This window comes from Pristis pectinata, chromosome 5 (assembly GCF_009764475.1).
Source record: "Pristis pectinata isolate sPriPec2 chromosome 5, sPriPec2.1.pri, whole genome shotgun sequence".
Lineage (NCBI taxonomy): Eukaryota > Metazoa > Chordata > Chondrichthyes > Rhinopristiformes > Pristidae > Pristis > Pristis pectinata.
The window spans coordinates 7453063-7696958 of NC_067409.1; the positions used below are offsets into that span (position 1 = coordinate 7453063).

The 243896-nt window shown below is 47.5% G+C and overlaps 1 protein-coding gene across 3 annotated transcripts; it reads left to right on the forward strand.

The window, feature by feature from the left end:
- The first annotated feature begins 815 nt into the window (after window positions 1-815).
- LOC127570154 (pituitary adenylate cyclase-activating polypeptide type I receptor-like) lies at window positions 816-230783 on the forward strand. 3 transcript variants are annotated; one of them, XM_052015398.1, is made up of 16 exons: window positions 816-1062; window positions 6182-6327; window positions 53410-53613; window positions 94599-94686; window positions 111476-111583; window positions 114891-115000; window positions 117102-117208; window positions 124285-124417; window positions 127652-127805; window positions 140813-140873; window positions 143378-143447; window positions 146812-146903; window positions 175774-175854; window positions 212761-212890; window positions 217191-217232; window positions 217385-230783. In XM_052015398.1, exons 3-16 carry the CDS (start codon window positions 53575-53577, stop codon window positions 217571-217573), a joined length of 1404 nt encoding a protein of 467 aa, XP_051871358.1. In that variant the 5' UTR covers window positions 816-1062; window positions 6182-6327; window positions 53410-53574; the 3' UTR covers window positions 217574-230783. The 3 variants fall into 3 exon arrangements, with proteins under 3 accessions (XP_051871358.1, XP_051871361.1, XP_051871360.1); XM_052015401.1 differs by having other exon boundaries at window positions 217372-217576; XM_052015400.1 differs by lacking the exon at window positions 175774-175854.
- The last annotated feature ends 13113 nt before the right edge of the window (window positions 230784-243896 follow it).

The window sequence follows — 243896 nt, forward strand, 5'->3', positions numbered from 1 at the left end:
CAAGTTGTTTGCCGGGAGAATGCCTAGATTGTGCTGCCAGGGGTGGTGGTGGGAGCAGATGTGAGAGAGTGCTTAAGATTTACGAGGATGTTGCCAGGACTCAAGGGCCTGAATTATAGGGAGAGCTTGGACAGGCTAGGACTTAATTCCTTGGAACCTAGGAGACTGAGGAGCGACCTGATAGAGGTGTATAAAATCATGAGGGGCATAGATAGGGTGAACGCACACAGTCTTTTTGCCAGTGTTGGGGAATCAGAGGGCACAGGTTTAAGGTGAGAGGGGAAAGATTTAATAGGGTCCTGAGGGGCAACTTCATGCAGAGAGTGGTGGGTATATGGAAGGAGCTGCCAGAGGAAGTGGTTGAGGCAGGTTCAATAACAACATTTAAAAGACACTTGGACAGGTACACGGATAGGAAAGGTTTAGAGGGATATGAGCCAAACGCAGGCAATTGGGACTAGCTTAGATGGGCGTCTTGGTCAGCATGGACCAGTTGGGCCGAAGGGCCTGTTTCCCTGCTGTATTACCCTGTGCCTCGATGATATTGGCGGCGAAGAGGCTTTCAGATCGGCGCAGGAATGTGCAGGGAATTGAGGGGGATGGATCATGTGCAGGCAGAAGGGATTTAGTTTAATTTCGCATCAGCAACATTGTGGGCCGAAGGGCCTGTTCTCGTGCTGTAACTGTTCCAGGTTCTATGGTCCCATTTCAGGGGATTTTATTAACATAATCTCCACCCGCTCTCCTTCCGATTGGAAGGCAGCGCGTTTGGTTTCCACCGAGCTGGATGCTTTGGGCGCATTATCAGAGGGGGGGGGGGGAGAGTGTTGCTTCATCTGATCCAGAGCTCTCCTGCTCCCCACACTCACGGCTGGGGTACCGGTGGAGGAGGGAGAGAGGGAGGGAGAGGGAGAGGAGGGAGTGGCGGAGGAGGGAGAGAGAGAGAGGGAGGGAGATTTCACTCTCCATGTAATGAACAGCCCCTCTCTGTCACCGCCCGGGAGACGTGACTTGACTCCAGAGTCTCCCAACGCGTCCAGGTGAAAACAAGACACATCCACGGTGGGTGAAATCTCGGAAACTTTGCGCCTCGCTCTGTGCACCGCGGTCTGTTTGGGGTGGGTGGGTGGCTTGGGGGGTGGGTGGGGAGCCGAGAGGAGGGAGAGGGGGAATTCCCACAGTTTCGCAGCTGCCACCGTCCAGCGATGCTTGGCAGCCGGAGAGCGGTGAACCTGCTGGGGAGGGAGGGAGGGAGGGAGGGGGGTGGGGTGTTCGGAGAACAGTTCAAGCGGGCTCCTCTCCCCCTTCCTCCCGCCGAGCCTCAACACCCCACCCCGCTTCTTGCAACTCTTCCCCGTTATTATCTCTTATCTGTGCTCCCCCCCCCCCCTCCCCAAGCGCCAATGGTTATTTGTTGCAATGGTTGGGGATTTATTTTGTCTGTGTGACCCAGACTCTGTGCATGTTGTGTACCCAGAGGGAGAGGTTGGTTTTGTGTTTGTCTGTTTTGGCTAGGGTGCATTTTTGATGTGTTCAGCATTATCGAACCCCCCCACCACCACCACCACCTCTCTCTCTCTCACACACACACTGCAGACACCACACACATAGAAATGATGCGGAGTGAGGAATTTCTGCTCCGTTCCTCTTCCCCAGTTAATTTATTGCTATTTGGAGCAGAGCACAGTCTATCCTTCCCTGCAACAGAGCAGACACCCCCTCCTCCTCCTCCTCCTCCTCCTCCAGCCCTTGCCCCCCCCCCCCTTCTTCCGAGTGGCTGGGAACCGAACGGCGTGAAGTACAAGGCGTTCAGGAGGGCGAGTGTGTGCAGGGATCAGAGGGGAAGCCGTCCCGGTGCTGGGCTGGAGGAGCGCCTCGCACTGTGGAGCCGCCGGAGTTTTTACAATGACGGGGTTTGTGTTCGCAGGGAGAGAGCGCACGGTCCAGCAGCAAGGCGAAGGGCGCAGCTATCGGTCAGACACTCCCCCTGTGCGTTTTAAACGCGGAGGAATGCAGGATTTCCATCACTATTTTCCTAAAGGGAGGGGGGGGGTGGGTGTTCTGGGAGAGTTGTGCGGATTCACACACACACACACACACACACACACACACACACACACACACACACACACACACACACACACACAAAACCTTCCTCCCCATCCACATAAACGAAAGGGACTCCCACTCCCTCCCCTCCCCCTCTCTCCCCCTCCCTTCCCCCTCTCTTCCCCCTCTCTTCCCCCCTCTCTTCCCCCCTCTCTTCCCCCCTCTCTTCCCCTCTCTCTTCCCCTCTCTCTCCCCCTCTCCTCTCTCTCCCCTTCCCCTCTGTCCCCCTCCCCTTCTCCCCCTCCCCTCCTCCACTCCCCTCCCCTCCCCTCCCCTCCTCCCCTCTCCCCTCCTCCCCCTCCCATCGCCTGGTGGGATCTTGCCATTGCCATTCCCATGCATTCCACCATCGGCTGAGGTGTGCTCTGGGACTCCTTGTGTGTGTGGGGGTGGGGGAGGGGAAATGCCTCACGGGTCCAAAACAACAAAAAAAGGTTGCATTTCGCTGGCGCCGATCACGCCCCCTACCAGGGTGTCGGTGGGCTGATGGAGAGAGGCTTTGGGCAGTGCGGTCACTGCTGTGGAGGGTGCGGTGTCCAATGTTGCGCTGAGTGGATCCCACGGGAGTCAGCAGTCGGGTGACCTGTGTATGGTTCAAGGATAATGATAGTTCAGGGCACCAGCAGTAACCAGACAGACATGACCTCAGAGAATGGTCACGTCCTTGGTTTCACATTGCACAGGAAAGGTGACACCTGGTGCAGTGTGCGTTCACTCAGTTCAACCGTCCATTGGCAGCCTGGGTGTAACATCCGCTTTAGAATCTTAGAATTGTATCACATTGAACATAGAACGTTACAGCACAGTACAGGCCCTTTGGCCCACGATGTTGTGCCGACATTTTATCCTGCTCTAAGACCTATCTAACCCTTCCCTCCCACATAGCCCTCCATTTCTCTATCATTCATGTGTCTATCTAAGAGTCTCTTAAATGTCCCTAATGTATCTGCCCCACAACCTCTGCTGGCAGTGCGTTCCACGCACCCACCACTCTCTGTGTAAAAAAGAAACTTACCCCTGACGTCCCCCTTCTATCTTCCTCCAATCACCTTAAAATTGCACCCTCGTGTTAGCCATTGTCGCCCAGGGAAAAAGTCTCTGACTGTCCACTCGATCTATGCCTCTTATCATCTTGTACACCTCTATCAAGTCACCTCTCATCCTCCTTCTCTCCAAAGAGAAAAGCCCTCGCTCGTTCAACCTATCCTCATAAAACATACTCTCCAATCCAGGCAACATCCTGGTAAATCTCCACTGCACCCTCTCTAAAGCTTCCACATCCTTCCTACAATGAGGCAACCAGAACTGAACACAATACTCCAAGTGTGGTCTAACCAGAGTTCTATAGAGCTGCAACATCACCTCGCGTCTCTTGAACTCAATACCCCGACTAATGAAGGCCAACATTCCAGACGCCTTCTTAACAACCCCATCGACCTGCGTGGCAACCTTGAGGGATCTATGGACGTGGACCCCAAGATCCCTCTGTTCCTCCACACTGCTAAGAGTCCTGCCGTTAACCTTGTATTCTGCCTTCAAATTCGATCTCCCAAAGTGTATCACTTCACACTTATCCGGGTTGAACTCCATCTGCCACTTCTCAGCCCAGCTCTGCGTTCTAATCGATGTCCCATTGTAATCTACAGCAACCTTCTACACTAACAGCAACCTTTTACCCTCTTGGACCATCTCATCCATGCGGACCCTAACGCCAATCCACAGTAATTCCAATTTATATTAACAACATTTCAAAGTCAAGTTTATATATGCACAGGTGCAATGAAAATCTTACTTGCAGCAGCATTACTTTGGATAAGAAAGGTTCAGAGGGATATTGGCCAAATGTGGGCAAATGCGGCTAGCTTAGATGGGAATCTTGGCCGGCATGGACCTGTTGGGACGAAGGGCCTGTTTCCGTGCTGTATTACTCTATGACTCTGACTCTATTTGCCTGCATTAGGCCCATATCCCTCTAAGGATCCAAATACCTGCCCAAACACCTTTTAAATGCTGTAGTGGTAGCTGCTCATTGGTGTTTAGACTTCTGTGGTTTGCAGAGACATACAGCGAGTTGTCTGAATGGCAAACGCTTGTATCTCCAACCTGTGCCAATCTGACCCCACCCCTGCGGGTTGCAAACACCTTGGGTTAAAACATTGGTTAGGCCGCAGCTGAAGTACTGTGCGCAGACTTGGTCACCACACATTAGGAAGGCTCTGATTGCACTGGCGAGGGTGACCGTTTCGTAGAGCACCTGCCCTCCGTCCGTAACCGCGATCTGCATCTCCCCGTTGCCAGGCACTTCGACTCCCCCTCCCACTGCATCACAGATATGTCAGGCCTCGGCCTCCTCCACCGCCAGGGGAAGTCCAAGCGCAGACTGGAAGAACAGCACCTCATTTTCCATCTTGGGACCTTACAACCTAACGGGATGAACATCGAATTCTTCCACTTTAAGTAAACCCAACCCCCCGCCATGCCTCTTCTTTTCTTCCTTTTCCTAGTCTATCTCTCTTTTTTCACCTCACATATATTTTTCCTACCCTCCCCCCCCATGGGGTGCCTGCCTCCACACCTTTGACCCATCCCCCGGTGGATCTGCTCTCCCCTCCTCCCCCGCACCTGCCCATCACTATCTCTTACCTGCATCTACCTATCACCACCCTGTGCCCACCCCGCCTCCCCTCTTCTGTCCACCTATCACTGCTCTGCTTTTCCCTCCTGTATATTGGGCTTCCCCTTTTCCTATCTTCAGTCCTGAAGAAGGGTCCTGACCTGAAACGTTGACTCCCTGCTTTTCTCCACAGATGCTGCCTGGCCTGCTGTGTGCCTCCAGCATCTTGTTGCCTTTTTATCCAGATTCCAGTATCTACAGTCCTTTGTTTCCTGAGACTTCTCAGGACATTGCCTGGGATGTAGTGTTTCAATAATGAGGAGAGACTGGAAGCAGTGGGCTTGTTTTCCTTGGAGCAGAGAAAACCGAGGGGAGACCTGATGGAGGTGTACAAGGTTATGAGGCCATTGATAGGACGGCTAGTGAGAAATCCTCCTGCTTAGCAGAAGGGTCTATATCCAGAGGGCATATTTTAAGACAAGAAGTAAATTGGTAATTGGTTTATTATTGTCACAGTGAAAATTTTGCATGCTATCCATACAGATCATTTCATCACATCAGTGCATTGAGGTAGTACAAGGGAAAACAATAATAGAATGCAGAATATGGTGTTACGGTTACAGAGAAAGTGCAGTGCAGGCAGACAATAAGGTGCAAGGCCATAATGAGGTAGATTGTGAGGTCAACAGTCCATCTAATTGTACTAGGGGACCGTTCAATATCCTTATAACACCAGGATAGAAGCTGTCCTTGAGCCTGGTGGTACGTGCTATCAGGCTTTTGTACCTTCTGCTCGATGGGAGGGAGGAGAAGAGAGAATGTTCGGGGTGGGTGGGGTCTTTGATTATGTTGGCTGCTTTACCAAGGCAGTGAGAAGTGTAGACAGAGTCCACAGAGGGGAGGCTGGTTTCCGTGATGTGCTGGGCTGCGTCCACAGCTCTCTGCAGTTTCTTGCGGTCCTGGGCAGAGCAGTTGCCGTACCAAGCCGTGATGCATCCAGATAGGATGCTTTCTATGGTGCATCTGTGGTAGGAGTTTTAGAGGGGATTTGAGGAAGAACTTTTTTTATCCAGAGGGTGACTGGAATCTGGAAAACACACCTGAGTGGGTGGTGGGGTAAAGTTCTCTCAGAACATTTAAGAAGTATTTAGATGAATACTTGAAACTCTATGGTATAGAACACTATGGACCATGTGCTGGAAAATAGGATTAGTATACATAGGTAGACATGACTTGCATGGACACGATGGGCTGAAGGGTCTTTGTGGAACACTTCCTGATGAAGTTCCTCTACCAATGGTCTTAATCAGCACTGCATAGCTATTGTTGGGTCTGGAACGGCACAGGATTCACATGAATGCAGTGTATCTTCAGCAGACTGTATTTAAACCGCACACTACTGCAAATAGTCTACAGAAACTACTTACTCACTAGACTCTTTGAAACCCTGCATTATAGAGAACAGTCTGCAGTCTATCGGCAAAGAATTTCTACAGGCAACAGTGAAAAGAAGGAGTGAACACGAAAACTACAGCAGCATCTCCCAATAAGTGATTTCCCCAGGGAAGGACAGTGGATAAAGGAGAGCTACATATAAATTAAATGTGAGTAACTTACAACCGTGTTGTCCTGGGTTAATTGGAATTGGTTTATTATTGTCACATGTGCTGAGATACAGTGAAAAACTTTGTTTTGCCTGCCATCCATGCAGATCATTTCAAAATATGAGTACGTCGAGGTAGTACAAAGACAAAAACAATAACAGAATGCAGAATATAGTGTTACAGTTACAGAGAAAGTGCAGTGCAGGTAGATAATAAAATGCAAGGGCCACGTCGAGGTAGATTGTGAGGTCAAGAGTTCATCTTTAATGTACAAGAAGTCCATTCAAGAGGGATAGAAACTGCCCTTGAGCCTGGTGGTACGTGCTTTCAGGCTTTTGTATCTTCTGTCCGATGGGAGGGGGGAGAAGAGAGAATGTCTGGGGTGGGTGGGGGTCTTTGATTACGCTGGCTGCTTTACCAAGGCAGCGAGAAGTGCAGACAGAGTCCATGGAGGGGAGGCTTGTTTTCACGATGGACTGAACTGTATCCACGATTCTCTGCAATTACTTTACTGAGCTGGCATGTGTCCCTGCTTATAAAGGTTGGTTTGGTATTGGTTTATTATTGTCACTTGTACCGAGGTACAGTGAAAAACTTGTCTTGCATACCGATCGTACAGGTCAATTCATTACACAGTGCAGTTACATTTGGGTTAGTACAGAGTGCATTGATGTAGTACAGGTAAAAACAGTAACAGTACAGAGTAAAGTGTCACAGCTACAGAGAAAGTGCAGTGCAATAAGGTGCAAGGTCACAACAAGGTAGATCGTGAGGTCATAGTCCATCTCATCGTATAAGGGAACCGTTCAATAGTCTTATCATAGTGGGGTAGAAGCTGTCCTTGGTCTGGTGGTACGTGCCCTCAGTCTCCTGTACCTTCTACCCGATGGAAGAGGAGAGAAGAGAGAATGACCCGGGTGGGTGGGGTCTTTGATTATGCTGGCTGCTTCGCCAAGGCAGCGAGAGGTAAAGACAGAGTCCAAGGAGGGGAGGCTGGTTTCTGTCATGCGCTGGGCTGTATCCACAATTCACTGCAGTTTCTTGCGGTCCTGGGCAGAGCATTTGCCGGACCAAGCCGTGATGCACCCAGATAGGATTGTGATTCTGTCTCCCAGTGACGGTGTGGCTCGAGGGCAGCACTCTCACTTCTGAGTCAACTTCAAGTCTCACTCTAGAGGCTTAAACACACAGACTGGAGTGACAGTTCAGCCTGGGGCACTGTAAGAATTGCCACCTTCCAGATGAGACCCTGTCAACATCTTGGACATAAAAGATCTCCTCCACCATTTTCACAAGGGCAAGGCAGTTGTCGCTTATAATGGCCAGTTTTTATCACTCAGTCTCATAAACAAATGGTCACATCTTCATTACATAGCTTTAGCTTGCTGTGTACAAATTGAGTCACAGAGTCATAGAGAGATACAGCATGGAAACAGGCCCTTCGGCCCACTGAATCTGTGCTGACCAACAAGCACCCATTGTTACTCTAATCTGACTCTATCCCATTTTACCCTCTCCACACTCCCATTAGGCTCCACAGATCCTACCACTCACCTACACACAAGGGGCAATTTCCAGCGGCCAATTAACCTACAAGCACATTTTTAGTGATGTGGAATGAAACCGGGACACTTAGAGGGAACCCACGCGGTCACAGGGAGAACGTGCAAGCTCCACACAGACAGCGCCCGAGGTCAGGATCGAACCCGGATCCTTTGAGCTACGAGGCAGTAGATCTAGTAGCTATGCCACCGGTGGCAGTGTTTCCTACATTATAAGGACACTTCTTGAAAGTACATGAAAAACACGATGATGCTGGAGGAACTCAGCAGGCCAGGCAGCATCAGTGGAGACAGCATTCCATGTGTTGACAGCACTCCACGGATGCTGCCTGGCCTGCTGAGTTCCTCCAGCATCATCGTGTTTTTCATCGAGATTCCAGCATCTGCAGTCCCTTGAAAGTACAGTACATCATTGATTGAGTTATCATAGAACATAGAACAATACAGCACAGGAACAGGCCTGTGACATCTGTGCTGACCACAATGCTGACTTAAACTACACATCTGCCTGCACGTGGACTATCTCCCTCCATTCCCTGCCTGTTCACGTGCCTGTGTGATGCCTCCAAGATGTTGCTATGTTCCACTGCTGGCACATTGCAGGCACATTTCACTTTCTGTTCAGAGTAACCTGCTTGAGTTTTTTGACAGGGTGACGAGAGAGACTGATGAAGGTAGAGCTGTGGATGTCATCTATATGGACTTCAGTAAGGCATTTGACAAGGTCCCACATCATTGGTTAATCAAGAAAGTTTGGATGCATGGGGTCAGTGGAGAATTGGTTATGTAGATCCAGAACTGGCTTGCCCACAGAAGATAAAGGGTGGTGGTTGAAGGGACTTATTCGGGCTGGAGGCCTGTGAGTAGTGGTGTTCCGCAGGGATCTGTGCTGGGACCTCTGCTGTCTGTGATGTACATAAATGACCTGGACGAGTATGTTGATGGGTGGGTTAGTAAGTTTGCAGACGATACCAAGATTGGTGGAGTTGTGAATAGTGTAGAAGACTGGTGATGGATACAGCGTGATATAGATCAGTTGCAGATGTGGGCAGAGAAATGGCAGATGGAGTTTAACCCAGGTACATGTGAGGTTTTGCACCTTGGTAGGACTCATGTCAAGAGGCAATGCACTCTTAAGGGGAAGACCCTTAACAGTGTTGAAGAGCAGAGAGATTTTGGGGTGCAAATCCATGACTTATTGAAAGTGGCTATATAGGTAGACAGGGTGGTTAAGAAGGCTTATGGAATGCTTGCTTTCATTAATTGGGGTATTGAATACAGGAGTCAAGCTGTTATGATGCATCTCTGTAGAACTCTGGTTAGGCTGCATTTAGAGTATTGCGTGCAATTCTGGTCACCTCACTATAAGAAGGATGTCGAGGCTTTAGAGAGGGTGCATAGGAGGTTTACTAGGATGCTGCCTGGATTAGAGGGCATGTGCTATCAGGAGAGGCTGGACAAACTTGGGCTCTTTTCTCTGGAGCGGCAGAGGCTGAGGGGTGATCTGTTGGAAGTGTATAAAATTATGAGGGAAATAGATAGGGTGGACAAGCAATATCTTTTTCCCATTATTGAGCGATCCAATACCAGAGGGCATGCATTTAAGGTGAGAGGGGGTAGGTTCAGAATAGACGTGAGGGGTATGTTTTTCACTGAGAGAGTGGTAGATGCCTGGAATGCGTTGCCTGATAGGGTGGTGGAGGCAAATTCATTGGGGGCTTTGAAGAGGGGCTTGGATGGGCACATGGATGAGAGGAAAATAGGGGGGATATGGGCATTCTGTAGGTCGGAGGGATTAGCTATGTTAGCACAACATTGTGGGCCGAAGGGCCTGTTCCGTGCTGTATTGTTCTATGATCTAATACTTGCCGCTTTCAACTCTCCCCCTCTCATCTTAAAGCTGTGTTCTCTAGTATTTGACATTCCCACCCTGGGAAAGAGATTCTGACTGTCTACTCTATCTCTGCCTCTCGTAATTTTATAAACTTCTATCAGGTCTCCCCTCAGCCTCCGACGCTCCAGAGTAAACAACCCAAGTTGTCCAACCTCTCCTTATAGCTCATACCCTCTAATCCAGGCAGCATCCTGGTGAACCAATTCTGCTCCTTCTCCAAAGCCTCCACATCCTTCCTGTAATGGGGGCGACCAGAACTGTGCGCAATACTCTAAATGTGGCCTGACCAAAGTTTTATACAGCTGCAACATGACTTCCCAACTCTTATACTTAATGCTCCGACTGATGTAGGCCGCTGTTGTTGTGACAGTAGAAGGGACAATCAAGGCACAGCAAGATTCCACAACATAACATTAGTGAAGGATCTGACTTGCACTTCCTGTGACTTGTGGAGCGATGAACATTCACCAGGGCACTGCTGATCCTTCTTCGTGGAGTTTTTCTTGTGAACCAGGTCACAGATAGGGCTTTGCCTCAACGACTCACTTGGAAGTTGTTGCTGCCAACGTTGCAGCACTAGTTCAGCCCTGTGTTATAACTCAGAGCATGCGGGTACCTCCAAAATGCCAGTCTGGTGGGCTGGAACATCAAGAGGTTCAAACATCCCAAGGTCACTGGGCTCTGAGTTTCTGTGGAAATGGAAGAAAAAGTCCAGGGCAAGAACCATTCCCAGCACTTCATCTCAGGAACTAATTGCACTGGTTTAGAGGGATATAGAGTCATACAGCACGGAATCAGGCCCTTCGGCCCAACTGGTCCATGCTGACCAAAATTTTCCTCTAAGCTAGTCCCATTTGCCCGTGTTTGGCCCATATCCCTCTAAACCTTTCCTGTCCATGTACGCATCCAAGTAACTTTTAAATATTGTTAAGGTACCTGTCTCAACCACTTCCTCTGGCAGCTCATTCTATATACTGACCATCGACTGGGTGAAGAAGTTGCGCCTCAGGTTGTTATTAAATCTCTCCCCTCTCACCTTAAACCTATGCCCTCCAGTTTTTGATTCCCCAACCCTGGGAAAAGACTGAGTGTATTCACCCTGCGTCCATGCCCCGCAAGGATATGGGCCACACAACGGGGAAATGGGACCAGCTCAGGTAGACAACTTGGTTGGCATGGACGGGTTAGGCCGAAGGGCCTGTTTCCCTGCTGTGTACTCTATGGTCCGATTTCCAATAGGATAGGAACAATGCCATGGGTAAGCGTGAAGTTTTGGATGAATAAATATCATCATTCATATTTCTCATGACACATAAGGGTACCATTTGGCCCATTGAACCTATGCTGGTTCTCAAAGCAATCCACTCAGTTTCCAGTCTCTCTTACTTCCCTGTAACCCATTCTCTCTCAGATGCTCATCAACTTGCCCCTGATTCATCTGCCACCTACCAACACCAAGAGCAACACACAGCACCCAATGAACCTTCCAACCCGCACTGGGTCATTGGGTGCACGTAACCGCAGAGACGATAAGAGGAAAATATAGCAAATTGTCAGCAAGTTGATGCATTCTGTGCCGGTTGCTGCTTGAGTGTTAGCTTGGAGGGAAAAGGTATGGTGTTTGATTGGCTTGTTTCACACTGATTATTAGCTGAGAGATTTCTCTGCAACCTTGTGAATGGAGGCGGATTCTAGAGTCATTAAATACTTCTCGAAACTTTCAGGGGCTTCTCCTGAGAGCAGGCAGCATCATTGTTTTTTTTTCAGCAGTGTGATGCAATATGTGTTTGAGTAATTTGAGATTGTATGCCTGGGAGGAACAGGTAAGTTTCTGTGTCTGGTTCATTGCTTTGTTGAATTGATTGAGTCATAGGTCGTGGATTTATAGAATTTGTTGCCACGTACAGCTGTGGAAGCCCGATCACTGGGGGTGTTTAAGGAGGAGATTGATAGGTATCTAATTAGTCAGGGTATCAAGGAATATAGGGAAAAGGCCGGGAATTGGGGTGAGACGGGAGAATAGTTTAGCTCATGGTGAAGTGGCGGAGCAGACTCGATGGGCTCAATGGCCTACTGCTGCTTTGTCTTGTGATCTTGTGATAGAGTCTTACAGCATAGAAACAGGCCCTTTGGCCCAACTCATCCATGCCAATTGTGTTGCCAAGCGATCTAGTCACACCTGCCTGTGTTTGGACCAAAGCCCTCCGAACCTCTCCAATCCATGTACTTGTCTAGACAGCTTTTACACATTGCTAGTGTGCCTGCCTCAACCACTACGGTCCAGGCAGCATCCGTGGAGAAAAGCAGACAGTCAACGTTTTTCATCTAGATTCCAGCAACTGCAGTCCTTTGTTTCTCTGCCTCAACCACTATTTCTGGCAGCTCATTCCAAATACACACCACCTTTTGCGTGAGGAAGCTGCCCCTGATGTCCCTTTTATATCTCTCGCCTCTGATCTTAAACCTGCACCCTCTTGTTTTTAGCACCCCCTCCCCAGGAAAAAGACGACGTGTTTTCGCCCCTCATGATCATGGGTGACACGGTGGTGTAGCGGTTAGCGTAAGGCTATTACAGCGCCAGTGACCCGGGTTCAAATCCAGCTGCTGTCTGTAAGGAGTTTGTACGTTCTCCCCGTGTCTGCGTGGGTTTCCTCCGGGTGCTCTGGTTTCCACCCACATTCCAAAGACATATGGGTTAGGAAGTTGTGGGCGTGCTATGTTGGCACCGGAAGTGTGGCAACACTTGCGGGCTGCCCCCAGCATATTCCCAGTAACGCAAAAAGACACATTTCACTGTGTGTTTCAATGTACATGTGACTAAGAAATAAATATCTTATACACCTCTATCAGGTCGCCCCTCAACCTCCTACGTTCCAGGGAATAAAGTCCTAGTCTACACACCCTCTCCTTGTAACTCAGGCCCCCAAGTCCAGGCAACATCCTGGTAAATCTCCTCTGCACTCTTTCTGGTTTAATAACGTCTTTCCTGCAACAGGGTAACCAAAAGTGTGCGCACTACTCCAAGTGAGGCCTCACCACTGTCTTACTGATTGCAGAAATTCCTCTTGTCTCTGCATCTTGTGACTCCAAGAAACATGGAAGGCAAACTTGGTGGATGCCAACCATTTGGGTCACAGAGTCACACAGCACAGAAACAGGCCCTTCGGCCCAACTGGTCCATACCGACCAAGATACCCATCTAAGCTATTCCCATTTGCTTGCATCTGGCCCATATCCCTCTAAACCATTCCTATCCATGTACCCGTCCAAATGTTGTTTGAATGTTGTTATTGAACCTGCCTCAACCACATCCTCTGGCAGCTCGTTCCATATACTCATCACCCTCTGGGTGAAGAAGTTGCCTCTCAGGACCCCTAAAAATCTTTCACCTTAAACCTATGCCCTGTAGATTTTGATTCTATTTCCCTGTGTGCATTCAGAGTCATAGAGTCATACAGCACAGAAACAGGCCCTTCGGTCCAACTTGTCCATGCTGACCAAGATGTCCATCTAAATAGTCTCTGTCAGCCTATCTATGCCCCTCATGATTTTATACACCTCTATAAGGTCACCCCTCAGTCTCCTACACTCCAAGGAATAAAGCCCCAGCCAGCCCAACGTAATCTTCATAATTATCCCACATTCCTCCATTCTCATATTCCCAACACCTGGACTCAGAAAACTGTTGCCTCTTTATAAATGGAAGTTGTACTATCAAACATCCAAATGCCCAAAGCATGATTCCAGCTTGCAATATTCCTCTGGATATAATTGGAGGTGGGAGGTGATGGGGCATTTACAACAGAGGTGGTGCATGAATAAAATGTCGGCACAACATTGTGGGCCGAAGGTCCTGTACTGTACTGTAGTGTTCTATGTACTGAGGTGCAGTGAAAAACTTTGTTTTGCATGCCATCCATACAGATCATTTCATCACATCAGTGCATCGAGGTAGTACAAGGGAAAACAATAACAGAATGCAGAATAAAATGTTACAGTTACAGAGAAAGTGCAGTGCAGGCAGACAATAAGGTGCAAGGCCATAACGAGGTAGATTGTGAGGTCAAGGGTCCATCTTGTCGTACTAGGGAACCGTTCAATAGCCTTATAACAGCGGGGTAGAAGCTGTCCTTGAGCCTGGTGGTACGTGCCTTCAGGCTTTTGTATCTTCTGCCTGATGGGAGGGGGGAGAAGAGAGAATGTCTGGGGTGGGTGGGGTCTTTGATTATGTTGGCTGCTTTACCGAGGCAGCGAGAAGTGTAGACAAGAGTCCATGAAGGGGAGGCTGGTTTCTGTGATGTACTGAGCTGTGTCCACAGCTCTCTGCAGTTTCTTGCGGGCACGGGCAGAGCAGTTGCCACACCAGTGATGCATCCGGATAGGATGCAGGTTGGTGGGTTAACTGGCTGCTGTAAATTGCCCTGAGTATATGGGTGAGTGGTAGAATCTGAAGGGAGTTGAGGGGATTGTGCAAAGAATAGGTTACAGGGAAAATTGGTGGGGAATGGGATTTCTGGCATCGACTGGGTAGGATGAATGTCTCCCACTCCGTGCTAAAGGAATATGGGAATAGGATCACAAGGGCTCTCGGTGTGTTGTAGGGGTAGACATTTCAGTGTACGCCTGGACCTCACTGCTTGCCTCTTCTACATCCTTGTCATGTTAAGCTCAATGGCAAACCCTGCCTCGACATATGGTGTCTCAGACGGTGGCTGGGTAAGACCAGATGCTGTTCGTCACCAGCTCGTTTGGCCTAGTTGTAAGTAGAATACAGCAGACACAGACACATAGACACACACACACACTCTGACTGCTGGTGACAGATAGAGTTGTCCTGCAGTTCGAGAGCCTGAGGTACAGTTCTGGTTGCCCCTGTTGAGACAGTATATAGTTCAACAGGGACCTGTGAGAACAACTCCTGGATCAGAGAAGCCTAGGACTCTGGTTTAACATATATCACAGAACAGACCCTTTGGACCACGATGTCTGCACCGAACACGCTGCCGAATTAAAATAACAAACAATCTGCTGGAGGAACTCAGCGGATTGGACAGCGCCTGTGGGAGGATAGGAATCAACGTTTCGGGTTGAAACCCTGCATCAGGACTTCCTTCCCTCCACAGACGCTGCTCGACCTGCTGAGTTCCTCCAGCAGATTGTTTGTTGCTCCGGCTTCCAACGTCTGCCATCTCCTGTGTCTCTGCCGAATTAAATTAAATCTCTTCTGCCTGCACATGATCCATATCCCTCTATTCCCTGCACATTCATGTGTCTGTCTAACAGCCTCTTAAACACCACTATCATATCTGCCTCCACCACCACCCCTGGCAGTGCGTTCCAGGCACCCACCACTCTCCGTGTAAAGAACCTACCTCTTAATATCCTCCCTGAACATTCCTCCTCTGACCTTAAACGGATGTCCTCTGGTATTGGCCATTGCCGCCCTGGAGAAAAGGTGCTGGCTGTACACTCTGTCTATGCCCCTCATAATCTTATACACATCTGTCAAGTCGCCTCTCATCTTCCTATACTCCAAAGAGAAAAGCCCTAGCTTGCTCAACCTATCCTCATAAGACATGCTCTCCAATCCAGGCAGCATTCTGGTAAATCTCCTCTGCACCCTCTCTAGAGCTTCCACATCCTTCCTATAATGAGGCGACCAGAACTGAACACAATACTCCAAGTGTGGTCTAACCAGAGAGTTATAGAGACGCAACATTACCTTGAGGCTTTTGAACTCAATCCCCTGACTAATGAAGGCCAGCGCACCATATACCTTCTTAACAACCCTATCAACTTGTGTGGAAACCTTGAGGGATCAATGGACTTGGACCCCAAGATCCCTCTGTTCCTCCACACTGCTAAGATCTGGGCTAATTATCTGCAGAAGGTCACGAACACAAAGAACTGCTGGTAGAAGGATGGAACTCTAGCGTCTGTAGTCACTTGTGTCTCCTAGTTATCTGGAGATCTGAGTTCAAATCCCTAAGCGGTGGGTTTGAATTTCTGTTAATAATCTGGTGTTTAAAAAAAATCCAAGTCTTCATGATGTAACACGAGATGTTGGAGGAACTCAGTGGGTCAGGCAACAGCTATGGAGGGAAACGGACAGTTGACATTCCAGGTCGAGACCCTTCATCCATATGAAGGGTAGATACGATCGGGCAGATGATACAAAAGCCTCAAAGCATGTACCACCATGAAACTATTGAAGGGACCACTAGTACGATAAAATGGACTCTTGACGTCACAATCTACCTTGTGATGGCCTTTGTACCTTATTGTCTGCCTGCACTGCACTTTCTCTGTAACTGTAACACTTTATTCTGCATTCTGTTATTGTTTTCCCTTGTACTACCTCAATGCACTGACGTGATGAAATGATCTGTCTGGATGGCATGCAAAACAAAGTCTTTCTCTGTACCTCGGTACAGGTGACAATAATAAACCAATTTACCAATGGAGTCCTAGCCTGCCCAATCTCTCGCTATAACTCAGGCCCTCGAGTCCTGGCAACATTCTCGTAAATGCTCCACTTGGACATCTACCTGTCATCCCTCATTGAACCCTGTTCTCTTTCTCCCTTGTATGCTTGTCCAGCCTCCCTTAAATCCATCTGTACCGTTTGCCTCAATAGGCAAGCTGGTCTCACCTCCTTGCAATGGCCAGGAAGTAGGATTAGAGCAATTAGCTCCAGTAAGGCAAAGGTTTGCTCAGATGTGATTGGTCAGTGGCCTATTTTTATTCATTTATTGCCACAGTTTAGGTAGTTATGTGATTTTCTTTATCCCACAAAAAGCAGAATCAGAATCAGATTTATTATCACTGACTTATATGACGTGAAATTTGTTGTACAGTGCAAAGACATAAAATTACTATAAATTACAAAATAAATAGATAGTGCAAAAGAGGAATAAGGAGGTAGTGTTCATGGGTTCACGGACTGTTCAGAAATCTGATGGCGGAGGGGAAGAAGCTGTTCCTGAATCGTTGAGTGTGGGTCTTCAGGCTCCTGTACCTCCTCCCCGATGGTAGTAACGAGAAGAGGGCATGTCCCTAGGTGGTGAGGGTCCTTAGTGACGGATGCCGCCTTCTTGAGGCACCGCCTCTTGAAGATGTCCTCGATGGTGGGGAGGGTTGTGCCCGCGATGGGGCTGGCTGAGTCTGCAACCCTCTACAGTCTCTTGCGATCCTGTGCATTGGAGCCTCCATACCAGGCAGTGATGCAACCTGTCAGAATGCTCCCCACCGTACATCTGCAGAAATTTGTAAGGGTTTTTGGTGACATCCCAAATCTCCTCAAACTCCTAATGAAGTAGAGCCGCTGGAGTGCCTTCTTCATGATTGCATCAATGTGTTGGGCCCAGGATAGATCCTCCGAGATGTTAACACCCAGTAACTTGAAGCTGTGGTACCAAAATAACAGACAGAAGACTCATCCCCAATGGAATGGATTGCTTGTTAAAATTACATCCCTTTCCATCCTCTTATTTTCTGCTGCCGAGACATGATAACCTTCTATTTAAGACCAATGAAGTGATACGTTTTGGGAAGTTCAACAAGAGCAGAACATAACACATTGAATGGCAAGACCCTAGGGATTATTGTAGAACAGAGATACCTAGGGATACAAGTATATTGTTCCCTGAAAGAGGTAGTGAACAAGGCATTTTGCACGCTGGCCTTCATCAGAAGGGTCATTGAGTACAAGAGTTGGGACGTCATGTTACAGCTGTACAAGACTTTGGTGAGACCGTGCCTGAAATATTGTGTGCGCTCCTGGTCACCGTACCAGAGGAAGGATGTGATTAAGCCGGAGAGTGTTCAGAGAAGATTCACAAGGATGTTACTGGGACTGGAGGGCTTGAGTTATAAGGAGAGGCTGGATAGGCCAGGACTGTTTTCCCTGGAGCGAAGGAGGCCGAGGGGTGATGTTAAAAGATCATGAGGGGCATAGATAAGGTGGATGGTCACTGTCTTTTACCCAGGGTAGACTCCCTCGAGTCTAAAACTAGAGGGCATCAGTTTAAGGTGAGAGGGGAAAGATTTAAAGGGGATCTGAGGGGCAAGTTTTTCCACACAGAGGGTGGTGGCTGTGTGGAACGAGCTGCCAGAGGAAGTGGTAGAGGTGGGTACAATTACAGTGTTTCAAAGACATTTGGAGAGGCACATGGATAAGACAGGTTTGGAGGGATATGGGCCAAATGCAGGCAAATGGGACTCGCTCATGAAGGAACCTTGGTCAGCATGGACAAGTTGGGCTGAAGGGCCTGCTTCTGTACTGTATAACTCGATAACACTATGTGTGTGTATCTGTCTGTCCTCTAACACCTCCAGGCAGATATCTCAACGTCAGCTTCTGCACTTGATTCCAAGACACCTTATGCGTTCCTTATCTTGCAGAGATCGTTGAGCTGATAACTTTGGGCGATATCTTCATCATTTTGTCATTGCCATTGCTTTTTCTTAGCCTTGCTTTAAAACACGAGTGTTAAATATTTCAGTTTTCCGAATTAATTGTGGAAAAGGTGGTCAAAAAGGCAGTACCAAATCAGGAAGGGTCGGTTTGGAGCTGTTGATTAAGTCACAGGCCTGTCCAACAGCAAACTTGCTGGATTATCTTCCTCATCTCCACTTGAGCTGGCGGGTAAGACCTTGGTCTGACATCTCAGCTGAAGGACAGTACCTTTGATGATGCAGGACTACCTCAGGACGCTCTCCCTCGATGCCCCAGTGAGGTTTGAACCCACCATCTTGTGGTTCACAAAGGGTGGATTTTGAAGGGGGAGCTCTTTGAGATATAGGTCCAGGGTAGCTGATTAGAGTTACACTTCTTATGTTTTCATATGATTTATCACAACAGAGAAGGAGGCCATTCAGCCCATCGTCTATGCTGGCGGTCAGAGCATCCCCATCAGATTCATTTCCCTGTAACTCATTCTCTCCTCCGACCACTCCCCAACACACTCGAGGCAACTTACAGCATCAAATTAACCTACCAACCAGCATGTCTTTGGGATAGAGTCACACAGCATGGAAACAGGCCCTTCGGCCCAACCTGTCCATGCTGGCCTCCCCCAACCCAACCCCCTCCATTTTCTGCACTCAGCCCTGCCAACGAAGCATGCTTCATGGAAGTCATTTCACACCACTTCCATCAGTGGCAATTTATTTAACAATTTCACCACGCATTGAAGCTGACATTAGCAGGGAAGTTCATTTAATCAGAAATATTTCCTCCGGAGTGCTCCACAAATTTTTATTAGTGTTCATTCTGCATTGAGCTCAATAAGATGTGCAGAACATAAACAGATCATCCTCAGCTGGTGTCTAGGCACCGCACTAGGATGCCTTTCTGTCCTCCTTTTTCCCTGTTCTCTTTACTGAGCTTTCCCCAAAGGTGTACCTGTGTTACTTGCCTCCCTCGCTCCCTTTCAGAATGAGTCACCATTCTGCAGGTAAAGAAACTTCTCCTGAATTATAAAATGTTGATTAGGCCACAGCAGGAGGATTGTGTGCAGTCCTGGTCATCATACTTTGGGAAGGATGTGATTGCACTGGAGAGGGTGCAGAGGAGATCCATTGGGATCGATCATTCCTGTTTTTAGGAGAGTGGATTGGCTGGATTTGTTTTCCTGGGAGCGCAGGAGGTGAGGGAGGATCTGAAAGGAGAATACAGCTCATGGAGGTAAATAGGGTAGATAGCAAGAAACTTCCTCAGAGCAGAAGTGTCAAAAGCTATAGGGTATAAATTTAGGGTAAGTGATTAGAGGATTGGAGAAGGAATTTCAGAATCAGGTTTATTATCACTGACATATGATGTGAAATTTGTTGTTTTGCGGCAGCAAGACATAAAAATCTATAAATTACAAAATAAATACTGCAAAAAAAAGGAATAATGGGGTTGGATTCGTGGACCATTCAGAAATCTGATGGCGGAGGGGAAGAAGCTGTTCCTGAGTCATTGAGTGTGGGTCTTCATGCTCCTGTACCACCTCCTCGACGGTAGTAACGAGAAGAAGGTGTGTCCCGAATGGTGAGGATCCTCAATGATGGATGCCGCCTTCTTGTGGCACCGCCTCTTGAAGATGTCCTCGATGGTGGGGAGGGTTGTGCCCGTGATGGAGCTGGCTGAGTCTACGACCCTCTGCAGCCTCTTGTGATCCTGCGCATTGGAGCCTCCATACCAGGCGGTGATGCAACCAGTCAGAATGCTCTCCACCATACATCTGTAGAAATTTGTAAGAGCCTTTGGCGACATTTGTTTTTAACACCCAATAGGTGAACATAGAACACAGAACAGTACAGCACAGGAACAGGCCCTTCAGCCCATCATGTCTGTGCTGAACACGATGCCAAATTAAACTAATCCCTTCATCCTGCACATGATCCATCTCCCTCCATTCCCTGAGTATTCATGTGTCTAGAAAGCCTCTTAAACACCACTGTTGTAACTGCTTCCACCACCACTCTCTGTGTTTTAAAAAAAAACGTGCCCTACATATCTCCATTAAACTTTCACCCTCTCACCTTTAAAGCTATGCCCTCTAGGAAACATAGAAACATAGAAAACATAGAAAACCTACAGCACAATACAGGCCCTTTGACCCACAAAGCTGTGCCGAACATGTCCCTACCTTAGAAATTACTAGGCTTGCCCATAGCCCTCTATTTTTCTAAGCTCCATGTACCTATCCAACAGTCTCTTAAATGACCCTATCGTATCCGCTGCCACCACCGTTGCCGGCAGCTATTCGACATTTCTACCCTGGGAAAAAGATTCTGACTGTCTACTTTCTCATAATTTTATAAACTTCTATCAGGTTTCCCTTCAGCCTCTGACGGTCCAGAGAAAACAACCCAAGTCTGTCCAACCTCTCCTTGTAGCTCATACTCTCTAATCCAGGGAGCATCCTGGTGAACCTCTTCTGCTGTAATCTGGGACACACTGCATGAAAGGGTGGTAGAGGCAGAGACACTTCTACAGGAAGGATGTGATTGCACTGGAGAGAGTGCAGAGGTGATTCACCAGGATGTTGCCTGGTTCAGAGAACTTTGGTTATGGGGAGAGATTGGAGAGGCTGGGCTTGTCTTCTCTGGAGTGAAGGAGGCTAAGAGGGGACCTGATGGAGGTATATATGATTGTGACAAGCATAGGTAGGATAGATAGACAAAATCTTTTTCCCATAGTAGGTGTATCAAAAAACAAGGGGGCATATGTTTAACGTGAGAGGAAAGAGTTTTAAAGGGGATCTGAGGGGTACATTTTTATACACAGATAGTGGTTGATATCTGCCAGAGGAAGTGGTGAAAGTGGTTGTTAAGAAGGCATGTGGCGTGTTAGCCTTCATTAGTCAGGGTATTGAGTTCAAGGGCCACAAGGTGATGTTGCAGCTCTATAGAACTCTGGTTAGACCACACTTGGAGTATTGCATTCAGTTCTGGTCACCTCATTATAGGAAGGATGTGGAAGCTTTAGAGAGGGTGCAGAGGAGATTTACCAGGATGCTGCCTGGATTGGAGAGCATGTCTTATGAGGATAGGTTGAGTGAGTTTGGGCTTTTCTCTTTGGAGAGGAGGAGGATGAGAGGAGACATGATAGAGGTGTACAAGATGATAAGATACATAGATCTAGTGGACAGTCAGAGACTTTTTCCCAGGGCGACAATGGCTAACATGAAGGGACAGAATTTTAATGTGATTGGAGGAAGGTATAAGGGGGATGTCAGGGGTAAGTTTTCACACAGAGAGTGGTGGGTGCGTGGAACGCACTGCCGGCAGAGGTTGTAGGGGCAGATGCATTAGGGACATTTAAGAGACTCTTAGATAGACACATGAATGATAGAGAAATGGAAGGCTATGTGGGAGGGAAGGATTAGATGGATCTTAGAGCAGGATAAAATGTCGGCACAACATTGTGGGCCGAAGGGCCTGTACTGTGCTGTAGTGTTCTATGTTGTATGATACAATTACTACATTTAAGAGGCATTTAGACAGACACTTAAATAGGCAGGGCATAGAAGGATACAGTCCTAATGTGGGCAGATGGGATTACTGTAGATGGGCAAAAAGGTCAGCATGGCCGTGTTGGGCTGAAGGGCTTGTTTCAGTGCTATACACAACCCATGACTCCATAACATTGAAGAAGTGGCTGGACAAGCACTTGAATCACCCTTAGAAGTTTATAGACTAAGTGCGGGTAAATGGGATGAGCATGGAAATGGTGGGCCAAAGGGCCTGTTTCCTATCCTATGTTTCAATTACCCCACAACTGCAAACATCCTCTCCACGAAAGAAACCTGCCAAACACTGGCGTGCTAACGATTTTTATTTAGTCACTTCCTGCCTCCTCCTCCTCAGAGGACAGTGAGGGACCAGGCTATGTCAGTGCTAATGTGTCGTGTTGAAGTGCGTGAGAGGCAATCAACCAGGCTCCTTCTGAGGCCGAGGCTTATCTCTGCTTGTTGTTACCCTCGCCTCAGGTTTTGACAAGAACTTAAATTTAATGCTCAGAATATCATGGCGTGTGAGAGTTTAATATGAACCCAACAGTTTAATTACAAATGAAATAACAGATAAGGGGTAGTTCTATACTGGAATGGTGTAACAGCCCCTTCCCTAAGCGTATGCAAAACTGGAGGATCTTACTTGCTCTAAAGACGGTGCCATAATCTTTCTGAGCCTGTTATAGTAGAAAAGAAATATTTTATGTGAGCAGACCATGGCCCTATCAAACACGCAGATGAGAAAACCATCCATAACTCTGATGTTCATAACTTGATCTCACATGTTGATCATGTCTGTGACCATCTTTACCTATTATCATTCCTGGCCACACTTCCTGGCTGCATCAACAGCAACACTGCAAGTTAGAAAATGTCAGCTTCCTCTTGTGTGACTGAAATGTCAAGCTGCTGCACTGGGGGTCTTATCAAAGCCATCACAAGATGCATTCTCAGTCAACGGTTTCCTTTCTTTCTCTTTTTTATTTACTTTCATTCTCTCTCTCATTCTCTCCCCCTTCTCTCCCCCTTCACCTGCTCTTTTGCACTTTTTTTTGGTAACATAATATTATAGTGCAATATTATAGTATAGTTATTGTATTTTTCTGTAACATAGTAATGTTTATGCCTTTACATCTTGTACTGTACTACTGCTGCAAAACAACACATTTCACGACATATGTCAGTGATAATGAACCTGATTCTGCTTGATCTCTCTCTCTCTCTCTCTCTCCCCCTCCCTCCCTCCCTCCCTCACGCTCTCTCTCCCTCACTCTCTCTCGCTCTCTCTCTCCCTCTCCCTCCCTCCCTCCCTGCCCTTTTCTCTCTCACAGACACAGACAGGCACAAAGATCTCTTATAAATGAAGCATCAACCACACTGAAGTAACTGTTCAGAATCAGGTTTATTATCACTGACATATGTTGTGAAATGTGTTGTTTTGTGGCAGCAGTACAGTGCAAGGCATAAAAATTACTATAAGTTACAAAAATAAATAAGGAGTACAAAAGAGGAATAACGAGGTAGTGTTCATGGGTTCATGGACTGTTCAGAAATCTGGAGGGGAAGAAGCTGTTCCTGAATCATTGAGTGTGGGTCTTCAGGCTCCTGTACCTCCTCCCCGATGGTAGTAACGAGAAGAGGGCATGTCCCGGGTAGTGAGGGTCCCTAATGATGGATGCTGCCTTCTTGAGGCACGGCCTCTTGAAGATGTCCTCGATGGTGGGGAGGGTTGTGCCCGTGATGGAGCTGGCTGAGTCTACAACCCTCTGCAGCATCTTTTGATCCTGCGCATTGGAGCCTCCATACCAGGCGGTGATGCAACCAGTCAGAATGTTCTCCACCATACATCTACAGAAATCTGCAAAAGTCTTTGGTGACATACCAAATCTCCTCAAACTCCTAATGAAGGAGATCCACTGACGTGCCTTCTTCATGATTGCATCAATGTGTTGGGCCCAGCATAGATCCTCTGAGAAATTGATGCCCATGAACTTGAAGCTGCTCACCCTTTCCACTGCTGTTGCGACACCACTCAACCAGCCGATCCATCTCACTCCTGTACACCTCCTCGTTGCCATCTGAGATTCTGCCGACAACAGTGGTGTCATCGGCGAATTTATAGATGGCGTTTGAGCTGTGCCTGGCCCCACAGTCATGAGTGTAGAGAGAGTAGAGCAGTGGGCTAAGCACGCATCCTTGAGGTACGCCTGTGTTGATTGTCAGCAAGGAGAAGATGTTATTACCGATCCGCACTGACTGTGGAAGTCGAGGATCCAGTTGCAGAGGGAGGTACAGAGGCCCAGGTTTTGAAGCTTGTTGATTAGTACAGAGGGAATGATGGTATTGAACGCCAAGCTGTATTCAATAAACAGCAGCCTGACGTATGTTTTGCTGTTGTCTAGGTGCTTCAAAGCCGAGTGGAGAGCCAGTGAGAATGCATCCGCTGTAGACCTGTTGTGGCGGTAGGCAAAGTGCAGCAGGTCCAGGTCCTTGCTCAGGCAGGAGTTAATTCTAACCATGACCAACCCCTCAATGCACTTCATCACAGTAGATGTGAGTGCTACCGGGCGATAGTCATTGAAGTAACTCACCCTGCTCTTCTTGGGCACTGGTATGATTGATGTCCTTTGGAAGTCTTGGCCTGATGTGGGTACCTGTGAATTCTTGTAATTCCATAATGACTATGGGTTATGTCTGATGGACCTTTTACGAGACTCTTTGGATGCAGCTGGTAAAGCTGCTGCCCCGCAGCTCCAGAGACCCGGGTTCGATCTTGAACTCCACCGGTGTCCGTGTGGAGTTTGCACGTTCTCCCTGTGACTGCGTGGGTTTCCCCCTGATACTCCGGTTTCCTCTCACATCCCAAAGACGTGCAGGTTGGTGGGGTTAATTGACCGCTGTCAATTGCCCCCAGTGTGTAGAATCTGGGGGCTGGTGATGGGGTTTTGTGGGAATGTGTGGTTGAAAAGGTTGCAGAGAATTAAGTTGGGATTGGTTTCAGACCAGCAAAGTCTCTATGGTCTGAGTGGCTTCTTTCCATATCGGAAGATGACATAAGGACATGGAGACTTTTGCGGAATTGATTTTGTGAAACTAATCCCTTCTGCCTGGACAATGGTCCATATCCCTCCAGTCTCTGCACATCCATGTACCTAGCTAAGAAGTTCTTAAATGCCTCTATTGTATCTGCCTCCACCACCACCCCTGGCAGCACATTCCAGGCACCCACCACTCTCTGTGTAACAAAAAAAACTTGCCCTGTACATCTCCTTTGAATTTACCCCCTCTCACTTTAATGCATGCCCTCCAGCATTAGGCATTTCACCCTGGGAAAAAGTTACTGGCTGTCTACTCTATCTATGTCTCTCGTAATTTTATAAACTCCTATCAGGTCTCCCCTCAGCCTCCGACGCTCCAGAGAAAACAACCCAAGTTTGTCCAACCTCTCCTTAGAGCACATACCCTCTAATCCAGGCAGCATCCTGGCGAACCTCTTCTGCACCCTCTCCAAAGCCTCCACATCCTTCCTGTAATGGGGCGACCAGAATTCAATTGGATTCAACCTCGACTTCAACAACTTACTGGGACTGGAGGGAATGAGTTACAAGGGCAGACTGGATAGGCCGGGACTGTTTTTCCCTGGAGTGAGCGAGGCTGAGGGGTGACCTTATAGTTTATAAAATCATGAGGGGCAGAGATAAGGTGAATGGTCGCAGTCTCTTTCCTTGAGTCGGGGAGTCCTAAACTAGAGGGCACGGGTTTAAGGTGAGAGGGGAGAGATTTAAAGGGGACCTGAGCGGCGACTTTTTCACACAGAGGGTGGTGGGTATATGGAACGAGCTGCCAGAGGAAGTGTTAGAGGTGGGTACATTTGCAACTTTGAAAATAAATTTTACTGTTACATGGACAGGAAAGGCCAGAAAAGATATGGGCCAAATGCAGGCAGCTGGGACCATCTGAGAGAGACATCATGGATGAGTTGGGCCGAAGGGCCTGCTTCCATGCCATGCTGTATCACTCTCTATCATCAATGTGTACTTCCTCAAACAGTGATTATTTGTGATGCCTTCCAGTCACGCAGTACAGAAACAGACCCTTCAGCGCTCTGTCAAGCACCCTTTCACACTGATCATACCCTAATCCTGATTTACTCTCCCCACATTCCCCATTAACCTCCCCCCAGCCCCGAGATTTTACCCCTCACCCACACATTCGGTGGTGGGGGGTGGGGGGGGGAGCGATTCACAGCGGCCAATTAACCCACCAACCCGTAAGTGTGCTGGGATGTGGGAGGAAACCGGAGAACCCAGGGGAAACCCACGCAGTCACGGGGAGAAGGTGCAAACTCCACACCGACAGCACTGGAGGTCGGGATTGAACCTGGGTCTCCGGCACTGTGAGGCAGCGGCCCTACCAGCTGCGCCACTGTGCTGGGAATGTAGCTACCCGGTCAATTTTTCATGTATACTTTGCATATCATTTAAACTATGTTCTATTTGTTTTGAGACAGTGCCTCTACATAGAAAGTGCAGTAGGTTATTTAGTCCTTACCATTGACCAACAGACCACAATCAGTGAGGATAGGCAACCACACCTTCAGCATGATTATTCTCAACACTGGTGCCCCACAAGGCTGCATCCTCAGCCCCCTACTCTACTCCCTATATACTGATGACTGTGTGGGCAGATTCTGCTCTAAACATCTACAAGTTTGCAGATGATACCACTGCAGTAGGCCGTATCTCAAATAATGATAAGGTGGGGTACAGGAAGGAGATTAACATGGCGTCATGACAACAACCTTTCCCTCAATGTCAGCAAAACAAAAGAGCTGGTCATGGACTTCAGGAAAGGGGGTGGTGTACATGCACCTGTCTACATCAATGGTGCTGAGGTCGAGAGGGTTGAGAACTTCAACTTCTAGGAGTGAACATCACCAACAGCCTGCCCTGGTCCAACCATGTAGATGCCACAGCCAAGAAAGCTCACCAGCACCTCTACTTCCTCAGGAGGCTAAAGAAATTTGGTATGTCCCCTTTGACACTCACCAATTTTTATCGATGCACCACAGAAAGCATCCTATCCAATTGCATCACGGCTTGGTACGGCAACTGCTCTGCCCAGGACCAAAAGAAATTGCAGAGAGTTGTGGACACAGCCCAGCGCATCACAGAAACCAGCCTCCCCTCCATGGCCTCTCGCTGCCTTGGTGAAGCAGCCAGCATAATCAAAGACCCCACCCACCTGGGTCATTCTCTCTTCTCTCCTCTCCCATCAGGCAGAAGATACGGGAGCCTGAGGGCACGTACCACCAGGCTCAAGGACAGCTTCTATCCCACAGTGATAAGACTATTGAACATCTCCCTTATACGATGAGATGGACTTGTTGTGACCTTGCACCTTATTGTCTACCTGCAATGCACTTCCCTGTAGCTGTGACACTTTACTCTGTATTCTGTTATTGTTTTTACCTTGTACAACCTCAATGTACTGTGTAATGAATTGACCTGTACGATCGGTATGCAAGACAAGTTTTTCACTGTACCTCGGTACAAGTGACAATAATAAACCAGTACCAATACCATTGATGCTAAGTGAGCGTCAGCCCAGCACCAAGTACCCGTCTGTACTAATCCCACTTGTCAGCACCAGGTTAGAATGACTTGCCAATGCAAGTGTTCCTCCAGACATTTCACAAGTGTTTTGAGGGTACCTGCCTCTACTACCCCCTCAGGTAGTGCGTCCCTGATTCCAACCACCCTCTCGGAGTAAATATTCTTCCTCAGATCCCCTCTAAACATGTCAGCCCTTCCCCGAACCTTCTGCTACAGGAAAACGTTTGTCCAGACTCCCGTCAGCTTTGAGTTTGCACGGTCTCTCCTTGTAATTTTACTGTGACTCCAGGTATCCTACAGACTGCTCTCCTCCTCAATGCATGGCACTCAGAAGATTAAGATGCATGGGATCCACAGTGATAAGGCAGCTTGGATTCAGAACTGGCTTGCCTGTACAAGACAGAGTGTAGTGGTGGAAGGGAAGGGTGCTATTCTGGCTGGAGGTCCGTGACCACTGGTGTTCCGCAAGGATCGGTGCTGGGGTCCCTGTTGTTTGTGAAATATATAAGTGACTTGATGGAAGATAAGATAAGATAAGATTTCTTTATTAGTCACATGTACATCGAAGCACACAGTGAAATGCATCTTTTGCGTAGTGTTCTGGGGGCAGCCCGCAAGTGTCGCCACGCTTCCGGCACCAACATAACATGCCCACAACTTCCTAACCCCTACGTCTTTGGAATGTGGGAGGAAACCGGAGCACCCGGAGGAAACCCACGCAGACATGGGGAGAACGTACAAACTCTTTAAGGACAGTGGCTGGAATCGAACCCGGGTCGCTGGCGCTGCAAAGCGTTACGCTCACCGCTACACTACTTTGCAGGCGACACAAAGATTGGTGGAACTGTGGACGGTGTAGAGGGCTGTCAAAGGATGTAGCAGGATATAGATCAGTTACAGATATGGGCGGAGAAGTGGCAGATGGAGTTTAATCCAGGCAAGTGTGAGGTGTTACACTTTGGGAGGTCAAAAGTAAGGGGAACGTATACAGTAAATGGCAGGAAACTTCAAGGCATTGATGTACAGAGGGATCTTGTGGTCCAAGTCCATAGCTCACTGAAAGTAGTCAGACAAGTAGATAGGGTGGTAAAGAAGGCGTACAGCATGCTTGCCTTCATTGTTTGGGACATTGAGTAGAAGAGTCAGGAAGTCATGTTGCAGCTGTATAAAACTTTGGTTCGGCCGCACTTGGGGTATTGGGTGCAGTTCTGGTCGCCCCATTACAGGAAGGATGTGGAGGCTTTGGAAAGGGTGCGGAAGAGGTTTACCAGCATGCTGCTGGATTAGAGGGTATGAGAGACTGGACGACCTTGGGTTGTTTTCTCTGGAGCGCCGGAGTCTGAGAGGAGACCTGATAGAAGTTTATAGAATTAAGGGGCGCACAAATAGTATGGGCAGTCAGAATCTTTTACCCAGGGTAGAAATGTCAAGCACTAGAGGGCATGTATTTAAGGTGAGAGGGGGAAAGTGTGAAGGAGATGTGCGGGGCAAGTTTTTTTACACAGAGAGTGGTGGGTGCCTGGAATGTGCTGCCAGGAGTGGTGGTGGAGGCAGATACAATAAGAAACATATGAATATTGGTATTGTTATTGGTTTATTATTGTCACTTGTACCGAGGTACAGTGGAAAAACTTGTCTTACAAACTGATCTTACAGGTCAATTCATTACACAGTGCAGTTACATTGAGTTAGTACAGAGTGCATTGATGTAGTACAGGTAAAAACAATAACAGTTCAGAGTAAAGTGTCACAGCTACAGAGCAAGTGCAGTGCAATAAGGTGCAAGATCACAAGGTAGATCGTGAGGTCATGGTCCATCTCATTGTATAAGGGAACCGTTCAATAGTCTTATCACAGTGGGGTAGAAGCTGTCCTTAAGTCTGGTGGTACGTGCCCTCAGGCTCCTGTATCTTCTACCCGATGGAAGAGAGAATGTCCCGGGTGGGTGGGGTTTTTGATTATGCTGGCTGCTTCACCAAGACAACGAGAGGTAAAGACAGAGTCCAAGGAGGGGAGACTGGTGACCGTAATGCGCTGGGCTGTGTCGAGAACTCTCTGCAGCTTCTTGCGGTCCTGGGCACAGCGGTTGCCGTACCAAGCCGTGATGCATCCTGATAGGATGCTCTCTATGGCGCATCGGTAAAAGTTGAATATGCAGGGAATGGAGGGAGATGGATCATGTGCAGGCAGAAGAGATTTAGTTTAATTGGGCATTGTGTTCAACACAGACATCATGGGCCGAAGGGCCTGTTCCTGTGCTGTGTTGTTCTCCGTTCTATGCTCTGCCGAGTCCATACTCTCTGTGTGGATCCTCACTCGTAAGAGCAGAGGTGGAGAGATTGTGTTGTATCCCTCTACTTAAAATTAAATGAATGAGTAAAAAATTGTGGCAAACCCACGAGATTATGTGAGGTGTCCTGATGAGTATTCAATTATGCCTTAGTCATTCATCCAGTCCAGGCTGTGCTCAGAATGAGTGCCAAGGAATAACTGAACCACATACATACAGCTACACATAAAGATAAAATTTGCTTCCAAAATAGTGCCAGGTTTAATGCTGCTTGCCATTACTGATGTATGAATCACCCAGTAGTTATAACTACAGTGTTTAACTCCAAGGTTTAAGCATCGTTGGATTGTGGGATCTTTCTCTGCACCATTGGCGGCACGCTTCCCACATCAGAGGGCCTGACAGGTGCAGGGAGGATGGTTCCCCCAGCTGAAGAGCCTGGAAACAGGGCTCACCGTTTCAGAATAAGGGGAGGACGATCTCGGACAAAAATGGGCAAATATCGCTTTACAGAGAGAGAGGATGAATATTTGGGATTCTGTAGGCTGGAGGGCTGTGGAGGCTTCGACACTGAGTTCAGTAAAAAACTGAGACTGATGGATCTTAAGAGAAAGAAAGGATGTAGCAGAGGGCAGGAAAGTGGTACTGAGGTAGAAGGTAAGCAAAATAGAGTCCCAGACCAGCTATAAGTTGTGGCAAGGCTTACATGCCATAACAGGCTACAAGACGAAGATGGACTGCATAGTTAACCACAGCGCATCCCTTCCTGATGAGCTTAACGCATTCTCTGCACATTTTGAACAGAAGGGGATTGGTTTGTCACCATCCATCCCGACAGCCTCCAAAGCACCTGAACCCGTGGTCACCGTTGTGAACGTAAGATCAACCATCCGGAGAGTGAACCCGTGGAAAGCATCTGGCCTGGATGGTGTCCCTGGCTGTGTCCTCAGATCCTGTGCAGATCAGCTGGTGGGTGTATTTGCAGACAAATTTAACCTCTTCCCTGCTTCAATATGAGGTTCCCACCTGTTTTAAGAAGACCACTATCCTCCCGGTAACTAAGAAAAACAAGGTAACGTGCCTTAATGACTACCAACCAATGGCTCTGACATCCACCATCATGAAGTGATTCAAGAGGCTGATCATGGCATGCATCAACTCCAGCCTTCCAGAAAATCTCGACCCACTGCAATTTGCCTACCGCCGAAACAGGTCTACAATGGATGCCATCTCCCTGACCCTACACTCATCTCTGGAGCATCTGGACAGTAAAGACACCTACGTTAGACTATTGTTTATTGACTACAGCTCCGCCTTCAATACTATAATTCCAAGCAAACTCGTCACCAAACTCCGAGACCTGGGACTCAACACCTCCCTCTGCAACTGGATCCTTGACTTTCTGACCAACAGACCGCTATTGGTGAGGATAGGCAGCAGCACCTCCAGCACGATTATTCTCAACACTGGTGCCCCACAAGGCTGTGTCCTCAGCCCTCTACTCTACTCCCTATATACTCATGACTGTGTGGCCTGATTCTGCTCTAAATCCATCTCCAAGTTTGAAGATGATACCACCGTTGTAGGCTGTATCTCAAACAGCAGTGAGTTGGGAGTATAAGAAGGAGATAGAGAGCTTAGTGACATGGTGTCATGACAGCAACCTTTCCCTCAACATCAGCAAAGCTGGTCATTGACTTCAGGAAGGGGGGCGGTGCACACGGTCCTGTTCACATCAATGGTGCTGAGGTTGAGAAGGTTGAGAGCTTCAAGTTCCCAGGAGTGAACATCACCAATAGCCTGTCCTGATCCAACCACGTAGACGCCATGGTCAAGAAAGCCCACCAGCACCTCTACTTCCTCAGGAGGCTAAAGTTGCAACACAGGTAGATAGGGTGCTAAAGAAGGCGTACGGCATACTTGCCTTCATTGGTCAGGGCATTGAGTACAAGAGCCAGGAAGTCATGTTGCAGCTGTATAAAACTTTGGTTCAGCCATACTTGGAGTATTGTGTGTGGTTCTGGTTGCCCCACTACAGGAAGGATGTGGAGGCTTTGGCAAGGGTGCAGAAGAGCCTCACCAGGATGCTGCCTGGATTAGAGGGCATGAGCTATAAGGGGAGGTTGGACAAACTTGGGTTGTTTTCTCTGGAGCGTCAGAGGCTGAGGGGAGACCTGATAGAAGTTCATAAAATTAAGATACGGGAGACAGTCAGACTCTTTATTGCGGAATAGAAACAACAAATACTAGAGGACGTGCATTTAAGGTGACAGTGGGAAAGTTTAGAGGAGATGTGTGTGGCAAGTTTTTACACAGAGAGCGGTGGGTGCCTGGAACAGGCTGCCAGGGGTGGTGGTGGAGGCAGATACGATAGTGATGTTTAGGAGGTTTTTGGATAGACGCAATGGAATGGACGGATGTCAACCATGTGCAGGCAGAAGAGATTCATTAAATTTGGCACTGTGTTTAGTACAGACATTGTGGGCCGAAGGGCCTGTTCCTGTCTGTGCTGTTCTGTGTCCTATAAATGGTGGAGCAGATTTAAGGGGCTGGATGGCCTATAGCTGTTCCTAATTCTTATTGCGACAATAACTACATTTCATCTTGAGATTATGTAAATTACAAATGGAGACATAAGAGACTGCAGATGCTGGATTCTGGAGTGAAAATCAAACTGCTGGAGAAACTCAGCGGGTCGAGCAGCATCTCCAGAGGAAAGGAATTGTCAGCGCTTTGAGTTGAGACCCTGCATCAGGACCTTTCCCCTCCACAGATGCTGCTCGAGCCGCTGAGTTCCTCCAGCAGTTTGCTTTTTGTTCTGTAAATTACTATCTGCATAAGTGTAACACGTCGTAGTGAAAGGGACCTGGAAAGACTGCCAAGCCTTACAACCATCCTGTCAGTAACTGGGGCTTCAAATATCTCTGATGCACAACAGACAGAACCGGCTGGAGTAAAATGACAACTATTTCCTCCAGCCTGTTTTTGTTGACTGAGTAATAAAGATTGCTGGTTAAAGAGACAGAGTTTTATGACCAATCTGTGAGGAACAAACTCTTTGCAATGTTATGTCATGTTGCAAAGTGCCAATCTTGACTTCCCTCAGGGTGACAAATCCCAAAGTTGAAGTTTCCTTTGTGCGGTCTTGAATGTCTGTGGAATCAAGTGGAGCAGGGGTAGGTTTGCTCTTCTGCTGACGTGTGCTCTCCTGTCCCTTGGGTTCCAGCTCACCTTGTCACTGTGCGCAAGAAAGGAGTCATCAGAGCCCAAGGATCAGATACGTGCTGGCATCTGAACTGGGCACAGACTGGGGCTATAAGGCAAAAATTAATTTATCACAACACAAGAGACGCTGGAGGAACTCAGCAGATCAGGCAACGTCCATGGAGGGAAATAGGCGGATGAAGGGTCTCGACCCGAAATGTCGACCATCCATTTCCCTCCACAGATGCTGCCCGACCCGCTTGAGTTCCTCCAATGTCTCTTGTGTTGCTCCAGCTTCCAGCACCAGCAGTATCTTGCATCACCAGATTTATTGTGTGCAATTCCGGTCGCTCCATTACAGGAAGGGAGTGGAGGCTTTGGAAGAAGGTGCAGAAGAGGTTCACCAGGATACTGCCTGGATTAGAGGGTATGAGCTATAAGGAGAGGTTGGACGAACTTGAGGTTTTTTTTCTGGAGTGTCGGAGGCTAAGGGGAGACCTGATAGAGGTTTATAAGACCATGAGAGGCATAGATAGGGTAGACAGTCAGAATCTTTCTCCCCAAGTACTAGAGGACATCCATTTGAGGTGAGAGGGGGGAAAGTTTAAAAGAGATGTGTGGGGCAAATTTTTTACACAGACAGTGGTGGGTGACTGGAACGGGCTGCCAGGGGTGGTGGTGGAGGCAGATACAATAGACAATAGACAATAGGAGCAGAAGTAGACCATTCGGCCCTTCGAGTCTGCACCGCCATTTTGAGATCATGGCTGATCCTCAACAATCAATATCCTGTTCCTGCCCTGTCCCCATATCCCTTGATTCCCCTATCTATAAGAAACCTATCAAGCTCCTTCTTGAAGGTGCCCAGAGAACTGGCCTCCACTGCCCTCTGAGGCAGTGCATTCCACAAATTCACAACCCTCTGGGAGAAGAAGTTTTTCCTCCCCTCTGTCCTAAATGGCCTAGCCTTTATTCTTAAATCATGCCCCCTGGTCCTGGACTTCCCCAACATCTGGAACATATTTCATGTCTCTATCTTGTCCAATCCCTTAATAATCCTGTATGTTTCAATCAGATCCCCTCTCAATCTTCTCAATTCCAGCGTGTACAATCCCAGTCTCTCCAACCTCTCGGCATAAGACAGTCCCGACATCCCCGGAATTAACCTCGTAAACCTACGCTGCACGCCCTCTATAGCCAGGATATCCTTCCTTAACCCTGGAGACCAAAACTGTACACAATACTCCAGGAGTGGTCTCACCAGGGCCCTGTACAAATGCAAAAGAATCTCTTTGCTTTTGTACTCAATTCCCCTTGTAATACAGACCAACATTCCATTAGCCTTCATCACTGCCCGCTGCACTTGCTCATTCACTTTCAGTGACTGATGAACAAGGACTCCTAGATCCCTTTGTATTTCCCCCTTACCTAACTCCACACCATTCAGGTAATAATCCGCCTACCTGTTCCTGCTCCCAAAGTGGATCACCTCACACTTATCCACATTAAACTTCATCTGCCAAGTATCTGCCCACTTACCCAACCTATCCAAATCACCTTGAATTCTCCTAACTTCCTCTACACATGTCGCACTGCCACCCAACTTTGTATCATCAGCAAACTTGCTAATGTTGTTCACAATGCCTTCATCTAAATCATCAACATAGATCGTAAACAGCTGCGGTCCCAGCACCGAGCCCTGTGGCACCCCACTAGTCACGGCCTGCCATTCCGAGAAACATCCATTCACCCCGACCCTTTGTTTCCTATCCGCCAACCAGTTTTCTATCCATGTTAATACCCGCCCCCCAATTCCATGACCCACCAATCTCCTGTGCGGCACTTTATGAAATGCCTTCTGAAAGTCCAGGTATACAACATCCACTGAATCTCCCTCGTCTATTTTCCTGGTTACATCCTCAAAAAACTCCAGTAGATTAGTCAAGCATGATTTGCCCTTGGTAAATCCATGTTGACTCGACCCAATCCTATCATTGCTATCCAAATATGCCGCTATTTCATCCTTAATAATGGACTCTAGCATCTTCCCCACCACAGATGTTAGGCTAATTGGACGATACTTCCCCGTTTTCTCCCTCTCTCCTTTCTTAAAAAGTGGGATAATATTAGCCATTCTCCAATCCTCAGGAACTGACCCCAAATCTAAGGAACATCAGAAAATGATCACCAATATGATACAATAGACGTGTTTAAGAGGCTGTTGGATAGACCCATGAATATGGAGGGATATGGATCATGTACAGTTGGAAGAGAATTAGTTTAATTCGACATCGTGTTTGGCGCAGAGATTGTGGGCCGAAGGGCCTGTTCCCGTGCTGTACTGTTCTGTGTTCTAAAATTTAAAACACTAACTGCTCATGCTGGAATAAAACAGAATGTGTTGGAAGTCCTCAGCAGGTCAGGTAGCATCTAAGGAGAGAGAAGCAATCGGTGTTCCAGGCAATGACTCTCCCTCAGACCTTTCAGCCAAATGACGAAAGATCATCGGCTGAAAAGGTTAAATCTCTGTTTTATTTCAGAACTAAAAATTCAGCTGCAGCCAACCTTTGAAAGCCTCAGTGATAGAATTTTCTGCCAAGATAATGATGAGTTTAATGCCCCTTGCCGTCATTATGGTGTGAATCACTCAGCGCTTTGTGATCGGGAAGAATTATCATTGCAAGCTGTCTCTGGGACCACTTCCGTTGCCGTGGCGTTAACCCTTCCATCCCCACCCGCTCTGTAAATTTCAAGGTAGAACGAGATGACCTGTTCCTATGCTCCTGTGCTCGATCTCTTCACATCCCTGAGGTGGGACCTTTAAACCCATGCCTTTCTAGCACTGAAGATGACAGTGTTACCCAGTGAGCAGGAGAGACAGAAGGTGAGAAAGTCAGGCAGTGTACTTGGGTTGATGGTTTAAATAGGATCTGTGAATGTGTCCTGTAACCTCAGCAGTAAGTTTACACTTTAGTTATTTTAATAATTTCTGAACCAGAGCTGTGAATGACAGACTCCCAGTTCAGATACTGTAGAGATGCAGTGACAATTGATACAATAGCTAGAAATATTTACAAAACTGTCATTTGTGAAATCTCTGAATTTTTGTTGCAAACTGCTTACCATAGAGGCTGAATCTGTTCATGTAAAGTTGATCCGAGTTTTCTTGCAGCCAATAGACTGTTATATGTAGATTTGTATCTGCTCATCAAATCCAATTCACCCTTGTGCCATCTATTTTAACAAACGAAAGATTTGGTGCACTGATGTTGACCCCACCTTGAGGGTGATATCCATTTCACATGTCGGATTCGTACAACCACAGACAGATATGATTTAGGAGCAGGAGTAGGCCACTGCTGCTCTTAATAAGAACATAGTTTATCTGACTGACACCTCAGCTCCCAACTACTCCCTGTAACCTTTCACCCCTTTGCTTACCAAATAGATTCATCACGGTTTGGTACAGCAACTGCTCTGCCCAAGACCGCAAGAGACTGCAGAGAGTTGTAGACACAGCTCAGCATAGGGCAGGCATTGGTAGCATAGCGGTTAGCGTAACGCTATTACAGCGCCAGCGACCCGGGTTCAATTCCCGCCGCTGTCTGTAAGGAGTTTGTACGTTCTCCCCATGTCTGCGTAGGTTTCCTCCCATATACGGGTCAGTAAGTTAACACGGGTGTAATTGGGCGGTGCGGGCTCGTTGGGCTGGAAGGGCCTATTAAATAGAGTTCAGTATTACGAAAACCAGCTTCCCTTCCATGGACTCCGTCTACACTTCTCGCTGCCTCGGGAAAGCAGCCAACATAATCAACAACCTCACCTACCCCGGACATTCTCTCTTCTCCCCACTTGTTAATGTACCTGCCTCAACCACTTCCTCTGGTAGCTCGTTCCAGACACTGACCACCCTCTGGGTGAAGAAGTTGCCCTTCAGGTTCCTATTAAATCTCTCCCCTCTCACCTTAAACCTGTGCCCTCTAGTTCTAGATTTCCCAACTCTGGGAAAAAGACCGTGTGCGTTCACCCTATCTATGCCCCCTCATGGTTTTATACACCTCCAGAAGATCACCCCTCATTCTCCTGTGCTCCAGTGGAAAAAGTCCCACTCCATAACTGAGTCCATCAAGCCCCTGCAATATCTTCATAAATCTCCTCTGCGCTCTTTCCAGCTTAATGGCATCTTTCCTGTAGTAGGGTGACCAAAATGGTGAGAGGATGGGGCATGTAGGATGCGGGGCCCCGGTGAGTGGATGGGGAATGCGGGGATTCCTTGCTTGAGTGAAGCTCACAGGGTAAACAGTAGACATGATACTAATAAATACAACAACCAATACAAGGACGAGCGCAAGGCAGCAGCATGGTGCAAAGTCTGTTGTGCAAACTGAGGTAGTGCATAAAGAAATAACTGAGAGAGGTGGAATCAAGAGTCTGAGAATAAGGCAGTACCACCGGGAAAGGGATGTGAAAGAGGGGATTGGTTCAGAAGTCTGACAGCAGTGAGGAAGATTGTTCCTGAGTCTGCATGTCTGGGCTTTTGCTCTCCTGTATCTTCTCCCAGAGGGTAGAAGAGAGAAAAGGGAATGGACAGTGTGACAGGCATCCTTGACGATACCGTCAGCCTTCCTGAAGCGACGCACGGTGAGGATGGACTGGATGGAAGGAAGAGGCAAGTCTGTGACGGACCGGGCTGTGTTTACCATTCCCTGCAGGTTCCGACAGTCCAGAGCAGTTGCCGTACCGGGCTGAGCTGTAACCCATCAGGACACTTTCTATAGTGCATCTGTAGAAGTTCAAGAGAATCCTCATTTGTTGGTAAATTGGTTTATTATCGTCACTTGTACCAAGGTACAGTGAAAAACTGTTTTTCACGCCATCCATATTGATCAATTCATCACATCAGTACTTTGAAGTAATGCAAGGAATAAAACAACAACACAATGCAGAATAAAGTGTTACAGTGACAGAGGAAGTGCAGTGCAGGCAGACAATAAGGTGCAAGGGCATAATGAGGTAGATTGTGAGGTCGAGAATTCTTCTTTAATGTACAAGAGGTCCATTCAAAAGTCTTATAACAGCGGGATAGAAGCTGTCCCTGAGCCTGGTAGTACGGTCTTTCAGACTTCTGCATCTTCTGCCCGATGGAAGGAGGGAGAAGAGAGAATGTCTGGGGTGGGAGGAGTTCCTGCTTTTCCGAGGCAGCGAGAAGTGTAGACAGAGTCCATGGGAGGGGGAGGATGGTTTTCGTGATGGACTGGGCTGTGGGCACAACTCTCTGCAATTTCTTGCAGTCTTAGACAGAGCAGATGCCGTCCCAAGCCATGATGCATCTGGATAGGAGGCTTTAAATGGTGCGTGGATAAAAATTGGTGAGAGTCAACAGGGACATGTCAAATTTCCTTAGCCTTCTGAGGAAGTAGAGGCACTGGTATGTTTTCTTAACCATACCATCCACATGGTTGGACCAGGATAGGCTAAAGGTGATGTTACGCCTGGGAACTTGAAGCTCTCAACCACTTCCACCTCATAACGCACAGCCAATGAAATGACTTTCTGAAAGTTGTAATGCAAGAAATGTGGAAGCTGGTTTGTGTAGCGCAAGCTCCCGCAAGCAGCACTGTGACAATGACCAAGTGTTGCACTTTAGTAATGCTGATGGGTTGAATTGGATCCCAGTGAGGTTCCTCCTAACTCCTCTCCAACCTGGCATCATGCTACCTTTTATATCTCACTGAGGGAGCAGATGGCACTTGGTTTAACATTTCATCTGAAGACAGTTAGATCATGGTGTGACCCAGGGTTCACTGTTCTCTATAATTGTATGCTGTCTCTCATTGGCAGATACTTTCCCTTGCCTAGATGCAAAAAAAGGTTGATTTATAAATGACTTTTGCCAGATGAGGTACAATTACAATCAAGCAAAGGTTTATTTTACGTAAGGCACAAGATTTAATATATACCTTTCCCCTTGACTTCAATAGAGTTCCTCATTTCATGAATTAAAATAGCAGGCTTTACTGAGGATTTGGTGAAGGTAGGCTTTCGAGAAAACAAATGAGTCACTTCTGTTGTTTGGTTACGAGCATTTCCCTTGTATAACTGAGAGATAAAGTCATTTTTTATTCCATCCGCCTCCCTTAGTTCCACACATCTGAGTTTCACCAGGACTACTCGGAGTCTGATTACACCACATCTTAGGCTTAGACATGGAGCAAAGAGCTGAAATCCAGAGGCAGGGAATGGTAAATTGATAAATTGGAATATTATTGTCACTTGTACTGAGGTGCAGTGAAAAACTTGCCTTGCATACCGTTCGTACAGATCAATTCATTACACAGAGCATTGAGGTAGTACAGGGTAAAACAATAACAGAATGCAGAATAAAGTGTCACAGCTACAGAGAAAGTGCAGTGCAGGCAGATAATAAGGTGCAAGGCCATAATGAAGTAGATTGTGAGGTCAAGAGTCCACTTTATCGTACTAGGGATCAGTTCAATAGTCTTATAACAGCGGGATAGAAGCTGTCCTTGAGCCTGGTGGTACGTGCTTTTTGTGTCTTCTGTCCGATGGGAGGGGGGAGAGGAGAGAATGTCCGGGATGGGTAGGGTCTTTGATTTTTTTGGCTGCTTTACTGAGGAAATGAGAAGCGTGGACAAGAGTCCATGGAGGGGAGGCTGGTTTCCGTGATGTGCTGAGCTGTGTCCACAACTCTCTGCAGTTTCTTGCGGATACGGGCGGAACAGTTGCCATACCAAGCCGTGATGCATCCGGATAGGATGCTTTCCATGGTGCATCGATAAAAATTCGTGTCAACAGGGAGATGCCAAATTTCTTTTGCCTCCTGAGAAAGTACATAGAACATAGAACATTACAGCACAGTACAGGCCCTTTGGCCCACAATGTTGTGCCGACATTTTATCCTGCTCTAAGATCTATCTAACCCTTCCCTCCCACATAGTCCTCCATTACTCTATCATTCATGTGTCTATCCAAGAGTGTCTTAAATGTCCCTAATGTATCTGCCCCCAAAATGTCTGCCAGCAGTGCGTTCCACACACCCACCACTCTCCGTGTAAAAAAAAAAGTTACCTCTGACATCCCCCTTATATCTTCCTCCAATCACCTTAAAATTATGTCCCCTCGTGTTAGCCATTGTCGCCCTGGGAAAAAGTCTCTGACTGTCCACTCAATCTATGCCTCTTATCATCTTGTACACCTCCATCAAGTCACCTCTCATCCTCCTTCTCTCCAAAGAGAAAAGCCCTCACTCACTCAACCTATCCTCATAAGACATGCTCTCCAATCCAGGCAGCATCCTGGTAAATCTCCTCTGCACCCTCTCTAAAGCTTCCACATCCTTCCTATAATGAGGCGACCAGAACTGAACACAATACCCCAAGTGTGGTCTAACCAGTTCTAGAGGCGCTGGTGAACTTTCTTGACCGTAGTGTCAACATGGTTGGACCAGGACAGGCTATCGGTGAAGTTTACTCCTAGGAACTTGAAGCTCTCAGCCCTCTTGACCTCAGCACCATTGATGTAAACAGGAGCATGTACACCACCCCTCTTCCTGAAGTCAATGACCAGCTCTTTTGTTTTGATGATATTGAGGGAAAGGTTGTTGTCATGACACCATGTCACTAAGCTCTCTATCTCCCTCCTGTACTCTGACTCATTGTTATTTGAGATACAGCCAACTATGGTGGTATCTTCTGCAAACTTGTAGATAGACCAGAATCTAGCCACGCAGTTGTTAGGGAATAGGGGCTGAGGACGCAGCCTTGTGGGGCACCAGTGTTGAGGATAATCATGCCGGAGGTATTGCTGCCTATCCTCATTGATTGCAGTCTGTTGGTCAGAAAGTCTAGTTGCAGAGGGAGGTGTTGAGTCCCAATGGGTGACTGATCTCGACAGTTGATGTCCACATGCAGTCACTCTCATCTCACCTCTGGAACTACATTACATGGATAATAAAGGGATATGGGCCAAATGTAGGCAAATGGGACCAGCTCAGGTAGACATCTTGGTCAGCATGGACGAGTTGGGCCGAATGGCCTGCTTCTTTGTTGTATCACTCTGTGACTCTAATTCTGAAGTATGGCAGCGGGGTGCCCTGATACAGCTGCATCAAAATGGGCATCAACATAGAACATAGAACACTACAGCACAGTACAGGCCCTTCGGCCCACAATGTTGTGCCAACATTTTATCCTGCTCTAAGAGCTATCTAACCCTTCCCTCCCACATAGCACCCCCCCCCCCCATTTCTCTATCATTCATGTGTCTATCTAAGAGTCTCTTAAATGTCCCTAATGTATCTGTCCCCACAACCTCTGCTGGCAGTGTGTTCCACACACCCACCACTCTCTGTGTAAAAAACTTACCCCTGACTTCCCCCTTATACCTTCCTCCAATCACCTTAAAATGATGTCCCCTCATGTTAGCCGTTGTCGCCCTGGGAAAAGCAGTTGAGGTTGTACCTTGCGGGAAGGTAGACACAAAATGCCAGAATCGGGAGCAAAACAAAACACCTGCTGGAGGAACTCAGCGGGTCGGGCAGTGTCCGTGGAGGGGAACAGGGAACAGTGAATGTTTTGGGTCGAGACTCAAGCTTCAGGACTGAGAGTGGAGAGGGGAGATGGCCCTTGTACAGAGGAGAGGTTGAGGGGTGATTCAGGGGCTGGTAAGTGATAGGTGGATCGAGGAGGAGTGAAGGATGACATGCAGAAGGAGCCAGGAGGGGGAGGAGGAGGGAGACAGGGACAGGTGGAGCCAGGTAAGGGTGAGGGGAGGGTGAGGTGGTGAAGATGGATGAAGGTGGTTGTTGGACTTTTACATAAGCTGCGTATATTCGGGCAAGAACAGAAGTAGAAGCAGGATCAGACCATTCAGCCTCTTGTTCCTCTCCCACTCAATAAGATCATGGCTGAGCTTATATCTCAGCTCAACTTCCTTGCACTAACCCTATATCCCTTGATTCTCTTGATATCCAAATGTATATTGGTGTTGGTATTGGTTTATTATTGTCAATTGTGCTGAGGTGCAGTGAAAAACTTGTCTCCCTGCAATGCATTTCCCTGTAGCTGTGACACTACTCTGTGTTCTGTTATTGTTTTACCCTGTACTACCTCAGTGCACTGTGTAATGAATTGATCTGTATGAATGATATGCAAGACAAGTTTTTCACTGTAGCTCAGTACAAGTGACAATAATAAACCAATACCAAGATGTTCTACATTCTATTACACAATGGTTAATTCCTCAGCAAAGGACATGTATCACCTGTATGAGCCTGAGGGCACATACCACCAGGCTCAAGGACAGTTTCTATCCCATGGTGATAAGACTATTGAACGGTTCCCTTATACAATAAGATGGACTCTTGACCTCACGATTTACCTTGTTGTGACCTTGCACCTTATTGCACTGCACTTTCTGTGTAGCTGTGACGCTTTACTCTGTACTGTTACTGTTTTTACCTGTACTACCTCAATGCACTCTGTACTAACTCAATGTAACTGTACTGTGTAATGAATTGACCTGTACGACTGGTATGCAAGACAAGTTTTTCACTGTACCTGGATACAAGCGACAATAATAAACCAATACCAATACCAAGTGAAGTAGCCCATGTCCTACCTGTAGAAGCTCTGAGCAGCATTCAGGTACTGGCTGTTAAGCGGCAAACAACCTCTGCGACACACAAGTGCCAGGCAATGGCCATCTCCAGCAAGACAGCGCCTGACCAGCTCCCCTTGGCATTCAACGTCACAACCATTGCAGTTCTTCCGCCATCAACGTCCTTAAGGGCATCATTGATGTGAAGCTCAACTGGATCAACTGCATAAATATAGTGGTGTGAAATACATAGCAGTTGCTCAGCCGGGCTATTCCAACAATGACTCCAAACCTATAACCTCTGCCATTAAGGACGGAGATAACAGGCACAGTAGAACATCACCTCCTGTTGGATCTGTTCCATCCTGATGTGGAGATTTCTCATAATTCCTTCATAGTCGCTCGGCCCAAATCCTGGAACTCCCTGCCCAACACATTCTGCGGGAGCAACTTCACCAGAAGGACTGCGGCGGTTCAAGGAGGCAGCTCACCACCACCTTCTCAAGGGCAATTAGGGATGGGCAATACATTCTACCAATGCCAGTGAAGTCTTTATTCCGTAACGAGAATAGGAACAGGCCCTTCGGCCCATGGTATCTGTGCCAACCATGATGCCAATTTAAGTCTGCTTGCACATGGTCGATATCTACCATTCCCTGGAAGTTCATCTGCCTAAACATTGCTATTGTATCTGCCTTCACCACCACCCCTGGTAGCCCATAACAGGCACCCACCACTCTGTGTGTGTGTTTAAAAAAAAAATTGCCTTATAAATCTCCTTTAAACTTTCCCCCTCTCACCTTAAACCTTGTATTTGACATTTCCATCCCAGGAGAAAAGTCTCTGACTGTCTATCTTATCTATGCCTCTCATAATTTTATAAACTTCGATCTGGTCGTCCCTCAGCCTTCAGAGAAAACAATCCAAGTTTGTCCAACCTCTCCTTACGGCAAATACTCTCTAATCCAGGCAGCGTCCTGGTGAACCTCTTCTGCAAAGCCTCCATATCCTTCCTGTAATGGGGTGGCCAGAACTGCGCACAATAAAGAATGTTTAAAAAAGGCACCATTACAACCTTTAACTAAATACCTGTTCAGCTGTTCTTCCCCCTCTTTTTTTCCCTGCCTCCTTCCCCCCACTTTGTCTCCCCTCATTTCTGTGGCCCCCTTGCCCCTTCTCTTTTCCCTCCCCCACCCTTGTGATCTGCCCATCTATTCCCCACCTCCTTCCCTTTATTCCATGGTCCACTGCCCTCTCTATCGGATTCCGTCTTCTTCAGCCCTTTGCCTCTCAGCTTCTCCCCTCCTCCCCCACCCACCTACCTTCCCCCCCCCACTCACCTGGTACCCTGTGCTCCTCCCCCTCCCCCCACCTTCTTATTCTGGCTTCTGCCCTCTCCCTTTCCAGTCCTGACGAAGGGTCTCGACCTGAAACATCGACCGACTGTTCATTTCCCTCCACGGATGCTGCCTGATCTGCTGAGTTCCTCCAGCGTTTTGTGTGTGATGCTCCAGATTCCAGCATCTGCAGAATCTCTTGTGAACTGTTTAACTGTGCTTCCTGTTGGGTTCAATGATTAATCCCTGCTGTTATCCTACTAACAACCATCTAAATCATGAGGATTTGCCCCACTGTTTAAAAGCTGTACCAGCTTAGATGAATGAAAGACATATCTTGATGTGTGTGGCTGACTCCACGTTATCGGGCTTGTCTTTTTACCGTGACATTGCCGAGTTAACACTAAGTTGCAAAGACAGCATTCAACATGAGAAGAGATATTATGAATGAACAAATTCAATTGTCCTTGAGCAATAATATTAAGATCTAAAAAAAATGCAGCAGCTGGTTTTATTACATGGCCTTGCTATGTATTGTGGCAAATGTAATTCTTTCAATGCTAATTTTCTATTGTTTCCTGAAAATGCCTTCTCTTCACTGGGATACAGTTCGACAGAAACTAGGCAACGATTAGACATGACGCACTTTGTGAAGCAGACTGTTTAACCATGGTGACCCTCACAGGCAAGATAATCTCACCTTCAGGTGAACGTAAGAAAGTAACACAAGAAATAGGAGCAGGAGTAGGCCATTTGGCTCTTTGCTTTGTCATTTCGACAGGACGATTGCTGGTGTTCTACCATAGTGCTGCTTTTCCCGCATAATCCCAATGATTCCTTAAATGCTCAAAATATATCCATTTCTTTTTTCAATAAGCCAAATGATGAAGCCGTTACAGCCTCCGAGTTAGAGCATTCTAATGTCTAACCAAGCTCTGTGTGAAGAAATTTCCCCTGAGCTTCAGAGTCATACAGCACGGAAACAGGCCCTTCGGCCAACTGTGTCGCCCAGCGAGCTAGTCCCATCTGCCTGCGTTTGGCCCATAGCCCTCTAAACCTCTCCTATCCATGTACTTATCTAGATGGCTTTTAAACGTTGCGTATGTGCCCGTCTCAGCCACTATTTCTGGCAGCTCATTCCAAACACGCACCACCCTTTGCGTGAAGAAGCTGCCCCTGATGTCCCTTTTAAATCTGTCACCTCTGATCTTAAACCTACTGTTTTTAGCACCCCCTCCCTGGGAAAAAGTGTGCATTCATCCTGTCTATGGCCCTCATGATCGTATATACCTCTATCAGGTCAGCCCTCAATCTCCTATGTTCCAGGGAATAGAATTCCTAGTCGATACAACCTCTCCTTTTAATTCAGGACCCCAAGTCCAGGCAACATCCTGGTAAATCTTTTCTGCACCCTTTTCAGTTTAATAACATCTTTCCTGTAACAGGCTGGCTAAAACTGTACACAAGACTCAGAATACTTCATGCTAAATGGAGTATTTCTTTGAGATTGTATCACAGACCCTGACATTCAGACAAGGGAAACACCCTCCCTGCGTCCACTGCCTTGTATGAACTTTGTAAGTTGCAGTGACATCTCTGGAGAATCCAGAGACCTCGTCCTGTCATGTGGTAAACCCACTGTCCCCAGAAACAGGAGCAGCAACCAATCCGCTGGGGGAATTCAACGGGTCGAGCAGCATCTGTGGGAGGAAAGGAACTGATGACATTTCAGGTTTGGATATCACTCTTTGACCATGTCCTTACCAAGATATGGAGTCATACAGCACGGAAACAGGCCCTTCAGCCCAACTGGTCCATGCCAACCAAGATTCCCATCTAAGCTAGTCACATTTGCCCACGTTTGGCCCATATTCCTCTAAACCTTTCCTATCCATGTACCTGTCCGAGTTCCTTTTAAATGTTAATGTACCCGCCTCAACCACTTCCTCTGGCAGCTCGTTCCACATAGTGAACACCCTCTGAGTGAAAAAGTTGCTCCTCAGGTCCCTCTTAAATCTCTCCTCTCACGGTAAACCTATGTCCTCCAGATCTTGATTCCCCAACCCTGGGAAAAAGACTGTGTGCATTCACCCTATCTATGCCCTTCCTGATTTTATACACTTCTATAAGATCACCCCTCATTCTCCTGTGCTCCATTGGAAAAAGTCCCAACCTGCTCAACCACAACTCAAGTCCCGGCAACATCCTCGTGAATCTCCTCTGCACTCTTTCCAGCTTCATGGCATCTTTCCTGTAGCAGGGTGACTAAAACTGAATGCAATATCCCAAATGTGGCCTCACCAACTCGCTATCTTTTTGACCACATTCTTACCAAGACTCGCTACTCTCTGCTGTAATCCCCAGAAACAATCAGGTGAATCTTTGCTGTGTTCTCAGCCACGTATTATTTTCCTCTGTGCAAGGTACGACTCTAACCACTGGAGTGTTTGCTACCAAAGCGATTTGTAGTTAAGCAGTGTCATACATCTCCGCTTACATTAGCCACCTGGTTGATGGGGTTGGCAGTGTGGGAGTGAGATAATGGGACCAGAACTCCCACTCCAAGGATTCCACCTCCAAATGGAGTCAAGAGCAACTCTTCCACTGTGGAAAGCAACTCACCTGAAACAACCGATTTAAAATGACTCGTGTTTGGAATTAAACTCATTAAAGCAAATTAAAATAGCTATATTTCATCTGTAACTGTTGTTGTCATGTGTGCCGTGTATATACCCACACAATAGCAACAGGAAGACACGCATTTTACTTCCGAGGTGTGCTCAGTAATGAATGGTTGGTCTCTCTTGCAGTCTCATCAGAGAAGTCTCCCTGTTGTTAGAGTTATAGAGTCATATAGCACAGAAACAGGCCTTTCAGCCTTTTAGTGCTGACCATCAACCATCCAATTACTAAAATCCTATACTAATCCCATTTTATTCTCCCCATGTGTTCATCAACTCCACCCCACACCCCCTCCCCCAGATTCTACCACTGCACAAGGGGCATTTACAGCGGCCAATTAACCTACTAAACCTCATGTCCTTGGGATGTCAAAGTCAAAGTCGAGTCTATTGTCATCTGCACAAGTCCATGTGTGCACAGGTGCAATGAAAAACTTACTTGCAGCAGCATCACAGGCACATAGCATCAGATACACAACATTCACAACAAAAACATAAATTAAACATAAAGTATACACAATTTTTATGAAAGAACACAATTAGAATAAAATAAAACAAAGTCGATTTTAGTGCGAAGTGATCGAAGTGGTCCCAGTGTTGCTACAGTGAGGGAGTGATTAGGGTTGCGCCGGTTGGTTCAAGACCGAATGGTTGAAGGGAAGTAGCTGTTCCTGAACCTGGTGGTGTGGGACTTCAGGCTTCTGTACCTCCTGCCCGATGGTAGCTGCGAGAAGGTGGCACGGCCCAGGTGGTGGGGATCTTTGATGACAGACGTTGCCTTCTTGAGGCAACGCCTCCTGCAGATACTACCGATGGTGGGGAGGGATGAGCCTGTGATGTATTGGGCTGGGCCCACTATCTGCAGCTTCTTCTATTCGAATAGCTGTCCCAGACCATGATGCAGCCAGTTAGGATACTTTCAATAGTACATCTGTAGAAGTTTGTTGGGGTGTTTGGTGACAAGGTGGAAGGAAACCGGAGCACTCGGGGTGGGGGGGGGAGGTGGGGGGGAGGTGGGGGGGAACCCAAATGGTCACAGGGAGAACTACACACTCCACACGTAGACAGTACCAGAGGTCTGGATTGAAACTGGGTCACTCTACCATCTTCACTGCTATTGTTTCTGAATAGAACCGCAGGATGAAGTCATGTCTGAGTGTTTACTATGAGAATGAGGTTTACATAGAACAGTACAGCACAGAACAGGCCCTTCAGCCCACAATGTTGTGCTGACATAGCTATTCCCTCCTACCTACAGAATGCCCATATCCCTCTATTTTCCTCTCATTCATGTGGCCATCCAAGTCCCTCTTAAAAGCCCCCAATGAATGTGCCTCCACCACCCTATCAGGCAACGCATTCCAGGCATCCACCACTCTCTCAGTAAAAAAACATACCCCTCACGTCTGTTCTGAACTTATCCCCTCTCACCTTAAATGCATGCCCTCTGGTATTGGATCGCTCAATAATGGGAAAAAGATATTGCTTGTCCACCCTATCTATGCCCCTCATAATTTTATACACCTCCAACAGATCACCCCTCAGCCTCCACCGTTCCAGAGAAAGGAGCCCAAGTTTGTCCAGCCTCATCTGATAGCACATGCCCTCTAATCCAGGCGGCATCCTGGTGAACCTCCTCTTAACCCTCTCTAAAGCCTCCACATCCTTCCTATAGTGACCAGAAATGCATGCAATACCCTAAATGCAGCCTAACCAGAGTTCTATGGAGATGTATCTGACTCCTATACTCAATACCTCGAATAATGGACAAGCATTCCATAAGCCTTCTTAATCACCCTAACTACCAGTGTAGCCACTTTTAATCTGTAAGCCACTATCTACCTGTGTAGCCATTTTCACAATTACCTTTGTGAAAGAAAATGTACTCAGCAGCTGTCGATACTGCTGAATTAAAGGAGACACTTACAGTTGAAAGTCCTCCCCAGGTTTCTGTGATCTGCTTGTAACCCAGACAGTTCACAAGGCAGAAATACGGCCATGAACCGAGTTCCCAGGCAGCAGAAGATGCCCACGGCCCCGCGCCAGTCGGTGAATGCATCCCGCCGGTCCCTGAACAGTCACTTACGTGTATGGGGGTGCACGAAGGTCGGGCATTCGTAACCTGGGGAGGTTTTATGAACCACTGCTGCAGTCCTTGTTTGCCAGAACATGTTGTGAGTACACAGTTAATGGCAGGACCCTTAACGGCACTGATGTACAGAGGGATCTTGCGGTCCAAGTCCAGAGCTCCCTGAAAGTGGCCACACAAGTAGATGCGGTGGTAAAGAGGGCATTGTCATGCCTGCCTTCATTGGTCAGGACATTGAGTGGAAGAATAAAAATGTCATGTTGCAGTGATATAAAACATTGTTTGGGCCACTCTTGGAGTATGGTGTGCATTTCTGGTCGCCCCATTACAGGAAGGTTGTGGAGGCTTTGGAGAGGGTGCAGAAGAGGTTCACCAGGGTGCTGCCTGGATTAGAGGGAATGAGCTATAAGGAGAGTTTAGGAACATGAGTTGTTTCTTTTTCTGGAGCATCGGAGACCTGATAGAAGTTTATTAAATTATGAGAGGCACAGATATAGTAGACACAGTCAGAGATTTTTTCCCGGGGTAGAAATGTCAAATACTAGAGGACATGCATTTAAGGTGAGAAGGGGAAGGTTTAAAGGAGGTGTGCGGGGCAGGTTTTTTACACAGAGAGAGGTGGGTGCCTGGAACGGGCTGCCAGGGGTGGTGGTGGAGGCAGATACGATAGTGGCATTTAAGAGGCTGTTGGATAGACACGTGAATGTGCAGGGAACGGAGGGAGATGGATCATGTGCAGGCAGGAGAGATTTAGTTTAATTTGACATTGTGTTCAGCACAGACATGGTGGGCCGAAGGGCCTGTTCCTGTGCTGTACTGTTCTATGTTCTATGTTCACCCATTTGCACTAATCCTAGACATCACATTTTTTATTCTCCACACATTCCCATCAACTCCACCCCCCTCCCTCCTCCCACCACTCACCTATGCACCGGGGGGGGGGGGGGGCGCAATTTACAATGAACCATTCAACCATTCGGTTCTAGAACCAACGGGCAAAACCCTAATCACCACTACAGTTTAGCAACACTATGACCACTCTGATCACTTTGCACTAAAATGGACCTCGTTCTTCTAATTGTGTTTTTTCTTGGAAAAGTTGTGTATAATTTAATTTATGTTTTTCTTGTGAATGCTGCTTATCTGACGCTGTGTGCCTGTGATGCTGCTGCAAGTAAGTTTTTTATTGCACCCGTGCACACATGGACTTGTGCAGATGACAATAAACTCGACTTTAAACTTTCAGTAGACTTTGACAGTAGCCAAGTAACTTACCGGCTTTGGGAAGTGGGAGGAGACCAGAACACCCAGAGGAATCCCACACGGTCACAGGGAGAACGTGCAAACTCCACACAGACAGCACCCAAGGTCAGGATTCAACCTGAGTCTCTGGTGCTATGAGACAATGATTCTACCAGATGTGCCACTGTGCCACCGAGGGAACTGGGTGTCCTAGTGCACGTAAGCAGGTTCAAAGAGTGATTAGGAAAACTAAGAGTTTATTGCTGGGTGAATTGAATACAAAAGTGCAGAGGTTGTGCTTTTGTTATATAGGGCACTGGTAAAACCACAACTAAATTCTCTGCAGTCTTGCTCTACTTGTTTCAGGAAGGAAGTTAATATTTTCGAAACGGTTCCGAGAAGGTCTACTGAACTGATACCTGGAATGGTAAATTGGTTTATTATTGTCACATGTACCGAGATACAGTGAAAAACTTTGTTTTGCAAGCTATCCATACAGATCAATTCATTACAACAGTGCATTGAGGTAGGGCAAGGGAAAATAATAACAGAATGCAGAATAAAGTGTTACATTTACAAAGAAAGTGCAGTGTGGGGAGGCAATAAGGTGCAAGGCCATAACAAGTTTGATTGTGAAGTCAAGGTTCCATCGTATTGTACTAGGGAACCGTTCAATATTCTTATAACAGTGGGATAGAAACTGTCCTTGAGCCTGGTGGTACGTGCTTTCAGGCTTCTAAATCTTCTGCCTGATGGGAGAGGGGAGGAGAGAGAATGTCTGGGGTGGGAGGGGTCTATGATTATGCTGGCTGCTTTACCGAGGCAGCAAGAAGTGTAGGCAGAGTCCATGGAGGGGAGGCTGGTTTCTGTGATGTGCTGAGCTGTGTCCACAACTCTCTGCAGTTTCTTGTGGTCCTGGGCAGAGCAGTTGCCGTACCAAGCTGAGATGCATCCAGGTAGGATGCTTTCTATGGTACTTTGATAAAAATTGGTGCATGTCAAAGGAAACATGCCAAATTTCTTTAGCCTCTTGAGGCGATGGTGAGCTTTTTTGGCTGTGGCATCTATGTGGTTAGACCAAGACAGGTTATTGGTGATGTTCACTCCTACGAACTTGAAGCTCTCAACCCTCTCTACCTCAGCACCATTGATGTAGACAGGAGCATGTACACCGCCCCCCTTCCTGAAGTCAATGACCAGCTCTTTTGTTTTGCTGACATTAAGGGAAAGGTTGTTGTCATGACACCATGTCACTAAACTCTCTATCTCCCTCCTGTACTCTGACTCATCATTATTTGAGATAAGTGGTCTGTCCTCAGAGGCAAGGTTGGACAGGCGAGGCTTGAATCCTCTGGAGTTCCACAGTGTGAGAGAGACGATGGACCGCCTTATTGAGAGGGTGCTTCCTCTAAAGGAAGAATCTGGAACCTGTGGTCACTGTTTAAAAATAATGGGTTGTCCATTTAAGATTTTTTTCTCAGAGGGGCCTGAGTCTTTGGAACTCTCTTCCTCAATGTACAGTGGAAGCAGTCTTCGATTAACAAGAAGGTGAAAGGTTACCGGGGTAGTCAGGGATGTGGAGTTGACATTATGGTCAGATCAGCTATGATCTTATTAAACGGCTTGAGAAGCCAAGTGCCCTGCTTCTGATCCATATGTTTGTATGCTTATATGCATGTTATAGTCATATAGATACAGCTCAGAAACAGGCCTTTCGGACCAACTGGTCCATGCCAACCAAGATTCCCACCTAAGCTCATCCCATTTTCCCGCATTTTGCCCTTATCCCTCTAAGCCTTTCCTATCCATGTGCCTGTCCAAGTTTGTGTTCACGCTTGTTAGAGTTGTAGAAGTACACATCATGAAAACAGGCCCTTCGGCCCACAGAGTCCATGGTGACCATCAACCACCCTACTCTACGATGGTGATTACTCTTCAATTCATATTGCAAGAGCCAAGGACAAAGAACAATCGCTAATCCATCTTTCTGAGGTCAATGCTGACACTCCCAGTGCAGTGCTGAGGGAGTACTACACTGGCAGAGGTGCTGCTTTGCAGCTGAGGCACTAAACCGAGGCGTCACCTCCCCGCAGGTGGCCATGGAAGACGTCCCGGGGCTCCCTGCAGGAAGAGCAGCTGCGTTATCCGAGATGGTAAATTGCTGTGTTTGGAAACATCGGCTGTGAAGTCGCTGGTTTTCCTTAACAAGGTTCAAAGTGACGCACCAATAGAAGTTCTCAGTTTGTGCTCTGCAAACTATTTACCTGGAAGTTACCTGGGTTTATTTCTTGTACTGTTTTATAGACCTTGCCACGCCAAACCCAACCTAACACCTTCAGCCTTGTGGCTGCCCCACTCAGCGGAAGGAAGGAGGGGTGGGTGAACTAAGATGGCCACTGGCTAAGTCTCTCCTCTTTGGCAGTGATGTGGAGGCCAGACTGCTGCTGTCATGCACTTACAAATGGAGGACTTTACATGCGGCACGATGACTGCCCGATATTCTCGCAGCCTACCTGGGTTGCAAGCATTAAAGGGAGGTTTTATGAATCACTGCTCCAGAGTCTGTCTGCCAGAACATGTAGTGATGACAAATGTTGAAGATCAAATTTGTGAATGAAGCTCGGAGGTACCTCTTCCTCTCTGTCTCTCCCTGAGTCCCTGTCTGGCAGCTTGCCTTTGTCTGTCTGTCTCGCTCTTTCTGTGTGTGTGTGTGTGTGTGTGTGTGTGTGTGTGTGTCTCAGTATACATCCATCAGTTTGTCTCTCTCTGTTTACGTCTCTCTCTCTTTTTTTCCAACCCCTCTGCTTCCTCCCCCACCTCATTTCCTCCGTCGCTCCCTTTCATTCTCTCTCCCATTCCCTCCTCTACCCCTCCTCCTCCCCTCCTTCTCCCCTCCTTCTCCCCTTCCCTCCTCCCCTCCTTCTCCCCCCTCCTCCACCCCTCCTTCTCCCCCCTCCTTCTCCCCTCCTTCTCCCCTCCTCTACCCCTCCTCCTCCCCTCCTTCCCTTCCCTCCTCCCCTCCTTCTCCCCCCTCCTTCTCCCCTCCTTCTCCCCTTCCCTCCTCCCCTCCTTCTCCCCTCCTTCTCCCCTTCCCTCCTCCCCTCCTCCCTTCCTCCCTTCCTTCTCCCCTTCCCTCCTTCCCCTCCTTCTCCCCTCCTTCTCCCCCTTCTCCACACCTTCTCCCTCTCTGTCTCTCTTTCCCTCCTCCCCACCCCATCGAGTGTTAATAGCTGGAATTCTGCATCCCTGGTATGAAGTTCTGCGGTGCCTGCTTTCAATGCAGCTGCAAAATCAAAGAGAACGGATTATTAAATGTGTTTAATGAGACAGCTCATCAGTATTTGCAATAGTCATTCAGAACCACTCAGTAATCTCAGGCAACATCTTGAAATAACTCCTCCTCTTCCCTGCACTGGTGTTTTATTTTGGATTCATTCTGCAGCAGCTCTTTGCCCCTGTGTTCTCTCCCCCTTCTTGTCCTCGGTTTTGTTTTGTATATATTTCACTCGGATTTATTTTTTGTTGATCTTTTCATTTTCTCCTAGTGCTACAGAAGATGACACGGAGTCTGTGAAGGAGTCAGGGACGTGGCAACATCTCTCCCCCAGAGCAGCGATCTTCAGCAATGTCACCTACCTGACAGGAATTTAAAGTCGTTTTGCTTTTCTTCTCTCCGTTGGTTCACGGTGGTCCTTTGGCAGACTGACACCATGAATTCTTTGCTGATCGCCACTGTTTTGCTTCCTCTGGTAAGTATGAACCAAAGGGTTATTTAATTCTGCTCCCCCCCACCCCATCTCTCCCCCAGTGCCACTTAATTCGACAACATTGCACGTAATACTCTGTTAGATTAGGAATAACTGTGGTGCCTCAAATGGAAAATTTTTTGGTGAATAGGGACTGCAGGCATTTGGATAATCTGCGGTTTTATTTACTACAGACTGGATTTAAATCCATACGGACTTTATAGATTTCTGATTGTAAATCTGTGTCAGCTGTGGGCATTGTTCTTGTCTCTGAGCCCAATTGTTGTGCTTCAATTTCCCACTCATAAGCACCCAGAGAGAGTGCTGCCCTGTCAGAAGTGCAGTCCTACAGATGAGAGGTTAATTCGAAGGTCTGCCTGACTTGAAGGGTCCTATGTTTAGGAAGGGAGGGAATTTCTTCCCTGGTGGTCTAGGAAAAATTTATTCCACATTCAATCTTACTACAAGTTCTCTGTCATCTGGATTTTGTTATGTGGTATAAAACTTCCAACATTTACTGTTTTTATTTTAGATTTCCATCTTTGACTTTCACTCACCTGGAGTTTGTTGTTTGTGGGAGCTTGCTGCTGTTTTCAAAGGCTGTAGATTAACCAGGGACGAGCTGAATGAGATGTGAAAGTTGCTATATAAATGCAACTTTTTCTCTCTCCATTGATGTATTGTTTGGCACGCTGTAAGATAGAGGCATAGAGAAATACGGCAGGGAAGCAGACTCTTCGGCCCAACTGGTCCGTGCCGACAAAGGTGCCCATCTAAGCCAGTCTCATTTGCCCATGTTTGGCTCATATCCCTCCAAACCTTTCCTATCGTTATCCAAACGTCTTTTAAATGTTGTTATTGTACCTGCTTCAGCTACATTCTCTGGCAGCTCATTCCATATACGCACCACCCTCTGTGTGGAGAAGTTGCCCCTCAGGTTCCTATCAAATCTCTCCCCTCTCACCTTAAACCTATGCCCTCCAGTCCTTGATTCCTGTTCCCTGGGAAAAAGACTGTAGGCATTCACCCTTTCTATGCCCCTCATGATTTTATACACCTCTATAAGGTCACCCTTCCCAATCTCCTACATTCCAAGGAATAAAGTCCCAGCCTGCTCAACCTCTCCCTATAACTCAGGCCCTTGAGTCCCGGCAACATCCTTGTAAATCTTCTTTGCACTCTTTCTAGCTTAATGACGTCTTTCCTATAACAGGGTGACCAAAATTGTCCACGATACTCCAGGTGAGGCCTCACCAACGTCTTGTACAATGTTGTGAGATGAAAGTCTTTGAGCCATAATGCGGAAATTTTCTGTGGAATTTTTAATTCCTTTTTATCTAGGACATTTGGCAAGGGCAGAACATCGCTCTTCCTTAATTGTACTTGAACAGGATTGCTTGCCGGCCATGTCACAGTCACAGCTCCAGTAACCAGGGTTGGATCCTGACCTACCCTTCTGTCTGTGTGGAATTTGCACGTTCTCCCTGTGACCGCGTGTTTTTCCTCCGGGTGCTCCGGTTTCCTCCCACAACCCAATCCGTGTGGGCTGGTAGGTTAATTGGCCCCTGTAAATTGCCCCTTGGTGTGGGTGGATGGTGGGAGTATCAGGAGAGAATTCATAGAGTCATACAGCATGGGAACAGCAGGCACGATAGTGTAGCGGTTAGCGTGACGCTATTACAGTGCTGGCGATCCTGGTTCACTTCCGGCTGCTGTCTGTAAGGAGTTTGTATGTTCTCCCTGTGTCTGCGTGGGTTTCCTCCGGGTGCTCCGATTTCCTCCCACATTCCGAAAGATGTACATGTTAGGAAGTTGTGAGCGTGCTATGTTGGCGCCGGAAGCGTGGCGACACTTGCGGACTGCCCCCAGAACACTCTACGCAAAAGATGCATTTCACTGTGTGTTTTGATGTACATGTGACTAATAAAGAAATCTTATCTTGTCTTATAATAGGCCCTTCAGAATCAGAATCAGGTTTATTATCACTGACACATGTCGTGAAATGTGTTGTTTTGCAGCAGCAGTACAGTGCAAGACATAAAAATCTTTAGATTACAAAATAAATAAAAAGCACGAACAAAAAGAAAGAATGAGGTAGTGTTCATGGGTTCATGGACCGTTTAGAAATCTGATGGTGGAGGAGAAGAAGCTGTTCCTGAATCATTGAGTGTGGGTCTTCAGGCTCCTGTACTTCAGCCCAATTGGTCCATGCTGACCAGGATGCCCATTCAAGCTCGTCTCATTTGCCTGCATTTGGCCCATATCTCTGTAAACCTTTCCTATCCGACTGATGGGAACGTGAGCGAGGTTTGGTTACAGGGAAATAAGGGGGACATTGCAGTGTTGGGATTGCTCTGGAAGGCAGCATAGATTCAACGGGCCAAATGGTCCTCCTGTGTCATGAAGTATATGACAAATGTGACCATATATGGAAGCTCAGCGCTTGGTGCGGTTGCCAAGCCGCTTTCCTCCAGCTCGGTTGAGCCAGTTTACCAGGGGTTCGAGTAGGTAACTCAGGCTGCCACTCCCTCCAACGCACAAAGAGCAGGGCTCTCGAAAGGCGCAGCCCTGCGGGAAGGAAAGGCCAGGAAGGGAGGAGAGGGGGAGGGAGGTGGAGAGAGGGAGAGAAGGCGAGAGGAATGGAGGGTTGAGAGAAGTGGAGGGAAGAGGAGACGGAGGGGAGGAAGTGAGAGAGAAGATCAGGAGATGGAATGGGAGGAGAGTACCAGGCTGGAATGGGTGCAGGGCAGAAGCAAAATATGAGGGAAGGGGGGAAGAGGGAGAAATTGCTGAAAATAGTGAGGGGTTTAGATGGAGTTTGGAGAGAGACATGAGAGATTGGGGGAGGGTGAAGGGGGATGAGAAAAGGGGCATAGGGTCATAGAGTTAGCATGGAAACAGGCCCTTCGGCCCAACTGGTCCATGCCGACCAAGATGCCCCATCCAAGCTAGTCCCATTTGCCGGCGTTTGGCCCCTAACCTTCTAAACCTTCCCAATCCACGTCCCTGTCCAACAGTCTTTTGGAAGCTGTTATTGTACCTGCCTCAACCACTTCCTCTGGCAGCTCGTTCCAGATACCCACCCTCTGGGTGAAAAAGTTGCCCCTCAGGCTCCTGTTAAATCTCTCCCCTCTCACCCTAAACCTGTGTCCTCTAGTTCTTGATTCCCCAACCCTGGGAAAAAGACTGTGTGCATTCACCCTATCTATGCCCCTCATGATTTTCCTCAGTAGGGGTTACGGGCACACTTTCATCAGCCTCAGGGTCTCTGCCTTGCAAGGTCAGTGAAGCAGAGAGGTGGGTCTTCAGAACCTTGGGATTATTGAATCATGGATCACTGTAAGATTGCTTCCGTAACACAGTATTTCGGGAATTAGCTTTCATTTCACAGATACTCCTGATTTCTTGAGGGCAATTATTTCTTCCTGTGCATAGCTGCAGTGCTGATTCCTCATGGTGATCTTAGACAACTCACTTCCAAAGTAGCACTGAGGTAAAAAACTGGTTGTGATCTTCCTGATTGGTAGAACAGACCTGAGGGGCCGAATGGCCCACACCTGCTCTTATTTCTTATGTTTAAAACATTATGCTTCATGACATGGTATTATATAATGGTAAACCCCATTACATAACGGGACATAACATGATGCATTGCTCATGATATTATGCGTAGTGGTGTATGATATCAGATTACCTTGTATATATTTTTGTTCAGAGTCACACATCACAGAAACAGGCCCTTCAGCCCACTGAGTCTGTGCCAGCCATCAAGCACCCATTTACACTGATTCTACACTCCTATTTTATTAAAGAACATAGAACAGTACAGCACAGGAACAGGCCCTTCGGCCCACCATGTCTGTGCTGAACACCATGCTGAATTAAACCAAATCTCTCCTGCCTGCACATGATCCACATCCCTCCATTCCCCGCATGTTCATGTGTCTGTCTAACAGCCTCTTAAACACCACTATCGTATCTGCCTCCACCCCCACCCCCGGCAGCCCGTTCCAGGCACCCACCACTCTCTGTTCAATAAACTTGCCCCACGCATCTCCTTTAAACTTCCCCTCTCTCACCTTAAGTGTCCTCCGGTATTTGATATTTCCCCCACCCCCCAATCAACTCCCTCCCCCCACCGCCCCACCCCTAGATCCTACCACTCACCTGCAACCTAGGGGGCAATTTACAGAGGTCAATTAACCCACCAACCCACATGTTGGAAACCGGAGCATGCAAACTCCACACAGACAGCGCCCGAGGTCAGGACTGAACCCGGGTCTCTGGCGCTGTGAGTCAGCGGCTCCACCCGCTGCGCCACCGTGACGCCAGTATCCTGGCCTGTGTTTATCTCCCTGTCAACGTCACAGACTGGAGTCTTATTTCTCCCTGACCTCACCTTTATTGAGCACTTTCCGATCATTATCCAGCATGAGAGACGTACAGGGGAGCAAGCCGTTGCTCGTACTGTGTACACCAGGCAGTGTGGTGGGAGAGGGATTACAGCTGTGCTCGCAGCGCCCTGTCTTCTCCCGCTGCCGTCAAAGGGAACTGCAAGCAATTATTATGTTTTGTTCTGCAGAGCAGGCTCTGAGTCACAATGATTTGGGCTGTGTTTTGCAAAACTAATAGAACTGTTCGCCGTGCAGGCAAATGATCTAATCCTCGTGGGTGGGATTGCTGTGAATTATTCCTTCACTGTTAGGGAGGAGAGGGGGGAACAGGTCATTCTGGTAGCTGGGGGGAGGGGACGGAGATAATTGACCTTAAAGAGGTGTATAAAATCATGAGGGTGAATGCACACCCAAGGGAAAGGTAATCAAATGCCAGAGGGTGACGGGTTTAAGGTGAGAGAGGAGAGATTTAAAAGGGACCTGAGGGTCAACTTCTTCAAGCAGAGGGTCGTATGTCTATGGAACGAGATGCCAGAGAAAGTGATTCAGGCAGGTACAGTAACGACGTTTAAAAGACATTTGGATAAGAATATGGATAGGGAAGTTTGAGAGGGATATAGGCCAAACGCGGGCAAGTGGGACCAGCTTAGGTGGGGAGCTTGGTCAGCATGAGTGACAGGAGATACAGAGGCCTGAAGTCCCACACCACCAGGTTCTACTTCCCTTTAACCATTCGGTACTTGAACCGACCTGTACAACCCGAATCACTACCTCAGTATAGCAACACAGTGAGCATTTTGCACTACAATAGACTTTGTTGTTTTTTTTTGTTCTAATTGTGTTCTTTCTTGTAAAAATGGTGTTTAATTTAAGTTTATGTTTTTATTTTGAATGTTGTGTATCTGATGCTCTGTGCCTGTGATGCTGCTGCAAGTAAGTTTTTCATTGCACCTGTGCACACATGGACTTGTGCAGATGACAATAAACCCGACTTTGATTTTGACTTGTTGGGCTGAAGGGCCTGTTTCCTTTCTGTATACTCTACAGTTGACTCTGTAATTGCATAATCCCACACAACACCCACTGAATTTTTACTCCTATGTTGATGATCTCCTGTGAAATTGGACTATTTGACAGCATCCATGGAAAAAGAAACAGTTAATACTATTGGATGAAGACTCCTCTTCGTCAGAACTTGGAAGGAGGGAAGATATTTTAAACTGCAGAGCGAACTGCACGTTGAACGAGGAAATTCCTCATTAATCTACCAACAAAAGAAAAATTAAAAATAACTCTGTTTCTCTTTCTGGAGATGTTGACCGACCCACTGAGTGTTTCCAGCATTTTTTATTTTTATTTCAGATTTCCAGCATCTGCAGTTTTTTTAACTTTTCATTTCCCACACATTTACTTATTGCTGTGTTGGAGATACTATATAAATGCAAGAAGTTGTTGTTAATTGGTGTTTGGTTGGGCCTTTCCCACTCAAGGGCTGCCCTCAACCCCAGCAAACCACCCACCAGGTTCTGAGAGAAAATTGACCACACAAGGCAATTTTTCAATTTTTATTTTTGGTTATTTTCTTTTATTTTCATTATTATTCCACAAAATCGGGTATTTCTTTAAAAGCATTAACGTCGTATGTCAGAGCTGGACAGGACTATGAAGCTGGCAGATCAGGTGGCAGTGGTCTGAAGCATCGACTGATCATTTCCTTCCATAGATGCTGCCTGACCTGCTGAAATCCTCCAGCATTTTGGGTTTCTGGAGCATTGCATCCACCTACAGGAAAGATCTCAGGAAGCTTGAAAGAGTGCAGGGAAAATTTACACGGATGTTGCCTGGACTTGAGGACCTGAGTTATAGGGAACGGTTGAATAGGTTAGGACTTTATTCCCTGGAGTGCAGGAGAATGAGGGGAGATCTTACAGAGGTATACAAAATTATGAGGGGTATAGATAGGGTGAATGCATGCAGGCTTTTTCCCCTCAGGTTGGGTGAGACTAGAACTAGAGGACATAGGTTTAGGGTAAAAGGTGAAATAAGTCACCGGGGCTGGGCAGGATATATCCAAGGTTATTACCGGAAGCAAGGAAGAGATTGCTGCGCCTTTGGTGATGACCTTTGTGTCCTCACTGACCACAGGAGTAGCGCCAGATGATTGGAGGGTGGCAAATGTTGTTCCTTTGTTTAAGAAAGGGTGTAAAACCCTGGGAATTACAGACCAGTGAGTCTTACTTCAGTGGTGGGCAAATTACTGGACGAGATTCTTAGAGACAGGATTTATGGGCATAGGCTGATTAAGAACAGTCAGCATGACCTTGTGAGGGGCAGGTCGTGCCTCACGAGCCTGATTGAATTCTTTGAGGATGTGACGAAGCACATTGATGAAGGTTGAGCAGTGGATGTGGTGTACATGGATTTTAGTAAGGCATTTGGTAAGGTTCCTCATGGAAGGCTCATTCAGAAAGTCAGGAGGCATGGGATCCAGGGCAACTTGGTTGTGTAGATTCAGAATTGGCTCACTCATAGAAGACAGAGGGTGGTGGTAGATGGAGCGTATTCTGCCTGGAGGTCGGTGACCAGTGGTGTTCTGCAGGGATCTGTTCTGGGACCCCTGCTCTTTGTGATTTTTATAAATGACGGATGAGGATATGGAAGGGTGGGTTATAAGTTTGCTGATGATACAAAGGTTGGTGGTGTTGTGGATAGTGTAGAAGCTTGCTGTAGATTACAACAGGATATTGATAGAATGCAGAGCCGGGCTGAGAAGTGGCAGATGGAGTTCAACCCGGATGTGTGAAGTGATGTACTTCAGGAGATCAAATTTGTAGGCAGAATACAAGGTTAATGGCAGGACTCTTAGCAGTGTGGAGGAACAGAGGGATCTTGGGGTCCACGTCCATAAATCCCTCAAGGTTGCTGCACTGGTCGATAGGGTCGTTAAGAAGGCGTATGGAGTGTTGGCCTTCATTAGTCAGAGTATTGAGTTTAAGAGCCGCAAGGTGATGTTGCAGCTCTGGTTAAACCACACTTGGAGTATTGTGTTCAATTCTGGTTGCCTCATTATAGGAAGGATGTGGAAGCTTTAGAGAGGGTGCAGAGGAGATTTACCAGGATGTTGCCCGGATTGGAGAACATGTGTTATGAAGATAGGTTGAGCGAGCTAGGGTTTTTCTCTTTGGAGAGATGAGAGGTGACTTGATAGAGGTGTACAAGATGATAAGAGGCATAGATCGAGTGGACAGAGCCTTTTTCCCAGGGCGACAATGGCTAACACGAGGGGACATCATTTTAAGGTGATTGGAGGAAGGTATAAGGGGGATGTCAGGGGTAAGTTTTTTACACAGAGAGTGGTGGGTGCGTGGAACGCACTGCTGGCAGAGGTTGTGGAGGCAGATACATTAGGGACATTTAAGAGACTCTTAGATAAATACATGAATGATAGAAAAATAGGGGGCTATGTGGGAGGGAAGGGTTAGGTAACTCTTAGAGCAGGATAAAATGTCGGCACAACATTGTGGGTTGAAGGACCTGTTCTGTGCTGTAGTGTTCTACGTTCTATATAAGGGGAATCTGAGGGGGAACTTCTCCACAGAGGAAGATGCGAGTGTGGAAGGAGCTCCCAGCGGAAGAGGTGGGTGCGGGTTCAGTCGTAACATGTAAGAGAAGTTTGGACAGGTACATGGATGGGAAGGGTTTGGAGGGACATGGTCCAGGTGCAGGTAGATGGGACTAGGCAGAGGATCAGGTCAGCATGGACTGGATGGGCCAAAGGGCTTGTTTCTGAGCTGGAGCACTCTCTGAGTCTATGACTCTTATTTCCAGCATCCGCAGAATCTCTTGAGCAACCATAGCAGAGGCGTCTGTAACGAGAAGACATAGGTTTAAGGTGAACAGTAAGAGGTTTAGTGGGGGATCCAAGGAAGAATTTTTTCACCCACAGGGTGCTTGGAATCTGGAACGCACAACCTTAGGGGGTGGTGGAGGCAGAGACTCTCGCAACATTTAAGAAGAGCATGTTAATTGCCAAAGCATAGAAGGCGAGGGACCAGGTGCTGGTATATAGGATTAATATCGATGGGTTATTGATGGTCAGCATGGACATAGTCATAGAGTTATACAGCACGGAAACAGGCCCTTCAGCCCAACTCCTTCCTGCCAGCCCAGTTGTCTACTTGAGCTAGTCCCATTTGCCCGTGCTTACCCCACATTCCTCTAAACTTTTCCTATCCATGTACCTGCCTAAATGTCTTTTAAATGTTGTAACTGTACCCACCTCTACCACTTCCTCTGGCAGCTCGTTCCACATACCCACCGTTCTCTGAGTGAAAAACTTGCCCCTCAGGTCCCTTTTAAATCTTTACCCTCCCACCTTAAACCTAAGTTTTAGATTCCCCTACCCTGGGATAAAACACTGTGACAATTCACCTAATCTATGCCCCTCATGATTTTATAAACCTTGAGAAGGTCACCCCTGGGGCAGGTACGGTAGTGTAGCAGTTAGCGTGTCGCTATTACAGCACCAGCGAGCTGGGTTTAATTCCGGCCGCCGTCTGTAAGGAGTTTGTACGTTCTCCCCGTGTCTGCGTGGGTTTCCTCCGGGTGATCCGGTTTTCTCCCACATTCCAAAGACGTACAGGTCAGGAAGTTGTGGGCATGCTATGTTGGTGCCAGAAGCGTGGCGACACTTGCGGGCTGCCCCCAGAACACTCTACACAAAAGATGCATTTCACTGTGTGTTTCGATGTACTTGTGACTAATAAAGATATCTTATCTCAGCCACCAGTGCTCCAGGGAAAACAGTCCTAGCCTATCTAGTCTGTCCTTATATGTCAAGTCCTCCAGTGCTGGTAACATCTTCGTGAATCCTTTCTGCACCTTTCCTAGTTTAATGACATCCTTCCTTTATACGGGCGACCAGCACTGCTCACAATACTCCAAATGTGGTCTTACCAACGTCTTACACAGTTGTAACATGACATCCCAATTCCTGTACTCAATGCCCAATCTGATGAAGGCAAGCGTGCCAGACACTTTCTTCACCATGTCCCCATGGTGGGCCGAAGGGCTTGGTTCTTCATTGTTTGACTCTATGACCAAACATTTGGTTTCCCTAAAGTGGAGCTTAGGTAAAATCAGAAATATCAACCCTTGCAGGCTTCACTTTCATTATTTCTTCAATAAAATCTTTACTTTGAGTTCCTGTGATCACTAATCAATTTTGTTCTCACCCCATCCCACCCCCACTCTTCCTCTCCTGCCCCTTTTCCCACCATTGGATCAGTGACCAACACATCCCATGAAGAAATGGGATTGGTCAGGAGCCTGTTTTGAAAGCCACATGGAGAATTCTTTGAGGAAAAAATACATGTAAATTCGGCCTGGTTGGTATTGAGTTTTATCTGTGAGAAACGGTGAGAAAGCATTTTTCTGTGGGCCTTTGGGGGATGTATTTTTGTTTTTTTTAACCCATTGAACCCAAAAAATTCAAGCTGCAGCCTTACGCGCCAAACCTGAGAGTGGATGAGGGAGGTCATTTGGCCCATCCAGGGATATCAATGGACAACTTTGCCAACATAGCCCTAATGGTCAACCACCCCATGCCTGCATTTTGGCTGAAAACCACCGTGATTTTACAGTACTGTGTCCAGTTCTGGTTGTCTCATTATAGGAAGGATGTGGAGGCGTTGGAAAGGGTGCAGAGGAGATTTACCAGGATGCTGCCTGGATTAGAGAGTATGGATTATGAGGAGAGACTAAAGGAGCTAGGGCTTTACTCATTGGAGAGAAGGAGGATGAGGGGAGATATGATAGAGGTGTACAAAATATTAAGAGGAATAGATAGAGTGGACAGCCAGCGCCTCTTTCCCAGGGCACCAATGCTCAATACAAGAGGGCATGGCTTTAAGGTAGTGGGTGGGAAGTTCAAGGGAGATGTCAGAGGAAGGTTTTTCACCCAGAGAGTGGTTGGTGCATGGAATGCGCTGCCTGGGGTGGTGGTGGAGACTGATACATTGGTCAAGTTCAAGAGATTGTTAGATAAGCATATGGAGGAATTTAAGATAGAGGGATATGTAGGAGGAAGGGGTTAGATAGTCTTAGGCATGGTTTGAAGGTCGGCACAACATGGTGGGCCGAAGGGCCTGTATGGTGCTGTATTGTTCTATGGTTCTATGGTTCTATGGTTTTGGTATTGGTATTGGTTTATTTGTGTCATTTGTACCAAGGTACAGTGAAAAACTTGTCTTGCATACCAATCGTACAGGTCAATTCATTACACAGTGCAGTTACATTGGGTTAGTACAGAGTGCATTGATGTAGTACAGGTAAAAACAATAACAGTACAGAGTAAAGTGTCACAGCTACAGAGAAAGTGCAGTGCAATAAGGTGCAAGGTCACAACAAGGTAGATCGTGAGGTCAGAGTCCATCTCATCGTATAAGGGAAAGGTTCAGTAGTCTTTATCGGTGAAACTGCGACTCTCTCGGGATCAGGACAATATCCCAGTGGTGATATTAGCCTTGGAAGGCTCCAAGTTAAAGGTCACATTAGAAGGGACAGGTATTAGTCCTTGACACTATGACAGGAACCACTGACTTTAAGGTCTACCCAGCTTTATCCTGTAGTTAGAGCCACTGCCTCACTGCTCCAGAGACCTGGGTTTGATCCTGACCTCCACTGCTGTCTGTGTGGAGTTTGTACGTTCTCCCTGTGACTGCGTGGGTTTCTCCTGAGTGCTCCGGTTTCCTCCCACATCCTAAAGATGTGCAGGTTGGTTAATTGGCCACTACAGATGACCTTTCAGTGACAAAAGGGCATGTTGGAGACAATTGCTTCCAGGTTTACAAAGAAATTGAGACTGGCGGAATCCCTCCCCTGGGGGCTGGCATAGACCAGATGGACCGAGTGGCTTCCTTCTGTGTTATCAGCAACAACTCTGGATGAATGTGAGGTGTTGCATTTTGGCAGGTCAAATGTATGGGGAAAGTATACAGTAAGTAGTAGGAACCTTGGGAGCAGTGAGGTACAGAGAGATCTTGGGATGCAAGTCCATGGCTCCCTGAAAGTGGCAGCACAAGTTGCTAGGGTGGTGAAAAAGATGTGCGGCATGCCTGCCTTCATTGGTCGGGGTGTTGAGTATAAAACTCGGGAAGTCATGTTGCAGCCACATTTGGGGTATTGTGTATAGATCAGGTCACCCCATTATAGGAAGGATGTGGAGGCTTTGGAGAGGGTGCAGGAGAGGTTCACCAGGATGCTGCCTGGTTTGGACAGTATTGGCTATAAGGAGAGGTCGGACAAAGTTGGATTGTTTTCTCTGGAGCGTCAAAGAGTTGTGGACACATCCCAGCACATGACGGAAACCAGCCTCCCCTCCGTGGACTCTGTCTATACCTCTCGCTGCCTTGGTGTAGCAGCCAGCATAATCAGAGACCCCATCCACTCGGGTCATTCTCTCTTCTCTCCTCTCCCAGAAGATACAGGAGCCTGAGGGCACGTACCACCAGGCTCAAGGACAGCTTCTATCCCACGGTGATAAGACTATTGAATGGTTCCCTTATAGGATGAGATGGACTCTTGACCTCACAAACTACCTTGTTATGACCTTGCACTTTATTGTCTACCTGTACTGCACTTCCCTGTGTAGCTGTGACGCTTTACTCTGTATTCTGTTATTGTTTTACCCTGTACTACCTCAATGCACTGTGTAATGAATTGACCTGTACGATCGGTACGCAAGACAAGTTTCTCACTGTACCTCGGTACAAGTGACAATAATAAACCAATACCAGAGGCTGAGAGGAGACCTGATGGAAGTTTATAAAACTATACGAGGCAGAGTCTTTTTCCCAGGGTGGAAATGTCAAATACTGGAGAGCATAGGTTTAAGGAGAGAGAGAAAGTTTAAGGAAGATGTGCAGGGGAGCATTTTTTACACAGAGAGAGGTAGGTGCCTGGAACGAGCTGCCAGGGGAGGTGGTGGAAGCTAATACAATAGCAACATTTAAGAGGCATTTGGACAGACACATGAACAGAAAGGGAGTAGAGGGATATGGACCACAGGCGGGCAGATGGGATTAGTTTAATTTGGCTTCATGATCAGTGCAGACATCATGGGCCGTTGTACTGTTCTGCATTTTACAGTATGTTTTATGTTTACCTGAGGGCCAGCAACTCTGAGTCGATGAATATTTTTCGGAAGAGCTTGGCAGATTCTTCAGATTCATTTTAAATTTGTTGTCAATGAAATTCCTTGCTCAGATGAAGCTCACAGAGCAAACAGCAGACATGGTAGTAGATAAATAAAGCAATAACGATAACAATGATTCCTGAGAAACAGGGGCTTGGAAGGTTGCAGAGCATAGTTGGAGAATGGTGGAGCTGAGGTTACAACCAGATCAGCCATGATCTTATTAAATGGCGGAGGGGGCGAGATTCTGCTCGTTTGTAAGTTTGTATGTAACTGATGTCAGCAGAAAATCAAACCAAAGCCACAGGCGGGCTGCGTTTACATTGATTCCCACTCTGCTTGAATCTTAATCATCTGGGTGCAAAGTTATTAACAAAATAGACATTACAGATCCTGAGGAGGTGATTGTTTCAGGTAGAGATCTCCCACCTTTGCTCTTGGAGGTACACTCTCAAAACAAGGGGTCGGGTAACTGAGACCAAATCTGTGTAAAAATAAACAGCTGGAAGAACCCAGCGAATTGAGCAGCATCTGTGGAGGGAGAGGGCCGGTCAAGGTTTTAAGATAAGATAAGATTTCTTTATTAGTCATACGTACGCTGAAACACACAGTGAAATACATCTTTTGCGTAGAGTGTTCTGGGGGCAGCCCATTAGTGTCGCCACGCTTCCGGTGCCAACATAGCATGTCCACAACTTCCTAACCCGTACGTCTTTGGAATGTGGGAGGAAAACGGAGCACCCGGAGGAAACCCACGCAGACACGGGGAGAACATACAAACTCCTTACAGACAGTGGCCGGATTTGAACCCGGGTTGCTGACACTGTAAAGTGTTATGCTAACCACTACACTACTGTGCAGTTCGAGACACGGTTTGGGTTGAGACGCTGCATCAAGAATCTGCATGTAAAACGGGAGTAAAAGTGCATAGTTCCTTGAAAGTGGCATTGCAGGTATTGGTTTATTATTGTCACTTGAAACCGAGGTACAGTGAAACTTGTCTTGCATACCGTTCGTACAGGTCTATTCATTACCCAGTGCAGATACATTGAGTTAGTACAGAGTGCATTGAGATAGTACAGGTAAAAGCAATAACAGAATACAGAGTAAAGTGTCACAGGTAGACAGGATGGTGAGGAAGGCTTTTGGCACACTGGCCTTCATCAGTCAGGCCATCATCTCTACCTGAAACAACCACCTCCTCAGGATCTGTAATGTCTATTTTTTTAATAACTTTGCACCCAGATGATTAAGATTCAAGCAGAGTGGGAATCAATGTAAACGCAGCCCGCCTGTGGCTTTGGTTTGATTTTCTGCTGACATCAGTTACATACAAACTTACAAACGAGCAGAATCTCGCCCCCTCCGCCATTTAATAAGATCATGGCTGATCTGGTTGTAACCTCAGCTCCACCATTCTCCAACTATGCTCTGCAACCTTTCAAGCCCCTGTTTCTCAGGAATCATTGTTGTTGTTATTGCTGTATTTATCTATTGCCATGTCTGCTGTTTGCTCTGTGAGCTTCATCTGAGTAAGGAATTTCATTGACAACAAATTTAAAATGAATCTGAAGAATCTGAGTATAGAAATTGGGATGTTATGTTGCAGTTGTACACGACATTGGTGAGGCCACAATTGGAATATTGTGCTCAGTTTTGGTTACGCTGCTGTAGGAAGGACGCCATTAAGTTGGAAGGAGTCCAGCGGAGATTTACAAGGATGTTGCCAGGACTCGAGGGACTGCTACACAGAGAAATTGAGTGGGCTAGGACTTTAAGATTAAGATCTTTTTAAGATATCTTTATTAGTCACGTGTACATCCAAACCACACAGTGAAATGCATCTTTTGCGTAGAGTGTTCTGGGGGCAGCCCACAAATGTCACCACATTTCTGGCACCAACACAGCATGCCCACAACTTCCTAACCCGTACGTCTTTGGAATGTGGGAGGAAACCGGAGCACCCGGAGGAAACCCACGCAGACACGGGGAGAACGTACAAACTCCTTACAGACAGCGGCGGGAATTGAACCTGGGTCGTTTTAGTCGTCAGAGTGTAGGAGGTGATCACATTGAGGTGTATAAGATCATGAGGGTCATAGATAGGGTCTTTTTCTCAGGGTTGGGGAATCAAGGGCACAGGTTTAAAGTGAGAGGGGAGAGATTTAATAGGGACCAGAGGGGCAACTTCTTCATGCAGAGAGTGGTGATTAGAATGGAACAAACAGCCAGAGGAGAAATAAAGGACCGCAGATGCTGGAATCTAGCTGGAAAACACGATGATGCTGGAGGAACTCAGCAGGCCAGGCAGCATCAGTGGAGAAAAGCAGGCGGTCAACGTTTCGGGTCAGGACCCGTCTTCAGGACTGAAGATAGGAAAAGGGGGAAGCCCAATATAAATGGAGGAAAAAGCAGAGCAGTGATAGGTGGACAAAAGAGGGGAGGCGGGGTGGGCACAGGGTGGTGATAGGTAGATGCAGGTAAGAGGTAGTGATAGGCAGGTGCGGGGGAGGAGAGGAGAGCAGATCCACCGGGGGATGGTCAAAGGTAAGGGGTAGAAAAAAGAGAGAGAGGCTGGGAAAAGGAAGAAAAGAAGAGGCGTGATTGGGGGTGTGTGTGGAGGGTGGGGGGCACCCCTTCAGGCAGAGAAAGAGGTTGAGGCAGGTTTATTAACAATATTCAAATGATACTTGGACAAGTACATGGATAGGAAAGGTTATGGGCCAAACGCAGGCAAATGGGACTAGCTTGGACGGGGCATCGTGGGCATGACAGGGACGAGATGGGCTGAAGGGCCTGTTTCTGTATGTGACTCTATGGCTGATTCACTCGTCTGATACTCAACATACAAGTTAAATTGGGGAGGGTTTGGAGTCCATTAATAGTTCATATTTCATCTCCATTTGCACTCATTAGGTTGTTCAAAACTAGAGGGCATAGCTTTAAAGTGAGAGGGGGAAAGTTCAAAGGAGATGTGCGGGGCAGGTTTTTTACACAGACGGTGGTGGGTGCCTGGAATGTGCTGCCAGGAGTGGTGGTGGAGGCAGATACGATGGTGGCATTTAAGAGGCTTTTAGATAGGCAGATGAATACACAGAGAACGGAGGGATATTGATAATGTGTAGGCTGAAGGGATTAATTTAATTTGACATCGTGCTCAGCACGGACATCGTGGGCCGAAGGGCCTGTTCCTGTGCTGTACTATTCTATGATCTCTGTTCTAAAACCCTGATTGATCTCTTTGCTTGACCCTGATCTCCCAGGGGTTACACTGTCCAGTGGGTGGTGTTGGGTAGGTGACCAGGGACTGGAAGGGTTATGAGGTCACATTACCAGTGCTGTTCCCGGTTATAAGAAATCTAAGGGTGATAGAGATGACGGCCTTAGGATGCTTTGTTTGGATAGTAGAGACAGAGAATGGTGCAGAGCATCTAGAATTAGATGACACTTGTTAAGCTCAGATAATTAGAGATGGGCTCAGGAACAAATTGTACGTGGACACTGGATTCACAGTTGCCACATTTCAAGAATGATAGAACAGTATAGCACAGGAACAGGCCCTTCGGCCCATCATGTTGTGCCGAACTAATTAAGTTAGTTTCACCTAATCCCTTCTGCCTGCACATGGTCCATATCCCTCTGTTCCCTGCATGTTCATCTTAGAGCCTCTTAAATATGCCTCTATAGTATCTGCCTCCACCAGCACATTCCAGGCACCCAACACTCTCTGTGTAAAAGAAAACTTGCCCCGCACATCTCCTTTGAACTTTCCCCCTCCCACTTTAAATACATGCCCTTTAGTATTAGACATTTCAACCTTGGGAAAAAGATACCAGCTATCTATGCCCCTCATAATCTTATAAATTTCTGTCAGGTCTCCCCTCAGCCTCTGACACTCCAGAGAAAACAACCCAAGTTTGTCCAACCTCTCCTTATAGCTCATACCCTCTAATCCAGGCAGCATCCTGGTGAACCTTTTCTGCACCCTCTCCAAAGCCTCCACATCCTTCCTATAATGGGGTGACCAGAACTGAATGCAATACTCTAGAAGCGGCCTAACCAGAGTTTTCTAAAGCTGCAACATAATTTCCTGACTCTTGAACTCACTGCCTCAACTAATAAAGGCAAGCATGTTGTATGCCTTCTTTACCACCCTATCAACCTGTGCAGCCACTCTCAGAGAGCTAAGAACTTGGAACCCAAGATTCCTGATGTGATCTGATCCATCGTAGATCCAAACACCCAGGTTTGATCCTGACAACGGGTGCTGTCTGTGTGGAGTTTGCACGTTCTCCCTGTGGCTGCGTGAGTTTCCTCTGGGTAGGTGGGTCAAAGAGCAGAAGGTACATGGGAGGGTTCAAAGGACATCATTTTTTTCTTACGTGGAGACGTTTTGGATGCTATAAGGATACTGGAAATAATGAATCAGGGCTTCCAGGAGGGAATTGGATAGGCCTTTTGAGAGTGACAGGACAAAAGCAGGATTGCTTTCCCATACTTCCTATATGACAAAGAAGGAGGCCATTTGGTCCATCAGGTCCATGCCAGCTCACAGAGCAATCCCATTCCCTGCCAACTCCCCTGCATCTTCCTCTCCTCACATTCCCATTTGCAGCCCCTAGATTTTACTACCCATTTACAGACAACTTGCAGCCACTAATTAGCCCACCAACTCACACATCTTTGGGATATGGGAGGAACCCAGGGGGAAACCCACGCGGTAACAGGGAGAACGTGCAAACTCCACACAGACAGTGCTGGAGGTCAGGATCGAACCTAGGTTGCTGGAGCTGTGTGGCAGCGGTTTTACCACCTGTGCCACTGTGCTGCCACATTTGTTTAACATTTATTTTATAAGGACTTGACATGGATTTAGAGTCATAAGAGTTACAGAGTAATACAACGCGGAAACAGGCCCTTCGGCCCAACTCGTCCATGCCGACCAAGATGCCCATCTAAGCTTGTCCCAGTTGCCCCTGTTTGGCCTGTATCCCTCTAAACCTTTCCTATCCATGTACCTGTCCAAGTGTCTTTTCAATGTTGTTAATGTACCTGCCTCAGCCACCTCCTCTGGCAGCTCACTCTATATACGCACCACTCTCTGCATGAAAAAGTTGCCCCTCAGGTCCCTTTTCAGGCATGGTAGTGTAGACAGGCACGGTAGCGCAGTGGTTAACGTAATGATATTACAGCGCCAGCGACCCGTGTTCAATTCTGGCCGCTGTCTGTGAGGAGTTTGTACGTTCTCCCCGTGTCTGCATGGGTTTCCTCCGGGTGCTCAAGTTTCCTCCCACATTCCAAAAGATGTACGTGTTAGGAAGTTGTGGGCATGCTATGTTGGCACTGGAAGCGTGGCAACACTTGTGGGCTGCCCCCAGAACACTCCACACAAAAAGATGCATTTCATTGTGTGTTTCGATGTACGTATGACTAATAAAGATAAAGATATCTCTAAAATCTTTCCCCTCTAGCCCTAAACCTATGCCCTCTAGACTTGATGGGATAAATGGGATCTTTCTTTTCTTCTGTGCTATACCGAATCTCTACATGGGATCAGTTGGGCTGAAGGGTCTAATTCATTTAAAGGCAACGATAAGAGAAAACCAGAAACAATCCTTGCAAATTTGCTAAAGATTTGCAGTCCTAACAGCAACATCAAATTTGATTGTTTAATGGAACAAAACCCAGCAATCTTTTCTGAATCATTCTACGTGGAATCCCCATTAACTTTCGAAATGGGGAGCCACTATTGGACGATTGAAACGGACAGATAATTGGGAATTAAATTCTGGTTCCACTCACAGAGTGCCATAGGCAGAGGAACTGACAAAAAAACACGGCAATGTAAATTGAATTCAATTTTCCAGCAACTGTATGGCTGGTTAATGTCAGGCAGGAGAAAGAGATTGTTGTTTGCAGGATGAACCATGTGATGATGTTACTTACTCAGACAGGGACACACAAACGTGGCACTGCTCCTCCTACCCCATCCAACAGGCTGCTGTTAATTGTAAACCAGTTTGCAGAGTTCAGAAGGTACTGGGACCAAAAGGGTTAAACTGTGCAGAGCTTGGATTTCCATGGTACCTTCTGTGTCCATTTCAGCGTGCACTTCCAACAGTTATGTAGCCTTGCATTCCCCCTGTTTTCATAGATTGTGAACTCAGTAGGGCAGAGACATAGATCGAGTGGACGGTCAGAGACTTTTTCCCAGCGCGACAATGGCTAACACGAGGGGACATAATTTTAAGGTGATTAGAGGAAGGTATAAGGGGGATGTCAGGGTAAGTGCTTTACACAGAGAGTGGTGGGTGTGTGGAACGCACTGCCGGCAGAGGTTGTAGGGGCAGATACATTAGGGACGTTTGAGACTCTTAGATAGACACATGAATGATAGAGAAATGGAGGGCTATGTGGGAAGGAAGGATTAGATCGATCTTAGAGCAGGATAAAATGTTGGCACAACATTGTGAGCCGAAAGGCCTGTACCATGCTGTAGTGTTCTGTGTTCTATCCTCATAAGACATGGTCTCCAATCCAGGCAGCATCCTGGTAAATCTCCTCTGCACCCTCTCTAAAGCTTCCACATCCTTTCTATAATGAGGCGACCAGAACTGAACACAATACTCCAAGTGTGGTCTAACCAGAGTTCTATAGAGCTGCAACATCACCCCGTGGCTCTTGAACTCAATACCCCGACTAATGAAGGGCAACACACCATATGCCTTCCTAACAACCCTATCGACCTGCGCAGCAACCTATGGACGTGGATTTCAAGATCCCTCTGTTCCTCTATTCCTTGTGAATCTCCTCTGCACCCTCTCCAGTGCAGTCTCATCCCTCCTACAGCGTGGTGACCAGAACAACAGGCAACATTCCAGCTGTGATCTAATCAATGTTTTATAAAGTTGTACCAAGACTTCCCTGCTCCTATATTCTGTGCCCTGCTTAATGAAGACAAATGTCCCCTTTACCTTTTTCACTGCTTGTGCTGTCATCTTCAGGGATTCTTGGACTTGTACACCAAGGTCCCCCTGTTCCTCAAGACTCCTGAGGGCCCTACCATTCACTGTGTATGTCTTCCCAAAGTCCGTCACCTCACATTTTTCAGGATTAAACTCTATCTGCCATTTCTCTGCCTGCCTTACCATCTGAACTATATCATGCTGTAGCCTCTGATGATCATTCTCACTATTAAGATAATATAAGATCTTTATTAGTCACATGTACATTGAAACACACAGTGAAATGCATCTCTTGCATAGAGTGTTCTGGGGGCAGCCCGCAAGTGTCGCCACGCTCCCGGCGCCAACGTAGCATGCCCTCAACTCCCTAACCCGTACGTCTTTGGAAAGTCGGAGGAAGCCAGAGCACCCGGAGGAAACCCACGCAGACACGGGGAGAACGTACAAACTCCTAACAGACAGCGGCTGGAATTGAACCCAGATCGCTGGGGGCGGCTGTTGAAGGAGTTGAGAGGGGTATACAAAATTAACAACACTATCCATTTTGAGTCATCTGAAAACTTACTGTTCATATCCAAATTGTTAATGCTAACAAATAGCAAGGATCCTAGCACCAATCCCTTTGGTGAAAGACTGGTCACAGGCTTCCAATCACAAAACAACCCTCCCTCATTACTCTCCGTTACTAAATTTGTTTTCAACACAATTTGCCAACCTGCCCTGGATCCCATGGGCTCTCTCCTTTTGAATCAATCTCCCATGCGGCAAGACGGCACAAGTGCTAAACCGCAAAAACAGCATCCAATAGACAGAGCTAAGGTCTAAGAGCTAAGTGATCCCACAGTCAACAAAACCAATCAAAGACCTGTGGTCCTGCCACAGTTGCGGTAGGCGAACAGACATGCAATAGGAGGAGGGAACTCCAAGAACACGGTACCCCCTAGTTTCAGACTCCCCTTCCCTGGTGGCACGGTAGTGTAGTGGTTAGCGTGACGCTATTACAGCGCCAGCAACTGGGGTTCAATTCCCACCGCTGCCTGTGAGGAGTTTGCACGTTCTCCCCGTGTCTGCGTGGGTTTCCTCCGGGTGCTCCGGTTTCCTCCCACATTCCAAAGACGTACGGGTAGGTTAACATGGGTTTAAATGGGCGGCGCAGGTTCATTGGGCCGGAAGGGCCTGTTACCATGCTGTAAATAAAGTTTTAAACAACCCCCATCCTCAGCAGGTGAGGTCAAGAAGCAAGGCTACAGCTGAAGTGCTGAGCCAGTGGTTCAACTCGGATCCCACCATCGCAGAAGCCAATTTGCCCGATTATATTCCCTGTGATATCAGAAAGTAGCTGAGGGCACTGGGTACAGTAAAGGCTATGGAACCAGACACCATCCGGGCTGTAGTGCCTGTGCTCCAGATCACACTGCTTCTCCAGCCAAGCTGTTCCCATACAGTTACACACTGGGATCTACCCAGCAGTGCAGAAATTGCCCAGGCGCGCCATATAACGTAGAACGTGGAACAGTACAGCACAGGAACAGGCCCTTCGGCCCACCAGGTCTGTGTCGAACATGGTGCTAAATTAAACTAAATCTCTTCTGTCTGCACACGATCCATCTCCCTCCGTTCCCTGCATGTTCCTGTGTCTGTCTAACAGTCTCTTAAACATCACTTTTGGTATTGATTTATTATTGTTACCTGTACCGAGGTACAGTGAAAAACTTGCCTTGCATACCGATCGTACAGGTCAATTCATTACACAGTGCAGTTACATTGAGTTAGTACAGAGTGCATTGATGTAGTACAGGTAAAAACAATAACAGTACAGAGTAAAGTGTCACAGCTACAGAGAAAGTGAAGCGCAATAAGGTGCAAGGTCACAACAAGGTAGATCATGAGGTCAGAGTCCATCTCATCGTATAAGGAAACCGTTCAACAGCCTTATCACTGTGGGGCAGAAGCTGTCCTTGAGCCTGGTGTTACGTGCCCTCAGGCTCCTGTATCTTCTACCTGATGGAAGAGGAGAGAAGAGGGAATGACCCGGGTGGGTGGGGTCTTTGATTATGCTGGCTGCTTCACCAAGACAGCGAGAGGTAAAGATAGGGTCCAAGGAGGGGAGGCTGGTTTCCGTGTACACTGGGCTGTGTCCACAACTCTCTGCAGTTTCTTGCAGTCCCGCGCAGAGCTATCGTATCTGCTCCTACACCACCATTGGCAGTGTGTTCTAGGCACCCACCACTCTCTGTATTAAAAAAAACTTACCCTGTGCATCTCCTTTAAACTTTCCCCTCTCATCATAAAGCTATGCCCTCTAGGGTAGGCACAGTGGTGTAGCGGTTAGCATAATGCTATTATAGCGCCAGTGACCCGGGTTCAATTCTGGCCACTGTCTGTAAGGAGTTTGTACATTCTCCCCGTGTCTGCGTGGGTTTCCTCCGGGTGCTCCGGTTTCCTCCCACATTGAAAAGACGTACGGGTTAGGAAGTTGTGGGCATGATATGTAGGTGCCGGAAGTGTGGCGACACTTGTGGGCTGCCCCCAGAACACTCTCCCTAACGCAAAAAGACACATTTCACTGTGTGTTTCGATGTACGTGTGACTAATAACTAAATATCTTATCTAGTTTTCAGGCGGTCATCGTGTTCCTATAATGAGATAGTGATTAAGGTTGTGCAGGTTGGTTCAAGAACCGAATGGTTGAAGGGAAGTAGCTGTTCCTGAACCTGGCAGTGTGGGACTTCAGGCTTCTGTACCTCCTGCCCGATGGTAGGAGTGAGAAGATGGCACCGCCCGGATGGTGGGGATTTTTGATGATACCCTTTAAGCCAGGCAGCATCCTGGTGAACCTCTTCTGTACCCTTTCCAAAGCCTCCACATCCTTCCTGTAATGGGGCGACCAGAACTACGCACAATACTCCAAGTGCGGCCTAATCGAAGTTTTATCCAGCTGCAACAAGATTGGAGATCCAGTTACTGTCCAATCAGTCTACTCTCAATGAACGTCAACAATGCTACCAAGCAGCGCTCATTCTCTGATAACATCCCCACTGACAGACAGGGTAGATAGTTATAGTCTTTTTCTGATTGGTCCATGAAGCCATGAACACTACCTAGTTATTCCTTTTTTTTAATTGTACCATTTATTTGTCTTTGCAGTTTATAGTAATTTTATGTTTTTGCACTGTACTGCCTCAAAACAACAAAATTCATGTCATATAAGTCAGTGATAATAAATCTGATTCTGATTCATGTTCATGAGAAACAGAGTACTGTTTTTAGTACCCAAGGTGTGGTCTAACCAGGGTTTTGTACTTCTGGGGAAATGCAAGTGTCCTTCTTGTACTGAAGTCAACCCCATATAAAGGCTGATATTCCATTAGTCTTTCTGAATTGGTTGGGGCATTGAGTATAAGAGTCAGGGATTCATATTGCAGCAATATAAAACATTGGTTAGGCTGCACTTGGAGTATTGAGTGTAATTCTGGTCGCCCCAATACAGGAAGGATGTGGAGGCTTTGGAAAGGGTGCAGAAGAGGGTCATCAGGATGCCGCCTGGATTTGAGAGTAGAGAGGTTGGACAAACTTGGGTTGTTTTCTCTGGAGAATCGGAGGCTGAGGGGAAACTTTATAAGTTTATGAGAGGCACATATAGGGTAGACAGAATCTTTTTCCCGGGGTGGAAATGCCAAGTACTACAGGACATGCATTTAAGGTGAGCGAGGGAACGTTCAAAGGAGATGTGCGGGGCAAGTGTTTTACACAGATAGCGGTGGGTGCCTGGAATGGGCTGTCAGGGGTGGTGGTGGAGGCAGATACGATCGTGGTGTTTAAGAGGCTGTTAGATAGACACATGAATATGCAGGGATGGAGGGATGTGGATCGTGTGCAGGCAGAAGGGATTTAGTTTAATTCAGCATGGTGTTCAGCACAGACATGGTGGGCTGAAGGGCCTGTTCCTGTGCTGTACTGTTCTGTGTTCTATAATGTTTACTGTCCCTGTCCTTGACATGTCGATGACTGATGTGCATTAACTGCTCAGCCACCTTGGATTGCGCTACTTCTGGGTTCTCATTATTTAGAAAGCTTCTCCATTCTGTTGTTATTGGATTCAAAATGCCATTTGCCAATACCGAAGACCGTGATTTGCCATCAACCTGTTAATAACTCTTTGCAACTTAGTGCTGCCAGCTTCATTTCTCATAACGCTGCCTCTCCTTGTATCAATGTCAGTGTTGCTTCTGTGGTGTCCAACCCATCATCCAAGTCACTTACAAACAAGGTGGATTGTCGTGGCTCCAAATCAGATCATTTCTGTGTCATTGATCTCGTGTGCACACACGTGTGCTTGTGCTTGTGTGTGTGTGGGTGTGTGTGTGTGTGTGTTTTTGTGTGTGGGTGTGTGTGTGTGCTTGTGTGTGTGTGTGTGTGTGTGTGTGTGTGTGTGTGGGTGTGGGTGTGTGCTTGTGTGTGTGTGTGTGTGTGTGTGTGTGTGTGTGTGTGTGTGTGTGTGCCTGTGTGTGTGTGTGCCTGTGTGTGTGTGCATCAGAATCAGAACTAGGTTTATTATCACTGACTTATGCATCGTGAAATGTGTTGCTTTGCGGCAGCTGTACAGTGCAAGGCATAAAATTACTATAAATTATAAAATAAGTAAATAGTGCAAAGAAAAGTAATAATGAGGTAGTGTTCATGGGTTCATGCACCGTTCAGAAATCTGATGGTGGAGGGGAAGAAGTTTTTCCTGAATCATTGGGTGTGGGTCTTCAGGCTCCTGTACCTCCTCCCCGATGGTAGTAACGAGAAGAGGGCGTGTCCCGGGTGGTGAGGATCCTTAATGACGGATGCTGCCTTCCTGAGGCACCGCCTCTTGAAGATGTCCTCGATGGTGGGGAGGGTTGTGCCCGTGATGGGGCTGGCTGAGTCTACAACCCTCTGCAGCTTCTTGCGATCCTGTGCATTGGAGCCTCCATACCAGGTGGAGATGCAACCAGTCAGAATGCTCTCCACTGTACATCTGTAGAAATTTGCAAGAGTCTTTGGTGAAATACCAAATCTTCTCAAACCCCTAATGAAGTAGAACCATTGGTGTGCCTTCTTCATGATTGCATCAATGTGTTGGGCTAGGATAGATCCTCTGAGATGTTGATGCTCAGGAACTTGAAGCTGTTCACACGTGTTAGTGATATTGCATGTTACCTTGTCTCAATTTGTGGGTGTGAGAAGAGACAGAGGGAAATTCGGATTGGAGGGCTGTGACTAGTGGTGTCCCACAGGGATTAGTTCTGGGACCTCTACTTTTTGTGATATTTATTAATGACTTAGATGAGGGGGTGGAAGGGTGGTTAGCAAGTTTGCAGACGACACAAAGATTGGTGGTGTTGTGGATAGTGTGGAGGGCTGTTGAAGCTTGCAGAGGGATATTGATAGGATGCAGAGCTGGGCTGAGAAGTGGCAGATGGAGTTCAATCCGGAGAAGTGTGAGGTGGTACACTTCGGAAGGACAAACTCCAAGGCGGAGTACAAGGTTAACGGTAGGATTTTGGGTAGTGTGGAGGAGCAGAGGGATCTGGGGGTTCAGATCCACAGATCACTGAAAGTTGCCTCACAGGTGGATAGGATAGATAAGAAAGCTTATGGGCTGTTAGCTTTCATAAGTCGTGGGATCGAGTTTAAGAGCCGCGAAGTAATAATGCAGCTCTACAAGACTCTGGTTAGACCACACTTGGAGTACTGTGTCCAGTTCTTGTCGCCTCATTATGGGAAGGATGTGGAGGCGTTGGAAAGGGTGCAGAGGAGATTTACCAGGATGCTGCCTGGATTAGAGAGTATGGATTATGAGGAGAGACTAAAGGAACTAGGGCTTTACTCATTGGAGAGAAGGAGGATGAGACGAGACATGATAGAGGTGTACAAAATATTAAGAGGAATAGATAGAGTGGACAGCCAGCGCCTCTTTCCCAGGGCACCAATGCTCAATACAAGAGGGCATGGCTTTAAGGTAATGGGTGGGAGATATCAGAGGGAGGTTTTTCACCCAGAGAGTGGTTGGTGCATGGAATGCGCTGCCTGGGGTGGTGGTGGAGGCTGATATGTTGGTCAAGTTCAAGAGATTGTTAGATAAGCATATAGAGGAATTTAAGATAGAGGGATATGTGGGAGGAAGGGGTTAGATAGTCTTAGGAGTGGTTTGAAGGTCGGCATAACATGGTGGGCCGAAGGGCCTGTATTGTGCTGTATTGTTCTATGGAAACTGTGTGGGAGTATGTGCATGCGTTGATTTTGTTATCTTTGCATACTTCATTATATGTGTAAGTGGATGTGTGTGTGTGAGTGTGGTGTGCATATGTTAGGAATATTGTAAACACCGGTTACTGCTAGCCTATAAGTGTTACAGTATATGTTTGCATCTATTGGATTAACTGTGTGTGTGTGTGTGTGTGTGTGTGTGTGTGTGTGTGTGTGTGTGTGTGTGTGTGTGTGTGTGTGTGTGTGTGTGTGTGGGGGGGGCGGGTGAGGATTATGTGCAGGGGTGCTATTGTAAACACATGCTTCCTCTGGTTTGTGTGTGTATCTATATGTGTGTGGGTGTGTGCGCATTAGGAATATCATAAACACTGGCTTCCTGAGGTCTCTGCACCACTGTGACATTGTCATTCAGTCCCGGTGGGAAAAGATTCAATAAATCTTATAAAATCTTCATAGTGAGCAGTTTGAGTTTGTGCCAATGCAGAAGCAAAAAATAATATATCATGGCTATTTAGTCCTTTACTTTTAACCTCTTAGAGTGCGGAAACAGGCCCTTTGGCCCAAACGACCAAGATTCCCATCTAAGCTGGTCCCATTTGCCTGCATTTGGCCCATATTCCTCTAAACCTTTCCTATCCACGTACCTGTCCAAATGTCTTTTAAATGTTGTTATTGTACCTGCTTCAACCACTTCCTCTGGCAGCTCGTTCTGTATACAGACCATCCTTTGGTTGAAGAAATTTACCCCTTAGGTTCCTTTCAAGTTTTCCTATCTTGGGACTACGTGGTTAGCAAGGACTAGTTGGGCTGAAGGGACTGTGTCCATGCGGTATTGCTCTATGACTCTATGACTCAAAATCCCTCCCCTCTCACCTTAAACTTATGGCCTCTAGTTCTTGATTCTTACCTTCTATACATGTTTATTTTTTTTATCAAGTAGTTGTTCTTTAGCCAGTGACTTAGAATTATGCAGGACAATTGTGGAACCAGTGTACCTCGGGGTATCTGCTGGGTGGAAGGGGAGTGGGAGTCAGATTCACATCCCCTCCCATTCCCGGTCTGGCCAGAGACAAGCTGCAAATTCCAGCTCCTGGCCCATCACCATCCCATAACTATTGCCCTCTGCAAGGGGTCAGTAAGGAGCACTCTCCACTCTGAGTCAGAAGGGGAAAGGTTTCCGAGTTCCCCTTCCCGATAATGAACTGGAAAATCTGCTCTGATACTCCAGCACAGTGCTGGGGGAGTGGTGCAGAGCTGGGGGAGTGGTGCAGAGCTGGGGGAGTGGTGCTGTGTTGGGGGAGTGGTGCAGCTAGGGGAGTGGTGCAGTGCTGGGGGAGTGGTGCAGTGTTGGGGGAGTGGTGCAGTGTTGGGGGAGTGGTGCAGTGCTGGGGAGCGGTGCAGTGCTGGGGGAGTGGTGCAGGGCTGGGGGAGCGGTGCAGAGCTGGGGGAGCAGTGCAGAGCTGGGGGAGTGGTGCAGTGCTGGGGGAGTGGTGCAGAGCTGTGGGAGCGGTGCAGAGCTGGGGAGTGGTGCAGTGCTGGGGGAGTGGTGCAGTGTTGGGGGAGTGGTGCAGTGCTGGGGAGCGGTGCAGTGCTGGGGGAGTGGTGCAGTGTTGGGGCAGTGGTGCAGAGCTGGGGGAGCGGTGCAGAGCTGGGGAGTGGTGCAGTGCTGGGGGAGTGGTGCAGTGCTGGGGCAGTGGTGCAGAGCTGGGGGAGCGGTGCAGAGCTGGGGAGTGGTGCAGTGCTGGGGGAGTGGTGCAGTGCTGGGGCAGTGGTGCAGAGCTGGGGGAGTGGTGCCGTGTTGGGGGAGTGGTGCCGTGTTGGGGGAGTGGGGCAGTGTTGGGGGAGCGGTGCAGTGCTGGGGGAGCAGTGCAGAGCTGGGGGAGTGGTGCAGAGCTGGGGGAGCGGTGCAGTGCTGGGAGAGCAGTGCAGTGCTGGGGCAGTGGTGCAGAGCTGGGGGAGTGGTGCCGTGTTGGGGAAGTGGGGCAGTGTTGGGGGAGCGGTGCAGTGCTGGGGAGCAGTGCAGTGCTGGGGAGTGGTGCAGTGCTGGGGGAGTGGTGCAGTGTTGGGGCAGTGGTGCAGAGCTGGGGGAGCGGTGCAGAGCTGGGGAGTGGTGCAGTGCTGGGGGAGTGGTGCAGTGCTGGGGCAGTGGTGCAGAGCTGGGGGAGTGGTGTCGTGTTGGGGGAGTGGGGCAGTGTTGGGGGAGTGGTGCAGTGCTGGGGAGCAGTGCAGTGCTGGGGGAGTGGTGCAGTGTTGGGGGAGTGGTGCAGTGTTGGGGGAGTGGTGCAGTGTTGGGGGAGCAGTGCAGAGCTGGGGGAGCGGTGCAGAGCTGGGGGAGCGGTGTAGTGCTGGGGGAGCGGTGCAGTGCTGGGGCAGTGGTGCAGAGCTGGGGGAGCGGTGCAAAGCTGGGGGAGTGGTGCAGAGCTGGGGGAGTGGTGCAGTGCTGGGGCAGTGGTGCAGAGCTGGGGGAGTGGTGCAGTGTTGGGGGAGTGGGGCAGTGTTGGGGGAGTGGTGCAGTGCTGGGGAGCAGTGCAGTGCTGGGGGAGTGGTGCAGAGCTGGGGAAGTGGTGCAGTGTTGGGGGAGTGGTGCAGTGCTGGGGGAGCAGTGCAGAGCTGGGGGAGTGGTGCAGAGCTGGGGGAGTGGTGCCGTGTTGGGGGAGTGGTGCAGAGCTGAGGGAGTGGTGCAGAGCTGGGGAGTGGTGCAGAGCTGGGGGAGTGGTGCAGTGCTGGGGGAGTGGTGCAGAGCTGGGAGAGTGGTGCAGAGCTGGGGAGTGGTGCAGTGCTGGGGCAGTGGTGCGGAGCTGGGGGAGTGGTGCAGAGCTGGGAGAGTGGTGCAGAGCTGGGGAGTGGTGCAGTGCTGGGGGAGTGGTGCAGAGCTGGGAGAGTGGTGCAGAACTGGGGAGTGGTGCAGAGCTGGGGAGTGGTGCAGTGCTGGGGGAGTGGTGCAGAGCTGAGGGAGTGGTGCAGTGCTGGGGGAGTGGTGCAGTGCTGGGGGAGTGGTGCAGAGCTGGGGGAGTGGTGCAGTGCTGGGGGAGTGGTGCAGAGCTGGGGAGTGGTGCAGTGCTGGGGGAGTGGTGCAGAGCTGGGGAATAGTGCAGTGCTGGGGCAGTGGTGCGGAGCTGGGGGAGTGGTGCAGAGCTGGGAGAGTGGTGCAGAGTTGGGGGAGTGGGGCAGTGTTGGGGGAGTGGTGCAGTGCTGGGGAGCAGTGCAGTGCTGGGGGAGTGGTGCAGAGCTGGGGAAGTGGTGCAGTGTTGGGGGAGTGGTGCAGTGCTGGGGGAGCAGTGCAGAGCTGGGGGAGTGGTGCAGAGCTGGGGAGTGGTGCAGAGCTGGGGGAGTGGTGCGGTGGGAAGGGAGTGATGTGGTGCTGGGGGAATAAATTGCCCTTGGCGTGTAGCTCAGGGGTAGAATCTGGGAGGAGATGATGAGAATGTGGGGAGAATAAGTGCAGGATTAGTGTCAGTAGGTGTTGATAGTGGGGTGGATTTGATGGCAGTACGACTGATTAACTGGTCATTATCACCGCACTGCTTGTGGGAAACCCCTGTGAAAACAACGGCTGCCACATTCCTGCCTTGCAATGCTGAGTGCATTTTATCACTGGCTAAACTATTGTTTGGCACATCTGATAGGATGTAAATGGTGCTATAGAAATGCCAGTCTTTCCTCCTTTACTAAGATGAAATGAGGTTGGATGAAAGTAAAAAAAACACATACACAGATACCGTAAATCAGAAATAAAATCAGAAAATGCTTGAAACACTCAGGAGGTCAGGTAGTGTATGTGAAGGGAGAAATAGAGTTAACATTTCAATTGAAAGACCCTTCGATCTGGAATATTAACGACGATTTTCTTTCCACAGATGCTGTTGGGTGTTTCCAATATTTTCTGTTTTTATGTCAGAGATGTATTTTAATTTTTTGGTCAGAAAGCAATATTGAATTGGCTGTAACATTGTTTTCTCATGAGTGAGGATAACAACAGCCAACTCTAAGACTTGTACACATGCCCTAATATTCTTGAGGTTATCTGCTGCCTTACTACGTCAGAAAACACTCGGGATCAGAGAAAGTATGTGGCACATTTGGTCCAATGTATCTCTGCCAGTCAGAAACGACCACCCCAGTCTTATTCCATCGTCTATGCATCACTTTAGAACATAGAACATTGCAGCACAGTACAGGCCCTTTGGCCCACGATGTTGTGCCAACATTTTATCCTGCTCTAAGATCCATCTAACCCCTCCCACATAGCTCTCCACTTCTCTATCATTCATGTGGCTATCTAAGAGTCTCTTAAATGTCTCTAATGTATCTGCCCCCACAACTTCTGCCGGCAGTGCGTTCCACACACCCACCACTCTCTGTGTAAAAAACTTACCCCTGACATCTTCGTCCAATCACCTTAAAATTATGTCCCCTCGTGTTAGCCATTGTCGCACTGGGGAAAAAGTCTCTGAACTAATTAAACTTGTAATTAAATGCCTCACAAAACTAATCCCTTCTGCCTACACGATGTCCATATCCCTCCGTTCCCTGCACATCTATGTGCCTATCTTAGGGTCATGTTGCAGCTGTATAAAACTTTGGTTAGGCTGCACTTGGCGTATGGTGTGCAGTTCTGGTCGCCCCGTTACCGGAAGGATGTGGAGGCTTTGGAGAGGGTGCACAAGGGGTTCACCAGGATGCTGCCTGGATTAGAGGGTATGAGCTATAAGGAGAGGTTGGGCAAACTTGGGTTGTTTTCTCTGGAGCGTCAGAGGCTGAGGGGAGACCTGATAGAAGTTTATAAAATTATGAGGAACATAGATAGGGTAGAATCTTTTTCCCAGGGTAGAAATGTCAAGTACCAGAGGACATGCATTTAAGGTGAGAGGGGGAAAGTTTAACAGAGATGTGCAGGACAAATCTTTTACACAGAGAGCGGTGGGTGCCTGGAACGGGCTGCCAGGGGTGGTGGTGGAGGCAGATACAATAGTGGCATTTTAGAGGGTTTTAGCTAGAGATATGAATATTCAGGAAATGGAGGGATATAGATCACATGCAGGTAGAAGAGGTTTAGGTTAATTTGGCATCGTGTTTGTTGCAGACATCATGGGCTAAAGGGCCTGTTCCTGTTCTATGTTCTACGGACATAGAACCGGAGAAGACGTTCAGCCACTCGAGCAGATCCTTCCATGACTTCTCTCTCCCCCAATCCTTTGGCGCCACAACCCTCTGGGATCTCTGCACTCCTCTGATTCTCGCCTTGTGATCCTTCCCATTATTAGTGTTCCATCATTGACGGCTACCTCGATTCTGGAATTCTCCCCCCAAACACTCCACCTCTCTCCCACTCCCCCTTTTAGGACAGTCCCTGTACGTCAGCTTCATTTGACCCAGTAGTTCCCAGTTCAATAACTCTCCCCTGAAGTGCTGTGGAAAAGATTGCAGTGTTAAAGGTGTTATATAGATACAAGGCATTGTTGGTATTTTGGACAATATTTATCCAGAGTACAGTTCTGGTCACCCAGCTATTGGAAGGATCTCATTAAGTTGGAAAGAGTGCAGGAAAGAATTACGAGGACGTTACCAAGTCTGAAGGGTTTGAGTTATAAGGAGAGGCTGGGACTTTTCTCCCTGGAGTGTAGGAGGCTGACGTTTATTAGAATCAGAACCAGGTTTATTATCTCTGACATATGTCGTGAAATTTGTTGTTTTACGACAGCAGTACAGTGCAAGACATAAAGACTTAAAAATTACTATAAGTTACAAAAATAAATAGATAGTGCAAAAGAGGAATAACGAGGTAGTGTTCAGGGGTTCATGGACCGTTCAGAAATCCGATGGCGGAGGGGAAGAAGCTGTTCCTGAATCGTTGTGTATGGGTCTTTATAAAATCATGAGAGGCATAAATAAGGTGAATCGACTTTTCCCTTAGTTGAGGAGTCTAAAACCAGAGGGCATAGGTTTAAGGTGAGAGGGGAAACATTTCAAAGGGGCCTGAGGGGCAACTTCTTCTCACAGAGGGTGGTGGGTATGTGGAACGAGCTGCCAGAGGAAGTGGGAGAGGCGGGTACAAATACAATGTTTAAAAGACATTTGGACAGGTACTTGCGTAGGAAAGGGTTAGAGAGTCATGGGCCAAACGCAGGAAATTGGAACTAGTTGGGTGGACACCGTGGTTGGCATGGAAGATTTGGGCCAAAGGGCCTATTTTCTCTGCTGTGCAACTCTATGACTCCATCAATGTTGTACCTTATAATGATAGAGAAAGAAGCCATTTGCACCATGTCAGCACCAAGGGGAACAACCCCATCAGCATTTTTCCTCCTCCTCTTATTCTGCTGTATTTATGCAATCTGTTCTCTCTCACATGTATTGGTATTAGTTTATTATTGTCACTTGTACCGAGGTACAGTGAAAACCTTGTCTTGCATACTGATTGTACAGGTCAATTCATTACACAGAGCATTGAGGTAGTACAGGGTAAAAACAATAACAGAATACAGAGTAAAGTGTCACAGCTACAGAGAAAGTGCAGTGCAATAAGGTGCAAGGTCACAACAAGGTAGATCGTGAGGTCATAGTCCATCTCATTGTATAAGGGAACCGTTCAATAATCTTATCACAGTGGGGTAGAAGCTGTCCTTGAGCCTGGTGGTACGTGCCCTCAGGCTCCTGTATCATCTGCCTGATGGGACGAGGAAGAACAGAGAATGTCCTAGGTGGGTGGGGTCTTCGATTATGCTGCCTGCTTCACCAAGGCAGCGAGAGGTATGGACAGAGTCCATGGAGGGGAGGCTGGTGTCCGTGATGCACTGGGCTGTGTCCACAACTCTCTGCAGTTTCTTGCGGTCCCGGCCAGAGCAGTTGCCGTACCGACGTGCCTGCCAACCTCCCTTCTAATTTGTTTTGCCTACACGAGAGGTCATATACAACAGCCAATTGACCTACCAATCTTCATGTCTTTGGGATGTGTCAGGAAAGCGGAGCACCCAGGGCAAACCCACATAGTACAGGAAGAACATGCAAATGCACCATAGAAAGCATCCTATCCGGATGCACCACAGCTTGGTACAGAAACTGCTCTGCCCAGGACCGCAAGAAACTGCAGAGAGTTGTGGACACAGCTCAGCACATCACGGAAACCAGCCTCCCCTCCATGGACTCTGTCTGCACTTCTCGCTGCCTCGGTAAAGCAGCCAACATAATCAAAGACCCCACCCACCCTGGACATTCTGTCTTCACCCCCTCCCATTGGGCAGAACATACAAAAGCTTCTTGACATGTACCACCAGGCTCAAGGACAGCTTCTATCCTACTGTTATCAAACTCTTGAGCCGATCTCTCACACGCTAAAAAATGAACTCGCACTTGTCCGAGTTAAAATCCATCTCCTAGTTTACATTGTCATGGCCCTTGCACCTTATTATCTGCCTGCACTGCACTTCGTCTGTAACACCATACTCTGTATTCTGGTTTTCCTTTTACGACCTCAATGTACTTATGTACGGAATGATCTGTCTGGATGCCACGCAGACAGAAGCTTTTCTACGGACATAGAACCCAGCCTATCCAGCCTCTCCCTACAACTCAAGCCCTCCAGTCCCAGTAACATCCCTGTGAATCTTTTTGGCACACTTTCCGTCTTAATCACATCCCTCCTACAGCTGGGCGACCAGAACTGCGCACAATATTCCAAGTGCGATCTCACCGACAACTTGTAAAGTTGCAACCTGACGTCCCAGCTCCTGTACTCAGTGCCCTGACCGACGAAGGCCAGCTCCATTCTCCAGTTCTATGTCCATAGAAAAGCTTCTGTCTGTGCCAGAAACTTTTCACTGTATCTCAGTACATGTTGCAATAATAAACCAGTACCAATACTAATACCAGACTCCTCACAGACAGCACCGGACGCCAGGATCGAACCCAGGTCGCAGCAGCTGTGAGGCAGCATCTCTGCTAGTTACATCACCATCCTGCCCTGTTGTGTGAGGCAGGATATTAAATCTCAAGCACCACTTTAAACTGCATCTTAATCTCAACCTTTCACTGAACAAGTGGGAAATGATTTACAAGTGTCCCTGTGTCCTTGATGAATGAAACCTGTCACATAGTTGGTCTTTACATTAGCGCATTGATAGGTGTTGTATTCTGAGAAAATTGTCAACATTGCTTTGTGATACGTTACCTTATCATGGAGAAATGCAGAGTTGCTCAATAACAGTGTCATCTTCCCTGATGTTGCTCTGCATAAGGTGTTAGTAACATTCTAGCTATCAGTAGCACATTCACATAGCATTATACAGTATGGAACTAGACCTTTAGTCCCACCATAGTGTCATACAGCATGGAAACAGGCCCTTCATCCCACCTCGTCCATGCCGACCAAGGTGTCTATCCCAGCTAGTCCCATTTGCCCGCATTTGGCCAATATCCCTCTAAACCTTTCCTATCCAGGTACCTGTCTAAATGTCTTTTAAACATTGTAACTGTACCTGCCTCTCCCACTTCCTCTGGCAGCTCGTTCCACACACCCACCACCCACTGTGTGAAAAAGTTACCCCTCAGGTCCCTTTTAAATCTTTCCCCTCTCACCTTAAACCTGTGCCCTCTAGTTTTAGACTCCCCCGCCCTGTGAAAAATACTTTGACCATGCACCTAATCTACGCCCCTCATGATTTTATGCACCTTTATAAGGTCACCCCTCAGTCTCGTAAACTTCAGGGAAAACAGTCCCAGCCTATCCAGCCTCTCCCTACAACTCAAGCCCTCCAGTCCCAGTAACATCCTTGTGAATCTTTTTGGCACACTTTCCGTCTTAATCATATCCCTCCTACAGCTGGGCGACCAGAACTGCGCACAATATTCCAAGTGCGGTCTCACCGACAACTTGCACAGTTGCAACCTGGCGTCCCAGCTCCTGTATTCAGTGCCCCGACCGACGAAGGCCAGCGTGCCAAGCACCTTCTTCACCATCCCGTCTACCGGTGTGTTGCCACTTTCAGGGAGAACCATGTAGTTGTATGTCCAGGTGCCTCTGTTCTACAACACCCTCCAGGACCCGACCATTCACTGTGTATATTCTACCCTGGTTTAATTTACCAAAAAGCAGCACCTCGCACTTGTCCGAGTTAAATTCCGTCTGCCTGTCAGAGTAAACTTCATCTGCTGACCGTCAAGTACCCATTATATAATCGCATTTGGCACTTGGGCTATAGTCTTCCACCCCTGGTTATTCAAGTTCTGATCCAGATACTTCTCAAAGCTTGTGAGAGTGCCTGCCTCCACCACTACCTCAGTAGTGTGTTCCAGGCAGCATCACCTTGTGAATGGAATCTTTTTTTTCCACAGAGTCATAGGGTAATACAGCAAGGAAACAGGCCCTTCAGCCCAACTGGTCCATGGTGACCAAGCTGCCCATCTAAGCAGGTCCCATTTGCCTGCGTTTGGCCCATGTCCCTCTAAACCTTTCCTAGCCATGCACCTGTCCAAGTGGCTTTTAAATAATGTTATTGGACCCGCCTCAACCACTTTTAAGATAAGATAGGATAAGATTTCTTTATTAGTCACATGTACATTGAAACACACAGTGAAATGCATCTTTTGCATAGAGTGTTCAGGGGGCAGCCCCGCAAGTGTCGCCACGCTTCTGGCGCCAACATAACATGCCCGCAACTTCCTAACCTGTACGTCTTTGGAATGTGGGAGGAAACCGGAGCACCCGGAGGAAACCCATGCAGACACGGGGAGAACGTACAAACTCCTTACAGACAGCGGCGGGAATCGAACCCGGGCCGCTGGCGCTGTAATAGCGTCACGCTAACTGCTACACTACCGCCCTCTGGCAGCTTGGATCCCCTCAAAACTTTCTGCCCCTTTCCTTAACTCTTAGGCACCTCTCCAATGGGGAAAATTTTCTCAACGTCTCCCCTGTCTATGCCTCTCATAATTTTGTCCTGATAACTGTAAAGGAGGAGGCCAATTCTCAGTGAGAATTGAGGAAAGGAGTGTCAGAAGCAGCACCTGAATACGAGGTGACAATTGGATGAAGCTGCAAACACAGGAATTCACGGATGTTAAAGAACAAACATAGTATGCAGTAGACAGAGCTAAGTGATCCATAGTAGACCTCTGTATTCTTGCCATATCTAGTTATGCATAGCAGTGGACAACTAAACAGCTAATAGGAGGAGCAGGATGAGAAGGCTCCAATAACATCCCCATCCTAGCAGTACAGGTACATGGTTCCCTGAAAGCGGCATCACAGGTAGACAGGGAGGTGAAGAAGGCATTTGGCATGCTGGCCTTCATTAGTCCGGGCGTTGAGCACAGGAGTTGGGATGTTATGTACAAGAGGCCACATTTGGAATATTGTGTTCAGTTTTGGTCACCCTGCTGTAGGAAAGATGCCATCAAGAATGTAGAGGAGATTTACGAGGCTGTTGCTGGGACTCGAGGGACTGAGTTGGAGGTTGGGCAGGCTGGGACTTTATTCACTGGTAGGAGAATGAGGGGTGATCTTATAGAAGTGTATAAAAATCGTGAGGGGCATAGATAGGGTGAATGCGCATAGCCTTTTTCCCCAGGGTTGGGGAATCAAGAGCTAGAGGGCACAGGTTTAAGGTGAGAGGGGAGATTTGATAGGAACCTGAGGGGCAACTTTTTCATACAAAGCGCATTGCAGAAATGGAATGAGCTGCCAGGAGAAGTGGTTGAGGCAGGTACATTAACAACATTTAAAAAGTACTTGGACAGGTACATGGATACGAAAGGTTTAAGGGATATGGTATTGGTATTGGTATTGGTTTATTATTGTCACTTGTACCGAGGTACAGTGAAAAACTTGTCTTGCATACTGATCGTACAGCTCAATTCATTACACAGTGCAGTTACATTTAGTTAGTACAGTGTGCATTGAGGTAGTACAGGTAAAAACAATAACAGTACAGAGTAAAGTGTCACAGCTACAGAGAAAGTGCAGTGCAATAAGGTGCAAGGTCACAACAAGGTAGATCGTGAGGTCTGAGTGCATCTCATCATATAAGGGAATGATTTAATAGTCTTATCACAGTGGGGTAGAAGCTGTCCTTAAGTCTGGTGGTACGTGCCCTCAGGCCAAACGCAGGCAAATGGGACTAGCTCAGGCAACTTGGTCGGCATATTTCTGCTGGGCTGAAGGGCCGTGAACATGCAGGGAACGGAGGGATGTGGATCATGTGCAGGCAGAAGGGATTCGTTTAACTTTGCATCGTGTTCAGCACAGACATGGTGGGCCGAAGGGCCTGTTCCTGTGCTGTACTGTTCGATGTACTAAGGGGGGAGGGGGATAGTAAGAGACAATCTTGATTAAGGGGAATATTGCACAGGGAGGACATCCTGGAAAGCACAATCTCCTTTTTTAGAGATAACAGAGAGGAAGGCCATTCAGCCCTTCGTGCTTGGTCTACCATTCAACAGAATTACAACCGATCATACACTTCACTGTCACAGTTCAGCTTTCTCTCCATAATCTCTGGATCCCTTGGGCATTAACAAGTATATCTACCTCCTGCTTGAATATAATTAATGACTTGACTTCTGCGGCAGAGACTTCCACAGGTTCATCATCCTCTGGGTGAAGACATCTCTCCTGGTCTTGGTTCTGTTATGGACTCAGTGAAAGTCCCTTTAAGATAGAGAGTGTGTGTGTATGTGTGTGTGGGGCGTGCTTACGTCAATAGAAGATAAAGGACGTAATGACGTTGTTGAAGAAGAAGGAGAGAGAGAGAGAGAGAGAGAAGGGAGAGAGACACCAGCCTGCTTGTTTTCTCTATCGATGGATGGGAAACAATAACTGTGTCTGCCACTGAAATCCATGTATGGAAGTTGGAAGTAATCCGGTGGAGTTCACTTTGTTGCTGACCTGTAGAAGGAAACAGGTATTTGTGTGTGGACGACCACGGTTCGGATGCTTTTCGGGGTGAGGAAGTCACTACCGAGTAAACACTGGAGTGTCGTTTGGGTTCCATCGTGGAACATTCGGAGTTCGTATTTACTCTCTCTATGTTTCTCTACGTCTACGTCTTATCTTCAGACAACGGTGGTTGTTGAAGAAGCCCTTGCTCATGTTTCACCTTATGGCTTGCGGAACTGAACTTTAAGAACCATTCCTGAACTGGGAGTTTTGGACTTTGCCACACACACACGACGAGTTTAGTTTTGAGGTTAACGTTCAAGGTTTAACATTTTTGAATTCTAACATACTAACATTTTTACTTTTATTTTACGTATTATCATAAGTAGTGATTAATAAAATAGTTTTTAACACTGAATCATGACTCAGTGTGTTTCGTTTGTTGCTGGTTCGTGACAGTTCTAAATGCCGTACCCCCATCTCCTGAGGCTGTGACCCCTGCTTATGGACTCCCCAGACATTGGGAACATCCTCACGGATTCTAGTCTGTCCAGTCCTGTTGGAATTTTCTCAGTTCCTGTGAGGTCCCCTCTCATCCTTCAATACAGGCTTAACTGACCTACTGTTCACATCTGCCCACCATTTGGTTCTGCCCTTCACCTTCCTTTGCTATCAGATTCCTTTAAGGTGAAAGGGGAGAGATTTAATAGGAACCTGAGGGGCAACTTGTTCTCCCAGAGTGTGGTCAGTACATGGAACGAGCTGCCAGAGGAAGTGGTTGAGGCAGGTACATGAATGACATTTAAAAGACACTTGGATAGGTACGTGAGTAGGAAAGGTTTAGAGGGATATGGGCCAAACGCAGGCAAATGGGTCTAGCTTAGATGGGGATCTTGGTCGGCATGGACCAGTTGGGCCGAAGAGCCTGTTTCCGTGCTGAGTGACTATGACTCTATATTCCACAATCTGCAGCCCTTTGTTTCCTCCACCTATCACCTCCCAGCCTCTGTCGCTATCTCTGCCCCTCTCTCCTCCACCTGACTCCATCAGCCAATCATCCCTCCTCACCTGGATCCACCTATCACATGCCAGCTCTTGCCTCATCTCTCCCCCCTAAGCTCTTTACACTAGCCATCACCCCTCTTCTCGTACAGTCCTGATAAATGGTCTCGACCCGAAACATCGACAGTCCATTTCCCCCCATAGATGCTGCCTGACCCGCTGAGGTCCTCCAGCTTTTTATGTGTTGCTCCCTCTAAACCTTTCCTACCCATGTACCTATCTAAGTGGCTTTTAAATGTTAATTTACCTGCCTCAACCACTTCCTCTGGCACCTCGTTCCATATACGGACCACCCTGTGTGTGAAGCAGTTGCCCCTCAGGTCCTCTTTAAATCTTGGTTAGCGTAATGCTATTACAGTGCCAGTGACCCGGGTTCAATTCCGGCCGCTGTCTGTCAGGAGTTTGTACGTTCTCCCCGTGCCTGCGTGGGCTTCCTCCGGGTGCTCAGGTTTCCTCCCACATTCCAAAGACGTATGGCTTAGGAAGTTGTGGGTGTGCTATGTTGGCGCCGGAAGCGTGGCGACACTTGCGGGCTGCCCCCGGAACACTCTACGCAGAAGATGCATTTCACTGTGTGTTCTGATGTACATGTGACTAATAAAGAAGTCTTATCTTATCTTAAACCTATGCCCTCTAGTTTTTGGTTCCCTTTCCCTGGGAAAAAGACCGTGACCTCTCACCCTGTCTATGCCCCAAAGGACTGTGTGCATTCACCCAACCCGTGTCCAAGGTTGTTTCTACTTGTTGTACCCAGCACAGTGGAGAGGAGAGATGGTGTCAAAACACCAGCTTCTGTCTCACAGCATGTTACTGAGGTGACGATCATCAGCGCTGCCCCCATCTCGGGACACCCTCCCACCCACATCGCATGTCCTGCTGCAGTAGCAGCTGACGTCACAACGTGTACTGGCAGTGAGCTGGAAGGCCGGTTTCAGTTCTGCGGAGAGACTGGGTCTGTTCTCCCCGGGGCGGAGGCGGTTAACAGGGGACGCGATTGAGGTGTCTACAATGATGAGGGGTATCGATAGGGTAGACTGCAGGAAACCTTTTGCCCGTATCAGAGGGGCCGTTTGTCATGTATATGAACGGTCTGGATGGGAATGTAGGTGGCATGGTTAGTAAGTTTGTGGGTGACACCAGAGATGGAGATGTAGTCGATAGTGAAGATGGTTGTTTTAGAATCTGGATCAACTGGGAAAGTGGACAAAGGAATGGCAGATGAATTTAACTCCGACAAGTGCGATGTGATGAACTTTGGGGAGTTAAATCAGGCTGGGATATAGACAGAGAATGGCAGAGCCCTGAGGAGTGTTAGTCAACAGAGATACCTTGGGGTAGAAGCACATCGTTCCCTGAAAGTGGTGACACAGGTAGACAGGGCGGTGAAGAAGGCGTCTGGCATGCTGGCCTTCATCAGTCAGGACACTGAGTACGAGAGCGGGACGTCATGTTATGTCTGTACAGGACGTTGGTGGGACTGCACCTACTGTGTGCAGTTCTGGTCGCCATACGACAGGAAGGGTGTGATCAAGCTGGAGACAGGACAGAACCTTTTGCACTAAGGAAGTCCCAAACAACATTAAGGAAGTTGAAGTCACCCAGGTATAGATAGGGTAGACTGCGGCAGACTTTATGAGAGGAGTTGTTTGTCACAGGAGCCTGAGGGCACATACCACCAGGCTTAAGGACAGGTTCTATCCCACAGTGATAAGATTATTGAACGGTTCCCTTTTATGATGAGATGGACTCTGACCTCACGATCTACCTTGTTGTGACCTTGCACCTTATTGTCTACCTGCACTGCACTTCCCTGTAGCTGTTACACTGTTATTGATTTTACCCTGTACTACCTCAATGCACTGTGTAATGAATTGATCTGTGTGAACGGTATGCAAGACAAGGTTTTCACTGTACCTCAGTACATGTGACAATAATAAACCAATACCAATACCAAGAAATATAAATGGACTGGTGGTCACTATCTCCACCCCTCCCTTCTCCACCTGACTCCATCGGCCAATCACCCTCCTCACCTGGATCCACCTATCACCTGCCAGCTCTTGCCCCTCCCCTTCCCCTCCACCTCTTTATACCGGCCATATCCCCTCTATCTCTCAGCCCAGATGAAGGGTCTCGACCCGAAACGTTGACTGTCCATTTCCCTCCACAGACGCTGCCTGACCCACTGAGATCCCCCAGCATCCCGTTTCTTTCTCCCTCATGAGTCCACCCTCTTCAATCCCTTGTGTCTCCTTGTCTTTCAGGCTAATGGCTTCCAACCAGAGTGCGAGATCCCATGGGAAAGGGAGAGATGCATGAGGAAGCTGAGCCAAGAAGATCAAACCGCCTTCGGTGAGTGTCTGACAGCGAGGCATGACGGTGAAATGGAAGGGCAGCGGGAGGACAGGTGAACCCTTTCCGAGAGGGAGATGCACGTGCACTTCAATGCGCTCTTTGTGCGGAAGTTTTGTAACAGAGTTCGACTGTGTACATTTAAAATGTTGTGAGGTGTGTGCTCATTAGGATAGAGAAGGCATTTCAAGTGGAGGGAATAATTTATGAGGAAGCAATTAAAAAGAGACAAAAAACGTGGAAAATTAAAGAGTCAGTGAAATGTAAAAGTGGAAAGTGGTGGAGCTATAATATTTCCCCTCTTTGTTGATAATAATGATGTATTGTGTAATATCTGAAAACAAAATCAATCAGAAGTGAGTTGGAGTATGAATTTGAATAACATCCCACAATCGGGAAAATCTGCCAATCCGGAACCTGCCAGACATGAGACGTTGGCTCCCTGCTGGGGACTGAATGGAGGGACTGGGAGTTTGAAGATAGTGCAGGACCGGGATTCTGGTGAGTTAGAGAGAGACGAGGAACCAGGGCCAAGGAACCTTAGAGGGAGCATGGCAACTTACTGTCCTGGTGTGTTAGAGAGAGTACAGGAACTGGCTCCCTGGTGTGTTAGAGAGAGTGCAGCAACTGGCTCCCTGGTGTGTTAGAGAGAGAGTGCAGGAACTGGTCCATGGTGTGTGAGAGAGAGAGAGTGCAGGAACTGGGAACTGGTCCGTGGTGTGTGAGAGAGAGAGAGTGCAGGAACTGGTCCGTGGTGTGTGAGAGAGAGAGCAGGTACTGGGTCCCTGGTGTGAACCTAATCACTGCCTCTTTCACTCTGCCCTGTACTCTTCCTTCTTCCCTGCCTTTGTTCACTCTCTCTCTGACGGTCTCTCTCACTCTTTCCCCCTTCTATTTTTCTCTCTTCCTTTCTCTTACTCCCACTTGGTGTCTCTTCTGCTTTCTCTCCTCTGTCACCTGTCACATTCTTCTATTTTCCTCTCCGCCCCTGACTCTCTCTCATTCTATCCCCCTCTTAATGCCTCTGGTTCCTCCTCTTCCCTTACTCTTTCCCTCCTCTCACTCTCTCTCTCTCTCTCTCTCTCTCTCTCAGTCTCCCGCATTTTCTCTTTCTTTGTCTCTCTCATTCCGTTCTCTCACCCGCACTCCCTCAATCTTCGTCCTACTATCTCCCGCGTTCTTCATCCCCTCCTCTTTCCTCTCCCCTGCCCTTTTCCCACATCCTCCTCTCCGTCCCCCTCATTGCCTTCTCTTACTCTCTCAATCTTACTCTCACTCCCACATTCTCCTTCCCCCTCTCCCACATATTGCTGCCTCTCTCCCCCATTCCTCACTCCCCCCCCACTCTCTCGCTTTCTCCCTTCCCCTCTCCTCTACTCACCCCCTTCTCTCCTCCCCCTTTCTCAATCACCCCCCCTCTCTCTCTCCCCCCCTCGCACACTCTCTGTCTTCCTCTCTCCCCCACCCCTCTCCGTTGCTCAGCACGCACTCCAAACTGGCACGGATCTCTCTCACCACCATGAGAGGCCGTCTGTTTTAATTTGAGGGCATTTAAAATGAAATGGGTTTCTTCTGGCAGAACTCATTACTTCCTGCCGTGTTGAAGGGCTCTGATTAATTTTTTCCCCTTAGACCCAATTCCTCCCTTGCACTCCAATTCCAATTGGCCTCTGAGAATGAGAAAGTTGATGGCTAGATCAACATTGCTTGTATCTGTCTCAAGAGGCCATTCATCCCACTGTCTATACTAGCTCTCTATACCCGATCAGTCCCATTCCCCATACTGACCTCCACACCCTCTCATTTGTCCGTCCACTGTCCCCTGACTCCTGTGGTTGATATAGTCGACAGGAACTTCAGTCAGGTCTTTGACAAGGTCCCATATGGGAGACTAATCCAAAAGGTTAGAGATAAGATAAGATTTCTTTATTAGTCACATGTACATCAAAACACACTGTGAAATGTATCTTTTGCGTGTGCATGGGGCAGCCTGCAAGTGTCGCCACGCTTCTGGCGCCAACACAACATGCCCACAACTTCCTAATAAGTATGTATTGGTATTGGTTTATTGTTGTCACTTGTACCGAGGTACAGTGAAAAACCTGTCATGCATACCGATCGTACAGATCAACTCATTACCCAGTGCAGTTACATTGGGTTAGTACAGAGTGCATTGAGGTAGTACAGGTAAAAACAATAATAGTACAGAGTAAAGTGTCACAGCTACAGAGAAAGTGCAGGGCAAAAAGGTGAAAGGTCACAACAAGGTAGATCGCGAGGTCATAGTCCATCTCATTGTATAAGGGAACCGTTCAATAGTCTTAGCACAGTGGGTTAGAAGCTGTCTGGTGTTACGTGCCCTCAGGCACCTGTATCTTCTACCTGATGGAAGAGGAGAGAAGAGAGAATGACCCGGGTGGGTGGGGTCTTTAATTATGCTGGCTGCTTCACCAAGACAACGAGAAGTAAAGACAAGAGTCCAAGGAGGGGAGGCTGGTTTCCGTGATGTGCTGGGCTATGTCCACAACTCTCTGCAGTTTCTTGCAGTCCTGGGCAGAGCAGTTGCCGTACCAAGCCGTGATGCATCCACATAGGATGCTTTCTATGGTGCACCGATAAAAGTTGGTGAGTGTCAAGTCTTTGGAATGTGGGAGGAAACTGGAGCACCCGGAGGAAACTCACGCAGACATGGAGAGAACGTACAAACTCCTTACGGACAGCGGCCAGAATTGAACCCGGTTTGCTGGTGCTGTAATAACGTTACACTAACCGCTACACTACCGTGCCCATGGGATCCAGTGCAAGTAGGCAAAAGTGGATCAGAAATTGGCTTGGTGATAGCGGACAGATGACGAAGGGCTGTGTTTTTTTTGCAGGGATGTGATGTGACCAGTGAGGTATCGCAGCGATCAGTGCTGGGATCCTGGCCGTCTGTTGCATACATTAACAATCAGAATCTGAATGTAGGAGGGGAGTACCATGTTCAGATGTGACATGGAAACTGGTGAAGTTGTTGCGATTGAGCAGGGGATGGAGATGATATTGTGCAGAAGGTTCTTTGGAAGTCAAATGGCAGATACAGTTCAACCATATAAGTGTGAAGTGGTTCATTTTGGTAGGTCAAATATGTTGGCAGAATATAGTCTTAATGGTAGGACTCTTGGCAGTGTGGAGGATCAGAGGGATGTTGGGGTCTGAGTCCATAGGACGCTCAAAGCGGCTGCGCAGGCTGACTCTGTGGTTAAGAAGGCATATGGTGTATTGTCCTTCATCGATCGGGGAATTGAATTTAGGAGCCCTGAGGTATTGTTGCAGCTATATAGGTCCCTGGTCAGACCCCACTTGGAATATTGTGCTCAGTTCTGGTCGCCTCACTACAGGAAAGATGTGGAAGCCATAGAGAGGGTGCAGAAGAGATTTACAAGGATGCTGCCTGGGATGCGGAGCATGCCTTATGAAATCTGGTTGAGGGAACTCAGCCTTTTCTCCTCGGAGAGATGGAGGATGAGGGGGGACCTGATAGAGGTGTATAAGATGATGAGAGGTATTGATAGGGTAGATAGTCAGAGGCTTTTCCCCAGGGCTGAATTGGTGGCCACAAGAGGACATAGGTTTAAGGTGCTGGGGAGTAGATATAGAGGAGATGTCAGAGGTAAGTTTTTTACTCTGGTGAGTGTGTGGAATGGGCTGTCGGAAACGGTGGTGGAGGCTGATACAATAGGGTCTTTCAAGAGACTGTTAGATAGGTACATGGAGCTGAGTAAAATAGAGGGCTATGGGTAAGCTTAGTAATTTCTAGGGTAGGGACATGTTCGGCACAGCTTTGTGGGCCAAAGGGCCTGAATTGTGCTGTAATTGTTCTATGTTATATGTTCTAATGACTCGCAAATCTTATGGTTACAGCCTTTTCATAGTAGTACAGGTCAGACAGATTCAACTTGTACCAGCAAGCAAGGCAAGTAAAGAACTAACAAAGGAACCTGACCACATTCTCTCCTTTTTTTTTGTAAGGTGATCTAAACCGGTTTAGATTGAAAAATCCCTGTGAGCAGGTACTGACTGAGTCATGTTTCAGCTCTGCAGACAAAGAAACTACAGAAGTATAGAACTAACTTTACTATAAATTGCTAAACTTTACAGACAAACGGCTGATTATACAAACATGTAAGCAAACGTAAAGAAAGCTAAAACTTCAAGGAAAAATACAATGTAAACAACAATCTGGACCCTAATCCAACATTTTACAAGGTTACACTGATGGGTTGCTGAGATGGGCAGATCAAAGGTGGATGAAGTTTAATCCTGATGTGAGGTGATGCATTTTTGGCGGACTATTGAGGTTAGGATACACACAATGAATGGCCTCTAAATTGGTAAATTGTTAAATTTGTTTTTTGTTGTCTCATGTACCGAGGTACAGTAAAAAACTTTGTTTTGCATGCCATTCGTACAGATCATTTCATGACATCAGTGCATTGAGGTAGTACAGGGGAAAACAATAACAGAATGCAGAATAAAGTGTTACAGTTACAGAGGAAGTGCAGTGCAGGCAGAGAATAAGGTGCAAGGCCATAATGAGATAGATTGTGAGGTCAAAAGTCCATTTTATCATACTAGGGAACCGTTCAATTGTCTTATAATAGTGGGGTAGAAGCTGTCCTTGAGCCTGGTGGTACGTGCTTTCAGGCTTTTGTATCTTCTGCCCAATGGGAGGGGGGGAGGAGAGAGAATGTCCAGGGTGGGTGGGGTCTTTGATTATGTTGGCTGCTTTACCGAGGCAGCGAGAAGTGTAGATAGGGTCCACGGTGGGGAGGCTGGTTTCCGTGATGTGCTGAGCTGTGTCCACAACTGTCTGCAGTTTCTTGCGGTCCCGGGCAGAGCAGTTGCCGTACTGAGCCGTCATGCATCCAGATAGGATGTCTTCTATGGTGCATCGATAAAAATTGGTGAGGGTTGAAGGGGACATGCCAAATTTCTTTAGAACCACAGAACCATAGAACACTACAGCACAGAAAACAGGCCATTCAGCCCTTCTAGTCTGTGCCAAAACTTTATTCCACTAGTCCCATTGACCTGCACCCAGTTCATAACCCTCCAGACTGCTCCCATCCATGTGTCTGTCCAATTTATTCCTAAAACTTAAGAGTGAGCCCGCACTTACCACATCAGATGGCAGCTCGTTCCACACTCCCACCACTCCCTGAGTGAAGAAGTTCCCCCTAATGTTCCCCCTAAACCTTACCCCTTTCACCTTAAAGCCATGTCCTGAGATTTGTCCTGAGAGCCTGTCCTAAAGCCTCCTGAGATTTTATAAACCTCTATAAGGTCACCACTCAACCTCTTTCACTGCTTCAAGGGTATCCTTGCTTCTTACTGCAGTAATGAACTCTCTAATCAAAACTGCAATAACAATACATTGAAGAATTTGCAGCCAGAGCCTTTATTAGCTCTGAGACTGAAGTGACTGTCCTCCGTTATCAAAGTATGAAGCCAACACTCTATAACTGAGTTATCATTATAATTGTATGAGCATCACACAGATTATGACACCCACATAATTCAGTTAATAAACCAGGAGAAAACAGCCATCCTGAACAATTACACTCACAGAGATTAATTCAGAAGAAAACACTGCAAGCATCTACACAGACTGCTTCATAAACTAACCTGTGCAGCCATCCTGCCAGACAGATAAGTTGGAAAATCTGAAATCAACACCAAAAAAAAAACACTCAGCAGGTCAGGCAGCGTCTGTGGAAGGAGAATCAGCGTTAACATTTCAGGTCAGGGATCAGAGACGTATTGTGGCTGCTCTGACGAATCATCATTGATTTGAAACGTTACCTCTCTTGTTGCTGTAAACCTCTCTGTTCGGGTTGAAACATTTAAGATCCTGTAGGGCGCTGAGGGGGTGGAAGTGAAGAGGACGTCTATTCTGTCTAGAACTAAGAATCGCCGTTTTTAAAAGTAGCGAGTTTTCCACGTAAGAGAAACGAGGTGGTTAGTTTTTCTCTCAGAGGGTCCCTGAGTCTTTGGAACTCTCCTTCCACAAAAAGTGGGTGGAATCAGGACCTTTGAATATTTTTAAGGTAGAGATAGGTAAATTCTTGATGAGCAAGAGAGACAGAACATAGAACAGTACAGCACAGGAACAGGCACTTCGGCCCACAATGTCTGTGCTGACCATAATGCCAAGTTAGGCTAATCGCATCTGTCTCCGTGTGGTCTATATCCCTCCATTTCATGTATGTTCTTGTGCCTGTCTCAATGCCACTTAAACTTTGCTATTGTATCTTCTTCCACTAGGACCTCTGGCAGCCTGTTCCAGGCACCCACCACTCACTGTGTAAAAAAAAACTTGCCCCACACATCTCCTTTAAACTTTCCCCCTCTCACCTTAAACATTTGCCCTGTAGTATTTGGCGTTTCTACCCTGGGAAAAAGATTCTGTATACTCTATCTATGCCTTTGTTAATTTTATAAACTTCTGGCAGGTCTCCCCTCAGCCTCTGACACACAAGAGGAAAATAAATGTTACATACTGGAGGGCAAAGTTATTCAAGATGTAGCCAAGTCCAGAATTAATAAGATAAGGTATCTTTATTAGTCACATGTACATCGAAACACACAGTGAAATGCATCTTTTGCGTAGAGTGTTCTGGGGGCAGCCCACAGGTGTCGCCACGCTTCTGGTGCCAACATAGCATGCCCACAACTTCCTAACCCGTACGTCTTTGGAATGTGGGAGGAAACCGGAGCACCTGGAGGAAACCCACGCAGTCACAGGGAGAACGAATGTGTGTAAGTAAATTGATGGAACAGACTCCCAAGTGATGTGCTGGAATTATATTAATTTGTTTATCTGTAAATTGGCTAGCTCTCCTTGGCCGTCAATATTTCAGTTGATATGCTTGCAGTGTATCTGGGTTCTTCCTGCATCGTCCTTTGGAGTATTACAGAGCCCTCCTAGACTGGAGACATCAAGGAAACAAGTCTGCTCATTGCAGCAGTCAACTCTCAACTGTGCCCAGTGCATTCAATGTTGCAATAGTCAACCACGTGATCTTTTTGACGTTAAATGGAATCACGGGGAAAGGACTGAGGACTGGAAAATGGCACTGAGGTACAGTTGGGAGTTGACTGCTACAATGATGCCTCTAGTCTAGGTGGGCTCTGTAATACTCCAGAGGACATGAGCTTATATAGTGGGGGAGCAGACATGTGGGGCTGAATGGCCTTTTCCTAATCCTGTTTATTATGTGACACAATACCCTAAAGTGGCAGTGATATCACCAACCACAGAACGATTGCTCCGAACAGTTAATGTGCATAAGTCAAAGACCAACAGGGACTTTGAGTAATTTGAAACACGGAGAGGTTATTAACAAGCCTTGTATCTCTCTATGATTCTCGTTATAGAGTCATAGAGAGATACAAGGCTTGTTAATAAGGCGTATGTTGGCCTTCATTAGTCGGGGTATTGAGTTCAAGAGCCACGAGGTGATGTTGCAGCTCGATCGAACTCTGGTTAGACCACACTTGAAGTATTCTATTCAGTTCTGGTCGCCTCATTATAGAAAGGATGTGGCTTTAGAGAGGGTGCAGAGGAGATTTACGAGGATGTTGCCTGGATTGGAGAGCATGTCTTATGAGGATAGGTTGAGCGAGCTAGGGCTTTTCTCTTTGGAGAGTAGGAGGATTAGAGGTGACTTGATAGAGGTGTACAAGATGATAAGAGGCATAGATCGAGTGGACAGTCAGAGACTTTTTCCCAGGGTGACAATGGCTAACACGAGGGGACATAATTTTAAGGTGATTGGAGGAAGGTATAAGAGGGATGTCAGGGGTAAGTTTTTTACACAGAGAGTGATGGGTGCGTGGAGCGCACTGCCGGCAGAGGTTGTGGGGGCAGATATGTTAGGGAAATTTAACAGGCTCTTAGACACACGAATGATAAAAAATAGGGGGCTCTGTGGGAGTGAAGGGTTAGACAGATCTTAGAGCGGGATAAAACGTCGGCACAACATTGTGGGCTGAAGGGCCTGTACTGTGCTGTAGTGTTCGATGTTCTATGTTCTACAGCAAACAGGCCCTTCCCACACTGCCCAGTGGGCACCCATCTGTATTACTCCCATCTCCCAGCACTTGGCCCCCATGCCTGGGCAATTCAAGTGCTCTTCTGGACACCTCTTAAGTGCTGTCAGTGATCCTGCTTCCACCGCGCTCTCAGGCAGTACGTTCCACACACTCACCACTCTCTGGGTGAGAAAGGTCCCTTCTAGACCTATTGCCTCTTAGCCTAAGTCTGTGTCTTCTACTTTTATTCACCTAATGTCATAAAAAAAAGTCATTACCTTTGGCCCAACTCATCCATGCTGACCAAGGTACCTACCTGAACTAATCCCGCTGGCCTGCATTTGGCCCATATCCCTCCAAATCTTTCCTATCCATGTACCTGTCCAGATGGCTTTTAATCATTGGAACTGTATTCACCTCTGCCACTTCCTCTGGCAGCTCGTTCCATGTACCCACCACCCTCTGTGTGAAAAACTTGCCCCTCAGGTCCCCTTTAAATCTTTCCCCTCTCACCTTAAACGTATGTCCTCTGGTTTTAGACTCCCCTGCCCTGGGGAAAAGACTATGACCATCCACATTATCTCTGCCCCTGATGATTTTATAAACCTCTATAAGGTCACCCCTCAGCCTCCTTTGCTCCAGGGAAACAGTCCCAGCCTATCCAGCCTCTCCTTACAACTCGAGCCCTCCAGTCCCTTGTGAATTCTCGTGAATCTTATCTGTTCCCTCTCCAGCTTGATCACACCCTTCCTGTCGTATGGCGACCAGAACTGCACACAGTAGGTGCAGTCCCACCAACGTCCTGTACAGACATAACATGACGTCCCGCTCTCGTACTCAGTGTCCTGACTGATGAAGGCCAGCATGCCAGACGCCTTCTTCACCGCCCTGTCTACCTGTGTCACCACTTTCAGGGAACGATGTGCTTCTACCCCAAGGTATCTCTGTTGACTAACACTCCTCAGGGCTCTGCCATTCTCTGTCTATATCCCAGCCTGATTTAACTCCCCAAAGTTCATCACATCGCACTTGTCGGAGTTAAATTCATCTGCCATTCCTTTGTCCACTTTCCCAGTTGATCCAGATTCTAAAACAACCATCTTCACTATCGACTACATCTCCATCTCTGGTGTCACCCACAAACTTACTAACCATGCCACCTACATTCCCATCCAGACCGTTCATATACATGACAAACGGCCCCTCTGATACGGGCAAAAGGTTTCCTGCAGTCTACCCTATCGATACCCCTCATCATTGTAGACACCTCAATCGCGTCCCCTGTTAACCCCCTCCGCCCCGGGGAGAACAGACCCAGTCTCTCCGCAGAACTGAAACCGGCCTTCCAGCTCACTGCCAGTACACGTTGCGACGTCAGCTGCTACTGCAGCAGGACATGCGATGTGGGTGGGAGGGTGTCCCGAGATGGGGGCAGTGCTGATGATCATCACCTCAGCAATATCCTGTGAGACAGAAGCTGGTGTTTTGACACCATCTCTCCTCTCCACTGTGCTGGGTACAACAAGTAGAAACAACCTTGGACACGGGTTGGGTGAATGCACACAGTCCTTTGGGGCATAGACAGGGTGAGGGGTCACGGTCTTTTTCCCAGGGAAAGGGAACCAAAAACTAGAGGGCATAGGTTTAAGGTGAGGGGGAGAGATTTAAAGGGGACCTGAGGGGCAACTTCTTCACGCAGAGGGTGGTCCGTATATGGAATGAGTTGCCAGAGGAAGTGGTTGAGGCAGGTACATTAACAACATTTAAAAGACATTTGGATAAGTACATGGATGGAAAAGTTTGGAGGGAGCGACACAAAAAATGCTGGAGGAACTCAATGGGTCAGACGGCATCTATGGAGGGAAATGGACAGTCGACATTTTGGGTCGGGACCCTTCATCTGGACTCAAGTGCTTCTTGACCCACTGAGATTGACTCCAGCATTTTGTGTGTAGCTCCAGATTCCGGCATCTGTAATCTCTTGTATCTCCATGGTTTAGGGGGATATGGGCCAAATGCGGGCAAATGGGACTATTTTAGGTGAGCACTTTGAACGGCATGGAGCAGTTGGGCTGAAGGGCCTGTTTCCGTGCTGTATGACTCTAATGTCTCTGTGATCAGGGTAATTCTCCCTTCTGTTGACAGGTATGTCTGTATTTACGGAGACAGCAGATAGGGAATTAGTCTTAATTTTCTCCCAACTGCTCTGTTAAGTATAGAGCAAGGCACAAAGGTTGCTGTGGAGATCTAGTCAGTTGTTCTAAAGCTTTCTTAAAGCAACATAATGACAATTTTTGGCTGAAATTAGAGGGAAAATAGAATGAACGATGGAACAAGATTGAATGAGCTCTGTAAATTACTGTGTGCTTTGTTTGAGTCTTTCTCTATAGTAGGGAGGTCTAAAACTAGAGGGCATGGCTTTAAGGTGAGGGGGGGAGGTTTAATGGGGATCTGAGGGTTAAATTTTCCACACAAAGAGTAGCTGGTGTCTGGAATGAGCTGCCAGAAGAGGTGGTGGAGGCAGGAACAGGAACAACATTAAAGAGGCATCTGGACAGGTACGTGAATGAGCGGGGCATAGAGGGAGATGGAATTAATGCAGGCAAGTGAGATGAGTGCAATGGTCGGTACAGACATGATGGGCCGAAGGGCCTATTTCTCTGCTGTACAGCTCTGTGACTCTGCAGACTTGTGGATTTGAGGGTAAAATGGGTTGGGATGAAGTCTGTGAACCAGCCATCCCTGAGGATGGTCAGATGATGCTCTTGCTTTGACCGCAGTGAATGCACACGGAATTGATCCCGACCTGTGCACAGTTTAGGAGGGAGAGGCAGCTGTGTGAGGTGTGAGCTCCAGATTACAGCAAATGGAAGACTTCCCACTGAGGTCATCGACTGCACCCAGACCATTGAACCAAGATAGGATGAGTTCTAAACCCTCCTTACAACGTTACTCTGAGCTGCAGGACTTTACTTGGCATTCATTCATAAAATATCAACAGTTAAGAGCTGATTTCATTGTTATTAATTGCTAACGCAGACTGAGAGAAGCTTCTTTCACTGGTGTTGTGACTTTCTAACAAGAATCTCAACACCGATGAAAGAAGCTTCTATGCTGTTCAACTCTATGACTCTACAGACCTGTGGATTTGAGAGTAAAATGGGTTGGGATGAAGGCTGTGAACCGGTTATCCTTTCTAACAAGAGGGCTTTGCTACCAACTGTTCGGCTACAGCTGGACTCACCGAGTTTACACAGCACGGAAACAGGCCCTTCGGCCCCACTCATCCATGCCGACCAAGGTGTCTATCTGAGCTAGTCCCATTTTCCTGTGTTTGGCCCATATCCCTCCAAACCTTTCACGTTCATGTACCTGTCTAAATGTCTTTTAAACACTGCAATCAAAAAGCTGGTGCTGAAGAGCTCAGACACCTCGTCACTGTACTCGCCAGTACTCAGCAGGGAGCCCAATGATTTGACCTCGCCTTCGGAGTATCCAGAGAATGGGGTGAATGAGCAACGTCGTCACAACCACCTCTGTGTGGAAAACGTTGCCCCTCAGGCCCCCGTTTAAATCTTTCCCCTCTCACCTTAAACCTATGCCCTCTGGTTTTAGACTCCTTCCCCCCACCACCCTGGGAAAAAGACTGTAACCGTTCTCTGTTCCTCGTGATTTTATCCACCCCTGTAAGGTCACCCCTCAGTTCCTGTGCTCCAGGGGAGAAACAACCCCCAGCCTACCCAGCCTCTCCTTGTAACTCGAGCCCTCCAGTGCCGGGAACGTCCTTGTGAGTCTTTTCCGCACCCGTTCCAGCTCGTGTAAGGAGGATGTGATTGCATTGGAGCGCCTGCAGAGGGGGTTCACCAGGATGCTACGTGGATTGGAGTAACTCAGTTATGAAGAGAGATTGGATAGGCTGTGTTTGTTTCCCTGGGAGAGAGGCTGAAGGTGGGTTCTGACAGAGATATACAATATTACCGGCATTTGGTTCATAGCCTGCCATGCCTTGATACTTCTGAAGTGTTGTGAGTGTCTCTGCCTCCACCACCTCCTCAGGCAGTGTATTCCAGCTCACCTATTTTCATCAATGCACTACAGAAAGCATCCTATCTGGATGCATCATGGCTTGGTACGGCAACTGCTCTGCCCAGGACCTCAAGAAACTGCAGAGAGTTGTGGACACAGCTCAGCACATCACGGAAACCTGCCTCCCCTCCATGGACTCTGTCGATACCTCTCACTGCCTTGGTGAAGCAGCCAAAATAATCAAAGACCCCACCCACCCCAGACACCTCTCCTCTCCCTTCAGGCAGAAGATACAGGAGCCTGAGGGCACGTACCACCAGGCTCAAGGACAACTTCTATTCCACTGTGACAAGACTATTGAACAGTTCCCTTATACGATGAGATGGACTCTTGACCTCACAATCTACCTTTTTATGACCTTGCACCTTATTGTCTACCTGCACTGCACTTCCCTGTAGCTGTGACACTTTATTTTGTATTCTGTTATTGGTTTTACCCTGTACTACCTCAATGCACTGTGTAATGAATTGATCTGTACAAACGGTATGCAAGATAAGTTTTTCACTGTACCTTGGTACATGTAACAATAATAAACCAATACCAATACCCTCTGGATGGAAAAAAAATGTTCCTCAAATCCCCTTTAAACCTTCTCCCCCTTACTCTAAACCCAGACAGCTCTTCTATGGGGAGAAGCTTCCAATCTATTGCATCTATGCCCCTCATAATTTTGTCCACCTCCTCCTCCGCACCAAGGAAAACAAACCCAGAATCTCCAGTCTTTCCGGATAACCGAAGCGCTCCATCCCAGACAGCATCTAGTGAATCTCCTCTGCACCCTCTCCAGTACAATCACATCCTGAAATATAGATTTGCAATGCTTGAGTGGTTGAATGAAAGCTCTCCATAGAAATACAGACACATTAAGTACAATATTCAAAAGATCAAAAGGCTGATTTCATTGTAATGCGTTAAAAGGTACCGAGTCTTTATTTAAATTCAGTTGTTGAAGCTTCCCCACTCTCGACACACTTGGCAGTCTCTGGGAGAAAATGTTTCACTGAAGAATAGAATGTGTGGGAGAGTACTTCACCTTCTGACTGGTGTCCTGTTCATACCAACTCAATCTTTCAACATCTATCTGTAAAACCAGAACAGAGTGCTCATTACTCTCAGATAATAACAATGAAGAGAGGAAGATGGGGTATAACTTAGGAATGTCAATGTCAAATTCAAGTTTATTGCCACATGCACAAGTCCATGTATGCACAGGTGCAATGAAAAACTGACTTGCAGCAGCATCACAGGCACATAGACACAAAACATTCACAACTTAAACATAAATTATACAAAATTACAAAAGAAAGAACACAATTAGAACAAAAAATAAGTCTATTGTAGTGCAGAGTGGTCATAGTGTTGCTATACTGAGGTAGTGATTAGGGTTGTGCAGGTTGGTTTAAGAACCAAATGGTTGAAGGGAAATAGCTGTTCCTGAACCTGGTGGTGTGGGACTTCAGGCTTCTGTACCTCCTGCCCGATGGGAGCTGCGAGAAGATGGCAGAGCCCGGATGGTGGGGATCTTTGATGATGGACGTTGCCTCCCTGAGGCAGTGCCTCCTGTAGATACCACCGATGGTGGGGAGGGATGTGCCCGTGATGTATTGGGCAGAGCCCACGACTCTCTGCGGCTTGTTATGTTCCTGCGCATTCGAATTGCCGTCCCAGACCGTGATGCCACCAGTCAGGATACTCTCAACAGTACATCTGCAGAAGCTTGTTAGAGTGTTCGGTGACAAGCCGAACCTCCTTAACCTTCTGTCAAACAACATTACCTACACACGATCAGCTCGTTTTCTCATTGCTGGTTTTACAATACTTCCTTTGAATGGTGGAAGGAGGCCATTTGGCTCACTGGGTGCATGCCAGCTCTCAGCAGAGCAATTCCATCAATCACATTGATCCCCCATAAGCTGAGCTCTCTCCTAATATCAATCAACTCAGCTGTAGTCCAGTAACTGGACCACTTGATTGTTCTATTCCTATGAACCCGTTTCACCGTTACCGCCCCCCCCACCCCCCTTGCAGGAAGAGAATGTTCCAGATCATCATTCACTGTGCACAAAATTCTCCTCCTACCAGGCAGCGGGTAGTACTGTTGTCTCACTACTCTGGTGACCTGGGCTTGATCCTGATCTCTGGTGTTGTCTTTGTGGAGTTTGCGTGTTCTCCTTGTGATCATGATGGTTTCCTCGCACCTCCCGAAGTCATGTGGGTTGGCTGGTTAGTTCATTAGCCACTGTAAATTGCCCCCAGTGTGCAGGTGAGTGGTAGAATCTGGTGGGGGGGGGGCGGGGGGAGTTGACAGGGATGTGGGGAGAATAAAATGGCGTTAGTGTAGGGTTAGTATACAGTACCTGGCTGACTGATGGTCAGTGGGCCAAAGGACCTATTTAAATGCTTTGTGACTCTATGACTCCACAACATGGTGGGCCGAAGAGCCTGTTTTGTGCTGTATGGTTCTATGGTTCTATGGTTATGGTTATTACTGAAGTACTTCTCATTTGCCATAACTGGGGCAACCATTTTGCACACAGCAGCCTTGTCGAGATAACCAGAAAACCTGAACTATAAACAGAAAACATTGGAAATACTGAGCCAATCTGAGCTGGTCATTAACTTCATGAAAGCGGGTGGTGTACATGCACCCGTCTACATCAGTGGTGCTGAGGTCGAGAGGGTCAAGAGCTTCAAGTTCCTAGGAGTGAACATCACCAATAGCCTGTCCTGGTCCAACCACATAGACGCCATGCCCAGGAAAGCTCACCAGTGCCTCTACTTCCTCAGGAGGCTAAAAAAGTTTGGCATGTCCCCTTTGACATTCACCGACTTTTATCGATACACCAGAGAAAGCATCCTACCTGGATGCATCACAGCTTGGTACGGCAGCTGCTCTGCCCAAGACCACAAGAAACTGCAGAGAGTTGTGGACACAGTCCAGCGCATCACAGAAACCAGCCTCCCCTCCATGGACTCTGTCTTTACCTCTCGCTGCCTTGGTGAAGCAGCTAGCATGATCAAAGACTGCACCTACCAGGTCATTCTGTCTTCTCTCCTCTTCCATCAGGCAGAAGATACAGGTGCCTGAGAGCACGTACCACCAGGCTCAAGGACAGCTTCTACCCCACTGTGATAAGACTATTTAACGGTTTCCTTATACGTTGAGATGGACTCTGACCTCACAATCTACCTTGTTATGACCTTGCACCTTATTGTCTACCTGCAATGCACTTCCCTGTAGCTGTAACACTTTATTCTGTGCTCTTGCTTTTTTTCCTGTACTACTTCAATGCACTCTGTAGTAACTCAATGTATCTGCACTGTGTAATGAATTGACTTGTACGATCGGTATGCAAGACAAGTTTTTCACTGTACCTCGGTACGTGACAATAATAAACCAATACCAATCTATTGAGATGGAAACAGATACATTACTGCTCCATGACTTTTCAGGTTACAACATCTTTCTCCTTGGATGCTGCCTGACCAGATGAGTTTCAGTTGAACAAATGTCCAAGAAAGCAGGTGAAACATTGCTCTCATTCGGAATGGTGCTGTTTAGTCTTTTACCTGCTGGGAGACCAGACAGGGCCTTGGTTCACCAGCTCACCCAAAAGACAAGGCATGTCTGACTGTGCAGTACTCCCCCACTGCTTCACTGGAGAGTGGGCCTGGATATTTGTCCTTGAGCCTCTGGAGTGGAACTCGATTTGCAAGAATCCAACTCAGACACAAAAGTACTGCCCACTGGCCCATGACCAACACCAGGAGTTGAGTCGAGTTTATTGTCATCTGCACAAGTACATGTGTGCACAGGTGCAATGATAAACTTACTTGCAGCAGCATCACAGGCACATAGCATCAGATAAGCAGCATTCACAAGAAAAATGTAAATTATATATTATACAAGTAAGAACATGATTGGCACAAACAAAATCCATTGTAGTACAAAGTGGTCGCAGTGTTGCTGCACTGTGGTAGTGATTTGGGTTGTGCTGGTTGGTTAAAGAACCAAATGGTTGAAGGGAAGTAGCTGTTCCTGAACCTGGTGGTGTGGGACTTCAGGCTTCTGTACCTCCTGCCCGATGGTAGCTGTGAGAAGATGGCACGGCCCAGATGGTGAGGATCTTTGATGATGGACGTTGCCTTCTTGAGGCAGCGTCTCCTGTAGATACTACCGATGGTGGGGAGGGATGTGCCAGTGATGTATTGGGCAGAGGCCACTACCCTCCGCAGCTTCTTACGTCCTTGCGCATTCGAATTGCCGTCCCAGACCATGATGCAACCAATACTACCTCAATGCACTCTGTACTAGCTCAATGTAACTGAACTGTGTAATGAATTGATCTGTACAAACGGTATGCAGGACAAGTTTTTCACTGTACATCTGTAGAATGTTAGAGTGTTCAGTGACAAGCCGAACCTCCTTAACCTTCTAAGAAAGTAAAGACATTGGCCTGCTTTCCCTGTGGTTGCATCTTTGTGCTGGGCCCAGGACAGGCCATTGGATATGTTCACAATTAGGAACAATCCCAGCCCTTGCTACCAAACCTCTGATCCTTATTCCGATGGGGCTGTTAACTTGTGGGCTCAGTCTCTGATACCCTCCTGCTCCTTCTCTCCGCAGACTGTCCAGGAATGTGGGACAACATAACCTGCTGGCCAAACGCAGCTTACGGCGACGTTATTTCGGTCACCTGCCCGGGATACTTCAGGCTCATTAACACTGATAACGGTAATACCGCGGACCTACTGTGGGTAATTCCTCAGACGGTGGGGCCAACCAGACAGAAGCATTGTGACCCTTCCAAATCACGAACCTGCCACTGCTTCTCCTCCCAGCTTGGACATTAGGTCTCCCTCGAGCTTGGCGTTGCAAGAACTATGCAGGGCCTTTGCTTAGAGTCCAACCAATAGCACATATGGATTAGGAGCAGGAATTGGCTCCTCACAAAGGAACTCAGCGGGTCGGGCAGCATCTGTGGAGGGAAATGGACAGTCGACGTTTCGGGTCGAGACCCTTCATCAGGACTGGAAAGAAAGAGAGGAGATAGCTGGTATAAAAAGGTGGGGGTGGAGCCGGCAGGTGATAGGTGGATCCAGGTGAGGGGGGTGATAGGCAAGTGAGGGAGGGTGAGGGGGGGGGTGTAGCGGGAATGATGTAAGAAACTAGAAGGTGATAGGTGGAAGTGACAAAGGGCTGAAGAAGATGGAATCTGATAGGAGGGGACAGTGGACCATGAAAAAAAGGGAAGGGGAACCAGAGGGCGGGATGTGTGGGTGGTGGGCAGATGGGGATGGTGGGGGAGGGGAAAGAGATGGGGTGATGGGGGCCGGTGGGAAAAGGGGAAAAATAAGGAAACTGATGTTGATGCCGTCAGGTTGGAGACTACCATGGCGCAATATGAGGTCTTGTTCCTCTAAACTGTGTCTAGCCTTGACTCGGCAGTGGAGGAGGCCATGGACATACATGTCGGTGTAGGATAGTGCGGCGGACAGAGCGAAGATGCTCGACGAAGCGGTCCCCCGATCTGCGTCAGGTCTCACCGATGCAGAGGAGGCCGCACCGGGAGCATCGGGTGCAGTAAGGGACACCGAGGGATTCACATATGAAGGACTGCCTCACCTGGAAGGACTGTTTAGGGCGACTGTCCATTTCCCTCTACAGACGCTGCCTGACCTGCTGAGTTCCTCCAGCACGTTGTGTGTGTTGCTACAGATTTCCAGTATCTGAAGTCTCTTGTGCCTCCAATTGACCCCTCAAGCCTGCTCTGCATTTTACTGGCTAATCTAATATGCACCTCAGCTCCACGTTGCTAGTTACCTCTTTAGACCTTTACCCTATTGCTTATCAAAAATCTATCTACCTCTGCCGTAATAAGGTGTTTCACAAGATCCCTCATGGGAGGCTCATCCAGAAGATTAAGATGCACGGGATCCATGGTGAATTGGCTGTTTGGATTCGGAACTGGATTGCCCATAGAAGACAGAGGGTAGTGGTCGAGGAACTTATTCTGGCTGTAGGTCTGTGACTAGTGGTGTTCCTCAGGGATCCGTACTGGGACCTCTGCTGTTTGTGATGTATATAAATGACCTGGATGGAAATGTGGATGGGTGGGTTAGTATGTTCGCAGACGATACAAAGATTGGTGGTGTTGCAGATGGTGTAGAAGATTGCCAACATATAGCAGTGGGTTATAGATCAGGTGCAGATATGGGCAGAGGAATGGCAGATGAAGTTTATTCAGGCCAATTGTGTGGTATTGCACCTTGGGAGATCAAATGTAAAGGGGCACTACACAGTTAATGGCAGGACCCTTAACAATGTTGATGTCCAGAGGGATCTTGGGGTCCAAGTCCATAGCTCCCTGAAAGTGGCTGCACAGATTGATAGGGCAGTAAGGAAGGCGTGTGACATGCTTGCCTTTATTAGTCGAGGAATTGAGTTCAAGAGTCAGGAAGTTATGTTGCAGCTTTGTAAAACTTTAGTTAGGCTGCATTTGGAGTATTGCATTCAGTTCTGGTTGCCCCATTACGGGAAGGATGTGGAGGCTTTGGAGAAGGTGCAGAAGAGCTTCACCAGGATGCTACCTGGATTAGAGGGCATGTGCTATAAGGAGAGATTGGACAAACTTGGGTTGTTTTCTCTGGAGCGGCGGGGGCTGAGGGGAGACCTGATAGAAGTTTATAAGATTATGAGGGGCATTGATAGAGTAGACAGCCAGTATCTTTTTCAGTTGGATTTATTGGTTCACCAATACTAGCACTTAACTAGTGCTAATTTCCTTCAGCCCTTTAGTCAGTCTGGACATATTGTTCACCACTATCTCCAGGAGATTTCTGGTGTCTCCTTCTGTGAATATAGACACAATATATTTATTATGTTATCGTCTACAACACAATGGCATGAACACTGAGTTTTCCCAATTTTAGGTAACCCTTCCCTCCCATCTGGTTCTGGTTCCACCAGCCATAGACCTCTCCCCTAATGGTTCCCATCCCCCCCCCCCACACTTTACTTATCCGAGTCCAGCACTGGCATTCCTTTGTGTTCCTGCTCATGTCCCCCCAGAGAGTGGTGAATCTGTGGAATTCGTTGCCACAGAGGGCAGTGGAGGCCAAGTCATTGGCTGTATTTAAGGCAGAGATTGATAGGTTCTTGACTGGTAAGGGGGTTAAGGATTAAATTCTAAGTCAAAGTCGAGTTTATTCTCATCTGCACAAGTCCATGTGTGCACAGGTACAATGAAAAACTTACTTGCAGCAGCATCACGGGCACATAGCATCAGATAAACAGCATTCACAAGAAAAAACATAAATTAAACATAAATTCTAAAAGAAGGAACACCACCTGAACAAAAAAAGTCCATTTTAGTGCAAAGTGATCCAAGTGGTCATAGTGTTGCCAAACTGTAGTGATTAGGGCTGTGCAGTTTGGTTCAAGAACCAAATGGTTGAAGGGAAATAGCAGTTATGTCGGAGAAGGCAGGAGAATGGGGGTTGAGAAAAAAAATCAGCCATGATTGAATGGCGGATCAGACTCGATGGGCTGAATGGCCTAATTCTCCTCCAATATCTTATTAGTTTGGCGCAACATCATGGGCTGAAGGGCCTGTTCCTGTACTGTACTGTTATAGGTTCTAAATCAGATATAAATCCATATAATATCCACATCCTAGTTCACTAGACACGACACTGTTAAACTCACACAGTAATAAGATCCATTCTGAATAAAATGATATACAAATCCAGATGTCAACCAGAGGGAAATCCTTGGGCACTGCATGAATTGGGTGGGTGGAGCAACCCCCATTGGTTGCTGCCTCTACCACAATGGAGAGGAGGTATTTCTGGCGAGGAAGAGGGCTTCGTGCATGGCATTGGAGGTAAATGGGTGGGTGAGGGGGGTCCCGGACTCGATCACTCAGTGGGTGGTTTGCGGAGAGGTTTTGCAAAGGCCTGGTATCCCTGACGTCTAATCTGAAGGGCAGATGGTTTCTCTTCATGCTTTACTGAAATGGATTGTGTCGAAAACTCTTCAGATTTAGGGATAGTCTACAGGAACTGCACGTACGAAGGGTGGTCGGAAACCTTTCCCCATTACTACGAAGCGTGTGGAATTGATGAGAATATCACCGAGATCGGAGACCAGGTAATTCTGTTCATCACTGTAAGCTTTGCATCTTGTACCAAAGTGTCTCGTTTTCTCTGTAGAACCTCTTCACTACCCTCCTCCTGCCCCCATTCCTCATGTGTGGCAGCACAGTGAACCAGCTGGTAGAGTCACTGCCTCACAGTTCCAGAGACTTGTGGTGTTTGCACGCTCTTCCTGTGACTGGTTGGGTTTCCCCTGGGGTGCTCCGGTTTCCTCCTACATCCCTAAGATGTGCAGGTTGGAAGGTACAAAAGCTTGAAAGCACGTACCACCAAGTTCAAGGACAGCTTCTATCCCACTGTTAGAACATAGAACATAGAACAATCACAGCACAATTCAGGCCCTTCGGCCCACAAAGCTGTGCCGAACATGTCCCTACCCTAGAAATTACTAAGCTTACCCATAGCCCTCTATTTTTCTCAGCTCCATGTACCTATCTAACAGTCTGTTGAAAGACCCTATCGTATCAGCCTCCACCACCGTTTCCGACAGCCCATTCCACACACTCACAAGAGTAAAAAACTTACCTCTGACATCTCCTCTATATCTACTCCCCAGCACCTTAAACCTATGTCCTCTTGTGGCCACCAATTCAGCCCTGGGGAAAAGCCTCGGACTATCTACCCTATCGACACCTCTCATCATCTTATACACCTCAATCAGGTCTCCCCTCATCCTCCGTCTCTCTGAGGAGAAAAGGCCGAGTTCCCTCAACCTGCTTTCATAAGGCATGCTCTGCATTCCAGGCAGCATCCTTGTAAATCTCCTCTGCACTCTCTCTATGGCTTCCACATCCTTCCTGTAGTGAGCTGACCAGAAATGAGCACAATATTCCAAGTGGGGTCTGACCAGGGACCTATATAGCTGCAACAATACCTCACAGCTCCTAAATTCAATTCCCCGATTGATGAAGGACAATACACCATATGCCTTCTTAACCACAGAGTCAACCTGCGCAGCCACTTTGAACGTCCTATGGATTCGGACCCCAAGATCCCTCTGATCCTCCACACTGCCAAGAGTCCTACCATTAAGACTATATTCCGCCAACATATTTGACCTACCAAAAGGTCTCATTTGATGGACTCTTGGACGGACCTCCCATATGCTGAAAGATGAACTCTTGATCTCACAGTCTACCTCGTTATGACCTTCCACCTTATTGTCTCCCTGCACTGCACTTCCTCTGTAATTGTAACACTAGATTCTGCTTTCTCTTCAAGCCAACATAGAACACAGAACACTACAGCACAGTACAGGCCCTTCGGCCAACAATGTTGTGCCGACATTTTATCCTGCTCTAAGATCGATCTAACCCTTCCCTCCCACATAGCCCTCCATTTCTCTATCATTCATGTGTCTATCTAAGACTCTCTTAAATGTCCCTAATGTATCTGCTCCCACAACCTCTGCTGGCAGTGCGTTCCACGCACCCACCACTCTCTGTGTAAAAAACTTACCCCTGACATCCCCCTTATACCTTCCTCCAATCACCTTACAATTATGCCCCCTCGTGTTAGCCATTGTCACCCTGGGAAAAAGTCTCTGACTGTCCACTCGATCTATGCCTCTTATCATCTTGTGCACCTCTGTCAAGTCACCTCTCATCCTCCTCCTCTCCAAAACAAAAGCCCTCGCTCGCTCTACCTATTTTCATGTACATCGAAACACACAATGAAATGCATCTTTTTTGCGTAGAGTGTACTGGGGGCAGCCCGCAAGTGTCGCCACGCTTCTGGCGCCAACATAGCACGCCCACAACTTCCTAACCCGTACGTCTTTGGAATGTGGGAGGAAACCGGAGCCCCTGGAGGAAACCCACGGAGACACGGGGAGAACGTACAAACTCCTTACAGAGAGTGGCCGGAATTGAACCTGGGTTGCTGGCACTGTAATAGTGTTATGCTAACTGCCACACTGGCGTTGGTGCTGATTTGGATGCTTACATCTTCTGTGTTAATGTTTTAATCACTGTGTGATAGTTAGGGCTACAGTTATAGTGCTACAGTGAACCATCTAAGCAGGTAGTGAATGAGTACAAGACATGTTCTTCCTCAATTGCTATAGCTCTGTGGTACTGACACACAATCTCTTTTAGCTCTTGCAGGGTCGGTATTATGTGTCGGTCAAAGCTCTCTACACTGTTGGTTACAGCACCTCCCTGGTTTCCCTGGCCATCGCAATGATTATACTCTGCCGGTTTAGGTAAGATCTTCCTCCAGTAATTCTCAACACCCAGCTTAAACTCCGCGTCCTGCAAAAAACTCCAAGGGGATTTGCGCTGCCGTAAATTGTGCTCCCCAGAATAAGTCCTCGGATTCCCGAGGAGATGAAGGAGGTGGGAAGAGGCATCTCCTCTGACAGGGAATTGGGAATGTGGGGAGAATCAAAATGGGACTGGTGTAGGATTAGTATAAGTGGTCAACACGTTGCAGCTGTGTAAAACTTTGGTTCGGCTGCACTTGGAGTATTGTGTGCACTTCTGGTCGCCCCATTACAGGAAGGATGTGGAAGCTTTGGAGAGGGTGCAGGTTCACCAGGATGCTGCCTGGGTTAGAGGGTATGAGCTAAAAGGAGAGGTTGGACAAACCTAGGTAATTTTCTCTGGAGCGGTGGAGGCTGAGGGGAGACCTGATAGATATTTATAAAATTATGAGAGGCATAGACAGGGTAGGCAGTCAGAATCTTTTACCCAGGTTAGAAATGTCAAGTACTAGTGGACGTGCATTTAAAGTGAGAGGAGGAAAGTTTAAAGGAGATGTGCGGGGCAAGTTTTTTTTTACACAGGGAGTGGTGGGTGCCTGGAATGTGCTGCCAGGGGTGGTGGTGGAGGCAGATACTATGTTTAAGAAGCTGTTAGACACATGAATGTGCAGGAAATGGAGAGATGTGGACCATGTGCAGGCAGTTTGAATCGACATCGTGTTCGGCGGAGACATTGCGGGCCGAAGGGCCTGTTCCTGTGCGGTACTGTTGTATGTTGTATGTTCTGTGAGACAGACTTGGTGAGTTTCCATGCTGTATGTTCTAGTGCACCACATCCCTCTCAACCTCTGAATCCCAGTGTCCCACACAGATTCATGCAAAAGAAGAAAAAAAAAGTCTACTATTTACTACTGGTCACCGTCTATTGGATAGCAAGATAAGCACATTTAGAGTTCAACATTCTGTGACTAAGAACAACTCTGTCCAAGCACAACCCAACCTTTGTTCACAGGTGCCTGGAACGGGCTGCCAGGGGTGAAGGTGGAAGCAGATACGATGGTGGTGCTTTTAGACAGACATATCAATATGCGGGGAACGGAGGGATATAGATCATGTGCAGGCAGATGGGATGAGCTTAATTTGTCATCATGGTCGGCACAGACATGGTGGGCCGAAGGGCCTGTACTGTTCTGTGTTCTATGATCTCTTTGAGGCTAGTCTGCCCTCCCTCCATTCTGCACTCCAGATTGGAGGTCGGGGAGACGAGCTTCGATTGCCCGCATTATACTCCATCGTATGCACTTGTTACAAACTCCACACTCTCATTTCCTCCTTCCCCTCGCCGCACTCAGAGCCCTCACCATTAAGATAATCCTGCACTGAACTCCCTCCAAGCACAACCCAACCTTGCTCAGCAGCACATGTCCAAAGACAGCACAGGCACCCGCAGGCTGCTGCACGGGTCAGGAGTGGGCCGTGATCCCGTGACCCTCTGGCTCAGGGGTCAACCTGACCCATGTCATGTTTGATGCCACGGCCAAGAAAGCTCACCGACGCCTCTACTTCCTCAGAAGGCTGAGGAAATGCGGCAAGTCCCCGTTGACCCTCACCAATTTTTACAGATGCACCACAGAAAACATCCTACCCAGATGCATCACGGCTTGGTACGGCACCTGTTCTGCCCGGGACCACAAGAAACTGCAGAGAGTTGTGGACGCAGCCCAGCACATCACAGAAACCAGCCTCCCCTCCATGGACTCTGTCTACATTCTCACTGTCTCGGTAAAGCAGCCAACATAATCAAAGACCCCACCCACCCGGGACATTCTCTCTTCTCCCCCCTCCCATCGGGCAGAAGATACAAAAGCCTGAAAGCACGTACCACCAGGCTCAAGGACAGTTTCTATCCCGCTGTTATAAGACTATTGAACGGTTCCCTAGTACAATAAGATGGACTCTTGACCTCACAATCTACCTTGTTATGGCCTTGCACCTTATTGTCTAACTGCACTGCACTTTCTCTGTAACTGTAACACTTTATTCTGCATTCTGTATTGTTTTCCCTTGTACCACCTCAATGCACTGTGTAATGAATTGATCTGTATGGACGGTATGCAAGAGAAGTTTTTCACTGTATACGTGACAATTATAAGCCAATTACACGGTGCCACTGGACCTGATGAGAATAAAAACCTGCAGATGTCAGAAATCTGAAATAAAAACAGGCAATTCTGGAAATACTCAGAGGGTCAGGAAGCTTCTGTGGAGAAAGAAACAGAGGTAATACTTCTCATTAAACACTGTCCATCAGACGTGGGAAAGAGAATTTCTACAGCACCGACCTGCACCTCACACACATTCATCTGTCTGGTCTGTGTTCTCCCTCTCTCTGTCTCTCTCTCTCTCTCTCTGTCACCTTCTCTCTCTCTGTGTCTCTCTCTCTCTTCATCAACCAACTAATCCATAAATCACCTCTTGGATTCCCCGGAACAGGAAGGAGTGGAAAAGGGCTCATCCCTTGAGCCTGCTCCTCTGAGGCTGATGGTGTAGAGTCGTAGAGCAATACAGCATGGATACAGGCCTTTCGGCCCAACCAGTCCATGCCGACCACGGTGCCCACCCAGCTATATCCCTCTAAGCCCCGCCCCTCCATTTACCTATCCAAGTGCTTCTTCAGTGATACCTTTGTACCTGCCTCACCCACTTCCTCTGGCAGCTCGTTCCATATACTCACCACCCTCTGTGTGCAGAAGTTGCCCCTCAGGTCCCTTTTAAATCTTTCCCCTCTCACCCTAAATCTAGTTTTGGACTCCCCTACCCTGGGGAAACGACTGTTATCGTCCACCTTATCTATGCCTCTCATAATCTTAAACACTCCTATAAGGTCGCCCTTCATCCTCCTACATTCCAAGGAATAAAGACCCAGCCTGCCCAACCTCTCCCTATAACTCAGGCCCTCGAGTCCTGGCAACATCCTTGTAAATCTTCTCTCCAGCTTAACCACATCTTTCCTAATACAGGGTGACCAAAACTGTGTACTCCAAGTGCGTCCAATCCATCTCCCCTCATTCTAGAGCATCAAACAATCTTCCAGAGGAACTCAGCAGATTAAGCAGCATCTGTGGGAGGGAAAGAAACTGTCAGAGTATTGCGTGCAGTTCTGGTCACCTCACTACAGGAAGGATGTTGAGGCTTTAGAGAGGATGCAGAGGAGGTTTACCAGGATGCTGCCTGGATTAGAGGGCATGTGCTATCAGGAGAGGATGGACAAACTTGGGCTCTTTTCTCTGGAACGGTGGAGGCTGAGGGGTGATCTGTTGGAGGTGTATAAAATTATGAGGGGCATAGATAGGGTGGACAAGCAATAAGTTTTTCCCATTATTGAACGATCCAATACCAGAGGGCAGGCATTTAAGGTGAGAGGGGGTCGGTTCAGAACAGACGTGAGGGGTACGTTTTTTCACTCAGAGAGTGGTGGACGCCTGGAATGCGTTGCCTGATAGGGTGGTGGAGGCAAACTCATTGGGGGCTTTCAAGAGGGGCTTGGATGGGCACATGAATGAGAGGAAAATGGAGGGATATGGGCAGTCTGTAGGCAGGAGGGAATAGCTAGGTCAGCACAACATTGTGGGCTGAAGGGCCTGTTCTGTGCTGTACCGTTCTATATTCTATGTTCTATTTTGGGTCGAAACCCTGCATCAGGATTGTCCACATACCGCCTGACCCGCTGAGTTTCTCCAGCAGTTTGTCCTTTGCACCAGATTCCAGCATCGGCCGTCTCTTCACCAGGACGTTGCCGGGACTGGAGGGCTTGAGTTACAAGGAGAGACTGGATCGGCTGGGACTGTTTTCCTTGGAGCGACGGAGGCTGAAGGGTCAGAATCAGAATCAGATTTATTATTAAAGGTTTATACAATTATGAGGGGCATAGAAAAGGTGGATGGTGAACATCTTTATCCCAGGTAGGGGCAGGCACGGTAGTGTGTGGGCAGGCACGGTGGTGCAGCGGTTAGCGTGACGCTATTACAGCGCCAGCAACCCGGGTTCCATTCCTGCCGCTGTCTGTAAGGAGTTTGTACATTCTCCCCGTGTCTGCGTGGGTTTCCTCCGGGTGCTCCGGTTTCCTCCCACATTCCAAAGATGTACGGGTTAGGAAGTTGCGGGCGTGCTATGTTGGCGCCAGAAGCGTGGCGGCACTTGCGGGCTGCCCCCCAGAACACCCTACGCAAAAGATGCATTTCACTGTGTGTTTCGATGTACATGTGACTAATAAAGAAATCTTATCTTAAAACTAGAGAGCATAGGTTTAAGGTGAGAGGGGAAAGATTAAAAGGGACCTGAGGGGCAACTTTTTCACCCAGAGGGTGGTCTGTATGTGGAACAAGCTGCCAGAGGAAGTGGTTGAGGCAGGTACAATTACATTTTAAAAAACACTCGGACAGGTACATGGGTAGGAAAGGTCTAGAGGGATATGGGCCAAACACGGGCAAACGGGACTAGCTTAGATGGGACATCTTGGTCGGCATGGATGAGTTGGGCTCAAGGGCCTGTTTCTGTGCTGTATCGCTCCATGGCTCTATGAACCACACTAATCACGATCCTGTTGGAAATATTCCCACCTGTGAGATGGCCGGAATTGTGCTTTGATGCTTGGAACCTGAGGACGGGGAAAAGGGCCATTCACCCTTTGATCTGTGTGCTGGCTCTTTGAAAAAGCGATTAATCCCCTGCAACCATCCACCACCGCCCCCCCCCCCCCCATCCCTACACCCAGCCCTGCAAATTCCACCTTTATTTCTTTATCTTTGGGGGTTATTATTGCCCAGCCTTTGACAGGGGCTGTTGAAATGGAGACAGGCTTCACTTGATGTATGCCAGTGTGTGCAAAACATGAGTGGAGAGTTCAGCTCCAGTCTGCAAGCAGGTTTGCCCTCTGCTGGTGTACCCAGGAACTTCAGCATGACGCAGCAAGTGCCTGCATTGGCCACAGCTTTCCTTGGGAGCAAATTAAATAAACTGGTGAATCGGTTTATTATTGTCAGGTGTACTGAGGTACCGTGAAAAAGACTTCTGTTTTGTATGCCAACCATACAGATCACTCCATCACATTTTGGACTACTTGGACTTTTAAAAGACCTTCGACAAAGTCCCGTAGGTCAGGTCCCATGCGATCCAGGGAGAGCTAGGTAAGTGGATTCAGAATTGGCTCGGAGGTAGGAAGCAGAGGCGGGTGGTTGAAGGTTGTTTCTCGGAATGGAGGCCGGTGAGTAGTGGTGTGCCGCAGGAGTCGGTGTCGGGACCCTTGTTATTCGTTATAGAAATGACTTGGATGCGAATGTACAAGGTTTGGTCAGTTAGTTTGTGGATGATACAAAATTGTTGTTGATAGTGACGAAGGTTATTGTAGGTTACAGGGGAATCTTGATCAGTTGGGGAAGTGGACCAAGGAGTGGCAGATGGATTTCAATACAGATAAGTGTGAGGTGTTGGCAGTGTAGGACTTACACTACGGTTAAATTGGCCATGGCTTTAGTTCGGGAATACTCATGGTTCAGGATGGGGGGGGTAAGGTTGGGAGGTGCAGGCTTGTGAATGGGGTAACATAGAACAGTACAGCACAGTACGGGCCCTTCAGCCCACGATGTTGTGCCGACCTATATACACCTACTCCACAATCAATCTAACCCTTCCCTCCTACACAGCCCATAACCCTCCATTTTCCTTACATCCATGTGGCTATGTAAGAGCCTCTTAAACATCCCTCATGTATCAGCCTCTACCACCACCCCCGGCATTGTGTTCCAGGCACCCACTACTGTCTGTGTAAAAGACCTACCTCTGACATCTCCCCTAAATTTTCCTCCTCAATGTCCTCTGGTATTGGTTATTGCCACCCTGGGGAAAAGGTGCTGGCTGTCCACTCCATCTATGCCTCTCATAATCTTATACACCTCTATCAAGTCACCTCTCATCCTGCGTCGCTCCAAAGAGAAAAGCCCTGGCTCGCTCGGTGTTTCCTCACAAGACATGTCCTCTAATCCAGGCAGCATCCTGGTAGATCTCCTCTGCACCCTCTCTAAAGCTTCCACATCCTTCCTATAATGAGGCGACCAGAACAGAACACAATACTCCAAGTGTGGTCTAACCAGAGTTCTACAGAGCTGCAACATTACCTCATGGGTCTTGAACTCAATACCCCGACTAATGAAGGCCAACACACCATACACCTTCTTAACAACCCTATCAACTCGCATGGCAACTTTGAGGAATCTATGGACTTGGAACCCAAGATCTCTCTGTTCCTCCACACTGCTAAGAATCCTGCCATTAACCTTGTACTCTGCCTTCAAGTTCATTCTTCCAAAGTGTATCACTTCACACTTCTCCAGATTGAACTCCATCTGCCACTTCTCCGCCCAGCTCTGTGACAGAGAGGTGGTGATCTTCTACATCAGTGCACTCTGTACTAACTTAATGTAACTGCACTGTGTAATGAATTGACCTGTATGATCGGTCTGCAAGACAAGTTTTTCACTGTACCTCAATACAAGTGACAATAATATACCAATAACCAAAGTTTTACACAGCTGTAACGTGAGTGTTTCCAGCATTTTCTGGTTTTGTTTTTAGATAAGGGGCAGCACGGTAGTGTAGCGGTTAGTGCGACGCTATTACAGCACCAGCGATCGGGGTTCAATTCCCGTTGCTGTCTGTAAGGAGTTTGTACGTTCTCCCCGTGTCTGCGTGGGTTTCCTCCAGGTGCTCCGGTTTCCTCCCACATTGCAAAGATGTACGGGTAGGTTAGTTTGGGTTTAAAGTGGGCAGCGCGGATTCGTTGGGCCGGAAGGGCCTGTTACCACGCTGTAAATAAAATTTAAAAAAAAATTTTAAATTTCCATTTGTTGCGATTTGTACGGCCCTTGAAGAAACAGTGCGTATCTTTTCCCACGTCTGAATGGGGCAGGAGTTAGATCACTCCATGGGGCATGGGGCAGAGGGCTCCAGACACGGAGAGGACTGAGGTCTCGCCCCACCCTCCCCGGCAACCCCCCTTCGGTAACGGCCTTCTCTTGCAGGAAGCTTCACTGCACCCGGAACTACATTCACATGAACCTCTTCGTCTCCTTCATCCTGCGAGCCATATCCGTCTTCATCAAGGACGCCATTCTCTACTCGGAAGACGAGGCCAACCACTGCTCCATCTCCACGGTGAGTACACAGGGCTGGGAGAGAGACCCAGGTCAGTGCGGCGAGCTGGGCTCAGTGCGGTACGTTCCCAATGAGAGGTGTGGAGTGTCAACGTCAGCCCGGGTGGGGATTGAGATGGGATGTAGGGCAGGGTGGTGGAGAACTTGTAGCTAATGAGGTGTGTTACATACCAGCAACCGAGTCATGTATGAGTGTTAGAAACTATTTTATTAATAACTACTAGTGATAAGAAAAGCAAAAACATTAGTTGTTCAACATTAACCCCAAATCTTATAAACTCAAAGTGTGTGTGTGGCAAATTCCCAAACTCCAAGTCTAGGAATAGTTCTCAAGGTTCAGTTCAGCAAGTCATCAGGTAAAACGTGAACAAAGGCTTTTGCAAAACCACTGTTGACTGAAGAGAAAATGTAGAGAGGATGTAGAGAGAATTTACGAAATCCACATGTTCCACGATGGAAGTCATACGACACCTCAATCTCCGATGATCTCCACTGCTTTGTTCCGAACTATCTGCCACCCCGAAGGCACTCGGTACATGGCCGCCCACATATACCTGCCTTCCTGTATAGGTTAACGACAGTGGACTCCTCTTGGTTGCTCCAAAAATCCATACATGTGACAGACACAGCTATTGTGATTCATCCATCGATACGGAGACCGTCAGTCAGTCTCTCTCTCGCTCGCTCTCTCTCTCTCGCTCTCTCTTCGACTCACTGAGCAAAGCAGGCAGCACGTTGTCTTGCTGTCTTGATAACACCACACACACACACACTACTACTCTACTGTTCAGGTGCCTTAAAGGAACATCCACCAAACAGCAACATGGCTTGTAACAGGTGCTTTATTCATTTTTCGGGTCTGAGCATCACAGGAAAGACAAGCACTTATTGCCCATCCCTCACTGCCCTTGGGAAGGGGCGAAGACGCCATCTCGGACCGCTGTAGTCCCTCTGGTGAAAGTGCTCCCTTGGTGCTGCTGGGGAGGACGATGATGTACTTCCAAGGCAGGGTGGTGGGTGAATCTGTGGAGCTGGGTTAACGTGATTGGACTGGCAAGAGAACACAGAACAGTACAGCACAAGAACAGGCCCTTCGGCCCACCATGTTGTGCCGAACTAATTAGTCATTAAACGCCTATCTAATCTAGTCCCTTCTGCCTACACAGTGTCTATACCCCTCCATCCTCTACACATGTGCCTATCTAAGAGCCTCTTAAATGCCTCTATCGTATCTGCCTCCACCACCGCCCCTGGCAGCGCATTCCAGGCACCCACCGCTCTCTGTGTAAAAAACTTGCCCCACACATCTCCTTTGAACTTACCCCCTCTCCCATGAACTGGGCATAGGATTTGACCCACCTTGGTCTGGAGACACAAGAGACTGCAGATGCTGGAATCTGGAGCAACACACAGTCTGCTGGAGGAACCCAGCAGGCCGAGCAGCATCTGTGGGGGCAGAGGTTTCGGGTCGAGACCCTGCATCAAGACCGAGAGTGTCGAGGAGAGGTAGCCAGTAGAAAGAGGTGAGGGAGAGGGTTGAGGCAAGAGGTGGCAGGTGATAGGTGGATCCAGGTGAGGAGGAAGACGATGGGAAGATGGAACTGGTTGGGGAAGACGATAAGAGACCCAGCAGATTAAATATGCAGGTAATAAGCAGATGAAATCAGATGGGGTGGGTGGTTAGGAGAATCTGGGTGGATCAGAAATGAGCACAGGGGCTGGGCATTACTTGTCAAATACTGGGTCTGTCACAGGTGAGTTGGTAACTGAACTAACTCTTCAAAGGTGGATCAAGGGGAGCATACAGAGATGACAAGGTTTGAGATGAATGCGTAAGGTGACTTATTTTGTGACCAAGGTGAATATGCTTGGCAACATTTATAATTAGTAAAAAATGTGGTTTTATTGTAAGCCAATAATATATTTGTGGCTCATCTTACCGAAGATATTACTTCTAAGAAGATAGGTCTTTCTGGATGGAAATCAACCTGAGTGGCACAGTGGTAAGCGGGTAGAGCTGCTGCCTCTCAGCTCCAGGATCCCAGGTTCGATCCCGACCTCCGGTGCTGTGTGTGTGGGTTTGCGCCACCGCCCTCCCCCCGACCGCCCTCCCCCCGGGTCCTCCGATTTCCTCCCACATTCCCAAAGACGTGCGGGTTGGTGGGTTAGTTGGCCGCTGTAAGTTGTCCCCTGGTGTGTGAGTGAGTGGCGGAACCTGGGCGGGAGTTGGTAGGGATGTGGGGAGGACAGAATGGGATCGGTGTAAATGGGTGGTTGATGGTCAGTACAGACTCGACAGGCCGAAGGGCCTGTTTCAGTGGTGTATGGCTCTGTGACTGTACAGTCCCATCTCGTTTGCTTCTGGCAACCACAGGATACAACAACCCACATTCCCGTCAATTCCCCCGCAGATTCTACCCCTCACTAACACTTATGAGGGGCATAGACAGGGTGAATGCACACAGTCTTTTCTCCAGGGGTGGGGAATCAAGAACTAGAGGGCATAGGTTTAAGGTGAGAGGTGGGAGATTTAATGAGGGACAAATTTTCACCCAGAGGATGGTGCGTAGATGGAAGGAGCTGCCAGAGGAAGTGGTTGAGGCAGGTACATTAACAACATTTAAAAGACACTTGGACAGGTACACGGATAGGAAAGTTTTAGAGGGGTGGGCCGAAGGGCCTGTTTTGTGCTGTATGGTTCTATGGATACGGGTCAAACGCAGGCAAATGGGATAACTTCAATGGGAATCTCGGCCAGTTGGGCTGATGGGCTTTTTTTTTGTGCTGTGATTGCTGTGACAGTTAATCGGCCAATTAACCCACCGATCCCGCACGTCCTTGGGATGTGGGGGGAAACCGGGGCACCCGGGGGGGAGTGGGGAATCCCACGGGGTCACAGGGAGAACGTGCAAACTCCACACACACACAGCGCCGGAGGTCGGGATTGAACTGGGGGATTCTGGAGCTGTGAGGCAGCGGCCTCACCAGCTGCTGCTCTGTGCCATCCCTTCAGACTGTCCAAACATTAGAGAGTTGCTTTGAGACGGGAGGAGAGTTGGAATTCTTCGATTTGTGGCTCTCGGGCAAGGGGTGACGGGTACGGTTGCTCGGAGACACAAGACTGTCTCCCACAGCTTTCCCCCCCACCAGCCCTGACAACAACTGAGGTTTAACAGGTGGGGCACTTGGACCCCAGAACTCAGCACATTAACAAAACCCTCTGCTTCCCCTTCAGGTCCAATGCAAGGCTATGATGGTCTTCTTCCATTACTGCGTGATGTCCAACTACTTCTGGCTGTTCATTGAAGGACTCTACCTCTTCACCCTACTGGTTGAAACCTTCTTTCCTGAGCGCCGATATTTCTTCTGGTACATCGTTATCGGATGGGGTGAGTGGTTATGGGAAGCAGGTTAATCACCGTAAAGCCCAACACTTTCACTAGCCACGATTTTGAACACCACAGGAGCTAAAAACCTTGTGAAATTAATATTTCAAGAATATTTTTAAATGGACTGCAGCTTAACAATTGGGGAATAAGCGACCAACTCTCTTGCAAAGTCCAGGGGCTTTCCGTGTCAACTAGCTCTGGATTGATGGGTGAGTTATAGAGTCATAGAGTCATGGAAACAAGCCCTTCAGCCTGTTACGTACCAGCAACAATAGAAACACACCGAGTCATATATAAGTGTTAGAAACTATTTTATTAGTAACTACTCGTGATAAGAAAAGCAAAAACATTAGTTGTTCAACATTAACCCCAAATCTTATAAACTCAAAGTGTGTGTGTGGCAAATTCCCAAACTCCAAGTCTAGGAATAGTTCTCAAGGTTCAGTTCAGCAAGTTGTCAGGTGAAACGTGAGCAAAGGCTTTTGCAAAAACCACCGTTGACTGAAGAGAAAATGTAGAGAGAGAATGTAGAGAGAATTTACTAAATCCACATGTTCCATGATGGAAGCCATACGACACCTCAATCGCCGATGATCTCCGTTGCTTTGTTCCGAAGTATCTGCCACCCCGAGGGCGCTCGATACGTGGCCGCCCACAGAAGTACCTGTTTTTCAATACAGGTTAATGACAAAGTGGAGTCCACTTGTTTGCTCCAAAAATCCATACGTGGATTGTAGTGACAGACACAGCTATTGTTCTTCATCCATTGATACGGAGACCAGCAGTCAGTCTCACTCTCTCTCTCTCTCTCTCTCTCTCTCTCTCTCTCTCTCTCTCTTTCTCTCTCTCTCTCTCTCTCCAACTCACTGAGCAAAACAGCCAGCACATTGTTATAGTCTTGCTGTCATGATAACACACACACACGCACGCACGCACGCACGCACACACACACACACACACACACACACACAATACTACTCTACTGTCCAAGTGACTTAAAGGAACAGTCACCAAGTAGCAACCTGGCTTGTAACAAGCCCAACTGGTCCATACCAAGCAAGATTCCCGTCAAAGCCAGTTCCATTTACCTGCGTTTGGCCTATATCCCGCTAAACCTTTCCTATCCATGTACGTGTCCAAGAGCATTTAAATGTTGTTAATGTACCTGCCTCACCCACTTCCTCTGGCAGCTCGTTCCATATACAGACCACCCTCTGGGTGAAAAAGTTGCCCCTCCAGCCTCAGGTTCCTATTAAATCTCTCCCCTCTCACCTTAAACCTGTGCCCTCTAGTTCTTGATTCCCCAGCCCTGGGGAAAAGACTGTGTGCATTCACCCTGTCTGTGTGAGGGAACTCCCTGGCCTTTCCCAATTTCCTCCGCCTCCTGTCGACCTCCTCGAATTCCCAATTTACTGGTTTCCTTCCCCCCCCCCCCCCCCCCCCACCCACCATTCCCCTTCCCAACTTCTGTTCCCCAATTCCACAATTCCCACTGCTCCACCACAATTACTCTGCCCAATACATCACGGGCCCATCCCTCCCCACTGTCGGTGGTACCTACAGGAGGCGTCACCTCAAGAAGGCAATGTCCGTCATCGAAGATCCCCACCATCCAGGCCGTGCCATCTTCTCGCAGCTCCCATCGGGCAGGAGGTACAGAAGCCTGAAGTCCCCACACCACCAGGTTCAGGAACAGCTACTTCCCTTCAACCATTCATACCTAGGAAAGGGTAGAAGAGGGGAAACGTGGGGGTTTACTTAAAGTGGCAGAATTCAATGTTCATGCCGTAAACATTGCATGAACATTGAATTCTCCCACTTTAGGCAATCCCCGCCCCCTTCCCCACCCCTCCCCTCACCCCCCACCATGCTTCTCTTTTTCCCTTTCCTAGCCTCTTTTTTCTACCCCTTTTTTTCTCTCTCTACTTTTGACTCATCCCCCGGTGGATCTGCTCTCCCCTCCTCCCCCACACCTGCCCATCACTATCTCTCACCTGCATCTACCTATCACCTAGAACCATAGAACCATAGAACATAGAACAATACAGCACAGAAAACAGGCCATTCGACCCCTCTAGTCTGTGCCAAAACGTTATTCCACTAGTCCCACTTCCCTGCACCCAGTCCGTAACCCTCCAGACCTCTCCCGTCCATATATCTATCCAATTTATTCTTAAAGCTTAAGAGCGAGCCCGCATTTACCACACCAGATGGCAGCCCGTTCCACACTCCCACCGCTCTCTGTGAAGAAGTTCCCCCTAATGTTCCCCCTAAACCTTTCCCCTTTCACCCTAAAGCCATGCCCTCTCGCACTTATCTCTCCTAATCTAGGTGGAAAGAGCCTACTTGCATTAACTCTGTCTATGCCCCTCATCATTTTGTAAACCTCTATCAAATCTCCCCTCATTCTTCTCCGCTCCAAGGAATAAAGTCCTAACCTGTTCAATCTTTCCCTGTAACTCAACTCCTGAAGACCCGGCAACATTCTAGTAAATCTCCTCTGCACTCTTTCAATCTTATAAATATCCTTCCTATAGTTAGGTGACCAGAACTGCACACAATACTCCAAATTTGGCCTCACCAGTGACTTATACAACCTCACCATAACATCCCAACTCCTATACTCAATACTTTGATTTATGAATGCCGGGATGCCAGAAACCTTCTTTACAACCCTGCCTACCTGTGACGCCACTTTCAGGGAATTATGTATCTGAACTCCCAGATCCCTTTGTTCCTCCGCACTCCTCAGTGCCCTACCATTTACTGTGCATGTACCTTGATTTGTCCTTCCAAAATGCAACACCTCACACTTGTCTGCATTAAATTCCATCTGCCATTTTCTGGCCCATTCTTCCAGTTGGTTCAGATCCCTCTGCAAGCTTTGAAAGCCTTCCTCGCTGTCCACTACAATCTTAGTGTCATCCGCAAATTTACTAATCCAATTTACCACATTGTCATCTAGATCATTGATATAGACAACAAACAGCAATGACCCCAACACAGATCCCTGAGGCACACCACTAGTCACAGGCCTCCAGTCTGAGAAACAATCATCCACTACCACTCTCTGTCTTCTCCCACACAGCCAATTTCGAATCCAGTTTACAACCTTTCCATGGATACCTAGTGACTGCACCTTATGAACTAACCTCCCATGTGGGACCTTGTCAGAGGCCTTACTGAAGTCCAAGTAGACAACATCCACAGCCTTTCCTTCATCTACTTTCTTGGTAACCTCCTTGAAAAACTCTACAAGATTCGTTAAACACGATCTACCAAGCACAAAGCCATGCTGGCTATCCTTAATCAGCCCTTGGTTATCCAAATACTTGTATATCCGATCTCTCAGAACACCTTCCAATAATTTACCCACTACTGATGTCAGGCTCACTGGCCTGTAATTACCTGGTTTACTTTTAGAGCCTTTTTTAAACAACAGAACAACATGAGCTACCCTACAGTCCTCCGGCACCGCACCAGTGGCTAAGGACATTTTAAATATATCTGCCAGGGCCCCTGCAATTTCTACACCAGTCTCTCTCAAGGTCCGAGGAAATATCTTGTCAGGCCCTGGGGATTTATCTACCTTTATTCACTGTAAAGCAGCAAGCACCTCCTCCTCTTTAATCTCTACATGTTCCATGACACTAGTGCTCGTTTCCCTTCCTTCCATATCCACTATGCCCATTTCCTGAGTAAATACTGATGCAAAAAAACTGTTTAAGATCTCCCACATCTCCTGATACTCCCAGGCTCCACACATAGACGACCACTCTGATCTTCTAGGGGACCAATTTTGTCCCTTAGTATCCTTTTACTCTTCATATACTTGTAAAAACCCTTCGGGTTTACCTTCACAGTATCTGCCAAAACAGCCTCATGTTGTCTTTTTGCCTTCCTGATTTCCTTTTTTAGTATTTTCTTACATTTTCTATACTCTTCAAGTACCTCATTTGTTCCTAGTTGCCTATACCTGCTATACACCTCTCTCTTTTTCTTAGCCAGAGCACCAATATCTTTTGTAAACCAAGGTTCCCTATGCTTATTACCCTTGCCTTTAATCCTGGCAGGAACATGCAAACTCTGCACTCTCAAATTTTCACCTTTGAAGGCCTTCCACTTACTGAGCACATCCTTGCCAGAAAACAACTTATCCCAAACCACTTTTCCTGGATCCTTTCTCATTTCCACAAAATTGGCCTTTCTCCAGTTTAGAACCTCAACCCAAGGACCAAACCTATCCTTATCCATAATTAACTTGAAACTAATGACATTATGGTCACTGGATCCAAAATGCTCACCTACGCATACTTCTGTCACCTGACCTGTCTGGTTCCCTAATAAGAGATCAAGTATTGCATTCTCTCTCGTTGGTACCTCTATATATTGATTTAGAAAACTTTCCTGAACACATTTGACAAATTCCAAGCCATCCAGCCCTTTCACAGTGTGGGAGTCCCAGTCAATATGTGGAAAGTTAAAATCCCCTACTATTACAACTTCCTGTTTCTTACATCGGTCCGCTATCTCACTACAGGTTTGTTCCTCTAATTCTCTCTGACTATTGGGCGGTCTATAATACAACCCTATTAGTGTGGCCACACCTTTCCTGTTCCTCAGCTCCACCCATATGGCCTCTATAGACGAGCCCTTCAGGCTGTCCTGTCTACGCACAGCTGTGATATTTTCCCTGACTAGTAATGTCACTCCTCCCCCTTTCATCCCTCCCCCTCTATCACGTCTGAAACAACGGAAGCCCGGAACATTAAGCTGCCAGTCCTGCCCCTCCTGCATCCAAGTCTCACTAGTAGAAATAATGTCATAATCCCATGTGCCAATCCATGCTCTAAACTCATCTGCCTTACCTACAATACTCCTTGCATTGAAATAGATGCACCTGAGAACTTTTCAATCACGTACAAACCTTTGATTTCGTTCTATACCTGCAGTCCTCGCATGACCTTTATCCTCCTCCACCTCACTATCTGCTCTAGCACTCTGGTTCCCCTCCCCCTGCAAATCTAGTTTAAACCCCCCGGAGCAGCACTAGCAAACCTACCCGCAAGTATGTTAGTTCCGCTCCAGTTCAGGTGCAAACCGTCCCGTCGGAATAGGTCCCACCTTCCCTGGAACAAGGCCCAATTGTCTAGAAACATGAAGCCCTCCCTCCTGCACCATCTCCTTAGCCACGTTTTTAGCTGCATGATCCTTCTATTTCTAGCCTCACTAGTTTGTGGCAAGGGTAGCAATCCTGAGATTGCAACCTTGGAGGTCCTGTTCTTCAACTTTGCACCTAGTTCTCTAAATTCTCTCTGCAGGACCTCCCCCTCCTTCCTATCCACGTCATTGGCCCCTACATGGACCACAACATCTGGCTGCTCGCCCTCCCTCCTAAGAGTATCGAGAACTCGATCCGAGATATCCTGGACCCTGGCACCAGGGAGGCAACAGACCATCCAGGATTCTCAATCTCTCCCACAGAATCTCCTATCTGTCCCCTAACTAGCAGTATCCAAAATGGTATACTTATTGTTGAAGGGAACTGCCACAGGGGTGCTCTGCTCTTTCTGTCTATACCCCTTCCATTTCCTGACAGTCACCCAGCTACCTGCCTCTTGACTTTTAGGGGTGACTATCTCCCTGAGACTCCTGTCTATATCTGCCTCTGCCTCACGAATGATCCAGAGTTCATCCAGCTCCAGCTCCAGCTCCCTAACTCGGTTTGTCGGGAGCTGCAGCTGGATGCACCTCCCTGTGCCCACCCCGCCTCCCCTCCTCTGTCCACCTATCACTGCTCTGCTTTTCCCTCCTATATATCGGGCTTCCCCCTTTTCCTATCTTCAGTCCTGAAGAAGGGTCCCGACCCGAAACATTGACTGCCTGCTGTTCTCCGCAGACGCTGCCTGGCCTGCTGAGTTCCTCCAGTATCTTCGTGTTCTTTATTTGCACAACCTTAATCACTACCTCAGTATAGCAACAGTGTGACCACTTTGCACTGCAATGGACTTTTTTTTTGTTCTAATTGTGTTCTTTCTTGTATAATTTTGTATAATTTATGTTTTTCTTGTGAATGTTGTGTCTCTATGTGCCTGTGACGCTGCTGCAAGTAAGTTTTTCATTGAACCTGTGTGTACACGGACTTGTGCAGATGACGATAAGCTTGACTTTGACTTCCTGCACACCCTTTGCTTCCCGTTTCTTGCTTCCCTCCCAAGTTCCCTGCTTCCCACTATCCTTCCCTAATGCCTCATTTCTTGGTGCTTGCTCCGAATTCCACATATCCTGGGTGTCCTGCCGTGCTTCCAATTTCCCAGTAGTTTCCCATTTACTTGCGTCTCCCTTCACTCACCGGCTTTCAGTGGCCTCTCCTATCACCCATGAAGAAAATAAGAGCAGGTGTACAAGATGATAAGAGGCATAGATCGAGTGGACAGTCAGAGACTTTTTCCCAGGGCGACAGTGGCTAACACGAGGAGACATAATTTTAAGGTGATTGGAAGAAGATGTCAAGGGTAAGTTTTTTTACACAGAGAGTGGTGGGTGTGTGGAACGCACTGCCGGCAGAGGTTGTGGGGGCAGATACATTAGGGACATTTAAGAGACTCTTAAATAGACACATGAATGATAGAGAAATGGAGGGCTATGTGGGAGGGAAGGGTTAGATAGATCTTAGAGCAGGGTAAAATGTCAGCACAACATTGTGAGCTGAAGGGCCTGTACTGTGCTGTAATGTTCTATGTTCTAAATAGGCCACTCGGCCCCTCCTGCCTGCCCCACCATACAACGTGTCCGTGGTTGATCTGCCCCAGGCCTCATTTCAAAGTCAAAGGCAAAAGTCGAGTTTATTGTCATCTGCACAAGTCCATGTGTGCACAGGTGCAATGAAAAACTTACTTGCAGCAGCATCACAGGCACATCGCATCATACAAGCAGCATTCTCAAGAAAAAAATAAATTAAACTTAAATTATACACAATTTTGACAAGAATGAGCACGATTAGAACAAAAGCAAACCATTTTAGTGCAAAGTGATCAAAGTGGTCATAGTGTTGCTAAACTGCGGTGATTAGGGTTCTCCAGGTTGGTTCAAGAACCGAATGGTTGAAGGGAAGTAGCTGTTCCTGAACCTGGTGCTGTGGGGCTTCAGGCTTCTGTACCTCCTGCCCGATGGTAGCTGCGAGAAGATGGCATGGTCTGGATGGTGGGGATCTTTGATGATGGATGTTGCCTTCCTGACTCCTCTGCTGTTCCAGTTCTCCATCGCCCTCAGTTCCCCGATCTCTCAAAAATTTATCTCTCTGCCCTTTAAATCTACCAATGATCCCACCTCCACAACCCTCTGGGTTGGAGAATTCCTGAGCTTCACCCCCCTCTGCGAGAAGGAAGTTCTGACAGCTCTAATCCCTTGTTCGAGACTCTCCCACTAGTGGAAGCACCTCAGTATCTACCCTATCAAGCCTTCTTAGGATCTTAAACCTTTCAACAAGCTCCTCAAGCCTTCTTCTAAACTCCAAAGAATACTTTGTTTTCGGGATGAAGAATCCCAGAGATTCACCACCATTTCCCTCCACATTCCCAAGTTCCCATTTTCCTCTCCTATTCCCCAATTCCATTGCACTCCCCTAATTCTTTTCCTCCAAAGACCCTCCTCCAATTCTCTTAACAAATCCAGTGAGGAATTCAGGAGACCACTCTCGGTGCGGTCTAACCAAAGTTGTGTCCGCTGCAACGTGACGTCCCAACTCTTACACCCAGTGCCTCGGCCTCTGAAGACAAGCATACCAAATGCCTTCTTTGCTGCCTTATCTGTCTGTGTTGCCACTTTCAGGGAGGTAAGGACCTGCACCCCAAGGTCTCATTGTACATCAATGCTCCTAAGGTCCTTGCCATATTCCACATGTCCTGCCAGAATCTGACTTCTCAAAGTGTACAGATCTGGATTTAATTCCATTTGTCATACTCCGCCCAGCTGATCTATGTCCCACTGTATCCTTAAACAACCTTCCTTCCTATCTATGACTCCATCAATTTTGTGTTAACTGCAAACTTTCCAGTCAGACCCTTTACATTCTCGTGCAAGTCATTCATATGTGTGACAACCAACAGAGGCCCCAGCACCGATCTCTGGGTACGTCGCCTGTCACAGATTTCCAGTCAGAAAACGACTCCCCACCATGACCCTCCGCCCATATCCCCCCAGCCACACTCTGCCAACACGCCTGGGATCTCTTGCGCCTTACATAGAACATAGAACACTACAGCACAGTACAGGCCCTTCGGCCCACAATATTATGCTGACATTTTATCCTGCTCTGAGATCTATCTAACCCTTCCCTCCCACATAGCCACATGGATGATAGAGAAATGGAGGTCTATCTAAGAGTCTCTTAAATGTCCCTAATGTATCTGCCCCCATGCCCTCTGCCGGCAGTGCGTTCCACACACCCACCACACACTGTGTAAAAAAATTTGCCTCTGATATCCCCCCCTTATACCTTCCTCCAATCACCTTAAAATTATGTCCCCTCATGTTAGCCATTGTCACCCTGGAAACAAGTCTCTGACTGTCCACTCGATCTATGCCTCTTATCATCTTGTGCACCTCTATCAAATCACCTCTCCTCCTCCTTCTCTCCAAAGAGAAAAGCCCCAGCTCGCTCAACCTATCCTCAAAAGACATGCTCTCCAATCCAGGCAGCACCCTGGTAAATCTCCTCTGCACCGTCTCTTAAGCTTCCACATCCTTCCTATAATGAGGTGACCAGAACTGAACACAATACTCCAAGTGTGGTCTAGCCAGAGTTCTACAGAGCTGCAACATCACCTGGCAGCTCTTGAACAGAATACTCCGACTAATGAAGGCCAACACACCATACGCCTTCTTAACAACCCTATCGACCTGTGTGGCAACCTTGAGGGATCTATGGACGTGGACCCCAAGATCCCTCTGTTCCTCCACACTGCTAAGAGTCCTGCCATTGACCTTGTACTCTGCCGTCAACTTCGATCTTCCAAAGTGTATCACTTCACACGTATCCGGGTTGAACTCCATCTGCCACTCCTCAGCCCAAGTCTGCATTCTATCAATATCCTGTCGTAATCTACAGTAACCTTCTGCACTATCCACTACACCACCAACCTCTGTATCATCTTCCAAGTACTCTGAAATTTCATCCTTAAAAATGGACTCTAAAATCTTACCAACCACCAAGGTCAGGCTTACCAACCTATAATTTCCTGTCCTCTACCTCCTGAAACAGCAGTGTCACATTTGCAGTTTACCAGACCTCTGGGACCCTCCCTGACCCCAACGATCCTTGAAGGATCACGACCAATACCTCCACAATCTCAAGACCACTGAGATCAGTCCTGTGCTGCAATCACAGGCAGCTGAAGAAATTAGCTCTATATTCTTTAGAGCGTAGAAGAATCTTACTGAAATATATAAGATCCTGACGAGTTGTGTCAGGGTAGATGTGGTAGTGTTTCCACAGGTAGGGGATTCTCGAATGAGGGGACGTAGTTACAAGATCAGAGGGCGGTCATTTAAAACCAAGCCACGTAGGCGCTTCTTACATTAGGGGGTGGGAGAGGGAGATGAATCTCTAGAGTTCTCTGCCCCGGAGGGTTGAGGAGGCTGAGTCAGAAGCAGTTGAAGAGGAGGTAGATTAATTTTTGAAAGCTTGGGGCATTGGAGATTATGGGGAACTGGAACAGAAGAGTTGAAGCCTGGATCAGGCTTGAGGGGCCGAGTGGCCTACTCCTGCTCCTATTTTCCGATGCTTTCATGTCAATTCTTTTCTTTTTAAAGCTTTTTATTAAATTTCAAATTAATGCACATAGCAATAGTGATTCTACACATGGTGCCAAGAGGTCGGGGTTACAATACTAACTGTTGACATGTACAAACACAGGGAGTAAAATATATAATCTGAACCTCCCAATTTCTTACTAAGTGAACATAATACAAAAGAATTTGAAAAGAAATTTGATTATATGTAAAGAGAACCCCAAAATTTTTTACAGAAATTAAAGAAGGATGGCGGTATGGTTTTGCCTAACTTTAGATTTTACTACTGGGCAATTAATATTAGATATTTAATTTTTTTGGACACAAGATTTAGATGTAATTCAATGTCCCCAATGGGTGTATCTTGAGCATGAGTCTGTGCAAGGGTTTTCATTAGCTTCTATTTTAGGAGCCTCTAAATTGAGTAAGCAAACGATTAACCCAATAACTAAACATACAATATGAATATGGTTTCAATTTCGTACATTTTTTGGATTGAATAAATTCATTTTATCAAGTCCTATCCAATCCAATTTTTTCTTTCAACCGTCCAGAATTGACTTAGCTTTTTCTTTATGTAAAATGAAGGGAATAACATGCTTTCATGATCTATTCATTGATAATTGTCTTTTGAACAGTTGTCTAATAAATGCAATTTGTCTAGATCACATTTTTTTCGATATTTACAGATAAGAAATTCTTTTAAAGATATTTTACCTACTTTTCCGATACCACATAAAATTGAAATTACAGAAAAAATTTGAGGTTTTGATCCTTATCAGAAGGGCTTGATAGCAATAATTTATGATCTGATTATGAAAATACATCTAGAAACACTCTCATGTAAATTCTGTGGTTTTAAAACAGCGCCACATTCATTCACAGTGTTACACCTTGAGCGAACATCTTTAGTTCATCTGAGGGTGTCGTTGTATTAACTGCAGTGTGACCACCTCACACCAGGTGGCGACAAATCTCCACATGCACCGTGGAGTAAAACTTCCACTTCCTACCCTCCACCAAGTACCCTCACCCGGATTAAAATGAATGGGGTATATCGTGTTGACAGCTAACCGCTGCAGGAGGGCTGTAGGTGCATGCACCACCAGTGCAGTGCATTGCAACGGGGAGTACTGGAGGGCAAATGTGGTGCAAAAGGGCTTTGCAAAATGTACTGAGGCAATGGATACACTTCCTATCTGGCCCCTCAGCAGAGTGCCAGCTACAACGATTTCAAAGGCATCACCCTACCTAGACTTAAAAAGGTAATTGAAGCTTTTTTAATTAATTTTCCAAGTGTGTGTTAAGTAAATTGATTGTTTTATTTTTGAACCAATAATTTTAATTAATATCATATATTCCTTGCATTTAGTGTCATAGAGTCATCCAGCATGGAAGCAGGCCCTTCAGCCCAACTGGTCCATGCCGACCAAGATTCCCATCTAAGCCAGTCCCATTTGCCTGCATTTGGCCCGTATCTCTCTAAATCTTTCCTGTCCATGTACCTGTCCAAGTACCTTTTAAATGTTGTTAATGTACCTGCCTCAACCCACTTCCTCGGGCAGCTTGTTCCACATACGGACCACCCTCTGGGTGAAAAGGTTGTCCCTCAGATTCCTATTAAAACTCTCCCCTCTCACCCTAAACCTGTGCCCTCCAGTTCTTGATTCCCCAACCCTGGGAAAAAGACTGTGTGCATTCACCCTATCTATGCCCCTCATGATTTTATCCATCTTTATAGGATCACCCCTCATTCTCCTGCGCTCCAATGAATAAAGTCCCAACCTGCTCAACCTCTCTCTATAACTCAGTCCCTCAAGTCCTGGCAACATCCTCGTAAATCTCCTCTGCACTCTTTCCAGCTTAATGACATCTTTCCTATAGCAGGATGACCAAAATGGAACACAATATTCCAAATGCGGCCTCACCAATATCTTGTACAACAGCAGTATAATGCCCCAGCTTCTATACTCAGTGCCCTGACTGATGAAGACCAGCGTGCCAAAAACCTCCTTCACCACCCTGTCTACCTGCGACACCACTTTCAGGGAACCATGTACTTGTACACCAAGGTCCCTCTGTTCTACAACGCTCCCCAGAGCCCTGCTGTTCACTGTGAAAGTCCTACCCTGGTTTGTCTTCCCAAAGTGTAACATCATTAGAGAGATTTTATACGGTGACGGGACCTCTAAAAGCAGGAAGATTCGGGGTGGGTGTGGGTGAAGTCTTAGATTCTGCCATCTGAGGTCTAGGTGCAGCTCGTGAGCTGCTTTCCCTCACGAAGCTCTGCTACGCAGAGGCTGGGGTGGATGGTAGGGGCTATTTGGCTGCAGAAGGCAGCACATTAACTGGCATCCAGAGATGGACAAGTCTATGGGGACCTGGCCCGATGTATCTTCTGGGGTGTCGATAGATAAGGGTGCAGAGGGAGGGTGGGGGAAGTGTGACTAGAACATAGAACATAGAACACCACAGCACAGTACAGGCCCTTCGGCCCACAATGTTGTGACGACATTTTATCCTGCTCTAAGATCTGTCTAACCCTTCCCTCCCACATAGCCCTCCATTTCTCCATCATTCATGTGTCTATCTAAGAGTCACTTAAATGTCCCTAATGTATCTGCCCCCACAACCTCTGCCGGCAGTGCGTTCCACGCACCCACCACTCTCAGTGTTAAAAACCTACCCCTGACATCCCCCTTATACCTTCCTCCAATCACCTTAAAATTATGTCCCCTCATGTTAGCCATTGTCACCCTGGGGAAAAGTGTCTGACTGTCCACTCGATCTATGCCTCTTATCATCTCGTACACCTCTGTCGTCACCTCTCATCCTCCAAAGAGAAAAGCCCTAGCTCACTCAACCTATCCTCATAACACATGCTCTCCAATCCAGACAGCATCCTGGTAAATCTCCTCTGCACCCTCTCTAAAGCTTCCACATCCTTCCTATAATGAGGCGACCAGAACAGAACACAATACACCAAATGTGGTCTAACCAGAGTTCTATAGAGCTGCAACATTACCTCACGGCTCTTGAACTCAATACCCCGACTAATGAAGGCCAACACACCAAAAGCCTTCTTAAGAACCCTATCGACCTGCACGGCAACCTTAAGGGATCCAAGGACGCGGACTGGGGGGGGAGGGAAAATATATCTGGCATTCAGAAAGAGGAAGCTTCTCAGCGGTAAGACCCATGTTTTGCTTTTGCAGGGACGCCCACAATTTGCGTCATCATCTGGACTGTGCTGCGTCTGCACTTTGATGACTCAGGGTAGGTTTGAACACCCCCCCCCCCCCGAACATTTAACGGATTGGCGACGAAGGGAGGGGGAGGAGGTGCGGGTGTATGTGCCCCAAACTCCCAATCATTGTCAGCTCCTTCACCAATGACCTTCACCCCATCATAAGATGAGAAATGGGGATGTTCACTGATGGCTGCCCCCCGTTCAATTCCCTTGACAACTCCTCAGCAAACAAAGCAGCCCCCGTGCTGCCTACATGCAGCAAGATCTGGACAACATTCAGGCTTGGGCTGGTAAGTGGCGAGTAAATATTGAGAGTCATAGAGTCATACATCACGGAAACAGGCCCTTTGGCCCAACTCATCCATGCCAACTGTGTTGCCCAGCGAGCTACTCCCATCTGCCTGTGTTTGGCCCATAGCCCTCTAAACCTCTCCTATTCATGTACTTAGCTAGATGGCTTTTAAATGTTACTGATGAATCAGAATCAGAATCAGGTTTATTATCACTGATGTATGTCATGAAATGTGTTGTTTTACAGCAGCAGTACAGTACAAGGCATAAAAATTACTATAAGTTACAAAAATAAATAAATAGTGCAAAAGAGGAATAACAAGGTAGTGTTCATGGGTTCATGGACCGTTCAGAAATCTGATGGCGGAGGGGAAGAAGCTGTTCCTGAATCGTTGAGTGTGGGTCTTCAGGCTCCTGTACCTCCTCCCTGATGGTAGTAACAAGAAGAGGGCATGTCCTGTGCGGTGAGGGCCCTTAATGATGGATGCCACCTTCTTGAGGCACCGCCTCTTGAAGATGTCCTCGATGGTGGGGAGGGCTGTGCCCATGATAGAGCTGGCTGAGTCTGCAACCCTCTGCAGCTTCTTTTGATCCTGCGCATTGGAGCTTCCATACCAGGCGGTGATGCAACCAGTCAGAATGCTCTCCACCGTACATCTGTGGAAATTTGCAAGATTCTTTGGTGACATTCCAAACCTGATCAGACTCCTAATGAAGTAGATCCCCTGAGATGTTGACGCCCATGAACTTGAAGCTGCTCACCCTTCCCACCACTGACCCCTCAGTGAGGACTGGTGCGTGTTCTCCCGACTTCCCCTTCCTGAAGTCCACAATCAATTCCTTGGTCTTGCTGACGTCGAGTGCGAGGTTGTCTTTGCGACACCACTCAACCAGCCGATCTATCTCACTCGTGTACGCCTCCTTACTGCCATCTGAGATTCTACCTACAACAGTGGTGTCATCGGCGAATATGCCCGCCTCGACCACTATTTCTGTCAGCTCATTCCAAACACGCAGCACCCTTTGCGTGAAGGAGCTGCCCCTGATGTCCCTTTTAAATCTCTTGCCTCTGATCTTAAACCTCTGCCCTCTTGTTTTTAGCTCCCCCTCCCTGGGATAAAGACAATGTGCTTTCACCCTGTCTGTACCCCTCAGGATCTTATCAGGTCACCCCTCAATCCCAGGGGATACAAGTTCTAGTCTACACAACCTCTCCTTGTAACTCAGGCCCCCAAGTCCAGGCAACATCCTGGTACATCTTTTCTGCGCTCTTTCTAGTTTCTACCAGAAACGAGAATTTGCGACGCAAAAGTGCCAGACAATGACCATCTCGAGCAGGACAGAGTCTAAGCACCTCCACTTGACATTCAATGGCATTCCCAGGACAGGACCCCAGCATTAACATCCTGGGACTCACAACTGGCCAGGAGCTCAACTGGACCAGCCACATAAATGCCACGGCTACAAGACTCATCTCCTGACATCCCAATGTCTTCACATCATCTGCAAGGAATGTGATGGGACACTCTCCACTTGCCTGGATGAGGCGAGCTGAGCTCCCAACAACCGTCAAGAACCTCTACAGCGTTCAGGATAAGCAGCCTGCTTGATAGGCAGCCCGTACACCATCCAAAACCCTCACTCCCTCCACTGCTGGCTCACAGTGGCTGCAGTATGTACCGAGTGCACTGCAGTTACTCACCCCCAGGCTGCTCTGACAGCAGCTCCCAAACCCACAACCCCTACCGTCAAGAGCAGCAGGTGGATGGGTACACTCCAAGTCACACCATCATATATCACCGTTCCTTCATTGTCACCGGGTCTGAATCCTGGAACCCTCTCCGGGTGTGGGAACACCTTCATCCGAACTGTCGTGGTGCGTCAAGATGGCGGCTCACTGCCACCTTCCCAAGGGCAGTTAGGGATGGGAAATAAATGCTCGCTTGGCCAGCGATCCAGGGCTTTTTAAAAAAAAATGTCCTGGGTGTGTTATTATGTGTTATTATGTAGTTCTAATAAAGAACTACAGTTCCCAGTAGGCAAAGCAAGGGGCCACATTGGGGAGCAGGAAGTGGCTGTAAAAAGAGAGGGAAAGCCAACCAGTCTGTCGTTGGTTAATAAAAATATTCAGAAGTTAAACCCACGTGAAGTTTGTCTCTTGATGAAGAACAAACATAACACTGGGATGTCTGGACAGCAACCGCCTGACTCTAACGTCTCGTCTTTTCCCTGTTTCCAGCTGCTGGGATACCAATGAACACCGAGCCCTGTGGTGGGTGATTAAAGGGCCGGTCATTGCGTCGATCATGGTAAGGAACAGAACAGCAGGCAGGGAGAACGGGGCACAGTCAGATCCCAATAACGATAACTCACTCCCTACACTGGGCCGGAGGGACTCAGGGACAAAGAGGCAGTAAATTGGTTTGTAATTGTCACATGTATCAAGATACATCTTTGTTACAGATCATTTCATCACATCAGTGCATCGAGGTAGTACAAGGGAAAACAATAACAGAATGCAGAATAAAGTGTCACAGTTACAGTGCAGTGCAGGCAGACAATAAGGTGCAAGGCCATGACGAGGTAGATTGTGAAGTCAAGAGTCCATCTTATCGTATTAGGGGACCGTTCAATAGTCTTATAACAGCGGGTTAGAAGCTGTCCTTGAGCCTGTTTTCAGGCTTTTGTATCTTCTGCCCGATGGGAGAGGAGAGAAGAGAGAATGACCCGGGTGGGTGGGGTCTTTGATTATGCTGGCTGCTTTACCGAGGCAGCGAGAAGTGTAGACAGGGTCCATGGAGGTGGGGCTGGTTTCCGTGATGTGCTGAGCTGTGTCCACAACTCTCTGCAGTTTTTTGTGGTCCCGGGCAAAGCAGTTGCCATACTAAGCCGTGAGAGGATAGGATGCTTTCTATGGTGCATTGATAAAAAAATGGTCAGGGTCAAAGGGGACATCCCAAATTTCTCTAGCCTCCTGAGGAATTAGAGGCGCTGGTGAGCTTTCTTGGCCGTGGCGTCTACATGGTTGGACCAGGACAGTTGATGTTCACTCCTCGGAACTTGAAGCTCTCGATAACAAAGCATTAAGAAAGCAAACTAAATTCTGGGGTTCACCTCTAGAGTGGTGGAGTTAAAAAAAAGGTTATATTAAATACTTGGGTAGCACAGTGACCCAGCTGGTAGAGCAACTGCTTCACAGCGCTGGAGACCTGGGTTCGATCCTGGCCTCCGCTGCTGTCTGTGTGGAGTTTGCACGTTCTCCCTGTGACTGCGTGGATTTCCTCTGGGTGCCCCGCTTTCCTCCTGCATGTGTTTGGTTGGTAGGTTAACTGGCATTACAAATCGCTCCTCGTGTGTGCGTGAGTGGCGGGGGTTGACGGGAATGTGAGGAGATTAAAGTGGGATTAACGTCAGAATAGTGTAAGGGACTTTGACGGTTGCTGTGAACTCCAGGATTCCCTGCTGTGTCTCGACATCTCTGTGACTTTGAGTGGTCCAGTTTTGTATTGGAGTGGTCTGCACCTGTGACATTATTTCCAAAAGGAACCCAAGTATTTTAAGCACTTTACGCACTCTTTCTAAAATGCTTCGTGCATTTCAGTGGAAGGGCCAGTACCACTCTCGACCTCCGAATCTACCTCGTCACGGCCTTACACATCTGCCTGCATTGTAACTGTAACACTTTATTCTGTGACACAAGAGATTCTGCGGGTGCTGGAATCTGGAGCAACACACACAAAGTGCTGGAGGAACTCAGCAGGTCAGGCAGCATCCGTGGAGGGAAATAAACAGTTGACGTTTCGGGCCGAGACCCTTCATCAGGACTGGAAAGGAAGAGGGCAGAAGCCAGAATAAGAAGGTGGGGGGAGGGGGAGGAGCACATGCAGGCAGGGGACAGGTGAGTTCAGGTGAGAGGGGGAGGTAGGTGGGTGAGGGAGGGGGAGAAGACGTAATAAGCTGAGAGGTGATTGGTAGAAGAGGCTGAGGGCTGAAGGAGAGGGAATCCGGTAGGAGAGGGCAGTGGACCATGAAATAAAGGATAGAGGAGGGGAGGAGAGGAGATGGGCAGGTCATCAAGGTGGAGGAAGGAAGCCACAGGAATAAGGGAAGACAAGGAGTGGGGGGTGGGGGGAGAAAAAGAAGGGGAGGGGTTACTGGAAGTTAGAGAAATCGATGCTGAAGCCATCAGGTTGGAGACTCCCCAGGCGGAATATGAGGTGTCGTTCCTCCAACCTGCGCCTGGCCTCAACGTGGCAGCAGAGGAGGCCGTGGACAGACATTATTCTGTATTTTGTTATTGTTTTCCCTTGTACTACCTCAACGTACTGATGTGATGAAATGATCTGTATGGATGGCATGCAAAACAAAGTCTTTCACTCAGTACGTTACAATAATAAACCAATCTGCCAATTACCAGTTACAACTCTGTCCATAAAATCTGCATATGGCTTCTTTTGTACAACTAACAAGGCACCATTAGGTACAAACGACAGGTTAAGTTAGTGGTTAAAGTTAAATGGGTGGTGCAGTGGTCAAATTACTAGTTAGATTTCTTTCTTTTTTATTAGTCACATGTACATCGAAACACACAGTGAAATGCACCTTTTGCGTAGAGTGTTCTGGGGGCAGCCCACAAGTGTCGCCACGCTTCCGGCGCCAACATAGCACGCCCACAACTTCCTAACCCGTACATCTTTGGAATGTAGGAGGAAACAGAGGAAACCCACGCAGTCAGGGGGAGAACGTACAGACTCCTTACAGACAGCGGCAGGAATTGAACCCGGGTCGCTGGCGCTGTATTAGCTTTACGCTAACCGCTACACTACCGTGCCTGGCCTAGCCCAGAGAGCTGCACTGAAAATACAGAGTCAAAAAGTCATGGAGAGATACAGCACAGAAACAGGCCCGCGCCGACCATCAAACACCCATTTATACTAAACATATATTAATTCCACTTCTATTCCCCCACATTCCCCAGATCTTACCACTCATCTCCACAACAGCGAGAATTCACAGCAGCTGATTAACCTACCACTGGCATGCCTTTGGGGTGTGAGGGGAAACCAGATACAGCAGTTCTTACGATAGCTGTACGATAAGGCAGCATGGTAGTGTAGCAGTTAGCATGACGCTATTACAGCGCCAGTGACCCCGGTTCAATTCCCGCCGCTGTCTGTAAGGAGTCTGTACGTTCTCCCTGTGCCTGCGTGGGTTTCCTCCGGGTGCTCCGGTTTCCTCCCACATTCCAAAGACGTACGGGTTAGGAAGTTGTGGGCGTGCTATGTTGGCGCCGGAAGCGTGGCGACACTTGCAGGCTGCCCCCAGAACACTCTATGCAAAAAGATGCATTTCACTGTGTGTTTCGATGTACACATGACCAATAAATAAATATCACGTCAAATGTCATCTGTGCCACCCTGAGTCCAAATCCCACTGTGGTTACGATATGGAATTTAAATTCATTTAACAGCTTAAACCTAACCAGGTTTGGAGATGGAGACTAGGAAAGTCTGATCAACAATCGACTGCTTTCAGAGCAGACTCAGATTAGTTTATTGTCATACACACCAGCGTGCAATGAAAGTCTGCGCTCGCGTGAAGCTGACGGAGTAAGCAGTGTCCGTGTGGGGTGTGATACTGTTGGCTGATGCTTTGCTTTGTGCCTGTCACCAGGTGAACTTCGTCCTCTTCATTGGGATCATATTTATCCTTGTGCAGAAACTTCAATCACCTGACATGGGAGGCAACGAGTACAGCATCTACTTGTAAGTGATCGATCTCTAACCTCACTTTGGATAAAGTCTGGATGGCTACAGGCTTTGGAAATTGTTCCTGCTTCTTGCACCAGGTTTAGGGCTCACCTGCATCTTGTTACGTCTTTGATATTCGACGCGAGGCTGGGTTGAGTGGTTGCCGTTTCCTAAGGGAAGTCTGTCTTCCCCCTCACCCCACCCCCTTCTGCCCCTTCCCCTTCCTCTACCTATGTCTCTCTATCTCTCCTCCCCACCTCTCTCCCCCTCTCTCTCCCCTTTCTCTCTCCCCCCCACCGTCCCTATTTCCCACTCTCTCTCATACACACACTGTCTCTCCTTCCCAAGGCAAGAGTTCAACTCTCTGAACACTGCCTCCCTCTCAGCCAATGGAACTCACAGAGGATGGGTCACCAATTTCACAGTGCATCCAATTGATTGATTTATCAATGCCACCCACTTCCCACAACCTGGACATCCATGGCAAGGCCAGTTTTCAGTGCCCGTCTTGAACTGAACCCTTGAACTGCTACAGTCCTTTCTCATAGTCTTCCAGCATGCGAGGCCATGTGGCCCATTAAGTCTACGCCAACTCTCAAAGCAGTCCCATCAATCCCACTCTCTTCCCCAGTAATTCAGTTCCTCCCCACATTCCCGTCAACTCCCCCTGATTCACCTGCACATGAGGGGCAATTTACAGCGGCCAATTAACCTTCCAACCCGCACGTTTTTGGGACGTGGGAGGAAACCGGAGCACCCTGGGGAAGACCCCACGCGGTCACAGGGAGAACGTGCAAACTCCACGCAGACAGCGCCCGAGGTCAGGATCGAACCCGGGTCACTATAGCCTGTGAGACAGAAACTCGACTAGCTGTGCCACTGTGCCACCTATCTCCTACCGTGCTGTTGGGTAGTGAGTTCCAGGATTAAGACCCAGTGACAATAATTTTTTGTCCCCATCATAAATCAAACCCTGGCATCTACTCTAGATATAAGCAGCAAATTTGATCCTTTAATCATTGTGTGATAGTGCAGGCAATAAATCCCGACATAATTGAACAGGTACATCAATCACTTTCATTAAAACATAACTTTTCAAGTTCGTTGTACAAGTGAAGATAAATCTTGGGCCAGGCTTAGCTGTAACACTGATCCCTGTCACTTATGCACCCTCCCACTGAAAATCTATTTGCCCTTTAAGTTGCTTTGTGCGTTGATACTATTACAGTGGGAGAAACTGACATCTAAGACCTCAATGGGTAGGTAAAGCAATAGATTGTTCCCCTTAATACCTCAAACTGAGAGATTGCGGAAAAGAAAGATGAAATTGAACAGACAAATTCAAAGTCAGATAAAAGACAGGGAAAGAAAGGTCCGGAGAAATGTGAGGCGGTACACTTTGGAAGGACAAACTCCAAAGCGGACTACAAGGTAAATGGCAGGATTCTGGATAGTGTAGAGGAGCAGAGGAATCTGGGGATTCATATCCACAGATCACTGAAAGTTGCCTCACAGGTAGATAGGGTAGTTAAGAAACCTTATGGGATATTAGCTTTCATAAGTCATGGGATCGAGTTTAAGAGCCGTGAAGTAACGATGCAGCTCTACAAAACTCTGGTTAGACCACACTTAGAGTACTGTATTCATTTCTGGTCACCTCATTATAGGAAGGATGTGGAAGCATTGGATAGGGTGCAGAGGAGATTTACCAGGATGCTGCCTGGTTTAGAGAGTATGGATTATGAGGAGAGACTAAGGGAGCTAGGGCTTTACTCTTTGGAGAGTAGGAGGATGAGGGGAGACATGATAGAGGTGTACAAAATATTAGGAGGAATAGATAGAGTGGACAGCCAGCGCCTCTTTCCCAGGGCACCAATGCTCAATACAAGAGGGTATGGCTTTAAGGTAGTGGGTGGGAAGTTCAAGGGAGATGTCAGAGGAAGATTTTTCACCCAGAGAGTGGTTGGTGCATGGAATGCGCTGCCTGGGGTGGTGGTGGAGGCTGATACATTGGTCAAGTTCAAGAGATTGTTAGATAAGCATATGGAGGAATTTAAGATAGAGGGATATGTGGGAGGAAGGGGTTAGATAGTCTTAGGCATGGTTTGAAGGTCGGCACAACATGGTGGGCCGAAGGGCCTGTATTGTGCTGTACTGTTCTATGATTCTATGGATAAAGAGAGGGGGCAAAGAAAAGCTTAAAATAAAATGCAAATATTTCAATTTTGGTATTTAAAATTATTGAAATATTATTTCAAATTTTGCATTTTAAAATCTTCAAATGCAGAAATGAGACTCTATATTTGCAATTATTTCTTCCCAGAACCATAAGGCTGCCTGACAGTGATTGGCAGCCTGTCTTTGAAAGGGGTTACTAATACTGTTAATATTGAGACTGAATGCCATTGAATGCAAGCTAAGGACGAGCAGGCAAGATCCCAAGCCAGGAGCCAATGGCACATCATCGTCGCAGTTTTCGGTACTATGTGCTTGTTCCAGGCCAAGGTTCCTGCTTCTCTCGCTTATCAATAATATTGAACACCATTAACCTCACTGTTAAACTGAGAGCACAATCTAAATTGCTATCGACTAACACATGAATAAGTAAGAATGGGGAATGCTTGGGGATGCTCAGCAGGTCAGGCAGCATCTGTGGAGAGAGAGACAGACAGAGACAGAGGTAATATTTTGGCTTGATGGCCTCACACCCCTCTACGAATAGCCATTGGAGGAAAGTAGGGCAATCCTTCTGGAAGAGGACTGGAGTTTCGAGCCAGTCTGGTGTTGTACAGAGAGCAGCATCCACCTGCTGAACCATTTATGAACCATAAATCCCAGAGGGATTGACTATCACAGCGCAAGGGGATCTTTCGATGTCTGTGGCGTTTTGAAAACATGTTTTGTCAGTCTGTACCTGTGATCAGCTGCTTTTATTTGAACTTTACAACCAATAATCAATGTGCCTTTTTAGGAGACTGCTGCGAATCAGATCTATTTGTTAGCTGGATATGTGTGAGAGTTCTGTACCGAGTCAGTAACCGATGGTGTCCAGCTCCCTTCCCCTGTGTTACCAGCAGGTTAATACCCTTTCTCTCAATCTCACCATCTTCAGTGCAGTGACTGCCCTTCCCCTAAGCCCCTTCTCTTGGAGGGGGGGGAGGGTGGAAATTGGCTCCTTCACAGGGGTTCAGTACTGCTCATTCTCCTGTGCCCGCTGTGCGGGCTTTGGCTCTTTGCCCTAATGGGCCACCACCTCTCTCTCAGCTCCTGGGCAAGTTGGCTTGAGGAACAGAAGGTTCGGTGGCCGGGAAGGAAGTGGGGCAGGGAGGAGAGCGGCGATGGGCTGGGGAAGGGGATTCGCCTTCATGCTGTGACGTTTGCAGTGTGTGCCTTTCAAAGCTGCCTCATCCCGAATCCACCGTCTCTCTCCTCTCCTTCCTGTGCCATTCCACACCCTGCAGTGAGAACAATTGCTCCGTTTAACAGAGACATGTGCTGAACAGCAGAACAAGACGTGGCCAGGAGGTGAAGGTCAGAACAGGAAATATTGTTACACAGACAACTATGAACGGTTAACCAATATGCAAGGGCAAGCCACTCAGTGACCAGTATCCCAGATAAAATTATATAAAATTATGAGATAAGATAGACGGTGACACTCTTTTTCCCAGGGTAGGGGAGTCTAAAACTAGAGGGCAAAGGTTTAAGGCGAGAGGGGAGAGATTTAAAGGGGACCTGAGGGGTATTATTTTCACCCAGAGGGTGGTGGGTGCATGGAACGAGCTGCCAGAGGGAGTGGTTGAAGTCGGTACAGTGACAAGATAAGATTTCTTTATTAGTCACATGTACATCGAAACACACAGTGAAATGCGTCTTTTGCGTAGGGTGTTCTGGGGGGGCAGCCCGCAAGTGTCGCCACGCTTCCGGCGCCAACATAGCACGCCCACAACTTCCTAACCCGTACGTCTTTGGAATGTGGGAGGAAACCGGAGCACCTGGAGGAAACCCACACAGATTTGGGGAGAACGTACAAACTCCTTACAGACAGCGGCCGGAATTGAACCCGGGTCGCTGGCGCTGTAAAGCGTTACGCTAACCGCTACACTACTGTGCCTGCCCTATACACTACTGTGACAACACTTAAAAGACAGTCGGGCAGGTACACGGATAGGAAAGGTGCGGAGGGTCAAACGCGGGCAAATGGGATTAGCGTAGATGGGCGTCTTGGTCAGCAGGGACGAGTTGGGCTGAAGGGCCTGTTTCCATGCTGTATGACTCTGTGACTCCAAGTCAACGGTGAGGTTGCCCTCCTGATGCAGGACAGCTGTTGACACTCACTCTGCTACGGTGAGCAGATCATCCACAAGAGCAGTGCATGCACGGGCCAGAAGGCAGTGCGGCAGGCAGGTCCCAGAGACCCGGGTTCCATCCTGACCTCCGCCGCTGTCGGGGTGTGGAGTTTGCATGTTCTCCCTGGGCTTCCCCCACCCCCCAACCCCCAGTTTCGTCCCACATCCTGAAGACGTGCGGGTCTGGTGGGTCAATCGGCCGCTGTAAATTGCCCCTTATGTTGATGAGTGGTAGAATGTGATGGAGGTGGGGGGAGAGGAGCTAATGGCTGATTGAGAGAGAATGGGTCACAGGGGAATAAGTGGGGGAAATGGGAATGCTCTGAGAGACTCGATGGGCCCCTTCAGTGCTGAAGTACTCTGATGACATGGCAAGCAGATGGGCTGGCTCTCTAATGTTGAGGCTTCAATAAATAAGTCACTTCTTAAAACCTTAGCCCTCCAATCCTCTGCAGGGAATTATCGGAACAACAGAGATTGTGTTCTGAGATTTCCAGTGCGATGTGATGTCTAGACATGCCTCGGGAGAGGTTCCCAACATGAGGGGTTGAGCAGCAACATGGCCTGACTCACTGCCCCTTGCCCAGGCTCAATCAGTGTTAGCTCTCTCCTTTAACCTGCACTGCTCTCTGTGTCGCACTCTTACACCTGACACAAGCGGTTGTGGGTTCACGTCCCGCCTCTTGATTGGTAGGGGGGGGGGGTGTTAAGGGGTATGGGGGTTGAGAAAAGAAGAAAAAGATTCAGCCATGATCGAACGGCGGAGCAGAATGGAAGGGCCGAATGGTCCAATTCTGCTCCTGTGGTTCCCCACTGAGGTGCAGTTTGGCACAGTGCATTACTGAGCTGGTGCTGCTCTGACACACGGGCTGTCTTCTAAATGTGACGTCGAAGCAAGACCCGACACCCCTCTCCTGGGTTTGTGAAGGATTCGATGACACGACTTCAGGCGAAGGCCTTGAGCTTTCCCAAGTAAGGCGTGCAGTGGCGCGGCGGGTAGAGCCGCTGCCTTGCGGCTCCAGAGACCCGGGTTCGATCCTGACCTCCGACGCTGCCTGTGTGGAGTTTGCACGTTTTCCCTGGGTCTCCCGTCGGGCGGTCCTGTTTCCTCCCACATCCCAGAGACGTGCGTATTGGAGGGTTAATTGGCTGCTGTAAATTGCCCCTAGTGTGTAGGTGAATGGTGGAATCTGGGGGGAGTTGAAGAGGATGTGGGGAACAGAATGGGAGGAGGATGACTGGGATGATTGATGACCAATGCAGGCTTTCATCAAAGGCCTGTCGTCATGCTATGTAACTCTGTGTACATCCATGATAATACTTATTCTTCAATCAACCTACCTGACCATGATCAGATCTCTGTTTATGGGATCTCACTGTGCTATTCTGGCTGCTCTTGTTTCCTTTTATACAATGTTGACCATACTTCCAAAGCACTTGAGGCCACATCTGGAGTATTGCATTCAGTTTTGGTCGCCCCATTACGGGAGAGATGGAGAGTATTTGGAGAGGGTGCCGAAGAGGTTCACCAGGATGCTGCCTGGTTTAGAGGATGTGAGCTATAAGGAGAGACTGGACAAGCTTGGGTTTTTTTCTGTGGTGCGGCGGAGGCTGAGGGGAGACCTGATAAGATTATGAGAGGCATAGACAGCCGGCATCTTTGTCCCAGGGTCGAAATGTCTGATACCAGAGGGCATGCATTTATGATGAGGAAGGGGAAAGTTTAAAGGAGATGTGCGGGGCAAGTTTTTTTACACAGAGAGTGGTGGGTGCCTGGAATGTGCTGCCAGGCGTGGCGGTGGAGGCAGATACAATTGAGGTGTTTAAGAGGCTCTTAGATAGGCACATGGATGTGCAGGGAACGGAGGGATATGGCCCATGTGAAGGCAGAAGGGATTAATTTAGTCAGGCATTTAATTACGAGTTTAATTAGTTTGGCACAACATTGTGGGCCAAAGGGCCTATTCCTGTGCTGTACTATGTTCTACGTTCACTTTTGGAAAAGATTCAGGACTACAGCTGTAGGCTTTCCTTTCCTCTGACAGTAATGTAAATTTTATAATCTCATAACAGTTATCCATTCCTCCATAAACAGTATATTCCATTAGCACCGTCTGTATTCTGTGAATTCATTCAGTCTGAATCTATAATTACACTGAAGCTGAACAAAAGGCTCCTTCAAAGCCAGGGTTAATCACTGTGTTTAGAAATCTTCCTATTGAGTCGTCAAGTTTATTGTCATGTGCACAAGTACGGTGAGGTGCAGGTACAATGAAAAGCTCCGTGCAGCAGCATCACAGACACATGGCTTCAGACAACACACGGAACATAAATTATACGTAAGTTGTACAAGAATGTGAAAGAAAGGAGTGTGCAAAACAAGGCATTAGTGCAAAAAAACACAATCAGAGACAAGTCCATGGCTGTGAAAGAGGTGGTCTGTAGTGTTCCGTTGCTGAGGTAGGGTTAGGGTTGTGCAGGTCAGTTCAAGAACCCGATGGTTGTTGGACAGTAGCTGTTCCTGAACCTGGTGGTGTGGGGACTTCAGGCTTCTGTTCCTCCTGCCCGACGGTAGCAGCGAGAAGATGGCACGGCCCGGATGGTGGGGATCCTTGTGATAGATGCTGCCTTCTTGAGGCAGCGCCTCCTGTAGATGCTGTCAGTGGTGGGGGAGGGCTGTGTCCTTGATGGACTGGGCTGTGTCCATTACTCTCTGCAGCCTCTTGCGTTCCTGTGCGTTGGAATTGCCGTACCAGGCCATGATGCAACCAGTCAGGATACTTTCAACAATGCATCTGTAGAGGCTGTTAGGGTATTTGATGACATGCCAAATCTCCTTAAGCTTCTAAGAAAGTAGAGGCACTGGTGTTCCTTCTTGATGATTGCACCTATGTACTGGGCCTATGACAGGTCATCGGAGATGTTAACAAGATGAGGCGTCTCCTGCTTACTGAGTGTCAATTCAACCTGAGATTGACACGAGGAATCAGGATAATCTTCAAAGTCAGGAGCGCTCTCAGCGTTGAGGTCACACATTCAAGAGTTCACGTAGTACAAGAGTAGGAAATAACTGGGCAGGCAGTTGGCAGGTCCAGTTTAAGATCAAGAGAAGAAATGAAGAATAAGCCTTTATGAAGTGGGATGGTATGAAAAAGTGTGGGTGTAGGCAGAGAAAAAACACATAATCCTCAGAAACAATGATGCATTGGGTCCACAGTGACTTGATTCGGAATTGGCTTGCCCATAGAAGACAGAGGGTAGTGGTGGAGGGATGTTGTTCTGAATGGAGGTCTGTGATCAGCGGTGTTCTGCAGGGATCAGTGCTGGGACCTCTATGGTTTGTGATATATAGTAATCCGGACAAGTGTGAGGTGCTGCACTTTGGGAGGTCAAAGTAAGGGGAAAATATATTCTAAGTGGCAGGGCCCTTAGGAGCATTGACATACAGAGGAATCTTGGGGCCCAAGTCCATCACTCCCTGAAAGTGGCAACACGAGTAGACAGTGTGGTAAAGAAGGCGTACGGCATACTTGCCTTTATCAGTTGGGTCATTGAGTATAACCTGTTACAGCTGTATAAAACATTGGCTAGGCCGCATCTGGAGTATTGCGTGCAATTCTGGTCGCCCCATTAAGGAAGGGTGTGGAGGCTTTGGAGGGGGTGCAGAAGAGGTTCACCAGGACCCTGCCTGGATTAGAGGGTATGAGCTACAAGGAGAGATTGGACAAACGTGGATTGTTTTCTCTGGAGTGTCGGAGGCTGAGGGGAGACCTGATAGGAGTTTATAAAATTATGAGAGGCATAGATAGAATAGACAGACAGAATCTTTTACCCAGCATAGAAATAGCTTAGATGGGAACCTTAGTCGGCATGGACCAGTTGGGCTGAAGGGCCTGTCTCCGTGCTGTATGACTCTATGACAACTAGATGTCAAATACTAGAGGGCATAGCTTTAAGGGGAGAAGCAGGAAAGCTTAAATAAGATTTATGTGGCAATTTTTTTTAACAGATAGAGAGCGGTGGGTGCCTGGAACAGGCTACCGGGGAGGTGGTGGAAGCAGATCCGATAGTCGTGCTTAAGATGCTTTTAGATAGACACATGAACATGCAGGGAATGGAGGAATATGGATCGCAGAAGGGATTAGTATCATGGTCGGAACAAACCTTGTGGGCCAAAGGGCCTGTTCCTGTGCTGTCCTGTTTCATGTTCTAATAAGATGGTGAAGGGAAAACCCCAGTGAAAACTAGAAGGTTTGGATAAAGACGCAATGAGGATTGTCCAGAAAGCATTGTATGGACTATGTGAATAGTACGATTTATCACTGTGGAGTACTTTGTTATGGCATGTGCAGTGTAGACAGAGAGAGGGTACAGGTTTCTAGCACCTGGATTCTGCTGTTAGATGAGTATTCTTACTTACATGTAAAATAAAAGAACCCATCTCATTTATAGTTTAATTAAGCAATGGTAATGACTCTTGTTCATTAAGAATACAGGAGTGACAATAACAATCAGATTACCAGTTGACCTCGGAGACACAAGACACTGCTGGAATCTGGAGGAACTGATGCAAAGTCTCGACCAGAAACGTCGACAATTTGGACAACTCCTTTCCCCCCCAACAGACGCTGCTCGACCCGCTGAATTCCTCTAGCAGGTTGTGTGTCGCGCCCAGATGGCGGCATTTGCTGACCTGGCTCCGTGTTGCGGAGCAGGAGCACTGAGTGATGGCCATCTTCTCGTCCCCCCGACGCCGGAGGTTACGTCCCCACTCCGTCCGACGGCCACGGGAACAGCGCTCCACCTCCGCATTCCGCCCGCTGTCGGGAGCCGACTTCTTCCAGCCAGGTTGGGGTGGACTCGGCAAAGTATCCAAGAGTGTGGAATGACCACTCCCTCACCTTCCAGTGACCGTGACTGACGGAAGGGAAGAGGATAAGTCTTCCGCAGAGACTGGCGGAAACCACAAGGAGAGCGGAGAAACCACCCGGCTTCTCTCCTCCCAAGCTGCAGCTCCACACTTGCTGTGTCACACTCAGGAGAGCCCCACTCCTCTGAGGTTGGGAGGTCACCAGACCGAGACACTGGAGGGGCAACGCAACACGGCCATGAAGTCAACGCCCAACGCTGGTTCCAACCCTGACTAACATGGCCTCTGCCTTCCTCTTTGCAGCGCAGTACGGAGAAAGAAGTACCGAAGATTCCCGCTCAAATCAGGGAAAACCGCAGTGGGACAGACTCCGACAGTCCCCCTCATTTAATAACCAGGAATAATGGAAGGCTCAGTGGAACACTGGGGCGGCATAGAGGCGCAGCTGGTAGAGCCACTGCCTCACAGCTCCAGAAACCCCAGTTCGATCCCGACCTTGGGCGCTGTCTGCGTGGAGTTTGCACGGTCTCCCTGGCGACCGTGTGCATTTCCCCCGGGTGCTCCGGTTTCCTCCCACATCCCAAAAACATTGTGGATTAGTAGCTTAATTGACCACTGTGAATTGCCCCTTGAGTGTCAGTGAGTGGTAGAATCTGGCGGGGGACGGGGCTCGGGGATCGGGGGGTGGCGGGGGGGGTGGGGAAAGATGATAGGATGTTGCCAGGGGTGGAGTGTTTGAGGAGAGACTGGAGAGGCTGGGTTTGTTTTTCCTGGGGCAGAGGGGGGGTGAGTAGGGGGAACTGAGACAGAGACAAGATTATGAGGGGCATAGATAGTGTAGGTAGTAAAAAACGTTTCCCCATAGCAGAGGTGCCCGAAAGCAGAGGGAGTAGGTTTGGGCAAAGGGGAAGGAGGTGTAGAGGGGATCTGAGGAAGAATATTTTCAGGCAGGGGATGGTTGAAATCTGGAACGCACTGCCTGAGGGGGTGGTGGAGGCAGAGACTCCCACGACATTTAATAAGTATCTGGACGAACACTTAATCATCTCGAGGAACACATCAGTCACCAAGGCTTAGAAGGCTTTTGGACCCAGCCAGTAAATAAGATGACTGTGCGTAGGTACAAGGCATTGACAAGATGGGCCGAAGGGCCTTCTTCTGTGCTGTATGACTCCATGAGAGTCTAGACTTGCAACCTTCTTGTTACTGGTGTTCAACAATCTTAGAACGTGGAACAGTACAGCACAGGAACAGGCCCTTCGGCCCGCGATGTCTGTGCCAACCATGATGAGAGTTAAACTAATCCCTTCTGCCTGCACAAAATCCATATCCTTCCGTTCCCCGCCTGTTCATGTGCCTGTCTAAACGCCTCTTAAACACCACTGTCGTATCTGCTTCCCCTGGCGGACCATTCCAAACACCTACCATATTCTGTGTAAAATAGCCCCGCACATCTCCTTTAAAGTTTTCCCCTCTCACCTTAAAGCGATGCCCCCTCGTACTTGACACTTACAAACACTATTTCCAACCTCCAGATCACAGGCACTCTGATCGCCAGGGTCTCCCCCGCGCCCCTCCCCCAAGTGATCGCTCCCCAAATCACATGAATTCCATCCGTCTGAAGGTACGGCCAGCAACTCCCAAGAAAAATGCAGGGAGAAACAGCGGCCACTGGACACGACCTTCTTCCTCCCCACTCGATCAGACCACTCGAATTCAGCAGGCTAATGGCCTAAGTTTAATGGGTGATCTGATTGAAGTTTTCAAGTTACTGAGAGGAACTGCTAATTTTTACTCAGTGGGCATCGCCAACCTTTCAGGAGTGTGAAAGTACCTCCCCACCCAGAGGAGTCACAGCGCCATAGAGTTATACAGCAGAGAAACAGGCCCTTCAGCCCTACTCGTCCATGACAACCAAGCTGCCTACCTGAGCTAGCCCCATTTGCCTGCATTTGGCCCGTATCGATTTTGAGAGGCCTAGACAGGGTAGACTATCAGAGTCTTTCCCCCAGGGTGGAAATGTCAAATACTAGAGGGCGTACGTTTAAGGTGAGAGGCGGAAAGTTTAAAGGAGATTTACGAGGCAATTTCTTTTACGCAGAGAGTGGTGGGTGCCTGGGACGGTTGCCAGGGAAGGTGGTGGAATCAGATACGATAGTGGTGTTTAAGAGGCATTTATTCAGGTACATTAATATGGAGGGAGATGGATCATGTGCAGGCAGAAGGGATTAGTTTAATTCGACCGTGTTCAGCACAGACGTGGTGGGCCGAAGGGCCTGTTCCTGTGCTGTACTGTTTTATGTTTTATTTTGTACAGAGGTGTGTTTGGACACTTGACTGTTCTTCCACGGAGAAAGGATGAGGCAGATACCGTTCCAGCTTTAAGGGAAGGAGGAGGACAGGCATGATTATTTTCACCAGGTCATCCAGGGTGATGTCAGGAAGAAACCTTGCCCAAAAGTAGTGAAAATTGGAACAGTGTCCATCAAAGAGGGGGCAATAACGATTACTCGATGGGGACACTGGCTGGTTGAATCTTCCTTTGGTTCCATGGCTCTGGACTCATAGAGCACAGGGAACAAGAGTGGACATAGAACATAGAACAGTACAGCACAGGAACAGGCCCTTTGGCCCACAATGTTGTGCCAAACCAATTACATTAGTAATAAAATGCCCAACTAAACTAATCCCTTCTGCCTACACAATGTCCATATCCAACCATTTCCCTCACATCCATGTGCCTATCTAAGAGCTCCTTGAATGTCCCTATCGTATCTGCCTCCACCAACACCCCTGGCAGCACATTCCAGGCACCCGTGTAAAAAACTTGCCCTGCACATCTCCTTTGAACTTACCCCCTATCACCTTAAATGCAAGTCCTCTGGTATTAGACATTTCTACCCTGGTGAAGAGATACTGGCTGTCTATGACCTCATCCAGGTCATTTCTATACATCACAAACAGCAGAGGTCCCAGTACGGATCCCTGATGAACACCACTAGTCACAGACCTCAATCCAGAATAAGTCCCATCGACCACTACCCTTTGTCTTCTACGGGCAAGCCAGTTCTGAATCCAAACGGCCAATTCACCGTGGATCCCATGCATCTTAATCTTCTGGATGAGCCTCCCATGAGGGACCTTGTTAAAAGCCTTACTAAAATCCATGTAGACTAGATCCACAGCTCTACCTTCATCAATCACCCTCTTTACCTCGTTAAAATACTCAATCAAGTTAGTAAGGTATGACTTGCCCTGCACAAAGCCATGCTGACTGTCCCTAGTTAGGCTACGGTTTACCAAATGCTCAAATTCTATCCCTATGAATCCTCTCCAGTAACTTCTCCACCACTGACGTGAGACTCACTGGTCTATGGTTACCAGAATTATCCCTGTTTCCCTTCTTGAATAATGGGACAACATTAGCTTCTTGCCAGTCCCCTGGGACCTCCGCTGTGGCTAGAGAGGACATGAAGGTATCAGTCAAGGCCCCAGCAATCTCATCTCTTGCCTCTCAATAACCTGGGGCATATCCCATTGAGCCCTGGGGACATCCACCTTAATGCTCTTTAAGAGACCCAACACTACGTCCTCCTCTATCTCGAAATGCCCGAGTATATTAGCGTGCTCCACACTGATCTCCCTATCCTCCACATCCTTCTCCTTGGTAAATACTGATGCAAAGTACTCATTAAGGACCTCACTCACCTCCTCCACTTCCAAGCACATGTTCCCTCCTTTATCCTTGAGTGGCCCTACCCTCTCCCTAGTTATCCTCTTGCTCTTGATGTATGTATAGAATGCCTTGGGATTCTCTTTAATCCTACTCGCCAAGGACTTTTCATGGCTCCTCCTGGCTTTCCTAATTCCCTTCTTGAGTTCCTTTCCGGCTTCCTTATAATCCTCAAGGGTTCTGTTTGATCCTAGCTTCTTAAGCTTTATATACTTTTCTTTTTTCTTCTTGACTAAATTCACCACCTCTCTCGACATCCAAGGTTCTCTTACCTTGACATCCTTGTCCTTCCCTCTGACTGGAACATCCCTGTCCTGTACTCTGTGCAGTTGGTCTTTAAGCACCCTCCACATGTCAGAGGTGGACTTGCCCAAAAACAGCTGTTCCCAATTAATTCTCCCTAGTTCCTGCCTAATGCTCCCGTAATTTGCCCTGCTCCAATTTAATACTCTCCCACAAGGTCCATACTTATCCTTATCTATAGCTATCTTTAAACTTGAGGAGTTGTGGTCACTGTTCCCCAACTGTCCTCCCACTGGAAGTTCAGTCACCTGACCGGTCATTTCCCAACGCCAGGTCCAGTACAGTCTCTCCTCTCGTTGGACTATCTACATGTTGATTTAAGAAACCCTTCTGGATGCACCTAACAAATTCTTCCCCGTCTCAACCTCTTGCAGTAAGGAGGTCCCAGTTTATATTAGGGAAGTTGAAGTCCTCCACGACAACAACCCCATTAGTTTTACAACCTTTCCCTAATCTGCCTGCATATCTGTTCCTCAATGTCCCAGTGGCTACTGGGGGGTCTGTAGTATAATCCCATCAGAGTGATTGCACCTTTCTTATTTTTGAGTTCTACCCATATAGACTCAGCCCTCCATTATGCCCCCTCTGAGTGCAGCTGTGATATTGTCCCTGATTAGCAGAGCAACTCCCCCCCCCACCCTTTTACCTCCCTATCTATCCCTTCTAAAACATCAAAACCCTGGAACATGAAGCATCCAGTCCTGTCCCTCTCTCAACCAAGCTTCTGCAATGGCCACAACATCACAGTCCCATGTACTGATCTATGCTCTAAGTTCATCACCCTTACTCCCAGCATTCAAATACACTTCAAACTCTCCGTCCCATCATGTCTATTACTTTGCTCCTGCCTGTGTTTACTGGCCCTGACATCTCCCTTCCTCTCAATCCCTCCACTTTCTGACTCGGCGCTCTGGTTCCCATCCCTCTGCCAAACTAGTTTAAACCCTCCCGAGTAGCACTAGAGAATCTCCCAGCCAGGATATTGGTTCCCCGTCCTGTTGAGGTGCAGCCCGTCTTTCTTGTACAGGTCACTCCTGCCCCAGAAGAGGTTCTAATGATCCAAGAGCCTGAAACCCTGCCCCCTGCATCAGTACCTCAGCCATCATCCTATTCCTGTAGTAACAGCCCAAGTTTGTCCAACCTTTCCTTATAGCTCATACCCTCTAATCCTGGTGAACCTCTTCTGCACCCTCCAAAGCCTCCACATCCTTCCAGTAATGGAGCGACCAGAACTGCACGCAAGTACTCCGTGCGATCTAATCAAAGTTTTCTACAGCTGCAACGTGACTTCCTGACTCTTACACTCAATGCCCTAACCGATGAAGGCATGCATGCCGTACGTCTTCTTTACATTCTTGCATGGCCACTTTCAGGGAGCTGTGGACTTGGGCCCAAAGATCCCTCTGTACATCAAATCCCTGTCCACGTTGAACTCAGAGTGCTTCTTCTGCCTCTTGGTAATATGTTTTCAAGATCGTGAGAAGGTGGGATTACAAGGCAGTGTCCCTCTCCCACACTGGGAGAGTCCCCGCTCTGACGGAATCGCAATTCTCTGAGTGAGCTGCATGGGTGCATTTAACATCAGAGGAGCGAGGGCAGCACGGGTGTTGAAGGAGTGACGTAAATGGAGAGGCTCGCCTGTCTGTCAAAGAGCCAACTGACAACTGTTCTCAACAGAACAAGTTAAGCACAAAATAATGTTTCACTCTGAATCCTTGACTTCCCCTTTGGCCTACACAGATGTACTCCAGGTAATTGTTTCCTGGATTCTAAGAAACATGAGCAGGAACAAGCCCTGGGCCCTTGGGCCTGTTCTGCCATGGATTAGGATCTTGGCCGACTTTTTCCCTCAGCACCATTGAATTGAATTGGTTTATTATTGTCACTTGTACCCAGATACAGTATTGAATTGGTTTATTATTGTCACTTGTACCCAGATACAGTGAAAAACTTGTCTTGCATACCGTTCGTACAGATCAATTCATTACATTGAGGTAGTACAAGGTAAAACAATAACAGAATGCAGAATAAAGTGTTACAGTTACAGAGAAAGTGCAGTGCAGGCAGACAATAAGGTGCAAGGCCATAACGAGATAGATAGTCCATCTTATCGTACTAGGGAACCGTTCAATAGTCTTCTAACAGCAGGATAGAAGCTGTCCTTGAGCCTGGTGGTGCGTGCTTTCAGGCTTTTGTATCTTCTGCCCGATGGGACGGGGGAGAAGAGCGAATGTCCAGGGTGGGTGGGGTCTTTGATTATGTTGGCTGTTGGAAGCATATCCCAAACACATGCTGGTCAACTGGTTACAGTGAAGGCAAAAAGAATTCAAAGGGTAGCTGATGGGTATATTAGAGGAGTATGTTGTGAGGGATTTTAGATGGCTTTCTCCCTCAGCACCTGCAGTAATTTCTCATCCCCTGATTCCCCTAACACCCAGAAATCTATCATTCGCTGTCTCGAATGAGTTTAATGACTTACAGCCCTCCAGGGCAGAGAATTCCAGTGATTCATCACCCCCCTGAGTGAAAATATTTCTCCTTGTCTCAGTGCTAAATGGCCCCTCCCCATGTTTTAAGACTGAGCCCTGGTTCCAGATTCCTCAGCCAGGGGGGAGCCTTCTCCTTATATCCAATCCGTGAGACACTGTAGGTGTCAATGGGATCTCTTATTCTTATAAGCAGGCCGAGACTACTCATAGAACATACACAAAACAGTACAGCACAGGAAAAGGCCCTTCGGCCCACCATGTCTGTGCCGACTGTGATGCCAAATTAAACTAATCCCTTCTGCCTGCACATGATCTCTATCCCTCCACTCCCTGCATATTCATGGGTCTATCTAAATGCCTCTTAAACACCACTATCGTATCTGCCTCCACCACCACCCCTGGCAGCCCGTTCCAGGCACCCACCCCTCTCTGTGCAAAAAACATTCCCTTTAAACTCCTCTCACCTTAAATGCATGTCCTCTAGCACTTTATATTTCTGACTGACTGTCTGACCTATCTGTGCCTCTCATAAATTTATAAACTCACCTCTGACTCCGACGCTCCAGAGAAAACAACCCGAGTTTGTCCAACCTCTCCTTGTAGCTAATACGCTCTAAGCCAGGCAGCATCCTGGTGAACCTCTTCTGCACCCTCTCCAAGGCCTCCACATCCTTCCTGTAATGGGGCGACCAGAACTGCACACAATACTCCAAATGCAGCCAAACCAAAGTTTTATACAGCTGCAACATGTCTTCCTTACTCAACGCCCCATCTAATGAAGGCAAGCATGCCGTACACCTCCTTTACCACCATATCTACTTGCATGACCACTTTCTGGGAGCTATGTTCTTGGACCCCAAGATCCCTTTGTATATCAGTGCTATCAGAGGTTCCTGCCATTAACTGTACACTTTCCCTTACATTAGACCTCCCAAAGTGCAACACCTCACACTTGCTCAGATTAAACTTCATCTGCCATTTCTCCACCCATCTCTGTAGCTGATCTGTATCCTGCTACATCCTCTGACAGCCCTCTACACTGTCCACAACTTCACCAAGCTTTGTGCCATCTGCAAACTTACTAACCTACATTTTTATCCAATGTAGATGGGCGGGTTAGTAAGTTTGTCGATCCCTCTGTCAACTCAATCCCTTCTCACACAGTAAACCTGCCATCCCTGTAGCCAAGTCGCGTGAATATTGGCCACAGCCACCCTTTGGCAAGTATATCCTGAGACCAAAACTGGACACAATACACCGAGTGTGATCTCACCAAGTTTCTATCTCATTATGTAATAAATGCTGAAAATGCTGGAAACACTCAGCAGGTCAGGCAGTGTCCGTGGAGAGAGAAAGAAGATTAATGTTTCAGGTGAAAATCCTTCATCAGAAACTGATATGGTTATCCAAGCCTCTCTCTCTCATCCACACCGTTGTGTCTCTGACTCCGTGCCTTTCATCTACGCACACCTCACCAATGCGTAGAAAGAAACATCTCCACTTCCTTTCCATTCTCAACAATGAACCACTCTTTGAGGTGTAATCACTGTTGTAAAGTTGCAACTGTGGCAAGCAAATATGTGCACAGAAAGCTCCCATGAGCAGTAAAGGGATATTAAATGGATGATTTAATAGGACGGGGGATAAATCTTGGGCAGTTTCTTAGGTTAAAGCTTGTGCTTTTCTTCTAGAACTACGTCTTGGGTGATTTTAGGTTCACCTGGAAGGGTAGCTGGGGTCTTGGTTTAGGATATAGAACATAGAACAGTACAGCACAGGAACAGGCCCTTCGGCCCACCGTGTTTGTACTGGTTTAATGGCTCATCCAAGAGAAGCAACCATCAAAGTCGAGTTTATTGTCATCTGCACAAGTACATGTGCGCACAGGTGCAATGAAAAACTTACTTGCAGCAGCATCACAGGCACAGAGCATCATTCACAAGAAAGACATAAACTAAACATAACTTAACATAAACTAAACACAAACTAAACATAAACTAAACACAACACACCAACACAGCTCACACTCAATGCAGCATGAGGACATTAGTTTCAGGTTGTTTGTTCAACCTCTGGGGTTGGAATTGACACACTGACCTTCTGAATACCCAGTGCTGGGAGGAGTGTGATTCTTGGCTGCCTTTGTAATGACTGAGCCCTGCCTTGAGAGTGAAGGTTACCAACTCAACTGGGACTGCCGTTGGATTCTCTCCTCCTGCTCATAACCCTCAGTATGGAGGGCAGGTTTTGTCATCTGTGAACACAGGACAATGGTAGCAGGAGTAGGCCACCAGTTGAGCCTACCTGTCCTTTCAATGTGGTCATGGCTGACCTATCCCAGGCCGCATCCCTTCCTTTGGTCTGGTTCCCCACAGCCCTGAATTATCCGATTTTGCAAATATGTATCTATCTCTTTAAATACCCCCAATGATCTCACCTCCTCCATACGTCCAAAGGTTCACCACCCTCGGTGAGAAGTTCTTACACAGCTCAGTTTTAAATGACCGCCACCTAATCTTGTAACTGGAATCATAGAAATGGACAGCACAGAAACAGGCTCTTCGGCCCACCTCGCCCATGCTGACCACGATCCCTATCTATGCTAATCCCATTTGCCCGCATTAGGCCTGTATCCCTCTACACCTCTCCCGTCCAAATGCCTTTTAGCCATTGTAATTGCATCCACCTCTACTGCCTCCTCTGGCAGCTCGTTCCATGTACCCACCACCGTCTGGGTGAAAAACATAGCCCTCAGATCTCCTTTAAATTTGCTCTGCCCAGGACCACAAGAAACTGCAGAGAGTTGTAGACACAGCCCAGCGCGTCATGGAAACCAGCCTCCCCTCCGTGGACTGTCTTTACCTCTCGCTGCCTTGGTGAAGCAGCCGGCATAATCAAAGACCCCACCCACCTGGGTCATTCTCTCTTCTCCCCTCTCCCATCAAGCAAAAGATACGGGAGCCTGAGGGCACGTACCACCAGAAGGACAGCTTCTATCCCACAGTGATAAGACTATTGAACGGTTTCCTTATACGATGAGATGGACTCTTGACCTCACAATCTACCTTGTTGTGACCTTGCACATTGTCTATCTGCACTGCACTTCCCTGCAGCTGTGACACTTTACTCTGTACTGTTACTGTTTTTACCTGTACTACCTCAATGCACTCTGTACCAACTCAATGTAACTACACTGTGCAATGAATTGACCTGTACGATCGGTATGCAAGACAAGTTTTTCACTGTACCTCGGTACAAGTGACAATAATAAACCAATTCCGATACCAAAATTTCTCCCCTCTCATCTTAACCTCATGCCTTCTAGTTTTAGATGCTTCTGCCCTGGGAGAAAGACTCCAACTCTCCATCTTATCTATGCCCCTCATAATCTTATAAAGATCTATAAGGTCACCCCTCAGTCACCAACGTTCCAGTGAGAATAAATCCAGTCTATCCAACCTGTCCCTATAACTACACCCTCCGTTCAAGAAAACATTCTGGTGAATCTCTTCTGCACTCTCTCTATTGCTACCACTTCCTTCCCGTAGTGTGGTGACCAGAACCGAACACTACTCTAAGTGCGATCTAGCCCATGTTTTGTACAACTACAGCATGATATTCCAACTCTTACACTCAATGCCTTGGCCTGTAAAGTATACCAAATGCCTTCTTCACTGTCATATCCACCTGTGTTACTAATTTCAGCAAGCTATGGATTTTCAGCCCAAGGCCCCTCTGTTCATTCAGTGCTCCAAAAACCAAAAAAACTAACCAGTATAACGATCACCGTGGAGCAACACACAAAATGCTGGAGGAACTCAGCGGGTCAGGCAGCATCTGTGGAGAGAAATGGACAGTAGCCGTTTCGGATCGAGACCCTTCATCTGGTCTGAAATATAGAGGGGAGCTAGCCGGTAGAAAGTGAGAGGGAGGGGTGGAACAAGGGCTGGCAGGTGACAGGTGGATCCAGGTGAGGAGGGGTGATGGGCAGATGGGGAAGGGAAGGGCGGAAGTAGCAAGCGAGGCTGGGAGGTGAGGGGTGGAGGTGACAGAGGGCCTCAGATGGTGGAATCTGATAGGAGAGGGAGGTGGAGCATGGAACCAAATAAGGGAGGTGGGGAGGGCGGAGGGGAGTAGTCGGTGAAGGGAGGTGCGTGTGGGTGATGGGGAGGGTGAAGGAGGGGAAAGAGACATGGTGATGGGGGAACAGGTAGATCAGGAGGAGAGAGGAAAGGGACAAATGAGGATCAGTTACCGGAAGTTGGAGACTTCAATGTTCATACCATTGGGTAGTAGGACCTAACTTCTCCATTCCTTCGCCACCTCTTTATACCAGCCACCTCCCCTCCATCTTTCAGTCCAGAAGAAGGGTCTGGACCTGAAACGTCGACTGTCCACTTCCATCCACAGATGCTGCCTGACCCGCTGAGTTCCTCCAGTGTGCGTTGATCCAGATTTCCAGCATCTGCAGTCTCTTGTGTCTCCATAAGAATCACTCTGGTCAAATTTATCATCAGTTCTCTACCTTTGCACTTGAACACCCCCTGTTCATGCAAGTATAAATGCGACAAGACACAAATTAAGTTTACTTAGTTCTGCTCTCTTAATTGGGTGAGTGTATTGTCATCAGTAAGTACACCTACCAACGACATTTTCAAATATTTCTTTGCAGCGCAGAAGGAGGCCACTCAGCCCATCGAGTCTAACCCAGCTGTCAGACCAATCCAATCAATCCCTTTCTCCAATTTATTTCCTTGGAACCTACTCTGTTATAGATGTCAGGATACATCCTGGGTGTTCGGTGAGCCAGACGCTCATCTGAACCAGCCATAGAAATACTTTGACTCCAAGAGCAGGTCATAGAACAGAGGTCAGTACAGCACAGGAACAGGCCCTTCAGCCCACAATGTTGTAAATTGGTCAATTGGTTTATTATTGTCACATGTACCAAGGTACAGTGAAAAACTTTGTTTTGCATGCCATCCATGCAGATCACTTTATCACATCAATGCATTGAGGTAGTACAAGGGAAAACCAATAACAGAATACAGAATAAAGTGTCACAGTGACAGAGAAAATGCAGTGCAGGCAGACAATAAGGTGCAAGGTCATAACGAGGTAGATTGTGAGGTCAAGAGTCCATCTTATCATGCAGTAGTCTTATAACAGCAGGATAGAAGCTGTCCTTGAGCCTGGTGGGACGTGCTTTCAGGCTTTTCTATCTTCTGCCCGATGGGAGAGGAGAGAAGAGAGAATGACCTGGGTGGGTGGGGTCTTTGATTGCACTGGCTGCTTCGCCAAGGCAGCGAGAGGTAAAGACAGAGTCCGTGGAGGGGAGGCTGGTTTCCGTGATGTGCTGGGCTGTGTCCACAACTCTCTGCAGTTTCTTGTGGTCCCGGGCAGAGCAGTTGCCGTACCAAGCTGCAGTTTCTTGCGATCACCGATCTAATTAAGCTAATGATGCCGAATTATACTGATCCCTTCTGCCTGCACATGGTCCATATCCCTCCATTCCCTGAAGATTCAAGTTCCGATCTAAGACCCTCTTGAACGCCTCTATCATATCTGCCTCCACCACCACTGGCAGCCCGTTCCAGGTACCTACCACACTTTGTGTAAAAGGACTTGCCCTGCACACCTCCTTTGAACTTTTGCCACTCTCACCTTCAGAGGTTGGGTGTCCTGTGGTGAGTAACTCACCTCCTGACACCCCAAAGCCTTTCCAATATCTCCAAGGCAGGTCCGGAGTGTGATGGGATGCTCTCTACTTGCCTGCACAAGTTCAATGCCATTCAGGACTCAGCAGCCCCTCACCTCCCCCTCTAAACGTTCACTGCCCCCGTCACTGGTACGCAGTGCCTGCAGTGTGCACCATGAGGAAAATGCACCACAATTACATGCCCAGGCTACTCCGACAGCGCCTCCCTAACCCTTGACAAAGGCAGAGGTTCCATGGACCACCACCACCTGCAGGTTCCCCCTCCACGTCCCACACTGCCCTGATTTGCAAAACTCACCCTCTTCCTTCATCGTCACTGGGTCTAAGTCCCTCCCCAACAGTACAGTGGGAGCACCTTCACCAGAAGGACTGCAGTGGTTCTAGATGACAGCTCACCACTGGCTTCTTAAGGCAACTTTCCTTTTACTTATTAGTCCATGGGATGTGGGTGACATTGGAAATGGGTGGCATTCATTGTCCATCACTACATTCCCCTAAATTGAGGAACCAGTTTAACATCAACCAGATTGGTGAGTTTGGAGTCACACGCAGGCCAGACTACATAACAGATTTGCTTCCCTGAAAACTGTTCTCTTTGGGGAGGAGGAGGATGAGAGGTGACTTGATAGAGGTGCACAAGATGATAAGAAGCATAGATCGAGTGGACAGTCAGAGACTTTTTCCCAGGGCGACAATGGCTGACACGAGGGGGCATAATTTTAAGGTGATTGGAGCAAGGTATAAGGGGTACGTTTTTTACACAGAGAGTGGTGGGTGCGTGGAACGCACTGCCTGCAGAGGTTGTGGGGGCAGCTTCATTAGAGACACTTAAGACACTCTTAGATAGACACATGAATGATAGAAAAATAGGGGGCCATGTAGGAGGGAAGGGTTAGATAGATCTTAGAGCAGGATAAAATGTTGGCACAACATTGTGGGCTGAAGGGCCTGTACTGTGCTGTAGTGTTCTATGTTCTGAAATCAGCTGCCTTCTTGAAGGTCTTTATTTTGTTGGTTTTGAGGTTACCGTCACTGAGACTAGCTGTTCTTTCAGTTCCAGACCAACGTAGGGAGTTGGGTCTTAGTTCCCCAGCTGCAATGGTGGAATTTGAACTTGGATCAATGGTCCAGACATTTGCATGGGATCCACGGTGACTTGGCCATTTGGATTCAGCACTGGCTTGCCTGCTCAAGACACAGGGTAGTGGTAGAAGGGTGTTATCCTGGCTGGAGGTCTGTGAGCAGTGGTGTTCCACAGGGAGCGGTGCTGAGCATGGGGTGTTTATGATATATATATATATATATATATATATATCTCAATGACTTGCATGAAAATGTAGATGGATGGGTTAGTAAGTCTGCAGATGTCACAAAGATGTGGATGGTGAAGAAGGTTCTCAAAGGATACAGCGAGATACAGATCAGTTGCAGACATGGGCGGAGAAATGGCAGATGGAGTTTAATTCAGGCAAGTGTGCGGTGTTGCATTTTGGAAGGTCTAATGTAAAGGGAGAGTATACAGTTAATGGCAAGAGCTTTAACAGTGTTGGTGTACAGAGGGACTTTGAGGTCCAAGTCCATAGCTCCCTGAAAGTGTCTGCACAGGTTGATCAGGTGGTAAAGGAGGCGCACACATGCTTGCCTTTACCACCTGATCAAGAGTGTCTTCCTTACTCTTATATTCAAGGGGCACTGAGTATAAGAGTAAGGAAGTCACGTTGCTTCTATGTAAAACTTTGGTTCGGCGGCACTTGGAGTATTGTGTCCAGTTCTGGTCGCCCCATGACAGGAAGGATGTGGAGGCTTTGGAAAGAGTGCAGAAGAGGTTTACCAGGATGCTGCCTGGATTAGAGGGCACGTGCTATAAGGAGAGGTTGGGTGAACTTGGATTGTTTTCTCTGGAGCGTTAGAAGCTGAGGGGAGGCCTGACAGAAGTGTCGGATCTGGTTATTTTCGAATCCGCAGGTTCTCTCAGGAGTCCAAGAGTGAGTTGAAAACATCGTGGTGCTTCACAAAGTTTTATTGGAAAAATTTAAAACAAAGAAACAGTGACAGAGCACATGGCGCTCACTTTACTGCGAGGGGATGAGCCGAGACAAAGGAACTAAAGTGAGCCAGTGGTGGGGGGAGAGAGCAAGAGAGAGACAGAGGCAAGAGAGATATAGAGGCAAGAGAGAGATTAACAAAAAACAACACCTCTTATACCTGAGATAAGAGGTACTCCTTAGCTAACGATAGTCCAATCAGAAAACCTATTAGATACCTGTGGCAAATCCAACCAATGAGAAAACACGTATTCGCCTGATGGATGAACCAATAAGCTAAGAAGCGGTTATACCTTGTACAACCACTTGAGGTGTATTAAACACTATTCATGTTGAAAATCGACTTAAGACAGTTGAATCCAACAGAAGTTTATAAAATATTGAGAGGCATAGATAGGGTGGACAGTCAAGATGTCAAATAGTAGAGGACATGCACGTAGGGCAAGAGGGAAAAGTTTAAAGGGGGTGTGTGGGGCAATTTTTTTACACAGAGAGTGGTGGGTGCCTGGAACGGGCTGCCAGGGTTGGTGATGGAAGCAGGGACGATAATAGTGGTGTTTAAGAGGCTGTTAGATAGACACATGAATATGCAGGGAATGGAGGGAGATGGATCGTGTGCAGGCAGAAGAGATTAGTTTAATTTGGCATCATGGTCGGCACAGACATGGTGGGCCGAAGGGCCTGTTCCTGTGCTGTACTGTTCTGTGTTCTAAGGCCGGCAGCGGTTCCAGTACGTCAGCCACGACATCACCAGACCCTGGGATGGGAAATGAGTGTCGACCTTCCCAGTGTCTCCCTCATCCCGAGAAATGAAATGAACATTTGTCATCGATCTCATGCTGCCTCGGAGGGAATGATGGCGTGCTGGATTAAGTGGGAGAGTTGAAGGAAGTTGGACTGGGTCTTTGGCCAAGTGAGGTTGACAAGAGTTGTCAGAGTTTACTATGGAAAGACGTAGGATTGGAGAACATTACAACACAGGCAAAGGCCATTCAGTCCACCTGTCCCTGTCTGGCTCATTCTCTACGTTCTTCAGTATTCCTCTTTTTCAATCATTTACTATGTCTCTGTCACAACGATAGGTGTGATAGAAAATTCTACTTTCTATCCATCCTCTATGTGAGAACACTTGATCTAACCTCTTCCTCACTGAATATTCTTTTGAAGGAATTATCTACCTCTCCTTGCCTTCCCATCACCCAATGAAATTATCTTCCTTCAAAATCTCTATTGGCAACACTCTGTAAGCCAATAAGGGAGGTAGGTCTCAGACAGAGGTCTCAGTAAACAGTCCATGAATTACCTCATTCTAGGAAGGATGTGGAAGCGTTGGTGCAGAGGAGATTTACCAGGATGCTGCCTGGTTTAGAGAGTGTGCATTATGAGGAGAGACTAAGGGATCTAAGGCTTTATGCTTTGCAGAGAAGGAGGATGAGAGGAGACATGACAGAGATGTACAAAATATTAAGAGGAATAGATAGAGTGGACAGCCAGCGCCTCTTTCCCAGGGCACCAATGCTCAATACAAGAGGGCGTGGCTTTAAAGTAATGGGTGGAAAGTTCAAGGGAGGTATCAGAGGAAGGTTTTCTACCCAGAGAGTGGTTGGGGCATGGAATGTGCTGCCTGGGACGGTGGTGGTTGGTCAAATTCAAGAGATTACTAGATAAGCTTATGGAGGAATTTAAAATAGAGGGGTATGTGGGAGGAAGGGGTTAGATAGTCTTAGGCAAGGTTTAAAGGTCGGCACAACATTGTGGGCCGAAGGGCCTGTATTGTGCTGAACTGTTCTATGTTCTAATTAGCAACCAGAGGCAGTAGAAACATGAACAAAAACTATGGCGTCTTCTCCCGGTAAGAGCAGGATAAAATCAGTCCCGGAAGCTTACATCAGTGGGGTCACCAGGCTTAATTGAAAGGGCAGTTACCCAATTCTCGACACTCTGGTTAGCAATGAAGGACAATTCACAAGGGCAATTAAGGATGGGCAGTTAAATGCTGGCACAGCCCACAAAGCCCACACCCCTTGAATGAATCTGTAAAAGAATAGTGTAGTCATTGCTTTTGCTCATCGAGAACTGCTCCTCAGTAGCCTCGATCTGCCTTGAATACATGTGTCAGACCTCCTCCAGTGTAAGTGTTCTAACCTCTCACATCTAGTCAGTAAACCGTATCCAGGGGGGATATTCTGCACCATCTGAGGGGAGGTGGTGGAAGCAGATATGATGTTTAAGAGCCATGTAGACAGGAAAAGGCAGGCAGATGGGATTAGTTTAAATTGGCATCATGGTCAGCACCAACATTCTGGGCTGAAGGGCCTGTTCCTGTGCTGTACTGTTAAGATAAGATATTTTTATTAGTCACATGTACATCGAAACACACAGTGAAATGCATCTTCTGCGTAGAATGTTCAGGGGGCAGCCCACAAGTGTCGCCACGCTTCCGTCACCAACATAGTATGCCCACAACTTCCTAACCCGTACATCTTTAGAATGTGGGAGGAAACCGGAGCACCCAGAGGAAACTCAAGCAGACATGGGGAGAACGTACAAACTCCTTACAGGCAGCAGCCGGAACTGGACCCGGGTCACTGGCGCTGTAATAGCGTTACGCTAACTGCTACACTACCGTGCCTGTTCTACGTTCTATCTCATTTATAAGCTTCTATTGAATCCATAACCTCACAGAAACAGGAGGAGGCCACGCATCCCCTCAAGACCATTCTGTCCCACAGTAGTTCCAACACCATGACCTATGGCCTTCTTTGATTGAACTGTACACCTAGATAGGCCGTGACTGTCCAACTGACAGTGGTCGGAAAACCAGAGAGACTCAGGGGCTGATGGCCTGGCCTTTGTTAAAAAATTAATTGAAAAGGCAAACATAATCAATGTCAAAATAATAAACACTCTACCCACTCCTTATATTTATTAAATGCATACTTGTGTTCAAAGAGCAAATATAAATTAAGCACAGAAAAATAACTTGGCATCGGGCCCAGAAATTGTGCTGCAGCTTCACAGCTCCAGTGTTCCGACTTCAAATCCGAACCTTCAGCACGGCGTGGAGTGTGCTCGATCCCCCTGTGACCACGTGGTTTTCCCCCCCCGGGTGCTCCGGTTTCCTCCCACATCCCAAAGATGTGAGGGCAGGTTAACTGGCCGCTGTAAATCGCCCCTGGTACGTAGGTGAGGGGTAGGAGTTAATGGAAATGTGGGGAGAATAGATTACAGGGGAAGTTTGTGCAGGAATGGGATTGAACAATCTGCTGGAGGAACTCAGCAGGTCGTGAGCTGGTATGGACTCAGTGGGCCGAATGGCCTTCTTCTTTGTTGTAAGGAAATAGGAACGGTAGGATGCCAGAGCCAATTTTTGCCTCAAGACACAAGACTGAGGTTTCTATTCAAATTTTTCAAATCGATAGAGAACGACTCTAATTTGTACCATCTTAACCTGAAGAGGCATCACAAAGTGTTTCACTTATCCTTAAAGTTCTCTGGCCAGGAAGTACACACAGGCAACTTGTGCACAGGAAGCTCCCATAAACATCAATGAAATGATGACGGGAATTTTGTTTTGTGATGTTGGCTGAGGGTGGCACTGTGGTGTGGATAGTAAAGCCATTGCCTCGCAGCTCCAGTGACCCAGGTTCGATCCTGACCTCTGGCGCTGTCTGTGTGGAGTTTGCACATCTTCCCTGTGACCGCGTGTGTTCCCCACACCCCCCCACCACCCCCCCCCCAGCCCCCCCCCTCCCAGGATGCTCTGGTTTCCTCCCACATCCCAAAGACGTGTGGGCCGGTGGGTTAGTTGGCCGCTGTAAACTCGTGTGTGGCTGAGGGGTAGAATCTGGGCGGAGTTAAGAGTCATGGAATCATACAGTACAGAAACAGGCCCTTCGGCCCCACTGGTCCATGCCAACCATCATCCAAGCTATCCCATTTGGTCCATAACCTTCTAAATCTTTCCTAGTGATGTACCTGTCCAAGAGTCTTCTAAAAGTTGATATTGTACCTGCCTCAACCACTTCCTCTGGAAGCTCGTTCCACACACATACCACCCTCTGTGTAAAAGGTTGCCCCTCAAGTTCCTATTAAATCTTTCCTCTCTCAGCTTAAACCTGTGCCCTCTGGTTCTTCATTCCCCAACCCTGGGAAAAAAACTGAGTGCATTCGCGCACTGAGTTGATGGGAATGTGGAGAGAAAGATGTTATGGGGAAAGTTATCGGGGCCATGGTTCTGTAAGTTGACAGAGACTCTTTGCCCTCCTCTGTAGCAGGGAAATAAGGAAAGTAATTTAGAACATAGAACATAGAACATTACAGCACAGTACAGGCCCTTCAGCCCACGATGTTGGGCCGACATTTTATCCCGCTCTAAGATCTATCTAACCCTTCCCTCCCACAGAGCCCCCCCCCATCACTCTATCATTCATGTGTCTAAGAATCACCTAAATATCCCTAATATATCTGCCCCCACAACTTCTGCCGGCAGTGCGTTCCACGCACCCACCACTCTCTGTGTAAAAAACTTACCCCTGATATCCCCCTTACACCTTCCTCCAATCAGCTTAAAATTACGTCCCCTCGTGTTAGCCATTATCGCCCTGGGAAAAAGTCTCTGACTGTCCACTCGACCTACGCCTCTTATCATCTTGTACACCTCTATCAAGTCACCTCTCATCCTCCGTCTCTCCAAAGAGAAAAGCCCCAGCTCGCTCAACCTATCCTCATAAGACGTGCTCTCCAATCCAGGCAGCATCCTGGTAAATCTCCTCTGCACCCTCCCTAAAGCTTCCACATCCTTCCTATAACGATGCAACCAGAGCTGAACACAACAATTTGAGAGAAATGTTGAGCGATCTCCCCCGCCCTTTTACGAGATAGCACAGTGGTGTTCGTAGAGGGACACACACCCACCTAGGATGGACCAGTGTGGCTTCAGTGTCACATCTCATCCATTGCCGTCACCTTCAGTGGAGGGTCGTCTGGATGCAGAGGGAGTGGAGCTTCAGACCGGACACAGAGTAGGGGTATGAGGAGGGCCACGGAAGAAAGACAGTGCGGTCGGTGATGGGATTCATGACGTGCTTGAGGGACAGGGTGCGAGGGATGGGAAAATACAAATGTGTTTATGTTGCGATGTTAAAATATTCGATTCCCCCTCACCTAATGCAGGGTTAAACGTGGAGTTGTAAGAGTGTGTAGTACAAACAAAATGACTCATTTTTGGGAAACAAACCAACCAGCTTATTTATCTTGTTTTGTTCTCACTCTCTTCCATCCATCCTGATTATGTTCTTCTCCCAACCCTCACCATCTCTTTCCTTTCCAACCTTCTGTAAATAAACTGAATGAAAACCTTTATCGTGTTCGACAGCTGTGTACAGAAATGCCACTGTAAGCCTCAGAGAGTTAACCAACATGTTTGCAAGATGTCAGAGCTGTCCGCCATTACCTTGTAAGTGAAAGAGCAATCCTCCTCTCTCTCCCCCCCTGAACCAATGTTTGTCGTGAAAAGCATGCCGAGAATATTTAATCCGTTTCCTCTGTGTTTCTGGAAGAAATTAATACTCAACCTTCTGTCTTGCAAGGGCAGAGCCTATCAAAGATGGAGCTACAATCCCCAACAAACACTGGCCTCTCAAAATGATCTGGCCCTGGTTAGAAATCTAAGGGCCATGTTTCAATCTGCTTTTACTGAGGAATGCCATTTACTCGTGACAGATCGGAGAAATACAGTTTAGATACTACTCAAGCCCAGTGCTAGTTCCACCATTGCACTGTGTATACAATATAATATTAATTTAAACTGGCTCTTGAATGCTTGACGATCAGACAATGATATTGGCTTACTGTTCAGTTTAGATAAATGAACGTTTTTGCAACACCATTTAAGTGGCTGATTTATGCTCTGTGCAAGACACTCAAGTTTAATGTGAGCTGCTATGGTACTGTGAAAGGTTCAGAAAGACCTTGTTTATGTACTCAGAGCTCTGTGGAGCTGTTGAAATGTAGTCACTCTTCTAAAAGTGGGGATGTAGCATCACGGCAAGATCCCACAGCCAGTCCTGTGATAATCTCCAGGTGGTGGGAGCTGAGGGGTGAATGCCAGGTCAGTGTACATCCAGCTGCTGTACGTCAAAGTCAAAGTCAAATTTATTGTCATCTGCACAAGTCCATGTGTGCACAGGTGCGATGAAAAACTTACTTGCAGCAGTATCACAGGCACAGAGCATCAGAGGCACAACATTCACAAGAAAAACATAATTTAAACATAAGTTAAACAATCTTTACAAGAACCCAGATCAAAATGAAAGTCGATTTTAATGCAAAGTGATCAAGGTGGTCACAGTGTTGCTATACTGAGGGAGTGATTAGGGTTGTGCAGGTTGGTTCAAGAACCGAATGGTTGAAAGGAAGTAGCTGTTCTTAAACCTGGTGGTGTGGGACTTCAGGCTTCTGTACCTCCTGCCTGATGGGAGCTGCAAGAAGATGGCACGGCCCGGATGGTGGGGATCTTTGATGATGGATGTTGCCTTCTTGAGGCAGCGCCTCCTGTAGATACTACCAGTGTGGGGAGGGATGTACCCGTGATGTATTGGGCAGAGTTCACTACTCTCTGCAGCTTCTTACATTCCTGCACATTTGAATTGCCGTCCCAGACCATGATGCAACCAGTCAGGACACTTTCAACAGCACATCTGTAGAAGACTGTTAGAGTGTTCGGTGACAAATCAAACCTCCTTAACCTCCTAAGAAAGTAAAGACACTGGCGCGTCTTCCTTGTGAGTGCACCTATGTGCTGGGCCCAGGACAGGTCATCCGATATGTTAATGACCAGGAGTATAATGTAATGCAGAGATCAGACATCCTGCCTTTAGCTTTCACAGAAGACAGTCCTGCAGTCCCGCTAACTCTGGTGTCAGAGTTGGAGCCCTGCTTGTGTGTAGCAGTCAGGCCTGTGTGATGTGGAGGGGAGGACACTTGCAGCTGATTCGGATGCAACGGTCTACATTCGAGAACCCGGTCTGACTGTGGTAGGTTTCTGGAGTCGTTAGTTGGGCTGAGGTTACACAGCCCTCCCTTGTGTGTACAATGCCCAAACACACACACCCTCAGCCCCCAGGCACACGCGGTGTCAGGAGGAGGAGGGCCAGGTCGACAGTGGGGCTCGGGGCCCAGGGTTTGTCAGCACGCAAACAGGCCCTTCGGCCCAACTGGTCCATGCTGACGGGGCGGGCAGCCTGATTAAACAGAGTGAGTACACCCAGAGCAGTAACAAAGGTCAGTCTCAGGAGCCGGAGCGGGAGAGGGATATGGGTGGCACAACAGCAAGTGTGAAGGGAGCAACAACAGGCGAGGGTGGGAGCAACAACAGGCGAGGGAGGGAGCAACAACAGGCGAGGGTGGGAGCAACAACAGGCGAGGTGGGAGCAACAACAGGTGAGGGAGGGAGCAGCAACAGGCGAGGGAGGGAGCAACAACAGGCGAGGGTGGGAGCAACAACAGGCGAGGTGGGAGCAACAACAGGCGAGGGAGGGAGCAGCAACAGGCGAGGGAGGGAGCAACAACAGGCGAGGGTGGGAGCAACAACAGGTGAGGTGGGAGCAACAACAGGCGAGGGTGGGAGCAACAACAGGCGAGGGAGGGAGCAACAACAGGCGAGGGTGGGAGCAACAACAGGCGAGGGAGGGAGCAACAACAGGCAAGAGAGGGAGCAACAACAGGCGAGGGAGGGAGCAACAACAGGCGAGGTGGGAGCAACAACAGGTAAGGTGGGAATAACTACAGGCGAGGGAAGGAGCAACAACAGGCGAGAGAGAGAGCAGCAACAGGTGAGGGAGGGAGCAACAACAGGCGAGGTGGGAATAACTACAGGCGAGGGAAGGAGCAACAACAGGCGAGAGAGAGAGCAGCAACAGGCGAGGGAGGGAGCAGCAACAGGTGGGGAGGCAGACAGTTGGACTCACTGGGGAACATACAGGAAGCAGAGGGTGTTGTGGACGGGGAGGTGGTCACACCGAGGTTTGATGAGTGACCACCAGGAGGGGAAGGCAGGCAGTGCAGGATTCTCCTGTGGCTGTTCCCCTCTCACACACGTGTACCGTTGGGGGGGAGTGGCCTCTCAGGGGAAAATGACAGCCGCAGCCAGATCGATGGCACCACGACTGGCTCTGTTGTACAACAGGGTAGGTCAAGGCCTTGGTGAGTGGTAGTGACAGGGGACCCAATAGTCCCTGGCACGTACAGACCTTCCTGTGGCCACTTACGAGACTCCAGGATGGTGTGCTGACTCCCTGATGCCAGGGTCAAGGATGTCTGAGTGGGCACAGGACATTCTGAAACGGGATGGTGAGCAGCCAGTGGTTATGGTCCGTGTTGGTTCCAACGACGAAGGCAGGAAAGGAGATGAGGTCCTTCAAAGAGAATTTCAGGAGTTCAGCAGAAGGTTAAAGTAATCCTGAGATTACATCCTCTAGGATGGTCATCTCAGGGCTACTCCCTATGCCGTATGCTAGTGAGGCAAGAAATGGGAAGGTAGTACAGTTAAATGTGTGGCTAAGGAGCCGATGTAGGAGGGAGGGCCTCAGGTACATGGATCACTGGGCTCTTCCAGGGCAGGTGGGGGCTGTACAAGAGGGACGGGTTGCACCTGATTGGAGACGCACCAATATCCTCGCAGGGAGGTTTGCTAGTGCTACTCAGGAGGGATTAAACTGGAGTGTTAGATGGCAGGAGGTCAGTGAAAGGAGGGACTGAGGGGAAGGAAGGTAGGGGTTTGGTCAAATAAGGCTGAAAGGAAGGACAGGCAGGGCCAGGTTAATGAACACAGTGGGACTGAGGGGCTGGAATCTGTTTATTTCAATGCAGGGTGTATTGCAGGTAAGGTAGCCTGGATTAGTGCATCGAACTACGATGTTCTAGCTAATACAGGGTCTTGATTAAGGGAAGGGCAGGACTGGCAGCTCCACCTTACTGGGTTCAGCTGATTCAGGTGTAATAGAGAGAGATGTAAAAGAGATGGGGGCATTGCACTACTGATCAGGGAGAATGTAACAGTGGCACTTAGGACATCCTGGAGGGCTCATCCAATGAGGCAATATGGCTGGAGTCAGGAATAAGAAAGGGGGAATCACTGTGATGGGGTCAGACTGTAAGCCTCCCAATCACCAGTCAGAGATGGAGGAACAGATACATAGGCAGGTTATGGAAAGAGGTAAAAGCCAAAGGATAGTTGCAGTGGGTGACTTTAATTTCCCCAATATTGACTGGGACTTCACTAGTGCCAGAGGCCAAGATGGGGCAGAATTTAGGTGTGCCCAGGAAGATTTCTTGACACAGTGTGTAGATAGTCCAACTGCGGAAAGAGGCATACCGGATCTTGTATTGGGAAATGAGCCTAGCCAGGAGATCGATGTTTCAGTGGGGGAGCATTTTAGGAACAGTGATCACAACTCCTTAAGTTGTCAGGTCATTACGGATAAGACTGGACCTCAGTGGGAAGTCCTAAATTGGGGAAAGGCTAATTACGACAGTGTTAGGCAGGAGCTGGGGAGAGTAGATTGGGTGGATCTTTTATTGGGCAAGTCCACATCTGTCATGTGGGAGTCATTCAAAGGCCATCAGTTCAGAATTTCAGGTCCAACGTGTTCCCATGTAGAAAGACGAGGATGGCAAGGTTCAGGAACCTTGGATGACGAGAGATGTTGCAAATTTAGTCAAAGAGAGAAAGGAAGCATATGTAAGGTTTGGGAAGCTGAAATCAAACAGGGCATTTCGGGAATATAAAGGAAACAGGAGAGAATTTAAACAGGGTATCAGGAGGGATAAAAGGGCCATGAAGTCTCTTAGGCGAGGAGGATTAAAGAGAATCCCAAGGCATTTTACACGTACATCCAAAACAAGAGGATAACTAGGAAGTGGGTGGGAACTCTCAAGGACAAAGTCGGGAATTTATGCCTGGAGTTGGGAGGAAGTGGGTGAAATACTAAATGAATACTTCACGTTGGTATTCACCAAGGAGGAGGGCATGGAGGACAGCACGATCAGGGAGGGATACGCCGATATTCCAGAGCATATTGATATCAAGGAGCAAGTGTTAGGTCAAATGACAAATATTAACGTGGTTAAGTCCCCAGGGCCTGATGGGACCTATCCCAGGTTATTGAGAGAGGCAAGAGAGGAGATTGCTGGGGCTTTGACAGAGATCTTTGTATCCTCTTTAGCCAAAGGCCAGGTCCCAGAGGACTGGAGAGTAGCCAACATTGATCCTCTCTTTAAGAAGGGCAATAGAGACAAACCAGGAAATTATAGGCTGGTGAGCCTGACGTCAGTGGTAGGGAAATTATCAGAGAAGGTTCTGAGGGACATGATCTACTCACATCTGCAAAGGCACGGACCTACTAGGGATAGTCAGCGGCTTTGTGTGTGGGAGGTCATGCTTTACAAACCTGATTGTTTTTTTTGTGGAGGTGAGGAAGATGATTGGTGAGGGTAGGGAAGTGGATGGTGTCTAAAATTTGGCAAATTGGTTTATTATTGTCACATGTACTGAGGTACAGTGAAAAACTTTGTTTTGCCTGCCATCCGTACAGATCATTTCATTACAACAGTGCATTGAGGTAGTACAAGGGAAAACAATAACAGAATGCAGAATAAAGTGTTACAGTTACAGAGAAAATGCAGTGCAGGCAGACAATAAGATGCAAGGCCATAACGAGGTAGATTGTGAGGTCAAGATTCCATCTTATCGTACTAAGGAACTGTTCAATAGTCTAATAACAGCAGGATAGAAGCTGTCCTTGAGCCTGGTGGTATGTGCTTTCAGGATTTTGTATCTTCTGCCCGATGGGAGGGGGGAGAAGAGAGAATGTCCGGGGTGGGTGGGGTTATTGATTATGTTGGCTGCTTTACTGAGGCAGCGAGAAGTGTCCATGGAGGGGAGGCTGGTTTCTGTGATGTGCTGGGCTGTGTCCACAACTCTCTGCAGTTTCTTGCGGTCTTGGGCAGAGCAGTTGTCATACCAAGCCGTGATGCATCCGGATAGGATGCTTTCCATGGCACATCTGTACAAATTGGTGAGGGTCAAGGGGGTGATGCCGAATTTCTTTAGGAAGTAGGGGCGCTGGTGCACTTTCTTGCCCACGGCATCTACGTGGTTGGACCAGGACAAGCTATTGGTGATGTTCACTCCCGGGAACTTGAAGGTCTCAACCCTCTCCACCTCAACAGCATTGATGTAACAGGATCGTGAGCTCCGCCTCCCCCCCCCCACCCCCGCCATCCTGAAGTCAATGGCCGGCTCTTTTGTTTTGCTGACATTGAGGGAAAGACATGGGGAAATACTGAGAAGAATAGATAGAGTAGACAGTCAGCGCCTCCTTCCCAGGGCACCAATGCTCAAGACGAGAGGTCATGGCTTTAAGGTTATGGGTGGGAGGTTCGGGGAGATGTCAGGGGGAGGTTTTTCACCCAGAGAGTGGTTGGTGCATGGAGTGCACTGCCTGGGGTGGTGGTGGAGGCAGATACATTGAACAGGTTCAAGAGCTTGTTGGATAGGCATATGGAGGAGTGTGGGATGGGGGGATATGCGGGAGAAAGGGGTTAGGTAGTGTGAGGGTGGTTTGATGGACGGCACAACATGGTGGGTCGAAGGGCCTGTTTTGTGCTGTATGGTTCTATGGTATTCTATGGTATTTAGTAAAGCTTTCAGCAAGGTCCCTTATGTAGGTTGATCCAGGTTAAGGCACAGAGGATCCATGGAAACTTGGTAGCTTCAAAATTGGCTCGGCCATAGAAGACAGAGGGTAGTGGTGGAGGGGTGTTCTTCTGACTGGAGGTCTATGACCAATAATGTTCCACAAGGATTAGTGCTGGGGTCTGACCAGCAGATTTGCAGACGATACAAACATTGGTGGAGTTGTGATAACGAGGGAGTTTATTGTTATTAACCAGATTATTACTTGTGAAGTGAGCAGCTTACTTTGGCCATGGAGTTTCCTCTTTCCGTTTTGCAACAGAGCTGCATTTGTTATTGTCCGATCCAAAGAGAAAATTCCAAATCCAAGAGAACGCTGGAAAATCCCCCTCTGTTTCCCTCAACTCTTTCGTTGGATACACTGGGCTGGAGTCCTCTCACCTTCTGCAGTGCCCCACGAGCCAACTGCTGAGACCTTCTCTTCCTGAAGATGGTGTGCTGGGTTAGCTGCCGCCCCTCCCACCTCACTGAGACTGGGTCTAACGCTGTACCCTCTGCAGTCCAGATGAAGCAACCAAACTTCATCTTAGTGAGTGGCTAACTGACTTCACCGTGGAAGTGATTCTATCCATGCTCTTGTTTTCTACCTTGCATCAGATCTAAGAGAAAGTGCAAATCCGTGAAAGTCACTCAAAGGCTCAAGGTGACTTACAGCTTGTCAAAGTCCAAGTCAAAGTCGAGCTTATTGTCATCTGCACAAGTCCACATGTGCACAGGTGCAATGAAAAACTTACTTGCAGCAGCATCACAGGCACAGAGCATCAGATAAGCAGCATTCACAAGGAAAATATAAACGTAAATCATGCACAATTTTTACAAGAAAGAACACAATTAGAACAGAACAAAGCGAAGTCCATCTTAGTGCAAAGTGATCAAAGTGGTCACGGTGTTGTTAAGCTCTAGTGTTTAGGGTTGTGCCGGGTAGTTCAAGAACCAAACGGTTGAAGGGAAGTAGCTGTTCTTGAACCTGATGGTGTGGGACTTCAGGCTTCTGTACCTCCTGCCCGATGGGAGCTGTGAGAAGATGGCACGGCCCGGATGGTGGGGATCTTTGATGATGGATGTTGCCTTCTTGAGGCAGCGCCTCCTGTAGATGCTACCGATGGTGTGGAGGGATGTGCCCGTGAAGTGTTGGGCTGAGTCCACTACTCTCTGCAGCTTCTTACGTTCCTGTGCATTTGAATTGCCGTCCCAGTCAGGACACTTTCAACCATTGTGGGTGTAATACAGGAAACATGGCCTCCAATTTCTACATGGCAAGATCTCACAGATGGCAAGATAATCTATTTCATCAGGGGTACAGCAGGATATGGATCAGAGAGAATCATAGATGGAGATATGACAGGGAGATTAATCCAAACTAATGTGAAGTAATATATTTTACATAGAACATAGAACATAGAACAGTACAGCACAGAACAGGCCCTTCAGCCCACAATGTTGTGCTGGCATAGCTAATCCCTCCTACCTACAGAATGCCCATATCCCTCTATTTTCCTCTCATTCATGTGCCCCTCCAAGCCCCTCTTAAAAGCCCCCAATGAATTTGCCTCCACCACCCTATCAGGCAACGCATTCCAGGCATCCACCACTCTCTCAGTGAAAAACATACTCCTCACATCTGTTCTGAACCTACCCCCTCTCACCTTAAATGCATGCCCTCTGGTATTGGATCGCTCAATAATGGGAAAAAGATATTGCTTGTCCACCCTATCTCTGCCCCTCATAATTTTATACACTTCCAACAGATCACCCCTCAGCCTCTGTCGCTCCAGAGAAAAGAGCCCAAGTTTGTCCAACCTCTCCTGATAGCACATGCCCTCTTTTGAAAGGCAAGATGAAAGTATTCCGTAAATGGAAGGATCTTTCGGAGCACTGAGAGAGAGAGGGTACAGAGGGATCTTGGGGTGAATGTCCATAGCTCACTGAAATTGCCAACATAAGTAGATAAGGTGGTAAAGAAGGTGTACGGCATGCTTGCCTTCATCGGTCGGGGGGTTGAGTATAAAAGTCGGGAAGTCATGTTGCAGCTGTATAAAACTTTGGTTAGGTCACATTTGGAGTATTGTGTGCAGTTCTGGCCGCCCCCATTACAGGAAGGATGTGGAGGCTTTGGAGAGGGCGCAGAAGAGGTTCACCAGGATGCTGCCTGGATTAGAGCGTTTGAGTTATAAGGAGAAGTTGGACAAACTTGGGTTGTTTTCTCTGGAGCGTCAGAGTCTGAGGGGAGACCTGATAGAAGTTTATAAGATTATGAGAGGCATAGAGAAGTTAGTCTTTTTTCTAGGATGGAAATGTCAAATACCGGAGGACATGCATTTAATGTGAGAGGGTGAAAGTTTAAAGGAGATGTGTGAGGCAAATTATTTTACACAGAGCGCAGTAGGTGCCTGGAACACAATGCCTGGGGAAGTGGTGGAAACAAATATGATGGAGACGTTTACAAGGCATTTCGGCAGGGAATGGAGGGACTTGGACCACGGGCAGGCAGATGGGATCAGTTTGTCACAGACATCATGGGCTGAAGGGCCTGTTCCTGTGCTGTCCTGCTGTCCAAGATTCAATCCTGTTCCAGGAAGGATCAATGTCAGCCAGGACCCTCCAAAGCATTTCAAAATCTTTCCTAAGGGATCTTTAACATCCTTCTGAAGGGCAAATGGTTCCTCTTCTCCAAAATACATGATCTCATGATCTGTGACAGTGCACCATTGTCAGTTTAGTCTTTCCGGAGAGGGATTTGAACCCATAGCTGCTTGAAGGGAGATACTGCCTGCTGAAGCACAGTTGCTGGGCATATCTCTCGTGATCCTTCCTAGCACTAGATCAAGTGGCTGCCTTTGTTCACCATCCATCAGGAGCAGGTAGCATGATCATCAATGCCCAAACCGTTTGTTAATTATCTTGATTGGCTGTGAATTTTGATGGCGATTGTAGACTCAGGGGTAGACATCTCAAGCGTCCAATCGGCGGAAGGACTGCAGTGAATCAAGTAGTTGCCGCGCCGACAACTTCTCAAGGGCAAAGAGTGCTGGGCAATAAATGCTCTCCATGCCCGTTCTCCATCCTGAGAAGTGGTTAAATAATTTAATCATGTGAGGTTCACCCTTAATTTAAGACCCCAACAAGTCAAGGATTGACTGAGATGGTGTAGTTATCTTCCAAGCAATCTTATTCTACAGAGAACATAGTACAGTACAGCACAGTACAGGCCCTTTGGCCCACAATGTTGTGCTGACCTACATAAGCCTACTCCATGATCAATCTAACCCTTCCCTCCCACACAGCCTATAACCCTCCATTTTTCTTACATCCATGTGCCTATCTAAGAGCCTTTTAAATGTCCCTATTGTATCAGCATCTACCACCACTCCCGGCAGTGCGTTCCAGGCACCCACCACTCTGAATCTACCTCTGACATCTCCCCTGAACATTCCTCCTCTGACTTTAAACTGATGTCCTCTGGTATTGGCCATTGCTGCCCTGGGGAAAAGGTGCTGGCTGTACACTTATACATCTCTATCAAGTCGCCTCTCATCCTCCTCTCCAAAGAGAAAAGCCCTCGCTCGCTCAACCTATCCTCATAAGACATGTTTTCTAATCCAGGCATCATCCTGGTAAATCTCCTCTGCACCCTCTCTAAAGCCTCCACATCCTTCCTATAATGAGGCGACCAGAACTGAACACAATACTCCGTGTGGTCTAACCAGAGTTCTATAGAGCTGCAACATCACCTCGTGGCTCTTGAACTCAATACCCCAACTAATGAAGGCCAACACACCATACGCCTTCTTAACAACCCTATCGACCTGCACAGCAACCTTGAGGGATCTGTGGATGTGGACCCCAAGATCCCTCTGTTCCTCCACACTGCTAAGAGTCCTGCCATTAACCTTGTATTCTGCCATCAAATTTGATCTTCATTAAGGATCTCCCCTACCTCCTCTGCCTCCAGGCACATGTTTCCCCATTAACTTTGAGTGGTCCTACCCTCACTCTAATCATCCTCCCGTTCTTCACATATGTGTAGAACGCCTTGGGGTTTTCCTTAATCCTACCCACCAATGCCTTCTCATATCCCCTTCTAGCTCTATTTAAACCATCTTTTTTAACCAGATCTAGGGGATTGTAGTGGGGACATGCAGCGGCCTGAAAAGCTTGAGCATGTAGATATTAGAAAAGAGGTGGTGCTGAAACTTTTGGAAAGCATCGTTAGATAAGTTGCCGGGACCCGATGAGATGTACCCCAGGTTGCCGCGGGAGGTGAGGGAGGAGATTGCGGAGCCTCTGACGAGGATCTTTGCGTCGTCGATGGAGACGGGAGAGGTTCCAGAAGATTGGAGTGTTGCAGATGTTGTTCCCTTATTCAAGAAGGGGAGTAGGGATAGCCCAGGAAATTATAGACCGGTAAGTCTTACCTCAGTGGTTGGTAAGCTGATGGAGAAGATCCTAAGAGGCAGGATTTATGAGAATTTGGAGAGGTATAATATGATTAGGAATAGTCAGCATGGCTTTATCAAGGGCAGGTCCTGCCTTACGAGCCTGATTGAATTTTTTGAGGATGTGACTAAGCACATCGATGAAGGGAGAGCAGTAGATGTAGTGTGTATGGATTTCAGCAAGGCGTTTGTTAAGGTACCCCATGTGAGGCTTATGGAGAAGGTGAGAAGACATGGGATCCAAGGGGACATTGCAGTGTGGATCCAGAACTGGCTGGCCCACAGAAGGCAAAGAGTAGTTGATGAAGGGTCATATTCTGAGTGGAGGTCGGTGACCAGTGGTGTACTTCAGGGATCTGTACTGGGACCCTTACTATTTGTGAATGTGAATAAATGACCTGGATGAGGAAGTGGAGGGGTGGGTTAGTAAGTTTGTGGATGACACAAAGGTTGGGGGTGTTGTGGATAGTTTGGAGGGCTGTCAGAGGTTACAGAGGGACATAGATAGGATGCAGAGTTGGGCTGAGAAGTGGCAGATGCAGTTCAACTCAGATAAGTGTGAAGTGGTTCATTTTGGTAGGTCAAGTATGTTGGCAGAATATAGTATTAATGGTAGGACTCTTGGCAGTGTGGAGGATCAGAGGGATCTTGAGGTCCGAGTCCATAGGACGCTCAAAGCGGCTGTGCAGGTTGACTCTGTGGTTAAGAAGGCATATGGTGTATTGTCCTTCATCAATCGGGGAATTGAATTTAGGAGCTGTGAGGTATTGTTGCAGCTATATAGGTCCCTGGTCAGACCCCACTTGGAGTATTGTGCTCAGTTCTGGTCGCCACTACAGAAAAGATATGGAAACCATAGAGAGGGTGCAGAGGAGATTTACAAGGATGCTGCCTGGAATGCGGAGCATGCCTTATTAAAGCAAGTTGAGGGAACTTGGCCTTTTCTCCTTGGAGAGACGGAGGATGAGGGGAGACCTGATAGAGGGGTATAAGATGATGAGAGGTATTGATAAGGTAGATAGTCAGAGGCTTTTCCCCAGGGCTGAAATGGTGGCCACAAGAGGACATAGGTTTAAGGTGCTGGGGAGTAGGTACAGAGGAGATGTCAGGGGTAAGTTTTTCACTCAGAGAGTGGTGAGTGTGTGGAATGGGCTGCCGGAAACGGTGGTGGAGGCGGATACGATAGGGTCTTTTAAGAGTGTTGGATGGGTACATGGAGCTTAGAATCTAGGGTAGGGACATGTTCGGCACAGCTTTGTGGGCTGAAGGGCCTGAATTATGCTGTAGTTTTTCTACGTTCCTATGTTTCTAGGAAGTATTAGTTAGTCCTGCACGTCCAGAACAAAGGAGGTGTTATGTCCCTGGCGTTGGGATATCGGATAGTTCTTCGATGTATTTTCTTCAATTATCCCAAAGGACTCAGTCACCTCGATCTTCTGCTTTTGTTTTCCAAGTTTGTTGCTAGCCAGAACCGGCCTTTTTTGGTAAAATTGCAATTGTAATAGCTTAGCATTGAGAGGGTTGCCATTAAGGGTAAGACTGAGATTAATTTGCAAAAGTCGGGAGCTATGGGGTCTGTAATGACAATACACCACACAGCAATCTCTATTTACATTGGACCTTTCAGCCGATAAATCAAGCATCAGACGCACAGAAGTCAACAAGCCAAAGATTCTTTATAAATTAGATAAAAGCCATTATAACTACTGAAATCTGAAGTATTAATTTTTCCCACTACGCCCCATCTATCAGTGCAGATCAGTCGTACATAACAACGTCAGCGGGACTGCATCAGTGTAGGACTGTCTATATAAGGACTAGAGTTATATTGTCAAAGTTATACAGCACGGAAAGGGGCCCAACTCGTCCATGCCGACCAAGATTCCCATCCCTCTAAACCTTTTCTATCCATGTACCTGTCCAAGTACCTTTTAAATGTTATTATTGTACCTGCCTCAACCACCTCCTCTGGCAACTTGTTGCACATGCTGACCACCCTCTTGTGTGGAGAAGTTGCCCCTCAGGTCACTTTTAAATCTCCCCTCTCACCTTAAACCCATGCCCTGTGGTTCTTGGTTTCCTTTCCCTTGGAAAAAGACTGTGTGCATTCACCTTATCGCTCCCCCTCATGGTTTTACACACTTCTCTGTCACCCTTCTGTCTGCTACGTTCCAAGAATACAGTCCGAACCTGCCCAACCTCTCCCTAGATCTCAGGTCCTCAAGTCCTGGCAACATCCTCATAAGTCTTCTCTGCACTCTTTCCAGTTTAATGACGTCTTTCCTACCAAAACTGTATACAATACTCCAGGTGTGAGCTCACCAATGTCGCGTAGAACTGCAACGTAGTCCCAGCTCCTATACTTAGTGCCCTGTCTGATGAAGGCCAGTGTGCCAAACTCCTTCTTCACCACTGTGCCTACCAGTGATATACTTGTACTTCTCGGTGTCTCTGTTCTACAACACACCCCAGGGCCCCATTGTTCACTGTGAGAGTCCTACCCTGGATTGGCTTCCCAGAAAAACTAGAATTAGTAGTAGGATATTTGGCCCTTGTGCCTGCTCTACCATTCGATGAGACCGTGGCTGATATTTGACCTCAGCACCATATTTTCCTGCACCAACCCCATATCCCTTGATTGCAAAAGGTCCAATACAGCTGCCTTTGACTCTTATTTATCCCCTATTGTTACAGTGTTTTGAAAAGGTGTGCAATCTTTTATTAAGGTAAATACAACCACAGCTTTATATAGGGCACATAACATAGCAAAAAAGTTCCAAGGCAAACATTTGGATGCAAAGTAATAGGAGGTAGGCTGACCGTTGCCGAAGAGCTTAGATAATGAACCTCTCCCTGAAAGTGGCTACACAGGTTGACAGTGGTAAAGAAGGCGTACGGTATGCTTGCCTTTATTAGTCGACGCATTGAGTTCAAGACTTAGGGAGTTATGCTGCAGCTTTGTAAAACTTTGATGGGAATTTATGAAAGGCATATGTAGAGTAGATTGCCAGTATCTTTGTCCCAGGGTTGAAATGTTCAATACTGGAGGGAATCCATTTAAGGTGAGAAGGGGGAAGTCCAAAGGAGATATGTGGAAATGTTTTTTACACAGAGAGTGGTGGGTGCCTGGAATGCACTACCAGGGGTGGTGGTGGAGGTAGGTACAATAGATGCATTTAAGAAGCTCTTAGATAGAGACATAGATGTGCAGAGGATGGAGGGATATGGACATTGTGTGGGCAGAAGGGATTAGTTTAGTTAGGTGTTTAATTACTAGTTTAATTAGTTCGGCACAACATCGTGGGCTGAAGGGCCTGTTCCTGTGCGGTACTGTTCTATGTTCTATATTGAGATTGAGGGGACCAGGGCAGTTGAGGGCATGGCTGCCTGTGATCCATCATGCGCTCTGATTTTGGTCAAGTTGGCAGTTCTGTGAACTCTCTTTTGTTACTGACCTTTCACCAATCTTTTAGTCTGATGTTGGACTAAGGCATCAGAAGTCTTTATTAAAAATCCTCTTGTGGTGTGCCACACGAACTCAGATGGTGTGGAATGAAGAGGAGGATTGAATGGGTGAAACGCCATTGCAAGGTTCATTATGGGGCTCTGGAAAAAAGAAGGCATTTGTTTCTGCGCCACAGGTGGACACTGGTATTGGATTGGTGGAGATACATCTGTGGCTTGAGAGTTGGTAAAGGCTGCTCCCTCTTTGCCCTAGCGCCATATGTTGTCTGTAAACCTCTCAACCACACCTTCCATAAGTCCATAAGATATAGGAGCAGAATTAGGCCATTTGGCCCATCAAGTCTGCTCTGCCATTCAATCATGGCTGATTTTTTTTTCAACCCCATTCTCCTCCCCATAACCTTTAAGCCCCTTACCAATCAAGAACCTATCAATCTCTGCCTTAAATACACCTAATGACTTGGCCCTGTGGCAACGAATTCCACAGATTCACCACCGTCTGGCTGAAGAATTTCTCCTCATCTCAGTTCTAAAGGGACGTCCCTTTATTCTGAGGCTGTGCTCTCAGATCCTAGACTCTCCTATTGATGGAAACATCCTCTCCACATCCTTCCACTTACTCTCCTCCCATTACGGCTTGATGAATCCTTTAATCACAAGGAATTTAAAACAAGGTCGGACTGTACCTTGTTTTAAATTCCTTGTGATCAAATCCTTCCCTAATTTATCTCCTCTTTCTTCCTGGAACTCATAGATATCTCCACCCTCTTCCAATTCTGGCCTCTCAGTCCTTCTCAGTTTTCTCCTCTCCACCACCAGCAACCACGACTTCAGCTGCCAAGGCCCTGTACTGAACTATTCCCTTCCTAAATCATCCCACCTCCACCTAACCCTCTCATCTTCCAAGTCAAGGGGGCCTTCCAACACCTCCCTCAAACCAGATGTCTGGGCAATATTTCAGGCCTCTTCCTTGGCTCATTGTTGAAGTTTGTCTAATTCCATTCCAGTGAATCAATTTGCGCTAATTTAACATGTTAAAGGTCCAATGTAAATAGAAGTTAATGTGTGTTGGGTCCGTCATTACTGCCTCAATAGCTCTCGAACCAAATTGCAGTTTCCTGTTTCTCGGCATCCTATCAACGCTGACTGATTTGTAATCTGAGTAAATAAGGGCCCAGATTTTTGATCCCAATTGAACATAAGTTTCCCAATGCTGCAGATAACTCTATTTCACTTACTGAGGATCACACCAACTTAATGAGGGGTTAACATAGAACATAGAACATTACAGCACAGTACAAGCCCTTTGGCCCACGATGTTGTGCTGACATTTTCTCCTGCTCTAAGGTCTATCTAACCCTTCCCTCCGACATAGCCCCCTATTTTTTGATCATTCATGTGTCTATCTAAGAGTCTCTTAAATGTCCCTAATGTATCTGCCCCCACAACCTCTGCCAGCAGTGTGTTCCATGAACCCACCACTCTCTGTGTAAAAAACTTACCCCGACACCCCCTATATCTTCCTCCAATCACCTTAAAATTATGTCCCCTCATGTTAGCCATTGTCGCCCTGGGAAAAAGTCTGACTGTCCACTCGATCTATGCCTCTTATCATCTTGTACACCTCTATCAAGTCACCTCTCATCTTCCTTCTCTCCAAAGAGAAAAACCCCAGCTCGCTCAACCTATCCTCATAAGACATGAGGATTGTCTTGGGTTGTCTTGGTTCAGTTTAATTCTCCTGGTAAACTTCCTTTTTGTGTTAATATTGTTGTACAGTCATGGAGTCAAGCAGCACAGAAACAGGCACTTCGGCCCGACTTGTCCATGCCGCCCGTTTTGCCCATCAACATTAATCCCATTTGCCCACATTAGGACTGTATCCTTCGCTACCTTGCCTATTTAAATATCTGTCTAAAACCCTCTACATGGTGGTTGTAGAACAGCACAGCACAGGAACAGGCCCTTCAGCCCACAATGTTGTGCCAAACCAATTAAACTAGTAATTAATTAATACCAGAGGGCATGCATTTAAGCTGAGGGGGGGGGGGGGGTAGGTTCAGAACAGACGTGAGGGGTACGTTTTTTACTGAGAGAGTGGTGGATGCCTGGAATGTGTTGCCCGATAGGGTGGTGGAGGCAGACTCATTGGAGGCTTTTTAGAGGGGCTTGGATGGGCACATGAATGAGAGGAAAATGGAGGGATCTGGGCAATCTGTAGGTAGGAGGGAATAGCTATGTTGGCACAACATTGTGGGCCGAAGGGCCTGTTCTGTGCTGTTCTGTTCTATGTCCTGTGTTCTAAATGGTACATTAGAGTGTACTGTGGGTGGCTGTCACCAGAGTCTCAGCCAGCAGCCCCACCGAGAGACGTGATCAGTTGACCCAGTGCAGTTCTGAGGGAGTGCCACACTGCCGGGAGTGCAGCTTTGAAGTGAGAGGTTATTTCCGAGACCCACCGACTTCCTCAAGAGGGCAGAAATATCCCCTGTCACTATTTGAAAAACAGGGGTTTTTCTCCTCAGCCCCAGGGCCAGTATTTGTCTCTCATCTGCCATCACCAGCTATTTTCATGATGCCTTCTGGGGGCCTTTGTGTACAGCTCAGCTGCCCTGCGTCTGTCGTTAAAGCAGGGGTACTCCACTTACTGCTAAATCCTAAAGTTGAGTTTATTGTCATCTGCACAAGTCCATGTGTGCACAGGTCCAATGATAAAACTTACTTGCAACGGCATCACAGGCACAGAGCATCAAATAAGCAGCATTCACAAGGAAAACATAAATTAAACACAAATTATACACAATTTTTACAAGAACACAATTAGAAGAAAAAAAAGGTCAATTTCAGTGCAAAGTGATCAATGAGGTCACAGTGTTGCTGTACTGAGGTAGTGTTTAGGGTTGTGCCGGTTGTTTCAAGAACCGAATGGTTGAAGGGAAGTAACTGTTCCTGAACCTGGTGGTGTGGGGACTTCAGGCTTCTGTACCTCCTGCCCGATGGGAGCTGCGAGAAGATGGCAGGGCCCGGATGGTGGGGATCTTTGATGATGGACGTTGCCTTCTTGAGGCGGCGCCTCCTGTAGATACCGCCGATGGTGGGGAGGGATGTGCCCGTGATGTATTGGGCAGAGTCCACCTCTCTCTGCAGCTCCTTACGTTCCTGCGCATTCGAATTGCCGTCCCAGACCGTGACTCTATTGGACATCCTGAAAATGAAGGCAACAATATTGAGCTTGTCCCCCAGTGGTTCCATTATCGTCTTCCTTACTTCCCAGATTCCTGCACAGGCTGCCTTTGTGTTCCTGCTCATCACCCTCCAGCCTCTCCCCCCACCTTCACCCTCCTCCCCCCCACCCTCCCCCCACCTGGCCACATCTGCCTCTTTTTTCTCCTTGTCTGCTTCCACCTATCACTCACCTGCCTCTTGTCTCCTATCTCCACCTCCCCCTCCCCACCCAGCTCCTTCTTCCCATCACCCCCCTCCTCTCCGTGGTCCACTACTCACCAACCAACCCCTGCCTCACCTCCTCACACCCCCTACCCCCTTTATACTGCCCGTCTCCCCTCTCCACTCTCAGTCCTGATGCAGGGTCGTGACTTGAAGCGTCGACAATTCCTTTCCCCACACAGATGCTGCCTGACCCGCTGAGTTCCTCCAACGGATTGTTCGTTGCTCCAGATTCCAGCATCTGCTGTCTCCTGGGTCTCCAAGAGAAACATGTCCGTTTTGCAAGTTGTAACTGCACTCATTTCAAGGCTGTGCTGGTTGTTGGTGAGATCGCAATCTGCCTCAGTTGCAAATGAACCAAACCAACTAATTAATATCAAATTCAAAGTCGAGTTCATTGTCAGATGCACAAGTCCATGTGTGCACAGGTGCAATGAAAAACTTACTTGCGGCAGCATCACAGGCACATAACAACAGATAAGAAGCATTCACAAGAAAAACATAAATTAAACATATATTATACACAATTTTTATAAGAAAGAACAGAAGAAAACAAAGAACATTTTAGTGCAAAGTGATCAGACTGGTCATAGTGTTGAAAAACTCCGGTGATAAGGGTTGTGCTAGTTGGTTCAAGAACCGAATGGTTGAAGGGAAGTAGCTGTTCCTGAACCTGGTGGTGTGGGACTTCAGGCTTCTGTACCTCCTGCCCGATGGTAGCTGCAAGAAGATGGCACGGCTCTTGTTTTCAATGTAGTTGCCATCAAGAATGCAGGCCGACAAGAAAGAATTCCTCGTCACTTCACCGTTGCAACCTGTGGCATTTTCCGGAGCTTTGTTTAAAGCTCTGGGCTCTCTTCCTGTGAAGTATCATCAGATAACAGAACATGGTAGACCACAGCATCTTGGGTGGCCATCCATCTACTGGCTCTGTGAAGTGCTTTGGTGAAAGTGTTCCTGCAGATCACCTCTGCACATCCTTTCCAAAAAGGGTAGTCTAAATACAACGTGGCCCCAATGCAATCTTGTGCAACCAACTGAATCAACCATACAGGGATTGAAAAGGGGTCCCTTCCTTGAAGGACCTTTGGAAAAGTAAACCTGCGACCTCCACGCTCAAGAAGCACAAGGACTTCTTTGCCAGGGGGACCACCACCATCCAGAGCAACACACAATCTCAGCGGGTCGAGCTGAGAACTCAGCGGGTTGAGCAGCATCTGTGGGGGGAAGGGAATTAATAAGTGTTGGCAGACATGCCCAAACCTGTAAGTGAAGTTTTAAACAATTGGGTTTCTCCAGCAGTCCAGAAGTACAGTATAGGTGACAACCATCCAATGCCACAGATTACAAAGAGTCAAACAGCACAGAAACAGGCCCTTCAGCCCAACTCATCCATGCTGACCAAGATGCCTTTCTAAGCCAGTCCCATTTGCCTGCGTTTGGCCCAAATCCCTCTAAACCTTTCCTATCCATGTACCTGTCCAAATGTCTGTTAAATGTTGTTATTGTACCTGCCTCAACCACTTCCACTGGCAGCTCGTTCCATATACCCACCAACCTCCGTGTGAAGAAGTTGCCCCTCAGGTCCCTTTTAATCTTTCCCCTCTCACGTGAAACCCATGCCCTTGAGTTTTTAGTTTCCCTTCCCTGGGAAAAAGGACTGTGCATTCACCCTATCTATACCCCTCATAAGTTAAGATAAGATCTTTATTAATCACATGTACATCGAAACACACAGTGAAATGCATCTTTTGCGTAGAGTGTTCTGGGGGCAGCCTGCAAGTGTCGCCACGCTTCCGGCGCCAACATAGCGTGCCCACAACTTCCTAACCCGTACGTCTTTGGAGTGTGGGAGGAAACCGGGGCACCCGGAGAAAACCCACGCAGACACGGGGACAACGTACAAACTCCTTACAGACAGCAGCCGGAATTGAACCCGGGTCGCTCGCGCTGTAAAGCGTTACGCTGACCGCTATAAGGTCGCTCCTCAATTTCCTACGTTCCAAGGAATAAAGTCCGAACCTGCCCAACCTCTCCCTATAACTCAGGCCCTCGAATCCTGGCAGCATCCTTGTAAATCTTCAGTTCAGATTCAGATCTTCTTAAGATTAGATTGTAACTGTTCAGCTCATCTGGGTCACTTATCAAACACAATGAGCAAGACGTTGCTGAGACCACACTTGCTGTACTGTGCGCAGTTCTGGTCACTATGCTGTAGGAAGGATGTGATTAAGCCAGAGAGGGTGCGGAAAAGATTCACAAGGATATTGCCGGGACTGGAGGACTTGGGTTCTAAGGAGAGATTGGATGGGCTGGGACTGTTGTTCCTAGAGCGAAGCAGGTCAAAAGAGACCTCAATAGAGTTTTATAAAGGGGCATAAATAAGGTAGATGGTCACTGTATTTCTCCCAGGGTAGGGGAGTCTAAAACTAGAGGAATTAGAGGGCATAGGTTTAAAGTGAGAGGAGAAAGATTTAAAAGGGACCTGAGTCGCACATTTTTCACACATGGAATGAGCCACCAGAGTAGGCCGTGCTGAGGGGAAGGGGAGTACGACTACTACATTTAAACACACTTGGACAGGTAAGATAGGATAGGATTTCTTTATTAGTCTCACGTACATCGAAACACATAGTGAAATGATCTTTTGCGGAGAATGTTCTGGGGGCAACCCGCAAGTGTCACCACGCTTCCGGCACCAACATAGCACGCCCACAGCTTCCTAACCCGTACGTCTTTTTGGAATGTGGGAGGAAACCGGAGCACCCGGAGGAAACCCACGCAGACACGGGGAGGACGTACAAACTCCTTACAGACAGCGGCCGGAATTGAACCCGGTCACTGGCGCTGTAATAGCGTTATGCTAACCGCTACACTACCATGGGAGGGAAGGGTTAGATAGATCTTAGAGCAGGATAAAATGTTGGCACAACATTGTGGGCCAAAGGGCCTGTACTGTGCTGTAGTGTTCTATGTTCTATAAAGTGAGAGGAGAAAGATTTAAAAGGGACCTGAGGGACACGTTTTTCACACATGAAATGAGACACCAGAGGAGGTGATAGTGGGGGAAAATGGACTCTACTATTATTACATTCAAAGACATTTGGACAGGTACATGGATAGGAAAGGTTCAGAGGGATATGGGCCAAATGCGGGCAGATGGGGCCAGCTCAGGGTAGGAACCTTGGTCGGCATGGACGAGTTGGGCTGAAGGCCCTGTTTCTGTGCTGTATTGCTCTACGACTCTATAATCATTGAACTGTACAGATGGCGCTGTTTAGAAGGAGCTGACCTGTTCACTAGGGCACTGTACAGAGGTATCTCCACAAACACATGTACACTGACTGCTTCTCAAACTATGGTGTCAGAGGATAAAGAAAGAATCCAGCCAGGATGGCAGGGTTGATTCAGGACAGCCCGAAGTGGAGTTTCCTGGAAGGTCTTGTGGTGAGAACTGGGCTTGCAATGAGCAACGTGGTAGCAGGGAATGTGGGAAGTCATTGGATGACGAATGATCTGTTGCCTTCTTGCCTGATGTCTCAGCAAGAGAAGCCAGCCAGTCAGGCCCCCAGGTCTGAACTGATTGATTCCTGGGAGGATGGAGTTCATTGGACCCTAGAGGGGAGATTAAGCGAACTGGCCCCAAGCTCTTTTCAGAGGAATGAAAGGTGATCTCATCGAAATGTGAAAACTTCTTGCAGGGGTGATGAGGCAGTGTGTTTCCCCTGCTGTGTAGAAGCAGGAGTCGTGGGCTTAAACTATTCAGGACAATGGTGGGAAGAAATTCACCAAAGTAAATTGGTAAGTCGGTTTATTATTGTCACTTGTACCGAGGTACAGTGAAAAACTTGTCTTGCATACTGTTTGTACAGATCAATTCATTGCAGCGCATTGAGGTAGTGCAGAGTGCATTGAGGTAGTACAGGGTAGAAACAATAACAAAATACAGAGTAAAGTGTCACAGCTACAGGGAAGTGCATTGCGGGTAGACAATACGGTGCAAGGTCATTTTGCCTGCTATCCATACAGATCATTTCATCACATCAGTGCATCGATCTAGTACAAGGGAAAACAATAACAGGATGCAGAATAAAGTGTTACAGTTACAGAGAAAGTGCAGTGCAGGCAGACAATAAGATGCAAAGTCATAACGAGGTAGATTGTGAGGTCAAGAGTCCATCTCATCGTATTAGGAGACCTGTCAATAGTCTTATAATGGGGGGGGGGGGGGTGGACGCTGCCCTTGAGCCTGGTGGTACGTGCTTTCCGGCTTTTGTATCTTCTACCCGATGGGACGGGGGAGTAGAGAGAATGTCCAGGGTGGGTGGGGTCGTTGATTATGCTGGCTGCTTTACTGAGGCAGCGGGAAGTGTAGATAGAGTCTCCGGAGGGGAGGCTGGTTTCCATGACTTCCTGAGGTGTGTCCACAATTCTCTGCAGTTTCTGGCGGTCTCAGGCTGAGCAGTTGCCGTACCAAGCCGTGATTCATCCGGATAGGATTCTTTCCATGGTGCATCGATAAAATTTGGTGAGGGTTAAAGGGGAAGTGCCGAATTTCTTTAGCCTCCTGAGGAAATGTGGTGAGTCTTTGTAAGTCTCTCCCTAAGCATGTTCTGAAGGCTCATTCAAGCAATCGATAGATTTCTAGATGATGAGCGAAATAAGGAAAATGGGGTGCGTGCAGGATAGTAGCTCTGATCTTGTTGAAAGGTGGAGCAGGTATGAAGGGCAGAATGGCCTGACCATTTTAACAAGACCTGCTCCTATTCCTTATGCTCTCATCTGTTCCAACATTCACATCGTAGTTGACTGGTAATTCCATTAACAGCAACACACAGAACACTGGAGAAACTCAGCAGGTCAGGCAGCATCCCTGGAGGGAAACAGTCAACGCTTCGGGTCGATTCCCTTCATCTGGACTGCGAGACCCTCCATCCAGTCCAGATGAAGGGTCTCGACCCGAAACATTGACTGTCCATTTCCGTCCACAGATGCTGCCTGACCTGCTGAGTTCCTCCAGCATTTTGTGTGTTGCTCCAGATTTCCAGCATCTGTAGTCTCTTGTATCTCCAAACATCCATTGAGCCCAGGCATGGTAATTAAAAATGAACCCCTCCTCCCCCACACCCCCTCCCCAAGTCTCCCAGTCTCAACCACTTTTGGATACATTCCCAGATTTCTTCTTTGGTGTCCAAGTTCCTCGCTCCCTGAAAGTGGCTACACAGGTTGACAGGGTGGTAAAGAAGGCATACGACATGCTTGCCTTTGTTAGTTGAGGCACTGAGTTCAAGAGTCAGGAAGTTATGTTGCAGCTGTAGAAAACTCTGGTTAGATCGCATCTGGAGTATTGCGTTCAGTTCTGGTCGCCCCATTGTAGGAAGGATGTGGAGGCTTTGGAGAGGGTGCAGAAGAGGTTCAGCAGGTTGCTGCCTGGATTAGAGAGCATGTATTATAACGAGAGGCTGGAAGAACTAAGGTTGTTTTCCCTGGAGCGGCAGAGACTGAGGGGAGACCTGACAGCAGTTTATAAAATTACGAGAGGCATAGACAGAGTAGATAGCCGGTATCTTTTTCCCAGGATCGAAATGTCTAATACTAGAGGATATGCATTTAAGGTGAGAGGGGGAAAGTTCAAAGGAGATGTGCGGGGCAAGTTTTTTTACACAGAGAGTGGTGGGTGCCTGGAATGTGCTGCCAGGGGTGGTGGTGGAGGCAGATACGATTGAGGTGTTTAAAGAGGCTCTTAGCTAGACACATGGATGTGCAGGGAATGTGCAGGGAGGTGTCATTAGCTTCATTGATTCAGTACGGGCATGGTGGGCCAAAGGGCCTGTTCCTGTGCTGTACTGTTCTATGTTCTGTTCTGGACCCTGGTCAGCCCATCTAATAATGAAAAGGATAGCCTCTCTCCACTTACCAGGGCATGTCCTTAACCTTCAGCGATCTCTCAACGAGAATATCCTACCCATTGAAAGAACAGAAGCCTAATCGTTAACACATCCCCGTGAAACACCTTGCAACAGTTTGGCAATAATGTGACCGTGTATCCAAGTTGTTGTTGTAATCTGGTGTTTCCTGTCAGATTGAGCAGGAAGCTGCGGAACCAGCAGTTACTGCAGAGGACACAAGGGACAGCATGTCGAGCCTCCGTGACAGTTCTGACTGATGGAACAAGCACAGGCAATCCTCATCTCTTGTCTTCTGCTGAGCTTGTATTAGTGATACCCCGTTGTAGAACACTGAGCAGTACAGCACAGGAACGGGCCCTTCAGCCCTTGAGCTGAACCTATTAAACTAATGATTCCAACTAAACTAATCCCTTCTGCCTGCACAATGTCCACATCCCTCCATTTTCTGCACATCCATGTGCCGATCTAAGAGCCTCTTAAACCTCTATCATATCTGCCTCCACCACCACCCCTGGCAGCACATTCCAGGCACCCACCACTCTCTGTGTAAAAAACTTGCCCCGCACATCTCCTTCGAACTTACCCCCTCTCACTTTAAATGCATGCCCTCTAGTATTAGACATTTTGAACCATGGAAAAAGATACTGACTGTCTACCCTCTCTATGCCTCTCATAATTTTATAAACTTCTATCTGGTCTCCCTTCAGCCTCTGATGCTCCAGAGAGAAAAACACAAATTTGTCCAGCCTCTCCTTATAGCTCATGCCCTCTAATCCAGGCAGCATGCTGGTGAACCTCTTCTGCACCCTATCCAAAGCCTCCACATCCTTGCTATAATGGGGCGACCAGAACTGAATGCAATACTCCAGATGCAGCCTGACCAGAGTTTTATAAAAGCTTCAGTGTAACTTCCTGACTCATGAACTCAGTGCCTCAACCAATGAAAGCAAGTATGCCATATGCTTTCTTTACTACCTGATCAATCTGTGCAGCCACTTTCAGGGAGCTCTGGACTTGGGACCCCAATAACAGCAACATCTGATCATTGACAAGCAAACCAATGAGATCAAGAGAGCTGCTGTCTCAGAGGGAAACATAGCTCAAACAATTAGATCTCAACTTGAACAGGGAGATGACCATTTAACAGAGAGACCTCCATTTAGCAGAGAGAACTCCCAACTAATAGAGATACCTCCCGTCCAACAGACAGACCTCCGTTGCACTGAGAGACATCCCTCTAACAGGGAGACCTCCCATCTAACAGGGAGACCTTCCACCTGATGAAGAGACCTGTCATCTAACTAGGAGACCTCCCATCAAACAGGCCTCATGTCTAACAGGGAGACCTGTCTACTTTTTATGTCAGGAATTCCCCTTGTAAAACAACAGTTCCCCTTGAAGGCTGGTTGTTCCCAGTATGAAAGGTGATTCCCTCATAAAACATATGCATTTCTAGTGTAACAATAGCAAACCTTGTGTAACAATTTGTAGCCCATGTCATAGAGCAATACAACACAGAAACAGGCCCTTTGGCTCAACTCCATGCTGATCCAGATGCCCATCTAAGCTAGCCCCATTTGTCCATGTTTGGCCCATATCCCTCTAAACCTTTCCTATCCGTGTACCTGTCCAACTGTCTTTTAAATGTTATTGTTTTACCTGCCTCAACCACTTCCTCTGACAGTTCATTCCATACAAGTACCACCCCAAAAGTTGCCCCTTAGGTCCCTTTTAAGTCTTCCCCCTCTCACCTTAAACCAATGCCCTCCAATTCTTGATACCCTCTCTCTGTTTATTCACCCTATCTATGCCCCTCATGATTTTATACACCTCTGTAAGGTCACCTCTTTGTCCCCTGCACTCCAAGGAGTTAAGTCCAAGCCTGTTCGACCTCTCCCTATAACCCAGTCCCTTGAGTCCTGGCAACATCCTTGTAAATCTTTTCTGCGCTCTTTCTGGCTTAATGAGATCTTTCCTCTAGCATGGTGACCGAAACTGAACACTATACTCCAAGTGCGGCCTTACCAACGTCTTGTATAACAGTTGTACCAAGTAGCTGACACTATTCCCCATGTATAAGTGGGTCCCCATGTGTAACTGTGACTCACGGTGTGTAACAGTAGTTCCCCATGTGTACGTGGGTCCCCATGTGTAACTGTGACTCACGGTGTGTAACAGTAGTTCCCCATGTGTAAGAGAGTTCCCTATGTGTAGTGGTTGCTGTCCATGTGTAACCCTCAGGCTCACGGTAACTCCCTCATGTTCAGCAGGAGCTCCACAATGATAAAAACGGCCACTGCTTTGTAACAATGGTTCCCCGAGTGAAATAGTGGCTGCCCGTATCTAACCATGGCTGCTCATGTGTACTGTTAGCTCCCCATTTATAATGGTAGCTAGCCATGTCTACGCACATGTAACAGCAGCCCCGACAGCTGACGGTATTCCCATTTCCAACAGTAGTTCTCCAGATGAGTTGTGACTTCACATATCTAACAGTAGAACCCAATATCTAACTTTAGCTAGCCTTTTGTGCCCAAACCTCCCCATGCTTACCATTGGCTGAACATGTGTAACATTGGCTGGACATGTGTAACATTGGCTCTACGTGTGTAACATTGAACATGTGTAACATTGACTGTACATGTGTAACATTGACTGTACATGTGTACCATTGGCTCTACGTGTGTAATGTTGACAGTACATGTGTAACATTGGTTGTACATTTATGACATTGATTGTACATTATAACATTGGTCATACATGTGTAACATTGGCTGTACATGTGTAATGTTCATACATGTATAACATTGACTTACATGTGTAACATTGGCTGTACATGTGTAACATTGACTGTACATGTGTAACATTGGCTCTACATGTGTAACATTGGTTGTACATGTATGACATTGATTGTACATTATAACATTGGTCATACATGTGTAACATTGGCTGTACATGTGTAACATTGACTGTACATGTGTAACATTGGTTGTACATGTGTAACATTGGCTGTACATGTGTGATTTTGGCTGTACATGTCTAACATTGGAGAGGATTCTCAGGGACAGGATTTACGAGCATTTAGAGAAGCACAGTCTTATCAGGGACAGTCAGCATGGCTTTGTGAGGGGCAGGCTATGCCTCGAGCCTAACTGAAATTTTTTTGATGAGGTGACAAAACAAATAGATGAAGGTAGAGCGATGGATGTGGTGTATGTGGACTGTAGTAAAGCGTTTGATAAGGTTCCCCATGGTAGGCTCATCCAGAAAGTCATGTCATGGGATCCATGGAGACGTGGCTGTGTAGATTCAGAATTGGGTTGTCTACAGAGGGCAGAGGGTGGTAGTAGATGGGGAATATTCTGCCTGTATTAGTCCGGGGTACTGAGTTCACGAGCCATGAGGTGATGTTGCAGCTCTATAGAACTCTGATTAGACCACACTGAGAGTATTGTGTTCAGGTCTGGTGGCCTCATTATAGGAAGGATGTGGAAGCTTTAGAGAGGGTGCAGAGGAGATTTACCAGGATGCTGCCTGGATTAGAGAACATGTCTTATGAGGAAACGTTGAGCGATCTAGGGCTTTTCTCTTTGGAGCGACACAGGATGAGAGGCGACTTGATAGAGGTGTATAAGATTATGAGGGGCGTAGACAGAGTGGACAACCAGCACCTTTTCCCCAGGGTGGCAATGGCCAATACCAGAGGACATCAGTCTAGGTTAGAGGAGGAATGTTCAGAGGAGATGTCAGAGGTAGGTTCTTTACACAGAGAGCGGTGGGTGCCTGGAACGCACTGCCGGGAGTGGTGGTAGAGGCTGATACATTAGGGACATTTAAGAGACTCTTAGATAGGCACATGGATGTAAGAAAAATGGAGGGTTATGGGCTGTGTAGGAGGGAAGGGTTAGATTGCTCATGGAGGAGGCTAAATATAGGTCGGCACAACATTGTGGGCTGAAGGGCCCGTACTGTACTGTACTGTACTATGTTCTAACATTGACTGTACATATGTAACATTGGCTGTGCCTGTCTAATGGTGGGTGAACATGTGGAACATTGGCTGTACATGACTAGCATTGACTATACATGTGTAACATTGACTATACATGTGTAGCATTGGCTGTACATCTATGACATTGGCTGTACCGTGTAGCATTGGCTGTACATGTGTAACATTGGCTGTACATGTGTAGCATTGGCTGTACATGTGTAACATTGGCTGTACATGTGTAGCATTGGCTGTACATGTGTGACAATAGCTCCCTATTTCCAACAGTTGGCACGTTACCACTCTAGTGACCTGGGTTCAAGCTTGACCTCCAGTCCTGTCTGTACAGAGTTTGCACATTGTCTCTGCTTCTCCCAAAGGTGCGCAGTGTGGGTGGTAAATTGTCCACTGTATGTTGCCCCTCCTCCAGAGAGTGTGAAAGAAGCTCACTGCAGGGAAATCACTGGGGAACTGCATCATACAGAAATGTGGAAAAAGTCAAAGTCGAGTTTATTGTCACCTGCACAAGTCCATGTCTGCACAGGTGCAATGAAAAACCTACTTGCAGCAGCATCACTGGCACATAGCATCAGATAAGCAGCATTCACAAGAAAAACATAAATTAAACGTAAATTATACACAATGTTTACAAGAAAGAACACAATTAGAACAAAAACAAGTCCATTTCAGTGCAAAGTGATCAAAGTGGTCACAGTGTTGCTTTACTGAGGCAGTGATTAGGGTTGTGCCGGTTGTTTCAAGAACCGAATGGTTGAAGGGAAGTAGCTGTTCTTCAACCTGGTGGTGTGGGACTTCAGGCTTCTGTACCTCCTGCCCAATGGTAGCTGTGAGAAGATGGCACGGCCCGGATGGTGGGGATCTTTGATGATGGATGTTGCCTTCTTGAGGTGGTGCCTCCTGTAGATACCACCGATGGGTGGGGAGGGACATGCCTGTGTTGCATTGAAAAAGTGAGCTTCCCATGGCTAACAGTGGCTGCCCATATTTATTTGTAGCTCCCAATGTTTAACAGTCCCTCTAAACCTCTGAGAGTGGCTACACAGGTCCAGCACGAGCTTCCCATGTCCAAGGGTGACTCCACACGTGGAACAGAACCTCGCCACATCTAGCAGTAGCTCGAAGAGAAGCTCCGCAAGTTTTACAGCAGCTTTCCACGTGTAACCTCAGCTCACCAAGTCTAACGGAGGCGGCAGTTGTGCCGTAGAGAGTGCCCCAGGTTTAACAGTGGGTGCTTTTGTGTAATATTATCTCCCATGTTGACATGGAGCAACTCATGGGGAACTGTGACGGCTGATGTGTAATTTTACTTCTTCATGTTGAACAGTGACTGTCCCTCTATCACTGGATCCTGCCAAGCAACAGTAACTTCCCATGACTTAAATGAGGGGCCCATTCTGAACAGAAATTACCCCTGTGTAACAATAACTCCCTGTGTAACAGTAACTCTCCCTGTGTAATAGTAACTCCCCCTGTGTTACAGTAACTCTCCCTGTATAACAGTAATTCCCTGTGTAACAGAAACTCTCCCTTTGTAACAGTAACTCCCTGTGTAATAGTAACTCCCTGTGTAACAGTAACTCTCCCTATGTAACAGAAACTCTCCATATGTAACAGTAACTCCCCCTGTGTAACAGTAACTGTCCCTGTGTAAGAGTAACTCCCTGTTTCACAGTAACTCCCCCTGGGTAACAGTAAATACATGTGTAACAGTAACTCCCCCTGGGTAACAGTAACTCCCTGCGTAACAGTAACTCTCCCTGTGTAACAGTAACTCTCTGCGTAACACTCTCCCTGTGTAACAATAATTCTCCCTGTGTAATAGAAACTCTCCCTGTGTAACAGTAACTCTCCCTGTGTAACAGTAACTCCTGGTGTAACAGTAACTCCCTGTGTAACGGTAACTCCCCCTGTGTAACAGTAACTCCCTGTGTAACAGTAACTCTCCCTGAGTAACAGTAACTCCCTGTGTAACAGTAACTCTCCCTGAGTAACTCCCTGTGTAACAGTAACTCTCCCTGTGTAACAGTAACTCCCCCTGTGTAACAGTAACTCTCCCTGTGTAACAGTAACTCCCTGTATAACAGTAACTCTCCCTGAGTAACCCCCTGTGTAACAGTAACTCCCTGTGTAACAGTAACTCTCCCTGTGTAACAGTAACTCCCTGTGTAACAGAAACTCTCCCTGTGTAACAGTAACTCCCTGTGTAACAGTAACTCTCCCTGTGTAACAGAAACTCTCCCTGTGTAACAGTAACTCCCTGTATAACAGTAACTCCCTGTGTAACAGTAACTCCCACTGTGTTACAGTATCTCCCCGTGTAACAGTAACTCTCCCTGTATAACAGTAACTCCCCGTGTAACAGTAACTCCCTGCGTAACAGTATCTCCCCCTGTGTACCTATGCCCTCTTGTATCATTCACTGCCAATGTTTATAGAAGCTGTCCGTGTCCAACAGTTGCTGTACACTTTTATCACTAACAAGCCACATGTACCATTGGCTGCCCATGTGTAATGCAGTTTTCCATCTAACCACAGTTTGTCATGTGTTACATTACCCCCCACGCCCAGTTTAACAAGAGCTCCCTATGTCAATAATAGCTCCACATGTGTGTCCATGAGTGGTTCCCATTCAGAGTCCTGGACCGTTGGGGCTGGTTCTGGGGCAGGAAGGACATTGCACAGATTACACTTGGGCAGTACTGGGACCAGTGTGCTCGGTGGGGTGTTTGCAAATGCTTTTGGGGTAGATTTAAATTGGAATGGAGAGGAAGGAGACAGAGGAGGGGGAAAGACGATAAATGTGAGGAAGATGACAATGGACAGGCAATGAATAATATTTAATATTTAAAGAATGTATCCATGAATCACAACAATAATTCATTCCTGTCTGGCACATAAAGTTGGAAAAGAGAGCTCAAGCTTGACTATCAAAGGAAATCAGGGATAGGAACGGATACAGATAGGAGATGTACACTATTGCCAGAAAAAGTAGCAGAGCTGATGTGCAGGGCGTGAGAATCAATTGCAATCAAATATAAAGAGAAATCCAAATGCTTTCTGCGGATGTGTTAACAGTAACAAGCTTATCAGAAGAAAGGCAAACAAAGATTTGCTGGAGAAGCTCTCTTTTTGCTCCTACATTCCAGCATCTGCAGTGTTATATCTCCCCAAGTTCAAATTCAAGTTTATCGTTGTTGGCAAACATACACAGAGTATAACTGCCATGAAAATTAGCTTCTTGCAGCAGCAGCACAATGCATTACAAACCTGACAAACATAAATTAACATCAGCTGAAATTAATGTGAATCTCCTTATCAGATGTTGGACTGATTTGGACTAAAAATGGTAATTGGTAAATTGGTTTATTATTGTCACATGTACCGAAGTACAGTGAAAAACTGCTTTGCATGCCATCCAGACAGATTATTCCAAACATAAGTACATTGAGGTTGTACAAGGGAAAAGAAAACACAATGCAGAATACAGTGTTACAGTTACAGAGAAAGTGCAGTGCAGGCAGACAATAAGGTGCAAGGTCAAAACAAAGTAGATTGTGAAGTCAAGAGTTCATCTTTATTATACAAGAGATCCGTTCATTAGTCTTATAACAGCTGGATAGAAGCTGTCCTTGAGCCTGGTGGTACGTGCTTTCAGGCTTTTGTATCTTCTGCCCGATGGAAGTAGGGAGAAGAGAGGAAGTCTGGGGTGGGTGGGGTCTTTGATTATGTTGGCTGCTTTACCGAGGCAGCGGGAAGTGTAGACAGAGTCCATGGAGGGGAGGCTGGTTTCCGTGCTGTGCTGAGCTGTGTCCACAACTCTCTGCAGTTTCTTGCAGTCAGGGGCAGAGCAGTTGCCGTACCGAGCCGTGATGCATGGAGTGGTACTGCTGGTATTGTTCTGGGCTTGTCAAGCAGAACTCTGATTCTGTGTTTTTCACAGAACAGAACGTATCCAAAGCTGTGGTAAATGCCGTATGGTTACTGAAGGAGATCCAAATAAAGCAGAGGTACGGTCTGAGAATGGCTGCCAGTCCTTAACCCAGCCAATCCACCCCCGTCCAAGTGCATTGCATTCTGGGTGCCAGAGTGGCAGACATTTCTCGTGATAGGCTTCGGATACCAGAATGCGCCAGAAGACTTGAGGTGTTGCATGCCTGTTCAATGGAGTGAGAGGGTTGAGGTAGCTGGGGTGAGGGCTGGCAGAGATGGTAAACCTTGCAATTACCTTGCAATTTGTTTAACGCTGTAAGTAGCAAGGCTTCTCAAACCAGTGGTGAAGAAGGCGGATGGCACACTTGCTTTCACTGGATGGGGCATTGAGTACAAGATAGAGACACAAGAGAGACTACAGATACTGGAATCTGAAGCAACACACAAGATGCTGGAGGAACTCAGCGGGTCAGGCAGCATCTGTGTCCATGCTGATAACTACGACTCTAAACTGTTTCCAAGGCCAGGTGGTCAGTAAAAAGGAACCAGACCCAAGGTTATTGGCCAAAGGAGCAGGAAAAAACACTTCAGAATCAGAATCAGATTTATTATCACTGACATACGTTGTGAAATTTGTTGTTTTGCTGCAGCAGTACAGTGCAAGGCAGAAAGACATAAAAATTACCATCTTACAAAAATAAGTAAATAGTGCAAAAGGGGAATAACGAGGTAGTGTTCATGGGTTCATGGACTTTTCAGAAATCTGATGGCGGAGGGGAAGAAGCTGTTCCTGAATCATTGAGTGTGGATCTTCGGGCTCCTGTACGTCTTCCCTGATGGTAGTAACGAGAAGAGGGCATGTCCTGGGTGGTGAGGGTTCTTAATGATGGATACCGCCTTCTTGAAGCACCGCCTCTTGAAGACATCCTCGATGGTGGGGAGGGTTGTGCTAATGATGGAGCTGGCTGAGTCTACAACCCTCTGCAGCCTCTTGCGATCCTGCACGTTGGAGCCTCCATACCAGGTGGTGATGCAACCAGTCAGAATGCTCTCCACCGTACATCTGTAGAAATTTGCAAGGGTCTTTGGTGACTACACAAGGCGGATAGGACTTGCCTGGTGGAATGAGAAGTAAATGTTTGTAGTTTCCAAAAGATAATTGTGTTAACGCTAGATAGAATATGTGCAGGAGTGTGGGGTAGAACCTTTGAGTGGGATTAACCCTTTGAAAATCCCAGCACAAATGTGATGAAGTGAATGGCTTTCTGTGCGCTGAGTTATGTTTTTATTCTATAGTAATTCATCACATTTAACAGCAACTTCTCACATATTCAGGAAACAAAGGCATTATTCAAAGGGAATAGATTATAAGGATAAGGAACAACACACAAAGTGCTGGAGGAACTCAGAGGGTCAGACGGCATCTATGGAGGGAAATGGACAGTTGACGTTTTCAGGTCGAGACCCTTCATCAGGACCAGACCATTTCCCTCCACAGATGCTGCCTGACCCGCTGAGTTCCTCCAGCACTTTGTGTGTTGCTCCAGATTCCAGCATCTGCAGTCTCTTGTGTCCCCATAAGAGTGAGGGAGTCTTTTTACAATTTACAGAGCATTGCTGGGACTGTACCCAAAGTTCTACCTGCAGGTTTCATCTATTTATTGAAGCACGGATATATTTATTTTGGAGGCAGTTCAAAGAAGATCGATTCCAGAGATGAAGAGTCGATGGATGGGGAAAGGTCGGCCAGAGTGGGCTTCCACCCTTTGGAGTTTACGTCAAGGTGATCTCATTGTGACATATCAGAACCTTAATGAACTAGACAAGGTGGATGATGAGGGACTGGCTCATCTAAATGAGAGCTTAAGATGAGAGGTCATTGCTTCAGGATGAGGCGTTGTACGTTAAGGGCAGAGATGAGAAGGAATTTTACTTATAAGATAAGATATCTTTATTAGTTACATGTACGTCAAAACACACAGTCAAATGCACCTTTTGCATCGAGTGTTCTGGGGGCAGCCCCGCAAGTGTCGCCACGCTTCCAGTGCCAACATAGCACGCCCACAGCTTCCTAACCCGTACGTCTTTGGAATGTGGGAGGAATCCGGAGCACCCACATAGACACAGGGAGAACGTACAAACTCCTTACAGACAGCGGTGGGAATCGAACCCAGGTCGCTGGTGCTGTAAAAGCGTTACGCTAACCGCTACACCACCATGCCTGCCTTATTTTGCTCCTTTACCTCTGCGGGTAAAAGCTTTCAAAGCTTCTTTTGCTCAAAGGATTTTAGAAGCCTTTACCCCAGGAGAGCTCTGTGAAGACAGTCCCCCTGACAATCCCCTGATAACCCTTACCTTAAGATCATGTCCCCTGGGGCCCTCTCTCCAGCCAAGGCCTTCTTATTGATCCACTCACCTCCTCAAGAGCTGTTACAATGAAACCACCTCTCATTCTAAATCCAGAGGACATCACCCCATTCCCCTCGATCTTTGTACAAATGACGACCCTCTCAACTTCTCAGCCAGTCTAGTAAACCGTTTTCGCATGGCCTCCAAAGCAAGTTCCTGGTTTAAAGAGACCAAACCTGTCTGAATCAGTGGTGGTCTCACAAAAGCCCCATCCAGCTTTGAGTGTACTCCATCTCTCCCGCACATAAAGGCATTTACTGGCCTACCAGGTACCGAGAGGCCTGGGTAGAGTAGACGTGGAGGGGATGTTTCCATCAGTGGGAGAGTCCAGGATCAGAGGGCACAGCCTCAGAATAAAGGGATGTCCCTTTAGAACAGAGATGAGGAGGAATTTCTTCAGCCAGAGGGCGGTGAATCTGTGGAATTCGTTGCCACAGAGGGCAGTGGAGGCCAAGTCATTGGGTGTGTTTAAGGCAGAGATTGATAAGTTCATGATGGGTAAGGGGGGGGTTAAGTGTTATGGGGAGAAGGCGGGACAATGGGGTTGAGAAAATAATTTCAGCCATGATTAAATAGCGGAGCAGACTCGATGGGCTGAATGGCCTAATTCTGCTCCTATTTTATGGTCTTATTTGCCTTCCTAATTGCTTACTGCAACGGTCTGATAATTTCCTGTCATTCCTGCACAAGGAACTCAATTCTCTTTGGACACTAACACTTCGCCGTTGTTTCAACTTACAAAATATTGGCCAGGAACCTCCTTCCTGTGGCTAGAAGGTGCAACGCCTCACCCCGATAGTTCCAGCGTTCAATCATCAATCATCAACCACAACCACAGAACCAACCCCAGCCTGGGAAGTAAGACCCTGGGCTGCCCAAACTCTTCCCGCTGTGTGTATAACAATGTAAGATGTAAGATACCTTTATTAGTCACACGTACATCGAAACACACAGTGAAATGCGTCTTTTGCGTAGAGTGTTCTGGGGGGCAGACCGCAAGTGTCGCCACGCTTCCGGCGCCAGCACAGCATGCCCACAACTTCCTAACCCATACGTCTTTGGGAGGAAACCGGAGCATCCGGAGGAAACCCACACAGACACGGGGAGAACGTACAAACTCCTTACAGACAGCGGCGGGAATTGAACCCGGGTTGCTGGCACTGTAATAACGTTACACTAACCGCTACACTACCGTGCCTGCCCTGTACCAAGGCCTGATCTAGACCCAGCCACGGAAATATTTGACTGCTGGCCAACTTACCCTCCAAGGCTGAACCAGCTCTCCACTGAAACGAGTGTGGTTGCTGAACCTGTACCGGGTGGAAGGAGGTGTGGGTTCCATGGGCCAGCATTCCCTTGTCTAACTGCAGAGAGTTGGCACTCCACCCTACTCAGATCCACGAGGAGTCCGGTGTTGGAGAACACTCAGGAAGTCACGGTCTGGTCAGCTCTGATGAAGTCAGGGCTTCGGCATTCACACCCACACGGACACCCCGAGCTTCCTGACAGCTATGGAAGGAAATGCTGGGAGTTCCATAGGGAACTGTGGCTCTGTCTACACTTCTCGCTGCCTCAGTAAAGCAACCAGCATTATCAGAAACCCCTCACACCCTGGTCATTCTCTCTTCTCCACCCTCCCATTGGGCAGGAGATACAAAAACTTGAGAGCACGTACCACCAGGCTCAAGGATGGCTTCTATCCCGCTGTTATCAAACTCTTGAACAATAAGGTGGACTCTTGACCTCACAATCTACCTCATCACAGCCCTTGCATCTTATTGTCTGCCTGTACTGGTATTGGTATTGGTTTATTATTGTCACTTGTACCGAGGTACAGTGAAAAACTTGTCTTGCATACCGATCACACAGGTCAATTCATTATACGGAGCATTGAGGTAGTACAGGGTAAAAACAAAAACAGAATACAGAGTAAAGTGTCACAGCTACAGGGAAGTGCATTGCAGGTAGACAATAAGGTGCAAGGTCAAACAAGGTAGATTGTGAGGTCAAGAGTCCATCTCATTGTATAACGGAACCATTCAATAGTCTTATCACTGTGGGATAGAAGCTGTCCTTAAGCCTGGTGGTATGTGCCCTCAGGCTCCTGTATCTTCTACCCGATGGAAGAGGAGAGAAGAGAGAATGTCCCGGGTGGGTGGGGTCTTTGATTATGCTGGCTGCTTCACCAAGGCAGCGAGAGGTAAAGACAGAGTCCAAGGAGGGGAGGCTGGTTTCCGTGACATGCTGGGCTGTGTCCACAACTCTCTGCAGTTTCTTGTGGTCCTGGGCAGAGCAGTTGCTGTACCAAGCTGTGATGCATCCAGATAGGATGCTTTCTATGGTGCATTGATAAAATGCACTTCTCTGTATCTGTAACACTTTATTCTGCATTATGTTGTTGTTTTCCTTTGTACTACTTCGATGCACTGATGTGATGAGATGATCTGTATGGATGGCATGCAAAACAAAGTTTTTCACTGTATCTCGGTACAGGTGACAATAATAAACCAACTTACCAATTCACCACTCTGTTCCTCTGAATGCTCCCATCAGAGTAAACAGCGTTCGCTCGCCTACGTTGTTCCCTACCTGCTGCTCATTCTGTCTCTGCATCTCTTTGCAACTTCCTTGCTTAGTCCTCACTTTCCCACTTAATGTCAGTCAGTGCACTTGAATGCGTCATAAGTTGATCCCTTCACCACCGCCATTTGTGAGACAAAATTCAAGAAGGGCTCTCTTGTGACCTTGGCACACTTGCCTTTCTCCAATTGCAGCAAAAATTGATGCTGTACCAATGCAACCTTCGGTTGGAAATGATTACTACAGGAATCTGAGCTAAAAACATGACAGGGATTGAAATATTACTTTCTTCCGGCTGGTGTTGTAAATGTTGATGAAATCATTTTGAATTCGGCTCATCAGTCGTGAAGCCGCCAATGTTAATTGATGTTGTTTCTCTTCCTTCCCCCACCTCACCCCCTTTTCCAACCACTTCACACAGGAGACTGTCCCGATCAACACTCCTCCTCATTCCACTGTTTGGGATTCACTACACGGTGTTTGCCTTTTACCCCGAAGATGTTAATACCCTGGATCGGCTGGTGATTGAGCTGGGATTGGGATCCTTCCAGGTAACTTGGTCAGAGCACTGTAAGTCTGCTGCAGGACAAGGGAAGGTATCGTACAGGTCCCGTTGGCCAATCAGCAATGTGCTTGCATCCTGGTCCATCTCCCTCCGTGACCTCACCCCTCCCTATCTCTGCAACCTCCTCCGCACTACCAATGCTCTGGGATCTCTGCAGTCCTCCAGCTCTTCCCACTCCTGGAAAAAAGTTCTGGAATTCCTTCCCGACACTTACTGCTTCTCTTGTCCTCAAAGAAACTCGTCAAGGACCTAGCTCTTTCACCAAGCTTTTGATTGTCTGTGCTCACCTCATTTTGTGCCAAGGTTGAGGTTACCTCTTGATAGAAAGGATGGAACATCAGGGATCACGAACTTCCCTGGCAAGATGAGGTCTCCTCAGAAACCCTCATCACTAAGGCCAATCTTTGCCCAACTTGCCTGTGCAGCCTCAAGCTAGCCAATAGAAGGTCTACCAATCAGATCAGTCGGGAGCTAGCCAATAGGAGGTCTAACCAATCAGATCAGTCGGGAGCTAGCCAATAGAAGGTCTAACCAATCAGATCAGTCGGGAGTTAGCCAATAGAAGGTCTAACCAACCAGATCATTCGGGAGCTAGCCAATAGAAGGTCTAACCAATCAGATCAGTCGGGAGTTAGCCAATAGAAGGTCTAACCAACCAGATCAGTCGGGAGCTAGCCAATAGAAGGTCTAACCAACCAGATCAGTCGGGAGCTAGCCAGTAGAAGGTCTAACCAATCAGATCAGTCGGGAGCTAGCCAATAGAAGGTCTAACCAATCAGGTCAGTCGGGAGCTAGCCAATAGAAGGTCTAACCAATCAGATCAGTTGGGAGCTAGCCAATAGAAGGTCTAACCAACCAGATCAGTTGGGAGCTAGCCAATAGAAGGTCTAACCAACCAGATCAGTCGGGAGCTAGCCAGTAGAAGGTCTAACCAATCAGATCAGTTGGGAGCTAGCCAATAGGAGGAACAGAGAACATAGAACAGTACAGCACAGCAACAGGCCCTTCGGCCCACCATGTCTGTGCCAAACACGATGCCAAATTAAACTAAATCCCTTCTGCCTGCACGTGATCCACATCCCTCTGTTCCCTGCACATTCATGTGTCTATCTATCAGCCTCTTAAACACCACTTTCGTTTCTGTTTCCACCACCACCCCTGGCAGCCCGTTCCAGGCACCCACCGCTCTCTGTGTAAAACACTTGCCCCGCACATCTCCTTTCCCCCTCTCACCTTAAATGCACATCCTCTAGTACTTGACCTTTCTACCCTGGGAAAAAGACCCTAACTGTCTACACTATCTATACCTCTCATAATTTTATAAACTTCTATCAGGTCTCCCCTCAGCCTCCGACGCTCCAGAGAAAATAACCCAAGTTTGCCCAACCTCTCCTTAAAGCTCATACCCTATAATCCAGGCAGCATCCTGGTGAACCTCTTCTGCACCCTCTCCAAAGCCTCCACATCCTTCCTGTAATGGAGCGACCAGAACTGCAGATAGTACTCCAAGTGCAGTTCCCTTTACCTGTGTCTAATCGGGTGTCATTAGCTTAATTAATAGCTCCATCTACCTTAGTTTAATTAGTTTGGCACACCATCGTGGACCGAAGGGCCTGACCTTGTGCTGTACTGTCCTGTGTTCAATGTTCTACCCATAGTTGAGAGACTTCAGGGTTGGAAGCTCCCGAGACTGAAAGGTTGGAATCTGCCTCCACCACAATAACTTGACCCCCTGGCAGAGAAAGACCCTGGACCCCAAATGTGTCCGTACAAGGGACCCCAGGGAATGGAGGCTGTCAGTGTGGGAGGGGGAGGATTGGGTTAGGGAGGGAGAAAATAAAGGCAGTTTCATTGAAGAAAAGGCAATAACCAATCCTGCATAAGTATGAACAGCCTGCCTGAGCACAGTCTCTCAAATACACAAGGCAGGAACATTGTCACTGGAGGCCTGGGGAAATAATCCAGTGTCGCGGGTTCGAATCTCACCGTAGCAGCTGGGGGTGAATATCAATTAGAGTAATTAAATAAGCAAATCTGGAATAAAAAGCCAGTCTTGCTCACGTTGACAATGAAATTAGGTTGTGGCAAAAAAATACCCAGTTTTCCAATATCCCTTCAACAAATAAACTTGATTCCCTGACCTGGTTTGGCCTACCTATGACTCCAAACCCACAGGTTTAACTCACATGAGCTACCACATCAAAGGTAGTTGGGGGTGGGCTGTAAATCATCAAGCCGCACAGTGTGGAAACAGGCCCTTTGGCCCGTCAAGTCCATGCCACCCCTTTACATTAATCCTACATTCTTTCGTTCTCCCCACACTCTCATCAGCTCCTGTCAATTTCCAACACTCACCCACGTGCTGGGGACCATTCACAGCGGCTGATTGACTTACCCGTTAACCGCGCGTCTTTGGGACGTGGAAAGAGACCGGGGGCACCCGGGGGAAACCCACACAGTCACAGGGAGAACGTCCAAACTCCACACAGCCGGCGCTGGAGGTCGGGATCAAACCCGGGTCTCTGGTGCTGTGAGGCAGCGGATCTACCAGCTGCGCCACTATTCCGCTCTTCATTTTGGCATTGATGTCCATATTTGAAAAGAAAACAGGGCATTAGAACATGGAACAGTACAGCACAGGAAAAGGCCCTCCGGCCCACAATGGTGTGCTGAACGAACTAAGTTAATGACACCAAATCCCTTCTGCCTGCACATGATCCATATCGCTCCACTCTGCATATTCATGAGCCTATTTAAGAGCCTCTTAAACGTCTCTATCGCATCTGCCTCCACCACCACCCCTGGCAGCCCATTCCAGGCACCCGCCGCTCTCTGTGTAAAAAACTTGCCCCGCACATCTCCTCTGAACTTTCCCCCTCTCAGCTTAAATACATGCCCTCCAGTATTTGATATTTCAACCCTGGGAAAAAGATACCTGCTGTCTACCTTCTCTATGCCTCTCATAACCTATCAGGTCTCCCCTCAGCCCCCGCCGCTCCAGAGAATACAACCCAAGTTTGTCCAATTTCTCCTTATAGCACATGCCCTCTAATCCAGGTAGCATCTTGGTAAACCTCTTCTGCACCCTCTCCAAAGCCTCCACATCCTTCCTGTAATGGGGCGACCAGAATTGAATGCAATACTCCAGATGCGGCCTAACCAGAGTTTTATAAAGCTGCAACATAACTTCCTGACTCTTTAGCTCAATGCCTCGACTAATAAAGGCAAGCATACCATACGCCTTCCTTACTGCCCTATCAACTTGTGCGGCCACTTTCAGGGAGCTATAGACTTGGACCCCAAGATCCCTTTGTACATTGGGGATGGCGCTTACTGAAGGAATAGACTTGCCAGAAATGAGAACTCGCGCTGAGACTTCCTGCAATGTTCCTGATGTCACAACCATTGTGTAAATACTAGAACCCTCCCCCCCACTTAAGGGGCCAGTCCCACCCTTCCCCAAAGTGCACAGTGGGAGAGTTGGGGGACAGACTGTGGAGGCTTTACCCATTTACATCCTCTAGTAAGGTTATAAGATATCTTTATTAGTCACATGTACATGGAAACACACAGTGAAATGCATCTTTTGCGTAGAGTGTTCTGGGGGCAGCCCGCAAGTGTCGCCACGCTTCCGGCGCCAACATAGCATGCCCACAACTTCCTAACCCATACATCTTTGGAATGTGGGAGGAAACCGGAGCACCCGGAGGAAACCCACGCAGTCACGGGGAAAACGTACAAACTCTTTACAGACAGCGGCGGGAATTGAACCCGAGTCGCCGGCACTGTAATAGCATAAACGCGAACCGCTACGGTGCCTGCCCCTATAGTCTTTATTCTCCATGCCAAGTGGCCCCCTAATGGATTTCTGAAGGCAAGTTCAAAGTCAACCACATGGGATGGGTCTGGAGTCACATAAAGGCCAGGGAATGATGGCAGATTTCCTTCCCTTAAGGATACTGGAGAGCCAGATGGGGTTCTAACCACAACAAAAAAAAATCCATTTCACTGAGCTTATATTTCCTGCCGTGTCTGGACTTGAACTCATGTCAACAATCCCAGAACTCTGGCAGTCCAGTAACTGAAACACTTTGCCACTCTGCTTCCCTATCCCTTCCCACCTCACAAGGAGTTGTAGATAAAACTAGAGGAAAAACAAACCGGCAAGCAAACGCCAACACTTTTCACTGACTGGAGCTCGAAGGCAGGCCGGCATCCCGGTTTAATATTAATGTGCTTTTTAATCCCCACACTAATTCTGTATGTGGCTTGTTTATTCCTTACAGGGGTTTGTTGTGGCAGTTCTATATTGTTTCCTCAACGGAGAGGTAAGTTGCTTTGATTTTTTTTCTCTCTCTCCCTGAAAAGAGCAAAGTGAAATCGTTTTTTTCTTGTCTCTGTGCTTGTTATGTGAGTGATTCCCTTCAGTTCCAATACAGCTGAGTACATTCAAATGACATTTCTAAGTTTCTTCCCAAAGGTGCAGTCCGAGATCAAGAGGAAATGGAGGAGTTGGAAGGTAAACCGGTATTTTGCTGTTGACTTCAAGCATCGTCATCCTTCACTGGCCAGCAGTGGGGTCAACGGTGGAACCCAGCTCTCCGTCCTCAGCAAGAGCAGCTCCCAAATCCGGATGTCCAGCGTCAACGCCGAAAACCTAGCCACATGAACCAACCGGGCTACCTCCTCCTCCGATACACCCCCATCTCTACCATCAGAAAATGCGCCCCTCCCCCCATCGCTGGGGGTGGGGTCACATGGAACCCAGGCCGTCCTTTAGTCTTGTTTATGTCAGCTCTCCTGGGGCCAAGGCAGGTCGTGGGCTGCCCTGCTGTCTTTGGGTAAAAAGAGTCCCAAAGTCGCCCCACCCCTTCCTCCACCCCACCTCCCACCCACTCCACCCCCACCGTTAACCCCCACCACCAGATACTTCTGAAAAAAAATAACTAGATGTCGTTCCCTTGTAGGCAGGTGGGGGGGGGGGGGGGAAGGGAATCCCTTTTGTGCCTATCCTGAACGACCCACGTTAACGGTGTTTGATGCCGCAGGACTTGAGGCGCTCCTGCCCACTGAGACCGAAGAACCGTTGCCCGCTGTGTATGCCTGCTGTTTGCTCGCTGCCTGTCTCAGACACCCTTCCCTACCCCCCCAGCCCCCCCCCCCCCCCCCCCTTGAAGCGGGTCGACAAGGAGTTGCCGCAGCCACTTTCCCGTTGGCGTCGGCCGCTGAGGGGGCCGAGACTTTCCGCTTACATCCCGCCCCGTGACGTGCCCTCCAAAACAAGGGCTTTGAACCTCCATCGAAGGCCGGCGTTCTAGACGGCGAGACCTGGCCCTATACGACGATGTAGTGCTTCATGGTGACGCACCCCTCAATGATGTCACAGGGCCTTATCTGGTGACGGGTGGCCCTTAAAGGTGACATGAGGCCCTTTATGCTGTCACATGACCTTACCCGTTGCCATGTGACCCTTCGCGATGACACGTGGGGCCCTTCTGATGTCACCCGGCCTTATGTGATGACACATGGCCCTTTATATGTTGACTTATGGCCCCCTTCGTGATGACATGTGGCCTTCTACAGAAGCAGATACAGAGAAGTGTCCGGGCAACCTTGCAGCTGGTGTACTACCCCTCATGCTTTGGTGGGGTTTGTTGTGAGCTTTTGCGGCAGAAATGTTGCCCAGTTTGCAAACAAGTGGATGCATTTTACATTGCCTGAGCACACGTTGTCATCTTCCCTCAAACCTCCCTCGTTATCCAATAACTGCTGGTCAAAATACATCTGCAAGTCAAGAGGTTAAATTCTGCCTCTTGAATTTTTTTGCAAAAGGGGCAAAAATTTCAATGCAGCCTCACTGTTTAGAAGCAGTGGATGACTGTGGAGAGAGAGAGAGAGAGAGAGAGAGAGAGATTTGTACAAATACTTTGATTTCTCGTGGTGAAGCTAAGGTATTTCACCCCTTGTACTTTGATTCCTATATCTGGGCATCAACTTGTCAGCGGGGTTGCAAGCTACAGACTGATGGGTAAAAGTTACCCTGAAAAGCCCTCCTGAATGGGGAGAGGCTCCGCAAGTTCACACCATGATCGAGGAATAGGTTATTCCCCTTAAAGGATCCATTTCTGCCTGCACTGACATCATCTTAATTAAGATCTGGAGGTCTGAAACCTAACAGTTTGGCTGGCTTAGGAGACGATTGCAACTAATTCAGAAATGGAATGCAATCCAAGATATGTGTCCTCATACTTAACCCAATATATTCAAATCCTGAGTGTGTTAGATGCACATTAAAGACACAAGCCTTCCTCTACTCCATCCATGGGGGCTTGTAACAGTGCTTGTTACTGTCCAGGAAGATATTTAGATCCCTTAGCTCTCTAAGGGGTTCTACAGTGAAAGCTGTGTAAAACAAGAAAATGCGGGGCAAATCCGCTACTTTGTACAGTTGACTGTTGTTGTTGGGGTGTGTTATTACATGTGACGTGAATGCAGCAGTGTTGGCTGTTGTGAAGTGACTCTGGTTCGACCAGAAATGGTGTCGTCAATCTTTGTCGTTGCAAAAAAAATCTATTGACTTTCTCTCATGAGTAACATTGTGGGATTTGAATCTCTCTGCATTGGCAAAACGATCCCCAGTCAACAGAAATGGTGCATGGTGTTTTCCTGGTGCTTGGAAAGGATTTTCCAAAGCCAAGCGAAGAGCAAAATTGGACTGTGTTGCATTAGCACATACAGTCTGAGATTCTTGTTTGCAGTGCTTCAGAAATGGGTCGGTGCCTCCTTCAAAGCGGGCCCTCGCATTGAATTGTCATCTTGTGCTAATGCTTGAATTTGCAATGATTTTATTTCTGCATTAGTGGAATGGCAGACCCATCGGTTTTCAGGTGTGCTGCTTGTTGAGACCTTCAAGAGAAGGGCTCCTCAATGATATCATTGGTATATAGGAGTTTGGTTCTTATTGCTCAGAGATGGGAGAACATTGCTTGAGAAGTTATGGCCATGTTTTTTTTTGGATGTTTGACTACTAAGACATTGGGCAAGGAGAGAAGCCTTTGAATTACAAGGCGAGGAGTTATTGCCTACATACAGGGGAGCAGAAAGCTAATCAGTAAAGGATAGTCAGGAGAGACTCCATGACCTGGAATTTCGAGAATGTGGAACTTGCTATCACAGGGAATGTTTGAGGCAAACAGCTGAGAGAGGTTTGCTGAGACAGAGAGAAATGCTGATGGGTAAACTTGGAGAAGCCTTGTGTGGAATGTGAATATGGCTTGGACTCATAGACTGTCCTACTGCTTTACTGTTCTGTGCAATGAGCTTGGCAATATTTTGTCCTGCTTTTCTGAATGATACCTTGATATATATAAAAAAAGATTTAGACAATTATTTTTTTTGTTTGGAAATTTTGAGATAAAGTCTGGACCCAAAGCTCCCTTCAAGGCTTTGTGTGTGGTGGCCTTTGTGCTGTAATACTACCAGAGTTTAAGGGACTTAAAATGGGAAATGATGATTGACTCCCTGCATCAGCCAAATGAGTTGAAGATGACATAGAGCTAACGGCAAACAGTCTACTTCCGTCAAGTGCATGTGAACTACAGCAAACAGAATCGGTGATAGGAATTACAGTGAACCATCCCGTTCAAAGAAAATTCACCTTGAAGATGCAGTGAATGGAGAATAGTAACATAATACAAGTTGTGTTAACCTCTGTTGCCTCCATCAGTGCAGTTTCGAGGTAACTTGTAGGGGAATGTTTAATAATTTCCATTGAGGCAGTGCCTTAAGCTCAAAATTCCCTTTGTCTCCTGACCCCACCTCTTCTACATGACAAACTTTGTTTGCTTATGTCTTTGTGCATTACCTCAAAAAATTTTCTACACTTTAGGTGTGGTATAAGTTATTACTGTTACTGAGAATTGGTCAAATTCTATCACCTGGCTTCACTGAGCAGAGAAAGTGGTGAATAATTAACTCTGGCATTGTGTATATCACAGCACCAATCAACATTGGCCTCACCTCCACACACCTTCCGTCCATCACTGATGACCATCAGTGGCCAAGGCTCTGGAGTTCCCTCCCTAACCCCCCCCCTTTAATGTGCCTTCACCCTCCCCTCCCTTCTGAATACCCTCCTCGTTGACCAAGCGTTTTGTCTCCTCCACCTCACTCCTGATGTGTCTATTTATCGTGCCCACAACCTGCCCTGGGCTATTTTTTTTACAATTAAAGAATCGAATATATTGAAATTGTGGTTAATATTTAACAGTGAGTTTTTACTGATGAGGAAGAAAGAATTCTCCTGCTCACTAAAAAGAATCAGGCTTTCTTTGCAAGGAAGCAGTAACTTTGGTCGTTTCAGGACATCCCAGAACATCTCATAGCCAGTGAATTTTTTTACGTGACTGCCGCAGTGTGCGAAACACAGCAGCCAGTTTTTGCACAGGGAGCTCCCACAATGTGATAATGACCAAGGCATGGTGGGTACAGCGGTTAGTGCTGCTGTCTCACAGTTCCAGCGACCTGGGTTCAATCCTGACCGCGGATGATTCTGCATTTCATTCTTGTGACTGCCAGGGTGCTCTAGTTTCCTCCCACATCCCGAAAACACACTGGTGGATTAATTGGTCGCTGCAGATCACCCCTTGTGTGGAGGTGAGAAACAGAGGACTGATGGGCAGGTGAGAGAGAACATGTTGCAGGGGTACAGGCAAAACAAGGAAGGGGGTTAGAGATTGGTATTGGTATTGGTATTGGTTTATTATTGTCACGTACCGAGGTACAGTGAAAAACTTGTGTTGCATACAGATCGTACAGGTCAATTCATTACGCTGTGCAGTTACATTGAGTTAGTGCATTAATATAGTACAAGTAAAGACAATAACAGTACAGAGCAAAGTGTGACAGCTACAGAGAAAGTGCAGTGCAATAAGGTGCAAGGTCACAACAAGGTAGATCGTGAAGTCAGAGTCCATCTCATTGTATAAGGGAACCGTTCAATAGTCTTATCACAGTGGGGTAGAAGCTGTCCTTAAGTCTGGTGGTACGTTCCCTTAGGCTCCTGTATCTTCTACCCGATGGAAGAGGAGAGAAGGGAGAATGTCCCAGGTTGATGGGAGCTAGCATGGACCCAATAGTTTATTTCTGAGTTGTAGCAAACAAAATACTCACATTATATTGGTGAGGTATAAATATTGACCCAAGTACCAGGGAAAATTCCCCTGGTTATCTCTTTTTGTGCCAATCTAATCTCTCACCCAGAAAACAATGACTCCAGACAAAATAACACATCTTGAACGTTGCATAAAGCTTGTCCTCAAATCTCAGGAGTGGGACCTGAACCCGTGACCCTATGACTTAGGCGCAAGTGTGCTCCCCACTTGCCAAGCCCTAAGTCACACGCAACAATGTGCTGTGTTCCTCATCCTTCTCCAACCAGTCACTGACAATAACAGGAACATACATGCTTGCAAACAGGATGCAATGCATCCCATAAATTGCTCACGTCAGCTCGGGTGATGTGAAAATACTTGTTCCTCTTACGGAAAAATACACAAATTTTGAGTCTTCGGGACAGATTTTTAATCGTAGTAGCAGAGGGTATTGATTACAATCCAAATCATGCAATGAGCCGTCGTTGGCTGCCTTGAAAGTAGCACAGGTCCCGAAGTCCTCACAAACTGAAAATGTCCCTCCACAACACCATTGGGATATTGCAATCAGAAAAGTTAGACAAAAAGCCATGAGGTCATCAGTCCCATGATGTTTGATGTAGGACTGGTCCTATCCAACCAAGGAATACTTCCCTCCACAGAGTCATAGAGCACAGAAACAAGCCCTTCAGCCCATCCAGTCCATGCCGACCTCCTGACTAGTCCCATCTACCTGCACTCAGACCATATCCCTCCTAACCCCTCCCATCCATGTACCTATCCAAACCGCTCTTAAATGTTACAATTGAAACCCCATCTACTACTTCCGCTGGCAGCTCGTTCCACACTCGCACCACCCTCTGAGTGAAGAAGTTTCCCCTCAAGATTCCCCTTAAGTATTTCACCCTAAACCTATGCCCTCCAGTTCTAGTCTCACCCAATCTTGGGGGAAAAAGCCTGCATGCATTCACCCTGTCTATCACTCCTCATAATTTTATATGCCTCTACTCTCATTCTCCTGCACTCCAGGAAATGGTCCTAACCTATTCAACCTTTCTCTAATCCTCAAGTCCCAGCAACATCCGTATAAATTTTCTCTGCACTCTTTCAAGCTTACTGATATCTTTCCTGTAGGTGGATGCAATGCTCCAGAAATCCAAAATGCTGGAGGATTTCAGCAGGTCAGGCAGCATCTATGGAAGGAAATGATCAGTCGACGCTTCAGACCACTGCCATCTTATCTGCCACCTTCATGTCTAGCTCCGACATATGACATTAGTGTTTTTTAAATAAGTACCATGTTCCTCCAACCCCTGCCCTGCCCACAACCTTCCTTCCCTCCATTCACATCCAGGTTCCAAAATTTTAGAATTCCTTCCTTAAATCTCCTCATCTTTTCTCTTCTCATTTTTTTTTCTCTCTGTCTCTCCTTACAATCCATCTAACACTGATGATTATCTTCATCACAGAGTCATACAACATAGAAACAGGCCCTTTGGCCCACCATTTCCATGCCGACCATCCATACTAATTCCATTTACCGGCACTTGGTCTGTAGCCTTCTCTGCCTTGGTGATTCAGGTGCTCATCCAGATACATCTTAAATGCTGTGAGGGTCTCTGTCTCCACCACCCCCTCAGGCAGTGCGTTCCAGATTCCAATCTGTAACTGGTAATTTGTTTATTCTTGTCACATGTGCAGTGAAAAGCTTTGTTTGCATGTCATCCAGGCAGATCATTCCATACATAAGTACATTAAGATAGTAAAAAGGCAAGCAATGCAGAATATAGTGTTACAGTTACAGAGAAAGTGCAGTGCAGGTAGACAAATAGATTGGGAGATCAAGAATTCATCTTTAGTTTATAAGAGGTCCATTCAAAAGTCTTATAACAGCAGGATAGAAGCTGTCCTTGAGCCTGGTGGTGTGTGCTTTCAAGCTTTTGTATCTTCCTCCTGATGGATTGAGGGGGAGAAGAGAGAGTGACCAGTATGGGAGGGGTTGATTATGTTGGCTGCTTTCCTGAGGCAGTGGGAAGCGCATATGGAGTCTACAAACCCAATGGAGTTGTTGTTTTGCGGCAGCAGTATAGTGCAAAGACTAAAAATTACTATAAGTTACAAAATTTTAAAAAATGCAAAAAAACGAACAACAAGGTAGTGTTCATGGGTTCATGGACTGTTCAGAGATCTATTGGCGGAAGGGAAGAACCTGTTCTTAACTGATTGGATTTGGACGGTGGTACTGAGAAGAGGGCATGTCCCGGGTGGTGAGGGTCCTTAATGATGGATGCTGCCTTGAGGCACTGCCTCTTGTAGGTGTGCTTGATGGTGGGGAGGATTGTGCCCGTGATGGAGCTGGCTGAGTCTACAGCCCACTGCAGCCTCTTGTGATCCTGTGCATTGGAGCCTCCGTACCAGGCAGTGATGCAACCAGTCAGAATGCTCTCCACTGTACAGCTATAGAAACTTGCAAGAATGTTTGGTGACATCTCCTCAAACTCCTAACGGAGGGAACTCCAGAGGTTAGGGCACAGCCAGCTGAAGGCATGGCCATCGATGGTAGGATAAGTGAGGTACCCAGATATTCCTGAGAGTGTGTAGGTCTGGAGAGGGGCAGAGCAATGGAGAGGCATGAAGACAAGAGTCTTCAGTCTTGCTGTCACCATTGTAAGCCAGCGAGCTCAAGAGGAGATACGTGAGTTAGGGTGCAGTAGCCAAGTTCAGGGGCGCAAACTCAGTTGGGAATTAGCTCCACAGCAATGCAAAGTCTGTGTCCCATTTACTGATACAGTTCAGTGACTCTCTGGCACAGGCCAATTGGAATGTCCGTCATGCCAGTTTCATTGTGTCGGATCTATTCCAGAATGTATTGGAGACCAGCTCCTTATCCAAGTTATGTCAGAATGATAAATCCATGGCCCAGAAAGAGGATTTCACTTCTTGGAAATGGGGCTCTCAATCAATGAACTGGACAGCATTTACATAAGATATGATTTCTTTATTTGTCACATGTACATCAAAACACACAGTGAAATGCATCCTTTGCCTAGAATGTTCTGGGGGCAGCCCGCAAGTGTTGCCATGCTTCCGGCACCAACATAGCATGCCCACAACTTCCTAACCCGTACGTCTTTGGGATGTGGGAGGAAACCAGAGCACCCGGAGGAAACCCACGCAGACACGGGGAGAACGTACAAACTCCTTACAGACAGTGGCCGGAATTGAACCTGGGTTGCTGGCGCTGTAATAGCATCACGCTAACCCAGGGGGAAGCATGGAAAAAGAATAGATTCTCTTTCACTACCCAGGATGTCCCTTACCTCTGGACTGGGGGCTTGACTCCACGACTTTCTGACTCAAAACCAGATTATCCCAATGGAGCAGGCGTGCATAAATGCAACGAGTTCTGGAGAAGGTCACCATTAGTTAGCAAGCCCCTAGCCACCACCTCAAGGTTCCTGCGTACTGTATGATGCTGCCAACTGTTGTACAGTCAGAACTGGGTGTTTAGGTTTGCGTTGTACCAACAAAACTGTTTGGACAGAACAAAGAAACAAATTTTGATTTTGTAAACTGTTTACATAATGTGCCTAATTCTGCCAGAGATCTAAATATCTGGTGACTGATGCAGGACAAACTGGCTTTAGTTAACAGGTGAAAGGTCTTGCTGTCTGGAAATGATTGGATGCTCACTCGTGTGGATTGCTCAGTATCTATTTTCTCCTTTATCTGATGAGATGTGTGTTTTGTTATAAGGACAGTGGCTCACTTTCCCTACATGAAGAGCAGCTTTGGAGATAAACAGAAGAATATGAAATTAATTATAGCAGAACTTGCCCACTGGGAAACTACTGTAGCTGGGTACTACACTGGATTTTTATCAGAATCAGAATCAGGTTTATTATCACTGACTTATATGACATGAAACTTGTTGTTTTGTGGCAGCAGTACAGTGCAAAGACATAAAATTACTATAAATTACAAAATAAATAATGCAAGAAAAAGGAATAACGAGGTAGTGTTCATGGGTTCATGGACCGTTCAGGAGTCTGATGGCAGAGGGGAAGAAGCTGTTCCTGAATCGTTGAGTGTGTGACTTCAGGCTCCTGTACCTCCTCCCCGATGGTAGTAATGAGAAGAGGGGATGTCCCAGGTGGTGAGGGTCCTTAATGATAGATGCCGCCTTCTTGAGGCACCGCCTCTTGAAGATGTCCTCGATGGTGGGGAAGGTTGTGCCCGTGATGGAGCTGGCTGAGTCTACAACCCTCTGCAGCCTCTTGCGATCCTGTGCACTGGAGCCTCCATACCAGGCGGTGATGCAACCAGTCAGAATACTCTCCATCATACACCTATAGAAATTTGTAAGAGTCTTTGATGACATACCGAATCTCCTCAAGCTCCAAATGAAGTAGAGCCACTGGCGTGCCTTCTATGTGATTGCATCAATATGTTGGGCCCAGGATAGATCCTCTGAGGTCTTGACACCCAGGAACTTGAAGTTGCTCACCCTTTCCACCGCTGACCCGTCAATGAGAACTGGTGTGTGTTCTCCTGACTTCCTGAAGTCCACGATCAACTCTTTGGTTTTGCTGACATTGAGTGCGAGGTTGTTGTTGCGACACCTCTCAACCAGCCGATCTATCTCACTCCTGTACGCCTCCTCGTCGCCATCTGAGATTCTGCCAACAACAGTGGTGTCTTTGGCAAATTTATAGATGGCATTTGAGCTGTGCCTAGCCACAGTCATGAGTGTAGAGAGATTAAGACATTTGGGTAGAAGTCAAGATGACCATAACATGTTCTTTCATTTATCTCCCTACTAATAGGTTAGGTTAAAATTTCCCCAGTTCCTCTGGTTGGTCCCAGTGTTTCTGTGACTGCTGTTCAGAGATAAGAGGGAATGGACATCAATCCTGAGAATAAAACGCACGTCAGTTTACAACGAGAAGGGTGTGTGATTGATATCGATATGTACTTATCAGCAATGGGTGGTACCTTTGTTTTCTAGGGAAGTGGCTGTTTGGAGGTCAGATGGTTCAACCTTGGGTCTTGACTTTTCTTTTTGAAAATGTGACACACAACGAAAATATTTTCAGAGCACAGAACTGATGTTTATCTGATAAAAAAGGAGAGTAAAGCTTGTAGGTCAGGCTATCAGTGAATGCCAGTCACACAACCCAGCATTAGTAATGACTCTGGTTAGTGACTCTGCACAAAATTCCCTTTTACCTAGCTTTTAATTTAGATGGTTACCCTGCTAATATTGTAAAGCAAAAGCAAAAAAAGATGCTGGAAACCTAGAAAATGCTGGAATTACTCAGCGTGTCAGCCAGCATCTGCGGAGATATAAGCAGTTAATGCTTCAGGTCGACGACGTTTCATCTGAACCTTCTCACTTGTCCAAAGTTTCGCTCTGGAGAATCTCACTGAAACTGGGAAGTGTGCTGTTGGAAAGAATTAAAAATATGAAGCCTTGAAAAGTCCATTTCTGAGCCTTCTCCAACTCCATTGATTTCATCCAGAATCTTCCCTGTGGGAATTTTATTGGAAATTGGTTGAGTCAGGAAGAATCCTGCTTATTGCATGATGTGCTGGTGACTGTGGCCTCTCATTGCTCCCATCTTTCTCTTGTCCCCTCAGGCCTGCTGTTCAAGTTATACTCTGTAAAGCTATTTTTTATATCTTAAAGTTTGTAACACAAATAACTGAGTATTACAGTGGTTATTCAAAGTGGTATCAGATCCCTTTAAAAAATAAACGTGAGCTATTACTGATTAGACAAATTTCTTTAAGTAATGTGTATGTGATATGTGTCTGGTGACCCTACTTACTCTAGATGTATTAGCTGTGCTGGTTTTTATATGTGATCCAAATTGTTATCAGTCTATGGAGCCAAACGACAATTCTACTTGGAATTAATGTATAAAAATTACTAGATAAGCATATGGAGGAATTTCAAATAGAGGGATATGTGGGAGGAAGGGGTTAGACAGTCTTCGGCGAGGTTTATAGTTCTATGCTGTACTGTTCTATGTTCTATGTTAAAAATAGTAGCTCAAGTTCAAAGTGAACTGTTTGTGCATAAGGGTTTAGCTGAGCACATGCTGAGAGGTAGTTAGGGGTTGCAAGACAAGTGCGCAGCCATTTAGGACTGAGATGAAGAGAACTGTCTTCACTCAAAAGGTTGTGAAGCTCCCCCCATAGAGTTATGGCTATTCAGTTGATGGGCTTATCCAAGACTATGATCCAGGGCGGCACAGTGGCGCAGCTGGCAGAGCCGCTTCCTCGCGGCTCCAGAGACCTGGGTTCCATCCTCACTCCACCCGGGGTTTGCACGGTCTCCCTGTGACCGCGTGGGTCTCCTCCCGAGTACTGACGTGCGGGTCAGTAGGTTAATTGGTGGCTGTAAGTTGTCCTCTGGTGGCAGTATCTGGGAGGAGTTATTGGGACTGGGAGGAGAAGAAAATGAGTTAGGGTAGGATTAGGGTAAAAAAAAAAGTGGGTGGTTGATAAAATGACAATGGACTGAAGGGCCTCTTTCCCATGCTATATCTCTTGATCACTCTAGAAAGGTTTTTTGACGATGAATCAAGGGATATGGGGTTCCAGTGAGTAAATAGAAGATTGCACATGTTCTTATTTATAAAGCAAACTTGAAGGGCTGGTTGAATTACTCCCACTCCTATTTCTTGTGTTATCAAAGATTATACTTGTATTACTGTCATCCATTGAATAGATAGACCATAAAATTAAATGACGGGTTCAGATAAATGAAGACCGAACAGGTAGAGAAGTTGTTAAAGGACAACTTCTCTCGATACTTGGCTCACATAGTACAGCTGCTGCCTCACAGCTCCAGTGACCCACGTTCGATCCTGACCTCGGGTGCGGTCTGTGTGGAGTTTGCACGCTCTCCCTGTGACCGTGTGGGTTTCCCCCGGGTGCTCCGGTTTCCTCCCACATCCCAACGACGTGCGGGTTGGGAGCTTAATTGGCCGCTGTAAATTGTCCCCCAGACTGTTGGTGAGCGGTAAAATCTAGGGGTTAATTGATGGGAATGTAGGGAGCATAAAATGGGATGAATAAAACAAGATAAGATTTCTTTATTAGTCACATGCACATCGAAACACACAGTGAAATACATCTTTTGCGTAGAGTGTTCTGGGGGCAGCTCGCAAGTGTCGCCACGCTTCCGGCGCCAACATAGCATGCCCACAACTTCCTAACCCGTACGTCTTTGGAATGTGGGAGGAAACCGGAGCACCCGGAGGAAACCCACACAGATACGGGGAGAACGTACAAACTCCTTACAGACAGTGGCCGGATTTGAACCCAGGTTGCTGGCACTGTAAAGCGTTACGCTAACCACTACACTGCCATGCCTGTGGATGCTTGGTGATTGGCATAGACTCGATGGTCCAAAACCCTGCCTCTCTGCTTTATGACTAATTAGCTCCATAACTATGACTGTGTCTATTGAATTTAACTCCATCCCTTGCCATGTGTGTTTTGGAGCTCCAAACCTCGAGTCTGATGGTTGTGGACAATGTGTTAAGAGTCCGTAAAAGTTCAGAAGCTGATTTGGATCTTCTGGTGGGATCAAGATGGTCAGTGGAGTAACCATCTGTCCCATGGAAGACAACTGGACAGATGCCTTCCATTGTACCTGGAGATCACTGCAGTGGTGACTCAAGTTAACTCGCTGGGTCTAAGGGCATTAATTTGATGAGGCTGGGGAAAGTGGCCATGTGAGGGAACCAAAAAGGAAAGGAGTATAATCTTAAAAGTGGCGCCAGCCTGTTCAGGAAGCTAGGGGGAAACCTAGGACATGTTCTCCCGATGTATGTGGACACTAATTTGAAACGTTAAAGAGTTTTGTTTTCCTGGATGAGGGCAGCAAAGGATTTGGAGAAAAGGCAGAAAAGTAAGTAGAGGTACTAAAAATAGGATAGGACGGACTTGAGAGGCAGCATGCCCTCCTGGTGTTCCAGCATCCAAAAACAGTGAAACACCATCCGTTTGCAACCCCCCTCAAGATTTGACCCAACAACTCCTTGCAATTAGGCCTGTTTCAGGAAGCCCCTTGCATTGTACGCTGGCCCCAAAGGACACAGATTAGAAGTGAACCGTGGCATAAACGCAAGGGGTGAGATGGGAAGAGGACTATCTTCTTTCTTTTGCGGTGAGCTGTGGCGATACAGAATGAACTAAGAAAGAACAGTAAAGGGAGAGTCAAAACGCAACTTTAGAAAGATACACCTGAGGAAAAAACTGCAGATTTATGAGGGAACTTCAGGTTAGAAGCAATATGTAGGAACTTTTGGACAGGGCTATCAAAAAGTATGATGGGCCAAACAGCCTCTCCTCCATTCAAATGCCTGAAGGTTGAACGTTGTGGGAAGCCTTTATAGAAATGGCTGGTTTGAATTATGAGAGAATTGGAACTGGCTGCATAGATTGATACAATTAATGGTGTTATAATGTGAATGGTCCTCCTGATTAGTCCTGAGTGACCACAGGAGCCTCAGGAGCAATGAAGACCACAATTTATTACTCAAAGCTGTCATTGTGATAGTATTTCAATTGGGAACTACCCCAAGCTGTTATTTATTGTTTGCCGTGCGTGGGAAATAGTCAATGTGCAAAGATGTACATATTAGAGAGGTTTTTTTCTAAATGGTGATCAAACTACTGTGCAGATTTCATTAAATGTACCTCTGTGTTAATCCTCAGGATGTTGGCAATCATTGATACACAGGACACCACAGGGTACCAGAGGCGATCAACCTGGGATGTACTGAGGGGGTTTAAAAAGGGTTGACTCTGGATGTCTTCTCTGCTCAAAGAGCTGGACACTGCACCAACAAAACACTACCTTCTCACTTCATCCTCCAAAACCAAAAACTTGGCAGAGGAAAACGAAGATTTTGTCCGTGCCAAAATCCTTCATTTCTTGGCATCGGAGCTCCTGTCATTTGTTCCTTATCTTTCTCCCCTCACTGGTCTTGTTCCTCTTGAATGTTTATTTCCAAAATGTTTTGGGCTGGTTGCTTCTTTCCCGCCTTTCAGCCGGACGAGGTCCCACCATTCCGCGTAAGCCTTGCCGCTGATATACCTTCCTCTCCTTGGGTGGGATCCAGGATCCAGGCCAGTTCTGTGGGTTCTGAGGTGACTGATGTGGGAACCGCAGAATCTTCCACAGTTGGGGCAGGAGGTGGCTATGGGATAGATGGATGGATAGTTTGCAATTAAGCTGAACAATTACAGCCATAGAGTTATACAGAATGAGAACAGGCCCTTCGGCCCAACTCGTCCATGCTGACCAAGGTGCCTACCTGAGCTAGTTCCATTTGCCCGAACGTCCTAATGAAGGGTCCTGTTGAAGGGTCTTGACCCGAAACATCGACCGTTTATTTCCCTCCACGGATGCTGCCTGACCTGCCAAGTTCCTCCAGCACTTTTTGTGTATTGCTCCAGATTCCAGCATCTGCAGAATTTTTTGTGTTTCTATTTGCCCGCGTTTGGCCCATATCTCTCTAAACCTTTCCTATCCATGTACCCGTCCAAGTGTCTTTTAAACGTAATTGTACCCGCTTCAACCACTTCCTCTGGCAGCTCGTTCCACACACCCACCACCCTCTGTGTGGAAAAGCTGCCCCTCACATCCATTTTAAATCTCTCCCCTCTCACCTTAAACCTGTGCCCTCTGGTTTTAGACTCAACTACCCTGGGAAAGGACTGTGACCATCCACCTTTACTATGCTCCTCATGAATTTCTGAACAAGGTCCTCAGCCTCCATTGCTCCAGGGTAAACAGTCCCAGCCTGTCCACTCTCTCCTTATAACTCAAGCCCTCCAGTCCCAGCGATATCCTCTCCTGCACCCTCTCTACCCGAGTCACATCCTACCCATTACTAATTACTAAGGTCATTATCTTTCAGTCTGAGCACATCCTACCCATTACTAATTACTAAGGTCATTATCTTTCAGTCTGAGAGGTGGGACAAATAGTGAGCAGTACCTGTATGAACGGTATGCAAGACAAGTTTTTCACTGTACCTCCATACATGTGACTATAATAAACCAATACCAATACCAATAAAGCTTCCAGTCACTCCCGAAAAGTCTCAGGCTTGTTTCCCAAGGAAACGTTCTTAACTATGGTCAATATATTACTAGTATAGATAAGTATTTCATGGTCAGCATAGACATGGTGGGCTAAAGGGCCTGCTTCTGAGTTGTATGATGCTAAACAGAGTCCATGAGTCCATGCAAACCATTAAGCACCTATTTACTGCAATCCCATTTTATTCTCCCCACATTCCTACCAACCCCCCCCCCCCCCCACCCCGATTCGACCATTCACTTACACATTAGGGACGATTTATAGCGGCCAATTAACCTACTAACCCACACACCTTTGGGAAGTGGGAGGAAACCGGAGCACCCGGAGGAAACCCACGCGGTCACAGGGAGAACGTGGAAACTCTACACCGGCATCGCCGGAGGTCAGGATCGAACCCGGGTCTCTGGAGTAGTGAGGCAGCAGATCTGCCGCATACACCACCGTGCCACCAGAGGAATTCACGAGCTTAACGTCAAGGGGTCTGCTACCAGTGGTGGAGTGATGAAATTATGAGCAAGGCGCTATACAAATACAACTCCCTTCTTCCCCAAGTGTAGAAGGCCTGTTCCTTGGCAGAGAGCTTCAGTGGTACCCAGCCAATGGCAGGAATGTCAAGTGGGTGGAGGGATCAGGGAGTGAACGTGCACGGCATGTTACAGGTCTCAGGATAATTCGATAAGATGGTTAAAACCAGCAAAGGAGGTGCTTTCCTTTATTGGATGGACCAAAGAATATAAAAGAAGATTTACTAGAATGTTGCTGGGTTTTCAGGAGTTGAGTTACAGGGAAAGATTGAACAGGTTGGGACTTTATTCCTTGGAGTGGAGAAGAATGAGGGGCGATCTGATAGAGGTTTACAAAATTATGAGGGGTATAGACAGAGTAAATGCAATTAGGCTCTTTCCACCTAGATTAGGAGAGATAAGTACGAGAGGACATGGCTTTAGGGTGAAAGGGGAAAGGTTTAGGGGGAACATTAGAGGGAACTTCTTCACTCAGAGAGTGGTGGGAGTGTGGAACGGGCTGCCATCTGACGTGGTAAATGTGGGCCCACTCTTAAGTTTTAAGAATAAATTGGATAGATACATGGACGGGAGAGGTCTGGAGGGTTATGGACTGGGTGCAGGTAAATGGGACTAGCGGAATAAAGTTTTGGCACAGACTAGAAGGGCCGAATAGCCTGTTTTCTGTGCTGTAGTGTTCTATGTTCTATGGTTCTAAGAGCACAGAGACCGTGCCAGAATCGTGTGCAACACTGGACGGGAAAGGTTCAGAGGGATATGGGCCAAACACAGGCAAATGGGACAAGCTCAGGTCAGCATGGATGAGTTGGCTGAATTGCCTGTTTTCCATGCTCTATGACTCTATAACACAGCTTGAGACTGCAGGCCCTTTGGCCCCACTTGTTCGTGCTGAGCACGATGTTGATCTACACTAATTACATTTGTGACCCACATGCCTCTAAACCTTTCCTATTCATGGACCTGTCCTAGTGTCTTTTAAACATTATCATTATACCTGCCTCAACCACTTCCTCTGGCAGCTCGTTCCACTTACCCACCACCCTCTGTGTGAAAAGTTGCCCCTCAGGTCCCTTTAAATCTTTCCCTGCTCACCTTAAACCTGTGCCCTCTTGTTTTAGGCTCCCCTTTCCCTGGGATAAGGGAGTCTAAAACTGTGTGCATTCACCTTATCTATGCCCCTCATGATTTCATAAACCGCTACACGGTCACCCCTCACAGAGTCCGTCACAAGTCTCATCTGAGTGTTTGCCTTGGAGCCTTTGTACGGAGACTGATTTAGTACAGTGCACTGTTCTGGTCACCACGTTGCCTTGGGGAGGGTGTGGGGAAGATTCATGAGGCTTTTCCAAGGATTGGAAAATCATAGCAATGAGGAAAGATTGAACAGGCTGGGCTTGTTTTTCTTTGGAAGAGAGGACACACAGTTATCTTTCTAGCTGGCCAGTTGGACTGGGTTTTGAAATCATTCCAATTGCCTTCATTCCTCTTTCAGTTGTAATTCGGAACCTTTGCCATACTGAATATTTTCTCTTAAATCTAAAATGATCTCCTTGACAGAGAGCACTACTCGGAAGGCGCAGGCAAGGTGGGTCCTTTACAGCGATGCTTGAATTTAAGCTTCCTTCCTCTTGACCAAACAACCTAGTCCTGAGCTCAATCCCAGCCCAACACAATAAAGACTCGATGAAGACATAAGAGACTGCAAAATGCTGGAGGAACGCACGGGTCAGGCAGCACCTGTGGAAGGAAAGGGACAGCTGATGTTTTGGGTCATCTGGATTTAGAACATAGACCAGTACAGCACAGGAACAGGCCCTTCGGCCCACCATGTCTGTGCTGAACGTGATGCCGAATTAAACTAAATCCCTTCTGTCTGCACATGATCCACATCCCTCCGTTCCCTGCACGTTCATGTGTCTATCTAACAGCCTCTTAAACACCCCTATCGTACCTGCCTCCACCACCACCCCTGGCAGCCCATTCCAGGCACCCACCACTCTGTGTGTGTAAAAAAACTTGCCCCACACATCTCATTTGAACTTTCCCCTCTCATCTTAAATGCATGTCCTTGAGTATTTGACATTTCCATCCTGGAAAAAAGACTGACTGTCTACCCTATTTATGCCTCAGAATTTTATAAACCTCTGTCAGGTCTCCCCTCAGCCTCCAACACTCCAGAGAAAACAATCCAAGTTTAAGATAGAGCATAGAACACTGCAGCACAGTACAGGCCCTTCAGCCCACAATGTTGTGCCGACATCTTATCCTGCTCTAATATCTATGTAACCCTTCCCTCCCAAATGTAAACCCTTCCCTCCCATTTCTCTATCATTCATGTGTCTATCTAAGAGTCTCTTAAATGTCACCAATGTATCTGCCCCCACAACCTCTGTTCCACGCACCCACCACTCTCTGTGTAAAAAACTTACCCCTGACATCCCCCTTATACCTTCCTTCCATCACCTTAAAATTATTCCACCTTTTAGCCATGGTCGCCCTGGGAAAAGATCTCCGACTATCCACTCGACCTATGCCTCATCACCTTGTACACCTCTATCAAGTCACCTCTCATCCTCCTTTTCTCCAAAGAGAAAAGCCCTCGCTCACTCAACCTATCCTCATAAGACATGCTCTCCAATCCAGGCAGCATCCTGGTAAATCTCCTCTGCACCCTCTCTAAAGCTTCCACATCCTTCCTATAATGAAGTGACCAGAACTGAACACAATACTCCAAGTGTGGTCTGACCAGAGTTCTATAGAGCTGCAACGTTATCTCTCAGCTCTTGAACTCAATACCCCGACTAATGAAGGCCAACACACCATACGCCTTATTAACAACCCTATCAACCTGTGCGGCAACCTTGAGGGATCTATGGACGTGGACCCCAAGATCCCTCTGTTCTTCCACAGTGCTAAGAGTCCTGCCATTAACCTTGTATTCTGCCTTCAAATTCGATCTTCCAAATCGTATCACTTTGTCCAACCTCTCCTAATAGAACATACCCTCTAATCCAGGCAGCGTCCTGGTGAACCTCTTCTGCATACTCTTCAAAGCCTCCACATCCTTCCTTTAACGGGGCGACCAGAACTGCACACCATACTCCAAGTGCGGCCGAACCAAAGTTTTATAAAGATGAGCTGTTGAGCGGTGTACTGTATATCCAAGAAGATAGTGGCAGGAGAAGAACAGAACCTATAGCCACAAAATCTGGAACATGACAAGGTCTTTCATGCAAAATGATTTTGAATCCTAGTAATTTTATAGCACAGAAAGGGGCCATTCAATCCATGTTGATGTAGACCTCTCCAGCATAATCCCTTGGTTTGGTACGGCAACTGCTCTGCCCAGGACCGCAAGAAACTGCAGAGAGTTGTGGACACAGCCCAGCGCATCACAGAAACCAGCCTCCCCTCCTTGGACCCTGTCTTTACCTCTCACTGCCTTGGTGTAGCAGCCAGCATAATCAAAGACCCCACCCACCTGGGACATTCTCTCTTCTCTCCTCTTCCATCAGGTAGAAGATACAGGAACCTGAGGGCACGTACCACCAGACAGGACAGCTTCTACCCCACTCTGATAAGACTATTGAACGGTTCCCTTACACAATGGCATGGACTCTGACCTCACGATCTACCTTGTTGTGACCTTACACCTTATTGCACTGCACTTTCTCTGTAGCTGTGACACTTTACTCTGTACTGTTATTGTTTTTACCTGTACTACCTCAATGCACTCTGTACTGACTCAATGTAACTGCACTGTGTAATGAATTGACCTGTACAATCAGTTTGTAAGACAAGTTTTTCACTGTACGTCAGTACGTGATAAGAATAAACCAATACCAATACCAAGTACCAAACCCAGCTTCCAGAACCCTTAGCCCCGCAAGGGATCCTCAACTACACCTCCCAGCATGGTATTGGTATTAGAATTGGTTTATTATTGTCACTTGTACCGAGGTACAGTGAAAAACTTGTCTTGCATACCGATCGTACAGGTCAATTCATTAGACAGTGCATTGAGGTAGTACAGGGTAAAAACAATAACAGTACAGAGTAAAGTGTCACAGCTACAGAGGAAGTGCAGTGCAGGTAGACAATAAGGTGCGAGGCCATAACAAGGTAGATTGTGAGGTCAAGGACTAATGTGGGGACAGTTTCTGCCTTTCCCACCATCTCAGGCCAGGAGCTCCTGACCCCCACCAGACTCAAAATGTTTCCTCAACTCTCCCCTAATCCTTCAACCAACTACTTCAAACCCGTGCTCCCTAATTTTTGACCCCACTGCTTAGGGAAATAGGTCCCATTTATTTATCTTGGCCACTTAAAATCTTATGCACCTGAATTAATCTCCCCTCACCCTCCTCTCTGTTGCAGAGAAAGCAACCCCTGCCTATCCAATTTTTCCGCACTGCAGGAATTTCCCAGTCCTGGTGAATTCCCTGCACACCCTCTCCCATCACATCTTTCCCATAGTGTGGAGACCAGAACTGCAAACAAGAACTGCCAAAGCAATATCTTATACCATTGTACCATAACCTTCCTGTTCTTATAAGATGTACCTCAGCTAAGATCCTGTTTTGATCTTTTATCCACATTATTAACCTGTCCCACTGCATTAAGATAAGATTTCCTTATTAGTCACATGTACATCGAAACACACAGTGAAATGCATGTTTTGTGTAGGGTGTTCCAGGAGCAGCCTGCAAGTGTTGCCACGCTTCCAGCGCCAACATAGCGTGCCCACAACTTCCTAACCCGTACGTCTTTAGAATGTGGGAGGAAACCGGAGCTCCCGGAGGAAACCCACGCAGACACGGGGAGAACATACAAACTCCTTACAGACAGCGGCCGGAATTGAACCCGGGTGGCTGGCGCTGTAATAGCGTTACGCTAACCACTACACTACCGTGCCTGCCGTAAGTAAACTTATAAGCTTTAAATTCCAGATTTATTTTAATTACTTGAATTTAAATTCCTCTGTTGCTGTGGTGGGATTTGAACATGCTGCTGGATTAATGGTCCAGACATCTGGATGGTAATCCAGTATTTTAACCACCATACCTTTAGACAGTGTAGAAAATTATCAAAAATTACAGGGGGGGTTTTGATCAACTGGGTATGTGGCCAAGGATTGGCAAATGGCTTTCAATTCAGATAAGTGCAAGGTGTTGCCTTTTGGGAATCCAAACTAGGGTTGGACTTATACAGTGAATGGTAGGGCCTTGGAGAGTGTTGTGGAACAGAGGGACCTAAGAGTACAAGCACACAGTTCCCTGAAAGTGGCGTCACAATTAGACAGGGTGGGTGACACTGCAGTTGTACAAGACGTTGGTGAGGCCACATTTGGAACATTGTGTTCAGTTTTGGTCACCCTGCTATCAGAAAGATGTCATTAAGCTGGAAAGAGGGCAGGGAAGATTTACAAGGATGTTGCCAGGACTCGAGGGACTGAGTTATAGAGAGAGGTTGGACAGGCTAGGACTTTATTCCTTGGAATGTAGGAAACTGAGGGGTGACCTTATAGAGGTGTATAAAATCATAGGGTGAATGCACATAGTCTTTTTCCTAGGGATAAGGAACCAAAGACTGGAGGGCACAGGTTTAAGGTGAGAGGGGAAAAATTTAAAAGGGACCTGAGGGGTAACTTCTTCACACAGATGGCGGTCCGTAAATGGAACGAGCTGCCAGAGGAAGTGGTTGAGGCAGGTACAATAACAACATTTAAAACAATAGGAAAGGTTTAGAGGAATATGGGCAAAACCCAGGCAGATGAGACTTGCTTAGGTGGGCATTTTGGTCAGCATGGACGAGTTAGGCTGAAGGGCCTGTTTCTGTGCTGTATGACTCTATTTAAGGATCTGTGGACACACCAAGGTCCTCCTGTTCCTCCTCACCAGTCAACACCCTCTCATTTGCTGTATACTCCCTCAGCTTGTTGAGCTTCCCTCTATGCATCACTGCAGAGTCATCGAGTCATAACATGGAAAAATGTCCTTCGGCCCATATGTGACCATGCCGATCAAGATGTATATTCAAGCTAATCCCATTTCCCAGCACTTGGCCCATATCCCTTTAAGCTCCTGTCATCCATGTACCTGTCCACATGCTTCTTAAATGTATCTGATGTACCTGCCTTACCCACTTCTTCTGGCAGCTGGTTTCATACATCAACTTTGTAAAAAAGTTGCCTCTCAGGTTTTTATTAAACCTTTCACCTCTAACCTTAAAACTATGTCCTCTAGTTTTCGATTCCCCAACCCTGGAATAAAGACTGCTCACCCTATGCCGCTCATGATTTTATATACATCTGTGAGAGCACCCCTGCACTCCAATGAGGCTCAGTTTGTCTAACCTCTTCCTGTAACTCAGTCCCTCGAGTCCTGCCGACATCCTTTTTGCACTCTTTCCAGTTCAATCACATCCTTCTTATAACAGGGTGACCAAAATTGAACACAATATTCCAAGTGCGGCCTCACCCACGTCTTGTACAACTGCAACATAACCTCCCAACATCGATATTCAGTGCCCTGACTGAGGAAGGCCAGTGTGCCAGAAGGCTTTTCCACTGCCCTGTCTACTATGCACCAGTCCTTCTGTTCTACAACAGTACTGAGGGCCCTTCAGTTCAATGTAAAACTCCTACTTTGATCTGTCCTTCCAAAATGCAACACTTTGCACTTATTCGAATTAAATTCCATTTGCCATTCCTGAGCCCACTTACTCAGCCAATCAAGATCCCGCTACAATCCCTGATATTTCTCTTCACTGCCTACAACACCACCTGTTTTAACGTTGTCTGCAAACTTACTAACTATTCCTCTTACATTCTCATCCAAATTGTTAATATAGATGACAAATCTGGGCCCAGCACCGACCCCTGGGGCACACCACTAGTCACACGCCTCCAGTCTGAGAAACATCCTTCCACCATCACCCTGCTTCCCACCATCCAGCCAATTTTGCATCCAGTTTGCTCGCTCTCCTTGTGATCTAACCTTCCAGAGCAGCCTACCATGCAGAACTTTATCAAAAGCCTTACTGAAATCCAGATATACTACGTCTACTACCCTCCCCTCGTCAACCTTCCTCATCAAAAAACTGAAATTCGTAAGATCTCCCATTTCTTTGGATTAAACTCCATTTGCCTTTCCTACCCAACTGAACAAACCTTCACTATCTTCCTGCTCAATCTTACCCCCTCACTGCAACCTCACCCCAGTGTTTGAGCTGTTTGCTCTGTGTCCCATTCGCCCATAGAGCAATTGAACTATAGAACACTACAGCACAGAAAACAGGCCATTCAGCCCTTCTAGTCTGTGCCAAAAATATAGCTCTACTTATCACAGCTGGTGAATGCAATGGAGAAGCTGCAATAAATATTGATGTGGATTATAACACAAAATATGAAAGTCCAGATCTCCTGATTACTAAAGAGAAAGTCGATGCCTCCTAAATTGTGAAACGTACAATTGCATTGATATTGATTTCCCTTGTACTACCTCAATGCACTGTGGAATGAATTGATCTGTATGAACAGTATAAAAGATTTTCACTGTACCTCAGTACAAGTGACAATAATAAACCAATTCCAACTGTGGAGAATTGAAAACTAAGGACATAATTGTAAGGTATTCACTCATAAATTCAATAAACAGGGCCTTGCCGGGATTCAAGGGACTGAGTTATGGAGAGAGGTTGAGCAGGTTGGGACTTTATTCACTGGAGCGTACGAGAATCAGTGGGGATCTTACAAAGGTGTGTAAAATCATGAGGGGCATAGATAGGGTGAATGCACACAGTCTTTTTCCCAGGGTTGGGGAACCAAGAACTAGAGGACACAGATTTAAGGCGAGCGGGGAGAGATTTAATAGGAACCTGAAGGGGAACTTTTTCATCCAGAGGGAACGAGCTGCCAGTGGAAATGGTTGAGGCAGGTCCATTAACAACATTGAAAAGGTACTTGGACAGGTACGTGGACAAGAAAAGTTTAGAAGGATATGGGGCAAACGCAGGCAAATGGGACTGGCTTAGCTGGGAATCTTGGTTGGCATGGACCAGTAGGACTGAAGGGATGATTCCGTGCTGGATGACTCTATGACTGTCAACAGCACTGTGGGTGTGCTTTAATAAGAAGGCAGAAATTCAAGGACACCACCCCTTCCCAAGAGCAATGAGGAAAGGGTAATAAATGCTGCCTTCTGCTTAAGATATATCTTTATTAGTCACATGTACATCGAAACACACAGTGAAATGCATCTTTTGCGTAAAGTGTTCTGGGGGCAGCCCGCAAGTGTCGCCACGCTTCCGGCCCCAACGTAGCACGCCCACAGCTTCCTAACCCGTACGTCTTTGGAATGTGGGAGGAAACCGGAGCACCCGGGGGAAAGCCACACGGTCAAACTCGAGGACGGGCAATCTCCACACAGACAGCGGCCGAGGTCAGGATCGAACCTGGGTCGTTGGAGCCATGAGGCAGCAGCTCTACCCGCTGTGCCACTGTGACGGACGTGTTGGTGGGGCGTGAGGGTGGGGTAGAGGGAGGTAGAAGGTCACATGACGAAAAGTTCCCGGCGTACAATCAATCACAGTGGGCAGCTCTGGCTTCTAGAGTTATCTTGAGAAACAACCTAGACCTCACATCTTGCAATGGGAGAGCTGAACTGAAATGAAAAGACAGAACAGCAAACAAGAAGTCCGTTGCTACGGGCATATTTATTTAAATGCTTAGAAATTGCATCATAAAAAATCAGCTTGAAGTACTTATCACAGGACAAATCATAATGTACACAGACTGACAAGGACATTAAACAAACATGACTCAACAGTTCCATATTTGCATTTATCAAAGGCATTTTCAACACCACGGGGTGGGTTTAGAGGATTGACTGCAGTGAACAGCAGGGGCTTTATCCAAGCTGCTGATGTCGACGTCCACACACCCAACAGATGGGTCTGTTCACCGCGCTGGAGCAACCCACCGCGGCTGGTGAATCCGCACGTGAGATCCAGTCCGAGGCGAAAGTAAAACCAGTAGCCGAGGCAAATTGGTACAAAAGGGATAAATTGGCAACGTTAAGGGAATTCAGCTACTTTCACCACTGACTGCGGTCAGTTTGTAGACACCAAGAGCAACGGGGAGATAGATGGAGAGGCCAAAGGCCGAAGATGCTGGAATCTGGAGCATAAAACAAACTGGTGATGTAGGGTCTCCGCGTGATCCCTTTCCCCCCACAGATGTTGCCTGACCTGCTGAGTTCCTCCAGCACTTTGTTTTTCGCTCCAGACTGCAGTCTCTTGTGTCTCCGAGATAAACGACCAGATTGCCTCAGACTTCTCCGGACTGAACTCCGTTTGCCCTTTTCCCCCGCAGCCTCCGTCCCCATTGTCAACCACGCGGCTGGAGGGTGAGGAGCTGCTCGGTGTGCCGTCTACGACGTTGCCTGAGGGGTGGGCAGTTGCCCAGTTACTGGGGACAGCAGCCTATGCCCTTTACATCCTGGGTATTCAAGCGGAGAGTTGAACGGTTCAGCTGAAAGATATCAGCTCCAATAGTACAAACAGAGACGTTAGTAAAACAGTGAGTTATCACTGAGAGTCGGCGATAATGTGGAACAGTATCAATGCCAGAGACACAAGAGAGTGCAGATGCTCAAATCTGGAGCAACAAACTATCTGCTGGAGGAACTCAGTGGATCGAGCAGCATCTGTGGGGGGAAAATGAAAGGTCCTGATGAAGGTTTCGACTCGAAATGTCCACAATTCCTCTCTCCCTGTGGATGCTGCTCGACCCATTGAGTTCCTCCAGCAGATTGCTTGTTGCTTCAGTATAAATACTAGAAACCAGGAGGAAATGGGACACAAGGGAAGCTCCTGAAATTTTCCCTCCTCCTCATGAACAACCCATCTCCGCAAACGTACAATAAGATTTATTAGTCACATGTACATCGAAACACACAGTGAAATGCATCTTTTTGCGTAGAGTGTTCTGGGGGGGCAGCCCGCAGGTGTCGCCATGCTGCCGGCGCCAATATAGCCTGCCCACAACTTCCTAACCCGTACATCTTTGGAATGCGGGAGGAAACCGGAGCACCCGGAGGAAATTCACGCAGGCACAGGGAGAATGTACAAACTCCTTACAGACAGCGGCCGGAATTGAACCCAAGTCGCTGGCGCTGTAATAGCGTTACGCTAACTACAACACTACCATCACTGATTAATGTATTGTGTTAATTTACCTAATCTTTCCAACTGGATGTATTGTATTTTTCAGATAGATTTTCCGGTTTATAATAGCTTACTTAGTGATTGTTACTGGGTAATGCCAGCTAGGAGACCATGCTGGGAGGGGACAAGTGGGAGGCAATTTTACCCTAAACCCCCTCTACTCCCCCCCCCTTGGAAAGTACTGGGATCAGACAGCGTGCTGGTCTGATAGCCCCCCTGAATTTACCCTTCACTGACATCGATGGGTGTAATGTTCCGATGGATCCTGTCAGTTTTGACTCCAAAGTGTTTGACCGTTATAGCGCAACAAGGTGGTACCATGCCTGAGCGACAGTTCCTTATCTTGCAGGTAACCTGAGTGCTTCTGTGGTCTTCAGAGTCGGAGATAGGCTGGTCAACTGGGAACGACAGAATGGTGCAGCAGGTAGTGTTGCTGCCTCTGAGCTCCAGCCAGCCGAGCTCATTCCTGACCTCCCGTGCTATCTCAGTCGGGGTTTGCACGTTCTCCGTGTGGGTTCCCCCCGGGCGCTCCAGTTGTCTCCCACATCCCAAAGTTGCGCAGGTTGGGAAGGTAATTGGATGCCGTGAGGTTATATCTACTGTAAGTGAGTGGCAGGAGTTATATGAAAGAGAAAAGTTACAGGGAGTTAAGAAGGAGAATGGGACTGCCCTGAGACCACAGTTTCCCCTGGACGTGGTATTTACACTGAAACACAGCCCCTTTGAAAATGCAGCTCTCCCTTGGTGTAAGCCCAGAGTTTTCTGATCCCGAAAGAGTCTAGTCATAGAATTAGCCAGCACAGTAACAGGCCCTTCAGCCCAACTGGTCCATGCCGACCCAGATTCCCAGATAAGCTAGTCCCATTTGCCCGCGTTTGGCCCACATCCCTCTGAACCTTTCCTATCCATGTACCCGTCCAAGTACCTTTTAAATGTTGTTAATGTACCCGCCTTAACCCACTT

Excerpts from the sequence above, each read along its gene's own strand:
- LOC127570154 (XM_052015398.1), top strand. The coding sequence starts at position 53,575 with ATGAATTCTTTGCTGATCGCCACTGTTTTGCTTCCTCTG. Across the intron at positions 127,806-140,812 it reads GTACATCGTTATCGGATGGG|GGACGCCCACAATTTGCGTC; the intron begins GTGAGTGGTTAT and ends TTGCTTTTGCAG. Across the intron at positions 212,891-217,190 it reads TGGGATTGGGATCCTTCCAG|GGGTTTGTTGTGGCAGTTCT; the intron begins GTAACTTGGTCA and ends TATTCCTTACAG.